We start from the raw sequence: 288358 nt of genomic DNA on the forward strand, positions 1-288358 counted from the left end.
ATTCAATTTGTTGGCATATATTTGTTCAAAGTACTCTCTTATAATCATTTTTACAGCTAATTCGACCAAATAAAAAATAATGTAACCAATGCATCACAAGTCCATGTGGAGTAAGGACGATACTTTCTATGCTTTTAGCTCTGACAGTACTAGAGTATATGTAAGGGTCTTAGATTGGGCAAAGGTTTGAGGGAGGTGAAAAATCATTCTTCAGAGCCTGAGACTGAAAGAAACTAGGCTAGCATTACAGGAATTTAGTCAAAGATAGATGTTTTTATTAAATTTGGAGATGGGAATTTGATAGGTCGGGCATGCATTTTCTACTGTATAGTTTTCTGTAATTGAACTTTTTATAATGTGGATATAACACTATCATAAGAACAAAAAGTAAATAGCTTCTGGTTTTATTAAAGCTCAGATTAGTTAAATAAATAATCCAGCCTGACATATTGATAACCTATTTTGTCCTACTGCTATTGGGGTTATCTTTTCAGACTTGGAATAACCATACAGAGGTAGACAAACATTTCTGTAGGTCTGCACTCATTTAGAATGTCCCCACAAATCTACTTTAGGTTGAAACATGTAGCTTTTAGCTCAACAAATACTTGAAGAATAACACATTATGGTCCAGGCCATGAATATATTCCCATGCTATTAATTTATCTCCTCTGGCCAGTAGGTTAAACTTCTGTAAGAAAGGTTAACTTCCAGGGAAAAGTTAAAGTCCCTTGCCAAACATAAACCGAATTCTTTCCTACAACCAAGCTCAATATATTCAACTTATGAGATACAATAAGTCATTCACATAGAGCAGGATTTCACAACCTTGGCATTATTGACATTTTGGAACAGATAATTCTTTGTTGGGGGGCTGGCCTGTACACCATAGGATGTTTAGCAGCATCCCTTACCTCTCTACCTACTAGATGCCAGAAGAACCCTCTCCCAGTTGTGACAACCAAAAATGTCTGTAGACACTGACAATATCTCCTGGGGACAAAATCACTTCCAGTTGAGAATCAGTGACATAGAGTAAGAAAATTAATTACACGTGGATACTCTAAATTTTGCAGTATCCCTGTGACCCACCATTTTACTTAGTTTTGACTGATAAGTGGTGGCTGAGAGCAAATGCCACTTATTTTCTGCCTAAGAGTAAAAACATACTTTACAAGAAAAAGGAGAAATTTAAGTTGATGATTAGTTGGCCTAAAAATACAATAAAGATTATACTTGGGCTACACTATAACATGCTTAGGGTTCATTCTAGGGCTGTGTTATATTCTGAGGTTTTCTGAGGAGACTGGATAATTAAGTTCTTTGGCATTGTACCACTGCTTCTAATCCAATATTGTACTGGAGTCCTAGCCAAATAAGGATAAGACAAGAAAAAAAAGGTACAAAGATTGGAAAGGAAGAAACAACTATTCTTATTTGCCACTAATATAATTCCAACAGATCTTTGGACAAATCATTATAACTAGGTAAGGGAGTTCAACAAGGTTGCTAGATATAAGAATCAACATAAAGACCAATGGCATTCCTACACACAATAGTCAATGAGGAAATGTAACAAAAAAGTCACATTCATATTAGAAAGAAAAACTAACTTACTTAGACATAAACTAATAAAAAATGTAAGAGACTACTCAGGAGAAAACTGTAAAACATTACTGAAGGACATTAAAAGCCCTAAATGAACAGAGAGACATGTTTACAGATGAAAGGAGTAAATTTTTCAAAACTGTTAATTCTCAGATTAACCTATAAATCCAAAGTAATTCCAATAAAAATAACAACAGTGTTTTCATGGAACATAACAAACTGATCCTAGAATTTACAGCAAAGACAAAGTCAAGAAGAGCTAAGGTAATTCTGAAGAACATACAATTAGCTCACCAGATACCAACTTATACAGCTATATAGTAATGAAGACAATATGGTATTGGTTGGGACAAACAACTGTTGAAACAGGAAAGGGGATCTAGAAAATTCTGCATATATGGGAAACTGATGTATGACAAAGGTGGTACTATATGAGGTAACGACAGGTTGGCCCCAACAAATAAGTGTCATTCTTCTCTTTTGGTTCAAGTAAAGGGACAGTGAGAATTTTCAAAGGGCACTATGGAGGTGAGAAAACTGCTGAAAACTGAATTATAATTTGCCAAAATATTGGGCTTTTCCTGGCTGGGGGTTCCTAAACCATGCAGAGGCTAAGCTAATGTGGAATTCTCAAGCATAACCAACACCCAGACAATAGCCTACAGGAGACTCCACACAGGTATTTCTATACTTCTTCCAATTTAAAGCTCCATGGTCTGGAATATGGATTGTTTTCAGAAATGGTAAAAAGAAAAAAATGTTATGTATTAGCAAAGAGAGCCTCTTTGGGGACTGTTCCTATCGTATCACATACTCAGAGTGGGAGATGTAGTTGCAAATGTTATGCCCTTACTCTCTATTCCCCACAACCCCATTTGTCCACATGCGAGGTGGCACATTCTTGTCTTGGGCTAGAGAAGAGTGACTAAAGGTTTTTCAGAGCTTTCCCTGCACCAACAATAGCCTTGTTGACTACCTTAGAAAGGGGAAAAAAATCAACTTAAAGTTTATTTGCACCTTAAAAGTTCATGATAAAAATGCAAATACAGTAACAGAAACATCCTCACACAATCTATAATTTTAAGTAATTTATTTCAATAGAAATATTTCAGAAAACTGTACTTAAATTCATTTTAAGTTAGCTTATGCAGACACACTGAAGATCGCACACTCACATTTGCATATTAAAAAGAAACAAAAAGTGAGAGAGGAACCAAGCTGCACATCACTCAAGGAGGTCATAGTGCAATCGAGTGCTTCATCATTAGAGTACCTCAAGTTAATTGGGATAAAGAATAAAAATGGCTTGTGTTTTCAGATATATTATCATCACTGGGTACCTGTCCTTACAGATGTTTGATCTCCTTCAGATTATGTTGTGAACCAGTTCCCCACCCCCTCCCCACACACATGTTCTTTAGTAGGATGTAAAACAATGAATTTGTCAATAATCAAGGTACAGAAACTCTTGAGAGTCTGACTTATTATCAGCTATTTTACCATACCTATTAAGTCAGTAATTATTGGACTATATATGTGAGTAGTTCTAGTAGGTCATATCTTCAGGGCAAACAATATTTGTTATCTGGTATCTAAAGCACAGCTATTATTTATGAAGTTTCTGCTTTTCTATTAAGAAAAAAAAGAGCCCAATCCCAAAACACTGTAATTATGTATTCTTTTAATCCCATAATCACTTCTGTAGTACAAATGGCCAGGGTCAAAATTTAAATTTTGCTAACACTCCTCAAGGACCAGTTAACTCTTTCATTTGGCTTGAATGACTACTTGCCTACTCTGGAACATACTAGCCATTTAAAAAAATGTGAAAAGAACATCTTGATTCAGGTTAACATCCAGTAGCTCCAGGTCTTCCAATAATCTGAGAGAAGCAAAATACTTCCAACTTTGCTTTCACTGAAAAAACTAGCTTAGTCTCTTAACTTTCCTTTAACTTATATATTAGAGATATTTTTACTTTCTTGTATATTTTCAAGAAAATAATAACTGGCAGGTTAAGTGACTACTTGTTTGTTTTGAGTGTTACTTAAATGTAAAAATAAATGGAAATAAATCTCATTTCTGGCCAAAGGGATTTTCATTACAAGATTTCAGTACATTTAACAAAACTCAAATATTTCTGGTTGTATCTTATTCTTTTAGGGCTTTTCCAAAAGGCCTTACAATTAAATGTATGCTCAAAACATCAACAACAAAATAAAAATGAACTTGGCTGAAGAGTGCTCTTCAAATTTGTTTTTAAGAGTGCTTATCTAAAGGTTGACTGGGGTGGGTTTATTTTTAATCTCCTACTCTAAAAGGATAGAAGCAGGGTAGGAGCTTGTTTAAAAAGACTCAAAAACCAAGGAAGACTGCAACAATCACCTACAGAGGTTTCTGTAAAGACTTTGTTAGACTTGGGGTGAGAAAGATTAAGCTGGTGGAGAGAGGGATAGCACACACTCCTGAAATAAGAGGAGCAAGAGGGCACATGATTATTGTCATACTTGATGCCCTAAAATTGCTCTTCAAATAATAAGGCACTGACCAAATTTTCTCCCCACTATAACCTGAAACATAGGTGTAATCAAATTGCTTTCAATAAGCAAAAGAGTTTTTATGCCTGGATCTCTTTCATTAGAACCCTCCAAATAGGGAAAAAAATGTCACTTTAGACACAAGCCATTTTTAGGGGAGCAAAATCAAAGGTACTTAAATCATTTTGAGAAGGTTCACATGGAAAGTAATTCATCATCAATGTGATTAAATAGCAATATTTGTATCTCAAAGCTTAGAAAAAACAGAATACCACTTTGGCTGTAAAATCATATATTTACTATGTTTGAAAGAAATAATACAAAAAAGAGAGGAAAATAAAAGCAAACCCTAAAAGGTCACTAAAGAAGTCATACCAACCTCATCACTTGCTTTGTATCATCTATTCATGCAACAGCAGTACTATTATTCCACCTGGACACAGTTAAACTCATCTTCCTTTTCAAAAAGGGATCCAATTATTTCAAAAACCTTTGAAGCAGAGGATTTGCTTTATTAAAGATTATCTTCTGTTAGGCAACACTGGCACCCCTTGTTTGCAGAAGATGATTACGTGGTGGTTTAAACACTGGTTGTAAAGGAATGTGCCTCAAAAAAACAGGAAGGAAATCAATACCAGATCTATTCATTTAAAAAGCCAATGGATGGAACCTATTACTATTGATTTTCAATTAGTATGATGCCCTATAGTTTTGTTTTCAGTAGTAAAGGTATACAGTTTACGATTTAACCTTATAAAGAAATAAAAGACTTATGCTCAAGTCATTTGGCCAAAAGATCAACAGGCTGCTCTTTGAGGGCCCCAGGTTTAAGCTAATAAGGAACGCTAGAGTCTGTAAACATGTTTTCCATTCTTTTTTCCTCCTGTACCAATAGTGCTTCCTAGGCTCCTCATAAATCTTCTAGAAGAGGAATAACGCCACTTATACAAACTTTGCAGTTATAAACACCCTGACTTTTGATATACAGAAAGAACCAATACCAACACAGTCCACACAGAAGGTAGTGCAATAGTTACATGGCATTTTCCACACAGAAAAAAATATTTGAAATTGAAGCACATGCCTAGGGAGAAAAAAATACTGAAACTCAAATTGTTTGGATCCCTTTTTGTAATGTTTGCCAAATAATATTTACATAGTTAAGAAAACAAAATAGGAAGGTGTGTTTGATCAGTTCTTGTTCAATTCTTACTGTCTGGAGGTAAAAATCATATTCTGAAAAACAAGCAGAGCCTGAACAGAGCGGGCACGAGGCCAAAAACAGTGCTCTGGAAGGTCATTCTGTAGTTATTTTCAACAGGCTATATAACATGCCAATCATTATGCTTATCATAAACAGGCTTAAATTTAAATTATAACTGAATTTCTAATGAGTTCTTCTTGGCTAAGGGTGAAACAAATGACCTTAATGCTGATGAACATTTTGAGTTTTTGAGTCACTTATTTACAATTGAGGGCAGGCTTAATAAGAAGATTCATCTTCCCACGAATGAACTACCTATATATTTAATATATTTTGGTAACATATTTTCTTTGAATTATTATCAGGTATTATTTGGTAAATTATAGATAAAAAATTCACCTACACTATTTTAAGTCACTTTTGTTTTCAATTTGCTTCAAATGCTAAAATAATCTTAAAAAGCAATGACTAATTTTCTGAATGAATAAATTTTAAAGACAGAAAAACAACGACTTCTGTGCTGTTAAGAAATTTAGTCAGTCAGAGGCCACAAGTCTATCTATAAACTATTAACCAAATTTGAACACTATCTTACTCTACGCAAACATCCATTAATGTTTAGAGCCGAAAGTATCAAAAACATCTTCCAGCTTAGCTCTCTCCCTTTGCCAAAACTATGTGATGTCAGGCTCTGACTTCCAACTGCATATTTCCACAGATATGGTTAACCTACAACATTTCTACGTTAGCTTATTACGACAAACAAATGAAATTAAAAAAATCCACAGGGTTCTCATTCACAATACTTTTTAAAAAAGCACATACACTGTTAAAAACGCTATTTCTGAAGAGAAATAAACAAATTAAGAAATTTTAAAAAATGCAAAACAAAAGTAAGATGTGCAAGGTCTACGTAGTAATACTGCTGGCTATGTCTTTCTATTACCCAACATGGGTTAAGCTTAGAGCATTAATTGAAAAATCATTCAGGACAGGAAACTTTTGTCCTCTCCAGCCTGTGTCACTAAACCCCAGAAATAATGGTATTTCTGTTATATAAGAAGCATATTTGAACTCTTAACATCTTTTCCAAACAGAAAACTAAATTAAAAAACTTAACACTCAAAAAAAGCTCTTCTCTTTTCCTTTGGATGGATTTTAAGCTAATTATTGTATAAGCAATATTTTCTATTGAAGTTTCATGGACTCAAGGGCAAAATACTTATAATAAAAAAGTATAAAATTCTCTAAGAATACGAATGTGAGAAATTTTATGTGAGGCCCAAAGTAACAGAAGTCTATTAGTAGATATCAGTCACAAAGCATTACCTTACTCTAGGCCACTGCTAAAATTCATTATGTCTCAAGAGTTTATAACATTCGACATATAGCCTTTGTTTGAGTGTCATTTTTCATTAAAATTCTAAGGCATCTTACCTTCAAACTTTTTTTTTAATAATTCAACATTTACTTTAGAAATTAAATGCATCATTGCATAGAAGAGTTCTCATAAAACTGCTTGGTCAACTACTGACAAAATACGGTTTCATGTCAGAGACCGACAGTAAATTTTCAGAAAAATGTTTTGGTATGTTTATGGTAAATCATACAAGAAGTATAAAGTTTAGATACTTAAAATTTCCAGAATCTGATATTTTCACCTTTATCCCTCTTAAAATTATTTTGTATGTCTTATAACAAAATATATACATACATCTCTATGTGTTACCTTTTAAACAAATATGATCCTGAATCTCATATTGAAGAAAAAGAGAGAAAATGAATAATAAAAAAATAACTCTGGCATTATGCACATCAAACACTGTAAAAGAAAATATCCTGACAAAATATCAGTCTGTCTTGATGATAAAAACCACCTGTGACTGGGAGAAGGGAAAACCCAATTAACTTGGAAAAAGATCTAATTATTGTAAAATCTCAGAAAAGTTTAGGTTGGGATTATAGCTCTTTACTTAAGCAGATCTGTGGTCCAACAGTGAATTCATATAGAAAGCTAAACTTTAACCCTAGTTAGAAACAACCATGTTTTCTGGAACCTATTTAAAAAAAAAGCGTCTGGCAAATGAACACACAGCCTTTGTACCTCCTGCAGGAAATAATGTTCCCCTTACAGTACTACATTTCAGAAGTTTAGTGTTTAAAAAAATTCTCCCCTCATCCAAAACAAAACAAACACCCCCACCCAATCCCAAACAAACCCAAGAACTCACATGACTAACATTTCTCATTCCTACACTCTTGCTGTGAGAAAGCCAGTGAGGTTGCAGACTACTAGAGGGAGAACAAACCTTGCAGGTGGGCTGCTGGTACAATCCCTGCTAAGTCTCTTCACCTCGGTTCAAAACCAGCTCCTGATGGAATCCACAAGAGTGTTTTTCCTTTTTAAAGCATATCTAAAAAAGGCAATTCCCCCCTCTAAAATTATTACAAAGTTAAAAGAAATGCAAATTAGCTACGATCTATTCCAAGCACAGCACCGCCAGAAGATTCACACACACTATTTGGTGTTTCATGTTGGTTTTCCTTTCATTCTTTTAAGGCAGTGGTTTCCACAGGTCAGTTCTGAGATAAGAAGCATGGTTCATGGCAGTTTGTTTTGCAACTCCAATTTGTTCTCTGGGAATATCTCAATTCATTCCCTGAAATTAGTGCTTTTTTGGTTCAGAACTCCAACGACTGAGACAGAGCCTCTGGGCTCTTCCTGGCACAGGATGGTTTATAGCTGGCGCTCTTTTATCAGGTCCTCATGCTCACGTAGAAGCAACAGTTTACCTCTCTTTTTTTCTCAGGCTTCTACTCAAAAGTCATCAAGTTTGTAGGAACCTAAAAAATATAAGCATTAAAAACTGAGTTTAAAAGTTGTTTTTCAAAGGAGTATTTCTTATCTTTCCTTGTTATTTAGGTAAGCCCAATCTTTCTACTTAAGTATCTTTTAAAAGGAACTTGATATAAGGAGCTTCAATAGTTTATGAATAATTAACATGCTAGAACATTTTTGAGAGAAAATCACCAAAATGAGTTAATACTCTTTCTAGTAAAATGACATCTATACAGGAGAAGGGGTAGAGACAACATCTTTCTTGTCTAACACAGGGGGCTCAGTAGACGTTTACTGAATGAATAAATGAGAGCAAGAGTAAGTATGACTCTGGTAGGGTGAGATTCCAGATACACTTGTTTGCCATTATTTATTTTCTCATTATATATTACAAAAATTCCTAGGTGCACATTTTTAAAATCAGCAAAAATAATTTTATAACAAACATTACTAAGAATTTATTTGTAAAATCATGATTAAAATAAGTACAGAAAAACAAAATTCCTTATTAGAGTTTCACTATGTTAAAACAAATCCTCAAAACCAGTTTTCCAAAATACTGGGAGAGGTATTCATATGTCAGTGGTCTTTTCTGTCCTTAAGACAGTTTAACAGCTCTCACAGTTTAGCAACCTCTCTCTGAAACCTATTATATGCAAAAACATAAATACCTTACAAGTGTCGGCTTCTGAATAAAAAAATTATGTTGGACAATGTAATCATAACTGAATTACAAATCAAATACAACACAAATGCTCAAGTGCTTAAAGTATAAATTTTCAGGTCTGATTATAAGAAACTCATATTTGGCCGGGTGCAGTGGCTCACGCCTGTAATCCCAGCACTTTGGGAGGCTGAGGCAGGCAGATCACCTGAGGTCAGGAGTTTAAGACCAGCCTGGCCAACATTGTGAAACTCCATCTCTACTGAAAATACAAAAATTAGCTGGGCCTGTGGTGGGTGCCTGTAATCCCAGCTACTCAGGAGGCTGAGGCAGGAGAATGGCTTGAACCCGGGAGGCAGAGGTTGCAGTGAGCCAAGATCGCACCATTGCACTGTCCAGGCTGGGCAACAAGAGTGAAACCCTGTCTCAAAAAAAAAAAAAGAAACTTGTATTTAAGTAAAGTAAAAGTTTCATTTCTTTTTAAGTTGCCTGAATGTGGTTTAAGATATTTTGCATTTGAGTCAGAGTTTTCTACTAAAACTTCCACAGGTTCTACTTATAAATTTGCCACTATTCTAATTCTTGCAAGTATAGAAACAAATATTTATACACGTCTGGTTGACTTGTTGCACAGAAATACTCACTAATACAGTAAAAGAAATTGAACCTTTAAGCTGGTATATGTATATATTGTCTAGATTCACCTTGGAATCTGAGATTGAAAAAAAAAGAGTCTTAATACCCTAAATTACATTTAAAGAAAATGTATAGCAATGAGGTGAATCCTGAAAGGCTTAGTCTAGACAAAGCCTGATCTGTTTCTTTCATTCTGCCCCAGACACTAACCTGACAAGGCAAAAAGTAATTTTCGCTCTATGACATTTCATGTCCTTTATGGAGGTTGCTAAAAATGGTACTAAATACTGCTATTAGTGTTGCATATATATTTGAAACAATAAAAATTATGAGAGAACAAAGCCCACTCCAACAATATTTAAAAAAAATGCCCTCGGGATTGGGACAAGATGGCCAACTAGGCAAAGCCAGGAAGAGCTTCTCCCACCAAGAGAGATCTGAGTACCTAGTAGACCAGCATACTCCAAGCCTATCTTCTGAGAGGATGCACTGAGAGAAAATCACCGATTTTCTGAGAGTGGGTGGAGAGATGATGCAGAACCAGGGTTGAAGAGCGAAGAAGCTAGGAACCCTGCACAGGGTTGTGGAGTGCTGGGACTCATTCATGGCCCTGAACAGCTCCTAAGGAAGGGGTGAGTAAAGTAACTGTGGAATGGCCCACTCTCACCACAAACCGCTGGGATCCTAGTGGCAGGAGATCCCATAGTCCTCCTGGATATTTGAGAAGCCAGGGGGAACTGCCTGGAGAGCTGGCAGAGACAGAACTTAGGTCTACATGGAGCCCAGGGGGTATGGTGTGGGGAAAGCTGCAAAGGAACACGGCCATAGGCGCCCACCCACCAAGGCTCTTCATACTCCTCTAGGTGGCTCTGACCTTTACTAACTGCCATATTTGGAGAGAGCAGGGCTGTGTTTCCCATGGGACTGGGGTGAGTCTGAGCTGCATGTCCCATTGTCTACTGGCCCCTTCCAAGGTCCCTGTTTGGCCACTCCCATGGGAGCAGGCACACAGTGTAGCTTCCACTATTCTGTTGGAATGCTTTTGCGGGCGACTGTCACCATAGTGCTTTTACCAGTGGCCCCCACCATCCTGCCAGAACACTTTCAACAGTGGCCCCTGAGGAAGTGCTTTTGCCAGTAGCCTGATGGAGAGGTTTTGCCAGCAGCCTGGGAGCACCTTGGTCCACCCAGTGCAGCTGGTGGTCGACCTCAAGAGGCCAGAGGAAAAAGCCAGGGGCCCAGTCCCAGCCCCTTGGGAGTTACAGGACACAGCCCAGGAGTGCCAAGCTGAACCTTGGTTCTCTGAAGACATCCAGAAAGGAAGCCAATTGACTATACCCAACTTATACCACAGTCAAACCCTGAAGGGAAATCAAAAACATAAAAACAAAAAGCACCATCCAAAAGTCAGCAACTTCAAAGGATAAAGGAATATCAGCCCTCACAGATGAGAAAGAACCAATGCAAGAACTCTAGCAACTCTAAAAACCACAGTGTCTTCTTACCTCCAGACAACTACAATAGGTTCCCAGCAATGGTTCTTAACCAGACTGAAATGACAGACTTCGGATTTAGAATCTGAATAGCAAGGAAGCTCAGTGAGATACAGGAGAAAGTGAAACCCAGTTTAAGGAAAACAGTAAAACAATCCAAGAGTTGAAAGATAACACAGCCATTTTAAGAAAGAACCAAACTGAACCTCTGGAATTTAAAAATTCACTCTAGAAATTTCTTTCTTTTTCTTTTCTTTTTTTTTTTTTTGAGATGGGAGTCTTGCTCTGTTGCCCAGGCTGGAGTGCAGTGGCATGATCTTGGCTCATTGCAACCTCCGCCTCCCAGGTTCAAGCGATTCTCCTGCCTCAGCCTACCTAGTGGCTGGGACTACAGGTGTGCACCAACATGCCCGGCTAATTTTTCTATTTTTAGCAGAGACGGGGTTTCACCATGTTGGCCGGGCTGGTCCCGAACTCCTGACCTCAAGTGATCTGCCTGCCTTGGCCTCCCGAAGTGCTGGGATTACAGGTGAGAGCCACCACTCCCAGCCTAGGAATTTCATAATGCAATTGGAAGCATTAACAACAGAATAGACCAAACCAAGGAAAGAATCTCAGAACTCGAAGAGCACTCCTTCAAATTAAGAGAGACAAACATTAAAGAAAAAAATTTTAAAAATGAGCAAAACCTTTGATAAATATGGGATTATGTAAAGAGACTAAACCTATGACTCATTGGTGTTACTGCAAGAAAAGGAGACAGAGTAAGCAACTTGGAAAACATATTTGAGGATACGATCCACAAAAATTATCCCAATCTTGCTACAGAAGTTGATGTGCAAACTCAAGAAATTCAGACTCCCCACAAGATACTATACAAGATGAGCATCCCCAAGACACTTAATCGTCACATTCTCCAAGGTCAATGCAAAAGAAAAAAATCTTAAATGGAGCTTGAGAAAAGGGGCAGTAAAGGGAACCTCATCAGGCTAACAGTGGACCTTTCAGTAGAAGCCTAACAAGCCAGAAGAGGCTGGGGGCCTATTTTTAGCATCCTTAAAGAAAAGAAATTCCAACTAAGAATTTCATGTCCCACCAAACTAAGCTTCATAAGTAAAGGAAACAGAAAATCCTTTCAGACAAGCAAAGACTAAGGAATTCACTATCATCAGACTTGCCTTACAAGAGGTCCTTTAAGGAGTGCTACATGTGGAAATGAAAGAAAAATAACTGCCACCACAAAAACACACTTAAGTGTATAGTCCACTGACACTATAAAGCAACTATACAATGAAGTCTACATAACAAGCAGCTAACAACATGATGACAGGATTAAATCCTCACACATCAATAGTAACCTTGAATGTAAACAGGCAAAAAAGGCAAAGTGATAAGCTGGACAAAGAAGCAAGACCCAACTGTCTGCTGTCTTCAAGAGAACCATCTCACATGTAACAACATACTAGGTGCAAAGTAAAGGTAAGGAGCAAGATTTATCAAGCAAATGGAAAACAAAAAAGAACAAAGGTTGCTAGTCTTATATTAGATACAACAGACTATAACAATGGTCAAAAAGGACAAAGAAGGGCATTACATAATGATAAAGGGTTCAATTCATCCAGAAGACTTAACTATCCTAAAGATACATGCACCCAACATTGGAGCATCTAGATTAAGAAAACAAGTTCTTAGAGACCTACAAAGAGACTTAGATAACTACATAATGGAAGACTTCAACACCCCACTGATAGTGTCAGGCAGATCACTGAGGCAGAAAACTAACAAAAATGTTCTGGACTTAAACTCAACATTTGACAAACTAGATCCAACAGACATCTACAGAATACTTCATTCAACAACACAAGAATATACATTCTTTTCATTGGCACAAGGCACATTCTCTAAGATCAACCACATGCTTGGGCATAAAGCAAGTGCCAACATATTCAAAAAAATTGAAATCATACCAACCATAGCCTCAGACTACAGTACAATAAAACTAGAAATCAATACCAAGAAGGTTTCTCAAAACCACACAATTATATGGAACTTAAACAACTTTCTTCCAAATGACTTTTGGGTAAAGAATGAAATTATGACACAAATCAAAAAATGATTTAAAACTAAGGAAAACAGAGACACAACATATCAGACTCAATACCTATGTCAAGAAGTTAGAAAGAGCTCAAATTAACAACCTAACATCATACCTGGAGGAACTAGAAAAACAAAAGGAAACCAACCCCAAAGCTAGCAGAAAAAAAGAAATAACCAAAATCAGAGCAGAAGTGAATGAAATTGAGATGTGAAAATGCATACAAAAAAGCAATGAACCAAAAGTTGGTTCTTTGAAAGAAAAAACAAGATCGATAGACTGGTAGCTAGATTAACAAATAAAACAAGAGAAAAGATCCAAATAATCACAATCAGAAATTACAAAGGTGACATACAACTGACTCCACAGAAATACAAAAAATCCTCAAAGACTAACACTTATATGCACACAAACTAGAAAACCTAAAAGAAATGGATAAATTCCTGGAAACACAACCTCTGAAGATTGAATGAGGAAGAAACTGAATCCCTAAAAAGACCAATAATGAGTTCCAAAACTGAATCAGTAATAAACAACCTACCAACCCAAAAAAGCCTTGGAATAGGTGGATTTCACAGTTGAATTCTACCATATGTACGAAAAAGAGCTAGTACCAATCCTACTGAAAATATTCCGAAAAATCGAGAAAGAAAAGACTCCTCCCTAACTCATTCCATGAAGCCAACATCATTCTGATTCCAAAAACTAGCAGAGACACAATGAAAAAACAGAACTACAGGTCAATATACCTGATGAACAGACACAAAAATTCTCAACAAAATATTAGCTAACTGAATCCAGCAGCATATCAGAAAGTTAATTCACCACAATCAAGTAGACTTTATTCCTGAGATGCAAGGTTGGTTCACCAGATGCAAATCAATAAATGTGATTCACCACATAAACAAAATTAAAAACAGAAAACCATATGATCATCTCAAAAGATACAAAAAAGGCTTTTGATAAAATTCAACATCCTTTCATGTTAAAAGCCCTCAACAAATTAGGCACTGAAAGAACATATCTCAAAATAGTAAGAGTCATCTATGGCAAACCCACAGCAACATCATTCTAAATGGGCAAAAGTTAGAAGTATTCCCTTACAGAACTGGAACAGGACAAGGATGCCCACTCTAACCACTCCTATTCAACGTAATACTTACTGGAGGTCCCAGCCAGAGCAATCAGACACAAGAAAGAAATAAAAGGCATTCAAATAGAAAGAGGAAGTCAAACCATCTCTCTTCAGACTATATGATGTTATGTCTAGAAAACCCCATAGTCTCTGACCCAAAGCCCCTAGATCTGATAAACAACTTCAGCAAAGTCTCAGGATACAAAATCAATGTACAAAAATCAACAGCATTTCTATACACCAATAACACTCAAACTGAGAGCCAAATCAAGAACACAATTCCATTTACAATAGCCACAAAAAGAAAAAAATATCTAGGGATACAGCTAATCAAGGAGGTAAAAGATCTCTACTATGAGAATTACAAGCCGGGCACGGTGGCTCACGCCTGTAATCCCAGCACTTTGGGAGGCGGAGGTGGGTGGATCACGAGGTCAGGAAATCGAGACCATCCTGGCTAACACAGTGAAACCCCGTGTCTACTAAAAATACAAAAAATTAGCTGGGCGTGGTGGCATACGCCTGTACTCCCAGCTACTCGGGAGACTGAGGCAGGAGAATCGCTTGAACCCGGGAGGTGGAGGTTGCAATGAGCTGAGATCGCGCCACTGCACTCCAGCCTGAAGACAGAGCAAGACTCTTGTCTCCAAAAAAAAAAAAAAAAAAAAAAAAAATTAAAAAAGAAAAGAGAATTACAAAAATTGCTCAAAGTAATCAGAGATGACACAAACAAATGGAAAAGCATTCCATGCTCATGGATTGGAAGAATCAATACTGTTAAATGTCCATATTGTCCAAACCAACCTACAGATTCAATACTATTCTTATCAAACTACCAATGACATTCTTCAAAGAATTAGAAAAAACCATTCTAAAATTCATATGGAACAACAACAACAACAACAACAACAACAACAACAGCCCAAAAAGCTAAAGCAATTCTAAGCAAAAAGAACAAAGCTGAAGGCATCACACTACCTGACTTCAAACTATACTACAAGACTACAGTAACCAAAAAATAGCATGGTACTGGTACAAAAACAGATACCAATGGAACAGGATAGAACCAATGGAACAGTATAGAGAGCCCAGAAATAATGCCTCACACCTACTACCATCTGATCTTTGACAAAGCTGACAAAAACAAGCAATGGGGAAAAGGCTCCCTATTCAATATGCTGCTAGGATAACTGGATAGCCATATACAGAAGATTAAAACTGGACCCCTTCCTTACACTGTATACAAAAATCAACTCAAGATGGATTAAAGACTTAAATGCAAAACCTAAAACTATAAAAACCCTGAAAGATAACCTAGGATATACCATTCTGGACACAGGCCCTGGCAAAGACTTCATGATGAAGACTCCAAAAGCAGTTGCAACAAAAACAAAAACTGACAAACAGGACCTAATTAGAGAGCTTCTGCACAGCAAAAGAAACTATCAGCAGAATAAACCAACATTCCTAGAGAATGGGAGAAAATATTTTCAAACTATGTATCTGAAAACAGTCTAATATCTAGAATCTATAAGAAACTTAAATTTACAGGCAAAAAACAACCCCATTAAAAAGTGGGCAAAGGACATGAACAGACACTTCTCAAGAGAAGAAATACACATGGCCAACAAGCATTTGAAAAATGGCCAATATCACTAATTGCCAGAGAAATGCAAATCAAAACTGCAATGAGATACCATCTCACACCAGTCAGAATGGCTAAGTCAAAATATAACAGATGTTAGCAAGGTTGCAGAGAAAAGGGAATGCTTATACACTTGGTAGGAATGTAAGTTCAGCCACTGTGGAAAGCAGCTTGGAGATTTCTCAAAGATCTTGAAACAGAACTACCACTGAACCCAGCAATCCCATTACTGAGCATATACCCAAAGGAAAATAAATTGTTCTACCAAAAAGACACATGTATGTTCATCCCAGCAGTATACACTATAGTGAAGACATGGAATCAACCTATGTGCCTGTCAACAGTGGATTGGATAAAGAAAATGTGGTACATATATGCTATGGAATACTACACAGTGATTTTTAAAAAACAGTGAAATTATGTCCTTGGCAGCAACATGAATGCAGCTGGAGACCATTAAGTGAATTAATCCAGGAACAGAAAACCAAATGCTGCATGTTCTCACTTGTAAGTGGGAGGTAAACACTGAATACACCTAGACACAAAGATGGGAACAATCGACACTGAGCATTACCAGAGTGGGGAGGGTGGGAGAGGGGTGACGGTTGAAAAACCAGTGGGTACTCTGCTCACTAACTGGGTGACAGGATCATTTATACACCAAACCTCAGTGACACACAATATACCCATGTAACAAACCTGCACAAGTACCCTCTGAACCCAAAAGTCAAAAAACAAACAAAAAGAATGGACTTAAAGGATGAAGAAAGTTTGAATCCACCATTTTTTACTTGTGTGATCTGTGTAGGTCATTTTGTATTATGGAGCCTTAGTTTCAATTATCAAGAAAGGGTAATAACTTACATCCTGATATGACAGGGTGAAAAATACTTCTGTAAGCTTTCTAAGCTTATATAGTGCATCATATTCAATATTACCTACTGATAATGCTAACCATAGACTTCTGCATTATCAATATGCTAAGTCAATGATTTTCAAATATATTTAACAAACAACTGGTTCTACAAAAAGTCTATATAAATTTCTATAAATGCGGCTATGTGTTTTATGTCTGCTCTACCAATCTGTGGTTCAACTCTAACTGTGCAACAGGGTTTGGGGAAAACAACACAATGGATTCCTGCTCTTCTGCAGCTGAAAGCCTTTCAATTAGACCATTTTTGTTTCAGTAAAATAAAAGCAAACAAAATTTAAATGGTTTTTGGTTTCACTACCACCACAGAAACCCACATCAAATTGTCAATAGATCAAATAAAGATGAATTTGAATAATTTTTATTAATTTAATATGCCATCTAATTTTTACCCTTTAGAGAACTATACTCTTACTACTATACTAGCTACCTTTCTGTGCTTTGAACTCACCTTAAGCTTGCTCCAGCTTCAGGCTCCCTGCACTTGCTCTTCCCTTACACAGCACTCTGCTCTCCTCTTCTTATAGCTCGTTCCTTCTTGTGGTTCTTGTCAATACCATCTCCTCAGGGAGATCTTTGCTGCCCAACCTTATGTTACCAAAAGTTGTCTGTACTCCCATTGCTCTATATCACATACGTCTATTGTTTTCTTTATATAGTTCTGACTGTTCGAAATTTTGTTACTTGTTTGCATGATTACTGTCTAGCTCCTCACTAAGATGTAGACCTTCATGTCTTATTAACTGTAATCAACAAGAATAAAAACACCACCATTCTCCTAGTTAATTCAGAACTAGTCTGTTTACTTCTCTTGGAACTCTTTTACATATGTTCCCAAATTATGGACTATTCTGAGAATTAGGAGAAATGCTTACCTGTTGTTTGTTACTTTGGCAGGCTGCACTCAAATGCTTAAACCATAACATTGCATTCATTCTATTGCCAGCTTGAAACTTGTACGAATTTCCTAAAATTATCCAAAATAAGGGGGAAATATTAAAAATGTAAGGACAATGACACATAATAATTCTGCCAGATAATAATGAGCAAATTAAACATGACTAGAGTTTTCAGTTTTAGAATTCTATTCAACACCTCCATTTTATTGTATTTCCTATTTTTATTGTATTTCCAATACAATAAAGAGTTCTCGATGCAACACATTTACATGCTATCATATATTCAGAAAGTCACTTTTGCTGCTTATGAATTAGAAGAAATAATTTTGTCTCCTTAAATATTCTTTAGAATGAAATACACCTACATAAAATAACTGTGTGGCATCTCTAGATCTGTGTGGATAAGACTGCAGAATATTGGTTCTGAATACTTACTACTTAGATGATCTAAATATTAGATTTTTTTTTTTTTGAGATGGAGTCTCGCTCTGTCGCCCAGGCTGGAGTGCAGTGGCACAATCTCAGCTCATTGCAACCTCTGCCTCCCAGCTTTATGAGATTCTCGTGTCTCGGCCTCCCAATAAGCTGGGATTACAGGTGTGCACCACCATGCCCAGCTAAGTTTTTTGTATTTTTAGTAGAGACGGGGTTTCACCAAGTTGGCTAGGCTGGTCTCGAACTCCTGACCTCAAGTGATGTGCCTGCCTTGGCTTCCCAAAGTGCTGGGATTGCAGGCATGAGCCCCCACACCTGGCCTAAATATTAGTAGATGTTAATGTTAAGTTTTAACATGCCAGAATGCTTCAATATGTTTAATACTTAAACACTAGCTATTCAGTATAATTAAGGATTAGTCATATAACATTGATAGACTATGCTTTTAGTCTTTAGTTACAAGATATTTGTCAATATTATTACAGATTTCCGGTTCTGTTGAGGGCTCTTGGGGAAAGTCTAGGAGGCAATTTTCTCTCTTTGAAGAAATTAGATATTCATTTGTGCTGTGTGTATTTTGTAATTTCTATATTGACTTTAATTCAAGACTGACATATAATGAGGATATTTTAAATGGTTATATGTATTAAGGTGAGAAAACAAATTGAGAAAAGAAAGGAACCATGTACTATAGGCTGCTCTAAATTAAGCTTTATTTCCTTTTTTCATTGACCTAAGTTCTTTTTATTTCACAATTTGTGCTGAATTCTATTCTTTCCTTAATAACTGCATTCAATGGCTCAAGAGCCTAACTATATTTAAGCATTATTCAGCTTTTCCTTGAGATTCTAACACTCAAAATAACTTTTTCACTTTCCGAAGTAATTGTTTCTTCACCAAATGTTTAGTCAAGTAACACTGTTACACTTGCTGAACTCAGACACAGACATTAGGTCAATGTGAAAAAAAGCCATATCTACAATTAAGCTGGCCACAGCTACAATTTACATACTCACCCCTCCCCCGCAAAAAACCATTAGTATAGATAGACTTCATAAAATTTTGGCTACCTGAAGTAGTTCTATTAGGCATGCTAAGAGAAACTGAAGAAAACAAAGAATCTGTTAACTAAATCCAATGAAAATGCTCTCGTCTTGAAATGTAATTTCGTGAATTATGCCTTTGATATGGGAAGGAGGCTGGGGCTTTGAATTCAAAATTTTGAGTAGGCTTCTATACACCAACAATGACCAAACAGAGAATCAAATCAAGAATTCAACGCCTTTTATAATAGCTGCAAAACAAAACAAAACAAAAAAACCACTTAGGAATATACCTAACAAAGGAGTCGAAAGAGCTCTACAAGGAAACTACAAAACACTGCTGAAAAAAATCACTGATGACACAAATAAATGGAAACACATCCCATGCTCATGGATGGGTAGAATCAATATTGGGAAAATGACTATACTGCCAAAAGCAAAATCTACAAATTCAATGCAATCGCCATCAAAATACCAATATCATTCTTCACAAAATTAGAAAAAACAATTCTAAAATTCACATACAATCAAAAAAGAGCCCACCACAGCCAAAGCAAGACTAAGTGAAAAGAACAAATCTGGAGGCATCACACTACCTGATTTCAAACTATACCGTAAGGCCACAGTCACCAAAACAGCATGGTACTGGTATGAAAATAGGCACATAGACCAATGGAATAGAATAGAGAACTCTGAAGTAAACCCAAATACTTACAGCCAACTGATCTTTAACAAAGCAAACAAAAACATAAAGTGGGGAAAGGACACCCTTTTTAACTAACGGTGCTGGGATAATTGGCTAGCCGCATGTAGGAGAATGAAACTGGATCCTCATCTCTCACCTTATACAAAAATCAACTCAAGATGAATTAAGGACTTAAATCTAAGACCTGAAACTATAAAAATTCTAGAAGACAACATTGGAAAACTCTTCTAGACATTGGCTTAGGCAAGGATTTCATGACCAAAAACCCAAAAGCAAATGCAATAAAAACAAAGATAAATAGTTGGGACCTAATTAAACTAAAGAGCGTTTGCACAGCAAAAGCAACAGTCAGCAGAGTAAACAGACAACCCACAGAGTGGGAGAAAATCTTCACAATCTATACATCTGACAAAGGACTAACATCTAGAATCTACAATGAACTCAAAACGAATCAGTAAGAAAAAAACCAATCCCATCGAAAAGTGGGCTAAGGATATGAATAGACAATTCTCAAAAGAAGATACACAAATGGCCAACAAACAAATGAAAAAATGCTCCATATCACTAATGATCAGGGAAATGCAAATCAAAACTACAATGAGATACTACCTTACTCCTGCAAGAATGGCCATAATAAAAAAAATAAAAAAACAGTAGATGTTGGCATGGATGTGGTAAACATGCAACACTTCTACACTGCTGGTGGGAATGTAAACTAGTACAGCCACTATGGAATACAGTGTGGAGATTCCCTGAGGAACTAAAAGTAGAACTACCATTTGATCCAGCAATCCCACTACTGGGTATCTACCCAGAGGAAAAGAAGTCATTATATGAAAAAGATACTTGCATGCGCATGTTCACAGCAGCACGATTCACAATTGCAAAATCGTGGAACCAACCCAAATGCCCATCAATCAACGAGTGGATAAAGAAACTGTGGTATATATATGTGATAGAATACTACACAGCCATAAAAAGGAATGAATTAACAGCATTTGCAGTGACCTGGATAAGATTATAGAGACTATTATTCTAAGTGAAGTAGCTGAGGAATGGAAAACCAAACATCATATGTTCTCACTGATACGTGGGAGCTAAGCTATGAGGATGCAAAAGCATAAGAATGATACAATGGACTTTGGGGACTTGGGGAGAAAAGTGAGAAGGGGGATGAGGGTAAAAAGACTACAAACAGAGTGCAGTGTATGCTGCTCGGGTGATGGGTGCACCAAAATCTCACAAATCACCACTAAACAACTTACTCATGTAACCAGATACCACCTGTACCCCAATAACTTATGGGAAAAAAATGTTGAGTAGGGTGTATTTATTCTGTAAATCAATCTACTTAATCTAAAAAGAAGACATTTTGGTATTATTTTTTCCTGCCTCCAACATATTTGCTTACTTGTTTACTTAAAACACTGAAACATCATAAAAGTGGGATATCTGTTGATACAAAATAGTATCTGAATAAACAGAGGTCAAAATATAGTTGTGAAGTCAATAAAAGGTAACATAGTATTCCAGTTGTGAACTGCTGAAAGTATCTTTCTGGTACTTGTCAACAGCTAGCAGTTGTTATGATGGAAGAAAAGCAACCACTTGGGGATATTTTCTGATGAGCCTTGAGGTATCCACTATAGTCACAGGTAGAGTAAGAAGAACATATGATGTGATTATACATGGCCCATCCTCCAATTTCTCATATCTACTTTATAAACTCCAATGGTCAATAGCCAGTTATTTTATTCATAAGTGTCTCTCTATATACTGTATGTAAAATATTATAATTAACTTGGAAAGTGATCTGAGCCAAATATATTCAGAAAGTCACTGTTTTGCTGCTTATGGATTTAAAGAAATAATTTTGTTCTTAAATATTCTTTAGAATAAAATACATCTAAATAAATACAATAATTGTGTGGCATCTCTAGATCTGTGTGGATAAGACTGCAGAATACTGGTTCTGAATAATTTAATTAAAAGTGATAGAATAAATATTTAAAGGAAAACTCTGCCACTTTCAGAACTTAAGAATAACAATCCATTTCAAGGTATTGATGAAGGAAGCAGTATGGCCTATATGGCAAGTCTCTAAAAATTTGAAGTAACAATGGGGTATATATTCTCAAATTCCCTCCCTCCTTTCCTAGTTAGGTCTCTAGGGATTAGCTGGGCTTTTAATTTTCAAGCATATATGCCCATGGAGCAAAGAAAATAAGCTCCACAAATATTATTAAAATACATAATGGGACAGAAGTATTTCCCAATAGATAAAACTACACAAATACTTTCTCTCTTGAGTATTCCAGTGAAACTAGGTTTTGGCTCATCAAGTTCTTCATGTATGCATAAAACATTATATATATGACAAGTATACACACACACATACATACATACATATACACAAACACATACATATATGCAGTATCGTAAGCCCCAGTTATTCTAACAATTCACCTTTCTCAGAGTCAGTCAGCAGGAAGAGATCAGGATGTTCAGGGTCATCAGCCATCATCACCATCCATCCTACCACAGATACGTTCTTATTGGATGTTGATTTGAACTGAGAGAAAAAAAGATAATTAGTGGAAACAGAAAATTTATGGTTTATTCTAGCAAAACTTCAGTGTTAGGGAGTGTATTTTCAGTTTCTCCTAATGAAAGATGAGATTTGTGACTTCATGCTGGTCTCAGCCAGCCTGGGGCCTTTTACTGCTGAATTTCATCCTAGGCATGCCTTCTTCAGATAATCTCCTACTTTCCAGACCTTCCCAGCTTCAACTCTGCATCAAAACCTAACTGATCTATTCCCTATTCCCAGAGAGCATGTTTGTGAATATGATACATTAATCTGTTGTTTTTTTTCTGAATTACTGTACTACTCCTTATAGGAAGGACATTTGCATTTTAGTAGCTATGCTGTCTTAAATCTGATGATGTAATAAATCAGCAGTGCTATCAGAGAGTTCTTTTTTTTTTTTGAGACAGTCTCACTCTGTTGCCCAGGCTGTGGTGCAGTGGTGTGATCTCAGCTCCCTGCAACCAGATAATTCTTAATGACAATATTCTTACTTGTATTTTTCAAAAAAGAAGGGTATTCTTAGCATGTCTATTACTTTTGTAGTTAACCATTCTTTCATTATTATTTTAGCTACAACTTCTTTTCTTAATTCTGAGAAAGGGCAGTTATAAAAGAAGAACAGGTTGGCTTAAGCTAGTGCTTAAGACTATATGTGAAGCCATTCAGGTATTGTTTAAAAATGAAACAGTGCATTGTATAAGGACGTGTACATGGTAAAACACTAAAGAAAAACAAGGCGACAATTAACAAGAAATTCAGGACAGCAAGAAGCTGTGGATATGGTTAACAGGAAAGAAGTGGATGCCTCTGGGAAGGCTTTGACGGTTCTAGTAACATTCTGTTCCTCACACTGGGTGGAGAGTATACAGGTGTTCATTTTATTTATTATGCTTTAAAATGTACATGTACACTACCTATCTTCTTTTGTATGTATGATATGCTTCACGATTAAAGGATGGGAAAAAGAATGAACATGGCACATTTATAACAACATGAAATTGAAATATGAAAGCTAAAGAAATCAGTAAGTTTTACTACTGCGAAGAATGAAATTGGCCCTACCACAGGACTGCTGATTTGACAGCTCATAATGTACTTCGACATGAATACTATGATCTTCTAATATTCTTTTCTTAAGCCTAAAAACTTCCACCTCAATTCCCTTTTTCAAAAAGTAAAAAGTAACTCAAGCAACATAAACTGCTTCAGAAACAGGGATGAAACTAGAGTGCAAATGCCCTTTAACCACCAGCGAATCCCATCACATTCCCCAGATATAATCATCACTTGAGGTGACAACCTCCAGACCTTATTCTATGCATTTATTATATCAGAGGTTTGTGTCATTGCTGCTGTTGGTTTTTACATATTAATGGGGGATATATTTACACTCTGACTTGTGTTTTTCATCTATCAGTAACCATTTCCTTATTGATAAGTATTTTGGGTATTTCCAGATTTCTGTTGTCATAAATATTATAGAAATATTCTTCTACAGATAATCTTTGTGCACTTGTTCAAAAATTTCAGTAGGACAGATTCTCAGATGAGGAATTTCTGGTTATTACCAAGCTAAATACTGACTCGGACTGGCCACCACAAAAACAATAACAATTTAGATTTTTACCAGCCATGGATGACAGTCTGTTTCCCCATATCATGACCAATGCTATGTCATCAATCTTTTAAATTTTTGTCTAATGGCAGGAAAGTGTCTCCCTTAATTTGCATTTTTAAATAGTAAGTGAGGTTGATCACTCTACCCACACAAACTGTTCTTCATAGGCAAAAAAATATATACTTTATAGAATACTAAAATAAGGTATACAGACTTCCATATGTCCCACTTCTGGGTTTATTGCCATGAACAGGTATATTTTAATCTATGATTTTTTTTTCTCCTCCAGCTTTTTATTTTGAAAAAATTCAAACTGTACAGAAGTTGAGAATGCCACAATGATTAGCCATATATCGTTAATCTACATTTTTGTGTTTGTTTGATCTTTCTGAACATTCAAATGCAAATTGCAGACATCATAACATTGAACCCTAAATATTTCAACATGTATCTTTTAATAACAATAATATATTCCTATACAATCACAACGTAATTGTCATTTCTAAGAAATTGAAGAGACAACCACATAAAGTCCATGTTACATTTTCTTAAGTTGTTCCAATAATAACCTTTATAGCTTTTTAAATTTTTTCCCCAATATAACTCCAGGATTCAACTAAAAAACATACATTGCATTTAGTTGTCAAGTCTCCTTTAATCTAGAACAGTCCTCCTGTCCCCCTGCCCTTACTCCACCTGCCAAATTTTGGTCTTTTTAAGAATCTAGGCCAGCTGTCTCATAGAATGACCCACAATTTGGATTTGATTATTTCCTCATAAGATTCAGGTTAAATATTTTGGCAAAAAAAAACAAAACCAAACCAAAACCAAAACCAAAACCAAAACACAACAATACAGGTGGTGCTATGTTTAAATGCTGATTTTAATCCTTTATCGGTTGCTTACATATAGCAGATATTTTCCTCCAATTTATTTGTATTCTAACTTTATTTGAAAACGATTAAAATTTTTTTCTTCCATTTAGTTCTGTGCCATATCTTTTCTATCTCAAAATTAATACCAAATATAGACCTGTCTCTATACCCTCTATCCTGTTCTTCAAATTTATTCTTTAATTCTATTTTAATTTAATTAGAAAAGATGAGAAATGCGGTCAATTTCCTTGGTACTCAATAAGATTTTCTCACAACTCGCTATGCTTTAATTTCCAAACATTTTGCATACATTACCTATCAGAAACCTCATATAATTAAAAATCCAAAGTATAACATACTAGTAACTTTATGCACAAGCAACAATGCAAAGCACAAAACAATATTTAACATATCCATTAGATGACAAATTCAGTTATAACTTCTCTAATTTGGACTTTTTCTAATTGAAACTAAGAAAAAACAAAAAACAAAAAAACCATTTTATTTTGAATAATGACTTTTCTACAATAGTCAGCTAAGTGAAATCTATCCAGCAAGTATCTCAATGTGGCTATGTGAAAAGTTACTTTCTATATGAAGCTAAGGATTTAATTGAACTGAATGAATCCAACCTTTTTCTCACTTTGAGAACAGCAGTACTAACTCTACAAATTGTTCTAGCAAAACTAATCTGTGTAAATGTTGTAGGGTATATAGGCATTATTGTCAATTTGACCAGAATACAAAAAATAAATATTCACCGAAGAAATCTCCATGATCCTTCACTCAAGTCCTTTATCTCAATGCAAGAGCTATCTTAACAATTATATAATAATAGTGAGCAAAAAAGCTAGTGCTTAAGAATATATATGATCCCACTGAGGTACAGTCAAAAAATGAAACCATGGATTAATTAGGGAAACATATATGCTAACACTATGAAGAAAAGCAAGACAATGAGTCATGATGATCAGGAGGGTGGCAGGTGGTGGGTATGGCTGATAAAGAAAGGCAATGCTATCTTATGGTACTTCCCACATTCATTTAAACCAAAAATGTTCTTTTCTATACTTGTGGTTTGATTAAAGGGCTAAAACTGTGAGAATAAAGAAGAGTTTCTCTGAATTACTCTGAATTATACAGTATCATTTGGTTAAGTTTTAAGTAGAAAAAGGACTTAAATTTTTCTTCACTGGCTTACCTTTCCTCAGTAGGATAAACCACGTAATTTTTCTCCCCCAAAACATGTGACTTAGAAATAAAATTCCTCTCAGATTTTATTAATGCAACATAGAAAATCATTCTTCCTTTCAAAGATTCTATCACTGGTATGTAAAAACAAAACAGCATGCAAAAAAGATTTATAGGAAAATTCTACAGGGTGAAAAGAGGCTTCTTTTAAGTAATATGAAGCACAAGAAAGTGACTGCAGTAACTGTTGTAATTGATCATTCCTCTTCATTGTTGGGAAGAATCACTGAACCAGAGATTGAGGTGGAAAGAACTTTAGATGTTGGTCCCACATTTCCACATTTTGCTGATTAGGAAAGGAAACTCCAAGGCAATAGTTTTGAACAATATTGAACAGGAAACTCCAGATTTGAGAAAGCTTTGATGTCAAAATAGATAAGCGTAATGTGCAGTTTTGACATTTGCAATGGAAAAATGGTATTTAAAAAAGAAATAAATGTAAAAACTTTTGGACTAGAAGATAGGAAAAAACAAGGCAAACCCAAAAAACCTTTGTATCCCATTAGGACTGCTTTCTTTATAACCATGAACAGTCTGGGAAACCACGCTAAAAATGTAGAGAACAAATACTTACATGTTTTCTTTCGGTAGCCTTTAGAGATTTGGCAGCATAGTAAAAAAGCTGTGTCCCACACAAAGCTGCCCAATATTTTGTCCAAGATGCTACCTGGATAGGACAAACACAGGAATATACTATTACAATGCTCCTGGCTTCTTAGTTTCTTTACATTCTAAGTGCCAATGATCAAGTCCACTTCACTTCAACCAAAGTCCTAACCTCAGAGTTGAGCTGTATCACTTCTGAAATCTTAATCTCAAATACTCCTGTCACTTCCATCTAACTACCTGTTTGTAGACCCACATACTCAGTCTTTCCTCCAGCTACAAAAGAATAGTTAACCCCGATTCTATCTAAAGGCAAACTCAACTCTCTTTTTATGCCCTAGATTCCAACTCTCTCTCACTTTTTAAAGAAGTTTGCTTTACAGTCCCACCAACAGTGTAAAAGTGTTCCTATTTCTCCACATCCTCTCCAGCACCTGTTGTTTCCTGACTTTTTAATGACTGCCATTCTAACTGGTGTGAGATGGTATCTCATTGTGGTTTTGATTTGCATTTCTCTGATGGCCAGTGATGATGAGCATTTTTTCATGTGTTTTTTGGCTGCATAAATGTCTTCTTTTGAGAAGTGTCTGTTCATGTCCTTTGCCCACTTTTTGATGGGGTTGTTTGTTTTTTACTTGTAAATTTGTTGGTGGGACTGTAAACTAATTCAACCATTGTGGAAGTCAGTGTGGCAATTCCTCAGGGATCTAGAACTGGAAATACCATTTGATCCAGCCATCCCATTACTGGGTATATACCCAAAGGACTATAAATCATGCTGCTATAAAGACACATGCACACGTATGTTTATTGCGGCATTATTCACAATAGCAAAGACTTGGAACCAACCCAAATGTCCAACAATGATAGACCGGATTAAGAAAATGTGGCACATATACACCATGGAATACTATGCAGCCATAAAAATGATGAGTTCATGTCCTTTGTAGGGACATGGATGAAATTGGAAATCATCATTCTCAGTAAACTATCGCAAGAACAAAAAACCAAACACCGCATATTCTCACTCATAGGTGGGAATTGAACAATGAGATCACATGGACACAGGAAGGGGAATATCACACTCTGGGGACTGTTGTGGGGTGGGGGGAGGGATAGCATGGGGAGATATACCTAATGCTAGATGACGAGTTAGTGGGTGCAGCGCACCAGCATGGCACATGTATACATATGTAACTAACCTGCACAATGTGCACATGTACCCTAAAACTTAAAGTATAATTAAAAAAAAAAAAGAAAAAGAAAATAAAGAAGTTTGCTTTTGCAATTAACTCCATTGCTTCTCAATCTCTCTCCCTCTACCACCATTATACAAATGAACCTTAATAGTACTCCCACCTTTAAAATCCCTCCTTTGACCCATCTCCTCACTCCCCAGACACCAACCAATTTCTCTTCTCCTTTTCACAGCATAACTTCTTGCAAGGGTGTCTCTAAATCTTGCCTCTACTTCTTCTGTTTTGCCCATTTTCTACTTAACTCATTTCATTTGGCTTTTGGGCCATCAAGGTCACTGATGATTGTAATTTTAGCAAAGCCTCTGTCCTTATCATAGCCAGCCTCTTAATAGCATCTGACCCAGCTGGCCACTCTTTGCTTTTTGAAGTACTGTAACTGCTAGGCTTCTGGGATAACAGTTCCTTAGTTTTCCTTTATACTCTTCTTTGTGGGAGACCTTTAATGCTACAGAGCCCCATCTCCAACCTTGTTTTCTTCTCTAGCTATACTTTCTTCTTAGATAATCTATCATCCAGTTCCATATTTCAAATACTATCTATCTGTATGCTAATGACTCCCAAATCTCTCTCCCTGCCACCTCTCTGCTGACCTCATGATCCATACTTTTTCAACAGCCACAATGACACCTCCACTTGAATGTTTAATAAGCATATCAAACTGAACTTGGCCAAGACTGACCTGCCCCCCATTTCAATAAATGTCCCCAACATACACCCATCTCAGTCCCCAAACCTAGAAGTTATCTTTGTTTTCACTCTTTCTCTCATACATCATGTTTAATTTATCATCAAACAACTCCAGCTTTTGCCTCTTACTTGATCTCCTCCACCTTCCCCAATTTCAATGCGTAAACTACACAAGCCTTCTTGTCTCCTGAACTCTAGATATTCACACAGCTAACTCACCTTCCTCATTCAGATCTCAGCTCAAATGTTTTGCCATGGTGGCATCCCTCCTTGCCCCATCATTCTGTATCCTATGACATTATTTTAAAGGCTTATTCTCTATTTCTCCTCACTGAAATGTAATCCAGGAGGAAGACACTTTGCCTCACCTTGTTCACTGCTCTATTTCTAGCATCCGGCACACAAAAGGTATGGTAATGCTTCAACTGACATGCAATTCTGAGTTCACTAGCCTGCCTAAGAGATTCTTGATTTGTATGTGCCTTTGGCTTACTGTGATATAAACAACAAAATAAGATTACTTATATGAAGCCCCCATATCTTCAAAAGCTTTAAGTGTGAATATATATCAAAGGTTTTATATTTCAAATTTGAGAAAGGGAAAAAAATTGTTCCTTAGTAGTCAAACTACTATGCTGGTGTTGAGGAAGAAGAAACTTCTTTGATACATATTAAGAGCTTTGTTCCACCAATCTTCCTTTTTTTCCCCCCCAATATAGTCATGGGTTTGGAAAGCATTTAATATTTGGGTTCTATGTTATGTAGAAAACAAAACTGTATTACAGGAATTTAAATAAAATGATAAAACACAATCAAATTCCATTTTTTAGGGTTGTTACTCTTTATTTTCTATTTTACCTAAACTTAATACTAAAATACTTCTTCATGATATACTTTCAGGGTTCTCTAAGAAATAATTTTGTATACGAACTATAATGGGGGTAAAAAAAAGTACAGGATTTAAGCACCCTTAACACATGATTTAACAGAAATCTATATGGCACATATAATAACATTTTATGTTAAGAAAACATGGTGAAACAAATGTGTACAATATTTTCCCTCTTATCTGTGGTTTCAGTTACCCACAGGCAACCATAGTCTAAAAATATTTATTGGAAAATTTGAGAAATAAACAATTCACAGGTTTTAAAATCATGTGTTGTTCTGATTAACATGATAAAATCTCACACAGTTCTGCTCTGTGCTTCTGTGGACATAATCTTCCCTTTCTTTGTCCAGCGTCTCCACACTATATGTGCTACCCTTGTGTCCCACTCCCCACTGCTTCCTTAAGTGAAAAGAAAAGTTCTTGGGTTAAGGAAAGAAAAATTAGACGCTAAGGTTGCTAAGATCCATGGTAAGAACAAATTTTCTATCTGTGAAATTGTGAAGAAGGAAAAAGAAATTCATGCTAGTTTTGCTATAGCATTGCAAACTGCAAAAGTTATGGTTACTGTGTGGGGTTAAGTGCTTAGTTAAGATAGAAAAGGTATTATATTTGTGGATGGAAGACATGAACAGAAACATGTTCCAAATGATGGTAATTTGGTTTGGTACTATCTGAGGTTTCAGTCATCCCCGGGGGATCTTGGAATGGATGACCCAAGGATAAGAGGGGAGGACCTTATTTAATATTATTTCAAGTCTACTATAATCAGGTTTTATTTTAATTGTTTTAGTACTTTTACAGAGTCTTATAAATTTGCATATTTTTAGAGGTGTATTAAAATATAATATGATGAAATCTTACTGTAGGCTTTTTGCCTTCTTTTAACAAAGTTTTTCTCCTGAGAACACCTTGAATAGTAACAGCTCCTGGATATAAATGTACTGCCAAATCTTCTGATTCTGCAGAACTATAATAACGAAGAAAAGAACACATAAGAGCTTTTGTCTACAATAGTCATCAAGTAGGTACTTAAATAAAATGTAATTATTCTTAATTTTAAAAGTTTGTTACTTTATTCAGAGCTGAGAAGACACTGACAATTCTAAAGGTTTATTAATCTTGAAATTTATAAGCTGTACAAAAAGTTGATTAGAAAGTTATTAAAGTCAGCAGATGGTTAAAAAACACACTTTATTACATATTTGAACAGTATAATTTAGAAAGAATGCAGTAATTCACTTTAGTAAATATTAAATTAAAAATTTAAGATTTGTTTTCTTCTTAACATGCCACACTGCATCACTGTTGCAACCTTATTTTCCCCATAGAAACTTTAAGTCCTGGTAGGAAAAATGAGGATTCTATTTGTTAAAAGTATTTAAGTATATATAAAACTGAAAATAAAAATACAAGCTCAAAAAGAAAAAAAGAAAACATGCTTAATTTAATTCTAAAATAGCAGAAAGAAGTAATAAAGTCAATAATACTATATTTTAAAAACTAGCTTTCTGCAATACATTTTAATAACATTTAAATGGTGTCAATGGATAAGTGATTATGGCCTAATAGCTCTCCACGAAAGGAAAAAACCCAAAACTCAAGATTTCCTTTTCACGTATCTTTTAAAAAAAAAAAATCACAAAATAACCAACACTTTAATATCTTTCCCTAATTGATTTAAGGTCCTATGTTTAATACAATAATTAATGATTTCTACATGAGCCAATAAAACATACATGCTGATAAAAATGTCACTGGTGACTTGACATGAGCTGCAGAATTCCTATAAGAGCAATGAAAACTAAAGTTTGCCAGTTTATTCCTTTGTGATTATTTAGGTGTCTTCAGAGTGACTTAAGAACCTATAAACCAGTAGAAATTTCATGCTAGAGCTATTTATATTCAGGGAGGTATATGCACGGAGATTAGACACCATCAAACTGACGTAAAGTTTGCTTCTGAAGTTTGGTATTTTGTTGTATTATGAATTGATTACCCATCACCACTAAACCCCACGTTCCCAATCAATACACCACCCTTATCTGCCTCCACAGCTAATAACAGTCCAAAAGAGACCTGGTTTAACCAGACAAACAACTGAATGAATATGAATTTAAATATACAAATGATTATTTTATGAAATAGACTCGTCTACATTCAGGACCTGTAGTTTATCTGAAAAACTTTTTAAAAAGACAAATCAAATATAAATTTATTAGCAAAGAAAATGCTTTGATTACAACTTATGAAAAAAGAAGCAGATTTTTATATTGTTCATTCAAAAACTATCAGCATTAGAAAGACCGGTGCAGTTTAAAGGCTACCAACTTGGAAGCATTTTAAAATATGTAACATTAAGATGCAAGTTTTAGCAATTAGCTCTGTGGATCAGAAAGAATAGTTGAAATTTATCTTCATATTAGATCTTGGAAAGAAAGTTTTTCTAGGTAATTTGTTTAGTTTTTAAATCAATTAGTTGAGAAAGAAAAGAAATAACGTCAGACCACACCCATGTAAGCCAATCACCAACACCATAAGGGAGTTCTGTGACCCCTGAATGCAGGGGAATTGTACCTGCTGGCCTTCATGTGACTTCGATAGCCATTTCGTGCCACTCTTGTCACCGGGCCGAGAGAATGGTATAATCTGTTCCTGTTGGATTCCATTATAAATTGTATATATTACATATACTTTTATTCACACAGTCATTATCAATACCTAGAACAGTATAATAGTTTCTTCTTGTAATATAGCTTTCTAAATCTTACAAAAGGATAGTATGTGATTGTTCCTCTTTCTTTTTTAAAGCATGCAGTATAGATTTCAAAAAATTTTTTCTTCTACTATTGACTCTAGAAATACTTAGAGGTATTTAGTACACACCATATATTTACATATACATTCACTTTCACAAATCTGCTAAAAGAATTAAAGAGCTATTTATAGCCAAATAATAAAAAAAAACCTCAAAAATACTTCAAAAATTCTTACGTTTCTATACCACTTCTTGGATTCTAGTTTAAATATGATGCCCGGATTTATATAAGTAATTCATTTTTATTATATGCCCCTATGAAGACACCTAAAAGCAATGTGGCTTGTAAACTCATGAGGAAAACTTTATTTTCCTCTTTATCCTTTATAGTAAATAAAAGAAATGAACTGAGTAATATAGGCATTATATTATTTCTACATTAACTGACAAAGCCAATAAATGATAAAAATGATGAGTTAATACTTATCCAAAATGGCACATAATAGTTAAAAACAAAAAAAATAAAAACAGACACATAAAAATACTGATACTTCTTTGCCTAGGAAAACCCGAAAGTAGCACTGTTGATAAATGATGTTTTAAAGGAAAAGCATTATTTTAGCAACTTAAACAATGTATTTGATGTCTGTCTAGAAAAAAAGACAACAATGTATTTGATTTCTGTCTAGAAAATAAGACAATGTATTTGATGTCTGTCTAGAAAATAAGAACAGAAAATGGTATGTCAACATTCAGAGTACATTTTTCAAGTTCACTATCCATGAGTAGTACTTTATATCCTAGTTCTTTATTCACTTTCTATTATTTCATGTCTGAATCTTGCTGGGCAGCATTCATTTCACTGTTCTCAAAATGTTCTAAGAGCCCACTATTTTAAACTTGGCATAAGAAAAGTAGCTTTTTTTAGCCACACATGTCTGCAAAGCAAAACACCTGTTATAAAGCAAAAAAATTGTTTTGAGACGTGAAGGTAACATCATTAAATACTGTCTTCATAAGTAACCTGCTGGGATGAGAACAGATTATTTAACACACCACCATTCTGGTTAGTCATAAGTCAAGCAATCTAAAAAACAATTTGGTTAATCAATATTTTTTAAATATAAAGATTACAGTACACTCTATAATCAACTTCTCATGGTTTTACGTTCTTTCTAGAGGGAAAGACAATTTGAACAAATTCAGACAACATGTCAAAGGCAATTCTTGTGTTTTTCACATTTCAGGCAAACCCAAATGAACAGATCAGAAGTAAAGGTTGCAAGAAAAATAATACAAAAATAAATAAAAATAATTTGTTTTTACTTATTATTATCCCGCAAAACAAAGAGAACAAAAGTTGGGAACACTGATAATTAGAGTAGAAAGGATCAAAACTACTTTGCAATGTAGAACTTATAAACAAAATCTTAATCACATAATAGTGAGAAATCTTTATGAAGTCACATAAAAAATAAGGATCTATTTTTCCAATTAAACAGCATGAAATTTACGATTTCAAATAAAATTTAATTTAAAATTGTTTTATAAATTGTGACTGATAAGGAGTTATGCAATTACACATTTTCAACTTCAGTATTAATATGACATTTAACATTCAATCTAAATGACCTGCTTGAGTAATGAATATAGGCATTTTTAGAAATTTAGTTACTTAGTTCATATACAAAAAAGGGAGCAATTATTTTGGTCAAGAGCCAAATACCTTATGAGTCTGAAATGGCAGAACTGAAATGGTCAGTGAAAACATAAGAATCCTAATGGACATTTAATAAATAATTATTTGCATTGTTTGGTCACATTCTTCAGATCTTATATGTACTTAGACCTCAATATAGTATGATATTTGCTACAGGCAGATGACAGATTTAACAGCTTGAAGCAACAAAGGAAGGAGAAGGGAGCACAACTTAGAGTATTTCAGTATAAAAGTGAACTCTGAAAATTTTGAGTTTATGACCATTTAAATTCTAACCTTAACTTGCTTTACTTGTATAATTTAAAATTTATTAAATCATTTTGTCCTTGACAAAGCAGCAGAGAATAAAGTTGACCGTTCCACTAAATGCCTTAAAATTACTTAAATGAACCAGAACTTAAGGAAATAATTTTTTGAATATGTAAGTAGGTTACTTGTCGATGATCGGTTATTATTTTTAAGTTATAAATGTAAATGTATTAAAATTCAAATACATGTGTCATGCCACCAAATAAACATTTAGAGATAAGACTATCATTCATTCTCATTACTTACATATCCAAACTTAAATATCAACTTCTAATTTCTTTTACCAGTAGAAAACTTAATCGCTTAGGGATATGTAGTAAATATTATCTCTGAAAATTTGTATTATATTATTTAACCCAGACAAAATAAACTCAAAGTAGTTCAAATGGACAATTTATCTTACCTTTCAAAAGCAGGCCATGAGGTCTCTTCACTTAGTTCAGAACCATCGCTGCTACCTAAAATGAAAAGTTATTCTATTTTTTAAACATCAGAATTACCTCTCTAGTTTGCATTTCACAATTTAAAAATAAATTAATTAACTATGCTCATAAAATGACAATCGCATTGTAGATGAACATATCCACATATTAATTCTTTATTCTAATATTACTGCTGTTAGGTTTATTTTGCAATATATTGGAATACAGTTGACACGACAACCTAAAATAACAAAATAGCATAAAACATTTTTGCTTGCCTATTTGTAGCTGAAATTCATTATGTCAATAAACAATTTTTCCTACCATTAGAGAACATAAAATAACACAAAATTTCTTATTAGGTTTGTCATAATTTAGGACCAATATAATTATAAAATCCTTGACGATTCATGGCATACTTCTTTCTCTTTGTATTAAAGTCCATTACTACCCTAAGTATAAAAAGCCTAATGAAATCCAATTATTTGTCTCTAGAGACAAACAAGATGGAATCTCTAAATTTAAAAAACCAAAAACCGGTGCTATAAAAATGCAACAATTTTCTCTTTGGCCAAAAGATCAGTTAAAATAAAATGGTCTTCAAACAGAACGTTTACAATTAGCTAGGGGGAAAAAAAGCCAACAAAAAAACTATGGGGAATGAATTTAGAGAGTCCAAAACAGCTTAGTTGACTTAAATGTTACTTTAAAGGTAATTCTGGCTCTCAAAAAAATTAGGATGATTAATAGGTCAAGTTAAATTGTCTATCAGACAGGGTTCTAAGAAGAGAGACTCAAACTCTTTTTTACGAGCAGGGTTCTGAGAGACTCAAATTCTAATGCTGTAAGGTATCCATCAGACACCTGTAATGGATGCTGTAAGGTATCCATTAGACTCGTCTCTCTTAGAGACAATGGATTAATACCCTTCTACGGGTTTGCAATGGCACTAGTTATGTACCATCCTTGGATAAACTGAGATAACAATCACTGAAATAATTTTCTGTATTGTATGGTTCAGAAGAACCAGAGGTAACCCGTGGTGGTGGTGGGGTCTTGTACATTATCTACATTATCTTTTGATTTGTGGCACTATGTGGTAAAGACTGAAACTTTAAGCATAATTAGGATAACTTATTTGTAGAAAATGTAAGCATGAAGCTCAGAGTGAATATGCTTCTCTTAGTTAGCTAGGTGAGACTACTCAAGATTATCTAGGATAGATACCACATTAGAAAATGTTTAAGGCCATTGTTCAAAGCACTGGTTAATTTTCCCACAGTATTTTCAAAGCCTTCACTGTAGATTAATATTGCATGTAAAAGTTAAAGCTAAGGGAAAAACTCGTGTGTGTATATTAACACCTATCATCTTATGGTAATAGACTTATTCTTTTTTTCATATTGTTAAAGCTTTAAAACAAAAATCCTCGAAGGTAAATGCCTATGTGTAATGTTCTTAGTTTACAAACTAGGATGCAATGATCTTTTACTGTTTACTTACTTAGCCTTAGAATAATTAAAAAATAAACACAAATGCAAAAATCTGCTCTAAAAGAGAAAAGTCTCCACACTGAGACACTAACTGTAACTCAATAAAATAACTAAACAATAATCTTGTGGTAGCCAAAAGGACATCCATGAAAAGTAAAAGCTATAAACTACAGAATAATTCTCATTATAACACTTATGAGAAAGAGTAAAATATTATATACTTGAGAGCTGTAATTTTAAAAACTTTTTGCTTTAAGTGGCATGCCAAATTCCATACGTGTAGAAATTTTTTGACTGAAAAAAAGTTCTTTCCTTTGCAAAATTATTCTTCATACTGAGATTAGTATTTGCATATAGGCAACTTAGAACATTGATAAGAGGTATTTCAGGTGACAAACTTGCCTTCTTTTTAAAACATTTTATCATTTAATCACTTGCATTTTTATATAAAAAGGGGACTATCAGAATAAACAACTACTGAATGGTAATGGAGAGCTCTGAAATAATTTAATTTTAACTCTCAAGGGCTAAGAAAGTCAGTATGTTCCAGAAAATCAATCTCCTTTTGCATCTCCTTCTACTGGCTGTTTACCAATATTGATTAAGATATTAGTAACAATAGGCTTAGTCCTTGAACAATCTGGTAGTTAATCATAGATGAAGACATATTCCTCCTTTATTTCTTTTTAAAAATGAAAGTAGCTATTATATGAATAATTTCTTTCTTTTTTTGAGACAGAATCTCGCTCTGTGATCCAGGCAGGGTAGTGCAGTGCTGCGAACATGGCTCGCTGCAACCTCTGTTTCCTGGGTTCAAATGATTTCTATGCCTCAGCCTCCTAAGTAGCTGGGATTACAGGCATGCACCACCACGCCCTGCTAATTTTTGTATTTTTAGTAGAGATGGGGTTTTGCCATGTTGGCCAGGCTCATTTTGAACTCCTGACCTCAAGAGATCTGCCCATCTGGGCCTCCCAAAGTGCTGGGATTACAGGTGTGAGCCACACTGCCCAGGCTATATGAATAATTTCTAATTGTAACAAGAAATAATGCTCATCTAGAAGACTCAAAAATTAAAAGTTTAGGAAGTAAAAACAAACAAATCCCTCTCTTAATCTCACATCCCTTTCTAATATGGTCTCTATTTTCTGCTCTCCTTCACAGTAGCTATCTCTGTTTCCTCACCTCTCATTTTCAAATCTACTCCAATCCAGGCCATGCCCTGACACTTCCATGAAGCAACTCTTATCAAGGTCACCAATGACTTTTATCTTGCCAAATCCCCCAGTCAATTCCCCATTCTCATCTTAGCTCTCTTGTTCTGCATTTGATATTCACACATTCAGTACTTTCCTCCTCCTTGAGATACTTCATCTACTGGGCTTTTGTTTTTTTCCCCTTACTTCACTGATCTCTCCTTTTTAGTTTCCTTTGATGACTCATCCTTCTTTTAAAAAATAATCAGACTTCTAAATGTGAGAATGTTTTTTTATTTATGTACACTCTCTCTTACCCTCAACCAATCATGGCTTATAAATATGCTACCTCTTGTATATCTTCAGATCTGACCTTATCCCCGAGCTCCAGATTCACATATTCAACAACCTACCTGACATCTCCATAGGGACTAAACATGTCCAAAACACACCTGATTCCCCAAATTCACAAACGCTTCACTGCCCACAGATTATTACTCTGTCTTCTCTACCTTGGTAATAGCATCATCATCTAACTATTATACTTGTTTAACCCAAATAACCGGAAGTCATTCTTGACTCCACACTCTTCCTCCTCCCCATATCCAAATCACATGCAGTTAACTAATTCAACCAGCCCATATGTTCTTTTTCCACCTTCTTCAAATGCTTCCCCTTCTGGAGTTAAAAACAGCAAGCACTTTTAAAACCATCACAAATTATTAACTTCATCCCATATTTAACTGCTACTTTGTTTTTTTAACCAAATTTTCTCTATGTGTGGTGGGGTTTTTTTCCAGCCAAGTTTTGTTAACATTTTTATTTAAAGTTAAATTGCAACCCTCTCAGAGAAGTATTTCTCACCTATTGATATTCCACTAGAAAGAGTAGAACTTTCAGCTTGGCCTCGAGATGGCGCATGGGGCTCCATGACGCTATCATCTAACAGATGTCTTGGTCCTGCATTTGGAAACGTTGCACTCTTAAATTCTGCTGTGTTCATTTTATGAATGAAACTGGAAACAGAAAAAAAAGTTCATATCTTTTATTATTGTTACTAATTTAAAAACTGCTCTTTATATAAAGATTTAGGACATAAAAGATTTACCTAACTGTCATACTCAGATCTTACCATAAAAGCCTCAAATGAACAGTTTAGGGAAAATGTTTTAGGAAACCTGGCCCTATCTATCTATATAATTAGAGCATACTTTAAAATAATTTCATTTTAAGCCTCGTGTCCGTTTAAAAAATTGTTTCTACATTCACTTTTGGAGAACAGTTATTACATTTCCAGAGAAATCATGGCAAAAGTGAACATGTGTCCCCATTTTGAAAAAACAATACTGCAAAACTAATGAAGTTAAACAAAAAGTCAGTTTTCTTTATATTTAGGAATAAAGAAAATAATTTTTATAGCTGTTATTTTTGACTTATTTTGGTTAAGACAAACAATGACTGTCTTGATATAAAGGTTATAACTTCTTTAAAAAGGTATATTGCTATCCTGATTTTATTTATGATGGCCCTCTGTAATGTTCATTTATCGTCCCCAAATATAAATGCATTGTTGACAAAATCCCATTTCCAAATTCAGGTAAAGTAAGAAATAAAAGCTTTTAGGCAAACAAGGCATTTTACTGAATCAGAAAACAGCTATTAAGAAAAAAGAAAACTATTCAAGGATACCATTTTCTACTGAACTAATAAATCGACAATAAATCCAATTACAAAAGACTTAAAAATTTGAAAGATAAAATTAAAAATGCTGACTTATAACCCAAACTATGGCACTTCCTATGTCCATGTGGAATCAGATTCCGAGGGGATGGCGGTGTCTGTGGGAGCAAGGCTCCTTCAGCTGCCACACTTTTTCGTCCACTCTGTGGAGACGCTCCTACTTCAGGACCTAAGGGTTAAATTTAAAGAGATTTTCAAATGATTACTTTATTTTTCAATCCCTTGATAGAAAATATTAAATGTGGTTCAAATTTTGAGATAGTACTGATGTTAGTTCTATTTAATTGGCTTGAAGATGAGAAATATATTCTAAGTCCTAAAACACAAAATCCCAAACCATACAAAATCCATTAATTTTTATCTTACTTATACTAAGTAGAGGCAGTGTAAATATTTTCTCCATTTACATAGGAAGAAGTAGAATTAGAAGAGACTAGCTTTCACATCACAGACAAAATCTGGACTAAACACACAGGTCTTCTGAGTCCTAGGTTCAGTGCTCTTTTAATTTTATACATTACTTCTTTACTCCTAGTTTCAACTTCCTCTTAGATAAAGAATGTGTAGGGTAGGTCAAACACTCAAATCAGAAATTAAATCTACACTGACACTGTTCAGGCTTATGGGAATAAATAAAAGAATATTATAAAAGTGCAAAACAGCACTTTAAGAATAAAAAGAAAAGCAAATTTAAGAAATTTAAACTGCAATGTTTTTTCTGCTTGGAATATTCTTCCCCATAGACATTGTCATGGTTTGTTTCTCCACTTCTTCACATCTTATCAGATTAGCCATCAAATATTTTTAGAATATACATGAAACTTAGTGCGAAGGCCTATATTGGGAATTTTAAAAAAGGTACTTATCAGGGATTTCTTAAATAATGACAATTTTATGTTTTTTAAAAAATTATTTGTGGTATATGCATAATATCCCCATTACAATGTAACAGGTAAAGTAAGGAACTATGATTTTTACATTTTTAATACTTGGTCTAGTATTAAAGTGAACATTTGAAAAAATTACGTCACTAAAATTGACTTCTATAATTATTCAAATTAGTAGACTTTCCCATTAGACCACAGAAATTTCTAGTGTAATCGACCTTCATTGCCTAGGACAGTGCATTCTTAATCAAAAATGAATATTCATAACTACTTATCTATTATTTTCCATCTGTTGCATCTATCTATTTTCCTTGATTAGGTAGCATACTTGTTTGTACACTACTGACAAACTATAGCAACATTTTTTTTTTTGAGATGGAGTCTTGCTGTGTCACCCAGGCTGGAGTGCAGTGGCACGATCTCGGCTCATTGCAAGCTCTGCCTCCCGGGTTCACGCCATTCTGCTGCCTCAGCCTCCTGAGTAGCTGGGACTATAGGTGCCCGCCACCACACCCGGCTAATTTTTTTGTTATTTTTTTAGCAGAGACGGGGTTTCACCGTGTTAGCCAGGATGGTCTTGATCTCCTGACCCTGTGATCCGCCCGCCTTGGCCTCCCAAAGTGCTGGGATTACAGGCGTGAGCCACCCTGCCCGGCCAGCAACTTTTAAATTAAAAAACAAAAAACCCAGAAAGGACAGATTTTAATATCAAAATAAATTTTACATGCAGTATAAGATGTACTAAGTTTTTATTTACTTTGGAGTATATTCTTCCTTATTAGGTTATCTGATTTAGATTTGGTAACAAGAGAAAACTATGTACTGACCTACTAAATCTTCTCTGGAAGCAGCAGAACGTGGGGTGCTTGTCCCTGGTTCTATCTTTAATGAAAGCCTGAATTTTAAAAAGACAAAATACATACAATGATTAATTAACATTTGACAAAATAAGATTAAAGTTGTGTATTTTCTCACAAAAAAACTAAAAACATTTTTATGAAATAATCTGACCTATATACTTTTCTTCAAGAGCAATCTTCTTTTTAAGAGACAGGGAATCTCACTTAAGCCTCAAACTCCTGCGCTCAAGCGATCCTTCCATCTTGGCCTCCCAAAGTGCTGGGATTACAGGCATGAGCCACCAAGCCTGGCCAAGGGCAATTTTTAATTAAGATGTTAAGTCTCTTATCTCTTTCATACAAAGCTGATCTTATGGTTATTTTAGGAAATATTAGGAAGGGAAAATACATTAAAAAGTTGTATTTAAAAACACAAAAATCTCCCCAATTACCCCAAAGTTGCCAAACCATGGAACACATTTAAAGATATTTGATGAATGACTAAATGATGATTCAACTTAGAGCTTACACTGATACTTTACATTTAAATTCAGAAACTTTCATATGTATTATTAAATATATTATGCAAATTATTTCTAAAAACATCTTATTTAAAACCATCTAACAAACCAGCTGACAGAACTCTTCAGCAGAAAGATCTATACAAATAAAAATGTTGTTTGCAAAATTCCTAGTAAGTCCCTGTCCTAAGTCAGAGTTTATTATATGGTACTTAAGTTCCATTTAGGATAATATATCCAGTTCTGAGTTTCACAGTGAAAGAGATTATGATTTCTATCAGTGGAAGCTATTTCAGAAAACAGGACACTAAAGTAGTTGTAGAAAATGCTTTGGTGTAATACACGAAGCTTAATATTGCTGAGTCTGTCTGAAATTTAATAAAAACTGTTTAGTATTCTACTGACTAAAATTTTAAAAATAATTGAATAATACAAGAGGCATTTATAATGATAAATCTACTGTAGGTTATTAATTATATTCCAGTTATTTGATAATATAAAATGCATATATTGAATAGATAAATGATTAACCAGACTTTTTCTTTTTATGAAGATGTTTAATTATTTAGGCTACAAACTATACTGCATTCATTCATGTGACAAATATTTACTGAACACTTGTGTTGGGCACTGTGCTCAGAACTGGAATATAATAGAGATTACGGCAGACATGGTTTTCCTGTCCTTCTGAAGCTTACAGTCTAGTGGATGAAAGAAAAGTAGTAAATGAAATAACTACCATTTCCCAATGGCACCAAAATAGAAAGGAACAGAAAGGGAGCTTATTGGGTGAATCACATTGCTATTGGTAGCACCTAGAAACTGACAGCAATATAAAAAGCAGAGGCATCTTTAAAAAGCAGTGAAGGCTAGTCTGAGTGCCAGCTGCTTACAACATCGTCAAAGCACCACATAATAATAGAGATGCTGATTCATTAAGAACAGATATGTTCAGTATTAAAATAAAACCACCCAGAAGAATTTTCATCCTGATCAAAAGACATGTAATTTGCAATATCTATACTGGCTGCCTATGTAGATGAAGTTGCCCAAAACAGGCCTTTTGTAAGTGACATGCCATTTCTATTTACAAATTTTTCGTCATAAAAGGCATTTTTTCTAAAAAATGTTTTCTTCTAATTTTTTCTAATAATTTTAATGACATCTTAAAATGCTCTATTTTTCAAACACACTAAATTATTAGGCTCAGGCAACACACTGCATTTTTAGAAAAACAATCTGTCAGTGAGTGCGGTGGCTCACGCCTGTAATCCTAGCACTTTGGGAGGCCGAAGCTGGTGAATCATCTGAGGTCAGGAGTTCAAGATCAGCCTGGCCAATATGGTGAAACCCCATCTCTACTAAAAATACAAAAATTAGCCAGGCATGATGGCGGGCACCTGTAATCCCAGCTACTCGGGAGGCTGAGGCAGAAGAATTGCTTGAACCCCAGGCGGCGGAGGTTGCAGTGAGCTGAGATCGCGCCATTGCCCTCCAAACTGGGAAACAGAGTGAGATTCCGTCTCCAAGAAAAAGAAAAACAATGTCTTCTCTAGTCCCGTATGATGTCCCAATAACACCAAATGACTCATCGTTCGCCATGCAAAGACACTGTTTCTTATCCCATTCCTTTGATCATTCCATCCCCAGCATACTTTTCCTTACCCTTCACGTGAGACTAACTCCCACTCACCTGTTAAGATTCAGCCTCAGATGACGCTGTCTCCTGAAGCTGTTCTTATTTCCTTTTAGTTTTCCTAGGTAAAGCTAGGTTACGTCCCCCCTTATCTATGTTTCCATAGCATCCTTGGCATATCTTTATTATGGTTCTGTTTGAAATGTTTTATAATCATCTGTTTTGTGGATGTATCTGACATTAGACTGAGCTTCTTGAGGGCAAGAACAGTATCTTATTTTTATAATCCCAGCAACTAGCACAGTAACTGGCCTATAACAAAACCTTAGTAAATATCTGTCAATGTAATGGAAGGGCTGCTCTGGTTCTAGCTCCTCATGAAAACAAAAACCAGTATAATGGCATTAGCTTTCCTACAAAAATGAAGGCATTATATGATATGTCAGTTTACAGAATGTCAGAACTACCTCATGGCTTCACTGGCTAAGTCTACCCTTTTAGCAAAGTAAAAACTAGCTTTAATAAATATTGTATTATAATTTTACAGTAGTCACAAAAAATTTGCCATCCTCTATAAACTGTGCAAAATTTTCTTAGATTACATTTCAATCTAATAAACTTTAAATTCTTTTAAATTCAGTAAGTTTCTTGAGCCAGATAAATGACTAATAGCTACTTACTCACATTTTGAATTTTAAGATATCTGTTCTACATCTCACTGGACAAAACTTAAGTATTTATTAGGTAGGAGTTCTATGTCAGTAATTAGAGAGAAGGGAAAAATAGTGGTAAGTATAAGACACAGACCATCAAACTTGAAAAACAACCTAGGGCAACAGATTTGTGAAACAACTCCAGTCTTAAAAAGCTTCTTCATTGACTTCATACATTTTCAAGTAAGTAACCATGTAGAAACTTTTTGTAGAATGAAAATTGGTACAGAAATACAGTGTTGCTATTATGGTGTGAGAGAGAAGATGGCAATAAAGGTGTTTTCAAACATTAGTAAAATTTTAGATGCATTTAGAAAAATTATTCCTAGATGTTTTCCAGAATTTCTATAGCCATTTACTGGGACTAATTCTGTTCTACAAAATTTTTTAAAAACTGTCAAAATCTGGAAAAAGGAAGTTAATAATCATTACCAAAGGAAGATAAAAAATATTTCTATGTAATGCATTAACACTGAAAAATAATCTAGTCTTTCACTTCGATAAATTTTTGAAACACGACCTTTTATTGGAAAAAATATTTGTGAAAGTGCAAAATTCAATTTGAAAGCTTGCGAACAAATGGGATAATAAAGCTAAGTAAACTTTTTAAAAAAAGTAACAAATGAAGCTAAAAGAAAAGAGTGAAGCTTCAAGAGAAATAAGCTCTTTATCCTCCTACCTTAAAAAAAAAAACCCAGCAGTTTTGATGTAAACGATATCAACGAAAGATGAAAGGGTTAATAATTTAAAAATTTCCTCTCCCATCTTTGGGAAATACTGTGGATATAAGGAGATAAAAATGGATATCAGCTATTTTAAAAATGATTTCAAACAATCTTTTTTTTTTTTTTTTTTTAAGACGGAGTTTTGCTCTTTTTGCCCAGGCTGGAGTGCAATGGTGCACTCTCGGCTCACTGCAACCTCTGCCTCCTGTGTTCAAGTGATTCTCCTGCCTCAGCCTCCCAAGCAGCTGGGATTACAGGCATGCACCATGCCCGGCTAATTCTGTATTTTTAGTACAGACAGTGTTTCACTATATTGGTCAGGCTGGTCTTGAACTCCTGACCTCAAATGATCCACCCGCCTCGGCCTCCCAAAGTGCTGGGGTTACAGGCGTGAGCCACTGTGCCCGGCCTCAAAAATCTTTAATAAAGAACTTGCTATAATACAGGGAAAAGGATAATTCTGCTACATTGGAGAAAGGTTTCTTCTCCTGAGACAAGATGGACCAATAGTCTCTCAATCCGCAAAAACAATGAAAAACAAACAACGATGTGTCAATACTTAGCATTAAAGAAGAGTAATTTTTCTACTTTAAAAAGTTTCATTAATTTTTCTGTCTATTAAAAGACAAATTCTATAAGGATTCAATGATTGAATATGGGGGAAAGGAAATTTAAATTAGAACTATCAAACGTTAGCTCTCTACAAACAGAGATAAAATATTAAAAAGAACAGATGAGGTATTTGTATATTGGCTCAATCATAATAAGTGATTAAGAAGTAATACATGTTAGTACCTTTACTGCTGTAAACCACTGGATTAGTCCTTTGTATGATACCATGTAGGATTTAGATGTTTAAATACATAGGGATAGAAAGGTGGAGGACAGGACAAAGTTATACAAACCATTTTTGAAGATCCAACCTACTTGTAATTATCGTCTTCCACAAATTTTTGTAGTTCTTCTATATACTGAACGGAGTTGAGATATTTTTGGACATGAGGCAACATGGGAATATCTAGGCAAAAGGTGATAAATAATTATCTGATAAAATACATCTTAACCAGAACTTTAAAAATTAAGCTGAAAATAACTTAAAGGTAAATTAAGGCCACATGGCAGCAAAATTTAAATTAACTCTAGAAGGACATTACTGAGATAAACTTTAACGTGAATCTGAAGGTAATTTAGAAAATTACAGTTGTATATTGTTTGTATAGATTGTTGTATTTTTTTAATAGCTCCAATGATAAAGTCCCATATATTTGAGAAATTTCACAGAAAAAGATCAAGAACTATTCTAAACTAAACAGAAGACGTGAAGGCAGTTACTTTTCTTTTAAAGAAACCTGGTTCCCATTTATAAATGTGGTTTATCTCCTCCCCTTATAAGTTTCAAGCAAGATTAATTTAACATCACAACTTGATGCTATGTTTAAAATACTGAGAAAAGGACAAAATAAGGAATTATTTGATTTAACTTTCAGTAAGATTCTATCTCCACACTGATAGTTTTAGGAAGTTTTTGAGGTTTTCTAAAAAGTATAGATGCATGAAGCAAAAGTTAGCTTTAAGATAAATTCACTTGAAGTAATCATATAATGTAAAACTCAGTTTTTTAACCCATAAAAATTATGTATTAACAGCCTAACTTTATTTCCTATCAAACTGGAAGTATTTAAACATTAAAAAAATGCCTTTTCTCATCATTTGGGCTTATGTAGCTGTTTCTATATTTGTCATTCCATAAAATACATGTTGGACAAAAACTGGCTATTTACTCGATAGTCTGACTCAAGAAAGTTGGTCAATTGTCACGAGGCTCAAGAGTCTCAGCTACACTTCCCTAATTGAAAACTGTAAGAACGATTTACATAATAGATCAGGGAGATCAAATGAGATAATAGAAAATGACTAGAAAATGACTTTGTAAACTATAAAGGGCCAAATAGCTGTGCTATAAAGGGCCAAATAGCTGTGAGGTAGTAATATTAAATACTTAGTGCCTTTGTGCTGTGAGAAAGTTGCTGCAAAATAGCAGAAAAGCAAAATATAAAAATAAAAATTTTAAATATTAAATACTTAAATTCCTTAAAAGCAAGATCTTAAACAGGATGCTACATAGTAAATGGCAAAATAAAACAAGCATTATTTTCCTTTACATTAGAATGGAAACAATTGATGTCCCCTGCTGTGTGAAAAGTGATCATCAGTGTGTGTAAATAAATCACTGGATTACAGCAATCTTAATGGCTTGGCATTATCCCCTAGAAACTTACCATATTCACAAGACTGCTGTAAATCAGAAATTATTCGAAGGATATTATTCATTAAATTTGATCTTTGCTCATTTTCTAGAATGCTGCCAGTTGATGGGTATGCTGAATCGATGTATGTCAAATCTGACAAATAGATACCTGAAATAAAATTAGATAAACGAACGTTTTCTTAGTTGTAGGTTGGGAGACTATGACAAAGAAAAGGGGGGAAGGGGTTGTTTATAGATATATTCCACTGTACGCTACATTTAAAATATATTGCTATTAATACACTGAAGCCTGGGTAACATATGGTTACTGGGGCCTAGCTTTCCATACAGTTGGGGTCAGACATATACCAATTTTTTGTAATAATATGCTATTTTGTAAATGTCTTCTTGTGATTTCATTTTCAAGTATAATTTGAGGCTAGAGTTAGAAACTCCAGCACATATGGGAATTAATGGAAAGGAGCTGAGTTCTTCAATTGGCTCTGCCTCTGACTACTTTCATAATGGAGAGTTATTTTAAACTGAGAACCTCAGACTTAAAACCTATGCAAGTATCCATTTTCCAAGGTGTGTTACAACTTGAAGATATTAATTTAGCCAGCAGCCCAGCCACTGACTGACATAGGGAAATTATTTAATATTTGTTTTTACTCTCTTGCCTTGAGTTGATAGCTATCATTTGAGTCTTAACTACTTTGAAAATTATCTCAATCTGGTAGAAATGTTTTACATTTTAAAGATCAACAAATAAATTTCTGAAATGGTTCATGTGACTACAAATTGAAGTTAACTATTTCTTACCCTCCATGCTTTTTGTACCAACAAAAATAACACATCCTCTAAAATTTGGTTGTACTAGTCCTTAACATGAAAGGTCACTTATTTAAGATTATTTCTGGAGAGTTCACAATGCACATGTGAAATGTATTAGACAACTATAGCTGGAGAGAAAAGAAAAACATACCTTCCTACTTTTACCCCATTACTTCATGTTCATGTACTCTCAGGGTAAATGCAACCAAAATGACATACCCACTGCCTTCTAAATAAACCCTGTTTTTACTCAGCTTTTTCTTATACCTTAAATGTTTTCTGGACTTATCTCTGCCTATCCAAATCTTATATTTTGCTTATCTAATTCGGTGTCAATATTCTCTAGTTTTCTCACAGATTTCAAGAAAGGAATTCAGACACTGTCTAGTCTAATCCTCTCCTTTTATAGATGAAGAACCTGAAATACATAGATAGTAAAGGGACCTGTCTAATGCCATGCAACCTGTTAGTGACAGCTGGATCGCAGACGTTTCACTTATAGCCCAATTTAAAAAAAATTACTTATATTCTATTAAAAAATCATACATTATGTGTGCTTACTATTCACTTAATGACTTTCATGACTTCAAAATCTCATTACTTATTTTTTTTTACATTTATATCTTATCTATTCAAGACTGCAAACTCATTTAAGGCAGTTGCTCTATCTTGCACTCCAAGAGAAAGAAAATCTTGTGCAATGTTTTGACAATAGGTGCTTAACATAAAAGGTTGGCATGGCAATCTTTTTACTCATCCTAGTATCATTCATTTTCCACTCAGTAAATCTTTACAGTATTCTTTAAGCCACCTATCATACTTTTTTTTTCTTTAGATAACCTCAACTTTATTTCCCTATGACTCCAAATGAATCTGAGGTTCCAAATGAAGCTGAGGTTCTTCCCACTTTCCCCAATCTTGGAGGAAGAATCATCTCTCTCTTCTTCCGAAATCTCAACTGTAATTTTGAATGCAATCGTTGCTGCCTCCTTCCAGACAACCACTGTTGCCTCTACTATCATTCACCCCTACTGGCTCCTTCCCCAGAGCCAGTATACATATTTTTTTTTAAACCATTTTTTTTTTCAAGAAAGAGTCTTGCTCTGTCACAGGCTGGAATGCAGTGGTGCGATCTCGGCTCACTGCCACCTCCGCCTTCTGGGTTCAAGTGATTCTTGTGCCTCAGCCACCCGAATAGCTGAGATGACAGGCATGCGCAACCACGCCTGGGTAGTTCTTGCATTTTTAGTAGAGATGGGGTTTCACCATGTTGGCCAGGCTGGTCTCGAACTCCTGGTCTCAAGTGATCCACCCGCCTCAGCCTCCCAAAGTGCTAGCATTACAGGCATGAGCCACTGCACCTGGCCCAATATACATGTTTAAATCTCCCCTACTTATAAAACAAAATCTAAGCAACTCTTCCTTCAAATCTGATCCCACGCCTCAAGATAACATCCTTGTCCTCCCTTCAACAAACACCTTGGAAGAGAAACATAGAATAGTACACTTCTTTTATTCTTCGTTCTATTTTTAATGTAATATTTGATACACATGTGTCAGGAAAATTGTGAAAAACTTTGAGATGGGAAAAAAGATTACTGGGTATCCTGTCTCCAGTGCACCCATTTGGTCCTTCTGAGCTATTTTACAACTCTGCACAGCTGTTGAAAACTGGTAATACAAATTATTGTCCATAAACATGCCAAAGAATTATGTCCAGTGGGATCTAATCAGTGTTGACCAATTTTGCAACTATTTGTAAATTTACTTCAGCGTTCCTGATTGCATATATGTGTGTTACTTTGAATTCTCCCTTGACACATTTTTGATTCCCTTATAAATTTAATAATTTAAATGAAAATTCTGACACATATTCATTTCATATTTGTGTGAGAATCGTGATTTCACAAAAATTATTGCTGGGAACGGTGGCTCATGCCTGTAATCTCAGCACTTCGGGAGGCTGAGGCGGGCAGACTGCTTAGGAGTTTGAGACCAGTCTGGGCAACATGGTGAGACTCCTGCCCTAAGAAAAAATTATCAACACATGTGACACTTGTTGTTATCAAACAATATAATAAACATTTGTGAAAGACCAGTCAACTTATGACTACAACATCCCTAAGGAGAGCTAAAAGATTCCTCAAGGAAATGGCACGGGGATGTTGGCATATGTACATCAATAACAGCAATAAAAGATATAAAAAAGTAGCACAGAAAAGTTTAAACAGGAGTTTCATAAGAATTCTGTGCAAAAAAATGTCATTCCTTGCTGATGGGATCAGAGAAAGCTTCAAGGAAGAAGTGGGATTTGAGCGGGGTACTAATGTGCCAGTTCTTGCCATTCTTCCATCTTATTAAACTCAGATGACAACTCGCCTGTAGTCACTCGCTATACTGTGCTGTCCAATATGATAACCACTTGCCACATGTGACTACTGTTTCGTGGGTCTATTCTGAATTGAGGTGTATTTGAATATAAAACAGACAAGATTTTGAAGAGTTAACATGAAAAATTAATGTAAAATATCTATTAACGTTTTTATTGGTTACATGTTAATATTTTAATATGTTGGGGTAAACTACTTTAAAAAAGAACTACAACATCATCAATACTGTTGCATCTATCTGTATGTTCCTTCTCTACTTCATCTCCTTGCTTCCTGTCCAGAAGTAACCATTACCTTGAACTTTAAGATCATTCCCTTATTTTTTCCCCGACATTTGTCCGTATTCCTACTTTTGCCTGTTTTTGAGCTTTAAAAATCATATTTTATTGTATGTGTGGATTAAATAATAGTATTTGTAATGTTAGAAAAGTGTCTAGTATGGGAGGCTGAGGCAGGAAAATGGCGAGAACCCAGGAGGCGGAGCTTGTAGTGAGCCGAGATCGTACCACTGCACTCCCGCTTGGGTGACAGAGCAAGACTCCGTCTCAAAAAAATAGTGTCTAGTACATACCAAGTGATTTATAAGCATTTATTAAATAAAATTTAAAAATATGGTCTTCTGTGGTTGCTTCGTCTATTTTGTTTCTAAGACTTGTCCACGCTGTTAAATGCTGCTGTAATTCCTTATAATGAGAACAAGCTAATGTGTGACAATTGTAACTCATCCATTTTATTTGATAGACTTTTGAGTTACTCCCATCCCACCCCCAACCATGTTGCTATAGACATTCTTATACACATCTCCCAGTACACATGTACAAAATTTCTTCAGGATATACAAACATGCCTAGGAGCAAAACTGCCAAGTGCTAAAGTATATTAATATTCAACTTTACAAGATGGTGTCACATTATTTTTCAAAGCTGTATCAATTCATACTCCCACTCATGGTATATAAGCTTCTGTTGATCCACATTTGTGCTAACAATTGGTATTATCCATCTCAATTTTGCCAATCTTCTGAGTATAAAATGGTATCTCTCTGTGTCTTAATTTTTATTTCCTTGATTAGTAATAAGGTTAAACGTATATATTTCTATGTAATAAATGTTTCTGTCCATTTTTTCTTTTGGGTTGTCTTTTTCTTATGGATTTCTAATTTCTTAATGTATTGTGGACACTAATTTGTCAGTTAAATTTTATCTAGTCACCCTTCAACACACTAAATAATCTGAAATCTGTATGTATCACTTATTTTGGCAATGGCATTAATAACTTTCTCATTCTAAGTCTTAAAACATCTCTCTTGGTCTCCCTTCCCTATGTAATGTCTCTGCAGTATTGTAACCATTCTCGTCTAGTTCTCAGGTTTTCCCTACCTTGAACTTTCGTATCTTCCCCCTAAGCCCCCACCATTCTTCTTTTTCCTCATGTTTCTTGGAAGCTGGTTTCCTGGAAATTGGTATCATGGTCTGTCATTAATCTTCCTTTACATTCTACATGTACTTTCTCTAGTATCTTAGTTCCATAGCTTTAGCTACTACCTAATTGCTGGTGACTTTCAAATCTCTCCATATAACTGAGCTCCTGACTTTCATTTTCAATTTAACATATCTAACCATAATCTGTACCTAAATACCTGTCATTCCAATTTCCTACCCTGGCTAGTGATATTACTAAGTGCTCAAGTTAGAAAGCTCCAAACTGCTGAAATTTAAAAGCTCAGAAAGAATTTATTATCTCTTATTTTTCCCAGATTTAAGCCATTAGTGACTACAACATAATTACTGAATGCTCAAGAAACGATACATAATACAAATCAGAGGCCAGAAGCTGGCAGCACATCTGTCCCAATGTTTTTTAAAATCAGGAAGTATTACAGGAAAAATCTAAACGGCTCTTTTTTCCTGAATAATGGGAAGATCTGGCAACACTGTCTCATAATCCTTCATGGCCACAAGCACAGCTGAGAAGGTGCAGGCAGATCCCTTTAAATTAACCAAAAGGATGCCAACTTGCCATAAACTTCATTTCCCTCCAGTATCTTACTACTGATTTACTTCACTGATTTATATTACCTGCTCCATTCTTCTTGTGAGCATTTGCCTTTCTAGGCCCTTGTGTTTGCAACCTCTGGTATACCTATATATGGCATAGGAATTCAAAGAAATGATTCTGTGAAAGAGGTAGAAAATAAGCTCAGACTTTAAATAAAGGATGTGGATCAACAGCGTGGCCTAACAGAAAGAGAAACACAGCACAAGCTATAGCAATAAGGAAGGGAAAGCACAGGTATGTAGAGAAAGCCCAAAAGTTTTATCTAGAAGCAGCTTACAGCAACTAGGTAATCAATGACAGAGAGTGTGGCATAATGCTTTGGCATTAGATTCAAATCCCAGTTCCACTACTTAGTACTTAAGTGCTAAGCTAAGTTACTTAAGCCTAAGTTTGTGTTTCTTCAGCTACTGAGTTACTTAACATTTCTTCAATTAATGAAATACAATAGTATAGTTGTACTCAACACTTATTCATTTCTTCCACCACCCTATTTCATAGCAGAAGAACCTTGCCAGAGGCAGGTAAAGTGATTTGTCTTAAGTTCACACAGCTAGCAGAGAGTCAGAGATTCCTTGTTTTTTACTCAGTTCAGGGTTATGTTTGTTTTTAAACCACACCACATCAATTAATAACAAGAATGACCTTTTACAGAGAGGAGAGGTCATTTTGTAGAATAGGAGGATATGACATTATGTAACACCAGAATGTAATATTTAAAAGTCTTGAGCATCTGAAAGAATTTCACTTATGTTTGGTAATTATATATAAAGGCTGTTTTATCTTAAGACACATTACACAGTAAGACATAACATACTACAACAACATCAAGTTTCTTGTAAGTTTAAAACCTTCATTAGCAACTTAATAAGTAAAATGTTTACAAATTCTTCTAGGCTATAAAGAGTATTTATTACATTATTTAGGTGGCTGCCTCCTGACAAAGTCTAGCTCTTGTTCTTTGTTAACAAAAACCAAACTCATCAGCCTGCAACTACTTCTAAGTGAAGTGGAGCACTATTTTTTTTTCGGTATTCAACTTAAAAGATCTCTGGCCAGCAGACTAAAATGTTTGTTTTATAATTGCCCGCTGAACTATGATAGTTTGTTTCCAGATGGTGCCCTTCCTTCAACCTGCACACAATCTCTCCTTGTTCGAAACTATTCAACCTCCTGCTGATCCCACCCCCCTATTTAAGGCTACAAAGAGGAAATCCTAAGGAGGAGATTCCCGCCCCCAGTCTCCAGCAATTTTTGGTGATGTAATATGTGGGCTGAACTTGAGTCTACTGAGAAAGAGGGAATCACTATTCAGGGGTACTGTATATACAATCTGGGTCAGCTGCAGCTGGTTACTGCATTTCTCCATGTGGCAGACAGAGCAAAGCCACAACGCTTTCTCTGCTGGATTAAAGACGGCCCACAGACCAGAACTTCCACTATACTACTTAAAATTACATAGGTGGCTTGTCAAATTCAATTGATTAGTATTGTAAAAGGAAAAAGAAGTTCCTTCTTACAGCTTGGATTCAACGGTCCAAAACAAAAATGCAGCTGCCATTAAAGTCACAGATGAACAAACTTCTACACTGATTTTTAAAATCAAGAATAAGGGCAGCAAGTTTCTGGATTCACTGAATCAACAGACACAAAAAGGTATTTAATATTTCTTTTATTTAAAAATATTATGTATAGCAAATGAATAACTATTTTATATTTGTAGTAGAAATTTCAGAATCTTTTACTAAACAAAGACCTTTGGAATATACTACAGTTTATCTCATCTGAAAAAGGTTTTATCTTGCAACTTGACATAAAAACATTAAGTACTGTGCAATGGTTAATGCATTATTTGAGGTTCAATTTAATGATGTTTAGTGTATATGATTACAGACTGATACATGCATGCCATGCTGGGTTTCTGAAAACAAGTGCTTTAGTGACAGTAGAAAGAAATTTTAACAAGTAACAGATTAAATGTATAAGGCTTACAGCACAATGATTAAAAACAAAGGAATACAAACTAAATAGTCGTGAACACAATTAGTTTCTCTTCCTGCAGCCACAGTGTGTGTGCTGAAGATATACATAAACTGTTGGATTTCTCAGAGTGTAGTCATAAAACAAAGCTAAGATATAAAAATAGTTGAAAGTCTTTGCAACAAAATCTCAATTACAGTATAACCAAATATTAAGCAGAAATTCTTGTACAGATTTAAGATTAATCTATGGCATTTCTTGTTCCAACTCAAAATTTTAAATAGCTTTCCAGGCTTACATGTAATAGTAATTTAATTTGGATGACAGAAATTAAACTTGCTACAAATGGAATCACTTGGAAAAGCCAAGTTATTGATATACACACAAAAGCATTATGTAAGTGGTATTAACAATAGAAAATAAGAACCCAGAAGATGTAATTAAATTCATGACTAAAAGGCCAAAAATATGTAATATTTTAGGTAGAAATAATTTTGTTAAGCACACATAAGAGGTTTCCTTCAATATTCTATCTGGGAGCTTTTTTTACATGCATTATAAAAACTATTAAAGATAAAATTACTCGTTACCAATAGTATGCCTTAAACCAAAGACACTTAAGTTTGTTAGATTTGGGGCTCCTTTAGCCTTGTAAAAATTAAAGATATTAATGGTTAAGAATCTTGAACAAGCAAATAATGGTAAAGCTAAAATTTTTTCCAACTTTGCTTTCGTGTCCTTTCCTTAAAGATTTAAAACTGTAAATGCTGGCAGGATTTCTGTTAAACACATATTTTACAAGAAATTCTAACAAAATTTCCAAGCAACAGTGGATCTGAAATACTGTCATCTCTCTTTTTTGTTGTTGCATGCTATGGAAAGTGCAGGACTTCATTAAGCCTCAGTTTTTACTGACGCTGTCTTAAGGCAGGCATTTAATCTGAACCCCAAATTACACAGATAACTATTTATCCTTTTCTTAAATATATCCAGGGGATTAGATTGTTCTCAAGTCTCTTCCCAGAACATATTTCACAATCTAGAAATTCTTTATCTAACATATCCTGAATGCTTCATAAATTTAACTTCATTGCCTCATGCTGTTTTCAGTGCATGACACAGCCAGTTAAATGCCTCTGTGAGTTTACCATCTGAAAGGAGGCAAATCTTGACTTTCATTTCTTCTCTCTACTAGCTGGCAATATAGCAACTATGAAGAGAAAAGCTACTAATAAAATTAACCCAACGCATAGAAGACTTTTTTTTCTCTTCTAAAAACAACTAAGTAAAGACTTAAATTTAAACGTAAGTATTCTATAACTAATTTATAACATTCTCTTGGGGCCTAGGAAAATTTTAACATATACAGAAAGTTTTATGAGGTAACATAGATTTATGGATCTTTTGCTTCAAAACTGAACATATGTGAGAAAATATTAAATAAGAGAATGTTTTCAGAAAACATAACAGTAAATGTATTTTTAAAACCAGTTCTTTACTCCTGACGTAGCTAGTCTACTACTTAAGAAATGTGGCTCCTTGCCCTGCTTTAAGTGACAGTGAAGCCAATACTTTTGTATTTATTAAAAAAAATTATATTTATTTAAAAACTAAACTTTTAGTTGCCTCCTTTAAATGCTAATTTAGACCACTTTCTCTTATGGTAAACAGTGATTTATCTTATGATTTAATCTTATAGGAATCACAATGAGCCAAGGCAGAATACACACAAGGAAGCTGTTTTTGTTTTAATTTAGATTAGCATTTTGGTGTTTTTTGTTCTTCAATGACAACACTGATGCAAAGTCCTAACAGCAGTCTTGGATGATGCGCTTTTAGCTGTTCTATAAAAATCTGTGTCTGGTATTAATACAAGCTGTTCAATCAGAATATTGCTCATAAAATTCTATTTGTTTTAGAGTTTTATATTACTTCCTGCATTTTCCTTGTTTTGGTAGTTTATTTCATAGTAAATATTATTTAAGTAAAATAATTTTATGATCTCAGAGTTTCCATTCTAGTATTAAAATGAATGGACTTTAGCAGTGGTAAGTTAAATTAAATATATAGGAAAAATGATAAGCATGTGCCCAGGAGGATGATGGCTTTTATTTCTTGTCCCTAGTTTTTAAAATAACCCATATCTAAATTCCACGAATCTGGAGATATAATAAATGTTTTATCGGTTTTTGGTATAGGTAACTCCTATATAGTAAAAGTCTATTTTTAAAAATAAAATAGATGACTGTTTCTAAATTTTCTATATATGTCAGAAAGCAAGGTATGAAAACATAAAAAGCTAAAAAAAATACCCATGTGTGCTTTGGCTATCAGTCAGCAAAAGAAGGCCTCGATAGAAATACAGATTGTTATGTCCTCCCTATCTTTTGTTTTCATTCCCTCTCTTGTTAGTAAAATAATAATAATTCTCCATACTCCATCTATATTTGCCTTATTTTCATTATCTACCCATTTTGAAGACACTATTCAATTGAAAAATACCAAAAAAGGAACATGGTTTTAGAAAGTGAAAGTAGTAGTAGTCTTCATGACGACAGCATAAGAGTCTATATTTCATTGACATGACCTTTGTTTTCGGGAGGGGTCCATAATCATAGGTTAGATATATAACTATCAGCTGACAGAATACATACGGAAGGAAAGAAATTGCCGCAGAAGAGTCTGAGATGTAAAAAAATGATCTGGCAGAACGTGGACACAAATTCTACCAAAAATTATCCATAAATACTTTTGCATAATTAAGTAACCGGTCAATGAAAAGGGACATAAACCAGGAAAAGGCAGCGAAAAACAAGAAACATAAACTTAAGACTCCTCTGTGGTTATGACATGACTAGGGTAAAAATCGTAGGTCTAGAAAAGTTAGGAGTAGAAGGTTTGAATCCCATTTGAGTGATTTAGCTTCTCAAGGATTTTCCTCCTTTATAAAATGATACAGCATTACTTCAGTGTTATAAATGCAAATAGTTAACATGTGTTAAGCTACATAAATACAGGGGATTGAAAACATGAACTCTGAAGTCTTCAGCCTGGATTCAAATTCTCGCTCCATCACTATGAACCTGTGTGACTCTTGATAATAAGGTACTTAACTTTTGGATGCCAAGTTTTCCATCTGAAAGTGGGGATCATAATAATCTACTTCATAGGGTTGTGGTGATAAGTAAAACATGAAAATGGCTTAAAACAGTGCCTAACACTGAACAAGCACTCAATAAATATTAATTACTGTTATTGTGTTGTTATTAACAACAGGCATAAACAACTTAGGAGCTGGTTTCTTTAATCAAGAAACAGGTACTTATGTGGAAATTTGGACAGAAAAGCTCTGTCTTAGGGTATCCACTGCCATCCTTCAAAAATGGCAGATAGGTATGAAGTTCCGAAGAGTGAAAAGGTGGCCTGTAATAGACCACCTCGTTAGTAGATCTGACAGAGTGAACATACCTTACCCATTCTACTTCTGCTACTCTTGTGGGAGGTAACTAGAGAGAAAGGAAAAAGTCTTGGCTCTTGAAACTGTTTCCTCAGAAGAATTTGTACTATAAAGAAGTATTTCTCATCTGCTACAGCAAAAACGAAACATTCTAAGCACATATTTTAGTATAGGTGCTGCTTCTATAAATACTGACTATGGGTCAGAGAACCCGATCTAGACCTGGTTCTAATCCTTGTGTGGCCTTAGCCTTCAACATGCACAGAGTACAAAGAGGTTCTTGAATGACAGGGTCTCTAAGGCATTTCCAACTCTGACATTCATATTCAATTACAGACACGTTTCTTTCCTTGGTAATGGTTGTAGAAAATTACTAACATTTTACTAAAATACAGTTCAGTAGGACAAACCTGCTGAATTATCTATAAGCTCAGAGTACATATAATTACAGTTCAGGAAATATAATTACCCACAATGACTGTGAGCATTCTATCATTCTAAAATCTGTCACTAATCCCAAAAGGAGATGCTATAAAAATAAAAAGCATGTGATGCTAAAACTATCTGGGCTTAGATTTCCCTAAAATCTTTAACTTTATTGAACATTTTAATGAAGATGACATAATTTATTACAGAGGATCAATTTAATTGGAATTGCATGGTATGAATCTAAAACATTGGCTAGTAAAGTCACCTGGTAATTTTAATACTAGTTAGGCAAGAATGTTTTAATTAATGCCTTACAAACACTGTGTACCATTTTCATAGTCTTAAGGCAGTGAGCTTTTTAAAGGTAAGAAAGCTATCTTATCAGGGTCTCAAAAGCCTCAACAGCACTAGCAGCGTATCTTTGCACAGAGTAGACACTGACCAAAATCTGCTCAATAAACTGGGGAACAAAAAGGATTACAATAAGGTGGTAGCTGGAAGAGTTATTCTCTGAAACCTAATCTTTAAACAAATGCCAAAGTATTACAACTTAATATTAAATTTAAGAAAATAAAGTTAATTCTAGCCTAATCTATTAACACCAATAAATATTCAGTTTTTCCCTCACATAGTTTTTAATATTACTGACTTTAACATAGATTAATATGAATTCTTTTTGCTTTTTCTCCTTCACTGATTTGTTTTTCAAAAGACATCATTTTACAACCTCATTTCAAAATGAAGGCTTTTACCTGGACCCTAGGTGTGCTATTCTTCCTACTAGTGGACGCTGGACATTGCAGAGGTGGACAATTCAAAATTAAAAAAATAAACCAGAGAAGATACCCTCGTGCCACAGATGGTAAAGAGGAAGCAAAGAAATGTGCATACACATTCCTGGTACCTGAACAAAGAATAACAGGGCCAATCTGTGTCAACACCAAGGGGCAAGATGCAAGTACCATTAAAGACATGATCACCAGGATGGACCTTGAAAACCTGAAGGATGTGCTCTCCAGGCAGAAGCGGGAGATAGATGTTCTGCAACTGGTGGTGGATGTAGATGGAAACATTGTGAATGAGGTAAAGCTGCTGAGAAAGGAAAGCCGTAACATGAACTCTCGTGTTACTCAACTCTACATGCAACTATTACATGAGATTATCCGTAAGAGGGATAATTCACTTGAACTTTCCCAACTGGAAAACAAAATCCTCAATGTCACCACAGAAATGCTGAAGATGGCAACAAGATACAGGGAACTAGAGGTGAAATACGCTTCCTTGACTGATCTTGTCAATAACCAATCTGTGATGATCACTTTGTTGGAAGAACAGTGCTTGAGGATATTTTCCCGACAAGACACCCATGTGTCTCCCCCACTTGTCCAGGTGGTGCCACAACATATACCTAACAGCCATCAGTATACTCCTGGTCTGCTGGGAGGTAACGAGATTCAGAGGGATCCAGGTTATCCCAGAGATTTAATGCCACCACCTGATCTGGCAACTTCTCCCACCAAAAGCCCTTTCAAGATACCACCGGTAACTTTCATCAATGAAGGTGAGTTACCTCTTACTGTAAGTGGGAGTATGAGGTTTATATTTTTATGCTTTATGAAACAATGCTCATAATAAATGCTTATTCATTTTGCGATGTTATATATGTACATTAAAATTTCTATTGTTTTTTATTAATATCAAGAATTGAACTTAAATACATCTCCTCTTCCAGCTCTGAAGTTCCAGGAGTTTATAAAAACTTAATGTATTCTGTGAAAAAAACCAGTCTTCCATCCAAATTCTTATGATCGAGGGGCTACTATTCTTGAGACAGGAATAAGTACATGCTCCACTCCGAACCACTCCTGTGCACCATAACCATCCTATCAGCTTCTAGCTAGGTCGTCGCTGCTACCCAACAATTCTTTTATTTACTTCCTGCTGCTTGTACATCATCTTCTTCAAAAGAAATATGTAAAATTTTGCTTTCACTCTCTTCAAGCTGTAATTACACCTCATTATCTCCACTCTCAGCAGATGACTCAACTACTACTATACTGAATAAGTCTAATCAGGTCCTGGGTTTTGTTCTTTCTTATCTTGAAAGCATCTGTACAAAAGCCATGCCTTCTTGCCCTCAGCCTCAAGAAAAGGTATCCCTCCTATTTTCCAAGGCTAAACAAACAATTAGTACTGTGTATCCTAAGAAATATAAATGTTCATTATTATAAAAAAAAACTATTGCATTGATCATGCATGATTCCAAACTCTACTTTTAAATTTCATTTCTTTCTCTCTTCATGCATTCAATGTCAGTCACTGATCTAGGTGTCCAGAAAACAAAGATGAATAATTCATCTTTGTTTCAGTTTACTAAACCCACTGCTAACTTTCTGAATTCAGTATTTTATGTTTATTTTACACTTGCATCCATTTTCTCACAACTCATTCCCCAGAATCCTTTACAAGCTGATTTGCTTCCTTAGAGTGGAAGGGAAAACCCAAATGCCCCAAAGCAACGAGTAAATAAACTGCAGCTCATTCACTTATTGAAAAGGCAGGACATAAAACATATACTATGAAATAATTTTAAACAATAACAATAAAAACACAGACTAAAGACTAGAAAGAAATATATCATGAAGTGGTTTCATCTCTCTGTCAGTGAATACCACTTCGCTATTCACAGCCCTGCTTTCCTGGCCTTCTACATTTTAATATTCTTCCTTCACTTCCTATTTCTTTAGGTCCTTCACTGGCATCTTCTTCCTTCTATGCCTTAAAGTCTTTCTTCAAGATATTCTACTTTAGAATATTTTGGCTTCAAGTATCACCACTGCTCAGATGATTCCTGAATGTAGCTCTCCCTCCTGATTTAACCAAAGCTAGACGTTTGCATTTGGATATTTCACCATTACCTCACATGCTACTGCTTTCTTTATTGAAACACCTTCTTTCAGCTTATCTGTCAATTTAGCAGATCTCAAGGCTTAACTCAAATAATACCTCTGATGTTATGACTTCCCAGATTCAAACAAACATACCTAGGTGGCTTTTTCCCCAAATCACTGACTATTTCTTAAACATGTTTTCTATATGATATTACACTGAAGTTATTTATTTATATGTCTGTCTCCTTGCTGGTCTGAATGCTTCTGGAAGACAGTTAACTGTCTTTTCACCATTTGATCTCAACATCTCTGTTTTGATTAATGTTGTCATCCATTTCCAAATAAGCTTGGCTCATCTTTGATACTTCCCCAGCTGCCCCATACACAGTCCACTGAATTCTACTCATGTCTCCTTTTTGGTCTCTTGTGTGCATGTCCCTCATTTCTATTCAGAGCCAGAACTCTCGTTTAGATTGAAATGATCCACAGCAGCAGCTAGAAGACAGAGACTCCATAGGCTACCAGCTGTGTGATCTTAGGGGAAAGAAAATTATCTGTGCCTCAGTTTCCTTACCTGTGAAATGGGAATAACAGTATTTACTGCATAAGATTTAACAATTGAAGAGTGCTTAGAACAGTGCCTGGCACTCAAATGTTAGTTCTTACTATGAACTGTATAATAGCTTGCCAACTGGTGTAACTCTGTTTTCTCTCTCCATCAAAATATATTTACATTGCCAGCAGATTCATCTTCTTAAACTACTCACATATCTGCTTCTGCAAACAGGAAAAGTCCAATTTGCTTAGTCTGGCTAAGAATAATGTCCTCCTAAAGAATGAAGCCTACTTTCCTAGCGGACCTTCCACTAGTTTCCTTCACAAAAACCATCTGTTCCAATAAAACAAATTCATTCATTTTCCCCTAAATATTTTCATGCTTTCTGCCTACTCAAAGAATAAGGCTCAAGCCAAACCAACCAACCAAATAAATAAATAAATAAATAAATAAATAAATAAATAAATAAAATGCAACTCCTCCTTGAGGCCCTTGTTGACGCCTACAGGTTTGAAGTGATCGTTCCTCTCTATGAATACCTCTACTCTCTGTAACATACATGAGACATTTTGTACAGTCCCTCTTAAATTATCAGTTATCTTTACATACACTCAGAATACATCTAACTAAGAGGCTTTCCAACTATATTATAAGCTCCTTCCTGGTAGATGGTTACAGTGTCTTACCTGCAGTTGCTAAATATGTGTTAGCTGATTTGGTGACATTTTTATAGAGCTTCTTAAAATTGTCATTCCAAAGACCCTCATGAAAGTAATTTAATACGTTATATCATATTGGATTTGTTCATTTTATACTGTTCTAAGTTACAGTAGCAATAGGCCAGAGTATCATTAAATTAAGTAAATGATTATCATTATTAATATCCTCGCCGGGCATGGTGGCTCATGCCTGTAATCTCAACACTTTGGGAGGCCGAGGCAGACGGATCACTTGAGGTCAGGAGTTTGAGACCAGCCTGGCTAACATGGTGAAACCCTGTCTCTACTAAAAATACAAAAAAGTATTGGGCATGGTGGTGCGTGCCTGTAATCCTAGCTATTCAGGAGGCTGAGGCAGGAGAATCACTTGAACCTGGGGGTTGGAGGTTGCAGTGAGCCGAGATCACACCACTGCACTCCAGCCTGGGCAACAGAGTGAGACTCAAACAACAACAACAACAACAACAACAACAACAACAACAAACAAACCTCAATCCCTTTGATTTCCAAAGGAAAATGTGGTGTATAAAGTGACCTATTGGGTATAGAAATAAAAAACAGAAAAAAAAATTGCTTTTGATATCCTTTAAAAATTTTATGTAAGCTTTTATATAATTTATCAGTAGTTTGTATACGTAAGTTATAAATAAACATAATTGAGCTGTGTGAATTTTTTTAACTGATGAGGTATACAATTATGTAAGTATGAAGACAACTGCCATGGAGTATTCTATGTGATCCCTGAAGCTTGAGTGGATGGTATAACCAATTCTAGCAGAAATCACTATTCACATTTTTAAACACTGACAAACTTTTCTAAGAAAATGTTTATACAAAATGAAACATACCAATTCTATGTTTTATTATACACTTAGCATTAGTACAAAAAAAAACCCACGAATGCTACAGAATTAAACCTCATATTAGGGATTTAGTATGTCAAAAGTCCTTTTAAACACATTTTGTTTTAATGAAAAAATGGTGTACCTATCCCCAGTGAAACTTTCTTTAACACAAAAATTAAGGGCAGATAACTTTTTCTGTTATTCATTATTTGTTTTATGTAAACATTAACTTTTTACTTATTTTATTCTATAAATGTTGATCTCTTAAATTCAAAGGGATAATCTGCTACACCATAAGAATTACTATACTAATTAGTACATTAATGAACATATAAGGGAAAGAGCATGGAATTAAGAACACCTGGTTCCACCATTACCTTTGTTATGTGACCTTGGGTAAGTCACTGCCAGTTTGTGTTTTCTCATTTGTCCAATGAGAGTGCTGGACTGGATTATTCTAATATCCTTTTCAAATTCTAATATTCTGTGATTCTTACTAAATTAAATTACTATAAGCAACAACAAATAGGCTGGCTATTTTCTTTACACAATGTGCTCAATTATTCACTTATGTTATTTTTACATCTGGGAAAAAATGTCTCAGGCTGTTTAGGTGCTTGCACAAAAAGGGTAAAGATGGATGGCTACTGGTGTACTTATGTATGCTCTGGCACCAAGAAATTCCTATTACTGTACTTTACATGGAGGTACGTGGTCATTCTAAAGTCTCCACATGCATAAGATGAAAATATACAACAATGTATATTTTAAGAGGTGTTTAGCCAGTTACAAAAGATAAACACTGTATGAGACTCTACTTATATGAAGTATTTAGAGTGGTCAAATTCATAGACAGAAAGTAGAATTGTGGTTGCCAGATGTTAGGCGGAGGGTGAATGGGGAGTTGTTTAATGGTTATTTAATAGTTACAGTTTTGCAAGATGAAGAGTTCTGGAGAAGGATGGTGGTGATGGCTGTACAATATAAATGTTCTTAATGCCAATAAACTGTACATTTAAAAATGGTGAAGACAGTAATTATGCATATCACATTTTATAAAAGGTGTTATGACAATCTTTTATTTTCTTTAAAAATGGTTATAAGAAAAATCTACCTCAAAAAACCCATGAAGTTATAAAAAATAGTATTTAGATAAAAAACATTTTTCAAACACATTACCTTCTTCTCTACCTTAAAAACAAAATGTTTGAGAATGTAATAATACACCTGACAAGTTGCAATCAATGAAATTCTTAACTATTAATGTTATTAATAGTGCCTTAATGTTATTAATAGTTATTAATGTGCCTGCATTTTGGGTTAGTCTTTTATTAAAAAAAATTACTCTTTTACAAATAGCGTATTTATAAAAACAAGTTTATTCCTTGTAGGAGAGCTGAGTGGAGAAAGTTCCTTCACCATGTGTAAAAGCATAGATCTGAGTATCAGTAAACTTGGATTCTGGCAAAGCTTTCTGGGGTCCAGTTGCCTCTTTTGTAAAATAAATTGTTGTGATGATTAAATGAGGGGGTACAGGTAGAAGTGCTTTGTGTAGCCGAGACGGGTGGATCACGAGGTCAGGAGATCGAGACCATCCTGGCTAACATGGCGAAACCCCGTCTCTACAAAAAATACAAAAAAATTAGCCAGGCGTGGTGGTGGGCGCCTGTAGTCCCAGCTACTTGGGCGGGGCGGTGGGCGGGTGGGTAGAGGCAGGAGAATGGCATGAACCTGGGAGGCAGAGCTTGCAGTGAGCCGAGATCGCGACACTGCACTCCAGCCTGGCGACAGAGCGAGACTCCGTCTCAAAAAAAAAAAAAAAGAAGTGCTTCGTGTATGATGTGGCATGGTTTGACCACCATTAATCATTGCATATTTTGTACACTTCCCTTTATGTGTCTTTCCTTGTCATATTAGGTATATGAGGACATAAATGGTAAGCTTAAAAAGTTAAAACTTCGTAGTGGCGGGCGCCTGTAATCCCAGCTACTTGGGAGGCTGAGGCAGGAAAATTGCTTGAACTCGGGAGGCGGAGGTTGCAGTAAGCCGAGATTGTGACACTGCACTCCAGCCTGGCGACAGAGCAAGACTCCGTCTCAAAAAAAAAAAAAAAAAGTTAAACTTGGAAAGTAGTCATTAGAAACTAAAAATATGCTTTTTAGTGGTAGGCTTATTTTAAATCACCAAATATTTACATTTTTCAAATTATTTATAATGCTTCTTAATATACTTTTTAGGTATAATTGGTTTCAATGGAATACTTATACTAACATTTAATACAAAACAAAAAAACTAGTTAAGCCAAGGTGCTGTTGGAAAATGACTGTATTAGCCAGTTATGAGAAAGTAATTGATAAATTCTTTAATAATTAAAAAAAAAGTTTGGGTTGCTAAATAGAGTTTAAACATACAGATTAATAAACTAAGTAATTCATATTATTACAGAAAGACCCTACTGTCACTTCAGAAAGTATTTGTCTCAAACTTCCCACTCCAGAAATGTTGAATATATTTAACTGAAAGTTAATGCACAACCCAACTGAAAAGTTTACCTCTCAAAAGATCCTACTTGGTAACCAATAATTTGAAAGCTCTGAATTGGTTTACTGTTTCTCCTGTCATAAAAAGGATTCTCTTTGTAATCTGTAATTCTCTTTGTAAAAGCTCTTTTTACAGAAAAAGAACACATATGTTACAGATGGCTCCCAGTAAAGCTGCTATTCAAAGTGTGAAATCCTTTTTTCTTTTTAAACTCACTGTTCTATTCAAAATATGGGTTCTTAATAAATATATCTTGGGAAATAATGTGGCATGACTGGTCAACATTTTTCTTTCTATAAATCAGAGGTATTAATATGGTTTCATTAGCCCTATGTAAACTTTAATCCTCACATAAATTGAGGAACAGAGAGACTGGTTCTTCAAATTCAATGTACAGAATTCCAGTTACCTGCTTTGAGAAGACTCTTGCAAAAAACAGTTGATACTATGCTTAGTTTAAAAGAAAGGTAATTCCAGTTTATACCTTTTGAATCATCATGAACAAATTCCTGATTCACATATCAATCAATTTATTTCTGAAAATATGCAAACCTGTAAATTAAATCTGGCTTCTCAAGAATAAAGCTTAAAATTTTCTATTTGTCATTAATTTCTTTCAAGCAATGTTCTTTATGGTGCAGAAAAAGCAGTGAAAACATTTAAGATAGGGACAATAGAGAATCTAATTTTAGGGCAGAAAGTAAATAAGATTTTCAAGTAATAATGAGAAAATATTTCTGCTAGGATCAACAATAAACACTGGACTAAGACAGGTTAATGGTATGTTTATAAAAATAAATACAAATAAATATTGAATTCTGATATCTAATATCTTTACTGAGGAGAAAAAAATAGCTTTAGGCACTGCTAAATTTTATCCATATGTTCTGGAAAAGAACTTCAACTACATTTCCCTAAGTCTAACAGATATCCAACTGTAAACACAAAGCCCACTGCAAAACATGGGTTGAAAATTAAAGCTGAAGATAATCTTAAATTTGCATAATTGAAGTCTTATCAAATCAAAGCTGGATTCAGAAAACCAGAACTCTCCATTTTGCTTTAAACATCTGAGTGTCTATTAAATAGCAAAAAATGAGTATAGCTCTATGGAACAAATGATACTTGACAAATATTCTGTCAACATTCAGAACACTGATGTTTCTAAATATTCTGCAGCAAAGCAAATAACCTAATAAAAGTCCAACCTTTGAATATATACTTAAATGTAAACTGTCAAAACTATACTCGAATGCAGAGTAAACATTTACGAAAATGATATTCATAGAATAAGCAATACAAAGATAACATTTACAGAATATGCAAATTTATAAAATGAGATAAATATTTATATGTTGTAACAAAACTACTTTCATGTGTGCATTAACTATAATACTAATAGGTTTTAAAGTAAGAGCAATGCTCCTCAGATATCTCAGCTAGTTCTTAGACTTTGCTACCATGTGCGCTACATAACTCCATCAAAGTACTTGTCATATTATAGCGGAATTCTCTCTTTCTTGTGACTTCTCCCACCCCCCACTTGACTCTAAGGTTGTTTCTTTATCCCTTGAGCCTAAAACAGTCCTTAGCCTGTAGTAGATGCAGAAAAGACATTTCTTGAAAGAATAATGCAGAACTAAGGGAATTCTGGGAACCATGCCTACTAGGAATCACATAGTTTCATTATCTACATATCTGAATTCCTAAGTGGGCTCAAACTGTGCATACATACTGAAAGATAAAGTCCTTGCCTATGAATACTGTAAGTATACAAATATACTACCTGCATTACACGCAATAATCTAAGTATGAACCTGGGAGTCATAATTCACTTTTCCTTCCATCTCACTCCCACATAAGAAATTAAAATTCTGTAAATTTCATCTTTTCTGAAATATAGGCTCTTTACCCTTCCTTCCTACTTGACTACAATGCATGTTTCTATAATGTGAAGTAGCCCATATGTGACTAGTGAAAAGGAGAATAGTGGTAGCAAAACAGAGAGGTTATACTGGTTTACATGGGATTTTTTCCAAGCACATTAATGTTTTGTGCCACAGGTAACTGCAGCTGAATACAAATTATGTTAAGAGCTAAAATTAGCTACTATTTTTAATGCATGAATTTGCAGAACATGAGGTTTTTCAGTAATATTTATCTGCAGTAGAAATAACTGTACATTCATCTTTGATGAGCTATATTAAATTTATTAAATAAGCAGACATTAAATAAGCTACTTTATTAAATAAGCTACAATCATGTGTTAAGATGAGGAATAAAGGAGAAACGAAATAACTAACAATTACTGATGATGACTACTTTGTTGGGTATAGTGTTAAGGGCTCTGAATACGTTCACTAAGTTGAGTCTATCCCAGAAGCACAAAGTTGGTTTAACATTCAAAATACAATCAATGTAAAGGCTGGGTGGAGTGGCTCATGCCTGCAATCCCAACACTTTGGGAGTCTGAAGTCCGACTTGAGACCTGGAGTTCACTTGAGACCTGGAGTTCAAGACCACCCTGGGCAATGTACCAAGACCTCATCTCTCACAAAAAAAAAAAAAAAAAAATTAGCCAGGCAGGGTGGCACTTGCCTGTAGTCCTAGCTACTTGGGAGGCTGAGGTGGGAGGATCACTTGAGCCCAGGAGTTCGAGGCTGTGGTGAGCTATGACTACACCACTGCACTCCAGCCTGGGAAACAGGCTCCAAAAAAAAAACAAAACCCAAAACCATATATATATATATATATATGTATATATATATATATCTGGAAAAGTACAGATAACACAGTTCTCAAAATTTCAACAATCCTATTCTCCTTATAGTACAGAAATTCTTATAAGGATAAAACTATTATCCTTATCGTACAGAACTTTACTTGACTAAACTCTCACATATTTCTAGTAAAATATAAAATTTGACAATCAGAATTTTTATACATTCTTTGTTCTAATATATATATTTTGTTCTTATATATATTACTTTTTTGTTCTTATATTAGATATTATATATAAAATGTATATATATTCAATGTAATTCGTGTATTAACAAACAACAAAAAGAAAAACCCTATCATCATCTCAATAGGCAGATAAAAAGCCTTTGATTCCTGTGATGTGTCTAGTTAGAAAAGAAATTAAAAAAGAAAAAAGATTTTAAAAGCCTTTGAAAAAATCCAAAATCCATTCATGATAAAAACTCTCAGCAAACTTGGAACTGAAAGGACAATAATTTTAAAGTAGTGGTTGTAGCTATTTTCAATGTCTTAAAGGAAAATATGTTTATAACGAATGCAAAGATAGGGCATCTCAAAAGAGAAATAAAAACTATAAAAAATCAAATTGCAACTCTAGAACTAAAAAATACAATACCTAAAATAAATATAACGCATGAAAGACACCATAAATAAGGCTTTCCAGTTTCTCAAATTTTTACTAGTCTGTACTACTTATGGACATTGCATTATAATTTTTAAAAATTTAAGAGAGAAAAATATCAATGAACTATAATAAACATTTGGACTAGAGAAACTGATGTCCTCTTGATTTTTGCGTGTAGTTTTCAATTTCCTTGTATTTAAAATGAGAAATTTAATCAACAAAAAATTATAGACAGTTTCCTAAGGGTTTAAACACTGATGACATGAAGTAAAAAAAAAAAAAAGTCTCTGTCCTCACGGAACAATCTACAAGGAAGAGCTCATAGTCTCTAAGAATCCCTTCTATTGTTATAGTTGTGTAACTACCTAATGAGATTAATTCTATCCCAGTAAGACCCCCAAAGGAATACTGTACATATCTGGCAAAGTATAGATAACACATTTCTCAAAATTTCAACAATCCTATTATCCTTATAGTACAGAAATTCTTGTTAAGAACTTTACTTGACTAAACTCTCACATATTTCTAGTAAAATATAAAATTTGACAATCAGAATTTTTATACATTTTTTGTTCTAAGAGATCTTTAGGGTAATTCTTTTTTCTAAATCCATTAATATATTTTGCATGTTTATAAAAAAGGCTCGAAACACTGGAGAAGGATGAAACTGAAGAATATTCACCTGATCCAAAAATGTGGAAATCTCAAGTTCAAGAGTCAGACACCCTAAAAGTAATTTCACAAAATGTGTTGTCACTTGTAAAATTTGAAGAAATTATTAGTGGATTAAAAATGGAGAATACCTAAAATTATGAAATAACATGAGGGCAAATGCATGCAACACAGCAGTTCAGAGCAGGGACTCTGGGATTAGACAAGGATTTATGTCTATCTAGGATTTACCATCTTCTATGATACATGACCTTAGTTAATCGTTCTATCTCTAGAACATCTATCAACTATCACCAGGTAACTGTAGGTTAAATGAGAAAATTACCATTAGTCATACAGATTGATACAACTCTTTAGATACTCATTTATGCTAACATTCCTGAAATGTATTCTCATGGGCTGTTAGTAAGTGTTGTTGGGGGAAATTTAAGATTCTGTGAGTTTGGGCATCTGGTTTATTTCAGGGCTTTTCAGTCTTTAATATGTGAATGTACATTGAGAATTTCCAAAAGGGAAACATAATATTTTGCATTTCTAAAACTTATTTGACTGACCCCATTTGCAATGAGTATCTCAAGGTACTAGTATGTTCCACTGAAATCAAATTTCCAAAACTATAACTTGGGTATTATGTAGGACTATGAATAAGCTGATATCCTCTGATCCAGTAGATTGATCCCTCAGCATTTTTATAATATTAAAAAATGAATTCAATAAGAATGAAGACACTTTGTGCAGAGTTTTTATAATAGCAAAAATCCATAAAACCTCAATGTCCAATGATAGAGGGATAAAAATATATCAATGTCAAGGATTATTATGCAGCTAGAATGGAGACTATAGCTGCATGAAAATGTTAAGACAGAATCCAATTTTCTACATGTATTAGGATTATAACAATATAAAAAATACATATATGGAAAAGAAAAGAACAGATGAAAACGAAACAAATTAATGTTCCAGATAGAACTGGAGTCACCCTTTTATTTAGTTGTATTTTATAATATTATATATATGATTAACAATGGTAACTGTAAACAAAGACACAAAGGTAAGAATCTTGATTAAAAACTTTTAATATGTCTCTTCTCATATTAAGTTTGCTGATAATAAATGATATTTAAATTATAGGACCATTCAAAGACTGTCAGCAAGCAAAAGAAGCTGGGCATTCGGTCAGTGGGATTTATATGATTAAACCTGAAAACAGCAATGGACCAATGCAGTTATGGTGTGAAAACAGTTTGGATCCTGGGGGTTGGACTGTTATTCAGAAAAGAACAGACGGCTCTGTCAACTTCTTCAGAAATTGGGAAAATTATAAGGTAAATCAGTGATGCAGACCTAAGGGAAGTAAAACAAACCCATTCTTGCAATAATGCAAGAAACAAGATGCTATGCAATAAATAAGACACACAGTTAAAAATAACTATCCATATGTTTTTTCATTATCTACATCTGTCAAAAAAATGATTCTCATCTCTGGTTTTAAAGTCAAAATTAAATTGCAAAAAGGAAACAGAAGATATACTTTAAAATGATCCCTTTCAGTCTGGATGACTTATACTTACTACTTTACGAAGATTACTATTAGGAAAAAAATGTTGGGCTCTTTAGATGAATATGAGAGAGACTAGGAACCCTTTTTAAGGATCTGGGTAGTATACTAGCTAATATTTTTAGTAGCTATGGATAAATTTTATTCTCATTTGCATTGTCTTATTTGTAGGATTTGAAGCTAGCTATGCAAATGAATACTGACATATCAGAAGCAAAAAACAAACAAACAAAAAGAGAATGACAATGTGTGGCTTATAAAACGCAAGTGACCAACTAAAATGGAAGCTCACACTACCACTTAAATGGCCAGTATCTTTATGCTATCGAATGTTTAACACTGCTCTATAAAAATGTTTACTATCTCTATACTTATTTATGCACTCATGTTTCTTCACTTATTAACAGAAAGGGTTTGGAAACATTGACGGAGAATACTGGCTTGGACTGGAAAATATCTATATGCTTAGCAATCAAGATAATTACAAGTTATTGATTGAATTAGAAGACTGGAGTGATAAAAAAGTCTATGCAGAATACAGCAGCTTTCGTCTGGAACCTGAAAGTGAATTCTATAGACTGCGCCTGGGAACTTACCAGGGAAATGCAGGGGATTCTATGATGTGGCATAATGGTAAACAATTCACCACACTGGACAGAGATAAAGATATGTATGCAGGTAAGTATGAAAAACTTTCATTCTTTGTAGAATCATCACCTTCTATGCATTAAATAGAATCTACTAATATATATGCTACTAAAGTCTTTTCAAAAAGGTCAGTTTTGGTCACTGTGGCAGGAAATACAACCAACCTACTGAAAGAAATAGCTTTTAGGATCTCTTCTATAAGGCAATCCCAAAGTGTGATCTATGTGAAAAACAAAGTTCTGGGAAAAAAACACAAAGCAAAACAGAAACACATTAATCTGGAAATAAAGTGCAAGTGCCTACAATTCATAACAAATACTAACTGAACACCTACCACGTGCCAGGCACTGTTGTAGGTGCTAGGGATATAACAGTGAACAAAGTTCCCGCCCTTTGGAGCTTACTTACTGGAGGAGAGACAAAACAATTTGTTAGGTGGGAATAAGTACTCTCAAAAATAAAACTGAGTAAGAAAATAGAAAGTGGTGGGCAGCAAGGCCTGGGATGGCAGCTATTTTATATGGGTTCGCCAGGAAAATCTGCTGTGAGAAAGCAACATTTGAATAAAGAGTCGCAAGGAGTGAAGGATGCAAGCCATTTGGATACATGATGTAAGAGCATTTCTTTGAGGGGGAAAACCAAGATGACTGTGACATGTGGCATAGGAATAACAAAAAAGCTTGATTCAGAGGGGAAATTAACATTTTCATTAGAAAGAAACAACTAGACCATCCACATAATTTCAAATTTAGTTTTCATATGCTTTTGACTTTTTAACCCAGGTTTCTTCTCGTCCTGATACAGAGATCCCCTCCTCCCCTCCACCCAACAATTCTCCCCCATCCCTGCCCCAAACTGGTTTTTCTCTCCAGCTGTATTTTGGCAAACAGCACACAGGTCTCTATTTTAACCAATTTCACACTGGTAAACGAGAAAAGAGGAGAGATAGACCATAACATATGTCTTATTTACAGAAACCCATTTGACTGCTGGTTTTATTTTACTTTGTATTATTTTTTGCTATTTTATTTTGACAATTCAATTTTCCTCAGACTTTTATCTTCTTCTGTATCTTTCCTTCCCAATTTCTCCCTCTGTAACTCTTTCACATATAAACACTGCTTGCATCTACTCTGCTAACTAGAAAATTAAATCCCCCTTTTTAAAAAAGTACATTATAAGCAAGCAAAGAGCAAGAGTTAAAAAAAAAAAAGGCAATTCAAGTGATTTTTCAAGCAGTTGATGCAACAGCCATCAAACAAGCGAAGGCATTTAAAACTGCTAAGATAAAGGTAACTGGGATTAGTAAGGGAAGTTCAAATTAAAGGTAGAATAAGTTTTTTATGATTGCAGAGTACCACACCTAGAAGAAACTTTTACATTTATGTCTGTATTTTTTCCTCAAAGGAAACTGCGCCCACTTTCATAAAGGAGGCTGGTGGTACAATGCCTGTGCACATTCTAACCTAAATGGAGTATGGTACAGAGGAGGCCATTACAGAAGCAAGCACCAAGATGGAATTTTCTGGGCCGAATACAGAGGCGGGTCATACTCCTTAAGAGCAGTTCAGATGATGATCAAGCCTATTGACTGAAGAGAGACACTCGCCAATTTAAATGACACAGAACTTTGTACTTTTCAGCTCTTAAAAATGTAAATGTTACACGTATATTACTTGGCACAATTTATTTCTACACATAAAGTTTTTAAAATGAATTTTACCGTAACTATAAAAGGGAACCTATAAATGTAGTTTCATCTGCCGTCAATTACTGCAGAAAATTATGTGTATCCACAACCTAGTTATTTTAAAAATTATGTTGACTAAATACAAAGTTTGTTTTCTAAAATGTAAATATTTGCCACAATGTAAAACAAATCTTAGCTATATTTTAAATCATAAATAACATGTTCAAGATACTTAACAATTTATTTAAAATCTAAGATTGCTCTAACGTCTAGTGAAAAAAATATTTTTAAAATTTCAGCCAAAATAATGCATTTTATTTATAAAAATACAGACAGAAAATTAGGGAGAAACCTCTAGTTTTGCCAATAGAAAATGCTTCTTCCATTGAATAAAAGTTATTTCAAATTGAATTTGTGCCTTTCACACGTAATGATAAAATCTGAATTCTTAATAATATATCCTATGCTGATTTTCCCAAAACATGACCCATAGTATTAAATACATATCATTTTTAAAAATAAAAAAACCCCAAAAATAATGCATGCATAATTTAAATGGTCAATTTATAAAGACAAATCTATGAATGAATTTTTCAGTGTTATCTTCATATGATATGCTGAACACCAAAATCTCCAGAAATGCATTTTATGTAGTTCTAAAATCAGCAAAATATTGGTATTACAAAAATGCAGAATATTTAGTGTGTTACAGATCTGAATTATAGTTCTAATTTATTATTACTTTTTTTCTAATTTATTGATCTTACTACTACAAAGAAAAAAAAACCCAACCAATCTGCAATTCAAATCAGAAAGTTTGGACAGCTTTACAAGTATTAGTGCATGCTCAGAACAGGTGGGACTAAAACAAACTCAAGGAACTGTTGGTTGTTTTCCCGATACTGAGAATTCAACAGCTCCAGAGCAGAAGCCACAGGGGCATAGCTTAGTCCAAACTGCTAATTTCATTTTACAGTGTATGTAACGCTTAGTCTCACAGTGTCTTTAACTCATCTTTGCAATCAACAACTTTACTAGTGACTTTCTGCAACAATTTCCTTTCAGGAATACATATTCACTGCTTAGAGGTGACCTTCCCTTAATTTATTTGTGAAGTTAAAATTTTAAAGACAGCTCATGAAACTTTTGCTTAAGCAAAAAGAAAACCTCGAATTGAAATGTGTGAGGCAAACTATGCATGGGAATAGCTTAATGTGAAGATAATCATTTGGACAACTCAAATCCATTAACATGACCAATGTTTTTCATCAGCCACATCTCAAAATAAAACTTCTGGTGAAACAAATTAAACAAAATATCCAAACCTCATAGTGGTATTATTCTTTGTTTTACCTGTGGTCATCTTAAACTGGTTTTTCAGTCCCTCTCCACTTCCTTCAGAAACAAAGAATCTGTTATAAGATTCCTGGAAGGAACTGGGCATCTGTTACACCAAATCTTAAGTGAATAAAACTTTACCAAGGCTTCTCAGTTATTGAAAGCAGTATATCATTTCATTTAAACACCCAACACTTTATCAAAGACAAGCCTTACAGAATTTTCACAGAAGAATATCATTAAAACTAGAATGTGGAAGTCAACATACAACCTTGGAAAACTAGGCTGAATGCTAAACTGCCTTAGCCAACGGGCCCATTCTGCTCTCCTTCAGAGAGCTGATTTATTTTACTCTGAAGTTCCTAGACAGCATAATAACTTGGGCAACTAAGTTTCTTGAGAGAATAAGAAGTGGTATTATATCATAGTTAGTGTAGGTTCTGAAGTCAGAACTGCTTGGGTCTGTGGCCCAGCTCTACCACTTGCTAGCTGTGTTACCTTGAGCAATTTATAAACTCCTATCTCAGCCTGAATCTATAAAATGGGGTATAATAAGAATATCTAGCTCGTGGTTTTTGTGACGATCAAATAAATGAGTTAATACAGGTAAAACATTAAGAATAATGCTTGACATTCGTACTCAGATTTAAACTATCATATTATTACTACTCATCTACGTACTTTCTGCAATACAAATCATAGCACCTTGCATAGAGTAGGTGATCAACAAACGTGTTTTAAAAACAATATCCGGGCCAGGCGTGGTGGCTCACATCTGTAATCCCAAGACTTTGGGAGGCCGAGGCAGGTGGATCACTTGGGCTCGGGAGTTTGAGACCAGCCTGGCCGACATGGTGAAACCCCATCTCTACTGAAAACACAAAAATTAGCCAGATTTGGCACATGCCTGTAAACCCAGCTACTCGGGAGGCTGAGGCAGAAGAATTGCTTGCAGTGGGCCGAGATTATGCCACTGCACTCGAGACTGGGGGACAGAGTTAGACTCTTTCTCAAAAAACAAAACAATATCCAAGTTTTCGGGTATGAAATTACATTGATCCATTATCTTCACTTGCAAATCTAACAAAGCCATGCCAGCTGTTACAGTAGGCAGTTAAGTGGCTGGACCAAAAATAAAAAGAAAACTTAAGGCAAGAAGAGACATAGTATGAATTTCAGCCTAAAGAGAGTCTTGTGAAAGACCAGGTTAGCTCATTTGTGTGGTAGGTAAGGTCCAAGAGCTACCTACTTTGCAGGTCATCTAGGAATAAAGATGGGTTTGCCTTATCTTCAGTAAGACTGAACTACAACCTTCTCTTAGAGCTGGTTTATAGAAGGATTCTTTTATTTAATTTTTCTTTTTGTTTTTTTTAGACAGGGTCCCACTATGTCACCCAGGCTGGAGTGCAGTGGCACGATCTTAGCTCACTGTAACCTTGAACTCCTGGGCTCAAACAATCCTCCCACCTTAGCCTCCTGAGTAGCTGGGACTACAGGTGCATGCCACCATGCCCAGCTAATTTTTGTATTTTCTTTGTAGAGATGGGGTCTCACTGTGTTGCCCAGGTTGGTCTCAAACTCCTGGCCTCAAGTGATCCTCCCACCTTGGCCTCCCTAAGCACTGGGATTACAGGTGTGAGCCACTGTGTCCAGTCAAGAATAAGTTTATGAATTTTATCCTACAACAGATATAGACTCTATTCTGGACTAAATGGGAGGCCATCATTGCCTAGAACACCTGACCTCCTGAAGCAGATTTTAAAAATTTGAGATTTTGGAAAATGCCAAAATTAGACAGCAACTTGAAATTTAGTAGACACCTACAAATACACTATCTCTGGGCTTCATGCCTCGTAGAATAAAGATCAATTTTCATTCTACTGTTTACTTAACTCTGAGTCATGATAGGAGAGTGCTATTCTCTTAGCATTATATTTCTTAGGACTCCTGCTGGTAATATAAGAAGCAGAATAAACCTTCCACAATCATAAAAACATTTTAAATAACTTATAAATCTGTACTAAAGTAATATGGTTTACATATATTTAAATTAATCTTTGTAGTAAGTTAAAGATTATTATACCCTAACAAGTTTTTAATCTTTTTATTCTAGTGTCTGTGAAAAATAACCAAGTAAGAAAACAATGATTCCACTTACAAGGCTATGACCTCGCCCTGAAAAAACGGCCACCTTATCTTAAACTAGCTCACTTTTCAGTTTTTTTTTTTTCTTTTTGAGACAGAGTTCCGCTCTTGTTGCCCATGCTGAAGTGCAATGGCACAATCTCGGCTCACTGCAACCTCTGCCTCCCGGGTTCAAGTGATTCTCCTGCCTCAGCCTCCCCAGTAGCTGGGATTACAGGCGCCCACCACCACACCCAGCTAATTTTTGTATTTTCAGTAGAGATGGGGTTTCACCAAATTGGCCAGGCTAGTCTCGAACTCCTGACCTCAGGTGATCCGCCTGCTTTGGCCTCCCAAAGTGCTGGGATTACAGGCATGAGCCACCATGCCTGGCCACTTTTTAGTTTTATCAGTGGAGTTAACTGTTATCAAGTTATAATTGTACACATAATTATAGGAAAGACTGACGAATGAACTCAAAATTTTAACCTGAATACAGATACCCCAAATTTTAATGTAATCCATAATGCTTTCTTTGAGCTGTGAATGAAATACGTATCTTTACAGCAAGTCAATTTAACCTCCTTTGTCTCAGTTTCTTCACCTGTAAAATACAAGTATCATTTACCTTATAAAACTGCTGTTATGTATTAGATAATCTATATAAAGTACAGTGTCAGCTATATAGGCCTAAGTGTTGAATAAATGTTACTGAAATTATTACTTTCCTGCTAAAGCCTGCTTAAAAAAATTACAAAACAAATCACTGAAATATTCACAGTTGGAAACACCACTGGTAAAACTGTTGTTAGGGGAATCTGATTCTGTTTACAATTAGCATGCAGATCTGTATAGCTGCTGTTCTTATGTTTTTAGAAAGACAAGGCACTTAAAGAAAACACTATGAACATGGGGATGAAATTAACACAACCCCACCCCCAGCTCTTTTATTTCAGAAGTCTTTGGTCTAAAGTAAACTTCAGAAAACATATCAACAAAGAATTTAGAGGAATTTTAAATATATAAAAGAGTGAGGGTAAAAAAATATATAAATGAGGTAATGGAAAATGGGGATGTAATTCTGGCTAAAGAAAAGGGGCTAGCTGCCATTTGGTCAGAGCTTATTCTCAAATCCAAAAGAAAATCAGTGAAGATGCTTTACTGCTGTTTTAGTATACAATATATAACAACATATAATTAAAAGAATAGGGTAAGGTAATCCATAATGTATATTATTGACAAATCAAACTAAAGAAAGGAAAATGGAATAAAACTTGAAATATTAAAAGCCAATGACATTTATTGACCAACAGGCATTTCTGAGATCAGGGTCAGAGCCTTACATATTGAAGAAAAATTCTATCAAACGAGAGGAAAAATCTCCTTTTAATTCCTACAGATCAGCAAAAAAGACTTGGACTTTGTTGAAATTATCTGAATAGAAATATGAATACAAAACTATTATTCTTGAAAACATTTTTACATGAGTTAGAAATTTCTAAAACTAAATAACTATATTCTACTGAATATTTAACAATTCAATATACGCAAAAACGACTGAAAACCAAATCGGTAAGATTCTTATCATTTTAGGTATGCTGTAAAAATGTCATTAACTATGATAAGGACACCACTAACAATGTAAGGCACAAGGCAATGATATGCATCTCTTCCAGGATATAGAAAAGAGGAGAGATTATTCATGAGGTTAATGATATCCTGGACCTTTGTAATTCCAGAGATATTAAGTTCTATAAAGGCAGGGACAAAGCCCATTGTAATCTCTTGCTATATATTTAGCACCAAGCACAGTGCTAAGTAAATACTAGGTGCCAGCTGAGGCACCAAAAACAAAACAAAATAACAACAACAAAAAAAATCAGGGGTGGGTAAGGAGTTGACCCATGCAAATATGCCACACAAATACATTTATTGTTTAAACAGAAATTAAATCAAAATCACTGAAACAATGGGAAGAGCTAGAAAGGGATAATTAGTTGAACCAAGAAACATTTATTATATGACTACTTTTGTTCTAGATGCTGTAAGGATAAACCCTTAAACCAAGACAAATAGGGGCTTACATTCTGTTGAGGAGGAGACAGATTAATGAAAATATCATAAACAGGGTGCTTTTCAGAGAGCAGTAGGCAAGGAACACTATATTACAGAGGGTTATAAGAAAAGTATTTCTCTTCTAACAAAAAAGTACTATCATGAAAACCTGACATATTAAATTAAAAATTAAATGGGGAAGGGGAAGAAGTCTCTCTCCAATAAGAAAAAGGAGTCATATCTAGATCCACCAAGAGTATACTCATATTCTACAGAGGGCTAGAGATTTTACAAAAACTTTTCTGTTACATTCTGCTTCTACTTAATAGGAAGCGGTATAGAGTACTGCAACAATTTACTGATTTCCACAGTTCAAAAAATATGTTTTGTTTTTTTTTTTTTTGAGATGGAGTCTTGCTCTGTCACCCAAGCTGGAGTGGGAGTACAGGCGTGTGCCACCACACCCAGCTAATTTTTTGTATTTTTTAGTAGAGACGTGGTTTTGCCATGTTGGCCAGGCTGGTCTCAAACTCCTGACCTCAGGTGATCCACCTGCCTCAGCCTCCCAAAGTGCTAGGATGACAGGCGTGAACCACCGCACCTAGCCAAAATATGCTTTCTTGGTCGAGCTACTGCATCTTTGTAGTACATAAAGTAGAAATGAGGCTTAGAAAAAGCACATTAAAGAATATTTATGATGTTTCATATAACTAAATTATTTTTTTCACAATATTCTAGTTTGCTCTCATCAGCAAAATAAAACTTACCATGACAAATTCTTCAACAAGCCCCTTAAGACTGTTCTCCAATGACAAGAACAAATAAGTGTTGTTAATGACTTTCAGATTTAAAAGCAATAATTCTCTTATAAAGCAATTTTTTCCTTCAGATTTGCCAACTATTCCTCTCTAGACAAATTATATCCTTATTCTAAGAATTTTTCACGATATTGTCCAAGCTGACTAATTTTTACCTTGAATGCAAACCAACAGAAGAGACAATTTTTCAAGGGATGATGAGTTGAGAGCCAAGAAAACATTTCTACTTCTTATAATTTAATCCACATTGAACTACAGATAAATTTGGTGGTATCAAAATAAGAGTTTTATCAGCATATAGGACTCTACTCCCTTTTACAAGCTTCACAAAAATTGGTAGGTTTTGGTTCTCATTTTTAGGGGAGAAAAAACTATTAGTTTGGACCATATACCTCATGTTAAGAAATCATTAGCTGTTACCTTTTTTCTATGCACTATAGATATTTCATTGATATATTCTTTCCATAATAACCTCTGCAGACATAATGAATAAAGCATAGCATTATGCAAACTCTGTATACTTGAAGAGGAATAGTTAAATGAAGCTACCAATTTGCATAATGAGTTTTACCTTTTAATTGTTCTTAGGGCAACTTCTATCAAATGTACAGCATTTATAAATGCTGAAGTTTTTGTCAACTGTACTAAGCCTACCTTCACATGAATAGAAAAGGATTCTGAAGTCAAAACCATGTATGTTTTAATAGATTAAATACATTTAATCTAACAGTTTGCTATAAGGCAAAGCAGTCATTACATTAAAAGGATGATTTTCATACTGGAAACGAACTAAACTGAGTCATAAAAACTCATCTGACAAATGTTTCATTTTCCTTTCCCATGTCTACCAAATACTTATGCCCAGGAGTCCACAATAATCTCACAATCAAGATGCTTCTTCACATACCCAGATAGGGATGAACTATATGAAGAATACCAGTATCTAAAATTATGCAGATGCTATAGTGTATGTTCTTAATTTCCTTCTGTTTTTTTTTCCCTTTTTGGTTTCTTTCTTTTTTTTTTTTTTAATTATACTTTAAGTTCTAGGGTACATGTACACAATGTGCAGGTTTGTTACATATGTATACATGCACCATGTTGGTGTGCTGCACCCATTAACTTGTCATTTACATTAGGTATATCTCCTAATGCTATCCCTCCACCCTCCCCCCACCCCACAACAGGCCCCAGAGTGTGATGTTCCCTTTCCTGTGTCCAAGCGTTCTCATTGTTCAATTCCCACCTATAAGTGAGAACATGTGGTGTTTGGTTTTCTGTCCTTGCGATAGTTTGCTCAGAATGATGGTTTCCAGCTTCATCCGTGTCCCTACAAAGGACATGAACTCATCTTTTTTACGGCGGCATAGTATTCCATGGTGTATATGTGCCACATTTTCTTAATCCAGTCTATCACTGTTGGACACTTGGGTTGGTTCCAAGTCTTTGCTATTGTGAATAATGCTGCAATAAACATACGTGTGCATGTGTCTTTATAGCAGCATGATTTATAGTCCTTTGGCTATATACCCAGTAATGGGATGGCTGGGTCAAATGGTATTTCTAGTTCTAGATCCCTGAGGAATCGCCACACTGACTTCCACAATGGTTGAACTAGTTTACAGTCCCACCAATAGTGTAAAAGTGTTCCTATTTCTCCACATCCTCTCCAGCACCTGTTGTTTCCTGACTTTTTAATGACTGCCATTCTAACTGGTGTGAGATGGTATCTCATTGTGGTTTTGATTTGCATTTCTCTGATGGCCAGTGATGATGAGCATTTTTTCATGTGTCTGTTGGCTGCATAAATGTCTTCTTTTGAGAAGTGTTTGTTCATATCCTTTGCCCACTTGTTGATGGGGTTGTTTTTTTCTTGCAAATTTGTTTGAATTCTTTGTAGATTCTGGTATTAGCCCTTTGTCAGATGAGTAGATTGCAAAAATTTTCTCCCATTCTGTAGGTTGCCTGTTCACTCTGATGGTAGTTTCTTTTGCTGTGCAGAAGCTCTTTAGTTTAATTAGATTCCATTTGTCAATTTTGGCTTTTGTTGCCATTCCTTTTGGTGTTTTAGACATGAAGTCCTTGCCCATGCCTATGTCCAGAATGGTATGGCCTAGGTTTTCTTCTAGGGTTTTTATGGTTTTAGGTCTAACATTTAAGTCTTTAATCCATCTTGAATTAATTTTTGTGTAAGGTGTAAGGAAGGAATCCAATTTCAGCTTTCTACATATGGCTAGCCAGTTTTCCCAGCACCATTTATTAAATAGGGAATCCTTTCCCATTTCTTGTTTTTGTCAAGTTTGTCAAAGATCAGATGGTTATAGATGTGTGGTATTATTTCTGAGGGCTCTGTCCTGTTCCGTTGGTCTATATCTCTGTTTTGGTAACAGTATCATGCTGTTTTGGTTACTGTAGGCTTGTAGTATAGTTTGAAGTCAGGTAGCGTGATGCCTCCAGCTTTGTTCTTTTGGCTTAGGATTGTCTTGGCAATGTGGGTTCTTTTTTGGTTCCATATGAACTTTAAAGTAGTTTTTTCCAATTCTGTGAAGAAAGTCATTGGTAGCTTGATATAGATGGCATTGAATCTATAAATTATCTTGGGCAGTATGGTCATTTTCACGATATTGATTCTTCCTACCCATGAGCATGGATTGTTCTTCTATTTGTTTGTGTCCTCTTTTATTTCATTGAGCAGCGGTTTGTAGTTCTCCTTGAAGAGGTCCTTCACATCCCTTGCAAGTTGGAGTCCTAGGTATTTTATTATCTTTGAAGCAATTGTGAATGGGAGTTCACTCATGATTTGGCTCTCTGTCTGTTATTGGTGTATAAGAATGCTTGTGATTTTTGCACATTGATTTTGTATCCTGAGACTTTGCTGAAGTTGCTTAGCAGTTTAAGGAGATTTTGGGCAGAGATGATGGGGCTTTCTAAATATATAATCATGTCATCTGCAAACAGGGACAATTTGACTTCCTCTTTTCCTAATTGAATACCCTTTATTTCTTTCTCCTGCCTGATTGCCCTGGCCAACACTATGTTGAATAGGAGTGGTGAGAGAGGGCATCCCTGTCTTGTGCCAGTTTTCAAAGGGAATGCTTCCAGTTTTTGCCCATTCAGTATGATATTGGCTGTGGGTTTATCATAAATAGCTCTTATTATTTTGAGATACGTCCCATCAATACATAATTTATTGAGAGTTTTTAGCATGAAGGGCTGTTGAATTTTGTCAAAGGCCTTTTCTGCATCTATTGAGATAATCATGTGGTTTTTGTCTTTGGTTCTGTTTATACGTTGGATTACGTTTATTGATTTGCATATGTTGAACCAGCCTTGCATCCCAGGGATGAAGCCCACTTGATCATGGTGGATAAGCTTTTGGATGTGCTGCTGGATTCGGTTTGCCAGTATTTTATTGAGGATTTTTGCATCCATGTTCATCAGGGATATTGGTCTAAAATTCTCTTTTTTTGTTGTGTCTCTGCCAGGCTTTGGTATCAGGATGATGCTGGCCTCATAAAATGAGTTAGGGAGGATTCCCTCTTTTTCTATTGATTGGAATAGTTTCAGAAGGAATGGTACCAGCAACTCCTTGTACCTCTGGTAGAATTTGGCTGTGAATCCATCTGGTCCTGGACTTTCTTTGGTTGGTAGGCTATTAATTATTGCCTCAATTTCAGAGCCTGTTATTGGTCTATTCAGGGATTCAACTTCTTCCTGGTTTAGTCTTGGGAGGGTGTATGTGTCCAGGAATTTATCCATTTCTTCTAGATTTTCTAGTTTATGTGCAGAAAGGTGTTTACAGTATTCTCTGATGGTAGTTTGTATTTCTGTGGGATCGGTAGTGATATCCCCTTTATCATTTTTTATTGTGTCTATTTGATTCCTCTCTTTTCGTTATTATATATATAGTCTTGCTAGTGGTCTATTTTGTTGATCTTTTAAAAAAAAAACCAGCTCCTGGATTCATTGATTTTTTTTGAAGGGTTTTTTGTATCTCTGTCTCCTTCAGTTCTGCTCTGATCTTAGTTATTTCTTGCCTTCTGTTAGCTTTTGAAGGTGTTTGCTCTTGCTTCTCTAGTTCAATTGTGACGTTAGGGTGTCAATTTTAGATCTTTCCTGCTTTCTCTTGTGGGCATTTAGTGCTATAAATTTCCCTCTACACACTGCTTTAAATGTGTCCCAGAGATTCTGGTATGTTGTGTCTTTGTTCTCGTTGGTTTCAAAGAACATCTTTATTTCTGCCTTCATTTTGTTATGTACCCAGTAGTCATTCAGGAGCAGGTTGTTCAGTTTCCATGTAGTTGAGTGATTTTGAGTGAGTTTCTTAATCCTGAGTTCTAGTTTGATTGCACTGTGGTCTGAGAGGCAGTTTGTTATAATTTCTGTTCTTTTACATTTGCTGAGGAGTGCTTTACTTCCAACTATGTGGTCAATTTTGGAATAAGTGCAACGTGGTGCTGAGAAGAATGTATATTCTGTTGATTTGGGGTGGAGAGTTCTGTAGATGTCTATTAGGTCTGCTTGGTGCAGAGCTGAGTTCAATTCCTGGATATCCTTGTTAACCTTCTGTCTTGTTGATCTGTCTAATGTTGACAGTGGGGTGTTAAAGTCTCCCATTATTATTGTGTGGGAGTCTAAGTCTCTTTGTAGGTCTCTAAGGACTTGCTTTATGAATCTGGGTGCTCCTGTATTGGGTGCATATATATTTAGGATAGTTAGCTCTTCTTGTTGAATTGATCCCTTTACCATTATGTAATGGCTTTGTCTCTTTTGATCTTTGTTGGTTTAAAGTGTTTTATCAGAGACTAGGATCGCAACCCCTTTTTTTGTTTTCCATTTGCTTGGCAGATCTTCCTCCATCCCTTTATTTTGAGCCTATGTGTGTCCCTGCACATGAGATGGGTCTCCTGAATACAGCACACTGATGGGTCTTCACTCTTAATCCAATTTGCCAGTCTGTGTCTTTTAATTGGAGCATTTAGCCCATTTACATTTAGTTAATATTGTTATGTGTGAATTTGATCCTGTCATTATGATGTTCGCTGGTTATTTTGCTCATTAGTTGATGCAGTTTCTTCCTAGCATCAATGGTCTCTACAATTTGGCATGTTTTTGCAGTGGCTGGTACCAGTTGTTCCTTTCCATGTTTAGTGCTTCCTTCAGGAGCTCTTGTAAGGCAGGCCTGGTGGTGACAAAATATCTCAGCATTTGCTTGTCTGTAAAGGATTTTATTTCTCCTTCATTTATGAAGCTTAGTTTGGCTGGATATGAAATTCTGGGTTGAAAATTCTTTTCTTTAAGAATGCTGAATATTGGCCCTCACTCTCTTCTGGCTTGTAGAGTTTCTGCAGAGAGATCTGCTGTTAGTTTGATGGGCTTCCCTTTGAGGGTAACCCAACCTTTCTCTCTGGCTGCCCTTAACATTTTTTCCTTCATTTCAACTTTGGTGAATCTGACAATTATGTGTCTTGGAGTTGCTCTTCTCGAGGAGTATCTTTGTGGCATTCTCTGTATTTCCTGAATTTGAATGTTGGCCTGCCTTGCTAGGTTGGTGAAGTTCTCCTGGATAATACCCTGCAGAGTGTTTTCTAACTTGGTTCCATTCTCCCTGTCACTTTCGGGTATACCAATCAGACGCAGGTTTGGTCTTTTCACATAGTCCCATTTTTCTTGGAGGCTTTGTTCGTTTCTTTTTACTCTTTTTTCTCTAAACTTCTCTTCTCGCTTCATTTCATTCATTTGATCTTCAGTCACTGATACCCTTTCTTCCAGTTGATCGAATAGGCTACTGAAGCTTGTGCATGTGTCACGTAGTTCTTGTGCCATGGTTTTCAGCTCCATCAGGTCATTTAAGGACTTCTCTACACTGGTTATTCTAGTTAGCCATTCGTCTGATCTTTTCTCAAGGTTTTTAGCTTCTTTGCGACGGGTTCGAACTTCCTCCTTTAGCTCGGAGAAGTTTGATAATCTGAAGCCTTCTTCTCTCAACTCGTCAAAGTCATTATCCATCCAGCTTTGTTCTGTTGCTGGCAAGCATTCCTTTGGAGGGGGAGAGGTGCTCTGATTTTTAGAATTTTCAGCTTTTCTGTTCTGTTTTTTCCCCATCTTTGTGGTTTTATCTACCTTTGGTCTTTGATGATGGTGACATATAGATGGGGTTTTGGTGTGGATGTCCTTTCTGTTAGTTTTGCTTCTAACAGTCAGGACCCGCAGCTGCAGGTCTGTTGGAGTTTGCTGGAGGTCCACTCCAGACCCTGTTTGCGGGGATATCAGCAGCAGAGGCTGCAGAACAGTGAATATTGCTGAACAGCAAATGTTGCTGCCTGATTGTTCCTCTAGAAGCTTCGTCTCAGAGGGCTACCTGGACGTGTGAGGTGTCAGTCTGCCCCTACTGGGGGGTGTCTCCCAGTTAGGCTACTTGGGGGTCAGGGACCCACTTGAGGAGGCAGTCTGTCTGTTCTCAGATCTCAAACTCTGTGCTGCGAGAACCACTACTCTCTTCAAAGCTGTCAGACAGGGACATTTAAGTCTGCAGAGGTTTCTGCTGCCTTTTGTTCGGCTATGCCCCGCAGAGGTGGATTCTACAGAGGCAGGTAGGCCTCCTTGAGCTGTGGTGGGCTCCACCCAGTTTGAGCTTCCAGGACGCTTTGTTTACCTACTCAAGCCTCAGCAATGGCGGATGCCCCTCCCCCAGCCTCGCTGCCGCCTTGCAATTCGATCTCAGATGGCTGTGCTAGCAATGAACAAGGCTCCGTGGGCATGGCACCCTCTGAGCCAGGCACGGGATCTAATCTCCTGGTGTGCCATTTGCTAAGACCTCTGGAAAAAGTGCAGTATTAGGGTGGGAGTGACCTGATTTTCCAGGTGCCTTCTGTCACACCTTCCCTTGGTTAGGAAAGGGAATTCCCTGACCCCTTGCACTTCCTGGGTGAGGTGATGCCTCGCCCTGCTTCGGCTCATGCTCGGTGGGCTGCACCCACTGTCCTGCACCCACTGTCCGACAAGCCCCAGTGAGATGAACCCGGTACCTCAGTTGGAAATGCATCAATCACCTGTCTTCTGTGTTGCTCATGCTGGGAGGTGTAGACTGGAGTTGTTCCTGTTCGGCCATCTTGGTACCCTCCCCGCTGCCTTTTGTTTTCTAATTCTTGGATAACCCTCAGACACATGCATTTTACTAGAGAATATGAGAAGCAGAGGAGGAGGAAACAGAAATGCATTAAAACACCAGGCTGTAGTGTGGTACCGCAGTGTCAATACTACTACACTGACTGGTCACTGGTAGAGAAAGCTAGGAGATCAGATGGGGATCAAGTTTGGAGGAAGAAGAAGAGATGATGAATTCACTTCTGCACATGTTGAATGGGAGATACCTGTAGATTTTTCTCACTTAATGAATCAGTATTTTAGTATCTAAAAATGTTAGAAGGCCCCAGGGATTAAGTAGATAGCTAAGATATACAGATAGATATAAAATATACAGTGATATACAAAGTTAGACAGATTCAGTCTAGATTTGGAAGATCAGGCAATATACAGAAAAAACCTGAATGAGACCACTCCGATTATATAGAGTAAGAAAAGAAGTGGACTGGCTGAGCCCAGTGGCTCACACCTGTAATCCCAGCACTTTGGGAGGCTGAAGCAGGAAGACTGCTTGAGGCCAGGAGTTTGAGATCAGCCTGGGCAACATGGCGAGACCCTGTCTCTACAAAAAAAATTTTAAAATTAGCTGTGCTTGGTGGTGCACACCTGTAGTCTCAGCTACTGCAGAGGCTAAGGTGGGAGGATCGCTTGAGTCCAGAAGTTTGAAGCTGCAGTGAGCTGATCATGCCACTGCACACCAGCCTGGATGACAGAGTGAGACCCTGTCTCTGAAAAATAAAAAAATAAAAAAAAAAGAAAGAAAGAAAAGAAGTGGACTGAGACCTCTCAAGAATACATTTAAGAGACAAAGGTAGAGTAAGAGCAGCTAATAAAAGCCAGAAATGTAGAAGGGAAACCAAGAAAGACTGGTGCTACTTGTGGAGAATTTCAAGGAGGAGAAATAACTGACACCAACCCTCACACAATTAAGATGGGGCTTGAGAAACATCTATTAAATGTTTCAACCAGGAAGTCACTGGTGACCTTATTAGGAAAATTTCTAGAGAGTGAAGATGGAGAAAAAGGTGACAACAAGAATGAGATACTTTTAAATTAGCTTAAGTATAAAGTGAAGCAGAACTACACGGTGAGAGTGAAACGTAAGATCCTACATCATGAGAACATATAAAATGAAAGGGAACTGAAAAAAGAAGGAGTCATTGGAGATGATGGGAAAAATGGAAGATACGAGAAAAACAATGCTTGTAATATTTTCTCCAAATTAACATCTGTACTTCAACATTTTCCACATTTGCTTTAACCCGTAGGTATGATTACTCTTTGTTTCAGGTCGGGGGCTGAGACAGAAGAGGTATATTCTCCACTAGAAAACCTTTCCTGATTCCACTAAACTCCAACTTGGCTAGTGCTTTCTTCCCCAACTTTCTCTCTGTGTGTGCATGAGACTGCATGAATGTACCTGAGCACATATACAGACGTACACAGCTTCATTCCTGTACTGATGTCTCCACTGTGGAAAAATGTCAAGAAGGTCCAAGAGTACAAGAAGGTCCCCAACTAGAAATCACAGCATAAGGATTCCTATTATCTTATTTTCTCATTTTGAATGGAAAATAATCTTAATTTTCTTTTCTAGAAGATACAAATTATGAAATTTAGTTTGAGAAAAACATATTTCAATGAGAAAAAGAAAGCAATCGTAAAATTGGTAAATTTTAAAATGAGAGTTCAGCAGGTATAATTGGAGCTCTCTAGGTTAAGACTTCAGAATGCAGACCTGTCAGTAACTAGGTCTTAGGACTATGAGCCAGGTCTTCTACCTTTCTGGATCTTGGTTTTCTCAATAGTAAAATAAGTTAATTAGAAGACATCACTACAGCTGGGTGCCATCACTCATGCCTATAATCCCAGCAATTTGGGAGGCTGAGGTGGGCGGACAACTTGAGGTCAGGAATTCAAGACTAGCCTGGCCAATATGGTGAAACCCCATCTCGACTAAAAATACAAAAATTAGCTGGGCATGGTGGTGCATGCCTGTAATCCCAGCTACCTGGGAGGCTGAGGCAGGAGAATCACTTGAACCCAGGAGGCGGAGGTTGCAGTGAGCTGAGACTGTGCCACTGCACTCTAGCCTGGACAACAGAGCGAGACTCTGTCGCAAAAAAAAAAAAAAAAAAAAAAAATAAGAAAGAAGATATCACAATGCTCCCATCCAGCCTTAAGGAGAACATGATTCTAGTCCTATGCATGCTATTTCTAGGTAAAGAGAACAAGGCTCAAAGAAGAAAATTCAATGACTTGAAAAATAAGGACTGTAGAGTCATTGTGGAATTGAGGATTGCCAATTCTCAGTCTAATGTTCTTCATACTATAAAAAGTACACATTCTTCTGAATTGTGAAGGTATTATTTTTGAAAAAATTCCCTATTCCTTCTCTCCTCGAATTATATTTGCAAGTATGGGCACAGCCAAGGCTATGGTAAAACACAGAGCACCACACTGGGTGTGATGGCTCATGCCTACAATCCCAGCACTTTGGGAGACTGAGATGGGCGGATCACTTGAGGCCAGGAGTTCAAGACCAGCCTGGCCAACATGGCGAAACCCTGTCTCTACTAAAAATACAAAAATTAGCTGGGCGTGGTGGTGTTTGCCTGTAATCCCAGCTACTTGGGAGGCTGAAGCAGGAGAATCACTTGAACTTGGAAGGCAGAGGCTGCAGCAAGCAGCGATCGCACCTCTGAGCTCCAGCCTAGGAAACAGAGCGAGGCTGTCTCAAAAAACAAACAAAACAAAACAAAACAAACAACGACAGCAACAACCTAAAAATGTAAAGCACATACAGAATGTCTTTCTCCTAATATCCAGCTTAGAGCCTCTCTGATAAGAGTCATGCTTACTATGATCCTAAGCTGTTTATCAAAGAAACAGGACAAAATATTCTGGGATGCAGCGGCCACTAACTCTACTGTGCTTAGGGGTATTCTGCCTTCAACACAAGGTACACAATAGGTCCCCATTCTCTGCAATCCTAGGGTGTCCCACAATATTCTAAAGAGTTAAACTCTTCTCTGGGAAACTAAGGTTGATGTTCTATAGTAGCTAAATGGGCATGTATCAACTGCCTTTGTCCCTTCTTTGTCTTCTAGTCACTGGGACTGTAAACACTTCAAGGTGACACTGTAATCACTCTCAGAAATAGCTATCTTGAAATTTAGTGTGAGTAATTTCATCAAACACAAAATCTGGGGGGTGGGGAGGACCAGAAAGCACCAAATCTTCATCATTTGATTACTCTCTACATAGGATCAAATCAATTCATTTTAATGTATGCTAGGTATGTATCATGTATTTTCCTTATGTTTGATTTACATACCTATTTAAAAGAACAACTTATTTGGGTCTTCTTTTCATTCAAACACCTAACAAAGCATTATTCATATTTTGTTAAAAATAATCTTATAATATTACTGGTTAAATACTTCTTGAATTTATAAGCACTACAAGATATATAATAAAGAGATAAATTCTTAATTAGATGAGATGCGAAATACAGAACTGTCTCAGCACGAAGCTAAATTGCCACAGTGAATCAACTCATTTCATTCAGGTAAACAACAATACCAATATGCACTGAGACTACTTCAGAATTCACACTAAAATATCTCCTCACTATATAAGGACTTTGATCAATTTCCTTAATGTATTAAACATCATTACAAACTATTATATTCTTTAAAAGCATTACTAAAACAGCTAAAAATATTGTTTTACTATATGGTCCTACTCTAAGAAAACATAATAGTCTATGAAAAACCTTGAGGGCAAAAGGCTAATCTAATATGAAAATACATTCCAGGTAATAGGGTAACAACTATCTTTAGTCATTTTTTTCAGCTTACCAATCTTGAAGTAATTTATTTAAAAGATACAAACATTTAAAAAATACCTTGAATTTCACATAAATTACTGAGTAAGGAAGAGTAACAACTAGAAACAAAAAACACACAGTGACATAACTCACCTAAATAGGGAATGCAAGGTGTCATCTTTAAGCTACTTATATAGTCTCTGAGTCTTTTGTAGTTATCTTCTTTACTCATTACATATTCTAATTTTTCAAAGGTAGTTTTGTCTTTTCGACTTAATAACTAAAAAACAAACAGAAAAACCTAAGTTATTTACAAATCTCATTTTATTGTAGCAAAGACCTGAACTGAAGTTGTATTTACTGTTGATATGGATTTTAATTTCAAAGTTATATCTTCTTTAATTATATCTTGGTAGTATATAAATAAGACAAAATCAGATTTGTCTATTAATAATCCAAATTCATTATTTATAAGATATCCTTTGTATGTTCATAAAATTAACTAAGTAATAAATTATAACATTTTCGTGTTTACTATTTTAAATTAATCAATTTTTATTAATCACCTTCCTAATTTTAGAAAATTATGCATTCATATTTAGCTCAAATGTCCAAGTATTTTAATGAACTGTTCCTTGCCACCTCAAAGATAAACATCATTCTTGCATAATGTTAAGAAATAAACACCAAATTTTGCGATTAACACTTTTTCTTGATAAATCTAGTCGTGGCTAGTCCTAATAACTGTAAAATCCTTTAATTCCTTACATTTTTGGATTTCTGATATTTTCTTCTCTTTGATCAGTGCTATATCACATACAACATAACTAAAAGATACCGTTGTAAGACACTTGAGAGGCAGATTTGCAGTAAGTGCCTTTGAGATCAATGTAAATAATCAAGGGGAGTTAAAAAAAAAAAAAAGCAAAGTCAGTCACCCACAATGGTGTTCACTAAAAGGTTCAGGAAATAGTTTTTCAAATCATTCCAAAGACTGGAAAATTTTTTTTTTTATTTAGACATGAAGTTTCTATTTCATTACTACATTAGATTTCACTTTATTTCATATTAAAATATTGGTGTTGTTTTACAGCATGCAAAACATTTCCACCTATGTAAGTCTCACCTAATTTTCCTATGAGATTAACAAAAAAGTATGAGTATTAATTTAGAGATGAGGAGACTGAGATCACAAGGTTAGCAAGTAGCAGAATATAATACTCTCTGTTACCCACTCACTCACAAAGATGTATGTCCTTGTTTTTCAGGATCTTATAGTCTGGTTCTGGAGATAAGAATATTCTGACACCTAATCCACTACTCTTTCTAGTATTATAAGTAGTACAGTTGGGATCTATTGTTCAGAGGCTCAAAGATGCAGACTATCTTCAGAAAATCTCTATTAGAAAAATGTCTCAACAGTATCGCTCCCTCTTTAAAATACAATGTCAAGGGGTCCTTTGCTTTAATGTTTTACATGGATATTCCATGGTCTAAAACAGCAGTTTTACAATTTTCTCTTACTCCACTTTCAAGATACTTGATTAGTAATCTCAAGATTAGGTGCAAATGTTTGCTTGCTGCCTGTATATCTAACTCTTTACCACTTAAGGAAGTATCTGGATATGCAAAATATAGTTATGTGACATAGGGATAATGATAAACCTGCTCTTTATTTTCCCCTAAGTCAATCATTCAAAAACTTTGGTACAATACCAGGAGAAACAAATTACTTAGAACTCGTAACTAATCTTGCCACAGCTGAAACACAGAACTGTTATAACAAACTATATGGTCTAATACATTAAAAAAACATGATTTTGTAATTTTCATAATAAATCAATAATCAGATAAATAGAATTCAATCTGAGTTGTGGTAGGAGAGACTTGTTTCCAGAAGACTAGAGGAAGAATATGAATATAAAGAACTAATTAGATGTTAATATAGGTATTTCCTGAATGATAGCTCAGAAGCTCTATTAACTGAGAAGCCTTTTCTTTCTTCTTTTCAAATCTTCTTTTGATATTTATAATGTTATATTTAAAAAGTCACTTTACTGTATTTTCCCCTCCAAAAACCGCTGGGGGTGGGGGGGGGGGCGGACAAAATACTTCACAGTGTTCTACTTCTACATGTCCTTGGCACCAAGAGCATGACAAATGGGGGCAAGCCTCTTCACACTTTCATTGATATTAATGAAAGAGGAGACCCACAGAATTCTAGATGTTCCTGACCAGATATCTAACACCACCTTACCACCACAATCTGTTTTGGGGGAAAACCTAGATGAATGCCTGCTCATGTCAGTCACCCCAGGAAACACAAACTCCCAGATTATTCCTCATCACCTTGATTTGTATCTTCACACAATAGGTATGAATGTGTGCAACTGCATAAATGAATACTTTATCTTAGACCCGGGGTGCAGATTAATTATAATCTTTTGTTTGTGACACTCAATTATCATTAGAGACTGGTATGGCTTTGTTAAATGGATTTAAACTTTATAACGAACACACATGACTCATCTTCCATCCAACTGCCTTGACTGCCTTTAAGAGGTAACCAGTAACCACTACTCTGAATGTTCTGTTTATCATTCTCCTCAAATTTTATTTCATTTTTGGCAAATTTTATTCCATTTTAACTTTTATTTCATTTTTAGTCTTTGGCAATTACTTTGTTCATATAACATTGTGATATTAAAGCTTCATCCATGAAGTTGTGGGAAGCTATAGTTCATTCATTTTCACTGCTTCTATGTGTATCCTCTCCTCTACAAAATACATTTATAATGTTAATTTTTCTATTTTTTTTCTTTTTTCGTTGTTAAGAGTTCTGGATGCAAATTCTTGTGTTGGACACATTCTAGTTGGACAACTAACTGTTGCACATATCTTCCGCCCACTGCATCCTCTTTTCCATTTTAAGGTATCTTTTGATGAACAGAAATTCTTACTCTAACATGACAAAATTTATTATTATTTTTTTCATTGTTGGAGCTTTCTGTATCTTATCTAAAAAATCCTTACTTATCCAAAGCCAGAAATCTATTCATGCCAAACCAGAGAGATATTCACATATATTTTTCCTTCTAAAAAACTGAAGTTTTTCATTTCACATTTAAGCCCTTGAGTCATCTCACAAGGATTTTTGTGAATGGCGCAAGGGGCCTGATTTCATTTTTTCCCCCAAACTGGTGACCAATTTTGCAGCTCCAATTAATAAACAGCCCCTCATTTCTTTACCAACTTACAATGCCACCTCTGTCATACACGTATCAGAATCCTGTAAAAACAAGGAGGTATTTCTGGGTTCTTCATTCTGTTTCATTGGTAGATATGTCTAAAACTGCAGGAATCATACACTGTCCAAGAATCTAGTATATCCTGACATCTGTTAGGGCAGGCAAGTGCTTATGTCCCCAATTCCCACTGTCTTCTTTAGCTATTCCTGAACCTTTAAATTTCCATATAAAATTTACAATCAATCTTCCACCAGCAGTACTGGGGTATAACTGACAAATTTAAATTGCATACACTTGAGGTGTACATGTTTTAATACACATATATAATGAAATTATTATCAAGCTATCAAGCTAATTAACATATCCATCATCTCACAGAGTTAGTTACTTCTTATGTATTTGTATGGTAAGAACATTTAAGATTCACTCTCTTAGGCTGGACACGGTGGCTCAAGCTTGTAATCCTAGCACTTTGGGAGGCCAAGGCAGGCAGATCACTTGAGGTCAGGAGTTCGAGACCAGCCTGGCCAACAAGGCAAAACGCCATCTCTACTAAAAATATAAAAATTAGCTGGGCAAAATGGTGGGCGCCTGTAATCCCAGCTACTCAGGAGGCTGAGGCAGGAGAATCACTTGAGCCTGGGAAGTGGAGATTGCAGCGAGCCAAGATTGCGCTACTGCGCTACAGCCTGGGTGATAGAGCGAGACTCCATCTCAAAAAAAATAAAAATAAATAAATAATAAATAAAATTTAAAAAGATCCACTCTCTCAGAAAAGTTCAAGTATACAACATAGTCTTATTAACTATAGTCAATTATAGTCCTCATGCTGTACATTAGATCTCCAGAACTTATTCTCTCTCCATTAGTGGTGCCTAACCTTTTTGGCACCAGCGACAATTTTTCCATGAACATGAATGGGGAAAGGTTTTGGGATGAAACTGTTCCACCTCAGATCATCAGGCATTAGATTCTCATAAGGAGCACACAACCTAGATCCTTCACATGCGGAGTTCACAATAGGGTTCATGTACCTATGACAATCTAATGCTGCCACTGATCTGACAGGAGATGGACCTCATGCCGTAATGCTCACTTGCCTGCTGCCCACCTCCTGCTGTGGCCTGGTTCCTAACAGGCCATGGACCAGCACCGGTCAGCAGCCCGGGGTTTGGGGACCCCTGTTCTACGTAACTGAAACTTTGTACCTACTGACCCAACATTTCCCCTGCCCCTCAGCAACCATCCTTCTACTTTTTGCTTCTATGAGTTCAGCCTGGTAAGATTTCACAGATAAGTGAAATTGTGCAGTAGCATTTGTCTTTCTGTATCTAGCTTATTTCACTGAGGATAATGATCTCCAAATTCATCCATGCTGTTGTAAATGTAAGGCTGAATAGTATTCCATTGTGTATATAAACCACATTTTCTTTATCCATTCATCTGCTGATGGACATTTAGGTTGGTTCCATATCCTGGCTATTGTGAATAATGCTGCAACGAACATAGGAGTGCAGGTATCTCTTTGACATATCAATTTCAATTTCTCTGGACACATACTCAGAAATGGGATTGCTGGATCACGTAATTGTTCTATAATTATTTTTGGGGGAATCTCCATACTGTTTTCCATGACTGTACCAATTTACATTCCCACCAACACTGTACAACAGTTCCCTCTTCTCCACATCTTTACCAATACTTGTTAGTTATCTTTTGGCTTTTTGATAACAGCTATTCTAACAGGTGTGAGATGATATATTATGTGGTTTTGATTTGCACTGCCCTGATGATTAGCGATGTTGAGCACCTTTTGATATACCTGTGGGACTTGTGTATGTTTTCTTTTGAGAAATGTCTATTCAGATCCTTTGCCCATTTTTTAATTGGGTTGTTTTCTTGTTATCACATTGTCTGAGTTCCTTATACAGTCATGTGCTGCAAAACGACATGTCAGTCAAGAACAAACTGCATATACAACAGTGGTCCCATAAGATTATAATACTGTATTTTTTACCGTGCTGTTTCCATGTTTAAATATACAAATACCACCGTGTTATAACTGCCTACTCAGTACAGTAACATGGTGTATAGGTTTGTAGTCTAGAAGCAATAGGCTGTACCATATAGCCTAGGTGTATTGTAGGCTATGCCATCTAGGTTTGTGTGATTACACTCTATGATGTCTGAACAACAAAATCACCGAACAACACATTTCTCCGAAAGTATCCTCATTGTTAAGCCATGCATGACTGTATTTTGGATATTAACCCCTTATCAGATGTATTATTTGCAAATATCTTCTCCCATTCCACAGACTGTCTCCTTTGCTGTACAAAAGCTTTTTAGTTTGATGCAATCCCATTTTGTATATTTTTGCTTTCGCTGCCTGTACTTTTGGGGTCACAGCCAAAAAATTATTGTCCAGATCCACTGTCAAGAAGCTTTTCCCGTGGGTTTTCTTCTAGTAGTTTTACAGTTTCAGGTCTCATGTTTAAGTACTAAGTATATTTTGAGTTCATTTTTGCAGATGGTATGAGATAAGGGTCCAGTTTCATTCTTTTGCATGCGGACATCCAGTTTTTCCGACACAATTTATTGAAGAAACTACCATTTCCCCATTGTGTGTTCTTGTTATCTTTGTTGAGGATCAATTGACTGTAAATGTGTGTATTTATTTCTGGGCTCTTTATTTTGGTCCATTGGTCTACATGTCTATTTTATGCTAACCACAATATTTTGATTACTATAGCTTCACAGTGTATTTTAAAATCAGAGAGTATGATGTCTCTAGCTTTGTTGTTGCTCAAGATTGCTTTGGCTATTCTGAGATTTTTGTGATTCCATGTGAATTTTAGAATTGTTTTTTCTATTTCTGTGATAAATGTCATTGAAATTTTGATAGTGACTGCACTGAATCTGTAGATTGCTTTGGGCTGTATGGATATTTTAACAATATGAATTCTTCCAATGCACAAACACAGGATATCCTTCCATTCATTTGTATCTTATTCAATTTCTTTCATTAATGTTTTATAGTTTTCTGTGTATAGATTTTTCACCTCCTTGGTTAAACTTAATTTTTCAGATAGTTCGTTATTAATGTATAGAAATGCAACTGATTTTTGTATGATGATTTTGTACTTGGAATGTTACTAAATTCATTTATTTAGTAACATTCAGTTTATTTTACAGTTTCAAAAACCTGTTAGAACTCTAATAGTTCTATCCATGAACATGGGCTATTGCTCCCTCTATTTAGTTCTTTGTTAATGACTTCCTGTAAAGTTTTGTAACTTTCTGCATATAGGTCTTACACATTTTATTCCACTTATTGTTTGATATTTTGTTTCTTTTGTTGATGTTGTAAACGATGTCCTTTTAAATAATACTTGTTGTTTCAAATATAACCAATTTTGTATTGCTCATATATTCAACCACTTTTAAGTAAACCTATTTTTTAAAAACTGTGGTAAAATATATATGTAACATACAATTAACCATTTTCAGGGGGACATTTCAAGGATATCACCAACATCCATATCCAAAAGTTTTTCATCTTCTCAAAATGAAGCTCCATATCCATTAAATAATAACTCCCAAATCCCATTTCTCCCCATCCCTGGCAACCATCAATCTAGATTCTGTCTGTATGAATTTGATTACTTTAGGTACCTCATATAAGTGGAATTATAGGAATTATACAGTATTTCTTCTTTTGTATCTGGCTTATTTCACTTAGCATAATGTCTGAAGGTTTATTCATGGTGCAGCATGTATCAAGATTTCATTGCTTTTAAAGGGAGATGAATATTCCACTGTATGTATAAACTACATTTTGTCTATTCATTCATCCACTGTTAGATGTTTGGGTTGTTTCTACCTTTTGACTATGTGAATAATGTTGTTATGAACATTAAAACATATACAATAGCAATTATATGTTGAATACAACAGTGAAATTGTGCATCCTTTTCCTTGATGCTCTTAATATTTTCCCTACATAGAATGTTGTTGTCTTTTTGGTACATTCCCTTTATCGGTTAAAACAAAACAAAACAAAACCATCCCAAACCTTTCCAACTGTATCCTCCTGAATTTATGGTCCATCCTCTGCAAAATCCCTATCCTTAACATTTTCTCTAAGCATTCCCTTTTCTTATAAACCTTGTAACATATGCCTGGAGGTAGGTTAGGTGTAATCTTTGCTCCTTACTCTTCACAATTTCTTCCAGCTCATTATCTCTCACCCTGCTCCCTAAAATTCTCCAGCTTCTATTAAATTGAAGGCACTAGGATAAGTGCTGTCCAACAGAATTTTATGTGATGGTGAAAATCTATGCCTGTGCTGTCCAATATGATAGCCACTAGCCACATGTGACTACTGAGCACTTGCAATGTGGCTAGTATGATCAAGGAGCTAAATTTTTTATTTTATTTTATTTTAATGATTTAAATTTAATAGCCACATGTAGCTAATGGCTACCATATTAAACAAGAGAACCCTAGATTACAACACTTATGTTACTGTCATTTATAGATCTACAAGTCATTTTTCCCCTATATCTTGAAGATTTTTGTAGTTGGAGAAAAAAAATCCATGAACCAAAATTATTATCATAAATCTTGGTGATTGCCATTTCATGGAGAGAATACTCCCAATACTCTGGTTTCTTAGTTTCTGGACTTCTGCTCCAATGATCTTATCTTCTACCACCCTCAGCTTGCACTCCCTTTCTCATTCTGAATCCAGTGATTATTTGACTCCACTGTGGCTTCCAAACCACTGACCAGCCTACCTTTTCACTGTTCATCATCTCCCTCCTTTTACTTGGCTTAGTTTCCTCATCTGTCAATAAAACAACTCTCATATTTTCCGTCTTTCACCTCTTGTGCTACCCTTAACCCTTCTGGTACAAAAGCCTCGAAAAATCCCATCTCTGGTTAAATACAACTCTTGGCACTATTGAAAGCTTATGCTGAATATCTGAACCTGGCTGGAGAATACATAACTCTGCTGACTGGTTTTACTTTAAATTCATGATTTAAAAAAAGTCTTAAGCAGATGGATCCTACATAAGGTCTATCAAACCTATTACGTTTTCTTAGTTAACGCACTCTCACACTCTCCAGATGACTTTTATATCCTCTCTTTCTTCAAATCTCCAACACCTCTCCCATACCACCTTAACTAAAGACCTTGCTTTTTTATGTCTGAGGAAACAAAACAATCAGAACTTCTAAGAATCCCACCACGAAATCTACCAACTTACCTGCATCTGTAACTAAATGTGTTCCCTTCCCTGCTGTTAAAATGGATAAACTATCTTTTCTTTTTTTTTCTTTTTTCTTTTTTTTTTTTGAGACAGAGTCTTGCTCTGTCGCACAGGCTGGAGTGCAGTAGCGCGATCTCGGCTCACTGCAAGCTCCGCCTCCTGGGTTCACGCCATTCTCCTGCCTCAGCCTCCAGAGTAGCTGGGACTACAGGCGCCCATCACCACGTCTGACTAATTTTTTTGTATTTTTAGTAGAGACGGGGTTTCACCGTTTTAGCCAGGATGGTCTGGATCTCCTGACCTTGTGATCCGCCCGACTTGGCCTCCCAAAGTGCTGGAGTTACAGGCATGAGCCACCACTGCACCCGGCGTAAAATGGATAAACTCTTACTGATACACTAGAGTACTAAATCTAATTCTCTTTCATCTCATCAAGCATATCACTGGTATAATCCCTCATTCTCTTGTCATTTTTTTAGTTCTACTAGATTATTGCCACCAACATAAAACATATTGCCATTGATGCCATTTCCAAAAACAAAACAAAATACAACAAATCTTTGGTCTCGCATTCCCTTCCAGGTACCATATTTCTCTGCAAACCACACTGCAGCCCTTTACAGTAAAATTCCTCGAAAGCATTCTCTATACTTGCTGTCCCACTTCTTCATCACCATTCTCTCAACTCCAGTCAGTTTTTCACCCCACTTCTCTACTGAAATCACTCTTCCCGAGGTCACCAATCCTTTCCAATTGTCAGGTCATCTCAAACTTTGCACCTTATTCAAATTATTAGTAGCATTTGACAAAGGTGATCAATTTTTACTGAAACATTTTCTTTACCTAACTGTGAAAAATGTGTCCTACCCGCAATTTCCTTTGTTGATTTCTCCTCATTTTTCCAATCTCTACTTGGGAATCCTGGAGGTTCCCAGGGCTTTTCATCTATGCTCCCTCCTTAGGTAATCCCATCTAGCTTCAAATAGTTTACATTGATGATTATAACAATCTCTCCCTAGACCCAACCACTCCCTTAAACTTGTACATCTAAGTCTGACCTTACATTTCACATGGATGTTTACTAGCCAACTCAAACACAGTATGTGTAAAATAGAACCCCAGCCCACAATGGTCCTTCTCTATACCTCTCTGAATATGAGTAAACAGCACCTCCATTATCTGATTCATGCCACCTCTTTGAAATCATCTCCTACCACCGGGTACCTTCCTAGCTTATTCTACTGTCAACACTGACCACTCTGCCATTTGAATGTATCTGGGCCTTTTTACTTGTTATTACCTCTACTTGGAATTCTCTTCTCCCAGATATCCAAATAAATGGTTCCCTCAATTCCTCCAGGTCTCTACTGAACTGTCATTTATCAACAATTCTCTTACCATGTTACATAACACAGTACTGTCCTGCCTTCCTTTCTACTTTTCTTCAGAGCATTTATTGCTATTTATGTCATTTATTTATTTGTAATTTATTCTTCCCCAGCAGAATGTTAGCTGTATGAAAATGGAACTTTGTCTAGATCATTCACTATTAAATGTCAAGCAATTATAGAGTGCATAGCACAGTATGAAATATTTTAAAATACAAACCATCAAAAGTTTTATTCAGATAAATAATGAAGCTGTTACCAAATAAAAATTATTATTTTCCACAAAAATACATAAGGGAGGCAATGAAAATATCTTCAAGGAAAATAAAAATTAACTTCAGCAAAATCTACCTCATTACTAAACCAAATCATAAATAAAAGTATAGGACTGGGCGTAATGGCTCATGCCTGTAATCCCAGCACTTTGAGAGGCTAAGGCGGGAGGATCACTTGAGATCAGGCGTTCGAAAACAGCCTGGACAACACAGTGAGACCCCATCACTATAAAAACTTTTTAAAAAATTAGTTGGGCATGGTGGCATGTGCCTGTAGTCCAGTTACTTGGGAGGCTGAGGCTGGAGGATCCTCTGAGCCCAGGAGTTGGGGGCTGCAGTAAGCTATGATCGTGCTACACTCCAGCCTGGGTGCAAAAAATAAAAATAGAATTTTTTTTTCACAGCGTATAATTCTTTTCCCTAAAACTTTAAAGATATAATTCATAACTGTATATTTATAATCATTTCCATTCCTCCATGAAATTCAAATTTTAAGAAAAGACAATAAGGCCATAATTATTAAAAAGAATTTTTAAAGAAAACCCTTCACACCAAGGTGTTTCTATAAAATAGAAAAGAGAAACATAAAAAGGATCACAAGCTTTTCCATACTAATGTTTTTCCAATATAGAAATCTACACTGGTTTTCATGGAAAACATCTGTCTCTTCAGATACTATAAAAAGCAAAAGCAGCACTTTGTTAATTAAAAAGTTATATTTTAGTAATAAAAAAAGTTTTAAAAAGTCAGTCATGATTTTAGCCTAGAACCTTAAAAACACATTGATCCTCTGTACAAAATGTAATCGATTCTAAACAAAATAGTTGCTCTTTAACATTAAAGAATAGTATTGAATATAAATAAATTTAATTGAATATAAAATTTTACTTATATAAACTATAAATGAAAAATACCTGAAAAGATTGAGTACAATATCATGTTACTCAAATATGAAAACACACAAATTTGCAGAGGTCAAAATTCATACTCTGATCTCATATAAGTAATAGAACCAAATATGATTAACATAATATCAGCATGTACAGCAACAGCAAATAATTCCATGTTAATCATCAAGTTTTCCATTATTCCTAAGGAAAAAACTTAAGATTTACTCACTAAAAAATAATGGAAATTGAAATCAGTAAAATTTTTTTGAAACCTATGATTCAGATATGCCTCAAACTTTCCAAAAGCATAATCTTTACGATTAAATGCAATTTTTTTGTATTCATACCTTCCATCAGTTGAATATTAAACATTATATTGTCAAAGATACTGAAAGTGTTTCAACAAAAATGATTCTCTAAGGAGCAAAAACTAAGCACCAAGCTGTACCCAAAAATTACCTTATACCCAGTGCACTGCTTAAGGAGAAAAAATGTAGGTATCAAAGAATAGAGTACAAAGCAATTTAAAAATCCTTATTGATTATCATTATATTAACTTTAATAAGAATTACAAAGGAAATGAATATATCTTTCCTTTCCACAGGAAGTCTAACCTTTCATTAACTAAAGAATATTACTCACCGCCCATGTTTTAGTCAACCTGAAAATTGGGGCACTCTGTAGGCCAGAAACCACTGCCATAAGTGCATGAAGGTTATTCAGCTCATACAGTTTCTGAAGATTTGAAAAAAAATGGGGGAGAGGGATGAAAAAGAACAACATGAATACAAGAAAATTTAGACTAACAAGTACAATCTTGGCAACTGGTAGTGTTCCAGCATATATTACCTTCATTACTGAGAACTGTCTTTAGAGTACCCACTGTGTTTACACTAAGTTGTTTTGGTGCACAACAGAACTTACATGTTCTACCCTGGCATTGTCCCCAAACTCTGGGAATAAATCTACCTCTAGTTGAGTAATATATTAAGAAAACCAAGGTTATGTCTCATTATCAAGTTTACATGGTATGATCATGAAAGCTGGTTTCTAGTAAACAGTCTCCCTTATACTGAACTATTACTAAGCCTCTGCTTTATGTTTCAAGTTTCAATAAAGGGTCAACATCCAGGATTCTGATTTGGTTTCCCATCCAGTACTCCCATTATTCCAGGGCAAGGGAGAAACCTGCCTTTCACAGTACAGTCCCTCTCAATTTTCTGCTTCCTCCTACCCAAATCCCCAGATCCTTTTTTCCTCATTCGTGCTGAGACATTGATTTTACAGTCTGTATGCATAAAACTCCTACCTAACACTAGTTTCCAGCACTTTCCCATGAGATCTGCATAACATTTATTGCTAATTTCCCAGATTTTTAAATACTGCCTGATGCTTATATCCTACAAGTCCTGTCTAAAAATCAGTCATTTTACAACTGTCCTAATCCTACAGCCAGGTAAGCCCCAGGTCTAGAAAATGCTGTGGATAGAGCATTTAATTGAAAGCCCGAAGAAAACAAATAAAAACAAAATAAATTAGTAACACAAAACATAATATAAACCTTCATCCAAGGTTATATAATCTAACTGGAAAACCATTCAATGAATGTATTTTAAGCATTTATTATACTAGGCACCATATTAGACTGCATATACAAAAATGAAAAAGACCTATCAAGAAGCTTCAGTCTAGTGAGACATGAAAACAAATACGAATCCAATTTGCATATTTCTAGAATAAAAGTATATATAGGGTTATATAAATAAAAGTATATATAGGGTTCTACAGAATAATCAGCCCCTAACTTTGTCTGAGAGATTCAGATTTCCAGAAATGACACTTGAGAGTGAGGGGCTATGAGAAAGAGGGAATACAATTTACAAAAAGCACAAAGGCATGAAGGTGTCTGGAAGCTGAATATGAGAAGTATCAGAGTACCAGAAGATGAAAACAGGGCCATTTTTACATGTGAAGCCTCTTTAAAGGCTAGATTTGCTCTCATAAGCAGTAAGAACTCCAGTGGAAGATTCGAAGAATTTTTAAATTTGAGAATGATATAACTGAATGCCAGGCATCGGTTCACAACCCTTTATCTGCAATTCTGAGATCTCAAACCTGAAAAGTCAAAGTTTTGTTTATTTGGTAGTGTGGTCTCAGGTTCACTAGGTGGGAAAATCTAACCTGATGTGAGGCTAATGACAGACTTCATTGATCTCACTTAAGGTGAATAATTACATGTTTTGCTCCAAAAATATTGTGTGTTTGATTTCAAGGTATTACATAAGCAGGAGGTGGAGGTGATTGTGATGAGCATACCACAGATGGTATATGAACTATACCACCTTTCTAAAATCTGGGGGAAAAAGTGTATTCCTAAATATATCTGGCCCCAAATGCTTTGGGTAAGATATTATGGATGTGTACTACATTTTGGAAAGATCAGGGAGCAGAAGGTGGCATACAGGAAGGGAATCAGTTCAGAGACTACAGTGAGAGATGATGAGAAGGATCTGATACATTAGTGTCAGTGGAGTTGAAGAGGGGGAATGGATTCAAAATTTAGTAAGGACTACATACCAGAAGTCTGGTAAATTAGACACCTTGACCTACTCTTCCAGTGAAAATAATTAAAAATATTGGGTAAGATATGAAACACATCTTATGAAAATTCACTGTAAAGCTAGCAATAAAGTAAGGAATACTTAGGGCCCTAAAACTAAGGAGAATCCAGAGATGTAAGCTGAACACCAAAGCTGGCAATCCCTTGGAGGACATTTGAAAATCTGGTTAGCTTTCCAAGCTTCATGGGACACATTGCCCAGGGCCTAATCTATGGTGGGGGTTCCAATAAGAGACTCTCATTGCATAAAGCAGAGACACTGAAGGACTCATTGCCTGAGCGTAAGGGCAGGATAGAGGTAATCCTTACCCACCATCAAGAGACTGCCAGACAACAATGCCTGCTGTGAACCTTAGTGCTAAGGGAAGAGGGGAGGGGTCTTATGGAGGTTTGCAGCCCAAATAACTACTTCATAGTAAGAATAAACAGAGGCCAGCCATGGTGACTCACACTTGTAATCCCAGCACTTCCGGAGGCTGAGGCAGGTGAACTGCTTGAGCCCAGGAGTTCATGACCAGCCTGGGCAACATGGCAAAACCTTGTCTCTACAAAAAAAAACACAGAAATTAACCAGGTGCGTGGTGGCATGTGCCTGTAGTCCCAGCTACTGGGGAGGCTGAGATGGGAGGACTGCTTGAGCCCAGGAGGCACAGGTTGTGATGAGCCGTGCTTGAGCCACTGCACTCTAGCCTGGGCAACCCAGCAAGATCCTGTCTCAAAAAAAAAAAAAAAAAGAGAAAAAGAAAAACAACAAAAACCTCATGCTGAACTAGTAGCTTCTGCCTAAGATGTAGAACAACATGAGAAACCATTGTTAAAGCCATAATGGCAAGAAAACAAAATAGATAAAACTTAGAAAACCATTTTATTAAAGACACTGGAGAGTTTTGGACACAAAGAACACAAATAACTAAATTCCAAAGTAAAAAAAACCAACAGCCTTTAAACAGTTTTTCCCCCCTGAGGGCATACGCTGAATCTCTACAAGGCTAGGCAAAGATGAAGGCTCCGACAGGCAGATTTTCCTAAGTAAAATCTGTGGGCTGGTATAATAGACTAGAATCTGTAGGAGTCTCAAACCTAGAGTTGGCTCTGTGTCCACTGATTCACTCCTAATGGAACTTACTTTACTGTGTGTCAGTGCTGGAGGCTGACAGCTGGGTTAGAAAGCAGAGAGAGAGATCTCTGGGACTTAGATCCCAGGGTCCCTACTACAGCAAGGGGCCTGTACCATACAAAGTACAGATTTTGCCCTGAGTCATTTGTGACCAGAGGTTATCTGAAACTAACTAAAGCTAAAACTCAACCCTATCCACCTCAATTCCTAATTGGATCAGAAAAATCAGCTTCTCTCTCTTTTTTCTTTTTTGAGACGTGGTCTTGCTCTGTTGCCCAGGCTGGAGTGCACTGGCATGATCTCGGCTCGCTGCAACCTCCGCCTCCCAGGTTCAAGTGATTCTCCTGCTTCAGCCTCCCGAGTAGCTAGGACTACAGGAGAGCCCCACCATGCATGGCTAATTTTTGTATTTTTAGTAGAGACAGGGTTTCACTATGTTGACCAGCTGGTCTCAAACTCCTGACCTCAGGTGATCTGCCCGCGTTGGCCTTCCAGAGTGCTAGGATTACAGGCGTGAGCCACCATGCCCAGCCAGAAAAATCAGCTTCTCATTCTTGTTCCCTCACAGAGGATTGGGCTTAACCACCCTGGGAGAAGAGAGTATTTACTCCAGTCTCTACCATTCTTTTAAATATAATGTTTAAAGGTAGAAAAGTCAGAAAGGAAGAAGTCAAATCTGCCTTTATTTTCAGGTAACACGACTGCATATGTAGCACCAAACAATTAGAAAATGAGCCGGAAAAACATTTACAATAATATCAGAACATTGGCTGTCTATTAGAAATAATGATATGCAACAGGGCTTCACTGAAAATAAAGCACTGCTGAGAGAAATTAAAGAAAACTTAAACAGAAATAAACCATGTTTGTGGACTGAAAGTCTTAATGTTGTTATCAATTCTTCCCAAAGAGATCTATAAATTCAATAAAACCTCAATCAAAAATGGAAGCAGGCCATGTTGTAGAAATTGACAAGCTACTTCTAAAATTTCCACAGATATAAAATGGAGATAGCATAGCCAAGACAATCTTGAAGAAGAAAAAAAAATTAGAACACTATCAGTTTGCAAGGCTTACTACAAAGCTACAGTAATTAAGACAAAGAGATATTGGAATAAGAACAGACAAATAAATCAAAGGAACAGAAATATACCTACACATATTTGATCAAGTGATTTTCAACCAAAATGTCAAAGCAGTTAAACAGAGAAAAGAATGGAGTTAGCACAATTAGATATTCTTTTTTTTTTTTTTTTTTTTTTTTTTTAAATTGAGACAGAGTCTCTGTCGCCCAGGCTGGAGTGCAGTGGCGCGATCTTAGCTCACCACAAACTCTGCCTTCCAGGTTCAAGTGATTCTCCTGCCTCAGCCTTCTGAGTAGCTGGGATTACAGGAGTGCGCCAACACACCTAGTTATTTTTGTATTTTTTAGTAGAGTTTGGCCAGGCTGGTCTCAAACTCCTGACCTCAAGTGATCTGCCCGCCTCAGCCTCCCAAAGTGCTAGGATTACAGGTGTGAGCCATTGTGCCTGGCCTAGATATTATTATGAGGAAAAAAAATGAACCTTAACTCCTACACCTTCCACCAGACACAAAAATTAATTTGGCTGGGTGCGGTGGCTCACACCTGTAATCCCAGGACTTTGGGACGCCGAGGTGGGTGGATCACCTGAGTCAGGAGTTCGAGACCAGCCTGGCCAACATGGTGAAAACCCATCTCTACTAAAAATACAAAAATTAGCTGGGCGTGGTGGTGCATGCCTGTAATCTCAGCTACTTGGGAGGCTGAGGCAGGAGAATCGCTTGAACCTAGGAGGCGGAGGTTGCAATGAGCTGAGATTGCGCCACTGCGCACCAGCCTGGGTGACATGAGCAAAACTCCATCTCCAAAAAAAAAAAAAATCACTTCAAACTATAATACTTCTAGGAGTGATCAAAGGAAAATGTCTTTATGACCCTGGATTAGGAAAAGATTTATTAAACAAGACACAAAACACAGTAACCACAAAGATAAAAATAACAAATGGGACTTCATCAAAATTGAACAGTTCTGCTCACTAACCAAAAGACAGCATTAAAATAAAAACGCAAGGCATAGACTAGGAAAAAATACTTATTTCTGAAAAGGGTTTGTATTCAGAATACATTAAAAAAATCCCTACAACTTGATAAGACAAACAATCCTATTAAAAATATGGGTAAAAGATTTGAAAGGATAGTATCACAAAACAAAATATCCAAATGGTCCACATACATATGAAAAGATACTCAACCATCACTATCATCAGAAAAGTACAAATTAAAACCACAGTAAGATACTATTACACACCCAAAAGAAAGGCCAGATTAAAAAAAAACATTAAACACCAAGTACTGGCAAGATGTGTGGAGTAACTGGAAGACTTATTGCTGACTGCAATTTAAAGTGGTAAAACCAACCGGGTTATGTTGGAAAATAACAATATTTGGCAGTTTCTAATAAAGTTAAAACATATTCCTAATCTATAACCCAGAAAGTCCACCATTCCTAGGTATAATCCAAGAAAACTCAATGCATACTCCACAAAAATGTTCATAACAGTTTTATTCATAAAAGCCAAAGTAAAAACAATATGTGCATTAATAAGCAAATGATAAAGAAATTGTGGAATATCCATACACTGGAAATCTACTTAGCAATAAAAGAATTATCAATAACATGCAATGTGGATGAATCTCAACAACATGGTGAGCAAGAGTAGTCAACCACAAGCAACAGCTTTCTGTAGGATCCCACTTACATAAATTCCCAGAACAGCCTTCATCTATATTGTAGCAGTGGGGTGTGTTGGCAGGGCAGTATGGAGGAAATGTTGTTTGGGAAAATGCTTGAAGGAACTTTGTTGCAACATGAAGGGCCTTATGAGAAATGGGCCCTTACCAGACATTGAATCTGCTGACACCTTGATATTGGACTTAATCCTCACAGTTCTCTAGAATGTTCATTGTTTATAAATGTTTGTTTTTACAAGCCACCTAGTTAATGGTATTTTTGTTATAGCAGCCAGAACAGACCAAGACAGAAATTAAGGATCAGTAAATCTGACTACTAAAATTAAGAACATGTAAATCAGAAAATACGAAAAAAGTGGTAAGACAAGCTACAAATAGCAAGATACATGCAAAGCTTATGAGAACTAGCATCTAGAGTTATATAAAGAACTCCTACAAAAATCAATAGAAGACTGCCAGGCGCGGTGGCTCACACCTGTAATCCCAGCACTTTGGGAGGCCGAGATGGGAGGATCACCTGAGGTCAGGAGTTCAAGACCAGCCTGACCAACATGGCAAAACCCTGTCCTACTAAAAAAAAATACAAAAATTAACTGGGCATGGTGGTGTGAGCCTGTAATCCCAGCTACTTGGGAGGCTGAGGCAGGAGAATCACATGAACCCAGGAGGTGGAGGGTGCAGTGAACCAAGATTGCACCACTGCACTACAGCCTGGGCAACAGAGTGAGAATCCATCAAAAAAATAAATAAATAAAAACAAACAAACAAAAAAACCAAAACACACACAATAAAAGACCAATACCAAAACAGAAAACTGCTGAAAGATCTTAAACAGACCTTTCAAGAGAGAAAACCTAAATGGCCAACATAGAAAAGATGTTCACTCCTATCAGATTCAATGAAAAGCAATTAAAACTAAAATGAGATAAATTTCACATCCACCAGAATTGGCAACAATGAAAAATTTTGACAATATCAGATGGTGACATGGATGTGGAGCAACAGGCATCTTCATACATTGCTAGTGAGCATATATAAATATAAACCAGTTTGGAGGTTATCTATAACAAAGCTAAAGAGATGAGGGGCCAGGTACAGTAGCTCACACTTGTAATCCCAGCACTTTGGGAGGCCAACATGGGAGGATCACTTGAGCACAGGAGTTCAAGACCAGCCTGGGCAACATAATGAGACCTTGTCTTTACAAAACAAAACAAAACAAAACAAAAAAACAGAAATTAGCCACGGGTGGTGGCATATGCCTGTAATCCTAACTATTCGGGAGGCTGAGGTAGGAAGATTGCCTGGGCCCAGAAGGTCAAGGATGCAGTGAGTTGGGATCACACCACTGGCCTTCAGCCTGGGTGACAGAACAACAAGATCCTGTCTAAAAAAAGAGAGAGAGAGAGAGACTCAGTAATTTCACTGCTAGTACGAACTCTGTATTTCTAGGGCTTCAACCGTCACATAAGCACCAAGAGACTCATACAAGAATGCTTATGGCAGCAGGGCTCATAATAGCCAAGAATTTGGAAATAATCCAAAGTACATTGAATAATTTGTGATATATACAAATAGGATACTCTACAACAGAGCTACTCCCAAAACCATTAAGTAACACTGCTGAGTTATGAAAGTACAAAAGTAAATATGGAATAATTCAATTTAAACAAAATCCAAAAGCATATATTTGCAGCAATATATGATTCAGAAACATACACACTGTAAAAGAAAAAATTCAAGGCAGTAGTTCCCATTGCAGTAGAAGGGAAGGAGGTGGCATATGAAGAGGCATATGAAAATTCCCAGTGGTCAGTGGGTGCATGGGTATCCACATTATCATTCTTTTGATACTTTAAATATTCTTATATTCTTTTGTATCTATGTGATGGTAAGTTTGATGTGTCAACTTGGCTAGACTATTAGTATCAGTTATTTAATCGAACCCTAATCTAGGTGTTGTCATGAAGATATTTTGTAGATGCGGTTAACATCTACAAATCAAGAGATTCCACTTGATAATGTGTGTGGGCCTCATTTGATCAGTTGAAAGGCTTTAACATTGAAAACTGGGGTTTCCTGGAAAAGAAATTCTGCTTCAAGACTAGTGCCTAAACTCCTGAGTTTCCAGCCTGTTGGCCTACCCTACAGATTTCATACTTGCCAGCCCCTTCAATTGTATAAGCCAATTCCTAAAATCTATTTATACATTTTATATTTAGATCTCTTTATACATGTTTATACAGAATGCTACGGTTCTATCTCTCTGGAGAATGCTGACTGATAACAATACTCAAGTAAGAGACCTGCCAGTTTTATAACAAACAGTATAGAAGGCAGAGAGTCAGAATAGAAGGGTTTAAGGGACAATGAGAAAAAAACAATTATGAGTTTAGAGCTTGGGATGAAGGCAAGTGCTGTCAAAAATAATTCAAAGTCTGAACTGAAGTTAAATGATTGTTTGATGAAGACAGTGGTAGGTTTGAGCAAAATTTGGTGGTTTTGAGTGGAACATACAAGTAAATTTAAAAACTAACAAAAATATCAGAAAATAATAATGCAGAATCCATGAAGAATCATTAATTTTTATTAGTTAAAAACCAGCATTGGCCAGGTGCAGTAGCTCACGCCTATAACCCCAGCACTTTGGGAGGCAGAGGTGGGAGATCACTTGAGGTCAGGTGTTCAAGACCAGCCTGGCCCAACATGGTGAAACCCCATCTCTACTAAAAATACAAAAATTAGCCGGGTGTGGTGGCATGCACCTGTAGTCCCAGATACTTGGGAAGCTGAGATGTGAGAATCACTTGAACTCGGGAGGCAGAGTTTGCAGTGAGCCGAGATCGCACCACTGCACTCCAGCCTGGGCCACAGAGCGCAACACCACCTTCAAAAAAAAAAAAAAAAAAGTATTTACCTAACATATCATCACAAAGAATTTCTAAAAATATTTTGACACTTTTGCAAAATATCAAATTTGCAGAAGGCTAGCTCTGCCACCTAGTGCCATAGAATGTTAGAATACAATTGCTCCCATGTTCTTAAGGAAAATAGGAAAGAGTTATGACTTTTAATAACTGTAAACATGATATCCTCATTTTATTCTGCCTTCTTTCGTTCACATGTGAGGAAAGTTACGTATTTATTACAAGAGTAATGAATGAACGTGGCTACAATTACCATACTTCTTAGTGAACTTAACATTAAAGGAAACCAAAAATATATTACCCTAAAATATACTTCTTTGACATATTTTGAGATAGCTATTCAGAGGGCCTACGGACAGATATAGCCCTGAAAAGCTGCCTTTTGTGGAGGAGATTCACATCTGTAAAGAAAATCTACAATGGTGAAATGAACAGCTAGGCTTCCTCTGAGCATCCTCTCCCTTGTCCAGATCTAGGAAAGATTAACTCAACCATAGGCTACCCCAACTATTCTTTCTGAGGGTAGCTCTGAGATTATCTGAGATATTTCCTTGAGGTATCTGTCTTTGCTTAACATGTTTTTCTCCCTTCGCTCTCCCATAACCTGTAATGCCACCTCCCCTAGAGCTCAGAGAAACTTGGTCTCAGGACTTCGTTCTCTGGGCTCATTCATTTTACCTGAAAATCACTTACTCTTATGTACCCCCTCCCCCAAAACTCCCCTCTCCCCAGTGAAGAAGATATTTAAGCATCAACCATTTGGCCCTGCTTTGAGTTTATACTTTGTATGACTCCTATGCACATGTAATAAATCTGCTATGCTTTTCTCTCATTAACTTGTCTTTTGTTACATGGCTGCCGGCCTTGACCCTTCATGATGGAGAGGGAAGGGCTCACTCCCCCTTTCTGCCCCTCCAACCAAATTCAGAGTTGTTACAAGTTTTAATAAAATCTTGGTATCCTTTGTAGAACATCCTGTCTCACCCTTCTAATTTCCAACTACCTTTGAAATCCATGCTCTATTTCTCTTGCTGTATTTATTATCTATGTCACACAATAACTGTTCAGTTAACAATGTGGTAATATCACATATACCATTCTCTTAAAAATAAAGTCTTATTCTTCACATGGTTCACTTCAGAAGTGAAGTAGTATTCTCCTACTTAATTCTTTATGGCTTTCTTCATCACCTGCAGAATAGTCCAATATTTTATAAATATCATACTTTACCATAATCCAACCTTTGTCTACTTATTCAGTAAAACAGATCACATAATTCAGCTACTCAGAGAGTGGGAGGAAGAATATAAAAGAAAAGGTAGGAAAACAGGAAGAATAAAGGAAAAGGCAGAGAAAGTAGGCATCCAATTTTAAAAATTGACTTATATCAATGAGCCTTATTTTTCCAGTATCAATAAACAGTGAATAAAGCATCACGAATATTTATTCACTTACAAACATTTATGAATGGTTGAACTCAAAAATAAAAACACAAGTTTTTCTTACCTTAGCAGTTTTAATATAGTGGCTCAAAACTTCTGCTCTAATTTTTAATGTTTGAGCATGAAGAATCTCTCTAACAACCCAAAAGCTTACCTGTAAATAAAAATTTTAAATAAATATCACTATGATTTTTAATTTGTAAGTTTTTTTTGCTGTATTTTAAAAAATTTTGGCAGAATTAGGTAAGCTCTAAAATTAAACATTGTAAAAGATGCTACTTATAGCAGGTTTTTCTGTGGCTGTGTAATTCTACATGACTGTTTATTTAGATTGAGTAGAATCATAAGTGAAGATTCCCAAGTAGGGTTTTCTTGGTGTAAATAAAACAAAATATCAAAAGAAAAAAATATATATCTAAGTTAACATTCTAAGATTAAAACTGCATTTCAAAAATTTTGTAATGCTTTCAAATAAAACCATCTTGATTTAAAAAATAATTAAAACTAATTTATTAGAAGGCAGATTAGATATATAATATGAAAATGCTCTACTCTGAATAGTTTGCTTATTATATGATACAATATGTCCATGTAATACACTTTAATTCATGTACTATGAAAAAAAGTCAAAGCACTGTAAGTTGGTTCACTTATACAAATCTAAATACAGAATATAGTTCAAAATTATTGTGCAACAAATAATGCCACTGCCTCATATTTCTTCACATTTTTAATGAGAAATATTTCAGATTTTACTTGCAATTTTCATCTGTAAAGAAATGTCATTATGTATGTATTTTACATATATTTTACAAATATATATGTAAATATAAAGTATACATATTTTACAAAGTCACCTTAATACTTGTTACTATACTTGGGCTACTAATAGTAATAATCCTCCCCAGTTCTAACAAGGTTTACTCCTAAAAAAAAAAAAAAAAATCAAGTTATGCTATGGAAATCTTAACAATAACCTTAGCAAATATCAACTACGAATTCAAATCTAAAGTGCATGTTCACCAACTTAATTAAATTTAACATCAGGCAAATTTTAATACAAATATTATGGTGATTTGTTTTGTTTTGGAGACAGAGTCTTGTTCTGTTGCCCAGGCTGGAGTGTAGTGGGGTGATCTCGGCTAACTGCAACCTCTGCCTCCCAGGCTCAAGTGATTCTCCTGACTCAGCCTCCTAAGTAGCTGAGACCACAGGTGTAAGCTGCCATGCCCAGCTAATTTCTGTATTTTTTTAAATTGAGACAGGGTTTCACCACGTTGCCCAAGCTGGTCTCAAACTCCCGAGCTCAGGTGATCCACCAGCCTCTGCCTCCCAAAGTGCTGGGATTACAGGCATGAGCCACTACACCTGGCCAACGTGACTTTTTTTTTTTTTAAGACAAGGTCTTAGTATGTTGCCCAAGCTGGTCTTGAACTCTTGGGCTCAAGTGATCCTCCTGTCTCAGCCGCCCAGCAGCTGGAACTACAGGCACTTGCCACTGCACCTGGCTTAGACAAATGCTGTGGTGATTTTAAGCATACATTCTTTGTCACTCTCTATCAAAAGTTAGGACGTATATCACTTCTTACTGAATCTGGGCAGGCTTGTGACTGCTTTGATGAATGTTAGTGAAAGTGACACTGACTTCCAGGACGAAGTCATAAAAGACCATGCAGCCCCTGCCTCGATTGCTGGAACATTCTCTTGGAGAGCCCTAAGCTACTATGTAATAAATCCAGCCACCCCGAGACCCCCATACTGGAAGGGTAAGTGTACGCGCTCCCCAAATGACAGTCCATTAAAGCCAACTACATTTAAGAACGCTGACCCAGAATAACCAACACCAAGACATGGTTTCATAAAATTACTGGACTCACAAGAAAAAATATTTTTGCTATCAACCCCTAGAATTGCTGGGTTACATATAACAAACTGTTTTTTTTTTTAATGTATTTCTGAATTGGAAGAAAAATAAAGGATTTCCTCTAGAGATCAAAAACAAATAAGGAAATAAAAGCAAAGCAGTGGTTACAAGAGTGGGTACTGTAACTGCCCTTGGAAGATTTCCTATCTCAGTGACATAGGGGCTTGGGACTTAATGCTCCTTCAAAGACATAATACAAGGCCTCACACCTCTCCACTCCTCCATTTCTATCTAATGCTACTCAAAGGTCTACAATCTCAGTGAAAAGGCAGACTAAAACAATTCACTTATTTTTCAACTCCCTTGAAAAAGGGAGACAACATACAAGTGCATCTATAATAATGTAAGCTCTGGGTGGTCAAGGAGAAAAAAGAAAAACTCTTTGATAAGAATTTGTAGACTGAGAAGAGTGACTCATGCTTACAATCACAGTGCCTTGGGAGGCTGAGGCAGGAGGATCGCTTGAGGCCAGGAGTTCGAGACCAGCTTGGGCAACATAGTGAGACCTCATCTCCACAAAACATTCTTTTTAAATTAGTCTGGCGTGGTGGTGCATGCCTGTAGTCCTGGCTACCTGAGAGGCTGAGTCAGGAGGACTGGTTGCAGTGAGCTATGACTGCAGCACTGTACTCCAGCTTGGGTGACACAGACCCTGTCTCTAAAAAAAGAAAAAATTAATTTAATTTTAAAAGAAGAATTTGTTAACTACAGGCTGCCTTTAACTGGATTTGGTATTTAAATTTTTACTACAGAGAAGTACAAAGATGCCCCAAGCAAAACAATAAACATAAAAAACAGTCCCAGGTCTGCGACAACCCTACGTATGAGCAAAAGCAAACAAAAAGCCTCTTAGAATAATGTATTCCCTCAATTGAGGCAGCAGCAAAATTCTCATGAATAAAGCTTAAACAGACACGAGCTTTCAAGCCAAAGATACAAAATTCACTATATATCTTTGAAAAAACCACTTTAAGAATGAGCAGAAATAGAGTAGTAGTACCCCAAGAAGTTCCAATAATAACACAGAAACTATGTTGAAAATTAATAAATTTTAAAAATAAAATAAAAATAAGAAAAGAGCATGACTGGTGTAAAAGCATAGAGATTTGAAACAGATAAAACACATCTGAAGAGAATCAGTGAACTGAAATGTAGATCTGAGGAAATCACTCAGAATGGAGGACAAAAACAGAGAGAAAATATGTAAGGTTAAGAGACAAGCAGGAAAGAATGTCAAGTTCCAATAAATTTTCAATAGGAGTTACAGAGAAAAAAAGAGATCATGCACAGAGACAATACTTGAGAGATACTGGCTGAAAATATTCCAGAACTGATGTAAAAAGTTAAATTATTTCTTAAGGAAAAAGTATATATTGAGGAACTGAATTTCAGACACAGTATCAAAATTTATAAACTCACATGATTGAATCTTCTTGTGAAGGCAACTGCATTTGGTGCAGAACTATATTTTTCTTTTTTATTCCATCCACAACTTGAAAGCTCCTGGAAAATTAAGGTGAAAATTAAATATAAGTAATAGCCTAGTTTTTTTCTGCCAGATTAAGGCTTTCAAAACATTAGAGACAGTTTGTGTTCTTTTCTAGAATCACTTTATTTAATGGGAACATACATAATATTATATCCATTCAGTTGGATCACAAAAGCAAATTTGATTAGCAGGACATAAGAGAGCACAATGACTATGAAAACATAGGCAAATTTACATTCCACAGGCAGAATACTGGTGGATTCTTTTCTGAAAAGATTTGAATCCCAAGAGGAAAAGATCCACAGATAAAGATGAGCATCCCACAACATACAGTGAAGACTATTCAGTCACCCAGAGCTCCCAATCAGCTTTCTAGTATCTCACTCTTTGAGCTAACAGTCAATTACCCCAAACACTTGAAGAAACCTTTAATAAAAGGGATCATGATGCCCAAAAAGTGCCTGTCGACAGAATACAAAATGCCCACAAACTTGTATATTAAAAAATTAATTTTCATTTTACACTAACCTCTAACTGAAATAAGACAGTCCTTTTAGTTATAAAGGTAGGCTACAGATTACAGTGGCATTGGCAACACATGTGATGTAGTTACCAATCAAAATCACTGATATTTTCATATCACATTACAGTTGATGCAGATACCTTAAAAATATCATTTACACTCATCACTGCTTCAAACTTATGGTAGTTATTTTATTTTTTTGAGACAGGGTCTTCCACTGTTGCCCAGGCTGGAGTATACTGGTAGGGTCACAGTTCGCTGCAGCTTTATCTCCCTGTCTCAGGCAATTCTTCCACCTCAGCCTTCCAAGTAGCTGGGGCTACAGGTGTGTACCACCACATTCGGCTAATTTTGTTTGTATTTTTTGTAGAGACAGGGTCTCGCTATGTTGGCCAGACTGGACTTGAAGTCCTTTGCTGAAGCAATCCTACTACCTCAGCCTCTCAAAGTGCTGGGATTACAGGCATGAATTATCACACCCAGATACGGTAGTATTTAAGACTGACCTCTAGATTTTAATACATTAAGGGCAAAGAAGCACATGTATTGCTGTGTAACAGCTTTACAAAATATTTTGTAAGTATATTTTAATAGAACTGATTTCCTTTTAAAGAAGGGTTAGCATTCCATAGGCTTCAGCCTGCCGGACGGGTCCAAGGTCCGAAACAGGTTAACAAACTTCTGTAATACAACAATAGCCAGGGAGAGAGAGAACCACAACAAAAAAAGAAAAAGAACTGAGGAAATAGAGTTAGGGCAGAGAACGAGTTAGGGCAGGGAGCGAAGAAAACTGAGAAAAAAAGAAGCCAAAACCATATAATTATTATTTTTTAATACACGAGAAAAAGACATTGTATCCATTAAGCAAAAACAGGAGGATATATAAAAAGAAATATTCAGAGAACAAAATAGAGCTTTTAGAAATAAAAAATATAAGAGAAATTTGAAAGTCAGTAGAAGAGTTGTGAAATAAAGGTGACTAAATCTTTTAAACAAAAAGTTAATGATAGGAGTAAAATGTTGTTATGCTAATTTGAAGACCATAAGAGTCAACATCTGAATAACAGTAATTTTAAGAGGGAACAGAGAAAACTGATCAGAGATTCAAAAACAAAACAACAACAAAAAACAGCACATATGGAAAACAGGCATCAGAAGGTATCAGATATCTTAATAGCAGCACTGGAAGTTAAAAGACAACTGAAGCAATGCCTTCAATTTTGAAGAATTCAATTTTCTAGAATTCTATATCCAACACAAATAACAATGAAGTTTGAAAGTAGACTACAGACATTTTCAGACACGAACATCTCAGAGAATTTGTCTTCTATGTACCTACTCTCTGAGAACTAGTAGAGTATGTGCTCTATCAAAACAAACTAGCAAACAAAGAAAAAGGAAGATATGAGACCCAGGAAACTGAAAAGCCAATATAGAAAAAATATATATATATATTGGGAATCCTCTGATTAACAGCAATGGGAGATCCTGGGGCAAAGCTATGAGCAGACCTTTAAGAACAAGAGTCAAGAAAGGAGCAAGAGGACAGAAATTCCAACAGACATCTGTTTCTGAAAGTGAAAAAAAAATTCCTTATGTGTTTGGAAATATTAAGAAGAGACATTCAGTACATTCACTTCTGGCAGAAATTTAGTGATGGATACAAAGAAAACTAAAGTACATTTTAGCTCAAAGAAAACAAAACTTAAGTACAGTTCGATTGTAAAAAATATAGTTACTTAGTCAAAATTGTGATATAACTGTATGTGCAAAAGAAGGAGAAATGAATTATATAAATGGGGGGGAGAGAATATAAGACAGTGAAATCATCTTCTATAGTAAAGAGTTAACATATCATACTTAAAATAGAAAAATCAAGGAAAAGTAAGGATTTAGATATATTATGTGAAAAACAGACATAAATTCCTCAAAGCAGAAACAGCTAGCCAACTATCTGATCTTTGACAAACCTGAGAAAAACAAGCAATGGGGAAAGGATTCCCTATTTAATAAATGGTGCTGGGAAAACTGGCTAGCCATATGTAGAAAGCTGAAACTGGATCCCTTCCTTACACCTTATACAAAAATCAATTCAAGATGGATTAAAGACTTAAACATTAGACCTAAAACCATAAAAACCCTAGAAGAAAACCTAGGCATTACCATTCAGGACATAGGCATGGGCAAGGACTTCATGTCTAAAACACCAAAAACAATGGCAACAAAAGACAAAATTGACAAATGGGATCTAATTAAACTAAAGAGCTTCTGCACAGCAAAAGAAACTACCATCAGAGTGAACAGGCAACCTACAAAATGGGAGAAAATTTTCGCAACCTACTCATCTGACAAAGGGCTAATATCCAGAATCTACAATGAACTCAAACAAATTTACAAGAAAAAAACAAACAACCCCATCAAAAAGTGGGTGAAGGACATGAACAGACACTTCTCAAAAGAAGACATTTATGCAGCCAAAAAACACATGAAAAAATGCTCACCATCACTGGCCATCAGAGAAATGCAAATCAAAACCACAATGAGATACCATCTCACACCAGTTAGAATGGCAATCATTAAAAAGTCAGGAAACAACAGGTGCTGGAGAGGATGTGGACAAATAGGAACACTTTTACACTGTTGGTGGGACTGTAAACTAGTTCAACCATTGTGGAAGTCAGTGTGGCGATTCCTCAGGGATCTAGAACTAGAAATACCATTTGACCCAGCCATCCCATTACTGGGTATATACCCAAAGGACTATAAATCATGCTGCTATAAACACACATGCACACGTATGTTTATTGCAGCATTATTCACAATAGCAAAGACTTGGAACCAACCCAAATGTCCAACAATGATAGACTGGATTAAGAAAATGTGGCACATATACACCATGGAATACTATGCAGCCATAAAAAATGATGAGTTCATGTCCTTTGTAGGGACATGGATGAAACTGGAAATCATCATTCTCAGTAAACTATCACAAGAACAAAAAACCAAACACCGCATATTCTCACTCATAGGTGGGAATTGAACAATGAGATCACATGGACACAGGAAGGGGAACATCACACTCTGGGGACTGTTGTGGGGTAGGGGGGAGGGGGGAGGGATAGCATTGGGAGATATACCTAATGCTAGATGACAAGTTAGTGGGTGCAGCACACCAGCATGGCACATGTATACATATGTAACTAACCTGCACAATGTGCACATGTACCCTAAAACTTAAAGTATAATAATAAATAAATTAATTAATTAAAAAAAAAAAGAAGAAGAAGAAACAGCTAAGAGATCTGGGTGAGAGTGGAGCTCCAGGATTGAGGTTGGAAAGATGCGAATAACTGAGTTAGGATTTTGCTATATTTTGTTCTCTTATGCAAATATTTGACTTCTTAAACATGATACATGCAAAACTTCAATAAAATCTTAAATTAAATTAGAAACCAAAAAAAAAAAAAAAAGGAATAGATTGAGTCATGGGAAGATTGAGGAAATAGTTAAGATGATACTATAGTCCTTCAAGAAAAAAGTAATGTTCCCTCAACCAGGGCACTGTCAGTGGATATGGATACGATAGACTCAAGATACTCTGGAGGCAGACAGGACTTCATCAAGAATTGGACTCATGTGATGTAAGCTAAAAACGAAGTCTGCAGAAGTACTAAGATTCCAGGTTTCTGCTTTGAGCAACTGAGATAGGGAATACTGAGGGGAGAGATGACAATTATTTCTACACAGTAGATAAGGAGTGAATGCTGTGGAGATAAAAACTGCCTTTTTAAATCTAAAATTAGATCATATCTTTCAAGCTTGAAATTTCTGAAAGAAATAATGAAATGATAAAAAGCAATTCTATAGCAAAAATAAAAATTTCTGGATATTCAATTAGCCTAGCTATATGATCATTTTATATTATCTCCCTGTAAAAAGGAAAACATTTAGTAGTAAAAATTATATTCACACAAAAATATTATGACAATGATACTGAAAACATCAAACTGCTAGAAACATTTTTGTTCTTTCCAAAATCACAGCATACATACACAACTACATAAAGATGTCATATTTTAGGATAAAATTCCTAAGATTAAATCCCTAAGTAACTGAATTCGTTTTTAGCCAATTACTATAATTACAAAACTTACATTAATGCTATAATCAAAGTGTCTATCAAATTAAACTTATCAAACCACTCAAAGTAGCCATTTGACAAAGAAGTCAAACTCCATTATAGACTTTTACACAAAAGGCTGATTTCATTTTCCTATTGTTAAGTAATGCTATAATTACAAATAATGAATATCCTTGCACCTTTTCTGACATTTCTGATTATTTCTTAAAAATATAGTCCTACAAGAAATCACGAGGTCAAAGAGTATGAACCTTTTCAAGGCTTTGCTACCTGTCAAACTGCCCTCCTGAAATAGTGAATCATTTACACTCCCACGAGAAATGAATGTAAGTTTCACAACACTCTTATCAAAATGAGGTACATAGTTGACCCTTGAACAACATGGGTTTGAACTGTGTGGGTCCACTCATACACAGATTTTTTTCAAAAAATATTTTGGAAATTTTGTCTTGAAGATTTGCAACAATTTGAAAAAACTTGCAGACAAACCGCATGGCTTGGAGTATCGAAAAATTAAGAAAAAGGTTGCAGTGAACCGAGATCACATCACTGCTCCCCAGCCTGGGCAACAGTGTGAGATCATGTCTCAAAAAAAGAAAAGGGAAAGAAGGGAAAGGGAAGGGAAAAGAAAACAAACCTTCATGATCAAAAGAGAAATCATATTGAGGAGAACTATGTATATGAGAAATATGGGAAAACTTTAATAAGTGCTGAGCTTTGACTGAATACCAAAAATCATTACTAGAAATTAATGAAACTACAGAATCCTTTGGCAAAACTTCTGCCCTACTCAGCATTGGAAAATTCATACTAGGGAAGAAACCTGAAAATATAGCCTAAATTATGGGAAGGAAAAAACTCCTGTTTCTGTAGAAAGGATGCTATTTTACAAAAGTCACATTGGGTGGATAACACTTTTGCAAACATGACTCCAAAATGATAAACAATGGGAGATCATATGCCTACAGGTTATACAGTATGAAGTTTTGAAATGGTCATTTATCAATCTCTAATAGTAAACAGGTGAGAAGGTATTATTCTAAGGTGCTAGAGATACCAGTGAATGGAGCAAAGATTCCTGCCCACATGGAATTTATATTCTCGAAATGGGATGACAGACCCCAATCTGTACGTGCTTGACTTGTGACAGCCCCCCAGACTTTATCACCTATTAAGACTCCTGGGCTGGGCATGGTGGCTGATGTCTGTAATCCCAGCACTTCGGGAGGCTGAGGTGGGAGGATCACTTGAGCCCAGGAGTTCAAGACCAGTCTGGGCAACACTGCAAGACCCCATCTCTTAAAAAAAAAAAAAAAGACCCCTGTGGTTTTGATCGAAATTCTTATTTATTAAAGCCTTATAACTACTAACTGCAGCTCAACTCTGAAATTACCCACTTCCAGGAATTTCTCAGAAATCTATAAAGTATTTTAAAGATCAACCAGTCTAAATACCCTTTATTTAGATTTAAAAAAAATTTCAAGGCCAAAGACAAGAAACAGATTGTATTAGCAGCACAATTTATAAATAGCAAAGCTGAAACAAAAATACAAGTCTTCTGGCTCCTTGCTCTTATGGTTTGGCCGCTAAAAAATTATCTTCTGTAATTCAAAGGGCTTTTAAATAAATTTTAAAGTAAGTGAAATTAAGTAATTAAGGATTTATTGAGCACCCATTCAGACTGCTGTGTGTTGGACCCTGATTTTACAAAGGGTGAGGGGCAGCAGCAAAATATATGGCAATTTGTCTTCAAAACTGCTTTAAACTAAAAAAGAAAAGACGGAAAGTGAGAGAGCAACTGTGTGAAAGTAAGAGTTGCAAGGGTATATTAATAGTGGTTGAATATAGATGATGGAACTTTTCCCCTTCTTTATAATCACTGTAATTACAGTTTACAGTTACAACCATGTTATTGTATTTTCTCCCCGCCACTAAGAGACTACATATCGAGAGGAAGGGGGAACAGTAAAAACCAAGGTTTTGTGTGAAAGGGATCACTATCCATAGAAGTATCCAAATTTGGTCACGCAGCTTGGGCCAATGGACAAATGGAACATCTTAGGATTTCTGCAGCACCAGTATGGAAACGCCAGGGCACAGTACTGAGGCCAGGGGTGGAGAGGGAGCTGTCAGGATATATATAACTGACTGAGCTGTGACCAATCTCAGTCCCAACAACCACAGACAGACACTAAAGAATACTCCTATTTCTAGAGCCAATGAGCTGCAGCCGTGTAATAGCATTTTATTCTTTCAATAAATATGCTTCAGAGTTGACAGGAGAAAAGAAGGGGAGAAAATTTAGGAGGTAAAGTCAATGGGAGATACTGGAGAACAGGAGAAGAAGGACAGAGAAAGAAGTGGAAAGGCTGAATTTTTGGTTTCTCAATTGTATTAAAAATGGATGGTTCAGAGCACTCAGAGAACCTTAAAAAACTTAACAAAATATGAGTGAACTTTTTTTCTATGTAATTAGATTTCTACTAAGTAGTTTTTAAAATGACTGGTGAAGTTTAATGGTGAATTCTTTTCTTTGGTAAACATATCTGCCTGTCTTCTCTATCATTACACAAAAAACTAGAAAATAAAGTACCAAAACCTGTTTTCTTGTTCTTTAATCTGAAGTAATTTCAAGTGTGTTACAGAATTGGAGAAAAACCAGGCTTAGCATTATGTTTGCTTCAGATCTGCTTTTAAAGATGTGATTTTACTTATCCAGTATTTTATCAATGACCAAGGACAATCTTTGTACAAAGAAAAATAATTTTTAACACTTCAGAGATAAGACAGTTTCTACAGTGAAATAAAAGACTTGGAATTTTTCTTTTTTTCCCCCGAGCAATTCTGAGATATATAGTACAACAGACATTGTAGGTAAGCAGCTTTATTTCTGAGCAAACAACTGTACTTCTTATAATTGCCCTATAGTTTCTTCCTCCAAGTCAAGAACGAGTTTAGGTAGAACACGTTTAGCTAAATTCTGCTTGACATACGAGAGTTGAAAATGCAGAATTCCATAAACTAGTAAGAATTACCAGGTCCTACTTAGGAAATTAAATCAGGAGTGGGAGATACATATTATACGTAACTCAGAAACTGTCTACAATATTGAAAGCTGAGACTTGCGTGGTTCAATCACCAATCTGCAACTAAAATCACTATACCACACAGTTGGATTCAGAATCTATATTCTTCAAAATTGAAATTTAGTTCATATTTTAATATAAATAAACCATCACCTAAAATAATGTTACATGTGGAAACACAAAAATGAGCATTGATTTAAATAGTTTTCAGCCTGGTGTGCTGGCTCACAATGATCCCAGCACTTTGGGAAGCCGAGGCCGGGGGATTGCTTGAGCCCAGGCATTCAAGACCAGCCTGGGCAACGTAGTAAGACCTTGTCTCTATCCAAAAAAAAAAAAAAAAAAAAAAAAAAATTAGGCAGGTGTGGTGGTGTATGCCTTTAGTCTTAGATACTTGGCAGGCTGAGGTGGGAAAACCACTTAAGCCCAGGAGATCAAGGATGCAGTGGGCCGTGATCATGCCACTGCAATCCAGCCTGGGCAATACAGTGAGACTCTGTCTCAAAAAACAAACAAAAACAAAATACACTGAAGATCTTTTAAACAGTTTTATAAAGTATATGTATACTTTTAATATACAATTATATATGAAGTAGAGACCTGAATATTGATATAATGGACACAAACATAAAATTAATTTACTAGTTATAGACTCAGTTATAACCAATATCTTTTCATAATATCTGAGGTTTAATTTTGATTTAACAATAAGAATTCCTTTATCCTCCAGTGAAGGTAATATTCTAATGTATACTATATAAAGAGACATCATTTTATGTTAATAAAGATTAATACACTGAACTGGCTGCCATCATAGGTTAAACAATCTATTTTTAACTTATCAGTAGCAAGAGTTTTGACATAATAAACAATATCTGTACAATCATTTTGGAAAACAAATTAGCAATAGTTGATTAAAAATTTAAAGATGCTCTATAATCCAGTGATCAATGCATTAAAGTGTATATATCAACATAGATGCTAGTCAACAATGTTGAACATCAAAAGCATGCTAAGAAGACAAGAACATCAAAAGCATGCTAAAAAGACCGAAACAACAGAACACCATCTACATAAAATATTTGCAACTGCAATAGCATGCGTTAAGGGATATCTATACATAAAGAAAAAATATAACTAAATAGACAGGAATGATACAGACCAATACTGGATGGTGATTACCTTGGTGGCAGAATGCAGAAAGCCTTTCTCAGTACTGGTTAGATACACGGGAATTTATCTTATTATTTACTATGCTTTGTTATATGTCTTTAATATATCATACTAAATTTTAAAAACATTTTTCTGCCAGATAACAAAGGCCTTTTTATACTGGCCAGATTTAATACACTCTTAGTGTTCACATGAGACTAATACATTAAGAATATATTGGCTGGGCGCAGTGGCTCACACCTGTAACCCAGCACTTTGGCAGGCCAAGGCAGAAGGATCACTCGAGCCTTGGAGTTTGAGACCAGCCTGGACAGCACAACGAGACCCTGTCTCTAAAAAAATAAAATAAAAAATTAGCCAGGCATGGTGGCACATGTGTATGGTCCTAGCTACTTGGGAGGCTGAGGTGGGAGGATCATTTGGGCCTGGGAGGTCCTGGCTGCAGTGAGCCGTCATTGCGCCGCTGCACTACAACCTGGGGAACAGAGCCAGACCCTGTCTCCAAAAAAAAGCTAAAAGTATTTTGGTGCTACATCATTTCTTCCAATAGTTACTGTTGTCGATTTTTAAAAACACTCTCTCATTGGGCAGACATTTACTAAATACTATGTTCAACCTCTCATTCTAAATATTGAGCTTCCACTATGTGCCAGTCAGATAAAATGGTAAGCAAAAATTGTCAGTCTCTGCCCTCACGTAGCTTAAAATCTGGTGGAGAGGCAAGCAAATCAAGTACCTGTATTCACTCTCTTGATAATCTCACCCACACTTTTAAATACCACCTCTACACTGACATCTCCTAAACTTATTATTTCTAGACTGGACTGGAAATATATGCCAGTATACATTCCCAAACTCAACATTCTCCTTGGCTGTCTAACACGCATGTCAAAATAAGTATGTCCAAAGCCAAACTCCTGCAAAATCTGTTCCTCTAGCCTTTGTCCACAAGGGTGCATTGTGCATTATATTTTATATGAATAGCAGCCCCAGGAGTTTTATACGACAACAATAATAATTTTTCATCCCAGAGAATATCAACTACATGCATCTGGCTTCAGGCCAAAAACCTTGGTGTCATCCTCTACTCTTGTTTCACATACAATGTCTGGCAACTTCTCATTTATCTCTTCCATTCCCACCCTGATCTAAGCCACCTTCATCTCTCACGTGGTCTCCTTGATTCAGTCCTTGGTACCACCTCTTCTTCCCCTATGCTCTTTGCCACATATCCTAGTCAGCAGTACCAAAGAGCTGCTTAAGGCCGGGCACAGTGGCTCACGCCTGTAAACCCAGCATTTGGGGAGGCCAAGGAGGGTGGATCACTTGAGGCCAGGAGTTTGAGACAAGCCTGGCCAACATAGTGAAACCCTGCCTGTACTAAAAATACAAAAATTACCGAGGCGTGGTGGCATGCACCTGGAGGCCTAGCTACTAGGGAGGCTGAGGTAGGATAATCACTTGAACCCGGGAGGCGGAGGTTGCAGTAAGTTGAGATCACACCACTGCATTGCATTCCAGCCTGGGTGACAGAGCAAGATTGTCAAAAAAAAAGAAAAAAGAAAAAGAAAGAAAGGAAAGAAAGAAAGAAAGAAAGAAAAGAAAAGAAAAGAAAGAAAGAAAGAAAGAAAACAAAAGAAAAGAAAAGAAAGAAAGAAGAGAAGAGAAAAAAAAGAGCGACTTAAAACCTAACGCGGAAAATGTCACTTCTCTGCTCACAACCCTCTAATGGCTTCCCATCTTTTTCACAATGGTGTTCAGGGCCCCACACCATCTAGCCCTCACCCTACCTCTCATCTTCTAGTACATTCCCTCCCTTGCTCACTCACTGTAGCTCACTGGCCTTTGCCCCGACTTTCCCTTTGCCTGGAATACTATTTCCCCAAACACTCATATGGCTTGCTCTCTCACTCACCTCCTTTAGGCCTTAATGCAGATGTCATCTTCTCAGTAAGGTCTTCCTGATCATCCTATGTAAAGTTGCAACTCCCACTACCCTCACACTTCCTATTGTCTTCTCTCTGCTTTATGTTTTTCATGACACTGTATAGCTAACCTCACCCAAATATCAGATCCACGAGGGCAGGAATTTTAGTGTTGGCTTACTGCTATACCTTCAGCAACTAAACTAGATGTTTTAAATTGCATAAAATAGGCATACAATAGGCATCCAGTAAATATTTGTTGAATCACAACACAAATGTAAAATTGCAATTGACGAGTCCAGTGAAAAAGTAGAGTGCTAGGTGACCCTGTAGAAAGACAAAAAAAGCTTACCTGAGAAAGTCAAACTAGAGCTGAGAACTGAAAGATGAGTAGAAGTTAATTAGGATGTGCACAGGCTCAGTGGTGAGAGGGGCTAAAGGAAGGCTAGTATATCTTAGACCAGAAAGACAGGAAAGATATAAGATGGGGTTGCAGAAGGTAGAAAAAGGTAAAACTGTGAAGAGATCTGTAGACCATATTAAGATGGTTCTTTATACTCAGAGCAACAGGAAGCCAATGAAGTGTTTTAAGCAGAGCGATCACATGAACAGATCCAACAGATGTTGAAAAGATTACCATGGCTACTGGGTAAAAAAGCATTTAGAGGGGTCAAAGTAAATGCAGGTAGATGAAGTAAGAGGTCACTGCAATAATTCACTTGAGAGAAGACAGTATTTTACATTGGGGTGTTGGGAGTAGAGACAGACTGGATAGATAAGGTACTTAGGAGGTTAAAAAAATCAAAGGGATTAGATAAATGGAGTAAAGGTCAAGGGAATTTTAAGGTTTATTTCTAAGTTTCACAAAGTACTATCAGATGCCCCAAGGGAATAAAAAATTCCCATGGATGTGAAGTCTATGTCTTCAAGTAGTATTATCTGGATCTTCAATATCCAAGCTCCTAGCCACCAATGGCTACTAAGCACTTGAAATATAGCTACTCCAAATAAAGATGTACTGCAATTGTTGTATATGTTGGATTTGAAGGCTTAGCGGAGAAAAAAGAATGTAAGATATCTCAATAATTTTTTACACTGATTACAAGTTGAAACGATAATATTTTGTATGTAGCAGGTTACATAAAATCATTAAAATCAATTTCATCTTTCTTTTTACCTTATAATGTGGCTACCAGAAAACAGTTATATAAATGGCTTATACTATATTTCTGCTAGACAGCACTGATCTCATATAAAGCAGCAATACAACTGTTGCAGTTCATTCAAAAGGAAAAAATACACCTAAGAAGAAGACAGGTGAATTTTAGGTCAAAAACGTAATTTGCATAAAGAATTTCATTTTTTTGATTTTTTTTTTCAGGGAGGAGAAGAAATAAGTATTTCTGTTTTTTTCTTTTTGCCATTTAAATACAAAAGCCATTTTCTTCTTGTGCTTTATTTATAGAATACATTGTTCTTCTTCTATTGCTAATCCAATGGTTCTACTTAGAGAGCCCTCTGAGGTATGGGGGAAAAGTTAGGAAAACACAGAATTGTGGAAATGATGGGAACTGAGAGATCATTTCGGCCCACCCCTTCATTTATAGGTATCGAATTTGAGATACTAAGACAGGAAGTAACTTACTTGAAAATCACAGGACTAATACTACCTACATCATGTAGGACATAAATGGAAACTCATAGTCATTACAGTGTTCAGGGCCACTACAGACTTGTATATAGCACAATGAATACACTATATTTTGTTCCCGAAAGAACTAAAAATGTATCTATTTTATAGTATTGAATTTCAGGATTATCAATGACTTTGTTTTGGAATACAAAATCACATTGATATACTAGATGAGAGGTTAAAAAAAATCAGATTTTAGAGTCTGAAACCCAGTTCCACCACTTAGTTGTGTACCAAAGACAATTATCACTGTTTACTCATCAGTAAAACAGAGATACTACCATACTCAGGATGTTAAAATGATAGGAACACTATACACACCCCCCTCCCATGCTTATAGTGGATAGATGCATAACGCCAGTCCCTTTGTTTTCATTAGAAACAAATGATGTGTTTCTTGATCCTTTCTCTCCTCTCCAAAATGTCAACGCAGTCATATTATTAAGTCATAAAATAAAGATATAAGGGAAAAGATTACTAGAGTTAGTGGTGAAACCCAGTTTCAAATTTCCATCTTCCCATTAAAAAGCTTCAAAGCAATAGGTAAATCATTCAACTTCCCTAAGTCTATTTCCTCCAGTAAGTAATGCAGCCAAATCAATCAAAATGATTCAAATACAGCTGACCTGTAAACAACACATGGGTCTACTTATACACGGATTTTCTTCCACCTCTACCACCCCTGAGATAGCAGAACAAATCTCCCTTCTTCCTCAGTCTACTCGATGTGAGGCTAATGAGGATAAAGACCTTTATGATGATCCGCTTCCCCTGAATGAATAGTAAATATTGTTTCTCTTCCTTATGATTTTCTTAGTAACATTTTTTCTCTAGTTTATTGTAAGAACCGAGTACAAAATACATATAACATACAAAATATGTGTTAGTTGATTGTTTATGTTACCAGTAAGGCTTTTGGTCAACATCAGGCTATTTGAAGTTAAGTTTGCAGGGAATCAAAAGTTATAGAAAGAGTTTTCACTGAGCAAGTGTCAATGCTCCTAACCTCCGCTTTGTTCAAATGTCAAGTATAGTCCTATCTATGACTCAATAATGTATTGCTATGAATGCCACGTGGGTTTCTGAGGCCCAAACAGTATGTAGATAAGTTACAACACAAGCTTCAAACAGTTTAAAATTAATATGAAGTATAATTTGACATTTCTAAAACACTTAATTTGAGATTGATCGTTTTCTATATTTAAAAGGAACATTCTCAAAACTACTTACATCTGGTTGAATAGCTTTAAATACTGGAACATCCATTAATGTTATCTGACCCTGAAATATAAAGTAAAAATGACAATTTCTTCTTTGGAATTCTATACCATAACATGTAACCTAAATTAAAATTATATTCTATACTAAAATATTACCAAATACTCAATTTTATAAGGGCTTATGGAAAACAAAATTTAGCCCCTGTATCATTAAATAGAATTATTTCTAATGATCTCATGTCTATTTATATTTTCTTGGAAGATAAATTGTGTAAAGTTAAAAAATAAAAATAATTTAAAAAATTTGGACAGTCACATTAAATTATAATCAAAAAATAAAAACCAGATTTATTAGTTCACATAGCAGTGTTCTTGTTATGATGATTACAGCTCCTCAAACAGTGGTATAAAATCAGATATTACTAAAAAGGTTTTCTTCCTAACTTATAAAAAAATAATGAAACTACACTAAAGCCAACATTATATCTAAGAGCTTTATATGCTATGGACCTATCCCACTTATGGCTATAGATATAAGACAAAAGTCAACACTATCAAGGAATAATATGCTATGACCAAGCACAGTTTATCTCTGGAATGCAGGAATGGTTTAACATTAGGAAATCAATATATTCTGTTAACAAATTAAAGGAGAATGAGAAAACAAATAAATTTATATTAAGAAATAAATGTTTTTCTAGATACCTTTCATCTAATAACACCTTCATATTTCATTTTTCAATTTTTTAATTAAAAAAACCAGTGAAAATGTTTCTTAGATATGTCAACAAAATACAGTTGGCTTAGAGAAATGGTATAGAGGGATGAAAGCAATTACCATAATGGTAAATACATATTGCTACTTACCAAATTGAAGTGTAACTTATAAAGTTGCCCTAAAAAAAAATGTACAGCTTTTCTTACTTTTCCCACTTCATCCCTCTGTTTGCTCCACAGCTGTACTATTTTCCCCAATAATTCCCATATCCAGGTTTCTAAAAGCTGTCTCTTTTGCTGGACCTACAAATTCTAACTCAATAGCACCAATATGTAAATTATGTGCAAAACTGGAGAAGACAGAGGTAGGAGGCTTACCGCATATTCTTCTGGTGTAACCTTAAGAACATCGAATACCACAGCATCAAAGCTTTTCTTCAATTCAGAGCCTTTGTCACTTAAGGATTCAGAGCTGCTACTTTTCTGTTAAAGTGAAAGAAAATGCAGCCTTTTAAATACTGTCTCACAATCAAGTGATAGAAACTAGATTGGCCTTAAAAACTGAGAAAACAAAACAGTAGGTTAACAAATGCTGCAGAAAAGCTGAGCAGAACATGCTGCTTAGTTGTTAGAGTAGCAGATAAAGGGTCAGACAACTTGAAATCTAAAACTGTGACTTTAAATTTTTAGGTTCTTGAATGAGTCATTTTCTTGTGTGTCAGTTTCCTCATCCTGACAACCTATCATTTCCTATAGAAATAAATGATTTTAACTAGTTCAATGATTCTCAAATAAGGTAAAGGGAAGTCAGGGGAGAAGGCTATACACTTACTTAAAATTTTTTAAACTAATTTTTATTAAGAAAAAGACAAATTAGCTTTATAACATAAGTTATCAGAAAATATTCAGAATGCTGTTAATTAAAGAGTTACATATAATCCATTCTTAGTTATGTGATCTGTTTGTGATAGTACAATTAATACTATTCTTCCTATTATATTACAAATTTAAGTTTTCCCTGCTTAAAAATTACTGTTTCAAGTTTGAATATGCTGTGGCTATACATAGAATGAAAGGTGGATTTTGGCCCTGAAAATCTTATTACTGTTAAAAATTTTCCACTTCATCTGTGCCATGACATAATAATATATTCTATATCAGCTGGCTAAATTCAGAGGAACATCAATATGAGAATATTTAGATCAGGCTCTATTAAATGGTGGTAGGATATGAGGCTACAGATAACAGCAAAAAAATTAATCAAAGTTTCAATTAGCACAGTACACACAGATCAACCCACCAGCTATTATGTATTAGTTTTAAGCACTTGTCATTATGCCTCATTTTTGCTTTTCCTCCCTTTTAGTAGCAGCTAAATACCAAGTATCGAGCCACAATCATTACAAAGAAAGGGATCTGTCCTTAACTTTAAAAAATTCTCAACTATTATTACTTCAAATATTTCTTCTGCTTCTTTCTCTTGTCTTTCTGGTGTTCCCATTATGCATATGCTACACCTTTTGTCACTGTCCTACAGTCCTCGGCTATTCTGGATTTTTTTTTTTCATTCTATTTTCTCTTTGCATTTCAGTTTGGGAAGTTTTACTGACAAGTCTTCCAGTTCACTGATTCTTTCCTTGGCTGTCTATTGGTCACCAGTCTACTGGTACTGGTTAGCTCACCAAAGGCATTCTTCGTTTTTGTCACAGTGCTTTTGAATCCTAGCATTTCTTTTCAATTCTTAATAGTTTTAATATCCCTGCCTATATTATCCATTTGTTCTCGCATGCTGTACGCTTTTTTTCATTAGAGACTTTGGCATATTAATGACAGTTAATTTTAACTCCCAGTCTGATAATTGTGAAATCTCTGCCGCATGAGTGTGGTTCTGTTGCTTGATGTATCTCTTCAAATTGTGTTTTTTCCTTGCCTTTTAGCATGGCTTGTAATTTTTTGTTGAAAGCTAGAAATGGTATATTGGGTAATAGGAACTCAGGTTGAATAGGCCTTTACTGTAAGGGTTTATTTTTATCATGCTAGGCATTATGCTGTGCTTATAATTTGGTGTTGTTATAGGTGTCTGAGTCTTCAATTTCCTCTAGTATCATTTTTTTTATCCTCTGTTGTCTTTGGGTTTCCCTAGAAATCTCTTCTTACAGTCTGAGCCTTGCAGTTCTTTCAGCTGAAATCTTAGTATTATACAGGAGCCCTGCTGATGTGGTGGGGGAAGGCAGGGTGTGTGTGTGTATTTGAGGGGGTGCTGAGGGGGAGTGCCCTATAGTCCTAAGATTAGGTTTCAGTCTTTCACTGAGTGTGTCCCCAGGCTATGACCTTCACAAATGCTTCTCTGTCCCCCTGGCTCTGCTTAGGTGAGACAGGAAGTCTAGAGGGGCTTCAAGTTGAGGATTTTTCCTCTCCCAAGTAGGTTAGGCTCTGGTGAAGTAGTTTCCCTTGAGGGCAGGTGGAGAACAGAATGCTCTGGGCATATTTCAATATGGTTACTTTCTATCTGGGTGTATTTCAAAATGGCTACTTCTTTCCTCCTCCTGCTAGAAGCAGAAGTGAATTTTTCTCTGTCTTTACTGTGAAAAACTGGTGGGCATCCTAGAGGTAATAAAAATCACAAAAGCAGAGGGTGAGAAGAACCTAAGACTGGACACCCAAGGAGTTTTTAACTTTCAAGCTAGTCCACACACTGTCTCCAGCAGTTCATCAATTAGGGTTTACGTGGCTCCACTGACTTCTGCTCCCGTAAGCTGTGATTCTCTATTTGCCTATCTCTCCAGGTTTCAGGGCATCACTGTTAAATGTGCTCTGTTATAGCAATTCTCTGATAAAGCTAAGAGGAGTTATTGATTTTCAGTTTGTTTAGCTTTTTTCCTATTGTGAGGACAGGAGTGATGAATTCTAAGCTCTTTACAAATCTGAGCAGAAACCTGAATTCCAATGAATGAATCCAAGCAGAAACCTCAAGTCTCATAAACAAAATGGAGTTTTATTTCTTGTGTTTAATCTCTGTAACTATGACTAGTTTATAGTATGTCAACAATATTATTTTACACCCCAAAACTAATAAAACATTTTTTTCATAATGTTAAGTATTCAAATAGACATCAGTTAAACAGTATACACTAATCCAATAGCTGTCCAAATAACCAGATGCATTCTGTCAGGTGAACACATGAATCATAAACATAAATCAGTAATTTTCTCCAAGTTTTTAACTCATCCAAGTTAGTAAACCATCATGACAATTTTATTGCTTATCAAAAAGAATAAACACTTCTCTTTTTTCCTTCTTAATGGCCAATAGAGGCTTAAAAATTACTAGTGTGCATTTTGACATGCTTCCCTAATACCAGTAATAAATTGGTAATGATAAGACACTAAGCAATAATGTCCACCAGGAGAATAGCAATAATTCATTCAAGGCATGACTCAAAAACTTCCAAATGTCTTCTAAATGTCTGAAAACAAGTTCACTGTAATTCTCCTACTGACGGAAACTTCAAACACAGGTTAAATATAAAAGGATAAAGTATTTTATCCATTCTGTAAGCTTATCACTTCTATAAGAAATTTGTACTTTGATGTTACTAGACCTATAATTTGAGAGAAGGTGGAAAATACAGATTTTTAATTTTATTTTCTTGCCACAATAAATGGACAATTTAAATGGCAGACTTTTTTCACACTTACTTTATAACTGCTAATTATACTACTCTGAAGCCTGATGTAATTAATTCACTTCTGGTAAAGTCAACAGAATTGTTTGTACAAGTGAAATGATCTATTTTATTTAACAAATATTTGTATTCTGCTTCCTATGATACTAGAACAGGTATTTCTGGATATATAGTTAAAAATATATACATACATATATATATGACATATTCAAGAAATATGGTTATAAATATACAAAGAAAACAAACATATATTACAAACATATATATAAACATAATCTTATGGTTGTAAATATAAAAAAGCTAGGCATACATTTACGGAAAAAATTACAGAAAGAGATTTTTCTAAGTGACAGTTTTAAAAATGGGAAAGCTCCCATCTGTTTAAGGGATTAGGAGAGGCTTTACTAAAAGCATAGCATTTGAAATATGTTTGAAAGACAAAACTTTTTGTGTGTGCAGTGATGGGGAGGGGACACACCAGAATGGGAAGAAAAATTCCAGCTAGAAACATTGGTATAGGCAAAGTTATGACAGAAGAAGGAAAATGTAATAGTTTATACAGACAACAGCAAATGTAGTATTCTCTCGTTAGACTGTTAAGTTTCAAGTAGAGGATTAGTAGGGGTTAAATCCAAAAATTTGGGGCCATTTTGAAGAAAGTCTTGAATAAAAGGCTCAGTGGGCATTTAAATTTAATTAGCAGGCAATGAGGAACCACAGACAGTTTTGAGAAAAGATAAAGTTTAAGAGCTGTATTTTAAGAATATTAAACTTAAATTTCAGTTGAAGGATCAGAAACAACAGAAAATATAAGTGCAACACCCAACTAAAAGGTCATGGCACTAATCTAGACAAGAAATAATAAACGACCAAACTAACATGGTAGTACAGTAATAGAAATAAGGAGAAAAGTACTGGATCCCAGAGATAAAGCACAGTGGACAGGCTCTAAGATAGCTGCTAAAGATCTCTATCTCTTGGTATTCTCAACCCTGTGTGATCCTCTCCCCTTGAGTGTGGGCAGAACCTGTGACTTGTTTCTAACCAGCAGAATATGGAAAAGGAGATGAGATGTCACTTCCATGATTACGTTATATAAGATTGTAACTTCTGTCTTGCTAGCGGACTCTCTCTGCTATGATGAGACAATGGTTGTGGTGGGCAAAAATTAACAACACATTGGCCGGATGCAGTGGCTCACATCTATAATCCCAGCAGTTTGGGAGGCCAAGGTAGGTGGATCACCTGATGTCAGGAGTTCAAGACCAGCCTGGGCAACAAGGTGAAACCCCATCTCTACTAAAAATACAAAAATTAGCCAGGCGTGGTGGCAAGCACCTGTAATCCCAGCTACTAGGGAGGCTGAGGCAGGAGAATTGCTTGAACCTGGGAGGCAGAGGTTGCAATGGGCCCAGATCATGCCACTGCACTCCAGCCTGGGCAACAAGAACAAAACTCTGTCTCAAACCCCACCACAAATAAACCACATATCTAAAGATTTAAACTTAGATGGCTATGGAAATGTGATGCTGTTAACGTAAGTTAGAGAAAAGGCTTGGACTATTTTCTTTATGGTTGTGGAGCAGAACAGTAATCAGAAACTTGATTTTGTGGACATTAAAATGTCTGGTCCATCAAAAATGCTTAATAAAATTCATGAGGGAAGCCAGAGCTAGAGATAAAAATAAATCATCTACATAACAAAAACAATTGAAACCATAGACTTAGACTATTTTCAGTGATATCAAGGCCTAAGTAACTAGCTGGGGCAAAATGGAGTTGAGGCTATTAAGGAACTTTGAGGTCAAGGTGTTAAAGGGTCATAAACATTATTCTCATCCAATATACTAAGAGAAAAATAAGAAATATAGAAGCCAGATGCTAAAGTTATTAAGGAAAGCAGGCAAGTTCCCTAGATTTATACACAAAGAAAAAAATTAAAAAGTTGGGGCAAAAATACAATCATAATATATTAACTAGAAGGGTGAGCATCTAGTTCAGTCTTCACATCTCCATCTTAAATGCTAAACTACATCAGCAGAGTAAGCCCTTACGACATTCCAGCCTAACGGTTCTTTGGTTTCCTCTAATACATGTGGAATCAAGGGATCTAGATGGGTCCAAAATTTAGTGATTCCAAGTAAAAGAATCTTTCTTTGCCTTACTTGCATTATTGCCCTCAAGGATGATGTAATGTAAAAATACTCTAAAAAGAAATTCTATGTTTCTTTTAAAAATAAAGAGTTTTATGAGTTACCATTATTTGTCATTATTTTTCAAGTATCTTAAGTAGATAAGGATTAGGTATACCTATGATGCACAGGGAACATACGAATCACTAAAGTAAAAGTTAAAATATGTGTATTTCTCATTGTTCAATTCCCACCTATGAGTGAGAATATGCGGTGTTTGGTTTTTTGTTCTTGTGATAGTTTACTGAGAATGATGATTTCCAATTTCATCCATGTCCCTACAAAGGACATGAACTCATCATTTTTTATGGCTGCATAGTATTCCATGGTGTATATGTGCCACATTTTCTTAATCCAGTCTATCATTGTTGGACATTTGGGTTGGTTCCAAGTCTTTGCTATTGTGAATAATGCTGCAATAAACATGTGTGCATGTGTCTTTATAGCAGCATGATTTATAGTCCTTTGGGTATATACCCAGTAATGGGATGGCTGGGTCAAATGGTATTTCTAGTTCTAGATCCCTGAGGAATTGCCACACTGACTTCCACAATGGTTGAACTGGTTTACAGTCCCACCAACAGTGTAAAAGTGTTCCTATTTGTCCACATCCTCTCCAGCACCTGTTGTTTCCTGACTTTTTAATGACTGCCATTCTAACTGGTGTGAGATGGTATCTCATTGTGGTTTTGATTTGCATTTCTCTGATGGCCAGTGATGGTGAGCATTTTTTCATGTGTTTTTTGGCTGCATAAATGTCTTCTTTTGAGAAGTGTCTGTTCATGTCCTTCACCCACTTTTTGATGGGGTTGTTTGTTTTTTTCTTGTAAATTTGTTAGAGTTCATTGTAGATTCTGGATATTAGCCCTTTGTCAGATGAGTAGGTTGCGAAAATTTTCTCCCATTTTGTAGGTTGCCTGTTCACTCTGATGGTAGTTTCTTTTGCTGTGCAGAAGCTCTTTAGTTTAATTAGATCCCATTTGTCAATTTTGTCTTTTGTTGCCATTGTTTTTGGTGTTTTAGACATGAAGTCCTTGCCCATGCCTATGTCCTGAATGGTAATGCCTAGGTTTTCTTCTAGGGTTTTTATAGTTTTAGGTCTAATGTTTAAGTCTTTAATCCATCTTGAATTGATTTTTGTATAAGGTGTAAGGAAGGGATCCAGTTTCAGCTTTCTACATATGGCTAGCCAGTTTTCCCAGCACCATTTATTAAATAGGGAATCCTTTCCCCATTGCTTGTTTTTCTCAGGTTTGTCAAAGATCAGATCGTTGTAGATATGCGGTGTTATTTCTGAGGGCTCTGTTCTGTTCCATTGATCTATATCTCTGTTTTGGTACCAGTACCATGCTGTTTTGGTTACCGTAGCCTTGTAGTATAGTTTGAAGTCAGGTAGTGTGATGCCTCCAGCTTTGTTCTTTTGGCTTAGGATTGCCTTGGCGATGCGGGCTCTTTTTTGGTTCCATATGAACTTTAAAGTAGTTTTTTCCAATTCTGTGAAGAAAGTCATTGGTAGCTTGATGGGGATGGCATTGAATCTGTAAATTACCTTGGGCAGTATGGCCATTTTCACCATATTGATTCTTCCTACCCATGAGCATGGAATGTTCTTCCAGTTGTTTGTATCCTCTTTTATTTCCTTGAGCAGTGGTTTGTAGTTCTCCTTGAAGAGGTCCTTCACATCCCTTGTAAGTTGGATTCCTGTGTATTTTATTCTCTTTGAAGCAATTGTGAATGGGAGTTCACTCATGATTTGGCTCTCTGTTTGTCTGTTATTGGTGTATAAGAATGCTTGTGATTTTTGTACATTGATTTTGTATCCTGAGACTTTGCTGAAGTTGCTTATCAGCTTAAGGAGATTTCACATGGACACAGGAAGGGGAATATCACACTCTGGGGACTGTGGTGGGGTGGGGGGAGGGGGGAGGGATAGCATTGGGAGATATACCTAATGCTAGATGACGAGTTAGTGGGTGCAGCGCACCAGCATGGCACATGTATACATTGGTAACTAACCCGCACAATGTGCACATGTGCCCTAAAACTTAAAGTATAAAAAAAATAAAAATTTAAAATAAAGAAAATGTGTATTTCTGCACTAAATGCACTTCTGATTTAAGTATGTGAACAAACATAATGCTTGAAAAATTAGAAAGCCAGGTAAGAAACTTTACACCCAAGCTTCTTAAATATCTTACCTCAGAAGCAGTAGCTGCAATATTGACACTGCTTGCCTGCCCGTTCATTAGGTCCATGCTTTCCTCATCAGTCCCTGACCTTATGTTAACAGCAACAGAGGACTGACTGCCTCATGTCCAAGGCCACAAATACATTATTCCTGTAAAAAAAAAAAAAAAGTTAAGCAAATGTCTTCCTTGAAGTTCAAGAAAACAACTCTATGCCTACCACCATGCCAAGAAACAAAAATTTCAACTTCACTAAACTCTATTTATTATCTTAGCTCGGTCGCTAAATCCAAACTGAGGACAATCTTGTATGCTCTTTTCAAACAATCAGAACACCAAATAAACAGTATTCAATAGATGTTATTGTTATGTTCTTCATAAGCAAAGCAAAAGCATAACTTTTCGCTAAGTGGGTATTGCGAGGGAAAAAAATCAAATGTACAACTTTCTTAAAGTAAATAAAATGTGTAAAAACACAGGTAGCAAAGTAACACATACCACAACACAATAAATTTTTAGCGATCCAAATGACACCTGTAAATCAACAATACTGAATAAGCTTATCACAGCTAGTGATCTAGATTACCAACATATCACAAATACTTAAAATATTATGAACTACATGTCATAAAAATACAATCATCTCTCAGTATCCATGGGGGATTTGTTCCAGGATCTACTATAGATACCAAAATCCACCGATGCTTAAGGCCCTTATATAATGGTGCAGTATTTGCATATCACCTATACACATCCTCTTGTATACTTTAAATCATCTCCGGATTACTCATAATACTTAATACAGTGCCAATGCTACATAAATTGTTGTTATATTGTATTTTTTAGGGAATCATAGCAAGGAAAAGTCTGTACATGTTCAGTACAGATGCAACCATCCTTTTTTTTTTTTTTTTTTGCCCCAAGTATTTTCAACTCAGATTTGTTTGAATCCAGATGTAGAACCCACGGATATGGTGGCTTTACTGTACCATAATATACACTATGTTTATTTGTATAGGACTTTAAAGTTTATTAAATATCTTTAATACATTATGTTGATTTGCACAACTACCAATAACACTAATTAGGGAAGATATACCCACATAACAAACAAACACAGAGCTTCTGAGGACACAGGATGGTAAATAAGGAGCCAAGAACAAGTTTCAAGCCATCAAAATTCTAGTCAAATATTCTTTTCACAACACAGATTTTCCACTTTACTGGAAGTCAGAGTACTTACTTGAAGTTCTAATACCTTTCCATAAATAACCTGTCATATAAACTGAGTAGGTAACTTTACCTCTAGGACAGAATTTCTTCCTCTTTGTAAAATGACAGTGGTAAATGAACTTTAAGATCCCTTTTCAACTTTAAAGATCTATGACGTTTTTCATAAGAGAAATGGTAAGTGTCTATAAATTAGGTACTCTATGCTACATTCACTTTAAAAGCTGAGTTTTAAATGTTAATAATAATTACTTCAATGCTAAGTTTCCTTTCTCTGGAGAAGCAATATAGGATATAGTGATTTAAAAGCACAAATTTTGGAACCACATTACCTCTGTGTAAACCCAGGAAATTTTAACTTTTCTGTACTCAGTTTTCTCATCTATAAAATAGGGATAATAAGTACCTACTTCATAGAGTTGTGGTGAAGCGAAATGAGATAATATACACAAAGCACCTAAAACAGTGTTGGCACATGGTAAATATGCTATTACTATGATGCAATGATGATGCAGATGTTACTATCTGCTTAATCCCCATAAAGCTTAAATTCAACAGAGTCTCTTAAATAAAAAAGAAAAGACAAAACCTTAGAAATACACCTTTGGGAAGCAATTGTTGCTGGGCATTACTAAAAATCCTAATTGCAAACACAATGAATGAGAATGGCTAAGATCTGTTTCCTAGATGTAGTAAAACATGCTCTTGGTTTTGAAATGCTTAAAAATTATTACTAATGATAGCAGCCTTCAGTCACATCTTGAATTTATCTTAATTTATTCAGATACAGCCTAGGTACCTGCTAAGAGCAGAACATCGTGCTAGGATTTTTAAAACAGAAATATATTCAAAATCATGAAGTTTTAAAACCATTTAACGCACCTACTTAGAAAATCAACGTGAAAATGAATAAACTACAAAACAATTTCCTCCCATCTAAACTATCTTATTCTATAAGCTTCATTATCCTTATAGTATTAAGAATCAACTTATATTTATACTGCTATACAACAAAACCAGCTGATAATCCAGATTCTCTTTGAACATAGCACTCAGTTTGCAAAATATTTTTCAAATAATTTCATTTCATTCCACTTTCTAGGCAACATTAAGTATAACATGAATTTATAAATCAGGGGTGCCCCCTAGTGCTAAGAAAAAGATTTTAATTTAATAGTTAAAGGAGTTATATCTTTAACTTACTTTACATATCAAAATATACAATTTATTACTTTTACTTAAAAAAATGTAATTAATACAGACCAGGAACAATATTAAAATATTTGTAAACTATAAGCATGAAGAATTACATTTTCTCTCCTTTTATTTTTTTTTTTGAGACAGAGTTTTGCTTGTTGCCCAGGCTGGCATGCAATGGCATGATCTCAGCTCACTGCAACCTCCGCCTCCCAGGTTCAAGCAATTCTCCAGCCTCAGCCTCCTGAGTAGCTGGGATTATAGGCACAAGCCACCACACCCAGCTAATTTTGGGTATTTTTAGTAGAGACAGGGTTTCACCATGTTGGTCAGGCTGTAGAGACAGGGTTTCACCATGTTGGCCAGGCTGGTCTCGAACTCCTAACCTCAGGTGATCTGCAGGCCTTGGCCTCCCAAAGTGCTGGGATTACAGGCGTCAGCCACTGCACCTGGCCTTCTCTGCTTTTAAAATAAATTGTCACCCATGTATTTCATGAAAATTAAGGTCACATTAAAATCCATTACATATTTTAAAATATAGCAAAGCATACCTTAAAGAATATCAACTTTTCATAACTATTTACAAATGTACATGTCAATAGTATTTTTTTTTTTTGAGACGGAGTCTTGCTCTGTTGCCCAGGCTGGAGTGCAGTGGCGGGATCTCGGCTCACTGCAAGCTCCATCTCCCGGGTTCACACCATTCTCCTGCCTCAGCCTCCTGAGTAGCTGGGACTACAGGTGCCCGCCACCACGCCCGGCTAATTTTTTGTATTTTTAGTAGAGATGGGGTTTCACCGTGTTAGCCAGGAGTCAATAGTATTTAATAATGTTGAAGTATAACAGAGAGGCTTATACGATATTATAAAAGTACTACAAGTTCTAAAAGACAGAGATACGAGTTTATTCTTTTAGTACGTCCTTCAAAGACCTTTCTATACTTTGCACACAGAAAAGTTCACATCAAATATACCAAATATATGCTTTAATATTTTATTTACTTTTCTTTGTGTTATAAATGACAAGATCTTTCAACATGACTCAACATCACAGTAGCCTTTTTTTTAAGAGACAGGGTCTTGCTCTGTCATGCAGGCTGGAGCACGTGGCACAATCTTAGCTCACTGCAGCCTCCAATTCCTGGGGTCAAGCAATCCTCCCACCACCTCAGCTTTCTGAGTAGCTGAGGTGTGCACCACCATGCCCGGCTAATTGTTTACATTTTTTTAGAGACAGGGTATCACTATTACATCATCATCTATAAAATAGCAGACGTTATTTCTCAAAGTGTAAAGAAAAGTTTAAAAATAGGCCAGGTACAGGGGCTCACGCCTGTAATCCTAGCACTTTGGAAAGCTGAGACAGGCGGATTACCTGAGGTCAGGAGTTCAAGACCAGCCGGCCAACATGGTGAAACCCCGTCTCCATTAAAAACACAAAAAATTACCTGGGTGTGGTGGCACATGCCTGTAATCCCAGCTTCTTGGGAGGCTGAGGTAGGAGAATCGCTTGAACCTGGGAGGCAGAGGTTGCAGTGAGCCGAGATTGCACCACTGTACTCCACCTTGGGAGACAGTGAGACTCCGCCTCAAAAAAATGTTTAAAAATAACAAAGTTACTTCATTCACTTAAGTTAAAATTGTTTTGCCTTCAGTCAATAAAAAGAGATTCTACACCTAAGTCTTCCAAATATAATTTTGTCACATTTGAACTAAACTATGAAAGTATGGGCTGATTCATTTGTAAACTGTCCCACATCTACACAGAAAGGTTATATTTCCATATACCTAAACAGCTTGAAACTAAACAACTTGTAGAAGAGAGACTTTCAAATGATTAAATATTAAAGGGAGAAAAATCTATAAAATAATGCATTTAAAGGTTATGCTTTATCTCCTGTATAGAAAGTTCACTAAGATAATTTGCTAAGTAATCCTAATAGACAAGAGCTGAGATCTCCTAAGATACCTGACCCAAAATATGAATATAGGTTAACTAGAAATTCAGGTAATAGAAAAGAAGTTCCAAATAAAAAGATAAACTGTGCTCTCCAAATATTTTGTGTTTTTGTTTTTGGTGGGTATGACGTATTTTGGCCAGATGCTCTACTCAGAAGACTACCCCATAAAAGTTCACTTAACTCATTATAGCCTATATTTGCAATAAGACAAACAAGAAAACCAACATCTGGATACAATATTAGCAGTTAAAGCATGAAAACAACCCAAGTGAATCAGAAATAGGTTTAAATATTTGACAAAAGTGTGCTACTGTGGACCTAGGAATGGTCAGAGAAAGGAACATAGCATATTAGTGTGGAACAGCAAAACAGAAAAACAACATGGCAGTGCTGATGGGATAAGACAGACATCAAGATTCCATGCTTGGAGGCTCTTGGGTTTAAGAGATTCCCTAACCCCTAGGGGACAGCCATTAAGGATCTCTTGTACCTGGAACGTGAGGCTAAACTGAACATCACAGAACAATCTATAGGCAAGTGACTGCTACACAATGGAAAACTATGCAGCCATTAAAATACTGTAATACTTAATGACACATGAAAAAAATATTTATAATATACTGCTAAATGAATGAAGCAATTTACCAAACAGTATTTAAGGTATAGTCCTTTTTGGTAATCATTATTATAACATAAAGAAGAGAGATGAATCAACATACACTAAAATGTGGTTATCGCTAGGTTTATGACAATTTTTCCCTAACTTTAGCTTACCTGTATATTTTTAAATTTCCTACAAAGACATTAATTAGAAAAAAGTAAAAAAACAAGAACAGTTTTTCCTCACAGACTGCTTACTAGTTACAAGAAAAAAAAAAAAAAAGTAACTATACTGTGTGAAGAACTGGACAATCCCTTAACTGAGTACATCAAAATTATTATCACCAATGGGCAAAAGAGAGACATCATGTGCCTCTGGATGTGATGATACTCCGGGAAGGACACAACATTACTGACAAGAAGTTGAGCTGGGAACCCATAACTGAAATCTAATCTCAAGGACATGGACAAGTCTAATCTGAGAAACATTCGATAAATATATTCTTCAAAAAATGCCAATGTTATGAGAAAGGCTGAAGAACTATTACAATTTAAAGGAAACGCAAGAGATATGGCAACTAAAGGTCCTGTACTGGATGGTAGTAATGCTTTAAGAGATATTAATGGTAATTCACAAAATTGGAATATAGACTGTAGATTACCATATCAATTTCCTAAATGTGACAATTTCCTGTAGTTATTAATACATAAAGAAGGCTGGGTGCTGTGGCTCACGCCTGTAATCCCAGCACTTTGGGAGGCCGAGGCAGGTGGATCACCTGAGATCAGGAGTTCGAGACCAGCGTGGCCAACATGGTGAAACCCCGTCTCCACTAAAAATACAAAATTTAGCTGGGCGTGGTGGCCGGCGCCTGTAATCCCAGCTACTAGAGAGGCTGAGGCAGGAGAATAGCTTGATCCCGCGAGGGGGAGGTTGCAGTGAACCGAGATAGTGCCAGTGCACTCCAGCCTGGGCAACAAGAGCAAAACTCCGTCTCAAAAAAAAAAAAAAAAACAACAACAACATAAAAAAACTTTGTTTTTAAGGAACGCAGAAGCCACTAAGAGGTAAAAGGGTGGCCAGGCGCGGTGCCTCACGCCTGTAATTCCAGCACTTTGGGAGGCTGAAGTGGGTGGATCACCTGAGATTAGGAGTTCGAGACCAGCCTGGCCAACATGGTGAAACTCTGTCTCTACTAAAAATACAAAAATTTGCCAGGCCTGGTGGTGGGTGCCTATTGTACCAGCTACTCGGGAGGCTAAGGATGCAGTAAGCCAAGATTGCACCACTGCACTCCAGCCTGGGCGAGAGAGCAAGACTGTCTCAGAAAAAAAAAAAAAAAAAGTATGAAGTATGCAAACTAATCTTAAATATTTCAGGAAAACAGTATGTATATGTGTGACAGAGAAAATAAAGTGAATGATAAAGATAATGTGGCATCTTTTTCCCCCCAACATGGTTGATTAGAGACTTTTAGCATGCATCAGCCACTTGGAAATATCAAGATAGTGCATAAAGATCAACTGTGGGCTGGGCATGGTGGCTCAAGCCTGTAATTCCAGCACTTGGGGAGGCCAAGGTGGGTGGATTGCTTCACTTCTGCTTAGGAGTTCAAGACCAGCCTGGGTGACATGGTAAAATCCTATCTCTAAAAACAAAAACAAAAAATCAGCCAGGCATGGTGGTGTGCACCTGTAGTCCTAGCTACTTAGGACACTGAAGCAGGAGAATCACCTGAGCCTGGGAGGCTGAGGCTGCAGTGAGCTGTGACCATGCCACAGCACTCCAGCCTAGGCAAGAGAGTGAGACCTTGTCTCAAAAAAAAAAAAAAAAAAAGAAGCAATCGACTCTGTAAGCTTTAATTCAGGAAGGAAAACAGAAACCCAGTGGAATCATAAAAGACACCCAGAGCCTGGGAAGGAGAACATAGGCTGATAAAAGTGAGTGAGGCCCCAGTATGCAAGAAAGGCAGAGAGCCTCTCTCTGTGACACTTTTTCCCTGGGCATCTGAGCAACCCAGGCCAAGGAATAGAACATTGTTGCTCCTAATCCCTGAAGCTAACTGGGGTGTTGCAACTGTGCTTTCCCCCATTGCAGGCCTTGGATGCGTGGGGAGAGCTGCTACAGCTGCACTTTCTCCCGGACAATGAGACGTGCAGCCAGGGCCAGCTTCATGACCTGAAACCAGTCTATGTATATCACTGCTGGGTACCCCAGCACGCTCTCCTAAGATCGTGGTGCAGCAGGGCCCTCTCCACTCCACCTCAGGCATAAATCCAGAAATCTGGAGCACCCACTTGCCTGGACCAGCAGCCTGGGCCACCCTACCCTTCATGGACATTGATCATAGTGCAGCAGGGCCCTCTCTGCTTCATACCCAGGCAGATCTCCAGGTATTCAGAGCATCCCTTTCCAAGGATCAGCAGGCTAAACCAACCTACACCCTTTCTATGCATAGATTATGGTGCAGTAGGGCCCTCTCTGCTGCACGCTTAGGCAGATCTCCAAGCATTTGGAGCACCTGCTTGCATGGACTAGCAGCCTGAGTCACCCCATCCTTCTTGTGCATGGTGGGTCCTCTCCACTTCATACCCAGGCAGATCTCCAGGCATTCAAAGCACTCACTTGCCTGCTTCAGCAGCCTGACCTGCTCCACCCTTCCTGGGTATATATCGTGGTGCAGCAGGGCCTCTCTGCTCTATGCCCAGGAAGACCTCCAGGCATTCAAAGCACTCATTTGCTGGGATTGGTAGCCTGAACAGCCCCACCTTTCCTGTGCAGAGATCCAGGTGCAGGGGTCCCCATCTCTGCTTCATATCCAGGCAGATCTCCAGGCATTTGGAGCACCTGCTCATCTGGAACAACAGCCTGAGCCACCCTACCATTCCTGTGCAGAGATCCTGGTGCATGGGTGGCTATCTCTGCTCCATGCCCAGGTCCCAGGCATATCTCCAAGCATCTGGAGCACCCACTCTCCTGGATTATGAGTTTAGGCCACTCCTATCTATGTGTAGAGAACTTGGGGTCAAGGAAGTTTCTCAGCTCCACACCTGGACACACTTCTGGGCATCTGGTGGCCACCCACTGGATTCTCCTTTGGCTTTGGTTCTTGTGCCTGCCACTGGGGGACCCGTAGGTGGACCTGCTTGGTCCAGCCCTGCCCACCTTCCACCCCTCCCAGCACCTCCCCAGGACTGAGGAGGGAGCACAGACCACTGTTTACTCCACAAATCAGCCCACTGCCTGAGGCAACAGAGAGCATCTCCCAGTAAACAAAGATCAAGTGTACACCCAGCCACTTTGGCCACAGCTAGCTCTTACCTGTAAGCGCCATCTACAGGCTGATAGGTAGAACTGCATATCCCAATTAAAAACCTGCCAACAGAAGTGCTTATGGTTACAGAAGCAAAGTCAAAAGACCCTACCCAGCATTCTCTATAGTCACACCCCCTAGGGAGTGGGGAAAGGGAAGGAGGAAAAAATAATATCACAGAAAAAGAAGGAAAAAATTCTACCTGCACAAAAATAATTACAAAAATTGAAGTGCCAATGTCTCCAGATGAGAAGTTACCAACACAAGGATTCTGCACCATGAAAAATCTGAATACAGTGACACCACCAAAGGATCACACAAGCTCTCCAGCAATGGTCCCTAACCAAAATGGAAACTCAGAAATGACAGAAAAAGAATTCAAAGCACCGACAAAAAGGAAGCTCAACAAGATCCAAGACAAGGTCGAATATCAACACAAAGAAACTTCTAAGGCAATCTAGGAAACAAAGGAAGAGATAAACATCTTAAAAAGAAATCAGGCCAGATACAGTAGCTCACATCTATAATCCCAGCACTTTAGGAGACTGAGGTGGGGGAATCGCTATGAGCCCAGGAGTTCGAGACAGCTTCTGGCCTATAGTTGTGCTCTGTGGGAACTCAGCTGGATGGCATGGCCTCCCGTTATCCTAGAAAGCACCTAGATGGCAGGGGGGGCATCCCCACCCACCTCTGCTACTGGTAGCCAGGCAAGCTGCACCTGCTACAGCTTCTAGTCCAGTGGTCCTACTTCAGCCTGAATCTGTTGAGAAGCACAGCCTCCCGTCTTCCTGGAAACACTCAGATGACAGAGTGGTCAACTCCACCCACTCCTGGCCTGGCCTCTTGTAGCCAGACAGGCCATATCTGCAACAGCTTCCAGCCCAGCAGTCCCACTTCTGCCTGAATTCCGTAGGCAGGCACAACCCTGTGATTCCTGGGGAGCACATGAACAGCAGAATAGGGCTTACCTGGCAAGGATACGGCCTTTGCATGAGGGAGCCCCATGGACCAGAACATCCAATAAAAGAAATGCAGGCATAGAGACAGTAAACAGAGGGGGCTCCTTCACAACCCAAGAGCAGACTAGACTCAAAGCCAGTCGACTGAACCCACCTTATACCATAATCAAACCTCCAAGGGCATCCAAGAAGATAAAAGCCAAAAAAAAAAAAAAAAAAAAGCCAAAGGACAGCAACTTCAGAGACTGAAGAAATATCAGCCCACATGGATGAGAAAGAACCAGTACAAAAAACTCAAAAGGCCAGACTGTCCTGTCTTAACTCCAACTACATTGGTTCCCCAGCAATTATTCATAACCTGGCTGAAATGACAGAAATAGAATTCAGAATATGTATAGGAATCAAGATAACTGACATTCAGGAAATAGTCAAGGCCCAATCAAAAAATTCTAAGAAGTACAATAAAACAATACAGGAGATAAAAGATGAAATGGTCATTTTAAGAAAGAACCAAACTAAGCTGAAGGAACTGAAAAACTCACTTCAAGAATTTCAGAAAACAATCACAAGTCTTAACAGCAAAATCAACCAAGATGAGAAAAGAATTTCAGAGCTCAAAGACCTGCTCTCCAAAATAACTCAGACAAAAACAAAAAAACAATAAATATGTGATTATGTAAAGAGACCAACTCTACGACTCATTGGCATCCCTGAAAGGGAGAAAAAGCAGGCAACTTGGAAAACATTTCAAGATATTATCCATGAAAATTTCCTCAACCTCACTAAAGAGGCCAACATTCAGATTTAGGAAATGCAGAGAACCCCTGAAAAATACTACACAAGAAGACCAACCCCAAGACACACAGTCATCCGATTCTCCAAGGTCAAAATGAAAGAAAAAATGTTAAAGACAGCCAGAGAGAGCAGGTAGGTCATCTAAAAAGGGAACCCCATCAGGCTAATGGCTGTACTTTGAGCCAAAAACCTACAAGCCTGAAGAGATTGTGGGCCTATGTATTGGTTAGTTCTCACACTGCTATAAAGACACACTGACTAGGTGCAGTGGCTCACACCTGTAATCCCAGCACTTTGAGAGGCTGAGGTGGGCAGATCACTTGATGTAAGGAGTTCAAGACCAGCCTGGCCAACACAGCGAAACCCCATCTCTACTAAAAATGCAAAAAAAAAAAAATTAGCCGGGTGTGGTAGCGGGCACCTGTAATCCCAGCTACTCGCGAGGCTGAGGTAGGAGAATCGCTTGAGCCCAGGAGGTGGTTGTGCAATGAGCTGAGACTGCACTGTTGCAGGAAGTCAGGGACCCCAAATGGAAGAATCGGCTGAAGCCATGGCCGAAGAACATAAATTGTGAAGATTTCATGGACGTTTATTAGTTCCCCAAATTAATACTTTTATAATTCTTACACCTGTCTTTACTGCAAACTCTGAACATAAATTGTGAAGATTTCATGGACACTTATCACTTCCCCAATCAATACTCTTGTGACTTCCTATGCCTGTCTTTACTTTAATCTCTTAATCCCGTCATCTTTGTAAGATGAGGATGAATGTTGCCTCAGGACCCTGTGATGACTGCATTAACTGCACAAATTGTTTAAACAATATGAAATCTGGGCACCTTGAAAAAAGAACAGGATAACAGCGATGTTCAGGGAACAAGGGAGATAACCTTAAAGTCTGGCTGCCTGTGGGCCGGGCAGAACAGAGCCTATTTCTCTTCTTTCAAAAGCAAATAGGAGAAGTATCGCTGAATTCTTTTTCTCAGCAAGCAACATCCCTGAGAAAGAGAATGCATTCCCAAAGGGAGATCTCTGAAATGGCCGCTTTGGGAATGTCTGTCTTTTATGGTTGTAGATAAGGGACGAAATAAGCCCCTGTCTCCCATAGCGCTCTCAGGCTTATTAGGAAAAGGAAATTCCCGCCTAATAAATTTTGGTCAGACCGGTTATCTGCTCTCAAACCCTGTCTCCTGATAAAATGTTATCAATGACAATGTGTGCCCGAAACTTCATTAACAATTTTAATTTCGCCCCGGTCCTGTGATCTCGCCCTGCCTCCATATGCCTTGTGATATTTTATTACCTTGTGAAGCATGTGATCTCTGTGACCCACACCTTATTCGTACACTCCCTCCCCTTTTGAAAATCACTAATAAAAACTTGCTGGTTTTGCGGCTTTGGGGGCATCACAGAACCTGCCGACATGTGAAGTCTCCCCTGGACACCCAGCTTTAAAATTTCTCTCTTCTGTACTCTTTCCCTTTATTTCTCAGACTGGCCGACATTTAGGGAAAATAGAAAAGGACCCACGTGAAATATTGGGGGCTGAAATTCCCCCGATACTGCACCACTGAACTCCAGCCTGGGCGACAGAGCAAGACTCTGTATTAAAAAAAAAAAAAAGACATACCTGAGACTGGGTAATTTATAAAGAAAAGTGGTTTAATCGGCTCTGGTTCTACAGGCTGCACAAGCTTCTGCTTCTGGGGAGGCCTCAGGACACTTACAATCATGGCAGAAGGCAAAGGGGAAGCAAGCATATCTTCACATGGCCAGCAGGAGAGAGAGAGCACAAAGTGGGGATCTGGTTGTTTTACACACTGTCCAACAACCAGATCTCGTAAGAACTCTATCATGAGACAGCACTAGCAGGATGGTGCTAAACCATTAGAAACCACCCCCATGATCCAATCACCTCCCACTAGGCCCCACCCCCAACACTGGCGATTACAATTCAACATGAAATTTGGGTGGGGACACAGAGCCAAACCATATCAGCCTATATTCAGCATTCTTAAAGAAAAAACTTTCCAACCAAGAACTTCATATCTAGCCAAACTAAGCTTCATAAGCGAAGAAGAAATAATATCTGTTTCAGAAAAGCAAATGCTAAGGGATTTCATTACACCAGATCTGCCTTACAAAAAGTCCTGAAGGGAGTGCTAAACATGGAAAGGAAAGACAGTTACTGGCCACTATAAAAATACACTTAAGTACACAGGCTAGTAACCCTATAAAGGCACCACACAAGTCTGCATGATAACCAGCTAGCAACATGACAAAAGGAAATAATCCACACATCGCAATACTTACCTTGAATGTAAATGGACTAAATGCTCCAATTAAAAGGCACAGAGTGGCAAACTGGATATAGAAGCAAGACCCAATTGTATGCTGTCTTCAAGACACCCATCTCAAATGCAATGGCACCCACAAGCTCCAAGTAAAAGGATGGAGAAAAATCTACCAAGCAAATGGAAAATAGAAAAAAGCAGAGGTTGCTACTCTAATTTCAGACAAAACGAACTTTAAACAAAGATTAAAATAAATAAATAAATAAAGGGCATTACATAATGGTAAAGGGCTCAGTTCAACAAGACCTAACTATTCTAAATATATACACACCCAAAACAGGAGCAGCCAGATCCATAAAGCAAGTTCTTAGAGACCTATGAAGAGACACAGACAAACACACAGTAATAGTGGGAGATTTCAACACCTCACTGACAACAGGCAGATCATTCAGGACCTGAACTCAACACTTGATCAAATAGACCTAACAGACATTTACAGAACACTCCACACAGACAAGAGAATATACATTCTTCTCATCTGAACAAGGCACATACTTTAAAATCAACCCACAATCGGACATAAAACAATCCTCATTAAATTAAAAAAAAAAAATCATACAAAGCACACTCTCATACCACAGTGTAGTAAAAATAGAAATCAATACTAAAGAAACTCAGTCAAAACTGTATAATTACATGAAAATTAAGCAATCTGTTCTGGAATGATTTCTGGGTAAATAATGAAATTAAGGCAGAAATCAAGAAATTATATGAAACTAATGAGAAGAAAGTACAAAGGTACAAAAATCAGTAGCACTCCTATACACCAACATCCAAACTGAGAGCCAAAGCAAAAATGTAATCCCATTCACCATAGCCGCAAAAAGAATTAAAAACCTAGAAATATAGCTAACTAGAGAGGTTTACTATCTTTACAATGAAGATTATAAAACACTGCTCAAAGAAACAGAGAGGACACAAACAAATGGAAAAGCATTCCATGTTCATGGCTAGGAAGACTCAATATTGTTTGGCCAATGGCCATGCTGCCCAAAGCAATCTAAAGATTCAATGGTATTCCTATCAAACTACCAATGACATTCTTCACAGGATTAGAAAAAACTGTTTTAAAATTCATGTGGAATGTCAAAAGAGCCCAAATAGTGAATGCAAGCCTAAGCAAAAATAACAAAGCAGGAAGCACCACATTACCCAACTTCAAACTATACCACAAGGCTACAGTAACCAAAACAGCATGACACTTCTACAAAAACAGGCACACAAACCAATGGAACTGAATAGAGAGCACAAAAATAAGGCCATACACCTACAATCTGATCTTTCACAAAGCTGACAAAAACAAGCAATGGGGAAAAGACTCCCTATTCAATAAATGGTGCTGGGATAAGTGGATAACCATATGCAGAAGACTAAAACTGGACCCCTTCCTTGTACCATATACAAATACAACAATCAACTCAAGATGGAGTAAAGACTTAAAGGTAAAACTTAAAACTATAAAAACCCTGGAATGATAACCTAGGAAATACCATTCTGGACATAGGCCCTGGCAAAGATATCATAACAAAGACTCCAAAAGCAACTGCAACAAAAACTGACAAATGAGACCCAATTAAACTAAGGAGCTTCTGCACAGTAAAAGAAACTATCAGAGTAATCAGATACCCTAGAGAATGGAAGAAAATATTTTCAAACTATGCAACTGAAAAATATCTAATATCCAGGATCTATAAGGAACTTAAACAAATTTACAAGCAAAAAACAACCCCACTGAAAAGTGGGCAAAGGACATGAACAGATACTTCTCAAAAGACCTAAATACGGGCAATAAGCATATGAAAAAATGCTCAACATTACTATCATTAGAGAAGTGCAAATCAAAACCATAATGAGATACCATCTCATACCAGTCAGAATGGCTATTATTAAAAAGTCAAGAAATAACAGATGCTGGCAAGGCTGCAGAGAACTGGAAATGTTTATGCGCTGCTGGTGGGAATGTAAATTCGTTCAGCCACTGTGGAAAGCAGCTTGGCAATTTCTCAGAGATCCCAAAGCAGAACTGCCATTCAACCCACAATCCCACTATTTAGTATATACCCAAAAGAATATAAATTGTTCCAACACAAAGACATATGCACATGTATGTTCACTGCAGCACTACTCGCAATTGCAAAGACATGGAATCAACCTAAATGCCCATTAACGGTAGACTGAATAAAGAAAATATGGCATATATACATCATGGAATACTACACAGTCATAAAAAAGAGTGACATCATGTCCTTTACAGCAACATGGATGGAGCTGGAGGCCATTATCCTAAGCGAACACAGGAACAGAAAACAAAATATTGCATGTTCTTCACTAATAAATGGGAGTTAAACACTGAGTACAGTGGGCACAAAGAGGGGAACAACTGACACCAGGGCCTACTTGAGGGTGGAGGGTGGAAGAAGAGTGAGGATTGAGAAACTACCTACTGGGTACTATGCTTATTACCTGGGCAATGAAACAAATCTATACATCAAACCCCTCAAAACACAACTGACCTACATAACAAATACCCCGGACCCTAAAATAAAATAAAATTTAAAAATCAATCAGAGCTTCTGGAACTAAAGAACTTAAATTTAAAAACAGGAGGTGAAGGCGGGTGGATCATTTGAGGTCAGGAGTTTGAGACCTGCCTGGCCAACATGTTGAGACCCCGTCTCTACTAAAAACACAAAAATTAGCCAGGTGTGATGGTGCGTGCCTGTAATCTCAGCTACTTGGGAGGCTGAGGCAGGAGAATCACTTGAACCTGGAAGGCGGAGGTTGCAGTGAGCCGAGATTACACCATTACACTCCAGCCCAGGCAAAAGAGCGAGACTCTGCCTAAAAAACAAACAAACAAACAAATAAAAACAATTAAAAGCTTTATCAATAAACTGAACCAAACAGAAGAAAGAATTTCAGAGCTTAGAGACGAGACTCTCAAACAAACCCAGTCACGCAAAAATAAAGCAAAAAGAATTTTTTTTTTTTTTTGAGACAGAGTCTCACTCAAGTCGCCCAGGCTGGAATGCAGTGGCTCGATCTCCGCTCACTGCAAGCTCTGTCTCCTGGGTTCACGCCATTCTCCTGCCTCAGCCTCCCGAATAGCTGGGACAGCAAAAAGAATTTTTTAAAACGAACAAAGTCAGGCCAGGTATGCTGGCTCATGTTTGTAATCCCAGCACTTTGGGAGGCCAAGGTGGGCAGATCACTTGAGGCCAGAAGATCGAGACCAGCCTGGCAAACGTGGCCGAAACCCCGTCTCTACTAAAAACACAAAAATTAGCCAGGCATGGTGGCACATACCTGTAATGTCAGCTACCTGGGAGGCTGAGCCACAAGAACCCCTTGAACCTGGGAGGCAAAGGTTGCGGTGAGCCAAGATTGTGCCATTGCACTCCAGCCTGGGTGACACAGCAAGACTCTCAAAAAAAAAAAAAAAAAAAAGAATAAAGTCTTGGAGAAATATGGGATTATGTAAACTGACCAAATCTACAAATTATTGGCACTCCTGAAAGAGACCGAGAAGAAGAAAACCACCTGGAAAATATATTTGAGAAAATAATTCAAGAAAATTTCCCTAATCTTGCTAAAGAGATAGATATCCAGGTATAAGAAATCCAGAGCACCTGTGAGACACTATGCAAAATGAACATCACCAAGGCATATCATCACCAGACTGTTGAAGGTCAATGCTAAGGAAATAATCTTAAAGACAAATAGAGAAAAAGGTCAGATCATGTATAAAGGGAACCACATCAGTCTAACAGCAGAGTTCTCAAGACACAGAGTGGCACACTGGATAAGAAAAACAAGACCCATCTGTCTGCTGTCTTCAAGAGACCCATCTCACATCTAATGACACCCATAGGCTCAAAGTAAAGAGCTGGAGAAAGATCATGCAAAGGGAACACAAAAAAGAGCAGGGGTTGCTATTCTTATATCACAGAAAACAGACTTTAAACCAACAACAGTAAAAAAAGACAAGGGCATTACAGAGTGATAAAATATTCAATTCAACAAGACTTAACTATCCTAAATATATACACACTCAAAATTAGAGCACCCAGATTTATAAAACAAGTACCTTTAAACCTAAGGAAAGACTTAGCCACACAAGTAGTAGTGGGAAACTTCAACATCCCCATGACAACGTTAGATCATTGAGGCAAAAACCTAACAAATTCTGGACTTAAATTTGACACAGACCAACTGGACCTAATAGACACCTACAGAATACTCCACCCATCAACCATACAATATGATCTGGAACATGACAAGGATGCCCACTACACTGTTATTCAACACAGTACTGGAAAGTCCTAGCTAGGGCAATCAGACAAAAGAAATAAAAAACATTCAAATTGGAAAGGAAAAAGGAAAACTATCCTTGTTTACAGACAATATTATCTTATTTTTGGAAAAACCTAAAGACTCCACCAAAAAACTATTAGGACTGATAAACATTCAGTAAAGTTGCAGGGTATAAAATGAACATACAAAAATCAGTAGCATTTCTGTATGCTAACAGTGAACAATCTGAAAAAGCAATTTTAAAAAGTAATCCCATTTACAAGAACCACAAAAAAATTAAATACATATGAAGTAACTTAACCAAAAAAGTAAAAGATGTCTACAATGAAATTATAAAACACTGATGAAAGAAATTGAGGAGGATGCAAAAAAAAATGGATATTGCATATTAACGGACTCAAAGAATCAATATTTTTAACTTGTCTGCACTAACTAATCTACAGATTCAAGGCAATGCAATCCCTATCAACATACCAATAATAATCTTCATGGAAATAGAAAAAACAATCCTAAAATTTATATGGAACCACAGAAGACACAGAATAGCTAAAGCAATCTTGGGCAAAAAAAAAAAAAAAAAAAAAAAAAAAGAACAAAACTGAGGAATCCTATTACTTGACTTCAAATTATACTATAGAGTTACAGTAACCAAAACAGCATGTACTGGCATAAAAACATAGAAATAGACCAATTGAACAGAACAGAGAATCCAGAAACAAATCCACACACCTACAGTAAACTCATTTTCAACAAAGGTGCCAAGAACATTCATTGGCAATGGGAAAAGGACAGTCTCTTCAATAAACAGGGCTGGGAAAACTAGATATCCATGTATAGAAGAATGGAACTAGACCCCTAACTCTCACCTTATACAAAAATCAAACCAAAATGGATTACAGACTTAAATCGAAGACCTGAAACAATGAAACTACTACAAGAAAACACTTGGAAAACCCTCCAGAGCATTGGTCTGGGAGAAAATCTATTGAATAACACCCCACAAGCACAGGCAACCAAAGCAAAAATGGACAAATAGGATCACATCAAGTTAAAAAGCTTTTGCACAACAAAGGAAACAATCAACAAAGAGACGACTTACAGAATGGAAGAAAATATTTGCAGCCTACCCATCTGAGAAGGGATTAATAACCAGAACATATAAGGAGCTCAAACAACTCTACAGGAAAAAAAAAATCTAATACTCTGATTTTTTAAATGGGCAAAAGATCTGAATAGACATTTCTCCAAAGAAAACATATAACTGGTAAAGAGGCATATGAAAAAGTTCTCAACATCACTGTAAGTGTCCATCAACAGATGAACGTATGGATAAAGAAAATATTATACATATACATCATGGAGTACTATTCAGCCATAAAAAGATTGAGATCCTGTCATTTACAACAACATGGATGGAACTGGAGGTCATGTTAAGTGAAATAAGCCAGACGCAGAAAGATAAACATTGTATGTTCTCACTTATTTGTGAGAGCTAAAAATCAAAACAATTGAACTCATGGAGACAGAGAGAAGGATGGTTACCAGAGGCTGAGAAGGGCAGTGGAGGGGATGAGGGCAGGGGGGTAGGAAGTGACAGATAATGGGTATAAAAAGCAGTTAGAAAGAATAAGACCTAGTATTTGATAGCATTACAGGGTGACTATAGTCAATAATAATTTAATTGTACATTTTAAAATAACTAAAAGAGTATAATTGGATTGCTTGTAACAAAGGATAAATGCTTGAGGGGATGAATAACCCATTTACCACGAGATGATTATTATGCACTGTATGCCTCTATCAAAGTATCTTGTACCACCTAAATATACACACCTACTATATACCCCCAAGAATTAAAAATTAAAAGAATCAATGAAACCAAAAGTTGGTTCTTTGAAAGGTTATATGAGATTAACAGACCACCAGATAGATAAACTAAGAAGAAAGGAGATCCAAATAAGCAATCAGAATTGAAAAAAGTGACATTACAACCAATTCCACAGAAATACAAAAGATCCTCAAAGACTATTATGAACACCTGTACACACACAAACTAAAAAATCTAGAGAAAATGGATAAATTCCTGAAAAATCACAACCCCCCAAGATTGAATTAGAAAGAAACTGAAACCCTAAACACACCAATATCAAATTCCAAAATTGAATAAGTAATAAAATACCTACCAACCGAAAAAGGCCCTAGACCAGATGGATTCACAAATTCTACCAGACATACAAAGAAAAACTGGTAACAGTCTTCCTGAACCTACTCCAAAAAATCAAGGAGGGGGGGACTCCTCCCTAACTCATTCTATGAAGCCAGCATCACCTTGATACCAAAACCTGGCAAAAACACAACAAAACAAGTAAACTATAGGCCAAATAGCCTGTGGTAAGTAAACTATATGGCCAAATTAAAATGGCCATACTGCTCAAAGCAATCTGCAGATTCAATACTATTCCTATAAAGCTACAAACATTTTTCACAGAACCAGAAAAAAACTACTCTAAAATTCATATGGAACCAAAAAAGAACCTGAGTAGCCAAGGCAATTCTAAGCAAAAAGAACAAAGTGTGATGCATCACACTACCTGAGTTCAAACTATACCATAAGGCTACAGTAAGTAACCAAAACAGCACGGTTCTAGTACAAAACAGACATACAGACCAATGGAACAGAATGGAGAACCCAGAAATAAAGCCAACGGCTACAGCCATCTGATCCTGTATAAAGTTAACAAAAATGAGCAATGGGAAAAGTCTTTCTATTTAATAAATAGTGCTGGGATAGCTGGCTAGCCATATGCAGAACAATGAAATTATACCCCTACCTTTTACCATATACAAAAATTAACAAGATGGATTAAAGATTTAAATGTAAAACCTAAAATTATAAGAACCCTAGAAAAAAACCTAAGAAACACCATTCTGGACATGTGCCTTGGGAAATAACTTATGACTAAGTCCTCAAAAGCAAATGTAACAAAAACAAAAATTGACAAGTGGGACCTAATTAAAGAGCTCTTCCGCAAGAAAACAATCAACAGGGTCAACAGACAACCTATAGAATGGGAGAAAATACTGACCAACTACGCATCTGACAAAGGTCTAATATCCAAAATTTATAAGGAATGTAAACAATTGAACAAGCAAAAACAAAGGACAAAAGATACAAACAGACACTTCCCAAAAGAAGACATACAAGTGGCCAAGAAACATATAAAAATGTTCAACATCGCTAATCATTAGGGAAATGCAAATCAAAACCACAATCAGATATCATCTCACACCAGTGAGAATGGGTATTATTAAAAAGCCAAGAAATAAGAGATGTTGGAGGCTATGGAGAAAAGGGAAGGCTTACACACTGTTGGTGGGGATGTAAATAGTACAGCCACTGTGGAAAGCAGTTTGGAAATTTCTCATGTAACTTAAAATAGAACTACCATTTGACACAGCAACCCATTACTGGGTAAACTTTCAAGAGAAAATAAATTGTTCTTACCAAAAGACACACACACTCATATGTTCATCACAGCACTATTCACAATAGCAAAGACATATAAAATCAACCTAGGTACCCAACAATGGTGGACTGGATAAAGAAAATGTGGTCCATGTACACCATGGAATATTACGCAGCCATAAAAAAAGAATGAAATCATGTCCTTTGCAGCAACATGGATGCAGCTAGAGGCCATTATCCTAAGCAAATTAACACAGGAGCAGAAAACCAAATACTGCCATGTTCTCACTTATAAGTGGGAGCTAATCAATGGGTATTTGTGGACATAAAGATGGCAATGATACTGGACACCACCAGCAGGAGGAGTGAGGGAAAGGGGGAAGGGTTGAAAAACTAACTACTAGGTAACATGCTCACTACCAAGGTGATGGGATCAATCATACCCCAAACCTCAGCATAACACAATATACCCAGGTAACAAATCTACTACACATGTACCCGATGAATCTAAAATAAAAACTGAAATTATAAAAGAAAAAAAATCACACATGCATTGGAAAAAAATAAAAAGAAAAAAGGAAATGTGACAAAATGTTAAAAACTGGTGAACTGGCCGGGCACTTTGGCTCATGCCTGTAATCTCAGCACTTTAGGAGGCCAAGACAGGCACATCACCTGAGGTCAGGAGTTCAAGACCAGCCTGGCCAACATGGTGAAACCCTGTCTCTACTAAAAACACAAAAATCAGCCAGGCATGGTGGCATATGCCTGTAGTTCCAGCTACTCGGGAGGCTGAGGCAGGATAATCACTTGAATCTGGGAGGCAGAAGTTGCAGTGAACTGAGATTGCACCACTGCACTCCAGCCTGGGCAACAGAGTGAGACTTCGTCTCAAAACAATCAAACAAACAAACAAACAAACAAAAACTGGTAAATTTAGTAGAAGGTATATAGGAGTTCTCTATTTTAAATAATTTTATATGTCAACTTGACTGAACCACAGGATGCCCAGACATTTGGTCAAACACTCTTCTGGGTGTGTCTTTGAGGGTATTTCTGGATGAGATAAAAACCTGGATTAGTAGACTGAGTAAGGCAGATTGCCCACCCAATGTGGCAGACCTCATCTGTTGAGGGTATGAATAGAACAAAAAGGCTGTAAGAGGGAACTCTGCCTGCCTGAGTGCTTTAACTGAACATTGGTGTTTTCCTCCCTTTGGACTCAAGACTGAAACAACAAAACTCTTCTCAGGTCTAGAACCTGCCAGCTTTTGGACTAGAACTTATACCACCGGCCCTCCTGCTTTTCAGGCCTTCACACTCAGTCAGGAATTACATATTAACTGTTTTGGGTATCCAGCTTACCAATGGCATATCTTGGGACTTCTCAGCTTCTAGGATCATGTGAGCCAATTCCTTGTAATATATACTATATAAGAAATTATATAGTGTATGTAATTATATAAGGATTATATATATAATAAAATATATATACACATCCTATTCATTCTGTTTCTCTGGAGAACTCTAATACACTGTAAATTCTCCCAAATTATACAGAAGCTCAACTTAAAAACCTTCAACCTGCAGGCTGGGGCACGGTGGCTCACACCTGTAATCCCAGCACTTTGGGAGGCCGAGGCGGGCGGATCACGAGGTCAGGATATCAAGACCATACTGGCTAACACAGTGAAACCCCGTCTCTATTAAAAATTAGCCGGGCGTGGTGGCGGGCGCCTGTAGTCCCAACTACTCGGGAGGCTGAGGCAGGAGAATGGCGTGAACCCAGGAGGTGGAGCTTGCAGTGAGTCAAGATTGCGCCATCACACTCCAGCCTGGGCGACAGAGTGAGACTCCATCTCAAAAAAAAAAAAAACCTTCAACCTGCAAATTTTCATAGAAACCAACAAAGCTATACATCCAATACACAGTACAACTCTAATGCAGGTACTGTTACAACTGAAGTGTTTTACGGTTTTTTCTTCCTGCTTAAAGCACTTGGTACATAAGTATCTCTAACTCGATTCCATAATAAGACAGAGACGCTTGGTCTCAAACATTTTTGTTTGAGTATTACGGTGAACATTACGCTACAACATAAATTTTAAAAGAGAAAGTACAACTGTTACCACCAACAGATGGCGTTAGTGATCACTTGTGTAGCATCAATCTGGACTTGAGACAAAATGAGCTGAGGAACAGCTTTTTGGACCTAAGCTCATATATCCATAAATTTTTGCCTCGTGCTAATAATACAGATGAATATTATTTAGGAGATGGAAGATATTTTAGAGATCTCAACTTAGGGTGCATTTCAAACCCCCAGGTCTTCTCTAATTTTAATATTTGACTCGTCTCAGGGCCCATGTCCCACCCCCAAATACCACAGAGAATCATGGCTGTAGGAATTCATTGTAAAGTGATGAGAAAGTGTTGTATCTTTCAAATGCATAAGAATGAAAGAATACGAAGGCAGAAAAAAAAGGACAAATTTGCTAACCCACTGCTTTGTTCCAATCCTGATTTTACATAAGACAACATCAATCCAATGCCAAGGTCATGTGATCTTGCCAAGTCCACATAACCAATATGGCACATTCAGTGCCTCGTATTCAGTGGACTGCCAGTAGTTCAAGTACAGTACAGAGGGCAAATGTAAACAGAGGTGGGAAGCATCAGGAACTGAGTCTGAAGAAATAAAGGGCAATGTTTGTCACAATAATAGAAAAGCCTGGACTGTACACAATGAAAAGGCAGAGTCCATATTAATGAACTATTAAATTGTATCTTACAAATTCCATTCAGGATACATACATAAACAGAAAAAGAGAGAGAGAAAGACCATACTGAATTCAGAAGTCTCAACAAATGGATACCTAAGCAATGACTTCACCTACAACAGACCCTTGGTATCAGTTTATTAAGTATTTTTTCCAAGGCAACTTGAAAGATTTCCAAATTGGAGAATATTACTATGGCATATAAAACATTAAAGTATAACTATTTTTTTAACTCCTTCAGACCTTTAATGATTCTAAGAAGATTGAAATAATTTATACTTATTCACATTACTATATAAACTGTAAAGGTGACTCATATGCACCATGAATTTAAGCCATCACGAAATGTTACATTTTACTCTTTAATTTACTCTTAATTCTTCCTTCTACAGCTATTGCTTTTTGCTTCTCTTTGATAACCAGCAGTAGGAGTAGCTGCAGGAAGATAGTGCTGGCAACAAAAGCTACTACGGCCAGGCAACATGGCTCACACCTGTATCTCAGCACTTTGGGAGAGGGAAGTGAGAGGGCCACTTGAGCCCAGGAGTTTGAGACCAGCCTAGGCAACAAAGTGAGACCCCCCCACAACCAATCTCTACAAAAAAAAAAAATTAAAAATTAGCTGGGCATGGTGGTTCATGCCTATAGTCCCATAGTCCCAGCTACCTGGAAGGCTGGGGTGAGAGAATTGCTTCAGCTTGGGAGGTCAAGGCTGCAGTGGGCCAAGACTGTGCCACTGCACACCAGCCTGGGCAACAGAGTGACACCCTGTCTCAGAAAAAAAAAAAAAAAAAATTACTACACAAATAGTAGAGATTAGCAAATCAAACTGAGATTTACCTACTAGGTAGCAGACTAGGACCAATCTGGGCTCAGTAAATTACAAATTGTCATATGCCACGCATCCTCCCTGTCATTCATGGGATGGAATAGTGAGAACCCACAATTACAAGTGTTAATTTGTGAAAGCCAGGAATCTATTCTATCAGCAACTGACTAGGAAAAAAACGTTTTTTGCTCTAATAGTAAAGATCCCTCTGGTCTTTTAAAAGTAACAACACCTATAACAACATAAATATTTGCATAGTGACTTGTAGCTTACCCACATACTTTAATTTCACCAGAAGGATTTCAAGAAATGTTCTAGTAAATTTATGACCTAGTTTTTCATCAGAACATTTTTATTAAGAACTGAGAGTACTAGGTCTCTGAAGATACACTTACTCCTTCCTGCATAAGTTCCGGAGGCCACCCAATGACCAGAAGAAGGGAATTTCCTGTATAAGTATTGAGGTGTTACAGAGATTGAAACACTGTTCTTCATTTATTCTAATGCTCCTCTAAGATAAATATTATTATTTATCAATAATGTAATCAATTTAAGAAATTGATAACCAGTTTAGAAAAGGAGGCTTAAAGAGGTTCAGAAGGTTATGGAATAGTGTTCTCTCTCAAGAAGAGCAAATAAAGCTTTCCAAGAAAACTTCCTTCCATCTTCCTCCCCACTCTGAAAAAAGGTGTCCCTATTTGTTTCATTTGCTAGAATTCCTTCGTATTTACTTCTGTCTGCCAAGGAAGAGATGTCAGGAATATCTTCACAGAGAATCTGGTATCTGAGATGAGTCTTAACAAGTAGAAAATGGGCATATGGAAGGGAAATTTATGGTAAGGGCAATCCTGGCACGAGGAAATGCTATTTGCAAAGCCACAAGAACGGAAGAAATTGCCATAACGGAGGAATGTTGGTTCTTTGTAGAAAAAAGCATAAGGGTTTTGGGGGGGAGGGACATGGGGTGTGTGTGTCTGTGTGTGTGAACATGGAAGATAAATTACAAAGACTCTAGCCAGCTCATGAAGCACTTACAACAGCATGGAAATAAATGTACTTTAATGTAAATCAAGATTTCCTAACTAAGACATGAATAAAACTTTAGGGCCATACATTGCCCAATTCCCCCCAAAGTATGAATACTGTGTACATGAACACACCCAAAAATAAACTCATTTTCCTGGATCCATAGCTATTAGTGATTTTCAAAGGGACTCAGGAATAAAAAGCAGTTAAGAACCACTGTTCTGGGTGACTGGGAGTCCCTGTATAATTATAGACAGAGAAATGTACCACAATACTTTTATTTTAGAAAGGTAGCTTAGGTAACATATGCGGACATTTGACGAATTTGAGAACCTTAAATGCAGAAGGAGCAATAAGAAGGTTATTATCCTACTGCAGCCAAGAAATTATAAATACGAACATCAAAAAACCTAATTCCAGAGACTTTTCAAAGTAAAAGTGCCTGAATTCATCAACCAGCTACATGCAGACTGTGAGAGAGAAAAAAGCTAAGGTTGCCTTATTCTACTTCTTAAAGTTCACGTCATTCACTTATTACATACCATCATCAGTAAAAGCCATTAAACACAGCACAGCAGCTGCAAGTGATAGGGTGCCACTTTGTTTTATTTGCAATGAGCCACCACTGGAAAATTAAGCACAAAATATCAAATATCCCAAAGAGGAAATACTGGTGGCCTAGAGCAGGGTTTGGCAAACTGGCCCACAAGCTAAATCCAGCACCATTTTTGTAAATAAAATTTTAATAGAACACAGCCACTCATCCATTTATGTGTTGTCTATGGCTGCTTTCACACTCCAAAAGCAGAACTGAATAGCTGCAACAGAGACTTGCATGGCCTGCAAAGCGTAGATTTTAATTTACTTTTTGGGCCTTTAGAGAAGGTTTGCCAACCTCTCGCCTAGAACAAAAATGGATAGATTCTACTTCAGAAAGTACTGTTTTTTTGTTTGTTTTCTTGAGACAGAGTCTCACTCTGTCACCAAGGCTGGCCAACAGTGGCGTGATACTGGCTCACTGCAACCTCAACCTCCCAGGCTCCAGAGATCCTCCCACCTCAGCCCTCCAAGTAGCTGGGACAACAGGTGTGCGCCACCATGCCTGGCTAATTTGTGTGTGTGTGTTGTTGTTGTTGTTTTTGTAGAGATGGGGTTTTGCCACACTGACCAGGCTGGTCTTGAACTCCTGAGCTCAGGCAATCTGCTTGCCTCAGCCTTCCAAAGTGCTGGAATTACAAGCGTGAGCCACAGCACCCAGCCAGAAAGCACTGCTTTAGTGCAACAGATGTGAGTAATATGCAAAGTAAGGCACTCTCTACCTCTGTGCATGGATCAAATCCAGCCATGTAGCCATCAGCCTTCTGGAGCAGCTGTAGATAACTCTGCAATAGCAGCAAGCTACTTCTAAGATCCTCATCAAATTGAATTTACAAAATCCCAAGTATTACTCCGTTTAGAAAAATACTACTCCTCAAAAGCAACATATTAGGGGCCAACGTTTCAAACCAATCCAAATCATTGTCCTTCCCCTATTCTTCCATTCATATCTACCTTCTCTCTCCTCAAGGTTGTCTTTTAAAACGAAAAAGAAGAAAATGCTAAAGATCCAAGTGTTATTAGTAAACTGCTGAAAAACCAGGCTCACTGCAACCTCCGCCTCCTGGGTTCAAGCGATTCTCCTGCCTCAGCCTCCTGAGTAGCTGGGATTATAGGCACCCACCACCACGCCAGCTGATTTTTGTATTTTTAGTAAAGACAAGGATTCATCATGTTAGCCAGGCTGGTCTCAAACTCTGGACCTCAGGTGATTCATCCACCTTGGCCTCCCAAAGTGCTAGGATTATAGGCCTGAGCCACCACACCCAGCCTGCATGAATTAAAAAAACTTTTTTAAAACAGCTTTATTTGGTCCAAAAACAAAAGACAAATTTTAGTCTATTAATTACGTGACAGACTAAATGGGTTGTTGGTGGTGTGTACCTGTAAGTGAGAGGACAGCTTGAGCCCAGGAGTTCAAGACTAGCCTGGGCAACACAGCAAGACTCCGTCCACCTCAATGTTTAAAAAACAAAACAAACAAACAAAAAAACCTTTATATATAGGTTACACACAATAAATTACACATGTTCAAAGTACATATATAGTATACACCTATGAAAAATCAAGATAGGGAACATACTTAGTCACCCCCAAAGTGCCTGCCTTCTTTTTTTTTCTTTTTTTGAGACAGAGTCTCACTCTGTCACCCAGGTTGGAATGCAGTGGCGCAATCTCGGCTCACTGCAACCTCTGCCTCCTGTTCAAGCGATTCTGCTGCCTCAGCCTCCTGAGTAGCTAGGATTACAGGTGCCCGCCACCACAGCCAGCTAATTTTTGTCTTTTTAGTAGAGATGGGGTTTCACTATGTTGGCCAGGCTGGTCTCGAACTCCTGACCTCAGGTGATCCACCTGCCTCAGCCTCCCAAAGTGCTGGGATTACAGGCGTGAGCCACCGTGCCCAGCTAGTGCCTGCCTTCTTTTGCTCTGCATAATTATTTTGAGACCTCATCCCTGTTGTTGCGACTATCAATAAATAGTTCATTCCTTTATATTGCTAAGTAGTATAGTCACATCACAATTTGTTTATCCATTTTTTCCAGTTTGTGACTATCATAAATAAAGCTGCTGTGAACATTAGTACACAAGTCTTTTCAGTAGATACCTAGGAGTGGAGCTGCTGGTAGGTGTACGTTAACTTCTTTTTTTTTTTTTTTGAGACGGATTCTCACTCTGTTGCCCAGGCTGGAGTGCAGTAGCACAATCTTGGCTCACCACAACCTCCACCTCCCGGGTTCAAGGGATCATCTTGCCTCAGCCTCCCGAGTGGCTGGGATTACAGGCATATGCCATGATGCCCAGCTAATTTTTGTATTTTTAGCAGAGACAGGGTTTCACCATGTTGGCCAGGCTGGTCTCAAACTCCTGACCTCAAGTGATCCACCCGCCTCGGCCTCCCAAAGTGCTGGGATTACAGAAGTGAGACATTGTGCCCAGCCTGTATGTTAGCATTTTAAGAAACAACCAAACTGTCTCCTAAAGTAGTTGTACTGTTTTACAGTCCTAAAAGCAAAGTATAGAGTTCTAGTCTTTCACATCTTTGCGAACACTTGGTATGGTCAGTCTTTCAGATAGGTAGTGCTAGTTCACTGATTTTAATTCCCATTTATTTAGTAACTATTAACATTATGATTAATGTAATATAGGCTCTCCGCGGATCGTGCAGGGCCTGAGCCTCTCCGCTGGCACAGGCTCTGCTCGCACCAGCTCGCTCCTGCTGCCATGCCCACCACCATCAAGTGGGAGTTCAAGGAGTTGGATGCTCAGCATCGCTGGCAGCTGCTGTACTTGATGATCACAGTTGTGTTAAACTGCAAAATGCTGAGAATGATTATATTAATGCCAGCTTAGTTGACACAGAAGAGGACAAAGGAGTTACATCTTAACACAGGGTCCACTTCCTAACACATGCTGCCATTTCTGGCTTATGGTTTGGCAGCAGAAGACCAAAGCAGTTGTCATGCTGAACCGCATTATGGAGAAAGAATTGGTTAAATGTGCACAGTACTGGCCAACAGATGACCAAGAGATGCTGTTTAAAGAAACAGGATTCAGTGTGAAGCTCTTGTCAGAAGATGTGAAGTCGTATTATACAGTACATCTACCACAATTAGAAAATATCAATATGGTGAAACCAGAACAATATCTCACTTTCATTATACTACTTGGCCAGATTTTGGAGTCCCTCAATCACCAGCTTCATTTCTCAATTTCTTGTTTAAAGTGAGAGAATCTGGCTCCTTGAACCCTGACCATGGACCTGTGGTGATCCACCGTAGTGCAGGCACTGGACGCTCCAGCACCTTCTCTCTGGTAGACACTTGTCTTGTTTTGATGGAAAAAGGAGATGATATTAACATTAAACAAGTGTTACTGAACGTAAGAAAATTCCGAATGGGTCTTATCTCAGACCCCAGATCAACTGAGATTCTCATACATGGCTATAATAGAAGGAGCAAAATGTGTAAAGGGAGATTCTAGTATACAGAAACGATGGAAAGAACTTTCTAAGGAAGACTACCTCCTGCTTTTGATCATTCACCAAACAAAATAATGACTGAAAAATACAATAGGAACAGAATAGGTCTAGAAGAAGAAAAACTGACAGGTGACTGACACACAGGACTTTCCTCTAAAAGGCAAGATACAATAGAGGAGAACAATGAGAGTGTTCTACGGAAACGTATGTGAGGACAGAAAGGCCACCACAGCTCAGAAGGTGCAGCAGATGAAACAGAGGCTAAATGAGAATGAACGAAAAAGAAAAAGGCCAAGATTGAAAGACACCTAATATTCATGACTTGAGAATATTCTGCAGCTATAAATTTGGAACCATTGATGTGCAAAGCAAGACCTGAAGCCCACTCTGGAAACTTAAGTGAGGCTCGCTAACCCTCTAGATTGCCTCACAGTTGTTTGTTTACAAAGTAAACTTGACATCCAGGGAATGAAGAGCATCCACCAGCGTAAGACCTTGCAGAACCTTTAACTGGATGTTAAGTGTTTATAATGCATGTATGAAATGTAGAAAGATGTACAAGAAATAAATTAGGAGAGATTACTTTGTATTGTACTGCCATTCCTACTGTATTTTTATACTTTTTGGCAGCATTAAATATTTTTGTTAAATAAAAAAAGGACTAAACATCTTTTCATATACTTAGCGTATCTTCTGTGGTGAGGTATCTATCAAATATTTTGCAGATTTCAAAAAGTTGGATTGTTGGTGTTGAGAGTTCATTAGTATATATTCTATATACAAGACCTTAATCACATATTTGATTTGCAAGTATTTTCTGCCATCCTGCAGCCGGTCTTTTCATTCTCTTAAGAATTCTCTCTTCGGCCGGGTGTGGTGGCTCACACCTGTAATCCCAGCACTTTGGGAGTCTGAGGTGGGTGGATCACCTGAGGTCAGGAGGTCGAGACCAGCCTGGCCAACATAGTGAAACCCCATCTCTACTAAAAATACAAAAATTAGCCAGGTATGGTGGCACATGCCTGTAGTCCCAGCTACTTGGGAGGCTGAGGCAGGAGAATTGCTTGAACCTGGGACGTGAAAGTTGCAGTGAACCAAGATCACACCACTGCCTCTAGCCTGAGCGACAGAATGAATCTCAAAAAAAAAAAAAAAAAAAAAAGAAGAAGAAGAATTGAATTCTCTTTTGAATAGCACATTTTCAATTTGATAAAAAATCATTTTATCAATGTGCTATTTTAAGGATCATGCTTTTGGTGTTGTAACTAAAAATAATTTTGCTTGACTCAAGATAAAGATTTTGTCCTAATTTTGCCAAAAGTTTGTAATTTAAGTCTTGACCATTTAGGTCTTTGATTCATTTTGAGCTCATTTTCCCACACAGTGCAAGATACAGACTGAAGTTCATTTGTTTGCATTTGGATATCCATTTTGTGCCAGCATTATTTGTTGAATAGACTATCCTTTCTCTGCTGAACTGCCTTTGCACCTTGTCAAAATTCAGTTGTCCATTTATGTACTGGCTTACTTCTGGACTCTGTTCTATTCCATTGATCTATTTCACCATCCTTATACAAATACAACATTGTTTTGACTACTTCAGATTTATAATAAATTGTGATATCAGATAGCATTAGACCTCCAACTTTGTTCTTCTTTTTACAAAGCTGTTTTGGCTATTCTACGTCCTTTACATTTCCACATGAATTTTAGAATCAGCTTGCCAATTTCTATCCCCCCACCCCACCGCCAAAAAAGCAAGCCTGCTGGCATTTTGACTGGAATCACATTGATCAATTTAGGGATAATTGTCTTCTTAGCAACAATGAGTCTTCTCACCCATAAACAAAGAGTATCTCCCCACCTATCTAAGTCTTCTTTACTTACTTTCTATGATGCTGTGTAGTTAACAGTATTTCATATCTGATACTATTATCAATAGTACTGGTTTTATTACATTTCAATTTCCAACTGCTCATTGCTAAATAAATGCAATTGATATTTACAGACTGACTCTGTAATCCACAACTTTACTAAATTCACTTAGTCCCAGAAATTTTGCAAGTTCCATCAGATTTTCTACAGACAATCATGTCAACTACGAAGAAGATACTTTACTTCCTCCTTTCCAGTCTGGATGCCTTTTCCTTTCTTTTTTTTTTTTTTTTTTTTTTTTGGGATGGAGTCTCGCTCTGTCGCCCAGGCTGGAGTACAGTGGTGCGATCTCGGCTCACTGCACCCTCTGCCCTCCCAGTTTCAAGTGATCCTCCTGCCTCAGCCTCCTGAGTAGCTGGGATTACAGGCAGCTGCCACCATGCCACGCTAATTTTTTTTGTATTTTTAGTAGAGACGGGGTTTCACCATGTTGGCCAGGCTGGTCTCGAGCTCCTGACCTCAAGTGATCCACCCCTGCTCTCCAGCATCCCTAAGTGCTGGCATTACAGGCATGAGCCACCAAACCCAGCTTATTTCTTTTTCTTGACTGTATTGGCTGCAATGAACCTCCAGTACACTGTGAAACAGAAGTGGTGAGAGTAGCCATCTTTGTTTTGTTGCTGGTCTTAGGGAAAAAGCATTCAGTCTTTCACCATTAAATATGATACTATCTACAGTTTTTTCAGAGACATCCTTCACTGGGCTGAAGAATTTCCTTTCTAATCCTAGTTTTCTCAAAGTGACTACCCAGAATGAAGGTTAGATCATCAAATGCTTGCCTCCCCTGCCCCCAATTTTCTGAGATGATCATATAGTTTTTTTTACTTAATGTAGTGAATTACAACGATTGCTTTTTAAATGTTAAACCAACTTTGCATTCCTGAAATAAACCCCAGTTAATTATGATGTATTTTTTAATAAACTGTTACATTCAATTTACTAAAATATGGTTAGAACTTTTGTATGTATGCTCATGTGAGTTATTTCTGTGTAGTCTTCTTACCTCACAATGTCTGTCTAGTTTGAGTAAGAAGGTAATGCTGAGCTCACAAAATAAGTGAGGAAGTACTTCTTCCTCTACAATTTTCTGGAAGTGTTTGTATAGAACTGGTCTTAATTCTTCCTTAAACGTTTAACAGAATTTACTTGTGAAGTCATCTGGGTCTGAAGTTTTATTTCGGGTTTTTTTTTGGTGTGGAAATATTGTAATCACAAATTCAATTTCTTTAACAGATACAGGGTTATTTCAGGTTGTATATTCTTCTTGAGTGAAGTTTGGTAGTATGTGTCTGTCAAAAAATTTGTCCAATTCATCTCTGTTTTAAAATGTATAGGCATAAAGTTATTCACAGCATTCCTGTTATCCTTTTATATCTGTAGGCTCTGTAATGATGTCACTTCTGTCTTTCCTGATCTCAATCAGCACAGTTAGAGCTTTATCAATTTTATCGATGTTGCCACAGAACCAATTTTTTTAACTTAAATTAGTTCCATGGCAACATCGATAAAATCAATTTTCATTGATTTTTGTCTAATTAGTAGAAAGTTTAAAAACAATTTCCACACTGATCTTTATCATTTCCTTTACTGTAATTGCTTTCATTTGACATCAAAATCATTTTCATTGATTCTAATAAGTAGAAAGTTAAAAATAATATCCACACTGATCTTTAGTATACCCTTTCCTGTAATTACTTTAGTTTAATCTGCTCTTCCTCTAATGCCTGAAGGTAGAAATGGAAGTGAATGATTTGAGATCTTTCTTCTTTTCTTATGTAGGCATTCAGGGCTATAAATTCTTTCTGAGTTCTACTTCAATAGTATCCCACAAATTCTTTTTTCTTTATTTATTCTGTTAAGAGACAAGGTCTCACTCTGTTGCCCCATGTTGCCCCAAGCTACAGTGGCATAATCATAGCTCACTGGCCTCAAATTTCTGGGCTCAAGTGATTCTCCTTTCCAGTAGCTAGGACTATAGGGATGTGTCACCATGTCTGGCTAATTTTTTTAAAAAAATGTTTGTAAAGACAGGGTTTTGCTATGTTGCCCAAGCTGGCCTTGAACTCCTGGCCATAAGTGATCCTCCCACTTCAGACTCCCAAAGTGTTGGGATTACAGGCATGGGCCACCACAACCAGCCCCACAAATTCTGATATGTTGTTTTCATTTTGATTCAGTTCAAAAGACTTTATAATTTCCCTTTTGATCTCTTCCTTGAACCATAAATTATTTAAAATTGTGTTGTTTAGTTTCCAAAGACTAGATTTTCCCCCATTTTGTTAATAGTTTCAAGTTGAATTACACTGTGATCAGAGAACATATTTTGAAGGATCTCAACCCTTTTAAATTATTGAGACTTTTTTGTGGCCCAAAACATAGTCCATCATGAAAAATGTTCTGTAGACATTTGAGTAAACTGAGAATAATATGTTATTGTTGGGTGGAAATTCTGTAAATGTTAATTAAGTAAAATTGGTTGACAGTACTGTTCAAGTCTACTATATATCCCTATGATTTTCTGTCTGCTTGTTCTATCATTTACTGAGAGAAGAGTAAGTATCCAACACAAATTGTGGATATGACAATTTCTCCCTTGAATACGATCAGTTTTTGTTTCAAGTATTTTGAAATTCTGTTATTAGGGGCATAAATGTTTAGAACTATTACATCCTCTTGATTAACTGCCCTCTTTATCATTTTGTAATGACATCCTTTATCCCTGGAAATACTCTTTGCTTGGGTCTTGTCCAATATTAATATAGCCACATAATGCTCTTTTGACTATTGCAAGCATGGTGTATCTTTTTCCATCCTTTACTTTTAGCCTATTTGTGTCTTAATATTTAAAGTAGGTTTCTTGCAGGCAGGAGATGGTTAACTCTTGTTTTTTTAATCCAATCTCACCATTTCTGCTGCTGCTTTTTTTTTTTTTTTTTTTTTGACGGAATCTTGCTCTGTTGCCAGGCTGGAGTGCAGTGGCACGATCTCAGCTCACCGCCACCTCTGCCTCCCAGGTTCAAGCAATTCTCCTGCCTCAGCCTCCTGAGTAGCTGGGACTACAGGCGTGCATCACCATGCTCGGCTAATTTTTGTATTTTTGGTAGAGACAGGGTCTCAACATGTTGGCCAGGATGGTCTCGATCTCCTGACCTCATGATCCTCCCGCCTCGGCCTCCCAAAGTGCTGGGATTACGGGCGTGAGCCACCATGCCCAGCCCATTTCTGCTTCTTAAATGTGTTTAGGTCTTCTAGATTTTATGTGATTATTGATATGGTTAGGTTTAAGTCTATTATATTTTGCTATTTGCTTTACATTTGTCCCATTTTTTTCTCTTTTTATGCTTTCTTCTGAATAAGTAAGTATAGTTTCTAATTCCATTTTATCTCCTTTGTTGGCTTCTTAGCTACAACTCATTGTTTCACAGGATTGTGTTAAGATTTATAGTATTTAACTTTAACTTACCATGGTCTTCCTTCAGGTGATATACCACTTCATGTACAGTACAGGAACTTTACCAAGAATCACATCTTGCCCACCTAAGTTTCTAGACCTGAGGTATACTACGTCTTTGTCAAAATGGGAGAGAAGCAAGTACTAGAAAAACATAAAAGAAACAGTAACAACAAACTGAGACCTCCTCCTTAGCTTCATTTAAAAAGAAAGAATTGAAAAGGAATTAGATATTTAAAAATTAAAACTCTGTAACTGGACCACCTGGGTTTGAATTCTATTTCTGCCTGTTACATATTGTATAACCTTGGGCAAGTTGGTTAGCCTCTCTGTGCCTCAGTTTCTATATCTTTACAATGAAAGTAACAGAAACATCCAATGAGTTAATACAGGTAAAATGCTTAGAACACCAAGCATCTATTAAATGCTCAGTGTATTATTATTCACACTGTATAAGACAATATTTTCTAACTCCCTATACCTTATCTTGTTTACACAGCCCCCACACAAGGTTACTCTGCTCCAAGTGAATCAGTAAGGAGATTAACTATAGTTAGACTCTTAGTTGCAAAAAAATCAAATTACCTCAAATATCATTACATATATGATACTATTTATTGAACATTTGTTATACGCTTAGCATTGTTCTAAGCTTTCCATGTGTCATTCTCACTTAATCCTCACATCAACCCAGTGAGAAAAAGTATTGTTATGATGCTCATTTTACAGATGAGAAATGAGATAGAGAGTTTAAGCGATTTGCCCAAGGTTGCAGGGGCTGGTAAAAAAGCCAGAATTCTAATGTCAAATGTCTGACACCAAAGCCTACAATCTTTCCTGGGGGTGGGGAGGAATGAATGCAGTCTCAAGAAGGGCAGGAGCCACAGAAGTACTAAAGGAAGAACAGTATCTACAGTGCCAGAAACTAGAATCTTCACTCTCATGTTCCATACCTCTCTCTCAAACCACATGGTTTCTCTCAGAATTTTGCACTTCTCTCAGCACACATGCCCTACTCTTTTACAGTTACCAAATGGCTTCCTCATCTCCTTTATCATTTCTGTAATTCATAGCTTCTGCTTACATCTACTTTCCATTCCCTTAAACTTTAGTTTTACAGGACTCTACACCAACACATCTTTGCAGCTTCAGCTCCCATGGTTCAATGGTAAATTAACTCCATGTTTTCTATAACTGACTATATAAATTTTCCCAGGTGGTTGATGGATTAGCAACCCTTAGGTCAAATGCCCACTGCTGGACCAATCCACTGCAATACAGTTTTATATGGTTAAAAAAATAGCTATTGAGGTCTGTTCTTCTGCAATGTACTGTAGAAAAAGCAGATTTCCTCCAAAGGAACTGTGGGCAAGCCAGAATTATAAATGACATATCTAGGATACTGACTCAGTTAAATCACTACTACTCTGGGACTCAAAAGTCTTGCCAGGATTTCTAATCTACTTAGTTATAGTAGTTAAGTAGTTATAAATACAAAATTTGGTTGTTACTAAGGGGATCATATAATTTACAGCATCACACAAGACATGAAATACAGGTCCAGTGATTATTAAGTCAAAGGTTGCCATACTCCATTCAAGAGTACCACAACTGAGGAGGAAAACCCACTATTATCTATTATTTCAAATACTGTTCAGAGTTAGAAGTAGTATCAATGACCCTATTCATCCTTATAGCTATATCTTTTAGGCCATATTGGAATGAAGCAGATGAGGTGGCTAGGTTTGTTGACTTCATTCCTACAGCCAGTTCAGCTGTCCAAACTGTTTAGATAAACAAGAGCAGCACAGCTGGCTTCATTAGCACTGCCTGTTCCCTTAAGTCCAAACCTTCAAAGTGGTTATCTTTAAAAACCTTTTGGCAATGAGTTCTATCTGTCACCTTTTGGATCTCTTGAAGAAAGGAAATAGAGTGACACGCTAAGTTAGTGAATAACAATATGTACTATCATTTCAATTCTAATTTCCCCTGCTTCATTTCTAAGGGCTGAATATTTAGTCCCACCTCATCAAAGGTACTGTATTTCCCGCCACATCCCAAACAAACTCTTCAATCCAAATCGTGCCAACAACACCTAGTTCTTGTTGCCACATCTTGAGTCATGCTGTTTCAACAATCAGTATGTTCTTTCCACATAAATGAAACACATTCCTTAAGGACCACTCCTGTCCTCACTGAGCCTCTTCTTCTGTGACCTGCTAATGCTCTTCAATCTGACACAAAACAACATATTGTTTTATGTTATTTACTGTGGTTTCACATATAAGACTGTCTCTGACCAAGAAGACATGAACAACAATACTTTTATGATAACACTCTCAAGTACTGTGCTTACAAGAAAACATTTAAAAACGCCAGTGGCCAAAATAAGCAAGTCAGAAGCAGAGTTTCTTATCCATAAGATATCCTCAAAATGTTGCTCTTTAAGTAGACTTATTCCTGTCCCTCCAGCTTTAAGAGATAGGATCTAAACTACAAAAACATACAAAAATATATCAGCATATCAAAATTGCAAAAAAAAAAGAAAAAACTTACTAATCACCCACCTACAAACCCCTAAACTATCTATAAAGATTTCAGCACATACACAAAAGTGTAGCTTAAGAAAAGCAACAGAAAACATACAGATTTGTCATGTAAGCTAATTCCAGAAGGCAAAAAAATGTTCTAGACAAATCCTGGAAATCTAAATCAGGACTGGAAGAGGTATAACGAATAATTTACTCCAGTGACCCTAGAGATCTAGAATAACCACAGATGCAACAGAATCTGGGCTATAATTACACTTGATCTTCAAAATTCTGAAAGAAAGAGTAAAAGAAATCCTTACAATGATCCTATGAGAAGGCACTATTAATACCCAATTACAAATAAAAAAGCTGAATGTTAAACAAATTAAGTAACTTGCCCAGATTCATACAGACTTTCATCAAAGAATTATAACCATTGTCTATCCTTAAAAAATTTATTTAATTTTAACTTAGTAAATTATATGGCTGATCCCAAAAACATGTAGATACTTATTAGAAATTTAAGGAAACATAAAATTGAAATTTAGTTTTCACATTCACATTCCTTTCAATGCAAATTTAAGATATACAACTATTAGCCGACGGCAGTGGCTCACACCTGTAATCCTAGCACTTTGGGAGGCCAAGGCGGGTGGACTGCCTAAGCTCAGGAGTTCGAGACCAGCCTGGGCAACATGGTGAAACTCTGTCTCTACTAAAACACAAAAAATCAGCCAGGCATGGTGGCATGTGCCTGTAATCCCAGCTATTTGGGAGGCTGAGACAGGAGAGTACCTTGAACCTGGGAGGTGGATGTTGCAGTGAGCCAAGATTGTGCCACTGCACTCCAGCCTGGGCGACAGAGTGAGACTCTAACTCAAAAAAAAAAAAAAAAAAAAAAGATATCCATCTATTGGAAAATAAAACTGATAATTTTTGACTAGACCTAACCAAAATCTATAGCTATATTGTGTTCCTAGCCAGCACATTTGAGCATATCACTACTTGTTCAAAAATCATTATTGTGGTCAAGCGTGGTGGCTCATGCTGTAATCCCAGCACTTTGGGAGTCTGAGGCAAGAGGATTACTTGAGCCCAGGAGTTTGAAACAAGCCTAGGCAACAAAGTAGAGACTATGTCTCTACAAAAAAACAAAAAAATTAGCCAGGTGTGGTGGTGTGCACCCGTAGTCCCACCTACTTGGGAGGCTGAGGCAGGAGGATCACTTAAGTCTGGGAGGTCAAGGCTGCAGTGAGCTGTGATCATACCATTGGAATCCAGTCTGGGTGAGAGAGTGAGACCCTATCTCAAAAGGAAAAAAAATCATTAATGTCATTTAACTTTTTGACAATTGTTTAACCACTTGGGTAAAAAGACAAAAATTAGATCTTACATTAAAATAAGATGAATTAAAAATGAAAAATATTTAAGCCATAAAAATACTAGAAGTAAACATAGGTGAATTTTAAAATATATTTTGACATAGGAAAGGCTTTCTAGGACTCACAGTAGAAACAGAAACAAAAGAAGAGATTGATCATCTGATTAAAGGTGGCGCTGGCCGGGTGCGGTGGCTCATGCCTGTAATCCCAGCACTTTGGGAAGCCGAGGCAGGTGGATCACGAGGTCAGGAGTTCAAGACCAGCCTGGCCAAGATGGTGAAACCCCGTCTCTACTAAAAATACAAAAAAATTAGCCAGGCGTGGTGGCAGGCGCCTGTAATCCCAGCTACTCGGGAGGCTGAGGCAGAGAATTGCTTGAACCTGGGAGGCAGAGGTTGCAGTGAGCCAAGATCGTGCCACCGGCACTTCAGCCTGGGCGACAGAGCAAGACTTCGTCTCAAAAAGAAAAAAGGCGCAAGACAGTGAAATACATGTATTTCATCAATTCTTAGATGTGCATTTTCTTACCTTTTAAAATCTCTGAAAGTAAGATGCCTCTTAAATTCGAATGTCATATTCTTATTTTTAGATGTACATAAATAGTGCATCTTGCAACTGAAGCCATTTTAGATTCAATGAAATATAGTAAGTTGGGTAACAAAAGATAAAACAAGGAAAAGTAAAACAAGAGACAAAGAGTTAATATTTTTAATACATAAAGACTTCCTACACATTAATGTGAACTAGTAGGGTGCTTCAACTGCATTGGTTAATTTCTTAAGTTAGGGATTAACTGTATTAGTCTTCATATGCTTTTTTTTAAGACAGGGGTCTCCTTCTGTTGCCCAGGCTGGAGTGCAGTGGCTCAATCATGGCCACTGCAGCCTTGACCTCCCGGACTCCAATTCTCCAGCCTCAGCCTCCTGAGTAGCTGGGACTACAGGCACACACCACCATACCTGGCTAATTTTTTGCATTTTTTTGTAGAGACAGGGTTTCACCACATTGCCCAGGCTGGGTCTTAAACTCCTGGGCTCAAGCAATCCGCCCACCTTGGCCTCCCAAAGTGCTGAGATTACAGGTGTGAGCCACCGCGCCTGACTCTATACACTTTTTTGTATAACTATTTCATTAAAAGACTTAAAAGATTGAGCAAAAAGAATGGGTAGGATGTGAAAAGAAAATTGGAGAAAGTAGTATAATATCACACATATGAAAACAGTACTTTCATTGAAAATGTTTAAAATGCAAATTAAGGCTGGGTGTAGTGGCTCACATCTTTAATCCCAGCACTTTTGGGAGGCCGAGGTGGCTGGATCACTTGAGGTCAGGAGTTCAAGACCAGCCTGGCCAACATGGTGAAGCTCTGACTCTACTGAAAATACAAAAATTAGCCAGGCATGGTGGTAGGCACCTGTAATCCCAGCTACTTGAGAAGCTGAGGCAGGAGAATCTTGAACCCAGGAGGCGGAGGCTGCAGTGAGCCGAGATCACCACTGCACTCCAGGCTGGGCGACACAGTGAGACTCTGTCTCAGAAAAAAAAAAAAAAAAAAAAAAAACCCACAAATTAAAACACAGAGCACTTATTACATAACACATCAACATATATACGTTTTTAAAGCTAACTGCCAAGTGATTAAGGGCATAGAGAAACAAACATGTACACCATAAGTGAGTATGCAAACATACTTAACCTCCAAATAACTCCCTTTTTAGGAATTCATCAAAAGGAAATTATGTAAGTACAGGAAGAGCTATAAAAAAAGATGTTAACTCTATCACTGTTATACTATCTAAAAGAAACAACCTAAATGCTCAAGAGTTTAAATAATGATACATTCACACAATACAATGCTACCATTAAAAATGATAGTAGAAACTATCTTTGAATGCAATACAATTATCCCCAGAAATATACAAATACTTTTAAATAAGTACAAGAATTTTTTTGCTTATTTTTATTTTTTATGGTTTCATTTTTTACTTTTGAGATACATGTACAAATATAATGTACATATATCTAAGGTATTCTGTGTGATGAATTTTACAATGTAGACACCCATGTAACCACCAAATATGGTGAAATCCCGTCACTAAAAAAAAAAAAAAAAAAAAAAAAAAATACAAAAATTAGCTGGGCATGGTGGCATGTGCCTGTAATCCCAGCTACTCGGGAGGCTGAGGCAGGAGAACTGCTTGAAGCAGGACCTGGGAGGCAGAGGTTGCAGTGAGCTGAGATCACGCCACTGCACTCCAGCCTGGGCTACAGCATCAAAAAAAAAAAAAAAAAAGAAAAGAAAAGAAAAAGAAAATATAGACATTTCTAGCACTCTAGAAGGTCCCTCTTTGTTGTTCCTCTTACCTTTCTAGCCCCAACTCCTAAACACCATGCTCATGCTTCTATCACCATACATGAGTTTGACCTTGCCCTAAACTTTATGTAAATGAAGTCATGGAGTATGACTTCATGGAGTAAGTACTCTTTTGTGTCTGGTTTCTTTTGCTCACCATTTTATCTGTGATAGTCACCCATGTTTGCTGAGTATAGCCATAGTTCATTCTTTTCCAGTACTGTACAGTGTTACACTATAAGGCTATACCACAAATTATTTATCCCCTTTTTTTGTTGTTGTTGACAGACATTTGGGTTGTTTCCAGCTGGAAGTGATCACGAAGCTGCTATGGACATGCCCTGTTTGCTATGGTTTTGGCGGTTCATAACTTATTTTTATTTTCTTGCCTCTTAATTTCATTTTAACTACTTCTATTATAAAATAAAAAGGATCAAACAACCAGAAAATAACAAAGAAAAAAAGATCTGCTATCCCACCACACAGACAACTACTCAACATTTTTAACATTTATAGTTCACATAACTGAGATCTTGCTATACATGCTATCCTTTTTCTAAATCAACTCCTTTAGTTATTTTTTCCCTTTTTTCTCTCCCTCTCCCTATTTTAGACCAACAAGAAAACAAACACTTACATTTAGTGTGCAACATTTTCCACCTTACAAAATCATCGAAACACATACAGACATAAAGGTTTCGGAGTTGTTTGCTTCATACAAATACTTGGTATATCCCTCTGCATCTTGCTCTTCCCAAATATTATGGCAACGCTGTCACATCACTGATTATTTTTCCTATCTTTAACAGCTTTACTGAGATATAATTCACATACCATACAATTCACCCATTTAAAATGTACAAGTCAATGGTTTATAGCATATTCACAGAGGTACAACCATCAACACGGTCAATTTTAGAACATTTTCATCATCTCAGAAAGAAATCCATACCCTTTAGCTACCACCCCCTTACCCCTGCTACTGGCCTAAGCCACTAATCTGTTTTCTACCTCTATCTGCTGTTCTAGGAGAGGAACTGCTGGGTCATATGGTAATGCTACGTTAAATTATTTGAAGAAGTGCCACATGGTCTTCCAAAGAAGCCACATCCATTTACATTCCCATAAGTGTATGAGGATCCCAATTTCTTAACATCCTTGCCTACACTTATTATCTAACTTTTTCATTCAAGTCATCCTAGTGGTGTGAAGCGGTATCTCACTGCGCTTTTGATTTCATTTTCCTGATAGCTAATAATGTCGAGCATGTTTTCATGTGCTTATTGGCCACTTGTTTATCTTTGAGAAATTTCTATTCAGCTCCTTTGCCTGTTTTTAAATTAAGTTGTCTTTTTATTATTGAGTTATAGGAGTGTTTATACATTCTGACTACAAGTTTCTTGTTAGATATGACTTGCAAATATTTTCTCCAATTCTGTGTATTGTCTTTTCACATTCTTGATGGCATCCTTTGAAGCACAAAAAATTTAATTTTTAAGTTCAATTTACCTCTTGCTTGTTTTGTTGCTCCTGCTTTTGGTGTCACTTGGTGTCATATGTAAGAATCCTTTACCTATTCCAAGGTCATAAAGATTTACCCCTATGTTTCCTTCTAATGTACATGTCCTCTGATGCACATATATACTGATTTCTATCAGGTCTATCCCCAGACATGAAACTGGTGGATCACAGAGCATATACAGATACAGTTTTAGGCAAATGCTGCCAAAGAATTTTCCAAAGTGGCTGTACCAATTTTCAAACCCACTTGAAATGTATAAGGGTTCCAAATGCTCTACATTCTTGCCAACACTTTGTATTTCAGATTTTTAAACTAACACCATTCTGGTGGGTATGTAGTGGCATCACATTATAGTTTTAATTGGCAGTTTTCTAAAAATTATGTATCAGTACTTTTTAACCTTGGCCATCTGAACAATTCATTTTCTGAATACCTGTTCTAGTCTTTTGTCCATTTGTTTTAAAACTGGGTTGCCTGATTCTTTTGCATTGGTTTGCATACTTTTAAATATACTCTATATATAAGTCCTCTGACAGATATAAGTATTGCAAACACCTTTTCCAGTGTGTTACTTGCCTTTTCCTTCTCTTAACAGTATTGTTTAATGAATAGATGTTCTTATTTAATGAAATACAGTCTTTTCTTTTCTGGTTAGTACTTTTTGCATCCTGGTTTAAAAAGCCTTTGCCTCCAACCGGGTCATACAGATATTTTTCCATGTTTTGTTTTAGAAACTTTCATATTAAATCTATAGTTCCTTCAAGGAACAAAGAATCCCTACGTTACAGAATTATTTCTGATAATGGGGGAAAAAAAAGAAAGCTTTACAACTGATTTCATGAAGTCAGCGAAACTTTGAATTCAAAATATACCCATGTAAACCTCACTGATAAATGTAGATCTTAAAGAACTCTAAGACACCAGCAAGTCAAATTCAGCAATGTGGGTGAAAAAATGTACCACAGCTAAATAGGGTTTAACTCAGGAATGCAAAGATGGTTCAACAGGAGATAATCTATTAATGTAATACATCCTATTAACAGATTAATGGAAAAGATGATCTCTACCTGCAAAGAAAAAGCACTTGATGAATTCAATATTTTATGTTTAAAAAAAAAAAAAAAAACTCTTAGAAAACTAGTATGACAAAGCATTTCTTAATCATATCTACCAAAAGTCTTAAGTTATTTATCAAAACCAATAGTAAGGCATTATAATTAATGATGAAATATTAAAGGTACTCCTATTAAAATCAGGAACATGGCCGAGTGCAGTGGCTCACGCCTGTAATCCCGGCACTTTGGGAGGCCAAGATGGGCGGATCACGAGGTCAGGAGATCTGAGACCATCCTGACTAACATGGTGAAACCCTGTCTCTACTAAAAAAAACAAAAAATTAGCCGGATGTGGTGGCACGCAACTGTAGTCCCAGCTACTTGGGAGGCTGAGGCAGGAGAACCACCTGAACCCAGGAGATGGAGGTTGCAGTGAGCCGAGATCGCGCCACTGCACTCCAGCCTAGGCGACAGAGTGAGACTCTGTCTCAAATAAATAAATAAATAAATAAAATAAATCAGGAACATAAAATTCAGAACCATGTATCTCAAGCGAGCCCTTACTGCTGCCTGGCAATCATACTCTCCCTCTTCTATTCACTTTTTTACTCTTTGACAAGTGACTATGTCATGTATTATTCCTTCTCAAACCTCTAATACATATTCCCATTCTTCCTTACTCTCAGATGATGAGCTTGGCCTCTATACACAAAGGTAAATTGAAACACTCATGAGAACGTTCTCAAGCTACCACCATCATGTGTCTATCCATATACTTTGTCTTCTCTCCTATTTCTATAGTAACTCTCCCTACTCCTGGTGAAGCAAAGGCTAATCCTTCTGCTTGTATAAGATCAGGTGTCAGCAAACCACAGTCCCACACTGCTTATGCTTGATTTCACTTGACAACAGCAAAGCTGAGTAGCAGTAATGGATTGTATTGCCCAAAATGCCTAAAATACTACCTAACCTTCAAAGAAAAAGTCTGCTGACCTCTAAACTAGATCATATCTCCTCTCCATATAATCATGGACACTGCTGGTTGAAAGCGCCCACTAAATTCAGTGTAGAAGAAATAAAGTCAATACAAGATACATAAAATATCAGGGACATAGCAGATATACTGAAGACAAAAGATCTTAGGGCCAGGTCACATATGAAGGATGAAGATTTTGAATGGCATAAGACTTTTCAACAACCACTTCAAACTAGAAAATCAGGCCAGGCACAGTGGCTCACACCTGTAATCCCAGCACTCTGAGAGGCCGCGGTAGGCGGATCACTTGAGGTCAGGAGTTTGAGACTGGTCTGGCCAACATGGTGAAACACCATCTCTACCAAAAATACAAAAATTAGCCGGGTGTGGTGGCGCATGCTTGTAATCCCAGCTACTTAGGAGGCTGAGGCAGGAGGACCACTTGAACCCAGGAGGTGAAGGGTGCACTGAGCCAAGATCATATCACTGCTCTCCAGCCTGGGGGACAGAGGAGACTCTGTCTCAAAAAAAAAAAAAAAAAAAAAAAAACCAAAACAACTAGAAAAGTATAATCATCTGCTAAATTTGAAGATGATTTTTACCTTGGAATTCTATACCTATCCCCGCCATATTATCAACCAGGTGTCAAGGTAGAAGGAAAATATTTTCAGCAATACACACATCTCACAAATTTTACCTCTTCATATACTCTTTCATGGAAGTTACCAAAGGATGCATTTCACCAAAACAAAGGAGTAAATCAAGAAAGCGGAGGATATGGATCCAGAGATCACAGGAAAATGGCAAAAAGAATTCTCAGAATCAGCCAGGCGCAGTGGCTCACGCCTATAATCCCAGCACTCTGGGAGCCCGAGGTGGGCGCATCACTTGAGGTTGGGAGTTCGAGACCGGCCTGACCAACATGGAGAAACCCTGTCTCTCCTAAAAATACAAAATTAGTTGGGTGTGGTGGCACATGCCTGTAATCCCAGCTACTCGGGAGGCTGAGGCAGGAGAATCGCTTAAACCCGGGAAGCAGAGGTTGTGGTGAGCCGAGATCACGCCATTGCACTCCAGCCTGGGCAACAAGAGCAAAACTCTTGTCTCAAAAAAAAAACAAAAAAAAAACAACAGAATTCTCAGAATCATGATGAAGGGAAGTCACAATTATAGCTACACAGCATAAGTGGAAGGCAAAAGTGCAGATTTGAGCAAGAAGATAGCTCAAGAAGAATTTTCATTTTTTTTTTAAAAACTGAATGGTCAATCAATTACCTGATGTTTGATGATATTGGGACAGTTTGTAGAAAAAAAAATTAGAGACAAATAGGAAACTAAGAAATAAAAAGAAATCAACTCCAAGAAATATGATCATAGTACACTGTAAGGTTCCACTGTAAACATATTTACAAAGTCATAATAATGTAAACAACGAATGCTGATTTAATCAAAAGCATGACTATATTGGGAAGACACGGGAAAGAAATTTCAAGGTGGCATAAGAATCCTAAAGCATAGACTCATCTACCACTGAAGAAAGCCAATAGACAACAGCTAAAATTGAAAAACAGGAAAACTGAAAAACAGGGCCAGGCGTGGTGGCTCACACCTGTAATCCCAGCACTTAGGGAGGCCAGGGAGAACGGGTGGATCACTTGAGGTCAGGAGTTCACAGCCTGGCCAACATGGTGAAAACCCGTCTCTACTAAAAATACAAAAATTAGCCAGGCATGGTGGCACATGCCTGTAACCCCAGCTACCTGGGAAGCTGAGGCAGGAGAATTAGTTGAACCCAAGAGGTGGAGGCTGCAATGAGCCAAGATCGCACCACTGCACTTCAGCCTGGGCGATAGAGCAATACTCTGTCTCAAAAAATAAATAAATAAATAATAAAACTGAAAAACAAACAGTAAAAGTATATAATTTTTAAATATGTAAATAAATAGAAGAAACACCTATGGTTGCTCTGAAAGCAGGACACAGGAGGGAAAGTCATAAAGACATGAGGCAGAGGACCGGAGTTTTAATTACAGGTTATCTGAGTACCTGGCTTGGGGCCAGAAAAATTCAGATTTCAAATTTTGTTGAATTTCAGATTTTGTCAGATTTTGGAAGACTTGCATTGCCAGTTGGGCATCCCAAATCCAAATATTTAAAACTCAAACTGCTCCAATGAACATTTTCTTTGAGAGTCATGCTGGCACTCAAAAAGTTTAATATTTTGGAGCATTTTGGATTTCAGATTTTCAGATTTGGGATGCTCAACCTGTATAACCCTTGTAGTACAATTTTCTTTTTAACTGCACAGCTGTATAAATCAAATATTAATCTTTTTTAAAAAAAGGAACAAAACCAGGGGTCCTTTGATCACTTAATAACAATACCCCACAAATATCTGAGCATCACTACGTGTCAGATACTTTTCTAGGTGCTAGGAAGAGAACAGTGTACAAAATAAGCCCTTGTCCTCATGAAGCTTACAAGCAGAGAGGGAGGCAGATAATAAACTAATGTACGTTTTAATGTCAGATAAAGCAATGATGTAAAAATAAATAAATAAAGCAAGGCAAAGGCACAGAGTATGATGGGGGATGCTATTTAATAAGGTTTTCAGAAAACACTTCTGCCAGAACAACAAAAGGAAATCAAACTAAAGAAAATCTGTTCTGAAAAAAAAAGGTCATGTAAGTGAAATAACAGAAAACTATCAATTAAATTCAAGATGAGAGATTCAAGTCTTTCACACTCCAAAGCAATGTATTATTCAAAAGCCAGTACCAAAAGTTTTTCTGTAATGAAATAAACTGCCAAGCCTCCTCAAGCTAAGTCATATGAACACTGCTATATCCATATAACTGTATGTATATATAGATCCTTCCCATATCCCTAACTAGCTACTCAGTAAAGTGACTATGTAAATTTATATTCAAACTTTTTTCTTTCCATAGAATAGGTAAATGTAACACATTTTAAATTCCAGTGTTTTATTTCTATTATGTAGTTAAAAGTTTTCCTAAATCAAAAGCTCAAGACATTAAACCAAAAAAGATTCCAGATTAATTCCACGTTACTAAAATTTATCACACACAATCTTTATTCTCTCACTAAAAAGGATTCAATAGGAAATTTAAGACACATTTAAAGAAACAATTTACAGGGTAATGCAATACATTCATTTTCCTCTCCAAGGAACTTCACTCAGGCTGGGGTAGTTTCAAGCTATTTGAATTATCTTTCATTGAAAATTAACTTAAAAAAAAGTATTCATATTAAAGTGACAATTTTATTCCAAAAACAGTCGTTACACAATAAATATCTCATATTCAAAAAATGGACACACTTCAATATCTTATTTTCAAACTGTGTATCATTAAAATTAAAAGTAAACCCAAACTATGTGCCTATTTTACATAGCAAAAAAAAAAAAAAAAAAAGCATACTTTCGGAGAAAATGGGTTTAAAGTTTAACTCACAAAAGAAAACAAATTTGATTCAATAAATTTCAATTAATAGTTTGGTTTATGGTTTAAAAGTTATTTAAAAATTTCTGAAAAAGCAGATTATCAAGGTATTGGTTCACTCACAGTCAGCCAGAAATAAAAAGGTGATATTTTAAAATTTTAGACCAAAAAAGAAATTTAGATTCCCTTATAAATAAATGCCAAGAGAGAGTATTTTCAGCAAACATTCATTTAACTACATAAACCAAAAGAATAAGGCTGTCTAACCACATGTAAACTACGCATCATCTGACTTCAGGTAGAATGTTTATCTTTGGTATACTTGGTAACCAGAAACCCAAAGTATATAAACATAGGCATATTCTAAAAACAATTGTCTTAATGTTTTTGTTCGCTAGGCAATAATTCCCACAATTCTCAGAAAGAAAAAAACAATATCCTTAACCAAAAAGTTATCAGAGGAGTTTCTACTTCTTAAACTTTTAAACAAACATATTTGCCCACTTATCATTTAAGCTCCATCAGGGCACAGACCTGTCTCTTCCCCTGTTGTGTCCCCAACCTCTAGGGAACTAACTGGCACCAAGTAGGTACCCAATAAACATGTGCAGAATGAACTGAGTCTCTGGAAAAAGCTTAAGTGTTTTAAGTTGCAACAGGACAATTTCACCTATATATCCATCATTCACTACACTGAACTCTAATGACGTAATAAAAAGACTCGTACCAGGTATTTTAAAACACACGCAAAAATATATTACTCACATATGTATCTGACTCACAAAGCCAGTTTTTCAGTTATGTTTTCTCTCAGGAAAATTTGTTGTATTCTTTCTAGTATTACAAATAAATATTAGAAAAGCATGTTGTGTTCTGACAATGCAAGCGTTATCTTCAAACTTACGTTGCAATCTGAAAAAATTCAGGCAAACTAAACAGTATTTCCAGAGTCCTGCCCCAAAGTATTACTAAAAGTCAAATTCCTTAATTCAATGAAAAGTGAAATAACGCACAGTGGCGCATGCCTGTAGTCCCAGCTTCTTGGGAGCCTGACGCGGGAGGATCGCTTGAGCTCAGGAGTCTGAGACCAGCCTGAGCCAAATAAGGAGAACCTATCTTAAAAGGAAAAAAAAAAAAGTGGAATATAATGGAAAAAACGCACATCTTACCGTTCAAAAATTATGCTGAATTTTAAAAAGAAAAAATGAACTACGCTTAAAATAAATACACTGAAATTGTTTATCCCAAATGGCATTAATGCCCTTACATTTTGATATTTAGATCTGCCTCAAAAGACCTTTGAAGAAGCTACATGATAAACTTCATGCCTACAAAGCTTGAGTTAGAGGTTATCTTTGTTAAAATAATACTGTTTGGATGCTCAGTTTTGGAAGTTTTCTCATAATTCTAAAGTAAGATATTTAGCCGTAAGAGTAATACACTTATGTGTATGATTCTATAGCACTTGTTCTATAGCACTTGTACAAGCATAATGATCTTGAGTGGAACAGGCTTTATAATGAGCAAGCTATGATCTGTCTAACAGCGATACTCTGCAAACACGGGCTGAAAAGTTTCCTAAAATTCTGATGGTCATCTTCAAAGAAACTTGAACAGGAATCGATCTAATGGTGGACACAGAAAAATACCCAAGTCAACTCATGAACACTGGTAAGAAAACAAGGCTCTCTATAGCAACTAAAGTGTTGGGGAAAAAAAATCCAGGGAGCATAAACGATAAAGCTCAATTAACTGCTGCTTGTGTGATTCCACTTTATGGTCTTAAATACACAGTAGGCATTAGATATTTCTTTTAGAGTTTTTTTTTTTTTAACAGAAATTTAGTATTTCAATTGCCCCTCCTCCACAGCTAACATCAGTGCCCTTTCTTCCTCCTCCCTTACCCCTCCCAACTCAAACAAATTAACATTTGTACTAGGTACCTCCTATCAGCTCGCAGCTTCTTCCCAAACACGCCCACGTACACTGAAACTGGCCTGCGTCTACACAACACACAGCTACAGGAAAAGAGCTTCGACGGGGGGAGCTGGGGCGGGGGGGTAATAATTCGCTCCGCACAGGTTTACGGCTATTTTCCAGAAATTAGTTCCTCGCTCGTGGCTCGCGTTTCTTCCAAATCACCTCAAAAGCACGGTGTTTATGAGCCTACCTTATCCGATACTGCAATGGAATTCCGGATATTTGCAGACAGATCTCCCGGCTTTGCAAGTGTTTGATGAGATACGTTCGGAATCTCCTTTTTTTTCTAGAGCCCGGTTCCAGGCCGTAGAGCAAGCCGACCTGGGGCTGCGGCCCCTGCCCCACACCCGGGCCGCGCGCCCGGCCCGAGGCCAGCACAGGACGCAGCCCCTCCGGGGCCGGGGCTAGCGGGGGCCGCTCGGGCTGCGGGCCGCTCTGCAACAGGTCACCCTGATCGCGACTCCGCGGGTTCGCGGGCGGCCAACTCTGCGGCCAGGCTTCTGGGCGCAGCCGCCAGAGCCAGGGGAGGGGGTGTGGCCCGGCTTCTGCTGGTCCTGGCTCCGAGGTCCGGGATCGGGCTCACCTGAAGGGAGGCTGAGGCGCCGCTGGGCGCCAGAACAGAGCGGGCGGAGGCTTGGGGCTTCCGCCACCCAAGAGGGAGAGCGAGGCGGGTTCAAGGGGTCGCAGCGCCCCCGGCTTCAGGACGGCGCCCCCGAGCGGGGACCCCACGGCCGCTCCGACTCTGAGAACCCGCGGCCGAGGGAGGCGCGCCCCCCAGCGCCCTTCTCCCTCAGCCTCAGCCCCAGCTCCGCAGCCCCCTCCCTGCGCGCAGGGCGAGCAGCCCCGGGGCCCGCGGCCGGGAGAGCCACACTCCGCAGCGCCGCCGCCGCCATTCCCCGCGCCGCCCGGGGGGCGCCGCGTACCCACCCTCCCTCCCTCCCTCCCCCCCCCGCACCGCCCCGCGGCCTGAGCCCACCGACCTGTGCAGCCGCGGCCGTCGCCTCAGAGGATGGAAAGACGATGCCGACCTCACGCTTCACCGCCACGGCCGCCGCCGCCTAGAGTAGCACTCGTCGACCCGAACAGTCACCGTCTCTCATTCAGCGCCCGCAGCCGCCGCCGCCGCCGCCGCTGCCGCTCGGGGGAGGAGAGTGAGCTGTAACCACCCCGTCCGCGCCAGGGGTGGGGGACGAGAGCGGACCTGGCGGGGGCGCGCGCCAAGCGGGCGGGGCGGAGCCGCGCGCGCGCGCACCAACGGAGCGCGCTCGCGGGGGCTCTGAGAGCTGCAGCCGTCAGGGTCTTAACCTCGCGCTTCCCGCCCGCAGCTTTTCGGCCCCGCGGAGCCCAACTGCCACCGGGGATCGGTGCCCGCAGCGCGCGCAGCCATCCGCAACCCCACCGCCCGGCGCCTGCTGAAAGGAGGGGCTCCCACCGGCCAAACAACGGGGGGGAAGGGGTGGGAGGATGGACAGGTGGGGCGTCCGCCACCGCCTGGCCACCCGCTCCCAGAACGCGGCCCTCTGTGAAATCCGCCGTGATGTCTGTGGCCTTCAGCGCCGGGCTCTTCACCTTTAAGGCCAGAGAACAAAGTCTGGAAGCACTTGGCCCCAAGATCAAATATCCAGCCCACGCCAGCGGTGTTTTTAGAAGTCACTGCGGACAAATGAGGGGGCTCCAAATGTGGAGAGTCACCCCACTGCCTTAGATAAGGTCATAAATTATGGTGATCAACATCCTCACACATTAAGATTCGGGAAGTGTTAGAAGTAGGCCTTTGTAAGATGTTACGCAGGGTACTACCCTTGACTTAAGGAGCAAATGACAGAAATTGGGCGGAAAGGTGTTGTTTCAGAGTCTACTAAATGGGTGGCCTACTTAAAGCTAGCACCATTTGATGCAGTGTGACTATTAACGGAAGGTTTTAAGTGAGCCGCCTTTGTATCTGCTGTCATTAGACCATTTGGAAATGGATAATTATTTGATGATCTGCAGTTCTTTCTCTAGGCAATGTGCAGTAGAATGTGGAAAGAATACTATGTACCAGCATTAAGTGTAAAACATGAAAGGACCAATAATTCACTATTCCCATTTGGTTTCTTTCCTCCCTTTAATAACCGCTGAACAGAACTGATTAATCTTGAACGTTGAAGAATGCTAATTATTTCCTCCTTTGATTGCCTTGTGTCATAGCCCTTTTACTCTAGTTGGGGACGCTAGAATGCCCTTCAACCTCCTTCTCTCAAATAGGGTTACTTTAAAGCACCCCAACGCAAAGTTAAGTCAAAAAGAAAAACAGCGAGGATAGGCAACAAAGTTCGTAGTGTTTCATTTTTATTCCATTTTACTTTCAAAGAAAGTCTTGAATCATGACGAAATCACTAGAAGTAGAGCAATCAAAAGAAGAAAAAAAGCGTTCCCCCCCACCCAATATTTCAAATGACAAGAGTCCAAAAAAGAAAAGAAAAAGGAAGATGATTGGTAAAAAGGAGGGAAGTGCATTATGTATACAGAAAGTTTTCCCATAGATGTTAGTTGCTTCAAGTCCCAAATAAACAACAACAAACTGAATTAGCACTTGGAGGAAAAACCCCTTCCAGTTATTGAGTTGGGTAAATGTTTAGTCTTCTTAAAGTGTTACTAAGAGATTAAGGAAAATGTCGTTGGCTATATGCCAACAATAATACATGCAACATACATACCATTATCACACATAATTAACTGCTCTTAAGAAATATGAAAACTGAGGAATGGAACTCTTATGTTGTTAAATGTCATACAATTACTTGAAACTTGAATTAGGGTTTCATAGATATAAATGAGCCAGGGTCCCTACATCTGCCAATAATTTTCACAGCTTATTGTAAAAGCAGTGAAGTTTTCACTTGGACTTTGAAAAGAAAAAAACATATGACTCATGAGCAAGGCCATGGATACACTAAATTCTTATGCCTACTGAATTTGAGTTTGAATAATTACCCCAAATCTGTTTCTCACATTGATAACTTATAAAACAATACTTTTATTAACCTTAAGAGTTGTGTTAAGTTCAAATTTGTGAACTTGGTAAGCTTAAGAATTTGTATATAGGCCGGGCATGGTGGCTCACACTTGTAATCCCAACACTTTGGGAGGCTGAGGCAGGCAGATCACCTGAGGTCAGGAGTGCGAGACCAGCCTGACCAACATGGTGAAGCTGGTCGCTACTAAAAATACAAAAAAATTAGCCGGGCGTGGTGGTGGGCACCTGTAATTCCAGCTACTCAGGAGGCTGAGGCTGGGGAATCACTTGAACCCAGGAGGCAGTGGTTGCAGTGAGCCAAGATCGCACCACTGCACTCCAGCCTGGGCGACAGAGGGAGATACTATCTCAAAAGAAAAAAAGAATTTGTATATAAAAATAGAGAAAAAAGTTTGTCCTCAATATCTTTTATAAAATAAGTGTCCCTTCCCATTCATTGATAAATGAAAGCAGTGGCTTTTTATACCAAATTTTCTTTACCAGAGCACTTTTATCACAATTAAATTCTGTATGTTGCTTTATGGATTCCAATTGCTTTTGCCAAAATACAAGAAATATGCAAAGTCTTAGTATAACAAAAAGTACTAATGTATAAAATAGAAATGCCATTATATGACATAGAAATCAATAAGAATTCAATATGCTTAAAAGTCATTTCAGAGGAATCACCATTACTTGTAATAGTTTTATTACTATCCATCCAAATTATTTCCAAGGGGCAAGCCAAGGAACTAATTTAGATATAGAACAAACAGTTCAAAGAGACCACCACTGCAGTAAACCAATCAACAAGCAACACAATTCATTACAGCTGTCAAAACAAAATCAAACTGGCATGGTAAGAAAGCTTATTTTTTCAGTAATAATTCTATTACAACCAAAAGAATTTCAGTAATAACATACACCTTTGTTATTTCTCTAACCTTTCATCTCTTTTTTCAAATGTATATAGTGGCTGGACATTTTGAAGAAATTTGTTGGTTGTGTTTATGATGTCACAATTTAAAATAAAGGCAAAGTTAGCATTCCCAAAATTCACCTTGAGGGAAAGGACGCATAAGGGAACTTCCAAGGGCTAGACAGACATTCTCCAGAAAACTGACACTATGGTACAAGGAGAGCCTGCTGTAATTCCCAATCGAGAGAGATATGTCACAAGTCTCCAGATACCAAAACAAAGATAATCAACAGTCCGTTTAAATCTGAGCACCATATTAATTTTACAGTTACATTTACAGTTAAGCTGCATCTCAAAGGGGCAACTCTATGTAGCGTGTTAAGCAGCAGGGATTTATTTGCTTAATGATGGTTAATGTTTTCCTAGACTAATTCTTCAAAAGGCCGGAAAGTATATAAATGTTTGCATACACTAATGCTTTTCAATATTAATTTTAAAGATAGTTTTAGTAGGGCCAGCACAGTGGCTTAGGCCTGTAATCCCAGCACTTTGGTAGGCCAAGGCTGGCGGATCACGAGGTCAGGAGATCGAGACCATCCTGGCTAACACGGTAAAACCCTGTCTCTACTAAAAATACCAAAAAAAAAAAAAATAATTAACTGGGCGTGGTGGGGGGCGCCTGTAGTCCCAGTTACTCAGGAGGCTGAGGCAGGAGAATCGCTTGAACCTGTAAGGCGGAGCTTGCAGTGAGCCAAGATCATGCCACTGCACTCCAGCCTAGGCGACAGAGCAAGACTCCGTCTCATAAAAAAAAAAAAAAAAGATAGTTTTAGTAATGACTTGTTTATCTGACAGTATTAGGAAAGGGGGCAGTAAGGGATTAGATATAATTAGATATTCTAAATAACTGAGATTTTCATCTTGAAGTACTAGAAGCAATTTAAACCACTTTTATTTATTTTTCCTGAAATATCACCAACTCTGTCTTAAACTAATAAAACACAGCACAGTTGTCTTGGTATCCACAGGAACTTCCGGGATACCCAAATCTGTAGATGTTCAAGTCCCTGATATAAAATGGCAGAGTAGGTCACGCATGTAATCCCAGCACTTTGGGAGGCCGAGGTGGGTGGATCACGAGGTCAAGAGATCGAGACCATCCTGGCCAACATGGTGAAACTCCATCTCTACTAAAAATACAAAAATTAGCTGGGCGTGGTGGCGGGCACCTGTAGTCCTAGCTACTGGGGAGGCTGAGACAGGAGAATCATTTGAACCCAGGAGGCAGAGGTTGCAGTGAGCTGAGATCGCACCACTGCACTCCAGCCTGGCAACAGAGCGAGACTCCGTCTCAAAAAAATAAATAAATAAAATGGCAGAGTATTTGCATATAACCTATGCACATCCTCCCGTATATTTCAAATCATCTTTAGATTACTTATAATCTCTGATACAATGTAAATGCTATGTAAATAGTTGTTAAACCATATTTTTAAATTTATATCATTTTTTATTGTTGCATTGTTATTTTAAAATTTTTTCCCTAATATTTGCCATCTATGGATGTGGAACCCATTGACATGGAAGGCCAACTGTATAGCTGAACCTATTTCGATAGCCTAGAGGTACCTCAGGAATAGGTAAAGTTAAAAAACAAAAGCTATAGTACCAAGACATCCTCAGGAGCCAACAAGTACTGTACTTAGTACTCTTCACCATACACTAAGTAATCACAGCCTTCTATGTTCCTGCATTCTTCTGAGTCTAATGGATTTGGTGGCCCTCATAATTGATCTTTCTGCTGTGCCTTCTTGTTGCTGCCCCTGCTGCTACAGGTTAGCTCTGCACACACATTTCACACACATACACCTCCCCTTGAATTGTCTTATCATGTTAGAGTGGGCTGGGAAACTAAATAACCAATGTTTAAAAATGCATATAAGGCTGGGCACGGTGGCTTACGCCTGTAATCCCAGCACTTTGGGAGGCCAAGGTGGGCGGATCACCTGAGGTCAGGAGTTCGAGACCAGCCTGGCCAACATGATGAAACCCTGTCTCTACTAAAAATACAAAAAATTAGCTGGGCAAGGTGATGGGTGGCTGTAATCCCAGCTACTCGGGAGGCTGATGCGGGAGAATCAGTTGAACCCTAGAGGCGGAGGTTGCAGTGAGCTGAAATCTTGCCACTGCACTCTAGCCTGGGCAACAAGAGCAAAACTCTGTCTCAAAATAAATAAATAAATAAATAAGCATATAAAATAAGAAAAGGCTAAAACAACTCTGATATTTTGGGTGCATTTACTTAGTGTAAAGACCTTTCACTTGCTTTGATATTTTCCTCTATATTTTGGATCATTACATTTACCAGACAATTTTTTTTCCAGATAAGTGAATTATTACTGTATTCTACTTCCTTTATAATATTTTTAGGCATTATTCTTTGTATTTAATGATAGGAAAGGATTTTGGTTGAGTGTTCATCTCTATAGTTTTCTTTTTATATATCCTGCATGTTAAAATAGGTTAGAAATTTTTTAAAAAAACAGGAATTCATAAAGGCATACCAATAATTAATTGATAAAACAAATGGAGAAAAAGGAAATACTCTTGCTTATGGTAGAGTGTTGAGAGATTGTTGAAGTTAGAAAATCATCATTTTGCAACCAGTTAGGGCAAAGATTGGGTAAGGCAAAAACCATCTTATATCTAAACATAGGAAGAAATGTTGATGAGGAACAAGATATTTGCATGATCTTAGAGTATTTTTCCATAAACTTCTTATTAGTTGCAAGGAAAGGAGTAATTATACACTGGATAAATTGGACAAAACCCTCACCAGGTGATCAAAATTAACATCACAATTGAGGGACAGACGGACATCATTTGCCTCCAGATGTGATTCCCCGAAGACATAGCATATAATGAGGAAATGAGGAATCTAATGAGGAAATACCAGACAAATTCCAAGTGAGCAACGTTTTGTTTTGTTTTTTAAAAGAGGTAAGGGGTGCTGTATCCTTCAAAGATGTCACTGTCATAAAAGACAAAGGCTGTGAAAATATTCCAGCTGAAGAGCCATGACAACTAAATGTAATATGAGATACTAGACTGGATTCTTTCCTGGAGGAGGAAAAAAATGCTATATTGGACATTATTCAGTTAATTGGAAAACTGATGGTAGATTGATCAGATAAAAATATTTCATCAATGTTAAAGTCACTGAAATTGGTAACTGTGCTGTGGTTATGTCTCTATTCTTAGACAATATATACTAAAGTATTTCAGAATAAAGGGCCAGGACATAGGTATGGTTCTGAAAAAAACCACACACACACACATATATGGTGAGAGAGAAAACAGAAATGATGAAAAGGTAAAATGTTAATAATAGGCGACTCTGGGTAAAGAGTAGATATTATTTGCAGTCTTTCTATAATTTTGAAATTAGTTCAAAATAGAACGGTTTATTTAAGGTTACAATTTTAAAGAAGCAAGAGCAGCAGAAGTAAGCAATTCATAGACTATAACATCAGAGTAATTTTAAATAACAACCTTACTGCAAGATCCCTTATGCTTTCTGAAGTTGTTGACTGCCTCCATGAAATTGTCTCATCTTTCAGGTTAAAATTAGAGACAAGATGTCTTATAATTCAAGAGGCATCTTATTCACCTTTTCATTTTATAAATGAGGGAACTGAGACTCAGAGATTCAAGAGACTTGCTCAAAGTCCCTTAACCAGTTATGATAGAGGACAATCTTGATTCTACTTCTATCTCTACAACTGCTAAGCTGCTACTGCCAGTTTCTATCACTTTCTCTCTTCTCTCCTTCCTGACTCTGAGTTTCCTAATAGCTTTGTATTGTCTTCTTTCTATGATTATACAAGGAACCCATATGCGGCCTTACTCTTTGAACTATCACTGCTCCACTGGTAATTCTTACCCAGGCTTCTGTAGCACATCTCTCATTGCCCCCATGATGTCTACATTAGGACATTTCATCATCAGTTCAACCTCTGTAGGTTCAAACTGAAAAAAAAAATAGAAGAAAAAATTGTAACGGCTAAGAAAATCTATTCAACCTTACCAATAATCAAAGAAATGCACATTAAAACAAGATTTGTTTTGCCTAATAGCTTGCCCAATTAATAAGATTTGTAATATTTTGTTCTAGCAAGGATGTGGCCCACAGACTCTTTCATACCCTGGGTGTGTAAATAAGCATATCTCTTTCATGTACAATTTGCCAAAGTCAATGAAAAACATAAATGTACATAGACTTTGATCCAGCAATTTCATACATAGGTATTTGTCTTAAAAAAATACTGTGATGCTGTTCAAAGAGCTATACAAGACTGTTCATTAAGCATTGTAATAGCAAAAATTAGAATAATATATGTCCATCAATAGGTGAGTCAGTAAATACAAAATCACAGTATTTTTTTTACAATGAAAAGATAGCTCTGTATGAACCAATATTAGAAACAAAAGTTGAAGAGAAATATGCATACTATGATTTAATTTCCTTTTATGTACATAGAAATCAGCCTAGAAAGCTATACAACAGATTATCACAAGATAATAGAATTGGGGGACGGAGAAGAGAACTTTCTTTTTCTACTTATATATTTCCATTGTTTGTTGTTGTTGGAGGGTTTTTTTGCTAGAAGCATGTATATCTTCTATAAAAACAACAAAGGTGTTGCTTTCTTTTTAAACTGAAAATATTTAATTTCTTAATCAACATCCCCTGCAACATCACTGTTTCCATTATTTCTTTTCTCTCTCAGGCTTTAAAATGACCTGTAACTCTTTTTCTCTCCTTCGTCATGTATCCATTTAGTCCTGATTCTTGTAAAAAACTTTATTGCAATTATTAGCCCCAACCACATATATAGAAAGGTAATTCTAACTGATCTCTTAGATTTAGCTACTCCCCACACCTTTCTTTTCACACACCTTTTCCCACACCACTATTTTCATTGTGTCACATGTCTTCTTCATCCCCCTCACTTCCCAATTCAAAAATCCCTAGCTGTTGCTTTTTGATTTAGTAAGGTGATATCTAGGGACTACCATTGCCCCAGTCTCCCCTACTAATTCACTTCATCACCACTCTACACACTAGCCAAACCATTCTTTTATGTATTCAATAAGCAAACACTTATTCTCTGATCACCAAATACTCCCCTACTCCTATCATTTCATTGCAGTACACCTTTTCCCTACCCTTTCTCTCTGTCTGTTCTAACAGTTTCTTTAGGATCTGACTTAAGACCCACCTCTACTCCTTCCTAGAGGATGTGCTGATTGATATGTCTATTTCACACTGACGTCTCCCTTCTCCAAATTCCTGTTGAGGTTTTCATTGGCATCCTGTCTCACTTTGGCAATTTATTATATAATGCCTTACAGTTTTGTCAAAGTGTGAACTTCTCATATCCCCCAACAGACTGTAAATTCCTGGAGAGCACGATCCCTGATTTTTTCCCTGGATTCATTTTTGCTGAGCATTTATAATAGACAGACAATGCATTAAATGCCTCACCTATGTCACCTTATTTAGTTCTCACAACAACCTTGAAAGGTAGATATTTTTGCTACATTTTGGTAGTGGGACAAGGTTAAATGACTTGTCCAAGGTCATGCTGCTAGGAAATGGCAAAGTGAGTTATCAGATCCAAGCAGACCGATTCATAGTCTCCATGCTCTATTGCCTCCCTATAAAACTGCGTTTCCCATGTATTTGTCAGTTAACAACACAATGTCACAGATGTCAATGAGGCTTGAAAGATACTTATTGAATATAATATGCTTTGTGCTAACAATCAGCAATCCAACATGTGCTACTCAGTACACGTCTAATACAGGTTTAGTATTTTCTATTATTTAGTCCTGTTATAGAAACTTATTCAAGAGCTCCGCAGAGTAAAACTAGTTTCAAAATCTTAATACTTTTAGAATAATGGGAAAGTTAAATTGGAAAAAAAAAATGGCATTAGGTTCAATTCCTCATTTTGTCCACCCAAGTGTATTAAAAATATATGTTTCAGGAGATAATTTTCTACCGTAATAGCACAGTAATAAAGTTGGTTATCACATTACAGATGGGAAAGGCTTACTGCATAACCACTGAGCCTACTTTCCTGGAGAGATGCAATTCTATCTGTGGTTTCACATTCCAGAAAGAAAGATTCTTACTCCTTCTGGAAATTAGTAACATAAGCATTTTAAAGTACTTATGTTAGATCAGCCAGTACATTTTATATAATTTTTACTACATTTAATTGAGACTTCACTCAGCAAGAGAGACTTTCTTAATTATGATATAATCCAACATATACAGGTTTGATATTCATTGTTGAGTGCTGGCAATTGTATTTGTCACTAAAAGGCACTATAACAGAGTAGTTATTAATTAAGATTATCAGACTTGAGAAAGTTTAAGTGGTAATAAAATTAGTTACAAATTGACTTTCAAACTACGACTCTAGTTAGAAAACATGACTTCAAAAATAAAAACAGCCGGATATGTTAGTCATTTTTCAAAAAATTGGTATGAATGTACTGATATGTATTACACTATAAATGTTAACAGCATACACATTGAACCTAAAATAAAATCACTTTACAACTAATGGGCTTTAGGGCTGAGTTACATCTAAACATAAATACTCACAAAGACTTACTTATATTTCAGTACTTTTTGTTCCTATCAATGTTATTAATTTTGAAATATACCCACAAAAGAGGCAGTGCTTCTGGCAGATAAAGCCAAATTTACTGACCACCTTCTATACTTGGTAAATTGAATATACACGTTTATCTGTGCTACCTCCCCAAATTTCCCTAAAATTATAACAAAGAACAAAAAGAATGGAAGAGATGCTAACAAATGATAAATTTTGGAAGATAGAGAAAAAGACAAATAGTAATTGAGTTAGCTAAGCAGAGAAAAATGAAATCAACTGCCTGTAGAGGTGAAAGGCAAAAATAAGCCAGCTGATTTGCACCGCAGAACTTTGGAAATTTTAGGAATTGGAGACACCAGATACTAAGGAAAATGGGGATGAGAAATGCCTCTAAAAACAAGATTGGATAAAAGTCTGTAAAAAGAACAGTTGCAGCCTCTGTCCTACCTCAAGCTACCACGCCACCCCCACCCTAAAGGGAGAATGCACTTTTGCTCTGTGGAGATTTAAACCGGAGAGATTGAGGAGAGGTATCTGACTCTTAATTATGAGCAAGCAGTGCAGCACCACCAAACATTTTAGGAAAGTCTCTAACATGATAGGCAGAGAGCATCTCCCAGTCCCAACCAACACCCACCCCCTCACCAGCCCCCAACATACCTGCCCCCTCCAGAAAACAAATGGCAGGAACGGGGAGAATTTTTTTTAAGTTTAATTAATATCTGTGGAAAGATGCAACATTGCGTTCGTTAACATTGCATTCAAATAAGGCTATGATGCTATGAAAAAGTTACAATCAAGAACAGGAAAAGGCTCTTACAAATTACAAATATAATAGCTAACATAAAGATATTAACAGGAAGTTGGAAGGTAAATTGAAGTTTCCCAGAGAGTAAAAGACTCTAGCCCAGGCGTGGTGGCTCAAAGCCTCTAATCCCAGCACTTTGGGAGGCCTAGGTAGGAGGACTGCTTGAGCCCAGGAGTTCGAGACCAGCGTGGGCAACAAAGTGAGAAGCTCTCTCTACAAAAAAATACAAAGATTAGCCAGGTGTGGTCGCGTGTGCTAGTGGTCCCAGCCACTTGGGAGACCAAAGTGAGAGGATCATGTGAGCCTGGGAGGTTGAGGCTGCGGTGAGCTATGACCATACCACTGCATTCCAGCCTGGGCCACAGAGTGAGACCTTGTCTCTAAAAAACAAACAAACAAAAAAACTCTAGACCTAACCATATTTTAACTCTACACTGAGCTAAGAATGTAGGCAAATCAGTGCTTTATAAATTGCTGATGGGAAAGAAATTGGTAAAATTTCTACTGAGGACAGTTTGGCAATTTCTCTCAAAATTAAAAATGTTACAAATTCCATTTCTAGGAATTTTATCCTACAGATAAACTCACTTGTGTTTAGAAAGAGGTATATGCAAAGATAGTAATAGTAAAAGACTAAATATACCAAATGTCATCAGTAGGAGACTGTTCAAAAAATTACATTACACCCATGCACTGGAATGCTGTGCAGCCATTTTAAAAATGAGGTTGCTCTAAATGACCCACATGGAATGATTTCTATGGCATACTGGAAAAAGCAAGATATGGAACTTTGTGCTTAAATACAGAGAGCACATTTCTAGAAGAATACACCAGAATTGACAATGATGATTACCTCCGATAAAGGGAACTGAGGGCTGGGGTATGGGTAAGAGGGAGACTAAGTTTTCAATGTGTGCCCTTTTGTATCTTTTTAATTTTGTATCTATTTTTTAAAACTATTTTTAATCTATAGAGTTAATGCTTCCATTTATCGTCATTAAAATTTATTCATCTCTAATCAAAATAAAGTTTGTAACTCTCATCTGATTTATTCCTAAATCCTTTACGATCTTTTGGTTCAAGTGCCCAAAATAAGACCCTGAACTATAATAAACAATACCCTTGAATTGAACATGGCATCTTATTATAATCAATTAAGGTATACCGTCCTCTTTTTGGTTTTTAATTATATGGCAATACTGATAACTGGTGATCCTATATTTTATCATAGTCATTGTGCATGTAACTCTTTTCCTACACTTCTACCATGACCTATAGCCTCTAGTAAAATGGTGGCCCTGAGTGACTGTGAACCTGTACACATCCCTCCCCTGACCTGCAAAGGTGACGGAGGACCTAGGCCAAGCTCAATCTTCCTGCTTCCCCCAGGAATTTGGAAAAGGGTCACTGAGAAACAGTCAGTTAGCCTTGGAAGCCAAACCACAAAGTTATGTAATGCTCGATTAATGGCAGAAAAGACACAAGTAAGCAGAGAAAGGAAGCCAGTCTCCAGAGAGAGGTACAAGGCTGATGGGGGACAGAAACCACATGAGAGATGATTCCTGTCTTTCCAATTCCAGACCCATTGGCCTTTTTTTTGCTTGTATATCCTGGTGCTTGTCTGCTGTCTGTTTCTTAAGCTGGTGCGAGTAGTTTTCTATTTCTTGTGCCAAACCATTTCCTTTCTCCCTCCCTCCCTCCCTTCCTTCCTCCCTTCCTTCCTTCCTCCCTTCCTTCCTTCCTTCCTCCCTTCCTTCTCTCTCTCTCCCTCCCTCCTTCCCTTCCTCCCCCCTCTTTCTCTCTCTCTCTTTCTTTCTTTCCCTTCCTTCCTTCCTTCCTTCCTTCCTTCCTTCCTTCCTTCCTTCCTTCCTTCCTTCCTTCCTTTCTTTTCTTTCTTTCAAATGAGGTCTTGCTCTGTTGCCCAGGCTGGAGTGCAGTGGCATGATCATGGCTCACTGTGGCCTTGACCTGCTGGGCTCAGGTGATCCTCCCGCCTCAGTCTCCTGAGTAGCTGGGGCTACAGATGTGCACCACCACACCCAGCTAATTATGATACAGAGTCCTTTTTTCTTTCTCTTTTTTCTCTTTCTCTCTCTCTCTTTCTTTCTCTTTCTTTTTCCTCCTTCTTTCCTTCCCTCCCTCCCTTTCCCCCTTCCATCATTCCTTCCTCCTTCCCTTCCTTCCTCCCTTCCTGCCTTCCTTCTTTCTCTCTCCCCTCTCCTTCCCTCCCTCCCCTTTCTCTCTCTTTCTTCCTTTCTTCCTTTCTTTCTTTCTTCTTTCTTTCATTCTTTCTTTCTTTTTCTTTCTTTCAAATAGGGTATTGCTCTGTTGCTCAGGCTGTAGTGCAGTGGCATGATCATGGCTCACTGCGGCCTTGCCCTCCTGGGCTGAGGTGATCCTCCCACCTCAGTCTCCTGAGTAGCTTTTCTTTTCTTTCTTTCTTTCTTCCTTTCTTTCTTTCTTTCTTTCTTTCTTTCTTTCTTTCTTTCTTTCCTTTCTTTCTTTCAAATGGGGTCTTGCTCTGTTGCTCAGGCTGGAGTGCAGTGGCATGATCATGGCTCACTGCGGCCTTGCCCTCCTGGGCTGAGGTGATCCTCCCACCTCAGACTCCTGAGTATCTGGGGCTACAGAAACGCACCACCACACCCAGCTAATTAAAAAAAAATTTTTTTTTGTACAGAAGGGTGTCACTGTGTTGCCCAGGCTGATCTTGAAATCCTGGGCTCAAGCAATCCTCCTGCCTTGGCTTCCCAAAGGGCTGAGATATAGACTATTTTCCAGCCTCCTTATTAAAGACTGGTCTTTTATTTATTAATACTTCTCACTATTTATCCCAGTAGAAATAACATTATAATGGGAGCATGGTGATGTGGAAGTTAGTCACTGTTCTCCCAGTGAACCACAATAAACAACTCAACCTTCCTTTCTATATCCAGTTTCTTTTACTTTAAAATTAGGATGAGAATATTTGCCTTATCTTCTTTATAACTTTAGCCTGAGGATTAAATAATATTACAAAAGCAAAGATAAATTTGAAAAGTGTTTTAAGGCTGGGTGCGGTGGCTCACGCCTGTAATCCCAGCACTTTGGGAGGCTGAGGCAGGCACATCACTTGAGGTCGGGAGTTCAAGACCAGCCAGGTCAACACGATGAAACCCCATCTTTACTAAAAATACAAAAATTAGCTGGGCATGGTGGCAGGCACCTGCAATCCCAGCTACCTGGGAGGCTGAGGCAGAAGAATTTTTTGAGCCTGGGAGGTGGAGGTTGCAGTGAGCTGAGATCCCACCATCGCACTGCAGCCTGAACGACAAAGCTAGACTCTGTCTCAAAAACAAAACAAACAAAAAAAAAGTTTTAAAATTTCAGGTATTATAAGTAGTATTATGGTTATGTGTCATAATGTCAATTTCAGAGCACTTCCTGAAATCACTGAAGTTAATTTGAGTGTTTGGTGTTCACTTGAAGTTGTGAGACCTGCAGGGTCTTAGTCGTCTCCATTTTCTTTCCTTTGTTTCCAAATTGCTGACCCGGATCAAAACATCAATGTGCAGGCTGGGCTGTGTTTGCCTAGTTCCAGATTTGTCCCTCAACACTATCTTTCAGACACCTTCCAATTCTCCGCTTCCCCAACCCCTGGCTAGCCTTGTCCTACCCATGTCCAGGTCAGGCTCCTGGAAAATGAAGCGGGCCCACCTTGCCTGGAAAGGGAATTCAGACAAACTTACCTGGGTAGCACTTAATCAACACACCCCATTCTCTCCTGAGTTGTTCAAATGATAAACCCATGTCAGGCTCCAAACTCGCATTGTAAAATCTCATTCTCCTGCCACATCTCTGCAATATCTTAAGAGAGACAGCCAGCTCATGGTATCAGAACAGTTAATCATCTTCAACATCTATCCCCCTTCAGGAAGGACAAAGCTCCATCCCATTCTTCTTACAAACATATGCTGTCTTCTGACTTCTTTTCCTTGGATATTTATTTCAATTTGATATTACCTGAATACATCTATTTTCCATTATGCAGGGCACCAGTATGATTTTCTCAGGTTTCATACAACCCCCTAGCGACAGCCAAATGGATGCTTAAGCTACAAATGAGTTAGGTTTCAAATGAGATATGAATCCTATTCAATTAACTGTATAAAATTTGTTATATAACCAGCAAACAGAAGTTTAAGTCTAAAAATAGTATTAAAGATCTAGGACAAGAGGTGGAGACAAAAAGTCAGGAAGAATATGAAATCCTCAGGAAAAGAAATAATTCAACTACTAGGTTAGTATTTGTTTTCTACAGAAAAACTTCCAACATAACCCATGCTATAGTGGGATTTAGAACATACTGATAAGAAACTAAGTTTCCTCCCTGAATGTCATCAGGAAGAAACTAAAAGTGTAAACTTGGAAATTGTAACATGTTAAAAATCTCTCTTCACATGAAAAAAAGAATGTGTTATAATAGAAAAAATATAAAAAGAGGAGTCTGGAAAAATAATTGTCTGGACACAAAAGTGATCACATAGTTAATACAAATATTCTTAGAGTGGAAAATGTCAATCTTTCTGACTCATACCAAGCAATTTCTTGATACACAATCTATTCCTAAAATGAATCTCTCTACCAGGAATGGTGGGGGGTGGAGATGGAGAGAGGAGAGTCAGGGGTTGTACAGATGATCAGTTCTGTTGGTTGGCTATGTAATCTAATAAATTCTTATTCTGATTCATTTCTTGTTCATTTAATGGGAGTCTCATCAGCCTCTGAACAGCCTGATTAAATTTCTCATCCTGCAAAGGCAAGGTAGAACTAGTCTTAATAGCTATTGTACCCCACGAGGCCCTTCCTAAAGGACTAGATTCCCCTCATGCTCCTCATGTTCATTTTTACATTTGGCATCTGAGCTCCTTTGTGCACCAAAGACTAACCCATTTTTTAAATGTGCTTATTATTGTGTTGCCAGTTGGCATTGCCCTTCCATGGCACTCTCTGTCTTGTATTTCATTAATGTATAACTTCTTGTAATAGACTATAAGTTCCTTGAGGATAAAGGTGTCTTTGAATTTGTAGTCCTTTATTACCACCATCCCAATGCCTCGCACACAGAAAGTTTTCACTGAAAGGTTTTCATACATAACGAATTGAGGTGAACAATACTGATAATGGACAAGTTACTTTACCAAAGCCCTCAAATTAAAATTTCCACAATGATTAAACCACAGCTCCTTCAAAATCCAGGTCATGGCTCACTTTCGCCAGAAAACATTCTCTTTTATCCCTTGTTTCCTTAATTCTTATTTCTTGATTTTTATTAGGGATATGACAGTGCATACCTTGACTAAAGAAGCTGTTTTTAATGTTAGACATGTTTCTTTTTCTTTTTCTTTCTTTCTTTCCTTTTTTTTTTTTTTTTTGAGACAGAGTCTCGTTCTGTCACCCAGGCTAGAGTGTAGTGATGTGATCTCAGCTCACTGAAACCTCCACCTCCCAGGTGCAAGCTATTCTCCTGCCTTAGCCTCCCGAGTAGCTGGAATTACAGATACACTCCACCATGACTGGCTGATTTTTGTATTTTTAGTAGAGTCGATGTTTTGCCATATTGGCCATGCTGGTCTTGAACTCCTGACCTCAGTGATCCACCCGCCTCATCTTCCCAAAGTGCTGGGATTACAGGCGTGAGCCACTGTGCCCGGCCTGTTGTACCTGTTTTAAAGACATATTATAAGCAGATGCTTTCTCTTCCCAGCTAGTTTCTAAGTATTTTTGAAAGTAAGGAACCATATCTTCAATTTCCTCACACAATTCATACATGATTCTGCATACAGTTTTAACTAATATTTATCCAGTGCTTTCCAGGTACCAGGTGGTTTTTAAACACTTCATATGGATTTGATCATTCAACCCTCATGGCAACACTACAGTACTAGACATAAGTAACTAACTCAAGGTCACACAAAGAGAAAGTGGCAGCACCAGGATTTGATCTTGGGCAGTCTTGCTCCAGAGCCCCTTGTCTTAACCACCCTACTTTACTGCCTCCTAAACAAAAAAACATTAATACAAATCTGCTTTATTGCCCTGTAGACAGAAAACATTACAGTGGCTTCAAGAACAATTGGTTTAATCTAAAAAGTTTATTACAGGCATGCTTTTTGGTAAATGGTGGTTTGTGCTGTAGTCAGACAGAAGAGATTTTTCTGCTCCTTTTGTTTCTCTCTTTGCTCCTTTTATTATTTATATTGCTAAAATAGCTGCCTTACTACCATAATGTGATTCTGTTTTTCATGGAAAATATTGCACTACCACCAAGTTATCCATAACACCACAACTTCTTGACAGGTTGGTCATTTCTGACACTTGTGTATGTCTCAGAATGTCAGTCCCAAAGCCCCTTGCTGCTGCTGCCTCACATACAACAGCAACAGCAGATTTACCTGAGGGTGGGTCTCTGCTACTTACCAGCTGTGGAACCTGTTCTTTAGTTTTTTTTTTTTTTTTTTTTGGATGGAGTCTGCTCTGTTTCCCAGGCTGAAGTGCAGTGGCGCGATCTCGGCTCACTGCAACCTCTGCCTCCTGGGTTCAAGTGATTCTCCTGCCTCAGCCTCCCACGTAGCTGGGATTATAGGCATGCACCACCACAGCTGGCTGATTTTTGTATTTTTAGTAGAGATGGGGTTTCACCATGTTGACCAATCTGGTCTCAAACTCCTGACCGCAGGTGATCCGCCCACCTTGGCCTCCCAAAGTGCTGGGATTACAGAAATGAGCCACCGTGCCCAGCCCCAGCTGTGGAAACTTGGGCAAATCATTGAAATTGTCTTCACCTCAGTTCTTCATCAGACAAACAAGGACAATAAAATCTTCATGAGAGCATTATTGTAAGGTTCAGAGATGATGTAGGGAAAGTAACTAGCACAGCCTCTGGCACACAGTAGGTGCTGAATTAATAGTAGTTGTTATTATTCTCTTAGCAATTCATGCAAGCATTGCTGCGCAAGAATTATCAACATAGAGCTGTTCTTAAAGATCTGCCACTCACTGAGCCTCCTGGTACTGTAGTTTTTTTGTTGTGCTGTTGTTAAAACTGTTTCAATTATAAATCTCACAGATTCTTGTGCCCCATTAATCAGTGAAAGGACATAGTGTCTTTATGGATTTGCATATTATTGCTTTAGATCCCAGTCATTCCAGAGAATTTGCCGTGAGGCAGCTGGTCATTTCACCTTCCTTGGTTAGTCCCACAGCTGTCAAATAGATAGAACAATGACATCATTGATTTGGGATGTTTCTTGCAAGTAAAGAATAATAAATTAAAATTTTCCTATCACTCTCCTAATGCAAAGATGCAAAGTTGTCTATAAATGTGTCTCATAGGTCCTTAATACTTTTTTTTTTTCTTTTGAGATGGAATCTCACTCTGTCACCCAGGCTGGAGTACAGTGATGTGATCTGGGCTCACTGCAACCTCTGCCTCCTGGGTTCAAGTGATTCTCCTGCCTCAGCCTCCCAGGTAGCTGGAATTACAGGCATGTGCCACCATGACCCAGCTAATTTTTGTATTTTTAGTAGAGATGGGGTTTCACCATGTTGGCCAGGCTGGTCTCAAACTCCTGACCTCAGGTGATCCACCTGCCTCTGCCTCCCAAAGTGTTAGGATTACAGGCGTGAGCCACCGCACCTGGCCAGGTCCTTAATACTCTGAACAATTCGGGGCAGATTGTACAAATCGATCTTTGTCAGTGAGGAATTATTATGATTTGGGTTGTTGCAATACCTAAAAGGAAAAAGACAACAAGTTATTGATACTATGATCAATTTTAAGATTAAGCAGTGTCGAACAAAATAATCTTGCATTTGGAGGAGTCTTGAAGATCTCCCCATTTTCCTCTCTTCTTCCACCTCCTCCTACTTGATATTTAGATTCCTTTATAAAGAATGACAAAATGTCATTCAGCCTCTGCTTCACCCCCACCATGCAGCTCATGAAGACAAGACAGCTTGCAATTACCAATCTCTAGTTGGCCAATACTGTTCATAAATTCAGATTCTATTGTCTTTTTTAAAATTAAGCATTTCAGTGGCATATTGTGCTGTTCAGCCCATTAAATGCACATCACTATTCTTATTTCATTGAACAGCATTAGTTATGAAGGTAAGGCTACTAAATTAGAATTGTAGAGACCTGGGGACCTGGGCTGTAGTTGGAGTTGTGTCACTAGTACAGACAAGTCAACCACAGCAAGCTCCAGTTTATTCGATTGTGAAATGCTGGCTCTCTGTCTGACCTGCCCAGCTGCAACCTCCCTGCTCAGCAGACAAGCAGGCCCCAACTTACAAATGGATCCTGTTCCAAAAGACCATGGAAGCTTGTTACTTGGAACTCAGAAACTATTTTCCTATTGGAACAACATTATAAATGACGGTTGGGATCTCAGGTTTGTCCACAGCAATCTACTTCATTCATAAAGGTAGTTAAATTATGATATCATTCCAAGGGTAAGAGGGATGAAAAAGAATTTCTTTTTCCTTTTCTGGATGCAAGTCAACACTAGACAAAACTTTGAAATACGTGCTGTTTACCTTGGCACCCTCCCACTTCCATTCCTTTTCCTCTCTTCCATCTTCTTAATGTCCTTTAGGGACCCAAAGGATCCAACCCACACCTGTTTCACTCTACAAAGTTACTAACTTTCTCTATCCTCTCCATTTCCACCCTACCATTCTCCTACTGCTCCTCCACCCCCATCTTCCATCTCTAACCCCGCTGGTCTTCGCCCTACCCCCACCTTGTCCTCCCATCAAACTTCCACTCCTTCAGTGAAGCTGTTGTCCTCAGCTAGATTAGGGAGAAGGAAATCTGATTTAAATGATCTGTAAATACCTAAGCTTAATAAGAGCTGACATTCACATAGTGCTTCCTGTGTGCCTGGCACTATTTTAAGCATGTATCAACTCTCTAGATTCTCAACAACCCTGTGAGAGAGGTGCTATTATCTGCATACCACAAATGAGGAAACTGAGGCACAGAGAGGTTAAGTGACTTGTCCAAGGTCATAACGCTATAGTCAGTGGTAGAGGTGGTATTTGAATCCATGCAGTCTTATACTGAAGCCTGTGATCTTATGCTCATTTTAAAGAAGTCTATTTTCTTCTTTAAAATGAATGCTTAACCCAACTGAGTCTCCACATCTTAAGCAGCATAACAGAGAAGTGAACAACATTTAAGTAGTGTCAGAGAAGATATTCTGGGACAGGCAGGCACAAGGCCAGAGTGAAAAGTGAGAATGAGGCCGGGCATGGTGGCTCACACCTGTAATCCCAGCACTTTGGGAGGTCGAGGCGGGCTGATCACGAGGTCAGGAGTTTGAGACCAGCCTGGCCAACATGGTGAAACCCCATCTCTACTAAAAATACAAAAAAGTTAGCCAGGTGTGGTGGCAGGTGCCTGTAATCTCAGCTACTCAGGAGGCTGAGGCAGGAGAATCACTTGAACCTGGGAAGGCGGAGGTTGCAATGAGCCGAGATCGCGCCACTGTACTCCAGCCTGGGCAACAAGGGTGAGACGCCGTCTCAAAAAAGGAAAAAAAAAGAAAAAAAAATAAGAATGCTTTTCAGGGCTCAAGTAGGTGATGAAAACGAATAAATGGTGGCTTTACTATTGGTGGCTTAGATTGGATTCTTTCCTCATAGGCACAACCTATAGGAATGTTCTTCCCATCCACAGAAAAAAAGTTATCTCCTATGTTTCTTGATTCTCTCATTCTACCTTTCTCTTCCCAGTTTTGAAATAGATACAAGAAAAGGTTGACATTTCTCATAAAAGACCTATAAGACTGGCAGCAGTGTCAGTGCCAATAGTAACTGGAAATCAGCTCGGGTGCCTTGGTGTGCTGAGGCTCTCTGTGGCAACCAGACAGCATGTATCCTCTCTAGAGAGACAAAAGCTTCTCAGACCCAGGTGTTTTTTAGTAGGCAGGCAAGCAGACAGTTCCACTCCAGAGCCTGGGCTCTTAACTGCTGTGTTATCCTGCCTGGGTTCAAGTCACACTTGGACAATGTTTTTAACATACTTCATTGTAAATGTATTGACTTTCACAGTTAATTGTTACAGCTGTAAACAAATTAGAAAGATGTCTGTACTTATCAGAACTCCTTCAGTTGCAAGTGCCATGAACCAATTCAAACTATCTGTAAAACACACATGTGTATTGGGATGTAAGGACACAATGTCAGACATGAACTAAATCTAGGGACCCAAGCAATATAATTAAGCCCCCTCTTTCCATCTGTCAGATCTTCTGTTGGTGTGTTGACCTCATCTATTTCTACAGATGAGAAGATAGCACCCCAGATACACATCCTTTCAGCCCATAAATCTCAAAATGAGGACAGGCTTCCACCCTAGCTCCAGCTGAAAAGTACCAGTGAAGGGCTTTGATTGGCTTATTTGGGGTTGTGTGTCCACCCCTGAGCCAATCACTTGACATGAGGAGCTGGATTTCTTTGATTAGCCAGGTCTAGTTTATTTATTTGTCACCATGATGTGGGGAGTAGATGGCAGAGTACTGTGACTGATAACCCCGCCATGCTCTAATAAAGTTGGATGGCTCTGGGCAATCAAAACTATAGCTGTCTCCTGTAATGTTCAATGTTATCTCCAGCTTGAAAATTAGGGAAATTAAAGAGACAAATAATAGCTTACATTGGATAACTCAAAAAGCCAAAACCAGCTTTAGGATAAACACTTTGTGTACTTAGCATATGCCTTATTGGCTATGACAAATGTCTAAATAAAAAGTGAAAAATTCATTCAATCATAAAGATGTTTCAAGATATTAATTTTGGTGTCTTACAAATATATAGGTAATTGACTGACTCTTTTTTTAAAATCTGGTTGTTTTAATACTATATAAACCCAACTTAATGCCATTCAGAATCTAGAACATGTAACCCTGAATCATAATTACATAATTAAAAAAACATTGGATTTTAATAGGCAATTTATTGTCTTGCCATATCATGTTTCCACTCGACAAGCTAGAGCTAAACCAGAGAACTAATATAAGATAGAAAGGAGAAATTGCATTGCCATTACATTTCCATAATAGAGTTGAACAAAGAACTAAAATCAAGATATGCTTTATTTAAAAATTTGAAAATCATTGAAGTCTTTGTAAGTCTTTGCTATAATTTTCCACCACATTTAATTGGTATTTTATACAATGAAATACAAAAATGTCAACGGAATTTTCTCTTCAAAGTTAATGCCTTGTCTGTTTCTCTTTCATCATATTCATTATCAATAGAGTGTGTTAAATCTCCAAATTCTCAGTTGTAATATGCTACGCAAAAGTAAAATAAACATTTAATTTTATATTGTTAAGTCAGATTTATTTCTCTACTTGCTAACAAAATAAATTTATTGAAGTTATACCATAAGCCAGGCCTTCATGCTAAGCATTGTTCACATATAACTCTTTTAATCCTCACCACAATCTTAAGAGAAAGAGACCATTTTACAGGTGAGGAAATAGGCACTGATGTAATCCTTAAAACAATCATCTGGGGTAGATAACATTTTAGTCCTCTACACTGATGAGAAAACTAAGGCTCAGAGTGGTTATGAAAATTACCCAAGTTCACAGAGCTAATAAGGGATAAAACTGAGATTTGAACTCAGGCAGTCTGGGTTCAAATCTCAGTTTTGGCCGGACATGGCGGCTCACGCCTGTAATCCCAGCACTTTGGGAGGCTGAGGTGGGTGGATCACTTGATGTCAGGAGTTTGAGACCAGCCTGGCCAACATGGTGAAACCCCATCTCTACTAACAATACAAAAATTAGCCTGGCGTGGTGGTGCGCTCCTGAAATCCCAGCTACTTGGGAGGCTGAGACAGGAGAATCACTTGAATCCAGGAGGCAGAGGTTGCAGTGAGCTGAGATTGCACCACTGCACTCCAGCCTGGACAACACAGTGAGACTCTGCCTCAAAAAAAAATCTCGGTTTTATCCCTTATTAGCTCTGGTTTTGTGCTTACACTCTTAATCACTATTGTTTTACCTCTTCCAATTACTTAATAGTATATATAATATCAAATATACAACCTATAACCGATGGTAGTTAATGCTTAACCATAAAACATGTGTTAAACCTTGTTTTAGGATCCCCTTGGTCAAATTCTTCTCTATAGCTCTGTAGTTACCATAGCACCACTCTTCCCATATTCCCTTTTTGGAAAAAAAAAAAAAAGTGGAAATAACTAATAGTAACAATTATTGTTTTCAAGTAAAATATGCCAAGCTCTGTGTGTGCTTTTCTCAAAAAGACGAATTTCACAGTATTGCAATAATACAACATGGAATGCTTACATGTGCCTGTGGAAAAACTCTATGACCCAACTTGTGTCAGTTTCTTGTTTAATACTACAATAAAGAGCAGAGAAGGATCTGCTTATTAGGTCATTTGGACCCACCTCCAAATAGAATTAAGACTGGGACCTCTCCATAACGAATCATTTTTGCACCAAAAAGAAGGTCTCACTCCCTCTGCCTTTGAAGCAGCTGTTTGTGGGCAAAAATTCTCGTGTCTTGCGTAAGTCCCATTCCAAAAAGTAAATGTGACACATCCAGGCTTGCTTGCATATATAAAAGTGAGGGGTGGTGGAGGGGAGGGAGACAGGGAGAAAAAGTATCACAGGCAGCAGCTAAAATCTTTGCGACTTTGTAGAATCTGTTTAGACTTCTCTTGTGACAAGATTGCAGCCTGAAAGGCCCCAAGTGGAATGACAATTTTGTTCCAGGGAGGCCTCCTTAAGGATTAATCAAAGCACCTTAAATCCGTGGGTCTTCCTACCTTTTAATGTTTTACCTATATTTCTGTTAAAAGTGAAGTTTGAAGTTAGAAACAGTGTTGGTTTCATGTTGGGATGGTATAAATTCAGAACATTCGAAGCAGTACAGGTAAATAATTCTTATTCTTTTAAATGAAACTATAATATTTTAAAGTATAAAATTTTAAAAGCATTTAATAAAACTAGTAAAAATTGTATGTGATTTATTTTAAAATTGGCATGATTTGTTTGGTAAGTGGACCAATATACTTCAAATAGCATATAACCATATCCAAATATATATCAAATATGATATATTCAAGGCATATCATAAAAGTATTCTAATTTTGGTTGTCACCTGATTTTAGTTTATAAAATATTTAATATATGTTCTCTTTTATTAGCAAGAAGTAAACTTATTTAATTATGATGAAAACTGTATATGTCAACTTAAATATGTGCAAGAGAACACATTTTTCAAAATTCTTATATAATATGCATAAGCTAAAAGCTTAAAGATCACTGCTCTACAGAATAAATTCCTGACTTTCAAAACCCTTCATAATCTGACCCCCTACTACCTCTTCAATTTTGGTCTTTTTCACATGTTTATGTGAGGTTTTAAAAAATCTTAGGTAAGATAAATGAAAATTTAAAAAATCATATTTACACATCTAGTGTAACTGCAGAACAGCAAAGTGAAAGAGATCTCAAAAAAAGACAGGGGGTGGGACACATTATCTTCAAAGGAATGAAAATTAGACTAAACAGCACCAGTGAAAGTCAGAAGGTGGTAAATCATATCTTCACTGGGTTGAGAGAAAATAATCTTCAACCTAAAATTGTATAGCCAGCAAAAAATCTTTCCAGAATTTGAGTTTGCCAATTTACTGAAGAAAATTCTAAAGAATATATTTCAAGCAAAAGTAACATAATTTCAAATGGAAAGTCTGAGATGCAAGAAGAAATGAGCAAAAACATGGTAAACATGTGAGTAAACATAAATCTAAACTAGATGAAACTATAACAATAAACTAGATGAATACCCTGAACAATGAACATGCCAAGAAATAGAATGTTCAAATGTTCTTATGTTAAGAGGGAAATAAAGGTATTGATAAATGTTAGAATTTGATAAATCAAGTAGGCAGACTAAAATGTCTTAGTCACTAAAAGAATAAGATTAGAGTGTATAACTTCCTAATTATTATAAGAAAAAACAGATGGGAGGAGAAAGATATATTCAATCAGTCTAAAAAAAGACAAGAAAAGATAGAAAAAAACACAGTGGAAGAAAAAACAAGACAAATAACACAAAATAAGATGGTAGAAATAAGCCAAAGATAGCCACAATTAATGCAATTAATATATATTATAATTATATAGTAGTAACCTATATTATGCCAGATAACACAATATATTTATTCATTCTCTTCATATAGTCCAACTAAATTACTAATAAATATCAAGGAGATAACTAGTAAAAACTCACCCATTTGAAAATTAACAAACACATTTTGAAATAGCTCAGAGAGCAAAGACAATAATGAAAACGAGAAAATATTTGTAATTGAATCATAATGAAAATACTGCAGTAGTACTCAGACAAAAGAAGAAAGTTTGAAAGTTAATGAGCCAAACACCCAGCTAAAGCAGCACAGATCCAAAGAAAGTAGAAAAAGGATATAATTCAGTTAAGAAAACAGAAACTAATGGGAAAAATACATTAGATAAAATCAACAAAGTCAAAGTTTTCTGAAAAGATGAGTAAAATGGACAGAATTCTGGTAGCTTATCAAGAAAAAGAAAAGAGAACATCAATAAACAATACTGGGAATGAAAAAGGGGCCATGTTGTAGATATTGCAGACACTAAAAAGGTGAGAGAATACCCTGAACAATGAACATGCCAAGAGATTTGAAAACTTCAGTAAAATGGAAACATTTCTTGGAGAGTATAACTTAAAACTTCCTCAAGAAGATACAAGAAAACTAAGTCTACAATTTTAAAAAATAAATACTTAGAAATCTTCCAACTAAACCAAACCAAAGCAAACATACCATCACCACTACCTCCACCAGTTTTGCTGCCATTTCTACCAAACATTCAAGGAACACATCATTCCAATATTTAAAAACTTATTCTAGGCTTGCCATGGTGGCTCACACCTGTAATACCAGCACTTTGGGAGGCCAAGGTGGGCAGATCACAAGGTCAGGAGTTGGAGACCAGTCTGGCCAATATGGTGAAACTCCATCTGTACTAAAAAATGCAAAAATTTGCTGGGCATGGTGACGCATGCCTGTAATCCCAGCTACTTGGGAGGCTGAGGCAGGAGAATTGCTGGAACCCAGGAGGTGGAGGTTGCAGTGAGCCAACATCATGCCAATGCACTCCAGCTTGGGCGACAGAGTGAGACTCCTTTAAAACAAAAACAAAACTTATTCTAGGTTACAGCAAAGGAGAGAATAATTTATGATGTCTGGCTAACATAACCTTGGAATCAAAACTAGTAAGGACAGAACAAGAAACAAAAAGCTCAGTCTCAATTATGAACACAGTGGCAAAAATATAATACTAAACAAATTATTCATAACTGACTTCAGCAGGTTGAATTTATCCCTGAAATATAAGATACCTTAACATTAGAAAATTGATTAATATAATTCACCACACCAACAGAAAAAATGGGAATAATCTCATGATTATTCTAAAAAATAAAGAAAAAGATTTGGATAAAATTCAATGTTCATCCATGATCATAATTTCAGCAAGTCAAGAAAAGACAGGCTATGTTATCGTTTAGAAAAACATGTGAAGTATTTTATTTCTCCTCACATCAAAAGGTTCACTCTATTTCTGTTCCCCTTGAAAGTGAGCTTTCCTAGTGATTTGCTTTGACCAACAGAATACAATGGAAGTTACCTGTGTGATTTCTGAGTCTAGGCTTTGAGAGGTCTGTGGCTTCAATTCTACTTAGAAGCCCTAAACTGGCCAGGTGCAGTGGCTCACGCCTGTAATCCCAACACTTTGGGAGGCCAAGGCGGGTGGATCACTTGAGGTCAGAAGTTCGAGACCAGCCTGGCCAACATGGTGAAACTCCATCTCTACTAAAAAATACAAAAATTAGCCAGGTGTGGTGGTGGGCACCTGTAATCCCAGCTACTCGGGAGGCTGAGGCAGGAGCATCGCTTGAACTTGGGAGGTGGAGGCTGCAGTGAGCCGAAATCATGCCATTGCATTCCAGCCTGGGTGACAGAGCAAGACCTCACCTCAAAAAAAAAAAAAAGAAAAAAAAGCATAAAAAATAAAGCTCATGACATCCTCATCTCAGACTCCTAGCCTGCAGAACTGTGAGAAATAAATGTCTATTGTTTAAGCCAAAAAAAAGCTTACAAATAAATGTAACAAGAGAAGTGTGTAATATATATCAAAAATTGTCTTTAAGTTTATTGAAATAATTAAAGATGGCCTATAAAAATGGAAAGACATACTATTTTATGTTTTAGAAGTCCCAATTTCATAAGCATGTAAGTTCTACCCAAATTGTTCTAAAAATTCAATGTAATTTCAATCAAAATGACAACACAGGGGTTTTTTTGTTTTGGAATTTAATAAGCTAATTTAAAAATATATATACAGGAACAAGTGGCCAAGAATAGTCTGAAGAAAAACATAGTTGGAGGTAGGGCAGGGTAACTGCCTTATAAGATAGCAAGACTTATTATGAAGCTGAAGTAATTAGGAGTGTGGTGTTAGTTTAGGAATAGAAAAATTGGCCAATAAAATAGAATAAAGAACCTATAAACAGACCCACATAGATGTGAAAAACTGAATTATGTCAGCACTGTCAGTGCAGGTCATGGGAAATCAATAAGTGGTACTGGGACAATTGTTTACCCATAAGGGAATAATTAATTTGGACCTCTACCTCATACCGTACCCCACTCCCCTAATCAATTCCAGGTGGATTATATACTTAAAAGTAAAAGGCAAAACTATACAACTTATAGAAAATAATATAGGATAGGCTAGGCGCAGTGGCTCACACCATTAATCCCATCACTTTGGGAGGCTGAGGTGGATGGATCACTTGAGGTCGGGAGTTCAAAACCAGCCTGGCTAACATGGCGAAAAGTCATCTCTACTTAAAATACAAAAATCAGCCGGGAGTGGGGCGAACGCCTGTAATCCCAGCTACTCGGGAGGCTGAGACAGGAGAATCGCTTGAACCCAGGAGGCGGATGTTGCAGTGAGCCGAGATCATGCCATTGCACTCCAGCCTGGGTGACAGAGTGAGACTCTGTCTCAAAAAATAAATAAATATATAAATAAGTAATGTCTTCACAATCTCAGTGTAGGGAAGAATTTCTTGAACCAGACTTTAAAATCACAAACTCAAAAGAAAAAATTAATATTTTTAATTATATATATATTTGAAACCCTGGTCATTAAAGATGACCCACAAACTTGGAGAACAAATCTGTAAAACATAATGGCAAATAATTTATAATCAGAATGTAAACAACTCTTACAAAGCTTGATATAAAAAAGGGAAAAACATTAGAATAGGAACTTCACAGAAGGAACCTGAATGCTCAGTAAAAACATGAAAAGATGCTTAACTTTATTAGTAATCAGGAAGATGAAAGTTAAGATTACAATGTGACACTGCTATGAAACCAGTTTGACTAAAACTAAAAACATAATAATATCAAGTGTGGACAAGTATATTGAGCAACAGAAAGAAACTCTCATAAACAACCAATAAGCATGCAAATTGGGACAATAATTTTAGAAAACTATTAGTGTTATCTAATAAGGTTGAAGAGGCATGTATCTTATAACCTAGCAATTCCACTGCTAGATAAATATTAATGCCTTAGAGAAACTTACACATGTGTACTAGGAGACACACGCAAGAAAGATCAGAGTGGTATGATTTGCAAAAGCCAAAACCAAGAAACAACCTAAGTATTTATCAATAGTAAAATGGATAAATCAACAGTGGTATATTTCATACAACAAAATACCATACAGTGGTGAAAATCAATGAATTACAAATATATGCATGAATCTGAGGAACATAATTTTGGTAAAAGAGCAAGTCACAGATGAATACCCAATGCATGATCTCATTTGTAGAAAGTTCAAATACATGCAAAAGTAAACAATGTAGTGTTTAGGGATAAAAACTATAAAGGAAAGTAAAGGAATGTTATTTACAAAATTCAGGACAGTCCTTGTCTCTGTGGGAGAAAGGAAGAGGAAGCATAGGGAGGGGTTCACAGGTTAAATTTGATTTTTTAAACTTGAAGGTTGAAGGTTAGGTGAAGGATAACTCTATCTTATCTGTCAATCTATCTATCATTTTTGTTTTTTGAGATGGAGTCTGGCTCTGTCGCCCAGGCTGGAGTGCAGTGGCTCACAATCTCAGCTCACTGCAACCTCCGCCTCCTGGATTCAAGCGATTCTCCTATCTCAGCCTCCCAGGTAGCCGGGATTACAGGCATGCGTCACCATGCCCGGCTAATTTTTGTATTTTTAGTGAAGACAGGGTTTCACCATGTTGGCCAGGCTTGTCTTGAATTCCTGACCTTAGGTGATCCATCTGCCTTGCCTTCCAAAGTGTTAATATTACAGCCGTGAGCCACTGCGCCCAGCCCAATCTACCAATCTATCTTATCTACCTAGTCTATCAATCTATCTAATCTATCTATCTATCTATCTATCAATCTATCTATCTATCTATCTATCTATCTATCTATCATCTATCTATCTATCCCTTTTACATAGTTAGTATTCTCTTCAATCCACTCAATATTTATTAAAGATTTAGTCAAGTGTCCAAAAATACCCTCACATTTAATCAGGATGACCTCAGGTCATCCTCAGTTGCATCAGGTCATCCTGATTAAACAAACCTCCATGTTTGTTTGCAACTAACAAAGCCTAAACTAACCAGTTGTGGTGGACTTTGCAAAAAGAAGGTCTTGGAAAGAGAATGATCTGATTTGCTTAGCCTCCCTAAAAGGAATGCAGCCAGATTTGGTGGTATGTGCCTGTAGTCCCAGCTACTCAGAATGCTGAGTTAAGAGGATCCCTTGAGACCTGGAGTTCAAAGTGTAGTGCACTATAATGGCACCTGTGAATAGTCACTACTGTCCAACCTGGGCAACATAGTGAGACCCCATGTCTTAAAAAAAAATAAACAGGTTGGGAGCGAAGGCTCATGCCTGTGTTCCCAGCACTTGTGGGCCAAGGTAGGTTGATTGCTTGAGCCCAGGAGTTTGAGGCCAGCCTGGGCAATATGGCAAACCCCATCTTTACAAAAAATACAAAAATTAACTGGGTGTGGTGGCACATGCCTGCAGTCTCAGCTACTCTGGAAGCTGAAGTGGGAGGATCCTTGAGCATGGGAGGCAGAGGTTGCAATGAACTGAGATCCTGCCACTGCACTCCAGCCTAGGTGACAGACTGAGACCCTGTCTCAAAAAATAAACAAATAGGCTGGGCGCAGAGGCTCATGCCTGTAATCCCAGCACTTTGGGAGGCCGAGGCGGGCAGATCACTTGAGGCCAGGAGTTCAAGACCAGCCTGGCTAACATGGCAAAATCCTGTTTCTACTAAAAATACAAAAATTAGCCAGCCATGGCAGCCTACTCTTACAATCCCAGCTACTTGGGAGGCTGAGGCATGATCAGGAGGCTAAGCTGGGCATAGTAACTCACATCTGTAATCCCAGCACTTTGGGAGGCCGAGACGGGTGGATCACTTGAGGTCAGGAGTTTGAGACTAGCCTGGCCAAAATGGTGGAACCCTGTCTCTAATAAAACTACAAAAATTAGCTGGGCGTGGTGGCAGGCACCTGTAATCCCAGCTACTTGAGAGGCTGAGATAGGGGAATCGCTTGAACCTGGGAGGCGGAGGTTGCAGTGAGCTGAGATTGCACCATTGCACTCCTGGGCAACACAACAAGACTCCATCTCAAAAAAAAGGAAAGGAAAGTAGAAGAGAGGAGTGGAGAGGAGAGGAGAGGAGAGGAGAGGAGAGGAAAGGAGTCTGAATCTGAGGCAGGAGAATCGTTCGAGCTCGAGAGGCAGAGCTTACAGTGGAGCCAAGATCATGTCACTGCACTCCAGCCTGGGAGACAGAGGGGAAACTGTCTCAAATATAAATAAAAATAAAAAAATAAATAAATACTAATTAAAAAATAAACCAAACAAATCAAAGAAATGCAGAGAGCAAGAATTTGGCAGTGTCTGTCAAATATCACCACGCACACACCATTTTATATTCTACTCCCTTATACCCTCTACCTCATTCCATTCATATTAATTTGCATTTTCAATATTTTTCACTTCTCCCTATTTTGAGTGGGTTCCCAGTTTCTCTCAGTGGGAGAAAGTACATCTTCCATTGCTTTCCTGGGACTGGGGATTTTTCCCAGGCAAAATTTACCAGCAATAGAGTCAAAGCCTCCTCTTGGGTTTTGTAAAAATCTCAAGGCCCTTGAAGAGAATTATGAAGAGTGTCCTGGAGGAAAGAGAAGAGGGCAAATACTTTTTTTCTTTCTTTCTTTCTTTCTTTTTTTTTTTTAACTTTTGGAGAGAAACGGTAATTCTCTCCAGAAATTCCCCTGGATGGAGAAAGGGGGAGCCACAGGGAATCTCACACTGCTCAGCAGCAGTTTCCGGGAAGCATCAGCAGAGGCTGGCTGCATGTTGTATCTAAGGGCTAGGATCTCAGCACCAGGGGCCCAGTCTCAGCAAAGATTCCTGGACCTGAGCACTGGGTGTGTGGAAGGAGAATGCTGCTGGCTTTTAAGGGACTATAGGCTGGGTCCATGACCTCATTGCCATTCTCAATTTATAGAGACAGAATTGAAAGCTAATTCAGTTTTCTAGCTTGGCTGATCCAAAAAAAAAAAAAAAATTAAATTATTGATGATTGGGGTATACAAAATACTTAACTTTTCACACAAATATATTCATAGTTTGTAATACTACAATACAAATACATAGGTTCTAATAAGTTCTACTCTCCCTCATTCTCATCAAGAAAAAAAAATTGTGACATGTTTATAATTGTATGTATTGGATAATTGTATGTATTGCATAATTTCTTCCTGACAGGAGAAAACTTGCAATTTGAATAGGCATTCAAGATTACTAAAATTTCTACTTACAACATTACATATGTGAAGGCTAGAAGGGTTTCCCACAGATTAGCTTCTGACTCTACATTTCAAACCTTCTTTCTCTTTCGTTCCACTTACCTTCAATACTACAGGACATGTTCATGTTGCAATCTGGCTTTTTGACCATTGAGACCCTTGGGTCTCAATACCGGGTAAGCTGTCTCAGTGGCAGTAGAAGCACTCCCCAAAGGCATTCTGACATGGCGAAGTCAGCCCTCTAAACCCCAACATACTGTAGCTCCAACTCAACTTCTCATTTGCCAGATCCCCAAAATGCCTGTGAGATACTCCAATGCCACCCTACTCAAGAGGAAGTGTGACCGAGGAAGTCAGCGCACAAAGAGATAGTAGTCTTAACCAACTGCATGTAAAATATCTTACTTTTGCAAATCTTACAAAAAGTATGAATGTATCAACATATTACCAAGGCCCCTCCAACAGCCTTGAAAGCACCCTTGTAAGTGAGGGCCATGAAACTTAAGCTTTAATGGCCCAGTAAATCTGCTAGTGGGCTTGTAAATGTTCACTGAATGAGTAAATGAATCAAATGTGAAGCACCTGCAGCCTAGAACTTTTTGTAAAGTAGAAATTGTTCATCTTATCCTATCTATCAGGGCCTGGATATGATGTCTTTTACTAATTCCATGCTCCTCAAATCTTCTGAATAAAAAAAATTTCCCCAGGTACCTTGATATAGGAAAGGTGGTGCCTAGACAGCAGGCCCGAGCATCCTGGTTGTGAAGAAAGTACACCATTGCAAATAGATAAGATGTCAGTCTGGATTGAGTATCAGTTTATCAGGAGTTTGGGAGTTTGGTTTGTGCAGTTGGGTCCTGAAAAAGTGACACTTCTGAGTGTCCCGACAAAACTGAGTTTCAGAATTTACCAAGCCAATGTGCCTACATGGAAATGCGGCACCCAGTGTACTGCCACCCGAAAAGCCAAGTCACTGCAGCTAGGTTGGCCTTTCGTAGGGAGATGCATCTAACTCAACAAGCATACGGCAAAACTGCCACTGTGAAGACTCAAAATGATGTTCAAATTGGGTGAGAATTATAGATTAACTGGATCTTATACAGGTGACGTTAAAAAGGAGGGGGTTGCTCTTTTGCCACTGCCTTTCCATACTTTAAAAATAATTAATGCTTGGCCGGGTGCGGTGGCTTATGCCTGTAATCCCAGCACTTTGGGAGGCCGACACCAGCAGATCACTTGAGGACTGGAGTTAGAGACCAGTCTGACCAGCATGGTGAAACTCCTTTACTAAAAAAACTACAAACAAACAAAAAAAATTAGCTGAGTGTGGTGGAGCATGCCTCTGTAATCCCAGCTACTCCAGAGGCTGAGGCAGGAGAATTGCTCGAACCCGGGAGGCAGAGGTTGCAGTGAACTAAGATTGCATTCCAGCCTGGGTGACAGAGTGAGATGAGACCCCATCTCAAAATAAATAAGTAAATAAATACATACATACATACATACATACATACATACATACATAATGCTGTTTTTTCTTTTCTTTTTTGAGACAGAGTCTCACTCTGTCATCCAGGCTGGAGTGCAGTGGCGTGATCTCGGCTCACTGCAACCTCCACTTCCCAGGTTCAAACAATTTTCCTGCCTCAGCCTCCCAAGTAGTTAGGACTACAGATGCCCACCACCATGCCCGGCTAAATTTTGTATTTTTAGTAGAGATGGGGTTTTGCCATGTTGGCCAGGCTGGTCTCGAACTCCTGATCTCAGGTGATCCACCCACCCCGGCCTCCCAAAGTGTTGGGATTACAGGGTGCACTGCGCCCAGCCCATAATTCTGTTTTCATAATAACTAAAAATTATTTTAAAAATCTACTTGCCAGTGTGTGGGGCCAGAATTTTTTTTTCTTTTCTTTTCTTTTTTTCCAGCTATGGGACAGCAGTTCTTAAACCCGCTAGGAGAAAACAGAAGAATAGAAACCCCTAAGCAGTTGCTTTAAAACTGCACAGGGATGCATCAGCTATTGTTTCGAGATCATGGTCAAATTCTTCACTCCTTCAAGCTTTAAGTGCTTTTGGGGAAAGAGAAAAGGACTGTGGTTACATTCACCATTTAACAACAGATCCCATTTTCTTATGGAATTTTTAGAACTGGAAGTTGAGAGATCATTGCATCCAATTCCTTCATTTTACAGACAAGAAACAAAGTACCTAGAGTAAATTACTCCTGCAAGGTCACATGGCTAGTGATAGACATGTGGACTCTGGAATGGGCTTAGGATATTATTTTAGACCCAAGAAATCCAGAATCGACCATCACAGAGCCTGTAAAAGAAGATATATGGTGAGCCAGCTGCTGTCCCAGATTGTTTGCAGAAAGGCACTCAGATCCCCAACACCTCTGCCAAATTAACAGCTGGTAACAGTTGGAAGCAACTGTCAGTTCTAGAATTTTGAGCTTATGAAAATCTTGTAATTAATGATATTAGGGAACCGTTGCTCCTCCTGGTCCCATCCATCATTCATTGGAAGGTGACTGGGACCACCAGCTGTCGCATACAAACTTAATCCTAGCTAGAACAGAAACTGGATTTGGAAGATGATAAAACCAATATCAACCAAGGGCAGATTGGCATTTAGAAGAAAAGTCTGCAGGAGAGCTTAACCTTGTCTTTTGAATGAAGGGATAGGAGAAGAAGAAAAAGAAAGTATGGCAAAATAAGCTAAAAAGGCCCAACTACATATCTCCTGGGGGAAAAAAGTGACAATAAAAGGAAATGATAATGGAATATCTCTGGAAGGATAAGTAAGGAAGGAACTGATAATTTCCTCCCAGGAGGGAAACCAAGTGTTAGGAGTTTGGGCATGGAAAAGACTTCACTGAATTACCTTTCATACATTTAGGCTTTTGAATCATATATTTTTAATCTTTTTTTTAAATGTAACTTTAAAAAAGAAAATAACAAAGGAATATTTCTTAAGATTATAGTGGTTTTAAAACAATCCTTGTGAAGGAAGGATAGGATCAGTTCAATAAAATCCAGACTTAACCTGGCTCTTTTGCAGAGATTCAGAGACAGCATGGCCAAGGGTGTGCTGCCTTAGGCCTGGTGCAGGAACAGCTGGCTTCGACTGGAGCATTACATTCTCATTGAAGGCCAATGCACGTTCCTCATTCTTCTCTAATGTTTCTTGCTGTAATACCTCTCTGAAACTAAATATTTCCTTTTTTGGAGAAGGATTAAATATAGGCAGAATCCTATTTTAACAACTATCATCACACTGTCCAGTTCAATATAACAAAGTTCTTTTCCTAGCCAACAGCCCATACTAGCATGGTTTTGTTTATATTTGTTAGTATGTATAGAGGCAACAGTAAAGGATTTTATACACACACACACACACGTATATATTTTCTTGAGAAATTATATATATACATACATTTTATGCATGTATGTGTATATATACAGATGAAAATATTTCAGAGACATAGCATTATCAGGACTCAGAACTAACTATAGAGGTGGTGTCAAATAGCATATAAAGTAGTTAATGCGTTATGTAGGATGTAGCAGCAGAGATGAGTGTGTAGCACAGAAAAACACAGCATTCAAGAAGCAGTATAGCATAGCAATTTAAGGCATGGACTCTGGAGTCAGGCTACATATGAATCCCAGCTTTACCACTTGATTAGCAATGCAACTTTTAGCAAGTCATTTTCCCCTTTTGTGACTCAGTGTTAGCATCTGTAAAATGGGGCTAATGATAGCATAAGTCTCAAAGTCTTATTACAAAGATTAAGTTAGTTAATAGATAAGATGTCTGGAATAGTGATTGGTCACATGGTAAGAACTACCATAAATAAGTATTAGCTATTGTCATTCTACAAAGAGAACTTTGATAATGTGGATCATGCCACATTCCCTTTGGCCCCCAGATAGATTTTTTTTTTTTTTTTTTGAGACAGAGTCTTGCTCTGTCACCCAGGCTGGAGGTACAGTGGCGCCGTTTGGGCTCACTGCAACCTCCACCTCCTGGGTTCAAGAAATTCTCCTGCCTCAGCCTCCCAGGTAGCTAGGATTACAGGCACCCGCCATCATGTCCAGCTAATTTTTGTATTTTTAGTAGAGACAGGGTTTCACCATCTTGCTCAGGCTGGTCTCGAACTCCCGACCTCAGGTGATCCATCTACCTCGGCCTCCCAAAGTGCTGGGATTACAGGCATGGGCCACCATGCCCAGCCCCCTAGATAAATATTATCACCCATGTGCGAGGATGTATTTTATCAGAGTCTCATCATGACCTGGGTGAAATAGTCCTCAAGACAATCCACTCCCTTTCTCTTAATTCCATGCTCACCCAGCAGCTGTTTTTATTACTAATCCAGTTTTCCAATTTTCTACCCCTAGGAAAGGGAAGTGTGGTGTTCTGAATGAGGTGCAGGTCATCTATCTCCTGCAAAAGGTCATCTCCATTGAAAAATGAAAGCATTGGCATTCTGATTTACATGTCCATCTCATGTTGAGTATTCCACTGAGTCTGCACCTCTGGGAATACACTCATAAAGTCTAGTTTATGGACCTGCCCAAACTGAGGTCCAGAATCTGGATCTTGGTAAAGTTACCAAGGAAATGTCAACCCAGAGGCCTCTTGGGGGTGCATGAGCTGTGTTCTTCCCCAGGAAAGACCTCCGGTGCTCTTACTTCATCATTGATGGCAACCACTCAACATGGTTGCAAAACATGGTGGTTACTTTGCTCAGAAAAATGTTTTTTTTTTAAACAGTACTTGTGTATAGTAATTATTTTGAAAACCTGCAATTTGTTAAATACATGTGTCAAAATTAAACTAAGCAAGGAGTTGGTAATTCTGTTTCTGAAAGCTAAAGCAGAAACAGAAGGGACTTTGAACTTTTTATAGAAAAGGATATTCTGAAATATCAAAAGTATATTCTGAAATATCCTATTTTCTCCTGCAAGCTCCTGGGTGTTTAGGGTTTGTGTTCCCAAATGATTCGTAAAATAGGTAGTTTTCTGGTGAGAGTTGTTGGAATTGGGGTGATCAAAATTCCAGTACAGTTTCAAGTTCAGACATAATAGCAATACATTGGGATCCAGGCTCATTAGAAAGCCTCTGTGGCCTGCCATGGTCAATCTCATCTACAATAGTAGGTTGTGTTCTGGGAACCTGGTAAGCAGGTCACTGACAAACTGAAGTCTGTCCAAAGGCAGGCAACTCTAGGGAAGAACCATCTCACACATATCAGTCGGGATATTTTCAGTTGCAAGTAACAAAGCACTAGACTCAAACTGGGCTAAGCAAAACAGTATGTTGACTTGTAGTTGAAACCACATAATTCTAAAGTAGAATTGCCTTCAAACAAGGCCTTTCTTCTCATACAAGAAGTACTCAGATTTTCCTCTCCATCTCTCCACCTGCTTTTTGAATATTGGTGCCTTTTTCAGTAGGCTCTTCCCTTCATGGTCCAAGATAAACGTCAACAATTCCCAAGGTTCCATGCATCCTCATCTTCACCCCACACTTTAAAACTATCATTTCTAGTTCACTCCTGAGATTTGTTCTGATTGGACTAGCGTTGATCAAGTGTCCACCCCTTGAACCCGTCTCTGTGGCCAGGAAAAAGGAACGATAGCCTAGGTCATATACTCCACCCTTGGAGCAGGGGCAGAGTCAGCTTCTCCAGAACCAGATGGAGCCCCGCTCCGAAATCAGGGGCTATTGGGTCAAGGGAAGAAAACAATAAATGCTGCAAGAGGTAACCAATAAAGGTATGTGCTTGATCATACGAGGAACATTTGAAGGAATAGTGTCCTTAGCTTAAAGATTAATAGACATGAAAAGGACAAGGTAGTTTAAGATTTGAAAGTGTTATTTGGAGGAAGCGTTAGATTTACTGTGTGTAATTCTAGTACTGATGGTTAAGGGGATGCAGATTTTGATTAAATTTAAGTAATTCACCCACAAGGGAAAAAATACATTCATAACAAAAGGGTATATTATGAAACTTGAAAATCTTTCTCCTTCTTTCCCTTTCCTTTCCTGCCTCTCACCTTCCTCCATCTCTACTCTCCAGAGATAGCCTGTGTGAACTGTTTAATGAAAAGAAAACCTTTCTTAAGATTAGAGCTACCCATAAGGACTTGGCTATGTCTTCAAGTATTGATTGCCCCATCATCTCAAGTAGGATATTTTAAAGATTTCTACTTTAGGTGGAATATGGACCAAGTCACTATAAGTAACTATAAGATACCAGTACTCCATTTTTGAGGCAGCATGACTTAAAGACGGGCTGAGACAATTTAAGGGAGAATTCCTGCTTATAAAAAGGTGAGAAAAATTTGAGACATTCAAGAGTAAATATTGTTTGTTGATGGAACAAAAGAACTGTGAAATCCCCTTTCCCTAAAACCAAAGCTATGATGGCAGATGGAATGAGTAACTAGGTAAGGAGGATGAATAACTAGGTAGGAGGATGAATGAAATTGAGATGAGTAGATGTGAAGTTCAGTCCTGTCAAAAAGCACTTGAGGCCAGGTGCAGTGGCTCATACCTGTAATCCCAGCACTTTGGGAGGCTAAGGTGGGCAGATCACTTGAGCTCAGGAGTTTGAGACTAGCCTGAGCAACATGCCGAAACCCTGTCTCTACTAAAAAAAAAAAAAAAAAAAAAAAATTAGCCAGATATAGTGGCATGTGCCTGTAGTCCCAGCTACTCAGGAGGTTGAGACAGGAGAATCGCTTAAGTGTGGGAGACGGAGGCTGCAGTGAGCCAAGATCGTGCCACTGCACTCCAGCCTGGATGACAGGAGTGAAACCCTATCTCAAATAAAAAAATAAAAAGTGAAAAATTAAAAAGAAAAAAGCACCTTGAACCAGATCACAGATGCAGGAATGAGCAGAAAACTTAGGAGAGGCAACAACACTCACACAGATGGCCAAGGCCCCTCTGGCCTGTGAAAATGCTGGTTTGACTGAATGTTATTTGGGATCTTTCCTTTACACATGAATAATTAAATGTATCCCATGTATGTTCTGAGCTAAAGTAGAAAGAACAGAAAAACACTTAACCTTTTCAAAATCATTTCACAGCTGAACTTGTTCCAATTGACTCCTGATATGTTAATGAAATAGTAGTGGTTGTCATTTAATGTTTCTAGTGTGATCAGAATCAGAAGCAAACAAAATATTCTGAATTTGCTCTTTCATAGACTGTAAGAGTAATAGAAATGAGATTATGTCTTGTCCAGGCCTAGTAAATAAGTAAATCTTAAATAAATAAATAAATACCATTCATTAGGGTTTGACTCTGTTTCACATTCAATACATCTACCTAGCATTCAACACATCTGATTTAATGAAAACTTCAGAAAACCCTGGGAAGTTATTATTATCTCTATTTCACAGATGAAAAATGAGGCCTGGAAAAGTCAAATAACTTGTTCAAAATCACACAGCTAATAAGTGGTGGAACCAGGCCGGGCACGGTGGCTCATGCCTGTAATCCCAGCAGTTTGGGAGGCTGGGGCTGGTGGATCACCTGAGGTCAGGAGTTCAAGACCAGCCTGGCCAACATGGTGAACCCCGTCTCTGCTAAAAATACAAAAATTAGCCAGGTGTGGCAGTGGGTGCCTGCAATTCCAGCTACTCAGGAGGCTGAGGCAGGAGAATCGCTTGAACCTGGGAGGCGGGTGTTGCAGTGAGCTGAGATCACACCATTGCAATACAGCCTGGATGACAGAGTGAAGCTGCGTTTCAAAAAAAAAAAAAAAAAAAAAAGTACTGGAACCAGAATTGGGACCCAGTTCTATCTGACTAAATCCATATCCTTTCCACATCCCCCTGCCTTTATGTATGTGAATGTATAGACAGAGCATGTTCATGACTCTACATGGTCAAATATCATGCATGTGTACAGAGCAATCTCAAAATAGAAGTTTTTAGTTCTTTCTAAAAACAAATTTACCCAGGGGAGAAGATCATCATAAAGACATAAACATGCCTACTGGATTTTCAGAGGCTCCTATAAGTTCTTTAATACTTAGATATCTGGACTGCAAAATAGTCTTATTTTTTTCCTTTTGTTGTGGATTTATTTTTCAAGGAGTTGTATAGCAATGACACATTGGATTGTTATTTCTGAGGCTCGTTTTGAAATATGTATTGAAACCTATGAACTCTGCAGTTCCTGTGGTCACACATTTTTTCTTAATGACTGTTAAATGATGTGTTTTTTTTCAAAAGCTCTAAGAGAGCATGACCTTTACCCAACAGGTTTCAATTTTCAAAAAATATTTCCTTACTTTTACACTAAGCTAGATATTTATTTTCATTTCCCTAGTTTCCCATTCACTTTAGCAGATCTTCATGTGCTCAGCCTCTATGCTAAGGCCTGTGAGGGCTTCAAAAGGAGGACACATGGGTTGGTTAAGTTTTCCAGTATCAGCTCTTCAGAGAGCCTGGCCTTCACCACCCAAGCAGACACCCTCCCCCATGCCCACCCTCAACATTCTCTGAATAAGGTACGCTTTTCATCTCTTCATTTCTTCTCACAATCTGTAATTGTTTCATTTATCTACTTGTTTATTAACTGTTGTCCCCACATAAATTTTGCTTTTTTTTTTTTTTTTTTTTTTTTTTGACGCAGAGTCTCGCTCTGTTGCCCAGGCTGGTGTGCAGTGGTGTGATCTCGGCTTCCTGCAACCTCTGTCTCCCAGGTTCAAGCAGTTCTCCAGCCTCGGCCTCCTGAGTAGCTTGAATTACAGGCATGTGCAACCACATTCAGCTAATTTTTTGTATTTTTAGTAGAGATAGGGTTTCGCCATGTTGGCCAGGCTAGTTTCAAGCTCCCAGCCTCAGGTGATCTACTCTCCTCAGCCTCCCAAAGTGTTGGGATTACAGGCATGAGCCATCATGCCTGGCCGACATGACACAAGTTCTGAGAGGGCAGAGATCTCATCTGTCTTCCTCACTGCTGTGTCCCCCAGCAACTTAGCATAGTATTTGGCACAGAAAGCTCTGAATAAAAATTGCTGACTGACTGAATGAGTAAATGGATGTCTCCAGAACCTAGCAATGCCTACCACATGGTAGGCGCTCCATGAACCTTTTCTCATAATGAATGAAGTCATCAAGAAAGGAGACAGGATTTGACCTGTGATGTGAGGATGTGAGGTAATGATCGTGAAGTTCAGTCCACTCAAAAAGCACCTGAGGCCAGGTGCGGTGGCCTATAGAGGGGCATTCAACCTTTTGTCTGTACAGAACAGGCATTTTTTTTTCTGGCAAATGCTCCTTAAAACCATGTGGGGGCTACTAATCATGAAGTACTTCAGAGGTATGGCACATGCTCAAGTTGAGTTAACCAGTGTTCTTCTTTCTTCTGGGCACATTGACTGGTCTCTAGATAGGCACAAAGTCCCACCCAGGTCATTCAGTGTCTTTTTACCACTCATTTTCAGACTCAAGCAGAAGAAAGATATTCCTTTTTTCTCTAGTCAGAGAGCTGCAAGGATGTGTACCCAAGGCAGCTATGTCTTCAAAGCTGGTCTGAGAGGATGATGCCAACAGGCAGAAATTCAAAGGCAGGGGATGGTAAGCGAGCCCCAATGGCCAAGGGCCAGAGGACTTTTTCAAGGCTTAACTGTTCAGCTTCAAATCTGTGAGTGAATCTTGTGTCTTATCATAAATAACCTCCCTAAAAAACAAAAACTTAAGTGATTAGGTTGAATCTGAGAATCCCAAGTAATACAAATATGGGTAGGTAGACAGGAGTAGGGATGAGCTTTTGGATAAAAGCACGAAGGTTAGATTAAATATGATTTTTAGGAAAGTTCATAATGAAACGCTTAAATGATAGGTGTTTATGACCTTCAGCCAATGTATATTACTGCTATCTCTAGTATGACCCTCATTTATACAGTTAGCTTTTTCCATTAAAATAGGAAATGGAATGTGATGACATGAGGAAATACTTATGATATAAAACTAAGTGGAAAAAGATAAATATGAATACAGATACAGCTAGAGTACAACTATATAGAGGACAATGATGCAGTGAAATTGCACAGACTTAGAGTCATGGATTTTGATTTGAATCCAGTTTCAATTTCCTAGGGTGTGAACTTGAGCATATTAATATCTTTGAGCTTTTGTTTTTCTCATCTGTAAATCAGGGATAATATCTTTGAGGGGGTTTGAGAGATAAAATGAAATATAGTATGTAAAATCCCTAGCGCAGTGCCTGGCATTGAATAGATGTTAGTGTTCCATCCTGTTACAAAATAGTAAAACTTGCTGCCTAGAAAACTAGAAGAAAAAAGTCTAAATGTTAACAGTACTTGTGTTTGGATTCCTCCAACAAACATTTATTCAAGACCAACAATGTACAGGCACTAGGGATAAAACAGTGAAGAAAGTGGACAAAGTCCTTGACCTCATGGAGCCTAAATTCTGGGTAGGGATATAGACAATGAACAAAGACATAAACTAAACAGTGATTCACACATCCTGAAGTGCTAAAGATCAGAAGAACCCAGCATTTGTGTATGTGGAAGTGGTAGTGCAACAAGTTTAAACCACGTGTCCTGAAAAGCCTCACTGAGAAAGTGATATTTGAGCAAAGACTTGAAGATGAAGGATGGTAGCACTATGGATAATTTTTCCTTTTTTCTTATATCTACTTCTCTGATTTTTAAAATGAGCATTTACATTTTATTGTTTTTAATTTTTTATTTTGAAAAATGGTTTAAACTTTTCCTAGCCTTATTAAGGTATAATCGAAAAATAAAAATTGTATACCTCTAACATGTACAATGTGATGATTTTATCCATATAATAAAGATTTGATTATATGTATGTTTTATATGTATACACACACAGTGAAATGATTACCACAATCAAGCTGATTAACATATCCATTACCTCACATTGTCACCTGTGGTGAGAACACTTAAGATCTATGCACACAGCAAATTTCAAGTACACAATAGGTCGGGTGTGGTGGTTCACGCCTGTAATCCTAGCACTTTGGGAGGCTGAGGCGGGAGGATCACTTGAGGTCAGGAGTTTGAGACCAGCCTGGCCAACATGGTGAAACCCCATTTACTAAAAATACAAAAATTAGCTGAGTGTGGTGGAGCATGCCTGTAGTCCCAGGTACTCAGGAGGCCGAGGTGGGAGAATCACTTGAGTCTGGGAGGCAGAGGTTACAGTGAGCTGAGTTTGCGCCACTGCACTCCAGCCTGGGTTACAGAGCAAGACTCAGTCTCAAAAAAAAAAAAAAAAGTGTGCAATAGTCACTATGATGTATGTAAATTCCCAGAATTTATTAATCTTAGAACTGAAAGTTTGTACCTTTGGTTAACATCTCTCTCCATAACCCTTCCCCCTCGCCTCAGCCCCTGGCAACCACCATTCTACTCTCTGCTTCTATGAGTTTGACTTGTATAGATTCCACATATAAGTGAGATAATATAGTATTTGTCTTTCTATATCTGGCTTAATTCACTTAGCATAATCTCCTCCAGGTTCAAGCCTGTTATCACAAATCGTGGGATCTTCTTCCTTTTTCATGGCTGAATGATATTCCAATATGTGTGTGTGTGTGTCTCTGTGTGTGTATGTGCACGTGTGTGTGTATGTGCGTGTGTATAACATTTTCTTTATCCATTCATCTGTGGACAGACACTTGGATTATTTCCATATCTTGGCTACTGTGAATACTGCTCAATGAGAATGGGAGTGCAGATACAGGTTGAATATACCTTATCTGAAATGTTTGGGGCCAGAAGTGTTTTGGATTTCAGATTTTGAAATATTTCCAGATTATGAGATATCTTAGGGATGGGAGCCAAGTCTAAACACAAAGTTCATTTATGTTTCATATATACATTATACACATAGCCTGAAGGTAATTTTATACAATATTTTAAATAATTTTGTGCACAAAACAAAATTTGTGTACACTGAACCATCAGAAAGCACAAGTATCACTATCTCAGCCACCCAAGTGGACAATCTGTGGTTGTTTGGCATCATCATCATTCCTGACTCTGAATTTATATGCTACCAATAAGCAATCATTTTCTCAGACTTATTCACACATTAGTACTTACAATAAAAAATGTGACATATCATTAATACAGTGAAAAAATAATGTGTTCAGGGAAACTAAGCAGCACAGTGGCATCGCCAGAATACCTGTATCAGCTGTGACACAATGGTAACGACAAAGGAAGCAAATGTTTTTGCTTCTCTGTCTACAATGCTGTGTTTCAATTAAAAAGTTACAACTCTACACTGTATTTCTTTTTCTTTTTCTTTCTTTCTTTTTTTTTTTTTTTGAGACAGAGTTTCGCTATTGTTGCCCAGGCTGGAGGGCAACGGCGCGATCTCAGCTCACCACAACCTCCGCCTCCCGGGTTCAAGCGATTCTCCTGCCTCAGCCTCCCAAGTAGCTGGGATTACAGGTGTGCCACCACGCCCAGCTAATTTTGTATTTTTAGTAGAGATGGGGTTTCTCCATGTTGGTCAGGTCTCAAACTCCCGACCTCAGGTGATCCACCCACCTTGGCCTCCCAAAGTGCTGGGATTACAGGCGTGAGCCACCACGCCCAGCCTGTATTTCTTTTTTTTAGGTGAGAAGAAACATCAAAAGAAGTTGAAGGACCAGGAAGTGGGTCCTCTAGGGATGAGGGGGCATCTGCTGGCTTTTTAAAGTGTTTCCTCCAGATTAATCTGCTTCATTGACCACGGTTTTTGCCTTAGAAGTCTCTCTTGATTTTATAAACAGACATGATTTCTTGTTCTATTATGAATGCACACTGCTCAAATCCTTCAATAAGCTCATCACACATTTGCACCATGTCATCTGTAGGCACTTTTTCTGCAGTGTTAACAACATCATCTTCGTCATCACTATGATCACAATCACCTTGATTCAGAACCATTTTCGCTATTTTACCATAAATCTGTGAATGAACAACTGGAGCCTCGGTATTGATGTTAAAAAATCTTCAATATTCACTTCTTCCAGCTTACTTAGAGACTCCAAAAGTATATTTTTTGCATATGTAAGGAGGTCAGGCATCATTTTATTCTAACTTGACATATGGAATCCTTTAGAGTCACCATCTTGTTTATCATCATCACTGAACATAGTTGTAGGACACAGGTTATGCCAGGCCAGTGACTTTAGTCACTGTGTGCCAAGCATTGCAAAAGCATATATAGTATATATAGCTAAACTCCTTTTGAAAACCTTCCACACCCACACCTCTGTCCACTGCTGTTAGAATGCTGTTTAAGGAAGTGTTTTTATATTTACTCTTATCTAAGAATTCCCTGGTCATGTGGTTGAAATAATGGAGTCACATTTGGGGGAAAGTACGTGGCATAAACATTATTTTTGGTGAGAATTTCAGCTGGCGGATGAGAATGAGCATAACAGTTGTCAAGGAATAATGAAATCTTCCAATTGCCATCCAGCCCAGCTTCCCAGCAGTGAGCACATGCCACTGGTACAAAATGTTTGTGAAATCAATCAGAAAAGATATTCCTGGTGATCCATGCCTTTTTGTTAATATAATCATAGATTGGTATGAAATTCACTTTTTGGAAACAGTGAGGATGCAAGCTTTTCCCTACCTCAGCAAGTTTACACTTATGTAACTTATGCATACATGCTGCATTGGAACATCCCAGCATAGTTATTCTGTCCTTGGCATCCTTAATTCCTGTAGGAGCTGTCCGATTAGCAGTGGTCAGTGTCTTTCTGGGGCAACAATGCCAAAATAGCGATGTCTCATTAGCATTATTGCTATAGTTTGGATGTTTGTCCCCTCCAAATCTTATGTTGAAGTTTGATCACCAGTGTTGGAGGTGGGAACTAATGGGAGGTGTTTGAGTCGGGCAGTGTGGGGCGGGGGTTTGCAGATCCCTGGTAAATAGATTCATGGCTTCCCTGAGGGGAGGAGGCATGAGTGGGTTCTCACTCTATTAGAGAGAGCTGATTGTTAAAAAGAGCCTGGGACCTCCCCAACCCCTGCTTCTTCTCTTGCCATGTGATTTCTGCACAAGATGGCTCTCGCTTCACTTTCCACTATGAGTGGAAGCAATCTGAGGGCCTCACCAGAAGCAGATGCTGGCACCGTATTTTTTGTACAGCCTGAAGACCCATGAGCCAAATAAACCTCTTTACTTTGTAAATTCCCCAGCCTCAGGCATTCCTTTATAGCAACACAAAATGTACTTAGACAATTACAAGCTTGTTCTGGCATCAGATTTTCATCAGTGATGACCTTGACAAATTCATCAATGAATTTCTCTACTGCTTTGTGATCAGCAGATGCTTTACCACAAAAAAACTTCAAAAATTTAATACCATATCTTTTTAAAAATTTCTGCAACCAGCCTATTGAATATTCACAGCTCCCTCCAATTTTCAGTTCACTGTGATAGATGTTTGCTTGTTTCATGATCAGCATACCATTAAGTGGCATGTGTTCACTGCAATGCTGACAGATCCACTCTTTCAATACATAATCGAGATCTTCATTTTTAGCTTTATGCTTTTCCATTTTTCATAACTTCTATTCATCACTTTAAGCATAGAACTTCAACAGCTTATCCTTCTGTTTCTTCAGGTCTTATATGGTGGCCATTCCAACACAATACTCTTCTATAAGACATTTCACACTTACACTGCTGTCCAGTTTCTCCAATAGCTTGACTTTCTTTCTTTTTTTTATTGAAACAGAGTCTCTCTCTGTCTCTCAGACTGGAGTGTGCAATGGCGCGATCTCTGCTCACTGCAACCTTCACCTCCCAGGTTCAAGCAATCCTCCCCTCTCAGCCTCCCAAGTAGCTAGGATTACAGGTGTGCATCACCATACCTGGATACTTTTTTTTTTTTTTTTTTTTTTGGATTTTTAGTAGAAACATCATTTCACCATGTTGGCTGGGCTGGTCTTGAACTCCTAACTTCAAGTGATCTGCCCACCTTGGTCTCCCAAAGTGCTAGGATTATAGGTGTGAGCCACTGTGCCTCGCCTGCAACCTCCTTCTCTCAGGCTCAAGCCATCCTCCCACCTCAGCTTCCCACCATCATGCCTTACAAATTTTTGTAATTTTTTTTTTTTTTTGATGGAGTCTTGCTCTGTCACCCAGGCTGGAGTGCACTGGTGTGATCTTGGCTCACTGCAACCTCCACCTCCCAGGTTCAAGTGATTCTCCTACCTCAGCCTCCAGAGTTTCTAGACTACATCACACACAGAGTTAACTTGAAATGGACTAACTAGTGGAAAAATTAGTCCATTTTGAGTTAACTCTGTGTGTGATGTAAGATAATGGTCCAATTTCATTATTTTGCACGAGAATATTCAGTTTTCCTCATGCCATTTATTGAAGAGATGATCCTTTCCCTATTATGTATTCTTAGTGCCTTTATTAAAGATTAGTTGACTATATATGCATGGAGTTTTTCCTGGGCTCTCTATTGGTCTATGTGTCTGTTTTTATGCCATTGCCATACTGTTGATTCCTATAGTTTTGTAATATTATTTGAAATCAAGAAATGTGTGCCTCTACCTTTGTTCTCTTTGGCCATTCGGGGTCTTTCATGGTTCCACATAAATATTCAGATAGTTTTTTTCTATTTCTGTGAAAAATGTCATTGGAATTTCATTGAGATTGCATTGAATCTGTAGAGCACTTTGGGTAGTATGGCTATCTTAACAATATGAATTCTTCCAGTCTGTGAACACAGAATATCTTTCCATTTTATTTGTGTCTTCTTTCATTTCTGTCATCAGTGTCATAATTTTCCGTGTACAAATCTTTCACTTCCTTGGTTTAAGTATTTTATTTTTTCTCATGCTATTGTAAATGGGATTGTTTTCTTCTTTTTCAGATAGTTTGTTATTAGTGTATAGAAATGCAACTGATTTTTGTATGATGATTTTGTATCCTGGCACTTTACTGAATTTTAAAATTATTTCCAACAGTTGTTTTGGAGGAGTCTTTAGGGTCTGCCACATATAAGATCATGTCATCTGCAAACAGAGACAATTTCACTTCTTCCTTTCCTATTTGGATGGCTGTTACTTCTTTTTCTTGCTTAATTGCTCTGGCTAGAACTTCCAGTACTATGTTAAATAGAAGTAGCGAGAGTAGGCATCCTTGTCTTGTTCTTGATCTTAGAAAGGAAGCTATCAGTTTTCCACCAGTGAATATGATGTTACCTGTGTGTTTGTAATATATGGCCTTTATTATGTTGAGGTACGTTCCTTCTATACCTAATTTGTAGAGAATTTTTATCATAAAAGGATGTTAAATGCTTTCTCTGCATCAATTGAGATGATCATATGATTTTTACCTTTATCCTGTTAATGTGGTTTATTACATTTATTGATTTGTGTATGTTGAACCATCCGTGCATACCAAGGATAAATTCCACTTGATCATAGTGTATGCTCCTTTTAATGTGCTGTTGAATTCAGCCAGTTAATATATATTTTTTTAATTTAACATTTTTTTTGAGACAGAGTCTCACTCTGTCACCCGGGCTGGAGGGCCATTGTGCAATCTCAGCTCACTGCAACTTCTGCCTCCCGGGTTTAAGTGATTCTTGTGCCTCAACCTCCCAAGTAGCTGGGACTTCAGGCATACATCACCTTGCTCAGCCAATTTTTGTTTTGTTTTGCTTTTTGAGACAGAGTCTTGCTCTGCCACCCAGGCTGGAATGTAGTGATGCAATCTCGGCTCACTGCAGTCTCTGCCTCCTGGGCTCAAGCTATTCTCATGCTTCAGCCTCCCAAGTAGCTGGGATTACAGGTGTGCACCACCACACCCAGCTAACTTTTCTAATTTTAGTAGAGACATGGTTTCACCATATTGGCCAGGCTAGTCTCAAACTCCTGACTTCAGGTGATCCACCCACCTCGGCCTCCCAAAGTGCTGGGATTACAGGTGTGCACCACCACACCCAGCTAACTTTTCTAATTTTAGTAGAGACATGGTTTCACCATATTGGCCAAGCTAGTCTCAAACTCCTGACTTCAGGTGATCCACCCACCTCGGCCTCCCAAAGTGCTGGGATTACAGGTGGGAGTCACCACACCTGGCCCAATTTTTGTATTTTCAGTAAAGACCGGGTTTCACTATGTTGGCCAGGCTGGTCTAAACTCCTGGCCTCAAGTGATCTGCCCACCTTGGCATCCCCAAGTGAGCCACTGTGCCTGGCCTCAGCCTGCAAAAATTTTATTGAGAATTTTTCCATCTGTGTTCAGTATTAGCCTGTAAGTTTCTTTTCTTTTAGTGTTCTTATCTAACTTTGATGCAAGGGTAATACTGGCCTTGTAAAAAGAGTTTGGAAATGTTCCTCCCTCTTAATTTTTTTTTTTAGAAAAGTTTTAGAAGAATTGGTGTTTATTCTTCTCTGTTTGGTGGAATCCACCTAATCTTTTGTATTTTTGTGGTATCAGTTGTAACTATTCTTTTGTCATTTCTGATTGTAATTTTTTGAGTCATCTTTCTTTTTTTCTTGGTTAGTTTACTAAAGGTTTGTCAATTTTGTTTATCTTTTTAAAAAATCAACTCTTAGTTTCTTTGATCTTTTAAATTGTCTTTCTGTTCTCTGTTTCATTTACTTCTGCTCTAATTTTTGTTATTTTTCTCCCTTCTGCTAACTTTGGGCTTAGTTTGTCTTTTTTTTTTTTTTGAGACAGAGTCTCACTCTGTTGCACAGGCTAGAGTAAAGTCGCACAGTCTCAGCTCACTGCAGCCTCTGCCTCCTGGCTTCAAGGAATTCTCCTGCCTTCAAGGAATTCTCCTGCCTCAGCCTCCTGAGGTTGCCTGCCACCAGGCCTGGCTAATTTTTGTATTTTACTAAAAATACATGTTGGCCATGAACTCCTGACCTCAAGTGATCTGCCCACCTCGACCTCCCAAACTGCTGGGGTTACAGGCATGAGCCACTGCACCTGGCTGTGAGATCTTTCTTTTTAAAATTTAGGTATTTATCTCTATAAATTCCTCTGTTAGAACTGCTTTTGTTGCATCCCATGTTTGGTATGTTATGTTTCTATTTCTGTTTGTTTGAAGACAGTTTTTTAATTCTTCTTTGACCCATTGGTTGTTCAAGAGCATGTTGTTTAATTTCTATTAATACTATTTGTGAATTTTCCAATTTTCCTTGTTATTAATTTATAGTTTTATATTATTGATTTCAGGAAAGATACTTGATGTGATTTCAATCTTCTTTAATTTGTTAAGACTTGTGCTATGGCCTAATATATGATCTATCCTAGAGAATATTCCATTGCTCTTGAGAAAAATGTGAATTCTGCTGCTGTTGAGTGGAATGTTCCATGTGTGTCTGTTAGGTCCATTTGGTTTATAGTATTATTCAAGTCTACTGTTTCCTTATTGATTTTTTGTCTGAATGATCTATCCATTGTTGAAAGTGGCATATGGCCAGGCATGGTGGCTCATGCCTGTAATCCCAGCACTTTGGGAGGCCGAGGCAAGCAGATCACCTGAGGTCAGGAATTTGAGACCAGCCTGGCCAACATGGTGAAACCCTGTCTCTACTAAAAATACCAAAATTAGCTGGGCATGGTGGCACAATTCTGTAATCCCAGCTACTCGGGAGGCTGAGGCATGAGAACTGCTTGAATTCGGGAGGCCGAGGTTACAGTGAGCTGAGATCACACCACTGCACTCCAGCCTGGGTGACAGAGCAAGACTCTGTCTCAAAATAAAAAATTAAAAAAAAAAAAAAAAACAGTGGCATATTGAATTCTTCTATTATTGTATTGCTATCTATTTCTCTCTTTAGTCTTGTTAATATTTCCCTTATGTGTTTAGGTTCTCTGACATTGGGTGCATATATATTTATAATTTTTATATTCTCTTGATGAATTGACTCCTTTATCATTGTATAATGACCTTCTTGGTTTCTTGTGACAGATTTTGACTGAAAGTCTATTTTGGCTGATATAAGTATAGCCACTTCTGCTCTCTTTTGGTTACTATTTGCAAAGGATATATTTTCCCATCCATTCACTTTTAGCCTATGTAGGCTAAAGTGAGTCTATTGTAGTCAGTATATTATTGGTCTTATTTTATTTTTTAATTTTTTTTTTTTTTTTTGAGATGGAGTTTTGCTCTTGTTGCCCAGGCTGGAGTACAATGGCACGATCTCGGCTCACTGCAACCTCCGCTTCCTGGGTTCAAGCCATTCTCCTGCCTCAGTCTCCTGAGTAGCTGGGATTACAGGCATGTGCCACCACGCCCAGCTAATTTTGTATTTTTAGTAGAGATGGGGTTTCTCCATGTTGGTCAGGCTGGTCTCAAACTCCTGACATCAGGTGATCCGCCTGCCTTGGCCTACCAAAGTGCTGGGATTACAGCCATGAGCCATCACACCTGGCCTCGTTTTATTTTTAAAATCTATTCAACCACTCTGTGTCTTTTGATTGGAGAATTTAAACCTTTATATTTAAAGTAATTCTTGATAGGTAAAGACTTACTATTGCCATTTGTTAATTGTTTTCTGACAGCTTTGTAATTCCTTTGTTCTTTTCTTTCTCTCTTATTGTCTTTCTTTGTGATTTAATTTTTTGGTAGTGCTATGCTTTGATTATGTATCCTTTTATCCATTATATATCTGCTAGATTTTTTTTTTCTTTTTGGTTGCCATGAGGATTACATAAAATATTTTATAGTTATAATGGTCTATTTTAACCTGATAACAAATTAACTTCAATTACATACAAATACTTTACATTTTTACTTCTCTTCCACCTTGCATTTTATGCTACTGATGTCACACTTAACATCATTTTATTGCGTCTATTAACAAATTATTGTAGCTATAGTTATTTTAAACATTTTTGTCTTTTTTTTTTTTTTTTTTTTTCTGAGTCAGAGTTTCACTCTTGTTGCCCAGGCTGGAGTGCAATGGTGCAATCTTGGCTCACTACAACCTCTGCCTCCCAAGTTCAAGTGATTCTCATGCCCCGGCCTCCTGAGTAGCTGGGATTACAGGCGTGTGCTGCCACCCCTGGCTAATTTTTTGTATTTTTAGTAGAGATGAGGTTTCACCATGTTGGCCATGCTAGTCTTGAACTCCTGACCTCAGGTGATCTGCCTGCCTCAGCCTCCCAAAATGCTGAGATTACAGGCGTGAGCCACTGTACCTGGCCATATTTTTGTTTTTTAACTTTTATACTAGAAGTAAAAATGATTTACCTACTGCTATTACAGTATTAGAGCATTCTGAACTTGACTATGTATTTACCTTTACCAGTGACTTTTGTGCTTTCATATATTTTTATGTTGCTACTTAGCATCCTTTTGTTTCAACTTGCAGAACTCCCTTTAGCATTTTTTGTAAGGCAGTTTTAGTGGTGAGCTTTGTTACCTTTTGTCTGGGAATGTCTTTATCTCTTCTTTATTTCTGAAGGATGGCTTTTCTGGCTTTAGTATTTTGGTTGGCATGCTTTTTTTTTTTTAATTTTGTTTTTGTTTTTTAAGCACTTTGAATATATCTGCTGAGAAATCTCTGATAGCCTAATTGATTTCCCTTGTATGTGAAGAGTTTCTCTTGCTGCTTTCAAAATTTTCTCTGTGTTTGATTTTTGATGATTTGACCATATGTCTTGGAATAGTCTTCTTTGGATTGATCTTGGGAATTTTGAGATTTTACGAGTCTTGATGTTCACTTCCCTCCCAAGATTTGGGAACTTTTCAGCCACTATTGTTTTAAATAAGATTTCTACCTCTTTCTCTTTTTCTCTTCTTCTGGGACTTCCATAATGCACACATTTATTCAATGGTGTCCCATGGGTCTTGTATTCTTTTGTCACTTCTTAAATTCTTTTTTCCTTTTCATTCCTCTAATTGGCTCTGGTCCCATGTGTCTCCTCAAGGGTCTACAGTTGGATCCTCAGATAAAGGGCCTGTTACCAGGTGAATGAATGGGTGTGGCTCCCTCCAGGTCTCTGGTAGGACTCCTCCTAGGTCACTGGATGGGTCCCTGGACAGGCGGTAATGACTCCAAATGTTAGTTGTGAGGGGCTGGAACTGAGTCACATGGCTGTTTCAGGATCCACAGCTGTGATGGAGCTCTAACTGGGGACTTGACAAGAGAAAGTCTTTATCTGCTTAAACCAGTGTGTAAAGACTGGCAGAAGTGACTGCACCTTCAAATGCACAGACATGAATGCAAGGCTACATGAATCATGAAGAAACAGGCAAACATGACACCATCAAAGGAAACTAATAAAGACCCAATAACTAGCTCCAAAAGCAGGCTGGAGCTGGGTCACAGGGCTGCTTCAGGACCTGCAGTTGGATTGAAGTCAGTGGGGCTGCCTCCAGGGGGACTGCCCTGCCAAAGACAGCTCCTGAACCATGGCTGAGAGGGGCTGAAGCCGGGTCATGGACTGCTTTAGGGTCCATAGCCAGGACCCAGGTCAGCCAGCCTATTATCCAAAGCATGGGCAGGGGTGTCTCCTCCTGAGTCCCTTGATGGATGGTGCTGGTGGGGAGGACCTAGGCCAAATAGGGCTATATCTCAGTCCATTGGCAGATGGGGCTATTTCTGGGTTTATAGCCAGGATCACGGTCAGTGAGCCTTCCACCTGGACATGGGCCTGCCTTCTTAAAATGGCTTACCTAGGTCTTGGGTTCTACCTGAGGTTTGCAACCTCCTACGTAGATCCCAAAGCTCTCACAAAGGCACTTTTGTCTGTGGATGGCTGCCAAATTATTGTTGCTATGGGGGGATATGAGCAGGGACCTCCTATTCAAATATTTTGTTGGCATCATTCTACAAACTGATTATTTTTTTGAGACCGAGTCTCACACTGTCGCCCAGGCTGGAGTGCAATGGCACGATCTCGGCTCACTGCAACATCTGCCTCCCAGGTTCAAGCGATTCTGCTGCCTCAGCCTCTCTAGTAGCTGGGATTACAGGCATGCGCCACCATGCCTGGCTAGTTTTTTGTATTTTTAGTAGAGAACGGGTTTCACTATGTTGGCCAGGCTGGTCTCAAACTCCTGACCTTGTGATCCACCTGCCTTGGCCTCCAAAAGTGCTGGGATTACAGGTGTGAGCCACTTCGCCTGGCCAAAACGATTTTTAGATTTAAAAAATATAAATGAGGCTGGGCGCAGTGGCTCACGCTTATAATCCCAGCACTTTGGGAGGCCGAGGTGGGCAGATCACCTGAGGTCAGGAGTTCAAGACCAGCCTGGCCAAAATGGTGAAACCCCGTCTCTACTAAACATACAAAAATTAGCTGGGCATGGTGGCAAATGCCTGTAATCCCAGCTAGTCGGGAGGCTGAGGCAAGAGAATCACTTGAACCCAGGAGGTGGAGGTTGCAGTGAGCAGAGATTGTGCCATTGCACTCCAGCCTGGGGGACAAGAGCAAGACTTCATCTCAAAAAAATATAAATATAAATATAAATATATAAATATAAATATATATAAATATAAATATATAAATATAAATATATATATATCCCAAAACAATTTTACTAAAAGCATTTATTATTATAACTAATTTATTCATGATTCCTAGCTCTAAAAAATTTTTCTTTATCACTATTTTCAAAACATCATAGCATTCCTAGAAGGCAAGTAATATTTTATGCCTATTTTACAAATTTAAAATGAATTTCCTCAAGGTCATACAATTAGTAAATTTTAGAATGAATTCTAGAGTCCAGACTTTCATGCTGCAGATCCCATGTTCTAGGGTAAATTCATACTTCTTACAGTCCCTATACACAGAATCATCTATCTTCTCTCAAAATTTACCTATTCAGCTATACCTTCAGAGGCACTACTCAATTTTAACAATTTAACAGTTATTTATTGCAGCCACTGGAGTGGGAACTACAACAATATAATGGTCCCTACACATATGGGAATATATGTAAATTTTTTGAGTGGGGTTGTGTTATTTAAAAGGCCATATGGAAATGACCTTTATGTGATATTTAGTATGATGCTTTTTAAGTGGTACCCTATTCCAAATGTTTACTGCTAAAATGTTTTCCCTAGAATGAAAATTGAAAACAAGAGGGCACTAACATATATCAGTGTTATGTTCTGGGATGATGTGAAAATAGCCATTGTGCTCATTGACACTTTTTACAAAAGTGAGAGTTAGAAAATGTGCCTTGAGCTTGTTAGATGTGAGGGAGTAAATCAGATATTCCATTTTTCTAAGAGCCTAATCCCCAGTAGGTATTTCTCATCCTGACTTCCTTTGTAATTTTTCTGCTCACTTCTGTGACAGTTTTAGCTGAAACCCAGAATTTATGTTTCAATGCAGAATCAAAACATACAAATAAACTAAATACAACATGGCACTATAACTAAAATACATAGTTATAAAATATACTCATAAAAATATTGGCTTCCAGTTGATAGAATTAACTTTATGGTCTTCAACAAAAACAAACTTTTTCTATTTGTTAGAGAAATCCTGAAAGTATCTGAGTCTTTGAAATAGTAGTACTAAAACAAAGTAAGAATGACCTCTTGTTCCTGTTATTCAACACCACCAATGCTACAACCAAAAAAAAAAAAAAAAAAAAAAAGAAAAGAAAAGAAAGAGAGACAATAAGAGAAAAGAAATTTTCTTAGCTGAGAACCAGAATAGTTGCCTCAAGAAGTCTGCAGTATTTTCTAATCTATATAGTTATGGCTGTAAATTAAAGGAAATAAAATGTGTTAAAACACACAACATGACACAAAGTAGATGTTCAATACCTGTTAGTTGAATCTTCATTTGATTCTAAATCTGAATGGATGGTAGAAAATTTGTGAACTGTAGCACTCATCAATTCTGCCATTTACAAAACCTCTTTTGTGACTATTTCCTCAACTGATACGACTTCATTGACTTAGGTGTTAAACCCAATAGAACTTTTTTTTTTTTTTTTTTTTTTTGAGATGGAGTCTCGCTGTCTCCCAGGCAGGAGTGCAGTGGCGCGGTCACGGCTCACCGCAAGCTCCGCCCCCCGGGTTCACACCATTCTCCTGCCTCAGCCTCCCGAGTAGCTGGGACTACAGGCGCCTGCCACCACGCCCGGCTAAATTTTTTTTGTATTTTTAGTAGAGACGGGGTTTCACCGTGTTCGCCAGGATGGTCTCGATCTCCTGACCTCGTGATCCGCCCGCCTCGGCCTCCCAAAGTGCTGGGATTGCATTGTTTTTAATTAAGCACTTAATATATTCCTAGCCTCATGTATGTTTTAGAAGATTTGTATTAATTAGCTTCCCTTTAAATCTCTCTTTTCCTCTCAAACCTCAGACAAGAGTCAGTCAGGGTGGAAGCTTTTTCAGGTTAGGATCTATTTATAAAAGGCATGGTGTGTTTAAACTTGTGTCATTGTCACAACTTGTAGGAAAATGTTCAAATATTTAAAAAGCAAACTAGATCATTTGAAGGGCAAAGAGAAATAGCTTTGATCCATAGATTTTACCAAGAACTATTTGCATGTTCTATTTTGCAGAGCCTGCACATTTATCTGCAGATTATGAAATGTTTTGTGAACACTAAAGCAGAAAACTCCCCAGAGTAGACAATCTTCTGTCTTCCCTTGTTACTTCTATCTTGCAGAACTTCTCTAAGCTGTAATTCTTGCTTCTGTGCTCTTTAGATGTCAGCAGTGGTAAGAATAGACTCTTTACATGGAGGGAGGAAGATCTGACTGCGAACAGGAGAAGCGGCATATGCCATGCTACCCAAAGGGCAGTTTCTCTCTCTCTCTCTCCTTCCTTCCTTCCTGCCTCCCTCCCTTCTCCTTTCTCATTCTCTCTTTCTTTCTTCTTCTTTTTTTTTTTATTTTTTTTTATTTTTGAGATGGAGTCTCACTCTGTTGCCCAGGCTGGAGTGCAGTGGCACGATCTTGGCTCACTGCAACCTGCGCCTCCTGGGTTCAAGCACTTCTCTCACATCAGCCTTCTGAGTAGCTGGAATTACAGGCCTGCACCACCATGCCCGGCTAATTTTTCTGTTTTTAGTAGAGATGGGGTTTTGCCATTTTGGCCAGGCTGGTCTTGAACTTCTGACTTTAAGTTATCTGCCACCTTGGCCTCCCAAAGTGCTGGGATTCCTGGGATTACAGGCATGAGCCACTGCACCTGACTGAGGACTCCACTTTTTAAATCTCCTTTTTAAAAGAAAAAAAAAAATTGAGCTCAACTGCATGAACTCCACTTTTTAAATCTCTGTGGAAGTAAGAGTAAGAGTACCTATGGGGAAACTCATGCCAGGAAAGGTTAAAACCAAAGGGGCTACTTCCCTTCATCTCCCCACCAGAAACTAAAAACTTCAACAACACTTGAATCAAGGGGCTTTGAAATTGTCTGATCCTCCATCAGTTCTTTGGATGAGAAATTGGTCTGGGCCAATTCCTTGGTAGAGTAGATCTACTGAGGTTATTTCAAATACAGCAACAATCCAGGACTAGCCCATGTTAGATAACTGTTGCTTTTATAAACTTATTTTGTGTGTGGTAAAATACACATATCATAGCATTTCCTATCTTAATAATTTTTAAGCATACAAGTCAGTGGCATTAATTACATTCATAACGAGTTCATTTATTCATTCATTCAACATATCTTAGTTGAGTGTATGCTATAGGGCATGCATACTGTCTGATCTTAAAAACAAAGATCCCTAGTTTCATGGAGCTTTCTTCATTCTAGCAGAGAGAGGCAGAAAACGAATAGTAAACATAATAAATAAATAGATTAGGTGGCATGTTAGTAGGTGCCAAAGGCTATGGTTAGGTCCTGGGGCACAGCGTGCCCAGTGTCTGACGGCTTCTGCATCTTTCAAATAGTCCAGAGACCCTTGCTTATCTCCTACCTCCAAAGTCCCACCTTCAAAGACTATTAGTGAACTTGGAGAGTTCACTGGTGTATTAGTAGTTCGTTTTCACGCTGCTGGTAAAGACATACCCAAAAACTGGGAACAAAAAGAGGTTTAATTGGACTTACAGTTCCACATGGCTGGGGAGGCCTCAGAATCGCAGTGGGATGTGAAAGGCACTTCTTCCATCGCGGCAGCAAGAGAGAAATGAGCAAGATGCAAAAGCGGAAGCCCCTGATAAACCCATCAGATCTCGTGAGACTTATTCACTATCAAGAGAATAGCACGGGAAAGACCAGCCCCCATGATTCAATTACCTCCCCCTGGGTCCCTCCCACAACACGTGGGGATTCTGGGAGATACAATCGAAGTTGAGATTTGAATGGGGACACAGCCAAACCATATCAACTGGTTACCTGACTGAGTAATTAACAAAGAAAATGTGTTCCTTTGAACTGATCTATACGACAACTAAATATACAACAAATGCTGATGGCAGTTGGGGCTGTCAGTTAAAAAGTGTAAAGGTTCTTGCTACACATAGTGTGTTTTCCCCAGACAATAGTCTTCACTTTGAGAATAAGTGTCAAGACACGTAATTTAAACAGAAAGCCATGCTTTTTTCCACCAATAATGTGATTTTTTAAATAAAAGAAAGAATTATATAGAAATATATACATTTTGAAAATTCTGTCACCTCAAAACCTAAAGTGGCCAAGGACAGAAGAGATGAGGAATGCAGTGATTTATTGTACTCTGCAATGACAATGGAAAACGAATTTTGAAATGCTTTCTTTTGTCAAGTGCAAGGATGCTATCAGATGTTTCCTATAATATATTGAGCTTCTGCTTAGGCTCTTTCAGGTAGCAAGGAACACTGTTAACAGAAGTTTATTATAAGCATATATGTGGAAGGAAATAGTAAGCACATGATTATGAAACTAGACCACACCTTGATCATGATCAAAATTAACGTTACCAATGCAGGACAGATGGACATCTGTGCCTCCAGCTGTGATACTTCAAAAAGGACACAACATCACTAATGTAGTATTCCAACCAGAAATGCATAACCTGGGAGAATATCAGGTAATATTAAGTTGAGGGATGTTCAATAATGTATCTGACTTGATTTCTTTAAAAATGGCAATGTTATAAAAGACATAACATTGAAAGGCTGAACAACGGTTCCAGATTAAAGGAGACTGAAGAGTAGCATAACCAACTCTTCACCCATTCACCTAGGACTGAGTAGTTTCCCAGGATGCAGGACTTTCAGTGCTAAAATGGAGAAGGTCTGGGAAAACAGGTTTATTCTGAATTGATGACTTGATCACCCTGCTGAGGAGACATAATCATTAAATGCAATATGTAAAACATGTGATCCTGGACTGGATCGTGGATTGGAGTGAAAAAAAAAAACATGCTACAAGTACATTATTGGGATAATTCACAGAATTAGAACATCAACTTAAAAAAAGTACAGTAAAGTACACAAAACATAAAACTTACCATTTTAACTATTTGTAGATGTACAGCTCAGTGGCATTAAGTCCATTCACAATATTGTGCAACCATCATCACTATCCATCTCCAGAATGTTTTTATCTTTCCATACCTAAACTCTATACCTGTCAAATAATAACTCCCCATTTCCTCCTACTCCTAGCTCCTGGTCACCACCATTCTACTTTCTGTCTCTAGGACTTTGCCTATTCTAGGTATCTCATGTAGGTGAAATCATACAGTATTTGTCCTTTTGTATCCAGTTTATTTCACTTAGCGTAATGTTTTCAAGGTCTATTTATGTTATAGCTTGTGCCAGAATTTCATTCCTTTTTAAGGCTGAATCATTTTCCATTGTATGTATGTACCACATTTGTTTTTGTTTTTGTTTTGTTTTGTTTTGAGACAAAATCTCACTCTGTCATCCAGGCTGGAGTGCAGTGGCACGATCATGGCTCACTGCAAACTCCACCTCCCAGGTTCAAGTGATTCTCCTGCCTCAGCCTCTCAATTAGCTAGGATTACAGGTGCTTGCCATCACACCCGGCTAATTTTTGTATTTTTAGTAGAGATGGGGTTTCACCATGTTGGCCAGGCTGGTTTTGAACTCCTGACCTCAGATGATCTGCCTGCCTCGGCCTCCCAAAGTGCTGGGATTACAGGCGTGAACCACTGCGCCTGGCCACATTTTGTTTATTCAGTCATCTGTTGATGAACATTTGGGTTGTTTCTACCTTTTTGCTGTTGTGAATAGTGCTGCTATGAACAATGGTGTGGAAATGTGGGGTTTAACATTGAACTATTATATCAATGTAAAATTTCCTGAATTGGAGCTGTGTACCACGACTGTGTAAGAAAATATCTAAGGAAATACATACTGAAATATTAAGAAAAAAAGTGATATATGCATCCTAGTCTCAAATGCTTCAGACAAAAATGAGAAAGAGAGAAAGAAATGTGGCAAAATGTTAAAAATTGCTGAATCTGGGTAAAGGGTATGAGTTCTTTGCAATATTCTTGCAACTTTTCTGTAAGTTAATTTTTTTAAGTACAAGAGAAAGGAAGCAAGGGAGAAATTTGATTTATGATATGCGGTCCTTGTGGAGAAAGAAGAATCTATGAAAAGCTGGTCCTCACAGAGCTTGCGATGTCATCAGGGTAATGGAAGATAACGCAGGATTCATCACAGCTTACTTGGGTATCTTGTCCCTATGAACAGAAGTTGGCAACTATACCTATTTCTAGTGCTCGCTCTTTCAGTTTCCAAACTACTCTTTGCTTCTGCCGCTACCAACTAATTTCTCCATCCTGTCCTCTCTTCCTCATCTTCAGCTTGCTCATAGCTTCTATTTTCTTAGGGCTTCTACTTCCTCTTCTCTGTGTGTGTGTTGGCTGCTGCTGCCATCTTCCTCCGGTCCAGGCAGCTGTTGTGGGGTCATGTGGTACACAGCGTGACAACCTTTGCATAGGAGGGCTGCAGCCATGTAACATAAGTGTCTTGCTTGGCCAGTCTAGTCCAACTAAAAGACTATGGTTGGAGCCCTAGATGTGGTGTAGGGAGTTGGTGGTGAGAAAAAGCAAAACACCAAATCTCCCCTGAGGCATTGTGACCCATGTTTGATTTACCTTGGAAATATGAGGAAAAAAATAGAAACTGTGTATATGAAAGTTCAGTAGAATTGGAGGAGACAAGATTTCATTGTAGTTTTGGAGAACATTTTAAGGTTGAGTACTGGAAAAATTCGTCTCTCTCTCCCTCCCTCACTTCATTCCTTCCCTTTTCCCCTGATTTCCTTCCACAAAAATTCGTTATGTGCAAGGCATTATAATAGTTGCCACGGGGAATCTCAATTGTATAAGATGTGGTCCCTGCTACAAGAAGCTTATAATCTAGGGTAGTGCATTTTAAACTACAGGCTGCAACCCATTAGTGATTAGTAGATTGTGAAATCAAATCGGTGCATCTGACCAGCATTTAAAAAAACTGAAATTCAACAGAAAGCTCTTAGAGTCCATCACACTTGGTCATGGTAAATACTGTTGAATGAACATTTTTATAGGTGTGTGTATGTGTACACAGGATTGTGATATAAAATGTATTTCTGCTGTGGGTTATAGAAAAAATAGTCTCAAAGCCATTGATCTAGTAGAACTTAAGCCTATAGCTTCAGTGATCATCCCAGTGCTGATGTCTATCTCCAGCCTAGAACTTCTTCCTGCTCCACACACGGCTTTTCAACTCCCAGCTGGACATCCCAAACTAAACATATCCCATATTGCCCATATCATCTTCCTCCCTAAAATGTTTCTGTTCCAGACATTGAATGTTGGTTAACGACATCCACATCTATCTGGTCATTCAGGACAGAAGACTGAGAGGTATCTAAAGTGTCTTCTTCTGTGCCTTCTCCACTCATTCTTCACATTCAATTAGCCAATCTGCCTCCTCCCCTCCATCCTTATTAGCACTCTTTGGTTTAGGACCTGTATAATTTCTCTCCTAGTTTCTTGCCATACCTTCTTAACTGGTCTCCTTTTCTTCAGTCTTGTTTCCTAACTCCTGCCCAACAAGTCTGTGTCCTACATTTATTCCCAAGTAATCTTTTAAAAATGCTAAAATGAGTCAGGTGCAATGGCTTACACCTACAATCCCAGCACTTTGGGAGGTTGAGGCAGGAGGATCACTTGAGCCCAGGAGTTTGAGGTCAGCCTGGGCAACATAGTGAGACCCTGTCTCTACAAATAATATTTTTTAAAAAAATTACCCAGGCATGGTGGTGGTATGTGCCTGTGGTCCCAGCTATGTGTAAGGCTAAGGCAAGAGGATCGCCTAAGCCCAGGAGGGCTGTGATTGTGGCACAGCACTCTAGCCTAGGCAACAGAGTAAGACCCTGTCTCAATTTTTTTAAAAAATGTTAACATGACATTTTTTCTGGTGAAAAACCTTTGATGGTTCCCCACTGCTTTGAGAAAAAATGTCTAATCATGAGAGCCAACAACTTGCTTGGTCTACTTTTGCTACCTTCATCAGCCTCAGTTCCTCATCCTCTCTTAGCCTTACCCCTGATTCTAGTGGTACCAACTAGCTCAGGTGCTCTCATATTTCAGTGACTTTGACTCCCACCTTGAATGTGCTTGCTTCGTTTCTTCGCCTGCGTCTAAATCTTACCCCTCTTTCCCAGCATAGCTCTAATGTCACCTGGTCTTGGAACCCTTTCTGACTGCCCTCCAAGGTTCTCCTTGCATCCTAGGCACGCTGCTGTCCTAGCTAACAGCGCGGTCATTGTTGTTTGGGTTGTCTTGATTATGACCTAGTTGCTAGCAAGGACTCTGTTTTGTTCATCTTTATAAAATAAGCAACTAGCCCAGTACTTGACATCCTAGGCACTGACGAAACATTTGTTGAAAAAATGAATGAAGATGAAATCTCTCAACAGCCCACTCCTTGATTATAATGATAGTATCATAATAATGTTAAATAATTCTTGACAATACTCTTGTTTTCAAAAGTCTTTAGAAGTAGAGGGTGACTGGTTGGCTAGATGTGCTTTGTCTCTATCAGTCCTTTTTCCACCGTCCCCTTCTTTGTCTGGTTCCGATGAGACTAAGAGAACATTGCCATCTGCTTGTAGGAAACATCCAGGAATTCTCCCACCAACAGATTCCTGTTAAAAAAAACATACACACAGCCAGAAAAGACAAGAAAAGAAGACAAGAATGCAATGTGTATTGTGTTTATTTTATCTTAAACCCACTTTGTTGTTCTTATTGTTATCTGTATTGTGTTCTAGGCCTTAGGGAGGGAGGTCAGATCCTTTTGTTGCTTACTTTGGATGTAAACGTGCCTGGAAGCAGTGGGCCTGGTCCAGAGTGACTTTGAAGGAATCTTTCAGTCCAGACCCCATAATGCAGGGTCCCAAAGTCACCATATGAATTCATTTGCCCCCACAGAACTATCTCAATTTCCTCTTTACTCTAGGCACTGGGGATATAGTGACAAAGGAAATGTGGCCCCTGTCCAGAGGAGAAAGGGATCATTTGTTTTTTTCCTCTGTATATTCTTTTGTTGTCCTGGACTTTTGTTTTCTCAGTGTTTTTTTCTTGAAACAAGTGAGAGTTAGATATTTCTAAGTAATACAGCATTTTTTTTTTTTTACAAAGGGTTCCACCTCTATGTGACCAGGCAGAGCTATTCTCTCTGTGTGTGTGTGTGTGTGTGTGTGTTTGTGTGTGTGTGAGAGAGAGAGAGAGAGATAGACCCAGTCTCACTCTGTCACCCAGGCTGGAGTGCAGTGGCGTGATCTTGGCTCACTGCAACCTCCATCTCCTGGGCTCAAGCGATTCTTGTGCCTCAGCCTCCCTAGTAGCTGGGACTACAGGCGTGCGCCACCATGCCTGGCTAATTTTTTGAATTTTTAGTAGAGACGGGTTTTCACCATGTTGGCCAGGCTGGTCTCGAACTCCTGACTTCAAGTGATCCACCTGGCTTAGCCTCCCAAAGTGCTGGGATTACAGGCGTGAGCACCGCGCCAGCCTGACAGAGCTATTCTTATTGCAAAAGTTTGGAGTTCAGAAATGAGAGCCCCAAGGGTCAATATATTACTTATCTGAAACAAACAGATGATGGAGGGAAAATGTTCTCTGGAATTTGCTTTTTTCATATGTAACATGGGTGTGATGTTATTTCCTTCACATGTGAAGACTCACTGAGCACCCAGCAGAGAGGTGAGTACCCAGGGATGTAACACCCACTAGATATAAGTCTTCTTCCTAGTGCATCAGAAAACAGGAGGGACACTGAGGCCAGTGTGGAGGAAGGTAGCACAGGTTCAGTGTTCCCATCACCCATGGTGATGCTGTGGTGTATGACACAGTAGGAGGCACAATGGAGGCATTTTCTTTTTTCAAATGCAATAAATGGCCTAGTTACAAGCTTGGGAATAAAGTCAATGCTGAAGCACTCTTTAAAATGTCACTTTGATGCTACATAATGAGATGCCTTTCTCTTCTTTGAGAAGAGGTGGAAACCAGGGAACTATAACAGGTTTAACCATCCAATTAGTCACTTCATCTTAACAGAAAAAAATGAGTGGGTCCTTTGGGTTTTGCTGTGCTTATCTAAGTCATTTCCAGCTTCTAGTCACAGTAAATCAATTCTACACAGCTGGAACATTAGCAACATCTGGATTTCTCAAAAGGTCATGTGTGTGCATCATTAGAGCAAGACTACAAAGTATCATTTTGAATCATAATGAATATTCCACTTCCAAAAGCAAGGATGTTTTTAAGGCAGCTGCAGCAAAACTAAGGAGGCAATTTACTTGAAATTCAATTGTGATCATTTTTTGGTGATTAAAAACCTAACATTTTCCCAACAATATCTCCAATGTGCTTTCAGAAAGCCCCCCAGTGCCATGCCTTCACACAAGAACCAATACTTACTGGATTCTATAGCAACAAACAATTATTTCTAACCAGTGAGTATGTGAGGTCCTCCTGGCTGGGTCCATTCTCAGATTCAGCTGTGACCTCTAAGTTTCTGAGACATATTCCAAGAGCAAAGGGGCTTCTCCTTGGGATTTCTACTTAGGCTGTGGGGAAATCTAATTGTAGCACCCTTTATCTGTTCCCAAAGTACTTTGCCTGAGTATTGTGCCGGCAGCAGAATACTCCTTTATTCCCAACTTCAGTCACGACATGACACCACACTCATCCTTGACACCTTGACACCCCACTGGAAAATGTCACGTCCCCTTCAAATAACTCCTCTATGTGACACATTAAAAATTTGCTCTGCTCTGACCCTTTTTAACCTATTCAATCTCAGTTCCTTTTTGCCTCTGTCATTTTCTCTCTGCCTCTATTAGATCAGTTTATTTTTATTGCCACATGAATCTTGTGGTTTCCCCACCTAGCTTATGCTAGGCCCTTTCTTCTTTTTTTTTCGCCTACTCAAATATTTCCAGCCCTTCCAAAGCCCCAGATAGAATTTTTGTTTTGTTTTTGGTTTTTGTTGTTGTTTTGTTTTGTTTTTAGTGTACTAATACTCATTATTCTTCTGATTCCCCAAACCCCCTTGTTATTAATAGCTGATATCCGTTCCTCATTTGTTCTTTCATTCTTGCAACAAATATTTACTAAGAACCCACTATTGGTGCTATAGTTTGGATATTTGTCCCTGCCTAACTCTCATGTTGGATTGTAATCCCCAGTGCTGGAGGCAGGACCTGGTGGGAGGTGTTTGGGTCATGTGGGCAGATCCCTTATGGATTGGTGCTGTCTTCATGACAGTGAGTGAGTTCTTACGAGATCTGGTCATTTAAAAGTGTATGGCAACTGCCCCACTCTATCTATTGCACCTGGTCCCACCATGTGAGACACCTGCTCCCTCTTCACCTTCTGCCATGATTGTGAGCTTCCTGAGGGCTCCCTGGAAGCCAAGCAGATGCCAGAACCATACTTCCTGTAAAGGCTGCAGAACCAGAAGCCAATTAAACCTCTTTTTTTCTAAATTACCTAGCCTCATGTATTTCTTTATAGCAACACAAAAACAGCCTAATACAGCTAGTGACCATTCTGGAACTCAGGATGCCATGGTAAGTAAGACAGTCTTTGCCCTCTTGGTGATTTTATTCTAGTATGGCAGACAGATAATCAGGTAGTAAGTAAATAAGTAGTATAATGGACTGAGACAAATGTTGTGAGAAAAAATTAAAAGGCAGGGTAAGGGCTAGTGCGTGACCATAGGAATAAGACCTTTTTCCATATGGTGATAGGGAAAGGCCTCTTTGAGGAGGAGACACTTGTATTTGAGGAGAGACTTAAATTATGACAAGAAATCAACCATAAGCTGGCCGAGCGCGGCAGCTCACACCTGTAATCCCCACAGTTTGGGAGGCCAAGGCAGGCGGATAACGTGAAGTCAGGAGTTCGAGACCAGCCTGGCCGACATGGTGAAACCCCATCTCTCCTAAAAATACAAAAATTAACTGGGCATGGTGGCAGGCGCCTGTAATCCCAGCTACTCGGGAGTCTGAGGCAGGAGAATGGCTTGAACCAGGGAAGCAGAGGTTGCAGTGAGCTGAGATCGTGCCCTTGCACCACTCCAGCCTGGGTGGCTGAGCGAGAATCTGTCTCAAAAAAAAAAAAAAAAAGAAAGAAAGAAAGAAAGAAAAGAAAAGAAAAGAAAGAAAGAAAAAGAAAAAGAAAGAAAAGAAAAGAAATCAACCAAAAGCTAACCCAAGAGAAGAAAGGGAAAGGGAACAGGAAGTGAAGTCCCTGAGGCAGGAATGTTCTAGAAAGATGAGGGGGTGTTCTAGGAGAACAATAAGAAGGCTAACATGGGCAGATTGTAGTAGGAGATGAAGATGGATGGGAGGCAGAGGTGAGAACCTGCAGGGCTTTGAGGGAGAGAAGAATCAAGTGCAACTCCTTAGGCTGGGTGCAGTGGCTCATGCCTGTAATCCCAGAACTTTGGGAGGCCAAGGCAGGTGGATCACTTGAGGCCAGGAATTTGAGACCAGCCTGGCCATCATGGCAAAACCCCATCTCTACTAAAAATACAAAAATTAGCCGGGCAAGGTGGCACATGCCAGTAATCCAGCTACTTGGGAGGCTGAGGCAGGAGAATTGCTTGAACCCAGGAGGCAGAGGTTGCAGTGAGCCGAGATTGTGCCACTACACTCCAGCCTGGGCAACAGAGTGAGACACTGTCTCAAAAACAAAACAAAGAGCAACTTCTTAATGTTAAGTCTAAGTGCCTGGATAGATGATGTTACCACGTCCTCATAGGGAAAGCTTGGGGAAGGAAGTGAATGCAGATTTGTATGGGGTTATTGAATCTGGAAACAAGAATTTCTTTTTGGACATGTGAAGTTTGAGAACCCTTGAGACATCCAAGTGTAGCTGTTGAGTAGACAGTGGGATATGTAAGAGTTTGAAGCTCAAGGAGCCATCAGGCTAGAGATACAACCTGGGAATTCACTTAAGCTTAGGGATGAGAATGTAAATTGAGAAGAGGCCAGAACCCCGGAGCCCACAGGCATTTAGAGGTTAGGAAGGAGGAGATAGAAGGAAACTCCAAACATGTGGCCCTTGAGGTATCCCACATATTTGGACACATCCATGGTGTTGTGTGGCATGCCAATAGTTTCACGTGCGCCGGACTTACCATGAAAACCAAGGCTGCAAACTTCCTGAGACCACTCATATTTCTCCATGAGAGCAGGGCTAAAGGTCCAAAGTGTTTTACTGGTGTGTAGTCTTGGCACAGTCCCTGTTTACCATGTATTTCTTAGAGCAAGGAGTGTACACTGCCAGGCTATTGAGGGAAGTGTGGCTTCTTCCTTTCTCAAGGACTATATCTTTGAGTTAGTTAAGAATTCTCAGACTTACTTTACTGGCAGTGAACTGATGCACAGAGAGATTAACTGATTTATGCCCGGCCCAAACTGAGTCAACAGCCAGCCCGAGGCCACACTGCAGTGTTTATTAAATTATGGACTGAGGATTGCCAGCATCTCAGCCACCTGGAGTGTTGCTTAAGAAAAAAAAAAAAATAGGCCGGGCGCAGTGGCTCATGCCTATAATCCCAGCACTTTGGGAGGACAAGGCGGGCGGATCATGAGGTCAGGAGATCCAGACCATCCTGGCTAAAACGGTGAAACCCCGTCTCTACTAAAAATACAAAAAAATTAGCCGGGCATGGTGGTGGACGCCTGTAGTCCCAGCTACTTGGGAGGCTGAGGCAGGAGAATGGCGTGAACCCAGGAGGCAGAGGTTGCAGTGAGCCGAGATCGTGCCACTGCACTCCAGGCTGGGCAACAGAGCGAGACTCCGTCTCAAAAAAAAAAAAAAAAATGCTAACATATATGGGTTATCTATTAAGTGCTTTACAAATGGCAATTCTTAATCCTCAGAACAACTCCATGCAAGAGGCTTATTATCACCAATTTACAGAGGAGGAAATAGACATGAGAGAGTTCCACAGGTAGCAAAGGGGCAGATTAGTCTAGTTCCATGCTCCCAACCACAATGCCATACAGCTTGCTGAAACAGAATCTCTGGAAATGGGACACAGGAGTAGTCTGTATTTAGAAAAATTTCTGGGGGCATTTTTGTGTACTGTATATGAAATCTTGAGAACTGATGTTTCACTGGATCTCAAGTTTGTTCTTTGAAGCTCAGGAAAACCTTACTTGCTCTACTATTTTTTTTAACATCTCTAAGTATCCATGTTTAAGTAAATGTATTAGTTTCAGATTATTCTTGGTAGTATTTTGTTAAACACAGGTAACAACTTACTGCACAGTTGTCATTTCAAGAGGTAAAGCATATGATTGCACATTAAACCGGCTGGCATTGTCTAATATGTTGACAATAATTACCTAACAATTATTGACATTGTTGCATCCTACTGTCAAAAGGAATAATGTGTCTTTTTTTCCCTGTGTCTATGATTGGACACATTTGCCTACAGAGATCCATAAACAATAATGAAATAAATCAATCCTATGGCGAGTGCAGTAGTATGCATGACTCCATGGTGGCAGTTTGCCTTGCTGGCTGAGAGGAGGTGGTACTCTGACACGTCTCAGCTCTGCACTCCTTAGCCTAGTAAAGATATGGCCTTTTGATGTATGGGATATCCCAGAGAGCTCAGACATTACTCTCTGCTGACCTTTGTGGATGGTCTCAAGAGCTTATGGGGTGAAAGAAATGAAGTCATAGGAGTATTTAAAAAGAAAGAAAGAAGGAAAATAAATAAGTCCAGTTCAGTTGAAAAATAGACACGTGTTGAATATCCAAGGCCTTTAGATCACAAGAGATAACATTAAGCAAACTCCTTTCTGTTAACAAGAAATTGTGCTTTACTGTCACAGATCTCCACCCAGATTGGCCCTTGAATTTGCATTATTCACACAATGAGACTGGTTTCACCTGTTTGCAATTGTTTTAACTATTAGTCATCAGTTCAGAGGTTGCTTAAGCTGATTTCGCCTGCAGTTTATCTTATACACATTTTATTTATTTATATATTTTTGAGACAGAGTCTCACTCTGTCGCCCAGGCTGGAGTGCTGGCACCATCTTGGGTCACTGTAACCTCCAGCTCCCAGGTTCAAGCAATTCTCCTGCCTCAGCCTCCCAAGTAGCTGGGATTATAGGTGTGTGCCACCATGCCTGGCTAATTTTTTTTTGTACTTTTTTAGTAGAGATGGGGTTTCACCACATCGGCTAGTCTGGTCTTGAGCTCCTGACCTCAGGTGATCCTCCCGCCTCGGCCTCCAAAAGTGCTGGGATAACAGGCATGAGCCACTGCACCCAGCCCTTATGCACATTTAAAAATTACACATTAGAAATCAACAAAGGTGACACGCCTGTTATATATTGTCAAAGGAGAAAAAAGATCTAAAAACAATTTGGAAGAGAAGTGAGGCCATTACACCAGGGAGAACTAAAATCTTAGTCTTTTTTATGAAAAGAAAGAAAAATAAATAAATGGGGTGGAGGATGGGTTATCAGGTTTAGAAAAAAGAAAGAAAGAAAAATACAAGATGCCCAATTAAGTTTGAATTTCAGATAAACAACAAATAATTTCTTAGTGTAAGTATGTCCCTTGCATGTCTGAGATATACTTATGGTGAAAAATTATTTACTATTTATCTGAAATTCAAGTTTAGGTGAGTGTCCTGTATTCTCTCTGGCAACCCTACTTAAGTAGTGCCTTTTTAATCTAAGTTTGAAAAAAATCCTTTTAGAAAACAGATGTCTTCAGGAAACTGGGTCATGGATTCAACAGCAAAAATACTTGCTAATTATGTTGCACAGTGTCATGGGATTACATATTTATTAAATATAAATAAACTAGCAATAATAGTGACTGAAACTTTGATTTGAAAAGCCATCCATTTTATTTATCTTTTTTTTTTTTTTTTTTTTGAGACAGAGTTTTGCTCTGTCTCCCAGGCTGGGGTGCAGTGGCACAATCTCAGCTCACTGCAACCTCCACCTCCCAGACTCATGAGATTCTCCTGCCTCAGCCTCCGAGTAGCTGGGATTACAGGTGCCATCACCATACCTGGCTAATTTTTGTATTTTTAGTAGAGACGGGGTTTCACCATGTCGGCCAGGCTGGTCTTGAACTCCTGACCTCAGGTGATCCAACACTTGAGATAAACTGAGTGGGCTTCTGCTCCCTGCAACAAAAGGAGCCTGATTACTACAGATCTGCATCTTCAGGTAAATAAAATAACTCAGATTCTCAAGTTGGAATCTTTACCATCCTGATTTGAGAAGCAATAAAGAATCAAATCACCGGACAATATGTACTCGCAGTTATCAAATACTGCCTTTACAGAGCTATTAGTTGTCTTAGGGAAACAAGGCAAAAAATCATTAAGTGGGTGAAATGTTTGCATTTCTCTTCACATCTGCAGCAAAGAGCTGACACTAGTTTAAAACCTATAGACCGTGGAACAAACTGCTTTCTGGTCTGAGTATTATGGGTTATTCAGCCATTAGCAACATTGCTTTTTCTTTTCTTTTTTTTTTTTAACTTTACAAGAAATTTAAATAAAACTTTCTTTACCCTGAGTGGATTTCATGTTTTGGTCAACACTGGCCTTTTACTACCTTCGTAGACCTCAAAGAGGGGCAATTAATTTCAAGTGTCTTAGGAGGAAATAAGTTCTCACAATTATATTTTGAAAGTGTTTTTGAAATTATCCATGGTATATTAAGGGAGATTTATCTGCTGGCTGATGGAAATTTAAACCTAGCATTCAAGAGAGAGGTTAGGACTATAGGTATAGAGACTTGGAAGTCATTGGCATATAGGTGATAATTAAAGCTCCAGGTAATTAAAACAAGTTGGAAGGGGGATTGTGTACAGTGAAAAGACAAGAAGACAAAGGTTACTATCTAGGGCTTTTTCCCCAAATCCACCATCATCAGATTCACTTGTGGAACCTGTTGTTCTCAGGTCCTACCCTGGACCTATTGAACCTAGAAGATTGAGGCAAGGGAGACTCCCAGGAGTCGGCATTTTGAAAAAGCATCCTAGGTGATCCTTATGCAAGCCCACAGAGCCAAGGGTATATTTGCCTCAGTCAAAAAAAGAAACATCCTGGATGGTGGCTCCTGGATGGTGGCTGCTGTTGGTTAAAGCTACAACTGCACATCTATCAGTGGTTCCTGGCACACAGGACTCAAGAACTGCAACATTCTTGAGGCCAGTGGGACCTCCAAACATCAGAAATTAGTTAAAGATACGATACTTAAATGGGATTGGTCACAGCCTTGGTTCCTTGTCCCTGCACTGCATGCTTCCATTGCCCTACCGTGAACCACTTAGGGTATACGAGGAGCATTTGTGAATTGCCATAGTGGATTCTTCCGGGGATTCCTTGGTAGGGCTTTTTCCTTGACTGAGTCACAGCAGTGGGTTGAAGGTAGAGGATCCGAGGTGGTGGCCAACTCAGAGGCTATGTAAAGTAAAAGAACATGACTCAACAATGAGTGATACATAGTCACTAAGTGCCCTGTGTCCAGCTTGGCCTTTGTACCAAGGCCTCCTCTGTGCCCTCTGCCAGTAGGGTGAGGAAGCCATAATCATACAGGCCAGAACGCAAGCACTATGAGAGATTTGGGAGCACCAGCAGGCCATAGACTTCTGAACCCAAAGTTACCTTTCTGGAGGTTGGTGAAGGGGATTGCACTGACCATTGGCCATTGGGGCTGCCTGGAAGTTCCAGAATGTGGCCCCAGAAGCACTCCAGGGGGCTGGGGAGGTATGCCCAGAGGGTTTATTTGAAGAGGGCAAGCTGTGTGCCACCAGAAAGAATCACTCTTATGCCTAACAGCTGCAACTGGCCTGGCATAGACCAGGAGGCAATGAGTCAGGTCAAACCAGTTCTAATAGCGCTTGCCTCCAGTGGTGCTTGGCAGTCAATCCTATAAGATGCTTTGATTTTCTTAACTGGTGACTATTTTGTAAAGAACTATTTTTATAATATATGGTATTTTTGCTTAAGTAATTTCATCTTCAGCTCACGATGAATTTGAAGAAGTGTCTTTCAACAGAACTGGATGTTGCTGAGGAGTGACAGGTTGCTAACATGTAGGAGTGGGGTGGAGTTTCTTGGCAGGGTGCATGTTTCTGTAGGGGATTGATTATGGGTAGCTGTGAAGGTCCTAGAATTGCTATAAATGTATATGGGGTTATTTTGAAATAAAAATGCTTATAACTTGTCTGCATTGAACAATTGGGGCTGTTAAGTGCAAGTTTACATCACTGGGATAAAATGTATATGTTCTCTCCCTTTACCTTCCCAAGGGAGCAGACGTAAATCTTACCTGAATAGTAACTTGCACTTTCCTTTAGGAGGGAGGGGTAAGCAAGCCTTGGGCAGCTTTACTGTGAGCCTTGATAATAGCTATTTCATATATTGTGAGGGTCAGCTGCTTAAAATTGTTTTGCCTTCAGAGAAAAGCACCAAAGAGAGACAATAAAGCACAAAGCGGGTGTGTGTGTGCAAGCATGCTTACAAATGTGGCAGGCATAAATGTTTATGCTTATTTCTCCTTGTTATACACGCTCATTGTAAATATTTCCAAGATCATAGAAATATAAACCCATCTTCTACAGACAAGCAGGATTAACAGCTTAAATATTCTTGAAATTTTAGATACACAATCACATGGATGATCAAGAAACTGCTTTCCATAAAAGGTTAGGGAACATACAAATCCCTGGGAAAACACATTTCCTGTGGGAGGGATGAGATAAATGCTTGTAATAAGATGTATTAACCATCCTCAGAGACAGATCCAAACAGGCAAAAATCAACAGCAAACTGGGACGCGACTGCCGGGGTAGCTAGACGTCACCCTTGTACGCACACCAGAAGCCAAGAGATCTACCGAGCTCCCAGATGCAAGCACATCCTTCCTTTCTTTAAATCCGATTTTCTTGCCATCTGTTCCTTTACTCCAGCCTTGGCTGTAAACAAAGTTTATGCACAGCGATGCGTTGCGTTGCCAGGCAGCTCTCCTCACTCCTCTGCAGCAAAGTCAGTTCTGGAGTGAAAATCTGTGGGCTTCATTATTATCCATTTTCCCTAATAATATAAATTGTGAGAGAGTAGAAATTGGTCTTATAAATGGGATTTTCAGCTTCATTTGGGGAACATGGTATGACACATACTGTCTGGTTTTGAAAATTCTGTAAGGAAACATCTAAATGAGTAGGGAGGATTTAACTCATAGAAAAAGATTTCCCTGGCCCTCAAGAACAGTAAGGACATTGTGAAGGGGGCAGTCTCGAGGGCCACAGTAAATCGGTCAAGGAGAAACTGACGCAGCAGCTGCCGTGCAAAGGAACTTGCTGCCTCCAAGGTTACAATTTGACATGGGGCTGGGGACGCAGTGGGTTGGAGGCAGGAGGCGTGGAAGATGACTTAGGGATGTGTATCTAGGAAGTGAGCTGGTGGCCCTGAGAATATACTAGAAGAGTCAACCATCTGGCAGCTGTGAGGAGGGATCAGCTGACCTTTGGCCTCAAGCTATATAATATTTATCATGCACTCTTCCTGAGAGAAGCCTGGAGCAGGACACATCTTTGAATGGATTCAGTTAATCCTTTTACTGTCCTATGAGTAATCAGAGAAGTAGAGAGGAGCAAACAGAAAAAAAAAATTCCACATTTAAAGGGGTCACTGCCATGGCAAAGCAGAAAATAACATTCACTCTGCTAAGCAACAACAGGAAAAGTCAACCTTGTGATCCTTGTCCACCGATTCTCAGAGTCCAGGCAGTGGCAGAAGTGGGCAGAATTCCCTCAGAGTGTGCATGCTGATCACTGCAGGGCATTGTTCATTCAGTCCCACCATGGTGGGGGAAAGGGACTTGCCTGTTTGGGGGAATCTATGGTAACAGGACAAGCTTTTGCCATTGCAGTTGGGACTGATGACATATAGGGATGATTAAGCAAAGAGGTAAGTAAAATGAGGATTACTTGAACACAAGCACTCTGAGACCCGACAGTCAATCTGAAAACCAACGCAGCTACTAAGTGACTAATGGCAGGAGCATAGACATCGTGGATATGTTGGACAAAGGGAGGACTCAAATCCAAGGCAGGACAGAGCAGGACAGATCACAAGGTCAGGAGTTCGAGACCAGCCTGGCCAATATGGTAAAACCCCATCTCTACTAAAAAATACAAAAATTAGCTAGGCATGGTGGCATGCACCTGTAGTTCCAGCTACTTGGGAGGCTGAGGCAGAAGAATTGCTTGAACCTGGGAGGCAGAGGTTGCAGTGAGCTGAGATTGCGCCACTGCACTCCAGCCTGGGCGACAGAGTGAGACTCTGTCTCAAAGAAAAAAAAAAAAAAGAGCTCCCGATGGTCAGGTCTGGGCAATTTGAGTATCTGAATAAGTGATAGTTACTGATTTTTAACCCTTTGAATAAAATAGGAATCTGTGAATCTACATTGCTAAAAAATAAATGCATAAATGGAGACGAAAGGAAAGCTCTATCTGATAATAGAAGCCTTAAGGTATCTCCTCATAAAATACTTAGGGATGACTCAGTGGAGATACCCGTGAGACACCATCTTTACCAAATACATTGAGCATGATGAGAGTAACATTTCTCGCTGTCAGAAGGGAATTATAAATACTGAAAGGGGAATGGCTAGAATAAGCCCTGTGGTATTAGACTGGAAGAAGAGGAACCAGTGTGAACTCATAGCTTTATGTAGACATTGACATAGATGTTGACATAGGTACCAATGTGTGTAGGTGTTTATGTGTGTGTGCATGTGCCCTTATCTGTGGTTTTGCTTTCCTCAATTTCATTTACCTGAAGTCAACCTTGGTCCAAAAATAATACATGGACAATTCTGGAAATAAACAATTCATGAGTTTTAAACTGTGCGCCGTCCTGCTCTGTCCTGCCTTGGATTTGAGTCCTCCCTTTGTCCAACATACCCACGATGTCTATGCTCCTGCCATTAGTCACTTAGTAGCTGCGTTGGTTTTCAGATTGACTGTCGGGTCTCACAGTGCTTGTGTTCAAGTAACCCTCATTTTACTTACTAACAGCCCCAAAGCACAAGAGTAGCAATGCTGGCAGTTCGGATATGCCAAAGAGAAGCTATAAAGTGCTTTTAAGTGAAAAGGTGAAAGTTCTCCTTAATAAGGAAAGAGAAAATTGTATGCTGAGATTGCTAAGATCCACAGTAAGAACGAATCTTCCATCTGTGAAATTGTGAAAAAGGAAAAAGAAACTGCTAGTTTTGCTATCACACCTCAAACTGAGAAAGTTACAGCCACATTGTTTAATTAACGATGGAGAAGGCATTAAATTTGTGGTTGGAGGACACGGATAGAAGTGCGTTCTAACAGCAATTGGGTTGGGTACTATTCATGGTTTCAGGCAACTACTGGGGGTCTTGGAACACATTTCCCACAGATAAGGAGGGACTACTGTATACACACAGAGATATATATACACATACATGTATATACTCATACAAATATGTAAATAGATATATACATATATATTTCCTAGTTCTATGTGCTGTGAGGGCTGGAGGGACTACTTTATACACACAGAGATATATATACACATACATGTATATACTCATACAAATATGTAAATAGATATATACATATATATTTCCTAGTTCTATGTGCTGTGAGGGCTGGAGGGAAAAATACCTAGTAGCAATGAGCATCCCTAGCTTGCAGGGTGTGGCTTCTAAATATTATTCTCCATTTAAAGGAACCAGGGTTCCTTAGAGAAATGGTTGATTCTAGGGCTGAAGTACATAAAATAAAAGATGAAACAGGGACATCTTGTACTACAAAGTAAGGAAATGTCCAAAGCATGGTAGGGACATATCAAAAGGTCCCAAGATCTGCCTTAAAAGAGCTCCCAATGGGCTGGGCATGGTGCCTCACGCCTGTAATCCCAGCACTTTGGGAGGCTGAGGCAGGTGGATCACGAGGTCAGGAGTTCGAGACCAGCCTGGCCAATATGGTAAAACCATATCTCTACTAAAAAATACAAAAATTAGCTAGGCATGGTGGCACACACCTGTAGTTCCAGCTACTTGGGAGGCTGAGGCAGAAGAATTACTTGAACCTGGGAGGCAGAGGTTGCAGTGAGCTGAGATTGCGCCACTGCACTCCAGCCTGGGCGACAGAGTGAGACTCTGTTTCAAAAAAAAAAAAAAAAAAGAGCTCCCGATGGTCAGGTCTGGGCAATTTGAGTATCTGAATAAGTGATAGTTACTGATTTTTAACCCTTTGAATAAAATAGGAATCTATGAATCTACATTGCTAAAAAATAAATGCATAAATGGAGACGAAAGGAAAGCTCTATCTGATAATAGAAGCCTTAAGGTATCTCCTCATAAAATACTTAGGGATGACTCAGTGGAGATACCCGTGAGACACCATCTTTACCAAAACCAGCGGTAGGACAATTCGGCATCGTATGCCTCCTGATAGATGCACTGAGAAGAGTAAGGCATTGCTTCTGAGGTGTTCTTGCTACAAACGCATAAATCACGAGGAAACATCAGACACACCCACATTGCGGGACATTCTACAAAGTAAGTACTTTAAAAAAATGTCAAGGTCGTGAAAGAGAAAGAAAAACTGAGCAATTGTTCCAAAATGAAGGAGATTAAAGAAAAATTGTAACTATAAAAGGCCTGTACCTGTACAAGATATTCTTGCAACCATAGGGGAAATTTGAATGCGGTCTGTGAATTATGCGGTAAAGTTGGATCAATGTTAATGTTCTGGTTTGTTCATTGTCAACGTTAATTGATGGTTTGAATGTGTAAGAAAATGTCCTTGTTTACAGGAAATACACACTGAAGGATTAAAGGGTAAGGGGGCATCATGTCTGTAACTTTTTCTCAAGTGGTCCAGGAAAAAACGAAAACAAGTTTAATGTGTGTGTGTGTGTTTACTAGAAAGAATAAGGCAGATGTGATTCAATGGTCATAATTGGTAATCTGGGTGAGCGTCAGTGCTTGGAGTACTTGGAGCTCCAAGTACTATTTTTACAATTTTTCTATAACTTTTAAATTTCAAAAAAAAAATAGGCCGGGCACGGTAGCTCACACCTGTAATCCCAGCACTTTGGGAGGCCAAGGTGGCTGAATCACCTGAGGTCAGGAGTTCGAGACCAGCCTGGCCAACATGGTGAAACCCGGTCTCTACTAAAAATACCAAAATTAGCTGGGCTTGCTGGTGGGCACCTGTAACTCCAGCTACACGGGAGGCTGAAGCAGGAGAATTGCTTGAATATGGGAGACAGAGGTTGCAGTGAGCTGAGATAGCGCCATTGCACTCCAGCCTGGGTGACAAGAGTGAAACTCCGTCTCAATGAATAAATAAATACATAAATAAAAAATAAATAAAAACAGAAAAAACTATCTACTATGGATCTCTATGTACACTGACCACAGTGAATCAAACTGAGCAGTTCAATTCAAATCAAGTCCAGTGTTTATGAAATAACAATTAAGTTGAAGGTACTATGCTGCTTTACAAGACTCAATCCCTGCCCTCGGGTTACTCACAAAGAGGGTAGTGAGAGCACAGTGAAATAGGGTAGGGTGGGAAATGGGATGGGAGTGCTAGAGAAATGACACCAATAGTAAAACTGCTGCAGACATTCAAAGGAGCCAGAAACCTTCCCGGAGGACGTGGTGCTTGCAGAGGTCCTGGATGGGATTTGGGCAAGATTGGTGGTTCTTTTCAGCAGAGAATCACAGGATTTAGGCATTTCTGAGACTTCTGTCTCTGTTTTCTTCTCCATCAGCAAGCAGGCTGCTCTGTTTCTCACCTCCACGCTCTTGCTCCTACTGCTGCTTCTGCCTGGAATGTGGGCAGTTTGTGAGCTTGGAGGATCCATTGCATCCATTCTTCAAGACTTAGCTCATGTCTTTTGCTCTGGATTTTCTGACTGGCTCACTCCCCTCCAGAAAGAAAAGTCCTTTTCTCCCTTGTACCTCTACTATTCTTAGAGCATGTATCGCTCCACACGTGGCTCTTTATGGCACTTGTCAGTTCATCCGTGCATCCCTCCCAGCCTGCAGTCTCCTTGTCGGCTTTGTATGTATCTATCCCCAGTGTCTGGCCATAGTGGAGGCTCAATAATTGTTAAAAATAATCAAATTAACCTAAGACTTCCCCAAACTGTATTTCTTCCCTTTCTTTCCATTTTTACTCCTAGGCTAACTAAAGGTTTCCTTCCTTCCTTCCTTCTTTCTCTCCGTCTCTCTTTCCTTCCTTCCTTCCTCCCTTCCCTCCCTCCCTCTGTCCCTCTTTCTTTCTCTTTCTTTCTTTCTTTTTCTTTTTTTCTTTCTTCTTTCATTTTTTTTCTTTTTTTTTTGACATGAAGTCTTGCTCTGTTGCCCGGACTGGAGTACAATGGCATGATCTGGGCTCACTGCAAACTCCGCCTCCCAGGTTCAAGCGATTCTCCTGTCTCAGCCTCCCAAGTAGCTGCGACTACAGGCGCCCACCATCATGCCCGGCTAATTTTTGTATTTTTAGTAGAGATCAGGTTTTGCTGTGTTGGCCAGTTTGGTCTTGAACTCCTGGCCCCAGGTGATCTGCCAGCCTCAGCCTCCCAAAGTGCTGGGATTACAGGCATAAGCCACGGCGCCCAGCCTCTAAACGTTTTCTTTATTCAATAAAATTGAATGAAGTACATGGACTTTTAACTTTCCAGCAGTGTGAATCTAAATTTAGGGAAGAATATTTTCTTCTCTACCCTGAGACCATCAGTGAAGGTAGAGGGAGAGATGGACTAGCATGTCCAGCATGTTAATAATAGCAACAAGATCTGCCACATCAGTGTCTTACATTCTTGGTTTATTAATGATCCAGTGACTAACCCACATAGAAATATGCGAGCTACTCTTTGGAGTTACAGTAGGGGAGACACCATAATGACCACAGCTGAGCATAATATTTCCCAAACAAAATTATGTTAACCACTGGTGCTTGGGAGCTTCTTACATCAAAGCAGGATATTTATATAAGGCCAACCAACCTCCTATCCACATAATATTATTATTATAGTAATAATTATCAATTCCCAACATTCCTATAAGCACCCTTCATCCAGGCACTCTAAGCACTCAACAAATGTCACAAACTCTGTGTGCATAGATGCCACCTGACCCGTCTGTGGAATGAGGCAGCATGTGGGGGCAGAAACAGCTGCTACCCTTGAGCCTTGCCCTATTATTGAGGCTCCAGTTACAAAGCCAAATGCCTCCTCCCCTTCCTTCTCCATGGTAATTGCAGTCTGAGGTTTGAAAGAACATCTTTTGTGAGTCAATTTATTTTCCATCTCTTAATATACACCATGTATGAGATTGCTGTCTGCTTAGGAGCAGTAAGCCATCAATCTGATGAAGAATGTTGAGGGATTTCTAAGTCGAAAAGTTTCTCCCTGCTGTAGCTAACAAGTAAGTGATAAAGCTTTCCTTTGTCTTCTGTCTTCAACAAATTTTAAACATTTGTTCCTGCCGAGTGTTGCTTTACCCTTGAGAGAGCAGCCTCCTCACCCCATAGGCAAGGTGACAGCTGTTGGAAGAGTTTTCAACACCAGATTATTTTAAGGCATTTATAAAGAGGGTGAAAACTAACTCTAGTGAAAAAAAGAAAAACCCTTAAAATAAACTTTTAGAAATAAATCAGAATAACATTCAAGCCCTGCAGCACAGCTGGCTCCTCCAAAACCTAGAATTTTACTTGTTATGCAGAAGCATTTGCAAAATTCCATCCTGAAAACCGTGTTATGGGCCATTCTTAAAAAAGTATAATACCAATCATTTTCATATGCTATTCAGCAGAGTGACATCTGACCAATAGCAGGACAGCAAAAAGACTACTGTAATTACAGTTCCTGGTTTCAGCAACTTCACTCTGAGATGATAAAACAAAAAAGCTCATTGGCGTATGTTGCATAATTTCTAAGTGTGTACTTAGTAGTAAATATCAGCTTGATTCCACAGTTTGTTGACATGGCCTTAAGGCAAATTTAAAAACAAAACAGTTTTCATTTCTACACATAATAGAGTACAGCATATTTCTCTGTCTTATACTACCCTTCACTGGCACTGCGTCACGTGATTGAGCAAAAGTAAATGAAGATGCTTACAACTATCACCGCTATATGTGCAGAGTCATTCACCATCAGTCCAGCCTCATGAAGCCCATAAGAAGAGGGTAGTGCTTCTTGCCCTCCATTGACAGATGAAGGCCCACAGAAGATGCATGGCAGCCAGTCCTGCAGCAGGATTCTCAAGGTCCTAAATTTAGCCCATCAAGTCATGACATCTCTCCCGGTTGGGGATTATGGCTTTAAAAATGATTGTTCATGCAGCAAATCGTTATGATAAACAATCTAATAATTCATGATGAAGGAACTAGAAATTCAGGCTAGCAACAAGTGTGTGACAGCTTGAATTTTCACCAGCTGTATTCCTTGGCCTCTGGCCAGGATGCCATCTGACCTTTAAGCTAACCAAGCACGTGGGTATTGCTTATCAGCATTCAGAACCAAAAAATTGCTGTGGTATTTTAGAGATAGAGAATTTTATTAGAGAGGGAAAAGGGTGAAGAAAATAAAGAGGACACATGTTTTGAAATGGACTTATTTCTTCTTAGAAAAGGCTCTGAGGGTGAAAAGCATCAATACTATTAATCGCGTATTTGTTGAGTACTTAATTATGAGTCTATCCCTGTATATAGATTCTGTGGAGAGTCAGAAAAGGTTAAGATACAGTTTTTAAGCCCAAAGATGTTCTATGTAGTTGTGGAGAATATGAACACGGAAGATGCAGTCTGAACGGCTGGCAAACTTTGGCCTATGGGTCAAATCCAGCTGGCCACCTGTTTTTGTTGCAGATCATGGGCTAAGAATAGTTTATTTTTAAATGGTTGGAAAAAATAAAAAGAAGAACACATTTTATGACATGTGAAAATTACATGAAATTCAAATTTCAATGTCCGTAAATAAGATTTTATTGGCACACAGCCACATTCACTGATTTAGTGATTGTCTGTGGCCGCTTTCATGCTACAGTGGGCAGCAGAGTGGAGTAACTGTGACAGAGACCATATGGGCCACAAAACCTAAAATATTTACAATCGATTCCTTTACAGCAAAAGTTTGCTGACCCTTGAGTTAGGTAATACTCTAATGGTGCTAAGGGGGGTGATTTCGAGCCAGTTGAAGAACCAGAGGACGACCACAAAGGAAGAAATGACTTTGAGTGAGAATAAAGCTTCAAGGCGGAAGTGCATCCAAATGGAGCTTAAAGGATAAAGACATTGAGCATCATGGTGAGGGGTGAAGGGCAGCCAGTTACGGCCTGGCAGCTTGACTCCACTGCTGAGTGCAATGTGACCTCAGTAAGTTCTTTGACTTTTCTGTATCTTAGTTTCCTCAGCTGTTGAGTGAAAATAATAATATCTACCTCCCAGGGCTGTTGTAAAGCTCACAACCAGATTTCATATGCAAAGCAGTTAGCACATTGCCTGGTATGGAGCTGGTGTATCATAAATATTAGCTGTCAATAATAGTGACTGCAATTAGTTCTCACACTTGGGTGTCTATTAATAAAAACAAGTCTACATTTCACATAAACAGTAAGCCTCTTAGGGGTTATTAGTGAATAAGCTTTTAAAATATTTCTCATAAGATGAATTTGAGCCACTGAATTCTATGAAGTTATTTAAAATGGTGTCATAAAAGAAGAATAGCACAGGAAAATATTCCCAGGGTATTCTGTGAAAAGAAAAACAAAACCATGTTATGAATAATCCCCTCAATCTAAGATATTATAGTTAGAGTGAGAACAACAACAACAAAAGCATACCCCCTGCCTGATAGGCATTGTTTTACAGCACACCACAGCATACTGTCTTATTGTGGACACTTCAATTTTATAAGCCCAGAAATACTATTTTGCCAGTGTATCCAGACTTGAAACCCTCTATGAGAATCTGTTGAAAGCTATTTCCCCCTCTCCTTGATGAATGCACACTGCAAGGGCACACACACACTTTTGCAAGTAATCTTAGGGCTTAATGGATCCCTTGAAGCCCGCCCCTGGTTTCCAGGTTAAGAAATCCTGCTCCAGTTGCTCAGTCATACTTACAAAACCCACACGATATTGATATATGAACCAGAATGCCAAATAACTAATTTATGAAGAAGAAATAATGTCAAATGGACTAAAATCCTTGCATTGGCTGATCAGCTCATTATCTTGCTATGCAAAAGCTACACAGATCGCCAAAGCACAATTAAAAGTGAGGATGGAATCATAGAGAAGGGAATTCAAGAATGGTCTTAATGGCTCTTGTCGCCAAGCTATGATAGTCTGATGCATCTGTCTCTGCTGTCGAGGTAACTCTTGCCAAGGATGCTGGAACAGCCAGTCCAGACTCTTTCCTGTGAACAATTCTTGATGTTTGTACTCTGTGCTTGCAGATGCAGGGAAGGCTAACTCCTTCTGTTATCACTCTTGCCAAAGAAAGTTACAGTGGAAACAGCAAGACCCCGGGTTTAGACATGCTAATTTCCTCATGCTACACCTAGGCTCTTCCATTAGGAAATGTCAGCCATATACACATTCCAGTTTAAGGCGGGCTAGTTGTGTTGATCTTTCATATTTTCCTTCTCAGAAGGGATCTTTATTTTCAACTTTAGGAGGCACCTTACTGTCCCCCACCTCTTCACTTCCTCTAGTTCATCCTGACTGCTGTGCCTACACCCTATTAACCTCAACAGAAAAGGCATCAGGTTCAAGAGGCCAAAGAAGAGACACAGAGCCAGAAATGAGATATGTGGAGGTTTTACTAGGGGGTGACATACAAGGGAGAGAGTCCAGTAGTGGACAAGATAACCCCCGGGCCCAGTAGGGGCAGGCCAGGCAGAAGAACCACAACCGCTTGCAAAAGGCATGCAATTTAGGTAGTGTTTTCACTCAGCACCCTTTCCCTAACAATCTCCACCTGGCAACCTTCATTCAACCCAAACTTGGGGCCTCCTTCTCCTGTACAACCTGTGTTTCACGGGACAGAACGATGGTTGGGACAGAGGCAGGCAGGGCTCAGATGCTCCTCATAGACAACAAATGAATCCTCAAGTTGGCCACACCTGTATTCTCTAGCGCAGAATACAAATTGGATGCATCTGCCATACGGGGTCATTCTAAGGTTGTGCTTAAGTTATTGCTTTCAGGTGTCTTTACCCTACACGGACCACAAAAGGAAGAAAAGAATCCCTGGTGTTTCCTCCCTTCTCCCCTTCTTTCTATCCTCCCCTTCCCTCCTTTTATTTTAAGGCATTTCAAATACCTTTTATTTTGAAATAGTGTAAGACATAAGTTTTTATTTTGTTTTGTTTTGTTGTTTGTTTGTTTTTTGAGATGGAGTTTTGCTCTTGTTGCCCAGGATGGAATGCAGTGGCGCAATCTCGGCTCACTGCAACCTCCGCCTCCTGGGGTTCAAGCTATTCTCCTGCCTCAGCATCCTGAGTAGCTGGGATTACAGGTGCCTGCCACCATGCCTGGCTAATTTTTGTATTTTTAGTAGAGACAGGGTTTCACCATGCTGGCCAGGCTGGTCTTGAACTCCTGACCTCAGGTGATCCACCCACCTTGGCCTCCCAAAGTACTGGGATTACAGGTGTGAGCCACAGCCCCCAACCAAGACATAAATTTTAGCCGGACGCAGTGGCTCATGCCTGTAATCCCAGCGCTTTGGGAGGCCGAGGTGGGCGGATCACGAGGTCAGGAGATCGAGACCATCCTGGCTAACACAGCAAAACCCCGTCTCTACTAAAAATACAAAAAATTAGCAGGTGTGGTGGCGGGCGCCTGTAGTACCGGCTACCCGGGAGGCTGGGGCTGGAGAATGGCGTGAACCTGGGAGGCGGAGCTTGCACTGAGCCGAGATTGCGCAGCTGCACTCCAGCCTGGGCAACAGAGCAAGACTGTCTTAAAAAAAAAAAAAAAAAAGACATAAATTTTTTTTTTTTTTTTTTTGTTTTTGTTTGAGACGGAGTCTCGCTGTCACCCAGGTTGGAGTGCAGTGGCGCGATCTCGGCTCACTGCAGGCTCCGCCTCCCGGGTTCACGCCATTCTCCTGCCTCAGCCTTTTGAGTAGCTGGGACTACAGGTGCCCGCCACCTCGCCCGGCTAATTTTTTGTATTTTTAGTAGAGACGGGGTTTCACCGTGTTAGCCAGGATGGTCTCGATCTCCTGACCTCGTGATCCGCCCGCCTCGGCCTCCCAAAGTGCTGGGATTACAGGCGTGAAAAAAAGACATAAATTTTAAACGTAGTAGTTTTCTTCCTTTCTCTCTTTCAAATGACTTTTATTTTAAAGAAGTTCAAGATTTACAAGAAGTCTCAAAAATAGTATAGAAGGTTCTCATGTACACTTCACCCAGCTTCCCCCAGTGAAAATAATTCACATAACATAGTGCAGGTTCAAAACCACATTACAGTGGTATGATATTCACTCAGGTACAGACGATACAGATTTTACTAGTTTTCACATTCACTGTGTGTGTGGGGGGGGGCATTCTATGATATTTTAGCACATGTGTAGAATGAGAAACCAACTCCACAATCAAGACATGAAACTTCCTCATGTTATTCCTGAATAACCAGTGATTTTCTTTATATACTCTATTCTCAGTGTTATAATAGAAATCTTAGTTCAGCCAACTTATACAAATAAACTCAGGGACAATAGTTGTGACATCATCAACCTCCTTCTCTGGTAAACATATTTAATATTACCAAGGCCTCGATGGCAATTTTTAGACTCTAATTATCTTAGGCTTTATTTCTGAATCTCAGTATTTTTTGTCACTTGGCAAGAAATTTTAAATGTATATTCTTGCTATTGTGTAAAAACAGTCTAGAAAGCTTTTCGAAAAGGTTAGGATTTCTGACCACAGTTTCTTTAACTATGGAGGCATAATTAAAAAAAAACATTCTAAGGTAAATTTGTGCGACGTGTTGGTGTATACCTTCTTTAACCCTACACTTGTTTTGTTCTTTAACCCTACACTTGTTTTGCTTCTTCCCTAAACTTGTTTCCTCTGGCCTCTGAGGTTTTCTATGTACATGTCCTCTGTACTAACTTTTCATCTTAATGAGTTTCATGTGGACACATTTGGGACCAATATACTCTTACGGAAAATACCACCTGAGGTTGCACTCTTGTGAAATCTATTTTTGAGGAGTTCAGTTTCCCGGCAAATCTTCTGAGCTGTATACTGTTGTTTGCCTCAGAGTTTACACAAATACCTTTGCATGACCATTCCCTGAGATAGTTAAAAATCAAATGGTTGTTGGAGTCAACTTGATGAGCTAAGTGTTTTAAATAAATAGATAATGACACATGCGTATATTGAGTATACATGTCATAAATGACTACTCAAGGTAACTGTAGAGAATAAAAGTGACATTCAACTCAGGAAAACATAGCTGAAACATTCTCAGTGACCTCATTGAATCTTAGAGTAAAAAAACTGGAAGTGGATCAAAGATTAAAGGATACTTGTCTTATGTCTTAGGGAGGAGAAGTAACCCACAATTGCTGGTGGGAATGTAAAATGATAAAGCCACTTTGGAAAGCAGTCTGGCAGTTTACAGTTGAAAGTTAAATATGAAATGATCTGGCAATTCCACTCCCAAATTTCCTAAGAGAAATGAAAACATATGACCACACAGAGACTAACATGAGAATGTTCATAGCAGTGTTATTCATAATCACCAGAAGCTGGAAACAGACTAAATGTCCATCAGCTGGTAAATCAGTACATAAAATATGCTATACTCATATGATGGAATACTACTCAGAAATGGAAAAGGAATAAACTACTGGCACATGCTATGTTATGGATGAACCTCAAAAACATTACGCCCAGTAAAATAAGTTAGACACAAGAGACCACATATTGTATGATTCCATTTGCATGAAATATCTGGAAAAGGCCCATTTATAAGACAGGCAGTGATAGTGATTGCCTGGGGCTAGGGATGGGAATAGGGATGAGGGCATATGGGATCTTACAGGGAAGATGAAAATGTTCTAAGACTGGTTTAAAGAGATGGCTGTGCCATTTGGTAAAGTAAAAATAAATGAACTGTACAATTGAAATGGAAAACATACTTTGATAATGCTGTTTAAAGAAAGAAAGTGATGCACATCTTTCTGGAATCAGCAAGCTCTCTAAGGGCCCTTAGAAACCCTGCACATGATAAGGGATTTTTCAGATCTCATCCAATCACTCTCTGGGTGTCAGCTATCTTCACAGTCTTTCTCTCTTTAGAAGGTGTTCTTCCCTTCTAGTTTCTGGCTTGGGGCTAGAAAAGGTTTATAGTCCTGGCTGGTACTTGAGAGAAAGGACCAGCACTTTTGTTTCCTATTCTACCTTCTGCATCTTGGAATGGGAAGGGCCAATTATGCAGGCTCCTGGTGGAAAATCTTCCTGGTAGCAAGACAAGCTTATTTTTAAGTCCATCGTGGGGTAAACCTGGCCTGAGGAATGGGAAAGGGCTGAGTGGAGGCTTGAGGAGTGAGTGCTCTGGAGACCTAAAGGAAGGAAGGGGCTGGTTTGGGGCCTACAAGATTCCCTTTGGGAGGAGCCGAGGGGGTGCCGTGGGCACCCAGACCTAGGGAGAAATCTCACACTGTGATGAGAATCTGCCCATCTTACCCAGGGACTTTTGCTACTGCCAATGGTCCTGTCTCATCCAGGACATGCTCAAGACAACAAGGCCAGAGGAAGCCAGGTTGATGAGGAGGGGGCAAGCATAGCAGTGTAGACCAGGAGAGGAGCCCAGAAAGCAGAGATCCAGTCACGATGCCCAGCAGTGTCCAGAAGAGGATAGCTGGACTAGGAATGTATATTGTGCGAACATGGGCCTGTTTATATATTCATATATATCACTTATAAGCTCTGTGTTCTTGAGCAAATCACTTACCTTCTCTGTATCAGTTATCTATGACTGTGTCTATTTCATAGTATACATATGCTACATTACTACTATCTGAAAACTTAGTGACTTACTACAATAGTTCTATAGTTGCTGACTATAGTTCTTCTACTGTCCTTTTCTAAGTGGCTGCACACTCAGGAAAAGGGGAGGGGGCTGAGATGTTGAGCCAGCTGGGCTTCTCTCACCATGTGCTTCTTTTCAGTCATCAGTTTGGTCTGGTTTTTTTTTTTTTTTTTTTTTTTTTTTTTTTTTTTTTTGCGACAGAGTCTCTCTCTTTTGCCCAGGCTGGAGTGCAGTAGTGAGACCTTGGCTCACTGCAACCTCCACCTCTTGGGTTCAAGCAATTCTCCTGCCTCAGCCTCCTGAGTAGCTGGGATTATAGGTGCCCACCACCAGGCCTGGCTAATTTTTTGTAATTTAAGTAGAGATGGGGGTTTCACCATGTTGGCCAGGCTGGTCTTGAACTCCTGTCCTTAAGTGATCTGCCCACCTCGGCCTCCCAAAGTGCTGGGATTACAGGCGTGAGCCACCGTGTCTGGCCCTGGTCCAGGATTCTTAAATGGTGTCTAGCTTCCAAAAGGAAGAATTTATCAAGCCACCGCTTAAGTCATGTTTGCTGATGTGCCATTGGCCAAAGCAAATCACCTGGGTAACCCAGGAATCAATGTAGGAGGGGGCTGCAGGAGGATGTGAATTCTGCGAGCCCTGATTCATTTGGGGACTATCAGCATAATAGTCTATCACACTTCCCAAGGCTCAGCTTCTTCATCTGTAAAATGGGGATATAACAGTAGTTTATTAGGCTTCTTATGGAGAATAAATGAGGTAATGTAAGTAAACCATCTATCATAATGTCTGACCTTTAGTATTGATGACTGCCTTTTCATTATCATTAACATTGGTATTATGTGACTACTGTATTTTCTCCTCAGTGTTTATCAGAGGCAGATGTGAAAGTGAAAACCAGAGGGCCTGATCTCATCTAGGAAGTCTGGAAAGACTTTTCGAGCAAATGGTATTTGAACTGAGATCTGATCGATACATTAAAAGTTTCAGCACTTTGGGAGGCCGAGGTGGGAGGATCACGAGGTCAGGAGATCGAGACCATCCTGGCTAACACGGTGAAACCCAGTCTCCACTAAAAATACAAAAAATTAGCCAGGCGTGGTGGCAGGCGCCTGTGGTCCCAGCTACTTGGGAGGCTGAGGCAGGAGAATGGCGTGAACTCGGGAGGCGGAGCTTACAGTGAGCCGAGATCGTGCCACTGCACTCCAGCCTGGGCTACAGAGTGAGACTACATCTCAAAAAAAAAAAAAAAAAGATAAAGAAAAAGAAAAAAATGTTTCCTAGGCTAGAGGGATCAGTGGGGAAGAACATTCCAGGTAAGGGAACAGTGTGTGCAAGGGCCCTGTGGTTGGGGGGAGTATGTGGCAACTGCCAGTCGTGAAAACAGATGATTATATTAAATACAATGCTAGCACTGCAAACCTAGAGCTATTCCCAGGGTATTATGAGCAGTCCCACATTTAACATTTGCAGGGCCCAGGGCAAGAGTATAAAGAGAAGCCCATGGACTATATGTCTAAGTATTTAAAAGTTATAAACCAAGCTAACAAACTATCAGTGAAATATGTCCTCTCCTCCTACCTTGTCAGATAATCAGATATACCCCTAGCTCAGCTCCTTGGGGCTTCCCCATCTCCAGCTCCATCCTGTTCCACAGAGTCAGGTGCATGTGGACTCCTGGGACCACAGATCCAAGCTCTCTGGCAGCAAATGGTTTTTACCTGGTCCCTCTTCAGTCCCCCCGGGGTGTGTTCACCAGCTGCATGGTCCACTTTTAGGATGGACCTACGGAAGAGGGCTCTGGGCTGTTTAAGGAGGGTATTCTGGGGTGTTGGGTACCTAGAATATGGTCCAAAAGGGAAAGCATGGGCTCTGGGAGGGCACTATTTGTCCTGTAAGGAGTGAACAGTCAAAAAGAGGGTCAGAGGGAGGCCCCCTAAAAACACAGGACCCAAAGCAGAACAATACTGTTTATTGGTGATGGGAACCCAGGGAAAATAATTGAGGCCAGTGAAAGGAAGCCAGGGTGAAGAAACGATTCCTGGAGGTAGAAATGTTTGAACCCAATATATTCCTACAGAGGAAGCATCTGTCACAAAATGGAAGTACATGACAAAATAAATCTAATGTTCCTTGAAATCAAATATGAAATGTTACAACCAGGTTGCAGATGTTTTAGCTTTGGTTAAGAAGGTATTTCTCTTTTAACCACTTCATTTGGCAAGATTACCATGTTCTGATAGACTGCAGTTTCTGTTGAGACGTCGCTCTACCAGGCTCAAATATGGCTTAGTAGAGAGCAGTTAGAGGTCCATGTACTCATTTCCAAGTTACCAGGTGGATAAGAAAGAATTTTTTTTTTTTTTTTGAGACAAGGTCTCACTCTGTCACCCAGGCCAGAATGCAGAGGCATGATCACAGCTCACTGCAGCCTCCATCTCCAGGGCTCAAGTGAGCCTCCCACCTCAGCCTCCCAAGTAGTTGGGACTACAGGTGAGTGTCACCATATCCAGCTAATTTTTAAATTTTTTGTAGAGATGGGGTCTCCCTATGTTGCACAGGCTGGTCTCCAACTCCTGGGCTCAAGCGATCCTCCCGCCTCAGCCTCCCCAGTCTGCACCACCATGCCTGGCTAAATATATATATATATATATATATTTTTTTTTTTAGTAGAGACAAGGTCTCACTTCATTGCTCAGGCTGTGAAAGATATTCTTAACTCAAGGGCCACACTATGAAAACTTTTTTTTGAGGTAGAGTCTTGCTCTGTTGCCCAGGTTTGAGTGCAGTGGTGCAATCTCTGCTCACTGCAACTTCTGCCTCCCGGGCTCCAGTGATTCTCCTGCCTCAGCCTCCTGAGTAGCTGGGATTACAGGCATGAGCCACCATGCCCAGCTAATTTTTGTATTTTTAGTAGAGACAGGATTTCACCATGTTGGCCAGGCTGGTCTCGAACTCCTAACCTCAAATGATCCACCTGCCTTGGCCTCCCAAAGTGCTGGGATTACAGGTGTCAGCCACCGCGCCCAGCTGAAAACTTTAATGGCTCATACAACTAGGTCTAATGCAGTCCTTGGTGTGGAATACCCACCGGCTAAGGGTGGCTTGGGAGAGAAGACAGTTAAGAAAATACAGATTGGAATGCAGAAATGGCAGCATTGGTACCTTTGTTTTCCTTCAAATTCTGACTGCTGTCAGTGAGGCAGTCATTCATTGTCCCTCCTTTCCTCCCCTATGTCAAGATAGCAGTCCTTTATATTTAAGGACTACAACACTTGACAGATGGAAGGATTTGTTCTCGTGTGTATTTATTTATTTTACTGTGAAAATGCTAATTGTGCATTTGTTCGTGAAGTCCAAGGGAAGAGAGGGAAATGTAAGCTATGGTGGGAAGATTAAACATGCTAAAGAGAGCCAGGAAACCCTGTATTTTTAAATATATCTATCTTGGTCATTTGGCCCAGGGGGAAATAGCAATGTCAGGAATGAACTACTAATTACCAGCAACATCCCAGAAGAGAGACTGGGAGAGTCCGCGATGGGAGGGGCGTGGGGCAAAGGCATGTAACCCTTGAGCTGAGAAGTCTCCTCAGCAGCTTAGTCCAAGAGCCCTCGCAAGAAAAGGGCAGCTTCCCAGGGAATTTCCTCCTAATTCCTCTTGCCCCATCCAAGTCCCATCAAGAAGGGGACAATATAAAGATAGATGAGGCCAAACATCTGGAATAGAGAAAGGAAAGAGGAAAAAAAATAAACCCCAGAGCTTGGCAGTTTGGAAGACTGGGGGACTGTGGGTGGGGAGGGGAAGTAGAGGGGAAAGCCATACATAGATATTCAATTTTGGGAGAATTTCTTGGTATTATTACTGCATTATCAATAGTGAATTTTTACTGAGTGCTTACTATGTTTCCGGCAGTGTGAAAGCTTACAAGTCTTGCCTCTATGGGGAATATACAAAACACCCTATGAAGAAAGTCCTATTATTAGCCCATTTTACTGGTGAAAACAAAGAGGCTTAAAGATGGTAGGTTCAGGGTAGTAGGGAAGATAATGGGTTCATTCTAGGACACGGTGACTTTCAAGGGACATCAGTTCTAAGAGGGAATCCTGGCTGGGTGCAACGACTCATGCCTGTAATCTCAACACTTTGGGAGGCTGAGGTGAGAGGAATGCTTGAGGCCAGGAGTTCAAGACCATCCTGGGCAACATAGCCAGACGCCCATTTCTACGAAAATTTTCTAAAAAAATCACCAGGGTATGGTGGCTTGTGCCTATAGTCCCTGCTTCTCAGGAGGCTGAGGTGGGAGGATCTCTTGAGCCTAGGAGTTTGAGGCTGCAGTGAGCTATGACTGCGCCACTGCACTCCAGCCTGGGCGACAGAGTGTGACCCTGCCTCTCAATAAATAAATAAGTAAACAAACAAACAAACATCAAAGTAGATCTCCAGGATGGTAACAAATTAGAAATTGAAGTTGGAGGATGATGGCGGAGGGGTTACAGTCAGGGAAAGGAAGGACATAGTGCCTACAGATTTATACTAAATAGCCTTTTGCATTTCTCGAGTTTTGAATCATATGGGTGTATTGTTTAATAAATAAAAATGTAAAAAAAAAAAATCAGAAATTAAAGTTAAGGAACGGTCAGGACTAAAAAAGTAGATTTGGGAGTCAGGTGGTGTTGAAGATAAGGGAGTAGGTGTGAGTGGGAACCTCTAGGAACCAGGACACAGGGGCAATCCAGTCACCAAGATGGGAGAGATTTTGTTTGTTTTTGTTTTTAATCAGCCAATCAGAAGCAAGCTTAATACTCTGTTGGGCCACAGCTTAGACTCTTAACAGACAAGAGTGACTGAGTTTGTAGAATGACTTAGAAGGCACTAGGAGAGATTCTCGCCACCCGAGTAACCCAGGAAACATTTATCCTGCAGAGAAGTCTGAGGTAAACCTTTCTATAGCTAGTAATAGAAACATGCCAGAGTGATTCACAGCCTTATTCCTCCTAGAAGCAACTGGCTCAAGCATTTTAGTAAGAAGCCGAGGCAGACAAGCCACTGTGTGGAACGTAATTATGCATCACTTGGTTTCTTCAATGTTTCCTGAGCTAAGTAGGGTTATTAAATGTTCTACGTTTAATCTGTACCTATTGCAAGCAGAGGTTGAGTCTGAATGCCCAGGAGAACTGTTTCTCCAAAGTTCCAGCACTCCCAACTTCCTGGCCAGCCCTTTGTCAGCACCAAATAAATGATGAATGACTTGGGGGAGGGATATCCTTTTTGGGAATGGGTTGTCCTCAGCAGGAGAGACAAATGAGAACCGCAGAACATTAAGGCTAAAGAGGACCTTAGTAATCAACTAGGGCAGTGGTTCTCAAATATGAGCATGCATCAGGATCTTTTGAAGGGCCTGCTAAAACATGGGCTCTATTCCCAGTATCTGATTCAGGTCTGGGGTGGGGCATGTACATTTGCATTTCTAACAACTTCCCAGATGACGCTGTTTTAGAAGTACCACGCTTTGAAGACCACTGAGCCAGTGCAAATGAAAAAACTGAGGCCCAGAGAGTTTAAATAACTTGTCCTAGATGCCCCAGCTAATAAAGTTGGAACTAGAATTTCAATTTCCCTCATCCGTAAATACTTCAGTGTGTATTTCCTAAAAGCAAGAACACGCTCTTTCATAACCATAGTACAGGTATAATATCAGGAAATTAACATTAAAACAATACTGTTAACTAATCTACAGACCTTATTCAAATTTTGTCAATTATCCCACTAATGTCCTTTATCTGTCCCAAGATCCAATTCAGATTCAAACAGATGTAGTTGTCATGTCTCTTCAGTTTCCTTTCATCTGGAATAACTCCTTTGTCTTTCTTTGTCTTTTAGGACCTTGACACTTTTAAAGAGTATAGGTCAGTTATTTTGAAGAACGGCCCTAGATTTGGGGTTGTTGGAGTTTTCTTGTGGTTAAATTCAAGTTCTGCGTCTTTAGCACAGACACAGCACAGTACAGCCATGGTGCAGTGTCCTTCTCAGGGCATGATATCAGGAGGCACATGAGGTTGCTAGAATCCTACTGTAAGGAAGTTTTCCCTTTGCCCCTATTCATTCATTCATTCATTCATTTGTATTAGTATGGGCTCCTGGGTTCTATTTTATTTTATTTTATTCTATTTTATTTTTTGGACACAGTCTCGCTCTGTTTCCTAGGCTGGAGTGCAGTTGTGCGATCTTGGTTCACTGCAACCTCTGCCTCCTGGGTTCAAGTAATTCTCATGCCTCAGCCTCCTAAGTAGCTGGGACTACGGGCACATGCCACCATGCTCACTTAAGTTTTTGTATTTTAGTAGAGACAGGGCTTCACCATGTTGCTCAGGCTGGTCTCCAACTCCTGAGCTCAGGCAATCGGCCCGTCTTAGCCTCCCAAAGTGCTAGGATTACAAGTGTAAGCCTCTGTGCCCAGCCCTGGATTCTTTTTTTAAAAAATTCTAGAATCCATATCTCTTGCTACCCAAGTCAGTTCTCTTTTCACTATATGACCCTGGGGCTAATACCATTATTTCAGAGATGATTTATTAATTTATCACATTAATTCAAAATTGACATATTTCAAAATATGTTGTACATTATATCATGTGTATATTTATACAGTTTTCATTTGTTGATTAAAATAATTAGTTTTAAAAATGGATTAAAATACTATAACAGAACTATCTAATAGAAATACCATGCAAGTTGTAAATTAGAGCCACATATATAGTCTTTTTTTTTTTTTTTTTTTTGAGACAGAGTTTTGCTCTTGTTGCCCAGGCTGGAGTGCAGAGGAATGATCTTGGCTCACTGCAACCTCCACCTCCCGGGTTCAAGCGATTCTCCTGTCTCAGTCTCCAGAGCAGCTGGGACTATAGGCGTGTATCACCAGGCCCAGCTAATTTTTGTATTTGTGGTAGAGATGGGGTTTCACCATATGGGCCAGGCTGGTCTCAAACTCTTGGGCTCAAGTGATCTTCCTGCCTTGGCCTCCCAAAGTGCTGGGATTACAGGTGTGAACCACCGCACCTGTCCCACATGTGTAGTCTTACAATTTCTTCAGCCCATAAACTTTATGATGGTTCTCCTCTTGCCAGTGCAGTTTCCAAGCTAGAGTCAAGGAATCCCAGAAGTCTTAAGGGGTACTACAGCAATTGCTCTGGGTCATATTTTCTGGGGTTATAATAACAATCTCTGAAAATCTGCCTTAAAGCCATCGTGTTCATCATCTTAATTCTCTTTAGGCCTGTGTGTGCTGAGTCTAACCATGCTCACGCTGTGGTGCTTAAGCTAAGGGAGGACCCCACCTCAAGGTCAGATAATGGGAGAAGGGGCCAGCAGAGTTGGCCATGACCAAACCTTGATTTCTATGAAGGAAAAAAAAAAACTGCCTTAGCTGACAAACTCTCTCTGTGATTGTCCTTTCCCTCCATTGTCCCTGGGATACAGGAAGAGGGACACTTGACTTGCATTGGTGTTTGGTTGTATGAGTCCAAAGGAGAATACCAGCTCACAAGTAAATATTTGCCATTTTGACTACTAATTACATTATATGATGAAAAAAGCCCAAACATTTACCATATTCTTGATTTCATCATCATGCCATTGTGCAAGAAAAATAAATCAGCTATTTAGCAGGAGCAAGATGTGACTTTTAAAAAAAAGAAAACCCAAACACAGTTTGCTTTTTAGAAACATACATTGGTGACTCAGAATCATAAAGAAATGAAAATGTCATTGGGTTTCCATATACCTCTCTATCCTCTAAGATGCATTCTGAGGGAACTTCCTCTCAGGATTTAGCCACTTATGACCAATATTAGAATTAACTGGGAATAAGACACCAAATCAAACAGTTTGAAATACCTAATGAAGTGTTTCTGACATTAGCATGATGCTGTCCCCCAATGGGGTATTTGGCAGAAGATTTTATTTCTTTTCTGTTTGTCACAATCAGTAAGGTGGAATGCTATGGGCATTTAATGGACAGGGGCCACTATGTGAAATGTCCTGCCAGGGATGGGACAGTTCTGCAGAGCATGACTTGCTGTGCCTAAAAAGCCAACAACATCCTGTACAGACACAACCAAAGGGTTCCCCAGGAATTTAGAATTGGACTAAGATTCCAATCCAGTATAGGTGCTCTCTTGAACTGGAGAGTTGTATCTCCAGGAGATGTTAGGAACTATTGGCTGTGGCCATTATTTAGTTTGGGGGTTGGAAAGAGAACCAATCTGCAGTGAGACATGACTGATAAGATAAGTAAAAAGAGATAGGGAAAAGTGACCAGATAAGACTCTTGCCCACATTCTCATTCAAGTCCCTGGCTCTTCTTGTGCCTGAGGCCCATCTGCAATCCTGCTGTTGGTTTCTGTGACACCTTGTTGCTTGCAAACAAGAGTTCTAACTTTGGCGAGACAAATTTCTGCATTGCCATCTTCTGCCACATGGACTGAGCAACAGAAAGAGCCAGTCTGCAGAGGGAAAAAGAAAAGCTGAGAGAAGAGAGGCAGCACTGGGTGCTGCCCACAGGCCTTAAGGTCTGGTCAGTTTCTGAGGCCCAGTCCCTCCAGACCAATCAAACACGGCCTGAGAGGTCAGTCCTAAGAAGCAGGTCTTTCCAGAAACTGCACTGTGACTTGATGGGGAGGTGGGGGGCAGTTTCAGAAGAGGAGGAGATGCTGGGCAGCAAATTTCAGAAGAATTCACTGCATCTCCAGTTAGGAATTTGGCCCACACTGAGATGGGAGTTTGGCCCAGACTAATCCCTGGAAGGGATTACTGTGAGATCACTCACTGAGGTCAGGGGATGAAGCCGTTTTAGCATAGGCCTGACTGCCAGGGGGTTGCATCTGTGAATTAGAGGTCAGTTAAGGAAATATCTGTGAGCTGAAAGTAAGAAAGTCACTTTCTTTAAAAGAAAAACAAAAAACCAAACCCTTCACATTCAAGAAAAAACGTGACTTGACATATTAGCTTTGCTTTCTTCATTAGCTTTTATCCACTTGTGCAGTGTACTCAAGTTTGTGTTGAAGATAGTAGGTTTCATTTCCATTACTATTGTAACTTGATGAGATAAAGCCGAAAGTGGTTTAGTGGTGTGTTTCTGTGGGCTAGTGCTTAATTGCATGGCTATAGCTTCTTTAACTGCAAAGGAAGATTAGAGAGGGAAAATATAATTCCAAGAAATTTTGGTTTTGCTAGTCAGCATATCATTTAACAATGACAAGGGCATGGCTTCAGAATAGTTTCCATTTTCACCTGCCATTTACAGGCAGTGAGCCTGGACAGGTGAAGGAAGTGTGGTGGATGACATCATATTCTGGTCATAGACACTGGCATGGCTTGGGCTGTAGTAGCTGAGTTTTTCCTTGCAAGGCCTCTGTCCCACTCTTGCTTTACTTGGATTTCAAAGAGGATGCTGGGTTTTCCACAGTTGATGACTAGCACCTTCATCACTGATGGTGCCCTTGGTACTTCTCCACCCGCCATTCCCTTAACAGAGTTCTTTCATCTCTACATCTTCAGAATTTTCTGACTTAAAACATGAATTATTAAAAAAAATCTCAATTTCAGGAATGAAAATATTTCTTAAAGCAAAAATTAGGCCTGGTGCGGTGGCTCATGCCTGTAATCCCAGCTCTTTGGGAGGCCAAGGTGGGCAGATTGCCTGAGGTCAGGAGTTCGAGACCAGCCTGACCAATATGGTGAAACCTCGTCTCTACTAAAAATACAAAAATTGGCCAGGTGTGGTGGCAGGCGCCTGTAGTCCCAGCTACTCGGGAGGCTGAGGCAGGAGACTTGCTTGAACTGGGGAGGCAGAGGTTGCAGTGAGCCAAGATCATGCCACTGCACTCCAGCCTGGGCGACAGAGTGAGACTCTGTCTCCAAAAAAAAAAAAAAAAAATTAAGTCTTGTGAAATACTCATCTGATTAACCCCCTATAGCTTGCTAAAGGCAGCTGTTCCCCATGTTAAAATGTCTCCAACAATAGAATGTCATCAATTCAGTCATCCTTGTTCTTTCTTTTTTCTTTTCAGTTGTCCTTGACCTTTTTTTTTTTTTTTTTTTTTTGAGATAGAGTCTGGCACTGTTGTCCAGGCTGGAGTGCAGTGGTGCGACCTCAGCTCATTGCAACCTCTACTTCCCAGTTTCAAGTGATTCTCATGCCTCAGCCTCCCAAGTAACTGGGATTACAGGCATGCGCCACCATGCCCAGGTAATTTTTTTTTTTTTGTATTTTTAGTAGAGACAGGGTTTTGCCATGTTGTCCAGGCTGCTCTTGAACTCCTGTCCTCAAGTGATCCGCTTACCTCAGCCTCCCAAAGTGCTGGGATTACAGGTGTGAGCCACCATGCCCAGCCATCCTTGTTATTCAACTCTACCACTCTTTAAAATCTCTGACAGGGAGTAAGAAGTTACCTGACACATGGTAGGCAATCAGTAACTATTAGTTTAATTGAATTGAAGCAAAGCCTGAGTTCTAATCCTATCTGTGTCATTAGCTATGAGAGTGAGCTGGGCCTTCTCTTTTGCATTTGTTATAGGAGAAGACTGAAGGACTATCTTATCTCTAGGGTCTCTTGTAACTCTAAAATCTATGAGGAGTAAGATGTTTTGTAGTGCAGTTAGTTTTCAGAGCCATTTCTCAAGGTCTATGTCTAACTTTTAAGAATTAATTGCACTACCGATCCCATGCCTGCCCCTGGTTCACTCATTACATGCAACAGCAGTCTTCTCTCTGACTCTTGTATAGACCAAGTTCTCCTGCTAAGGCAAGAGCTAAGGCTCTTGCTGTTTCCCCTGTCTGGGCTGCTATCTTCTTTGCACTTTGCAAAGTTGGTTGCTTTTCATCACTGGAGCCATAGCTGAAATGTCAGCTTTTTAGAAGCCTTATCTAGAGTGAGCATCTCCCCCAGCCTGACGCTCCCCATGACCTCATCCTATTTATTTCTCTATGGTGCTTATTACAATATACAACTATCTTCTATGTTTGCTGGCTTATTACCACCCTCCGCCTCCAGACTACAAGTTCCACAAAAGCAGGGAATTGTCTATATTCTTTTTCACTACATCTTCAGAATCAGACTTTGGGAACCCACAGAATGTCTTTTCTGAAATAGAAAAGTCTGCTTCTTCCTCTGAGAACACCCAGCCCCTTGCTGGACATTGGTTTGGTGAGCCAGACATTGCCTGGATTTCAGCCCCTCCTTGCCCCTTGACCAGGTACCCTTGTTCAGTGAACAACCTATACAACTGTGTACCCTTTCCCTGCCCAACACCACGCAAGGTGCCTGGCAAAATATAGAAACATAATATTAGTTGGATGAATAAATCAGCTTTATTGAGGTGTAATTTATAATACCTACAATGAAATGCACCATTTTAGCTGTTCGGTTCAATAAATTTTGACAAATGCATGCACCCAGGTAACCACTGCTATAATCAAGATATAGAAATTCCGTTAACACCGAAACCTCCCCTGTGCCCTTTTGCAGTTGTCTTTCCTCCCACACTCCCCACCCCTGGCTTCAAGCAATCATGGAATCATTTAATTCTAGTTATATCTCACCTCTTCCCAAAAGAATTTTAAAATGGCCTTAAAAGGGAATACATATATCAAAATCAATAAAAGAGAGGGAAAATGAGGAGAAAGAAAGATGAAGAGGAGAAAGGCAGACATCCCAACCCATAGGGTCGATAGAGCTTCTGTGACTGAGCTTGAGGGCTGGGGCTTGGCTGCAGCCTCCTTAAAACCAACATAAAGAGGGAAAAGTGGTGCTTAAATGACCGACTGAGAGGAAGAAGCATTTCATTTCTCAGAGGAGATAAAGTTTCCCTAGTACAAAGATCTGAGCTATTCCTCACATAGATGATCAAATAGAAGTTTCTGGAAGATGCTCTGCACTGTGTCCTGGATGACCATTTCATAGCAAATGCAGCAGGAATATTCATTTGTCTGTTTTGTCTGCACAATCGTCTATAAACATTTCTATAGCAAATATTAAAGTTTCTGCCCTAAAAAAGATGATCTCAACTGGGCTTTTCAAAGAAGTGGGAGAGTAAACAATTCAAA

At 38.1% G+C, this 288358-nt stretch overlaps 3 protein-coding genes and 1 pseudogene across 12 annotated transcripts; 3 read left to right on the forward strand and 1 right to left on the reverse strand.

Annotated features, from left to right (window-relative positions):
- Positions 1–2683: 2683 nt before the first annotated feature.
- Positions 2684–189789, reverse strand: RALGPS2 (Ral GEF with PH domain and SH3 binding motif 2). Of its 9 annotated transcripts, none has more exons than XM_003824699.7 (20): positions 189256–189789; positions 138741–138880; positions 131043–131147; positions 129958–130008; positions 116117–116200; positions 112838–112927; positions 102538–102630; positions 90972–91098; positions 46887–47024; positions 45535–45625; positions 41001–41068; positions 39320–39455; positions 38411–38562; positions 34839–34893; positions 32226–32303; positions 30513–30618; positions 26782–26874; positions 22340–22445; positions 17666–17757; positions 2684–8193 (listed from the first exon to the last, which is right to left on the reverse strand). In XM_003824699.7, the coding sequence occupies exons 2-20, from the start codon at positions 138795–138797 to the stop codon at positions 8164–8166; spliced, it is 1752 nt and encodes a 583-aa protein (XP_003824747.1). In that variant the 5' UTR covers positions 138798–138880; positions 189256–189789; the 3' UTR covers positions 2684–8163. The 9 variants fall into 9 exon arrangements, with proteins under 9 accessions (XP_003824747.1, XP_054967029.1, XP_008976613.1 ...); XM_055111054.2 differs by lacking the exon at positions 189256–189789 and adding an exon at positions 188859–189057; XM_008978365.5 differs by lacking the exon at positions 189256–189789 and adding an exon at positions 188466–188675.
- On the forward strand, positions 53167–74834 carry ANGPTL1 (angiopoietin like 1). 2 transcript variants are annotated; one of them, XM_003824701.5, is made up of 6 exons: positions 53167–53790; positions 55310–55419; positions 58713–59561; positions 70741–70934; positions 71575–71845; positions 73223–74834. In XM_003824701.5, the coding sequence occupies exons 3-6, from the start codon at positions 58739–58741 to the stop codon at positions 73408–73410; spliced, it is 1476 nt and encodes a 491-aa protein (XP_003824749.1). In that variant the 5' UTR covers positions 53167–53790; positions 55310–55419; positions 58713–58738; the 3' UTR covers positions 73411–74834. The 2 variants fall into 2 exon arrangements, with proteins under 2 accessions (XP_003824749.1, XP_008976612.1); XM_008978364.4 differs by lacking the exon at positions 55310–55419 and having other exon boundaries at positions 53246–53790.
- LOC103787120 (tyrosine-protein phosphatase non-receptor type 2-like) lies at positions 166873–168287 on the forward strand (annotated as a pseudogene).
- Positions 188450–189298, forward strand: LOC106633884 (basic salivary proline-rich protein 4; the record flags this gene model as incomplete). The annotated part of the gene is given in 1 exon segment (XM_055108844.2): positions 188450–189298. A coding segment is annotated over 1 exon segment (843 nt), but the record flags the coding sequence as incomplete, so codon positions are not given.
- Positions 189790–288358: the final 98569 nt, after the last annotated feature.

Source organism: Pan paniscus, chromosome 1 (genome assembly GCF_029289425.2).
Source record: "Pan paniscus chromosome 1, NHGRI_mPanPan1-v2.0_pri, whole genome shotgun sequence".
Lineage (NCBI taxonomy): Eukaryota > Metazoa > Chordata > Mammalia > Primates > Hominidae > Pan > Pan paniscus.

Excerpts from the sequence above, each read along its gene's own strand:
- RALGPS2 (XM_003824699.7), bottom strand. The coding sequence starts at position 138,797 with ATGGACCTAATGAACGGGCAGGCAAGCAGTGTCAATATTGCAGCTACT. Across the intron at positions 131,148-138,740 it reads TTGCAGCTACTGCTTCTGAG|AAAAGTAGCAGCTCTGAATC; the intron begins GTAAGATATTTA and ends TCACTTTAACAG. Across the intron at positions 32,304-34,838 it reads TCATGGCCTGCTTTTGAAAG|GAACAGATTATACCATTCTC; the intron begins GTAAGATAAATT and ends GGAATCCAACAG.
- ANGPTL1 (XM_003824701.5), top strand. The coding sequence starts at position 58,739 with ATGAAGGCTTTTACCTGGACCCTAGGTGTGCTATTCTTCCTACTAGTG. Across the intron at positions 70,935-71,574 it reads GAAATTGGGAAAATTATAAG|AAAGGGTTTGGAAACATTGA; the intron begins GTAAATCAGTGA and ends ACTTATTAACAG. Across the intron at positions 71,846-73,222 it reads AGATAAAGATATGTATGCAG|GAAACTGCGCCCACTTTCAT; the intron begins GTAAGTATGAAA and ends TTTTCCTCAAAG.